A 226959-nucleotide genomic window follows, 5' to 3' on the forward strand; every position below is an offset into this window, starting at 1 on the left:
CATTTTGTATCAGTTCATCATTGTTTTGATTGTTAGAAACTTCTCTAAATTTCCAGCTTTGCATCTCTCAATAGTTTGTTCTTGTACCACCTTTTTCTTTTAGCACATGCAGTTCTTCCCTGCTCCTACAACTTCTAGAAAGTGTGTTTTGTTACCCTGCATAAACTAGTTTATCTTCTCCATTGTGCTCACCTTGGTAGTATGGGTGAAATAGGATTATTAGGCCAGTGACCAGATGAATACAGTAACATCCAGTGTGTTCATTGGCAATAAGTCTGGCCAACAACTTGATGCTAGGGGGAAAATCCTTGAATATCGTAAATTTGTACAAAATGCTTTTATGAACCTATACTGATTTATGCTCTCTGAAACTTTATTGGAAAGGGATTAAGCATTTGTTAAAAGCAAAGAAAACCACTGGCCTTGGAAAGGGGCATGTTTTAGTAAATGTTACACAGCTGCTGTTGCTAAGAATTTCCTCCTAATGTGAGGGGAATAGTGGAAGAAGTGATATTTTCCAGTAGAATACTTCTACTTTCTCCTAAAATTCTCATGCTCATGGGGAAAATTAATCTTTTCATTTCCAGGAATCCTTGATTCAGACTTCCTTCTTATATTCGAGCCTGACCTTATCCCAGCAGAACTCTGCAGTAGCAGTCCAATTAAATTATTTTAATGTTTAAGAAAAATTACATCTGGAAAATATATTACATGAGGGTTCATTCTGAGCAGACATCAGGTAGAAGGAATTGTATCCATAACAAAATATTAGACAAAACTGAATTAAAAATAAATTGATAGAAATCTTGCAGTAGAAGACATGAAATCTGCTTCACTTCGCTTGCAAGTGATTCCAAGTGGAAACCGGTCCCTTACAGTTGTCTACATATTAAACTGTTAAGTTACTATTAACTACTGTCTTCTCACATGTTACCCTTTCCTAATAAATGTTTCCTATCCACGTTCATTGGCATGCTGTCAGTGTCTGCATATTTTAAAACCTGCAAGTTTATGTGCACCTGCAATAGTCTGGGAACTCCGTAAACAAGGGTGTAAAATCCTGACGTAAATTGGGATGTGGAAGAAGTATTACTGACTACAAGGGAAAACATAGCCTACTAAAATTGAACTATTTCTGTAATTTAAAGTAAATAAGTCTTAAGCCCTTCTTTTTTCCACCAGGATGTACACACAGCCTCTTAAAGCATGTGAGACAAAGTTTAGGTTCAATCAGCAAGCTCCATTACAATCTGCAAGAACTATGCTGTTTTACTCTAGCTGTGCTCTAGCCCTGTATTTGTCATAAATAAAAATAAAAATGCTTGTTTAATCTTGAAAATATAAATAATGTCAACTCATGACTTGCCTGTTTTTACTGGAGATTCTTCTGCATGACTGGAAAAAGTTGTTCTGAGTTTAAAAAAAAAAAAAAAAAAGAAAGAAAAAATAGCATGGAAAGAGAGCCAAACAAATGCCAGAGGACAGTTTGAAACTGTTGAGGACAGATGTCCAGAGTGTTCTCTGGGCCAGTTCAGAGAAAAATATGATGCTGTGACCTGCTTATAAATTCTGGTGACACTGACAGTTATCGTTTTGTTAACTGGATACACAGAGAAGTACCAGTTAGCAGTAACAGAGACATTTAAAATGTCTCTTTAGTCATAATGATTAACTGGGGGCAATCATAAATTGATAAATAGGTAAAATGAAGAAATCTGTGGAAGACAAATCTTTTCAAACCAGGTGAAAGGTTATCAGAGTGTTCTGTTGATACCTGAAAAGCCATTTATGAATTATTGCTAACACCAGAAAATATGGGTTAAAAGATGAGCAGCAACTTCATTCTCAAGAGAAGATACATAGGGATATACGCATAGACCCCTAGTCGGGAGTGCGGAGATACCAACAGACTAGCATGGGAATCCCAGTCAACCACTCCCTTTAGCTTCTCTCCTCTCTTCCTTGGAAAAGCCTAAAGTTCAGCCTCTAGCATACAGATAAGTACAGTGCTGATCCTCCAGCAAAGAATCAGCTATCCTGTATCCTACCACTGTGTCCTGAAAGATTATATCATTCTAAAACTTTTCCTGCCCTTCCTCTTTCTATGTTCATTTGAATCTTGTTCTTCCACTTTCTTGCTAACATTTCTTTGAAGCTATGGGCAGAATTGTAGCAGTAGAGAGCTGAATGTTTTCTGGCTGAACTTCTAGCACTGTAGATGGGCATTCACTGTGATTGCACCTTATAGATAAAATCCATGTCTGATCAAGACCGTCTGTCATTTTGGTCATGTACCACCTTTCAGAGGTACAGTCCTTATTCCAAAATGAAGATTATCAAATTAATCTGGGGGAAAAAAACGTTGCAGGCAAGAGGTTCCTTAAAGTGATATACATTTGATTGCTGTGCACAACAGTGAAAGAAAACAGAAGAACCCAAACAAACAGCACTGAATAACTGGTGAAATAAAAGCTGCAGCAAGTCCCCAGGAGCTTCAAGTTCCTCTTAGCCTTGAATGTCCTGCCACGTGGTCTCTTATAGCCATGCAAAAACCATCAGTACTGTCTTTGGGGTTGCCTACACTGAGTTAAGCAGAAGTTTTTTCTAGTTTTCCTTAGAAAAAATGGTTCTTTGCTGAAAACGTCACTGTCAAACTGAGACAAAGTACTTTCCATACTAGTAGTGACTCTTGCAATGTGAACTCCCCAGAAAAATATCTTCCACTGAAGACAAGGAAATGCACACTTTACATTAGACTAAAGGACCCAAGAAGACTTGCTAGCTTCTGCAATTTACAGTATAGGGTATATACTGTATATACTACTACACTTGTTCTTTAATTTGGCATACCTTATAGCAATAACTGTAAGAAGCTGGTATCTATAATGACAGTCTGCTCTTTCTAAGTAACAGCCTCCTTTGTCATGAAATGCTGGCCTCTGCAAATCAATTCACTTATTGCCACTATCTGAATAGCAGCTTCTTCTGACTGCCAGCTCCAAATGCAGTAGATAACCCATACTGAGATGTACAGGAGGGAATAACACACGGGAATAACTGCACTTGAGTAATTGCTGTGACATAGCCCTTAAGAAGCCACAGTAAGAGTTTCTTGCTGACATTGCAGTTTAATGTAACTTTTCCACTGGGTGAGATGTGAATGCCCAGAAGCATTCACCGTCATGGGAATGCTGTGAATCTCATTTGACTTGCTTAAACTGTAGGAGAAGCACGTTGTCAGTGATTGTATGACCCGACAGTAACATTTTAAAAGGACAAGACCACTGATAGCTGTATATTTTTACTCTCTCTCACCGAGATTCAGCACCAAGTGTATGGTCTTTACATCGAAGTGTATAAATAGACTTCTGTTATCACTGGGCATGACAAGCACTCCAGTCGTATCAGCACTGGTGTGGCTTACTCTTGAGTATGCTAGCTCAAGTTGTTCTTATTATTAGAAATTGTCCACAACCTTTTCACTAGCAATGTTGCACAGCTCTGAGACCTTCTACGCATTTTCATAGAAATTTTACTCAGAGCTCCTGGTAAATCAAGCTGTTCCCAAACTTAGAAATGCCGAGAGCCAAAAAACACAATTTATCAAATTTCCAAAATAAATAAGGCATGCTTCAAAGTAGATGATCTACTGGTGAGGGGATGCCATGAACATTAGTTGATAAGGGAATGTGGACTTTGAGACGTGTTGACTGATACAGCACTCAAGGGAATGGAAAAGAGAAAGTTGTGGAAGATACAAAAATCTGTCAGCTGATATCCATGTAGGATTATTATTGTTTTAGTTCTATGAAGATATCTTCCCGATGGATTGCAGGGAAGAAAACAGTCAAACTTATTTTGAAATTTGCTTTATGAATTCATACCAACAGTTTTGTGAACTTACTATGTGATGGTGGGTAATCTTGCGAGTGAGCTTTTTCTAAAATGCCTACTACATTTGTTGCCTTGGCTTTGATTTTTGTTGCTATAAATAGTTTTCACTTTGAAAAGTCTACCCTTTTTATCTCAATTGGAGTATCCAAGAGCTGATGCAGCAGAGTTGATAGATACTTTTGCTCTTTACTCCAGTACTTCTCTGTAATTGAGGATAATCACATTCAAAATAGACTTATTCCTTCTTGGTTGTTGTTTTTTGTTTGTTTGTTTGATTTTTGTTGTTGTTTTGCACTTTAGTAGGCATCTCAAGATTTCATTTTTTCTTTTTTCTATTTCCTCTCTAAGAAATGCATTTCTTATTCTCAGAGGATATGTCATCTGCTCATTCTGTTGCTAGTAAATCAAGGAATGTTTCCAGTAAGAGGCCATGTGTCATGATGCACTAGCACTGCTATCCCACCATTATAAATAGATTCTTGCATGGACCTCAGAAGGGTAAGCAGACATTCAAGATAACTGTAGTCACACAGGAGAAGAATAACAACTTTCGATGCTAATGCCAGGACAAAGTGTTCAGTTATCCAAAGGACTGTTTTTTCTCTTAGAAGGCTTGGCTTGAGTGATTTTCCTCTGGCATGTGGACAAACTTCTGCTACTCAACATGCGCTTTACTTTTACTATTAGATTTTAAAAGGAGAAGGAAAAGTTTTACTGTTATGTTATCTTCAGGTTTTCATGTAGCTATGTTTTTTCCATGATTTCTGTCCCCAGATATGCGCAGCTCTGTGTGTATGAACTCTCACTGTAATCTGTGTTTAAGAAATCTGCTATTTGTGTCATATAAGCAACTCAGCAATATTTGAAAATCTTACACTTGGGTCTCCTTGAGTGCTTTTAAGAAAGACAGTCATATAGTCAGCGAATGATGGTACTTGTAAAGTAGTTGTTAAACCTGACCAAACTGAGGTGGTTATAGAGAGGCCTTGTACTAGGATTTGCAATATTTGTTTGTTTTCCAAGCACATTATGCAATTTTCTTAAACCCTTTCCTCTTTCTTTTTGCCATCTGCCAGAGTAGAGCAAGCCAGGTGGGTGTCTGTAAAAATCTCACTGAACTTCTCTGACAGGGGGTTTTGAGAGGCAACTCTCAGTAAACATTGATGAAGTGCTTGGCCTTGTCCTCAGGCTGAAGTCATCTGTGCTGCTTCTCTGCAGGAGGTTTCCACCTCCAGAGCTGCTGCAAGGAAGTGCTTGGGTCTCAGTTGCTGCAGTCTGAAACCCAGCATTTTAGCTGATGGTAAAATGTGTATATCTTTTGCAAAAATCAGATTTGGGAAAAATAGGTTTGGCAAGATGCAAAGCAGAGCTAGCAGCTATGTGTGGTTATGACTTAAACCACCACAGCCATGTTTGCCTTTTACTGAATCATATGACAGCATAAATGTCTGGAAAATAAAAGCAAGAGAAGCCTTACTGGCTTTGTGGATATCAAATAAACACAGGGCTTTTCTACTCATGAAGTAAAAGTTTGATTGCAGCTACAGAAATTTTGTATGTAGTATTTCCTCAGGGCTTGATCTTGTGTGCTAATGGGGTCAGTGAATTCTCAGAAGGTTTTTGGCAAGTACTTACAATTTCCAATTTTTTAAAGGTATTTCAAGTAGAACTTACCTTTAGGAAAATATTTCTTTCATTGAAACTTCAGATTGCATGGGTATAATAAAACATTTAGGCTGCAAAACAGAGCATTTTTGATTTTGATCTCCTTGCAGAGCCTGTGTAAGTTCTGGTGAGCTACAGTAAGAAGAGGCTGCATGATCTGTGTGTGTTTGCTCAGCACTCCCACCTGTAAGGCACTTTTTTCAATTGATAAATACTTGCCAGGTTCAAACTCTTTGGCCTTGGCACTTTTGTGGCAGGTTTCCCTGGCTGAATGAAACTTCCCAGAAACACCGAAAATGGTGCTTAAGGGTAAGTTTAGGTTGGATACCAGGAAAAACTTCTTTACTGAAAGGGTTGTGAAGCACTGGAATAGTCTCCCCAGGGAGGTGGTTGAGTCACCATCCCTGGATGTGTTTAAAAACCGTTTGGATGTGATACTCAGGGACATGACTTAGCAGAAGGTTGTTATAGTTAGGGTAGTATGGTCAGGTTGTGGTTGGACTCGATGATCTTTAAGATCTTTTCCAACGTGAGCAATGCTATGATTCTATGATTCAGCTTTCTAAGACAGGAAGGGGAAAGTATTCTGAAGGTCCAGAAAATATTGCATCACCTCTTCACTAAGTTCTCATGCAGGCCTGATGTTTTGTTTCTTTGTTTTTTGTTTTTATTTATTTATTTATTTGTCACTGTCATTGTGAGGTTGAGGATTTCCCTTGTTTTTCTGATTCAGGATGAAAATCAGGCTATGTAAATATGCTGATTGGAAGGCTGTTAGTTCGCTACCTCAGATCGGTGTCCGTGGCCAAATTTGAGGTTGCTTTAAAATCGGCTCTCTGTCCGTCCCCTTAAGCACGCGGGACCTCTCGTTATCTCGAAGCCCTGATAGGGATGTGAGAGCAGGCAGCGTGCCAGCAGGCGGAGAGAACGTTTCGCTCTGCTCCGTCGCCCGCTAGATGGCACCGCGGCTCCGTGTCTCCGCTGTTCTGTGCCGCCCTGCCTGGGAGTCCAGTCCCGATCCTTGGCAGAGCCTCACGCTGCATCTGGCTGTAAAGTAACATCGGGTTATATCTTTTAACAAACTGTTATGGGAATGGTGACACTTCTATACAGCGTCTTTTGGTTTGGTCTCTTCACTGTGCATTCTGGAAAACGATATATATGAGATTATCTATTGCATATTGCACTCAAAAATTTGGGCTAACCAAACTTTATTAAGGCCACAAAGCCAGGCACACATTACATTTAACATCCTGTGTACATCCTGTGTTTTCTCATTTCTACAGGCATAAAAAAGCATAGTGTTTATGTATGCAAATACATGCTACTTATTTCCACTGTGGCTTTCATCCTCAGCTGCCCCGGTCTTTACTTAATCAGAAATGCTGCATCTTTGTACTGTTTGTATTCTCTTATGATGGCTGAGCTGGTAATCCTTCTGGACTTTCTGGACTTTTGCAATACTTTACAGTACCCGTTAGAAAATCAAGCAATGTTACTGTGTAACAAAGGAAGTGTTGTAATACAAAGACCCAAACTGACGTTAATTTTAGTGGTCACACTGAGATGTCTTGAAAATGCTTCTCAAAGCATTTTTATACCATATTAGGTTTTCAGAAAAACGTTATAATACATTGAGCTTTGGCTGCAACTGTGAGCACTCAGTAAACTTGGCCAGACAATTCAAATGGGACGTGTAAAATGTGAGAGATTTGGTCATCATCCCATTAGTGAAGGTTTCTGTTCAGAGTCCTGCATTGCGTTATGCGCTGAAGCAGAGGACCTCATTCTTCAGGCAGCGTTCAAGTGCCTTGGCTCTAGGAATATCTACTTTTTCTGCCTACGGTGCTCTCATTAATCTGCCACCTGTCTTATGGGTTATTAAAAAAATAATAATGAGACAAAGACTATAAGGCCAATAGTTGTCTTGGCCATACAGCTGAGATCACTGTTGAGTAATGTAGATCACAAAGACTAAGCACAGCAGAGAGCACATTAAGACAGGACAGGCATTTATAATTGTGATACTATCTTATTATATTTACAGTAAAGACATTAATATTTTAATATTCTGTGCAGTTTCTTAGGTTTTTAGAAAAACAAACTAGAAATACACAAAACTGTGTTTTGTGGAATCATAGCACCCATAGGGGTCATCGGCATGACAGCAATTTCTGGAAGCACCCAATATCTGCTACTTGAGCTGGTAACTGACAGTGCTAACACAGACTTACTTTTTTTTTATACTGATTGTCAGTAGAAAGGAATAAGGGATGTGAGTTCCCTGGATTCTCTGACTTGTTGCTGGAAATAGAGAAACTTTCCCATACCACCCAGCTCCCTGGGAGAGGAGTCTTGGCTGATTAATCAGATCACCAAAGACCCAACCTTTCTGTCCTTTTTTTTCCTCCTCAATTCCCTTCTTTAGTATTCTGTCTCAACCTCTTCACTGCCACTGTTCCACCCCATCCAGTCTTCTTCCTTGAATCCTTCATCTCGTCTCCCTTCATTGATTGTAGCTGCCTTCTCTCCCTGTCCAATCTCCCAGCTCACTCTTGGTTCAGTTTTACATGATTTACTGTCCTTTGAAACCAGTGCTCTCCAGAGTTAGTTCTCATGAGCTGATATCAATTAAAAACCTACAAGATTCCTTTCAACCTCCTTATTATTTCTGATGTCAGGCTTTTAAACTGGGTATTACCATGCTGCCCCTTTGATCCCACTCTTAATTTCTTTCACTTCCAGTACGAGTTTCCTTCTCCTCAGCCTGTGTTAACAGGGTCTTTTCTAGTCTTGCAGCCCTTAATTGTGAGATATTTTCCTGAATGTAATCTCCCTCCAGGTCAAGTTCATGTCCTGCATGTATTTAAAATAGGAAGGTCTTATCTTCAGATCAGATGATCTTTACTGGCTTTTTTTTTTAGTACATACCTGAAGGAAGTTTTCAGTTCCTGAAAGTTCTCAGAGAAGATACATTGCTGTTGAAAGTGAAAGGAGTGCGTTCAAGTCTGTCTTGAATTTTGTGGTCAAATCAACGTGGCTGAATTACTATAAGACATAAAGTGGGCAGCATATCTTCTAGCTCATTCACCTCAGTACTAGATGTAATAGAATCATGGATTTGAACTCCAGAGGGGATGATCAAATCATCTTGTTTCAACACTTACATGCTACAAGCCCTTATGTTTCATTCCCTTCATATATATTGGATTTGATAAATTGAATTTTGACACTGAGATGATTGTAGCTTTGAAACAAGGGTTGGAAAGCCTGAGGAAACACACACACACACTTGGGTGAGAAACAATGTGAATCACTGCATTTTTCAATATCACAGTGTTTTTCTGAGAGCTCATATGATGATCATGGGTAAAACAATTACAAATTGCATCAACAGCTGATGTCAGAGTATTTGTATATGATTCCCATTAAGCTGATTTTTATCCTCTCCTCTTTATATTGAATGCCATTTAAATATGCAATTATAAAACTGCAGAAAGCAAAAATATGTCCCTGAGGACAGGCATCATCTGAAGATGCATGGAAGTCAAGGACTGATTTGGTTAAGCTTGAGTTCTTCATTGTTTCTTTCCTTGCATCAACAATGAAATTATGTGTACTGTACTTGAACAAGTTCTATGGTATTTAGACATTGATAACTGGGGTAAGCTATTCTAAGGAAGCCTGATTGATGTGTTTTTATGTTTAATGGCCAGACAGTCTAATTGATTTTCTGAATTAGTTGTATTTTGTTTTTTTTTAAAGCTGTATCGCGCTTAATTTAGAAATAATTTCACTAACAATATGTGCACCAAAACATACCATTAGCAGTTTAGGAGCTGAGGTGTCCAAGTGTGACTTGGCTTTGAAATATCCTAATGATTTTGAGATAGTTCAGTAACTTATTTCATTTTAAAAAGTGATTTTTTGAATCGAATTTCAAAATCAGGAAGAAACACAAAAAATCGATAGCTTTACGAAAGTAAGAATGAATGAATTCCATTTTAAATGGTCCAGTGCTTTGGCCATGTAGAGGAAGGTAAGGACTGTGTCTGAATGAGTTAATGTTGTTATTTCTCTTCTGTTGGAAGAGCACTTGGAAACCCTAGTTGTCCCTATTGTGTGTTGTCGCTGTACATAATAGCAACTGGTACGCAGGAGGTCATACAAGAAGGTGTTCTGATCATGTCTGGCCTAAGTCTCTGAATAATAGTAGACATCTGCTGCCCAGTGTTTACAGTGAAAATAGATATGGCAGATGGTGAAGAAACATGGGAGCACTCTTAATTTCCACTTTATGGCTGAATGGCTGAGAAACTGATATGCAACTTGCCCAGGGTCAAAAATAGGCCGAGTTAGCCCAGGAGTGAGGCTGAGCCCCAGATGAACAATTTGGTCGCAAGTTGCCGATCTTCTGTAGTCCCTGGTGGTTAACAGGCTGGTGGGTACAGAGGCAGGATACCATTGTCAGCTCCTCTTCAACTGCTTTGGAATAAGTAATCCAGCTATGCTGAAGGCACTGGACTTGCCCATTTTCTCTGCATGTGCCCTGAACATTTACAGCTCTGCTTCTGACTAAGATCTGAATTGCCTTAAGTGAGAAATCAAAGGGAAGATGCATCTCAAAAGTCCTAATACTGGAGTTTTCTATGCCTGTCCCAACTTCTGTGATCCTTCTTGTGCCATCCTTAGGCTCTGCAAAGCAGGTGAGCAGAGGAAATGAGTGCTGCTGTTTGTTCAGCTATCTGGTGATTACAGTACTTGTCCAGGGTGCTCAAATGGATTTAGATCTGTGACTCAGAAGAGTGCCCCGGTCCCTAAGCTGTAGTGCTCTGAGCTGGGGCCATGCTTGCTTCCCTTTATTTGATGTAAACAGTGTCTTCCCTGCTCTTTATGCTGGGCTTTTTTGAATTTTGTTCCAAAGCATCTACATTTCTTCATGTGCTTCCATAAGGAACCTCAGCATGCACAGGCTGATCAGGTGCAGCAGTGCCTAGAGTCACAGTGACTTGCTCACAGTCTCCATGCTCATATCGGTAGTTTAATCTGCCTGAACTCAGAGCTGTGTAACTCAAAACAACTGGCTAGACTTTCGCTGATTTTTTTTTCTGAAATTTCTTCCTGAGCAGTGAAGAGAAATCGACAAGAGCTCTTAAAGACTTTCAAAGCATCAGAGAGAGCACAAAGGGGAGCGCTGATTTCCCACTGGTTTGTGCAGAAGATTTACCGTGCCTCAGGTTCCAAATTGTTAACTGGAAACAATGCACCCTTACACGGGGGAAGGTGAAAAAAGAAGAATATTTGTTATTCTTCTACACATGTGCAAATGTAGAAAAATCAACTGGAGATATGAGTGCTGTTAAAACAGCTCTGGTAGCCCCAAATGTTTTTAGGTATTTCATGTTCTATTTCTGTTGCAGAGGAAGAGCGCTGCTCCTTTTTCTCATTTCAAATCCTAACGTTACACCTTACAGCTAAGATTTTGATGTAGCACGAAGTGAAAACGACAGTGAAATGTTCTAATGTTTCCTTATTTGATTCCTTTGGACCAAAGTGCATTTGTTACTGCCTGGTTTGTATGCAGTCTGCAGTCTCTCCAGCTGTTTTTCCTCCTGTTCTTGCGATTCTTTTAAAGTTCATAAATCCCTGGGAATCCTGAATCAGGGATGATAGTTGAGGTGCAGATAGCAAGACCCTAACCTTTTTCACAGTATCTGCTTAAATGGATGTTCTTGTACATTTAAACTACAGAAAAAAAGAAATGCCTTTGCACCACTGTAGCAATAGAGCCACAGTCAGGAATTCAAGTTAAACAATACCTCAAATTACAGTTTTAATTTATAAATTATCTGGACATGAATTTTTTTTTTCTGGCTTTCTCTCAGGGGAAGGCTGGGCTTATTTCCAAAGTTGAGGCAAAAACAGAGCTTTTCTTCTTTGCAGAAAAGATAGAAAGGGTTGGGTTTTTGGTTTTTTTTTGCATTAAAAAAGATGCTTTATTTTCATATCCTATGCATTCAACAGATGTTAGTCTTAATGAAGAATATATCAACTGATCTATTTTTAGTAAAAAAAAAAAAAAAGTGTATATATATACTGAAAAAAATTAAAAGCCATGCGGAAATCCTCTTTCGTGTTTTTCATTTACATCAAGAGTGAATAAGCATTGCACTGAGCTGTTTGTCATTTGTCAGTGTGTGTTTTCCCATTGGCTTCAGTGGAAAAAGGTGCTTACAGTTTGCTTTCTGCTGCTGTTATGGAAGTTTGCATTTATAACTGACACTTGAGGATTTGGACAAAACCGAGACTAGTTTGAAGTATGCTCACAAAGATATAAATGATGTGGTATGTACAAGTTTATATTATATGTTTGACACATTAACTCCTGTCTAACACCCAGGTGAGACAACCACTGTGAAGCTGGCAATAGTTGGCACAGTTGTGTATAATTGAACTGAATGTTGAGAAGTTATGTTAAATCAAATTAGGCTGTGCATCACTTATCCACATGCCTGTATGTCAATGAAAGGTGGGTAGTAAATTAGCATGCAATTAGTATTGGTAATTTTTATTTATTTACTTACTTCATATTGGAATAATTTCAACTAACATCTACCTTACTTTGACTACTTATTTTTGCCTTCTAAAAACGGCAGTGCAACTGAGCATCAGTTTGAGGGGTACTAACAGCTTTCAAAACTGTCTGGTTGTTCTTAAACTATTGAAATAATAATAGTAAAAAGGCACAGAAACATTATTGAGCATATATTCTGCTTCCAGAAGGGGGGTGGGAGGAAGAAGAAATCTATTATTTAAGAAAGAAATACAGCCAGTGTGATAAAAGTGCCTTCCCACGTCTTCTGGCCAGGTTCTACGTGCATATAAATGTTTCACGTTAAGCTTTAAGATCAAGGACAAGTCTGTAGGGAACCTTGTTTCCTGGGGATCTGCTTGCAAGAGTAGCTCCCAAGTACTGACTTCCCATTTTTTATTTGGTTATTAAGGATGAAAGGCTACATCATTTTCTGGAATAGCAGTTCCTTGCATGCCATTATCTTTGTCCACAGCTATGAAACATGCATTTCCGTAGGTTCGGGTGGATACTTAGCCTAATTCAGCTCAGCCACTATCACTGCTTCTTTATATGTGTTTAATTTAAAGGATCACCTTTATATCATGTTGTAGAGTGAACAAAAGACATGGTTCAATAGTTGAGAAACTGTTTCTTTATAACGGGTCTCGAGCCTGTGTACCTAAGAGCTCACTCTGTTGTGAAAACATTGGAAGTCTCATTTTCTGAAATAACGCATTCTAGTCAGTGTGTTTATGTATATGCAGCCTTGCAAGTGAAAATCACTAGCATGACGTTTTGCATACTACCAAATGTGTACAGAAACAGCAGAAAAAAATGTAACTGAAACCTATTTGTACTTCATTACATAAGCAAATCATCTATAGTTTCAGAAATTCTGGCACTTATTTATTACAGCTAACCTGCATAAAGATTGCTTCAACAAAAGTCAAAGTGTTTAAAAATATATAAATAAGACTGACATGATTAGCATGAATGTTTAAAATACCCATATAACAAGTTTAGTAAATGTATCTTTGGCTTGGAAAAAAAATCCCTTTTGGTTACTCTATTTTGTTACTTGGCTATTTTTTATACTTCTGTTTAAATGCTATCAACGTGAATGCCTCTGAAGTTGGAATAAAACATTTGCATTTATTCTTTTTAAAATAACAGTAAACAATTCAAGCTGAAAAGCTCTTGCAAAATACTAAGCTATTACCAATATAAATAACACTAGCTGTGCTCAATCAAATGTAACATCAATGTAAGACGGTAAATGGCAATTACTTTCGTATAAGGAGTATCAGGGAAAGCAAATTGTTAGAATGGAACAAAACTTGCAAAACAATGTGAGACATGGAAATTTACTTAGAATGTGGGTAAGCGTAAATTTTCTTTCTTTTGCATAGGGCTGAAATATCCAACCTGTAGATTTTTCTCTTCCCCTGACCTGACTGCTTCAGTGTCTTGCCCTTAAATGTGTCTGAAGGTATTTCTTATCCATCAGGATGCCTGAAAGCAGTTGTTGTGGAGATGCTTAGGAAGCAGATGATGGCAATCTGTTCTCTGGAAAATATGTACTTGTGCAATTTGTCCAACATGCCACTCATATCAAACATAAACTTAGCAAAGACTGATCTGATCTACATTCTGCACTCCTCCTCACACGTTGCTGCTGGATCTCTTCCCTGCAGCCTCTAGGGGAGAGCAATTGTGTTGCTCAAAACCAGACACAGAGTATTGTGTGGAAAAGGGAAACGTGTTTGTGCCTATGCCCAAGTTTTGATTGCAAATCAAATGTCCGTACATTTAGGTGTATATGTAAGAGCATGCCTATATATAAAACTCTAGCTTCTAACTCTTCTACATACAGACATACACATTTCAGCATCCTTCTGAGACAAATGACCTGATTTCTGATGTGATGCTCCTATTCAAAAAGTGAGAACTTCTAAAGGAAAGAAGGGAATATTTATTTGAAAGTAACCATGAACAGTAAAGCAGAACTACTAATGCCAAGTATCTGCAATTTTTACATTAAAGTACTTTGATTCCCTCTCTTGTTTGCTTTCTCCAAACCTACCTGTGGCTTTTTTCTTTGTTTGTTTATCAGGAGCTTTATCTAGAATTCCTAAAAACTGAAGGTAACCTATTGGTCTGTGTAAATACGATTAAAAGGAATTTTCCATACAAACATATGAAAGCAATAGGAAGAAAAGGGAGTAAGCGCAACTCTTTATATTCTTCACAGTGAAAACAAGACTAAACCACAAGGCTTTGATAATTTGTTATCTGGTAAGGGCGTACATCATTTTGAAAAGCTCTTGTGAGGTTTTCCATAAAAAACTGCTTACATCAGATAAGAATTTATTTTCAGAGCTTTGCTTCTGCTTTGCCTTTCACATAATTCAATGACCATGGAGAAAACATCATTATCGACTTTTGTTTACTTTGCTAATTAAAAAGGTAACATCTGGAAAAGTTCTGTTTTGACTCCTTGTTTCTGTGCTGGAAAATCTGAGGCTTAGCCAGCTAAACTGAGCTAACTATACTGAGCTTTACCAAAGCTCTTCTATTTCTCCGTCTGCTCTTACTTACAACACTTTTATATGAAACATAGTGAACTTCATTAAAAAGTTTTCTTAAGATGGAAATTAACTGAAGGACTTTCAAGTAGCAAAAGATAAAAATGTGATTTAAATTCATCTAGTTCAGAGGACAGGCACAGATAAAAGTGCAGTAAACAGGACACTAATAGCCTTGGTGCAGGAAGCAGAATGTCCTGGTCTGCTGCCCTGGCAGCTTTTCTCCTAGGTCTTTGCAATGGGTTACTGCAGTTCAAATACTGTTTGTTAGAACAGTTCAGGTGAGGAGAGTTACTGGAAACAGTCAAGGGCTAAGATTTCAAAGAATTAGGGCCTCTGCTCAGAAAAATCTTAAGACTCGTGTATAAGCATATTCCATTAATAAAAATGAGCAGTTACACTTTTACTCCTAGTTTAGCAAAGCATTTACTTGCTTTTCTAGACTGAGGAATGTGTTTAAACACTGCACTAGGGAAAAACATAATCCTGTGATAGCGCTTTTCTTGCTTTCCTGAGCAGCATAAGGATACAATTCCACAGACTTACTGAGAATTTCAACTTAGAAAATCTGTTCTGTAGGGACCTGAAGCACTGTTCCACTTTGCTCTCTGCTCCTAACAGGTTGTTTTGAGGTAGGGAATGTCTTGCTTACTTCTGTGTACTGTTAAGTGCTTCATGGCCTGATGTGCACTGAGTATTTGGTAGGCAGTCCTGATCTCGGCTTCCATGATTTCAGGGTGGTTTAATTGCTATCCAGTGTGAAAGTTCACGTCTTTATGTTATATAATGTTTGTCTCTATATTTGTCCTTCCCTTCACAAGTATTCTTCCTCTGATTTCTTCTTCATTTTTTTCCCCTTCAAGAAGCTTTTCTAATGACAGTGAATATTTAACTTTTTTTTTTTTTTTTTTTCTTTTTTTCCCAACTTCTGGTAATATAAATGCATCAAAATACTTTTACTTCCAGTACTCTTTTATTACTAAAATCCTCTTCTCTTTTTCTTGTTTCTAATGTCTGGATTTTTCATTCCATTGTCTTTTCTCTGTCCCCCATTTTATCATCCAATCTTTATTTTCCTACTTCACTTTTCACTTTTTGGCTTTCTTTTTTTCCCTTTAATTGTTCCCACTGCTGATTTTGTCTTCTTTCTCTGAAGTAGTTCTGTTCTCTTTCCCTTTTTCTGATTCATTGAAGCCTGAAAAAGATTTGTTTTTCTTTTTTTCTTCCTAGGCTCAGTAATCCTTCTTCCCTCTCAGAACTATGGAGGAGCAAGGTGGAGCCTTGTACTTCTGAGAAAGGATATAAAGCTGCTTGCGTTTGCCCACCATAAGCAACAAGGACCTGCTCACAGACAAAAACAACAAAAAAAAAGCAAACTGAAGAATCTCAGAAGAGCTCCCTCGAGAGCTGAAAACTGACTTTCCCTGACGTGGAAAAAAAAAAGGAGTAGTTTACACCATTTCAACAGATCCTGATAGCTCCAAGGTAAGCCTTGTTTATTGATAATGTGAGTGGTTTAGTGTGTCTACAGCTGTGAAATTCAAAGCTGTTTACTAAGAGAAAGTGAAGTTTTAAAAGTAACATGCCTGCCTAGAAAGTGTACTGTGACATGCAGGGAGCTTGACTTCAGTCTGATACATTTTCATGCTTTCCCTGCAAATCGAAGTGCATGGTCATTAACGCAGTAAATCACAGTAATGCGTTATGATCTGATCTGGCATTTATAAGGAAATAGAGTGTCTAGCCCTGGCTGCCTCTCCTACAGGTCATTTGTCCTAGTGGTAAAGAGAGTGGTTGTTCCCAAGAGAAGGGAAAGCCGCCCATTATGTCAGCTCACACCCTGGAAAAGGCTACCGATTTCAGTGCATCTGTTTGTGATGTGCCCTCTAAACGGGGTCAGTGTTATAGCGGGTAGGAGAGAGCAGTTTCAGTCATGAGTGAGCTCTCAGATAAATGGCATAACTAACTCTGTCAGGGATGAATACAAAACGTACACAAGATGGCTTGTTTTGTATTTGCTTTTTTAAAAAAGAAAACAAACATAAATAATGATTTATTTTTTTTTTTTCGAACATTGGCTTATATGCCACACAGATGAAAAGCAATATTCCTATGCTGCCTTTATCAGTATTCTGACAAGGACTGCTTTCAAGTTAAAGACTGATAAAGAATGCCAACTTTTGACATTACTAGAACAGCCCTATCAGCTTTCATTTTCTTTTGTTTTCCTGTTGCCAAGGAAAGGCTGTTAGAGAGAAATTATGATCTCAAACTGGTTAATTGAGTGATGTGCACTTCTTTCCATAAATTGCCCTGGCTGGATTTTAAAGCAGTATACAATCTCATTGCCAAGCAAGCTACAGAATGTAGTAGAATTTGCAGATATCAAATGTCGTCAGTCTTTAGGCCAGTAATTCTCAAACCATGGTGAGCTATCCACAGTGTCACATTACAGAGTTAAATGCACAAACTCATTTCTCTTGTTTGCCTGTACTTTTGCATGCACAGTTTTCTAAGCATGCTAGAGACCGCTAGAGTGTGCTCAACTATAAGCCTGGTAGGAAGCACACACAGTGGAACACAGGGAGTATTCAGGGTTGCTGGAAGTTTATTCTTTCCAGTAAATTAGGGAGCTTGTGCTCTTGTCATTGTAGATCAAAGTTAATTGACCTCATACCATTAGCATCAGCAGAGTTAAGGTATAGAGTTTACACAAAAAGCTGGAGAATTTAAAACTGTAAAGTTTCACTAGCTTGTCTGTGCATATAAATCTTGGCTTTCAGCTCTGGGTGAGTAGTGTCTGTGCAGACTCAGAAGAGTTTATGCAAAAGGCAAGTTGTACACAGGCTCCAGTATACTCTGTTTCAAACCAGTGTTTGCTTTTCTTCCTCTTTCTTCCATTTTTCTGTTTTTCTTCTTTCTACTAATTTTCCAGTAGGATGAATGATGACCCACAACATTTTCTATAAAACATAATTGACAGCTAATAATACTTCGTACCTCTTTAGCCTGGCATAGCTGATGTTTTCAAAGCCTTTACAAACATTAGCTGAATCAAGTGTCACCCAATCAAGTAGGCTGGTATTATTCATGTATTTTGACAGTTGAACTAGAAAACAGAATCAGTTTCCTTACGACCACAAGATGTTTGTGTGAAAGCTAAGAAGAGAACATGTATCTTCTGACATCTATTCCTATGCTCAACCATAGAAAGATTTTTTTTTTCCAAATACGAATATGATTATCATTGTGATTGAAGGATTGTGATTAACATTCTTTTGGGAATAGCTAATATGACTTCTTTATTTCTATACCAGAAGCTTTCAAGTATAATATATCATCCTGAGTACGTTATAATGGGACTGACACAAACAGAGTACGCTAAAAAATTCTTCTCTGAAGCTCAGCTGGGTGTTAGCACAAATGTATAAGGAAATATGTGAGCTGAAAGAGAGAAACAAAGAATGGTAGAGAAAGGTGAGGAGATGCTGACAGAATGAGCAGAAAATAGAGAATGATAGGAAAAAATAGGAAGAAAGAGGAGACATTGGATTTATGCATACTCAGGATTAAGCTGTACATTGTTACTATTCAAAATACAATAACCAGACAAAATTTAGTAAAATAAATGTATAGTACCTAGGATTACAAAAGTATGGAGTAAAAATACAAAACATTTCCTGTCATGGTACACACAGACTCTGCTCTCATTTCTGTCTGTTTTAAAATCATAATGGTAAGGGAATGGAAATATTGGGAATATTTCACTATTGTGATATGATAGTGCCATGTATTGGTGTTTAGCAAATCACATCAAATCCTGCATCTGTGTGTTATTGGTGAAGAGAAAAATATTTGGAGAGAAAGTCTTAATTTACCAGTGAATTCCAGCATTTCCGTAGGAGGACGGAGCTCCAGAAAAAAATACCATGCAGAGAGTTATTCTAAACAGCATTGCTTTTTATTTATTTATTTATTTATTTTTAATCATAGCATATACTTGCAGTTTCCTCTTCCAAGGCTTTGGTATTAGAGAATAACTGTTGGTGTTTAGTCACTTTCTGCACCAGTGATTCCATCTGCTGGGATTCAATTGATTTTTCACATCTCAGCATAAGAAGGCCCGGGCTTTGCCCTCTTGCCTGTGAGTGTGTGGTGGCACCTGCAGTAAGGGATGTCAAAGCAAGTGCTTTTAGGACAAGAGGAACAAGGATGGAAAATACCACAAAGAGCTTCCAGGTTTTGCAAAACTGCAGGCATTTTCTTATTTTGGAAGCTCAAAATCTGGATTTCACATGTTAAGAGGCTTTGTCAGGGATCTCTCCTTCTTACTAATGCTTAAAAGAAAAATACATTATTGTTCCTTAGATTGAAAAAAAGCTTCCTCCCTTTCACACTTGGATTATATCCTAAAGACTTTAAGCATTAAATTAATTAATATTATTTTCTTATCCTATTAAACTATATTCCTGCGAAGACCAGAAGTTTAGTTTTAGCAAAGGGGTTGATGTTATGTTGACTGAGATTTATCTTTCTTAATACATTGTGCCATCAGGCAGTATTGGTGTCAACTGCATTTAATTGCTGTCAGAAAACTTAAAAATTTTTAATGGACTGAGAAGAATAATAATTGGTTCTTCCTGGGTGCTCTTGCTCTCTTTTGCACTTCTCGGATCTTATGGTATCCTAATATATATATGTTTGTATATGTGTTTTTAACCAAAAAACAATGAACCAGCAAAAGATGATAATTTATGTGTAGATTCACTGAGCAGCAAGATCTAAAGAGGCTGGACATAAAAACAAAAGTAGGCCAACAAATTTGAACATGGGGGAGGCATGTAGTAATTTGGAATCTAAGAAGTTTTATCACCAAGCAGTATGACACTGGTAGGGATGAATGCAAATCTCCTAGGAAGGAGAGACATCATAAAGTGTGTGCTGAAAGGAAGAATGTACTCCATAGGGAATAGGTTAGAAGGGAGAACTATGCTATGTAGACAGAGAACTGAAGAGAGAGCAGCCAAATGCTGTGCTAAACTTGACTCTGCTGTTTGCTTGTATAAAGAGTTCTTTAGCTTTGCAAACAGAAATTGAACAGGGAGGCAAAGTTCTGCTCTATTTTTTCTGAGGAGACATACACAGTAAGCAGAGAGATGTGTGATGGCATTGCAAAGCAGCTGAACAGGCAAACCCACCCCATGAGTACTGAGAAGTGCTCCAAGAGTTGCTGTAATACCAGCACTTCCCTGTGCTTTCTCCCTACTCCAAAATTCCGGCCCACAGATAGTACTTAACCCCTCAGTGGGCTTGTTAAATTTGCTAGTAGAATATCAATAAAAATGTTTACCCATAGCTCACCATTCATAGATTTCTCTGCATGACTTTCATTTGTTCTCTTCCCCTCCATGCCAGTGAAACAATAATCTGCTTGAAGCTAAGCTAATTTTGTTTGACCAGGATGCATATTCGCATTTGCAACTGGGAGGAGCCTAAATAGTTGGGCTGCTAGCAACAGATCTAGAGTAAATTAGACTTTGTGTGGTACTCGACTCTCAGCCACAGACAAGAAGAACAGTGTTCAGGAAAAAGGGGCAAGACAAGACTTGTGTCTGTAGGACTCCTATCTCTCTTACTGTCTCATTTCACAAATTCAGGAGAAAGTTATAGAATGACAAAAAGTAAAAGCATAAAACAGATAGTAAAATGGTCTCAGAGTTAACCACGGTGAGTTTACTGCCACATTATTTATTTCAGTCTGTGTTGTTCAGAAAATTAGTGGTCATTTGACTTTAATCTGTCTAGCTTTTAGTTGTCTATGAAGGAAGAATATTAATAGCATTGTTTCAACTGGTAGAGGCTTTGTGAAAATACATGCAATCACACTGTAGAGCACTTCCGACCTGGAGACATAAAAATCAGCAATTTTACTCCCAGTGCAGGAATGTGGAGCATGTGAATATAAGGTTTGGAATGATCCATTCGATTAATGGTATTTAATATGTAAATGTTTGCTAAATTCAGCAGTGATTTTATAGGGAAAAGAGAGATGATCACAACATTTAGGATTGTAGCAAAATGCCATTTCATGGAGAAAACTGAAGGTTGTCTAACCAGCCTTATGAGTCCTGTTTCCTTTTGCAAATCTTCCTGTGGATTTGTGACTGAACGACTTAGCAATTCTTATTAGTATTGCATATATACATTTAATTACATACTATGCACACAGAAAGAGATGGGAAGTTTTATTATATATGTATAAATGTGTACATATTTTTATGACATATTTTAAATACTTTGTTTTATGTGCATATGTGAAGTGCTCAGTGTGGAGTGTCAGCGTGCAACAGCACTGTTCCACCCACCCAGAAGCAGACAGCAGGGTTCACTCAAGCTGTAGCCAGGCTTTGCTCAAAGTTTTCCTGGGCTCAGTGCAGAATTATTTGAGCGATGCCTGGGGGTGCCAGATGGTGCACTTCTGGTGCCGGGTGCTATGGATGCCCAAAGGGGCCTTTCAAGCATGAGTCCATATATGTGGCCAGAGGTAACTGCTATTGCAATTACTCTAAGAAGCCAGTAAAAGCATTCATTTAAAATTTCAGTCTGTGTCTTATGCTATTGTTATTCAAGTTAGTATATTGCAGTTCTAGCTGAGGGAAAACACTGAAGTTATTAGTTTGTAGGATTTGATAAAAACTGAACAAAATGATTTTTATTTTTTTTTCACTAATAATACAAAACATCATTTCTTACAACTGATACAACAATATGTTTGTGTTTGCTTGTGCTGTGTGTGTACCTCATGCTGACTGCATGGCCCTAAATTCTATTGAAGACATGGCACTTCACCAGCTCACTGGCTTGTTTCTGTGATATGAAGGCAGCTTCGGCTTTGCTTCTTCTCTCTGCAGTATAGCGTAGCATTTGCAGCTCATCTAGAGGGAATAGTGGGTTGGAGGAAGCTGAAGCTGTAAATGTGCACTGTTAACTCTTATTATTTGGACATTGCTTCTCATAATGTTAAAGCACAGAGTTAGGGTTTTGTTCTTTAGCTTTTTTACACCAATAATGAGCTTTTGACACGAGTGTGCAAATATAGTTAATCTAGTACATCTGCAGTTCAGCCTGTTCTTAGCTCCAGCTTCTCTGAGGTTTATATAAAATTTGTCTGTTTCTTCCCTTTTATTTTCTGACTTAAGTCAGAAAAAAGAAACAGTCAAATTTTCTTCCTTTAAATACTGTAAATCAAACAGTCAACACATCCAAAAAATATCAGTTCTTTGAATCTTTCAGGAAGACTCCCTGCTGTGCCCTCTGAATTTTTAAGCCTTTCAGCATCGCGTATGACAGCAATTTTTCTTGCAATGGATGCATGCAACACAGTCTGTCAGCTTCTCCCAACTCCGATGCTCAGAGAGAACACGAGCGTTGCTGTGTCAGTGGATGTTTGATAGCTGCAAGCGTCCAGGTCTTACTCAATGAATCCTTTATGCACGCTTCTTGCAAAAGAAGAATAAGCACACGTTCCAGTGTTCCCCTGGTTAAATTTTGCCATGCTCAACTTTGCAGGCTGGAGCCACCGAAGCGGTGCTGTGCTGTGTGCCGCTGTTGCTCCGTGTGCTCCCTCTACCGATCCAGGCGTGTAAAACCTTCTTCCTGAGAGCTGGAATTTCCCAGATGGCTCGCAAAGCGTTTAATGAAGTGTGTAGTACAACCATTTCATTACAACATATTGTGTGCCTTTGCCTTTAATAACTGCATTCCTCATCTGAGAAGTCTCTATAGCTTCCAGAAATGAATTACAGTAGTATTATTTTTCTCAAAATATATTTTTCCATGACAAGAATAGCGCTTTCCTAAACTATTGTATTTATTAGCAACCTGTTACCCTCTGACACTACTGTCATTTTCATCAGCCTTGATAAAGTGAGTATCATTTAAAATCTCCTTAAAAATTATTAAACCATCTTTATTTTATTGGTTTCTTTTCTTTCGTTTTCTTCTTTTATATATATGTGTGTATATATATATATATATATAAACTGTGCATGAAACAAGATACTAAGAAACTGTGAAAGATTAGTGTTTTGATTCTGATTTGGTGGCAGACAGAAAAATCAAAGTAATCACCTGAGGGTGAAATAATTTCCTGTGTCTGGACAGTAGTTTCACTGTCCTGATGAAAATCAGTCTCATTTTGAAGATGTTCTCCATCTTCAAGCTCAAGTATGAAGATCAGCACTATCCCCAGGTGGCTGCTGCAGCAGAGCTACCCCTTTTTTTTCCTGGCAGTTTAAAGGCAACGATTTTGTGGAAATAGAGGCTCATACATGGCTTCTTGCTTTTTACCTCTTCTTTGCTTCTGCATGTGCCTACTCTCTTCGTCATGGATGTTCAATCTATTTCCTCTAGTATGTGTCACTATGAAAAGCATCCCTTGTGAAATTCAAAGGAGTTTCAAATGAAGTAAATTCATTTCTCATGTTTTTTTTTTCACAAATCCGTTGAAGAAAATATGGTTTGTAAAAACTGTTACGCTGTTTCCCATTTCAGAATTCTGTCCATGGAGCGTCACTGAACTGTTTTTCATGTTCAGTTTGTGACAGATATTTGAGAGGGGAACCTCTTTTCTAAGTAGAGCTGCAGCTCAGCTTCCCCTGTTTGTAGTGTGAAAGTCATCCTATTCATTAAAGCCAAACTCTGCCTTCTTTGGACAAGCACTAATTTCCCATGAACTTGATCAAATGCTGAGACTGGCAGCAGCAGCCTCCAGTTGAGTGCCAGTGTCAGCACTTCAGTAAGTGACTGTTTGGACACACAGTACTGTGTACAAATAACAACCAGTTCTGGAAACAGTTGGGCATTTCTCACATCACTAAGTGTAGAAGCGGGTCCTGAATTTTCAGCAACCCAGACAATTAAAGGAGCTACACTGTGGGAAACAGAAAGCTGCTCACACACAGTTCTGCTCCATGTGCACAGTAACTCTGTTAGGTTCAAGGAATATTAAATCTAATCTCTGTGTGTGTGAGATTAATCTCTGCATGCACAGTGAATCTTACTGACCCGGAAACACAAAGCGATTTGTGATTATTTTATTAACAACCAGCAATTCTACACTGAAACCAATCTATAATGTAAACAGCCTACAATTAACCTGGCAACAGCCTTTTCCATTGCCATTATATATTAATATCTCCATGCTTTCTGCTAAATTCTGATTTATTTCATTACTGTAGTTGGGGGAGGGGGGGTGGGGGGGAATGTTTTAAAACTTCCTATCATAAAGAACCAACTAATTAGGACAAGAAAAAGAAAGGCTCCTTATCTTCCTAATCTGGGAACCATCAATTAGCAAATGCCCAACTCTAAGAAACTTATGTAGATTGGCTTCTCTGTTCTGACTGGAGTCTGGGGACAATGGAGATCTAAAACCAGGTAGGATTCCAGGTCTCCAGAAGAATGTGAAGCTGCTGAGTGGATTGCTCACAGCAGCTAGAGATGAGTGTCTCGAAAGGAATATTCAGAAACTGCAGCAACATTGCCTTCTCCTCTCATAGAAGCAATAAAGCTGAATACAACTTCAGTAAACTTTTAAGAAGGGTGACAGTGTAGATGAGATCTGAATACCTTAAGCTTTTCTAATGCTTGGCTGCTTCATTAAAATAAATAAATAAAAGGAAAGGAAAGGAAAAAAATTGTTTATGTCTAGCAAATACAATTAGCCCAGCAAACAAGAAAACTGCCCTGCAGAAACCCATCTGAAGTTTGTGCGACTCATTTCTGAGGTGCTGCAGGGCAACCCTGATTTAAAGGAAGGAAGAACCATAAGGGATTCAAGCATCACAGTAGTTATTTAAAGCTGCTCAACCCACTCACACACCAGTGGGGTCTTACCTTTGTTTTCCTTGCCTCTGCATTACATTGGCCAATAGTTACTTTGTCCACACTGCTGTTTGATCAGAGCATGATATCTTTTACTTTGTTCTTAGTATCACGAGTGCTTTGATAAAAGTGTTTACCACTCCCCAGCAAATGTTAAGGTAACTCGCACTGAACCTGCTCTCGTATGTAAGCCAAGTCCAGAGCAGTGCTACTGGGAGCTGGATTTGTTGAGAATGTAAAGTCAGAACTTCCACAGATTTGAATCAGTTTCTGTGTAAATGTAATCTTGCTTCCTCCAAAACTCAGAAGTCAACAAGAACTAATGCAACACAAGTGTTGATCTTAAGAGTTTCATCAGTCAAGTGATGCTCCAAAGCAAAGGAGCAGCTCAAATACAATTTTAGCACCTCTGCCTTTCAGAACTCAGTTGGTTGTAGTGTCTACATCAAGGAGCTGGCAGAATGAAGCTAAGTGGTGTGAAAAGAAACCACTCCTTCTGAAGAAGCTTCTAAATACCAGTTGTCTAAATCTATTGATAAGCATGGATGCATTATTAATGAGGCCTGCAGCCTGCCTAGTGCAGCTCAGATGGTTCAAGCATTTAGTAGGAAGTATTTCTGTGAAGTGCTGCATGGAATAATGACAGTGTCTGTCTTAAATCGAACAAATGACTGTAGCAAGCACTGGGGAGGCTCAGAGCAAGCAGATGTTTTCCAAGTGAAAGGCAGTGGGGTACCACCTGCTGTAGGCAGGCAGGAACAGTCCACTAAATATTGACTTGTTAATAATTCAAGACAGCAGGAACCCCTAGTTCTTCAAGCATGGTGCTGCCCCTTCATCATGTGGCTTTTCATCACCCTAATGAGGTACTTGAAGAATCAGACACTGAAATGTCTTGCAGACATTCCCCAAAGACTAGGACTCAAGCTGCTGTAATTCTGAATAAGTAGTACACAAAATCAAGATCATTTTAAAATAGCAGGATCAGTGCGTTAGCTGAATGCTGCTGTGTGTGGCACATTGCTGCGGAGTGACTGTCTGTGGTCTGTACCATTACTGGGGTGAAATGCATGTCTTTGATAACATTTCTCTTGCCAAAAGTAGTTGACATTGCAATCTATTATAGACATGCTGATAGCTTTTCTCTTTTTCTTTTTCTTCTTTTTTCTTTTCTTTTCTTTTTTTTTTTTTTTTTTTTTTTTTCAAAAAATCTCTCTGAAAATCTGCAGGAGATTACTTGTAACTGGAACCTCACTAATAAAAATCTTAGTTTGGGGACTACTGTGTATCTGGGACATCCCTTCCTCTCCAGTCTCCACCTTCATCATGCACATTTACTGCCAAGAAAAGCAGTTTGCCTTGCTTGGGCACTGCAGGTTTATGATGAAATGCAAGAGCTGCTGTATTAGCAGCATCTATCCTGGTGATTCTTGCTGTTTCTTCTCCTTCAATATGTGACTATATGGCAACTTTCCCACACATTCCAATCTTTTTTTTTTTTTTTTTTTTTTTTCTTTATTTTTCTTCCTCAAACACGTAATTTCTCACCTGTTTTGAAATGGTTAAATAATGTTCGATTTAGGTGCTTTTTTCTTTTTTTTCTTCTCTCCATGATTTTCCCAGCAGTCTGTTGAGATATAAATCACACCTGGACCATTTGCAAAATTCCTAGCACATTTTGCTGCCCCTAATCAAGCTGATGAAGGCATCACTTTGTGAACAGTTTTAATAAATCCAAGAGTAGATTAATAGAATTCTTGTAAAACAAGTGATTTTCCGAAGTGAACATCACAGTCATTATACACCCACAAGTCACGCAACTCTTTTGGTTGTGACGTTTAAGTCATGGAGAGAGGGAGAGTTCATTAGTGCTGCTATGAAGAGGGTGCTACATCAATGCCACAATGTGTGAAAGCATTTGTGACTTGCCAGCACTGAACACCACACTTTACTTATGGAGCTGTGTGTGTGACTGCCTGCTGCACTGTTGCTTCTGCTTATGACCTTCCAAGTTGTTGTTTTTTTTTTCACTTTAACAACCTCAAGCATGCAGTTCATGAGAGATCTTCCACATCCCCCGGCATGCATGGTCTGACATATTTCTTCCAAATTTTGACACACCATGAAAGTAAAAGCTGACTTAGATCTGGCACAGCTAGATCATTTCTATTCATTGGCAGTGTTTAGATTTGTAAGGACTTAAAAAATGAACTGAGCTGTCTCACAGAGCTTATTGAAGTTGCCCCCACTGCCCAAGAAACTGCATGCTTTTTTCTGTTTGTGTTGTTAAAGCTTGGCAGTGTGTACTCTTCAGACCATGGTGGTTGGTGAAGGCTGAAGGTTGAAATGATCCCATGATTCTCTGGAAAGAGAATCCAGGAAATTAAAATTGAAAACTGTGTCTTTTCCCAGGCATTGTGTATTATTCCTTGAGGAGGCCAATAGGGTAGGAGTTGTCTTCTAAGTTTTCTTCGGAATGGAGTATGTGGGATTTTATTAGAAGCGGAATTAAAGTTAAGAAAACATCTCTGACACTTAGACAAATATTACATTTTTGGTTTCCTCATCCTTCCAGAAGAAGGTGCCTTTCTTCAAGTGTGTCTTCAGAGGTGGCCACAGTTGCTTATTCTTGGTAATTTTAAAATTATTATTCTGGGGGAAACAAAGGAGTTAAATCCAGGATTGGGGCTTAGACTACATCAAAGTGTAAATAGCTAGCAGTAAGTCACAGACCAATGTAGGAAAGAAAGCTGGGTCTGGCCAGTTGCTTTCCCAGGGGCTCATTTCCTTGGAGGGAACAGCTCCTGCTTTCATGTGCTTGCTGTTCCTCAAACTCAAGCCAACAGTTAGGAATTACAGCAAAACAGTAGGATGTCATATACTGTTTTTTCTCCCAATCCCTTTCTCCTTTTCAGGCAAGAGGAGAATCTGTATTTCTCTTACAAAAAGCATTAAGTTTAAAAACTGTTTGGATGTGGTGCTCAGGGACATGATTTAGTAGAGAGTTGTTAGTTAGGGAAGTATGGTTAGGTTGTGGTTGGACTCAAAGATCTTTAAGGTCTTTTCCAACCTGAGCAATTCTATGATTCAATGTAGATTTTGCAGACAAACTGCATAGTTAGTCATGTTCAGTAAGATTTTATGTAAAAAAGAGGGATAAAATAGGTTATATTACGTACATTATGTTAAATAAAAAGAGGGGAAGACTGAGACAGATTGTCTGCCTGAGATAGTCTGATAGTGACAGAGAGAAGGCCCCACAAAGGACACTGACACAGAAGCAGACAGTCATTACATCCTTGGGCTAGCCTTGCTGCAGCAGGAGACAGCGCACTGCATAAGTTATGAAGTTATACCACTGATTTATTTTTTTAAATTAATTTTTTACTTCATTCTACAGCTGAAATAAAAGGATTCTTTTTTCTTCAGGATGCCAAATGTCTTGTTCTGCCCTATATTTATTCCTGATCAGGTTTTCCAAGAATTGCAACCTGGTAACAGAACAATCCTTAGGACTTCTTCTCAGGACTCTTCCATGGTTTGGTTATCTAGGAAGGATAAACTGTTTCTAGCTTTCATCACATTAAAATAAAATAAAATAAAATAAAATAAAATAAAATAAAATAAAATAAAATAAAATAAAATAAAATAAAATAAAATAAAAATTATTGGTAGTATGGAGAATGTTCTTCAGTAATTTCAGACTGTTTCAGAATGTTAAAGACTCCTCCATTTATTTTGACCCCATTATTAGATGCAGAAATAAATTGGTGCAAATCCCACCTGTTACTGAAATATAAAATGTAAGTTAAGATCCACTGACATCTATGGCAGAAATCCCATTGATCTCAGCAAAACTAAATTTCCGGGCAAATGTGTTTAGCCTGTGGTACGTAGTAAATAGAAAAGGGTATTTAGTTGAAAGTATTTTAAGACTGTTACAGCAAGTGTACATATAGGAATGTGATAAATCAACTGGCTAAATATTTTGAAGTACATGTCTGAAAAGTGAACTTTATAGAACACAAGTGTGATCCAATACAGACTGACTGAAAAGCTTTTGAATGATGGGGACTGTATATGTATATAGTTGGCTTTCCTATTAATACATATACATCTTTATTGCAAGTAGAAGGCTTCTTACCAGTGTTCAAAGGAGAGGTCTTGTTGAAAACGAACTGTGGAACAGAATTGGGTAATGCTGATAAAATTTTCTGAAACATTGCTGCTTTTGCTGTATTTCTGCATTTGATTGTGCCTATGATATGAAGGACATGGGGATGCAGAGAAACTTGCTCATGACTCTTTTGTTTCTTAGCCTTTGCTGATTTATTTAAGCCTCCCCAAATAAAATAATAAAAATAAAAAGTAAAAAAGTAGTTAGAACACCATATGGATAAAGTGTAGGTGGGAAGCTGTATGGTTTACCACAGACTCATCGCTAATAGTGTTAATTGTTGACAAAACTTAGTAAGTGAGCAATGTGAATGGACAACTGGTTTCTATAGCGTATAATGTGAATCAACTGGCACCGACAAATAGCTGTCTGAGTACAGCCTGTGTGAACAGACAGGACTGCCAGCAAAATTGATTTAGCAAATGTTGTCAAAGGCTGGAAGTATTGTCCCCAAATTTATTTTCAGATAGGTACTCCTTTCAAAGTGTGTGAACACAAAGTGGCAACAACAGGTTTTTCTAGCTTATAGTAGCATTACTAAACACTGATAATTTTCTACTAAGTCAGATGATGGAATAAACAGCAGTCGTTTTTTCAAAAAATATTGCTGTGTATTGTCAGATCTTTAGATGTACGTCAACAGAACATGACACTGCTGAGGAGTTAAATGCATGCAGTTTGCATGTTTCAATATGCTTCACTAGAGGAAGTAAGAAATTGCTGAATTCCTCACCAACATTTCCGAGTAGACAGGATTTAAGGAGGAGAACATAATAGTGTTATTCAGGAGTGCCTTTGATCATGGGAAGCTTAAGCTTTTGAAATATCTTGCAACTGGCTAGCTTAGAATGAAATTTTTAAAGGCTGCAAGGATCTTAAAGCCTTCAAAGGTGTGCCTTCTGTCAGAAATCACAGTGGTTACTCTGCTGTGTGAGGGAGGCTTTTCTAACGGAAAGAATACATGCCTTGTATATTGACATCAGCACCTCAGACTGCCAGAAGTAGCGTCAGTAAATTAGTTTTAAAAGCTCATTGAGCTCTGTAGCCACTGGCCCAGTAGAGGTGCTACAGCCCCAACAGCTTGGCTACCAGGTGGATGTGTTGAGGTGGGATGATCCCTGCAGGGGTCTGAGTAATATGACTGTCAGTGAGGACTTCCCTGCCTCTGGATGTCTGCTCAGAGTCAGAAATTGCACCACCAGAAGTAGTAGGGACATAATCAAGTTTAACAGAGTGGTTTGCTGAGGTTTTAACCAAGCAGAAAACACAGCACTCATCTGCCAATAATTTTAATGTGACCAGAAATAGCACTCCAGAAATGTCCTCTCCATCAAAACATCAGAGGAACCCAAATATATTCTTTCCAGTGCTGAAAGGGGACAGAATACAGTATGTTTTTGTATATATTTTTTCTGTAATGAAATATGTGAGTAGTTTTCTGATGTAAAATCAGTTTTGATGCCACTTTGTGCTTCTCCTGCAGTTATTCATGAGTGCTCCTCTGACAAAGGAGAACAGTGGGGGATTTCTGCACTGTGGTAGTGCATGGGATTGCATCTCCTGCAACCACACTTGCTGCTCTACTGCAGACTACATCTGTTGCTCCATTTTTTTTGTCATTCCTCACGTCTCACTTGTTTGTTTTTTTTCCTCTGAAGAGGCAATAGTACTATACAATGCAACAGATTGGGAATGCTTACGTTCAGTACCACCTCTCAAGCTGATCCCCATTCTCTTTAATTGTATATCTCAACCTTCTTACATAAAAGCAAAAATGTCCTCAAAACTGAGGCCATTAGATGTGCAAGTGATTGAGCTGATTTTGAAAGTAGGTTACTCATATTTATTTGTTTTTCTAAATGGAAAAGGAGCCTGCTATTCTCTCGGGACACTTGGAATTGCAGCCCACCCTGTTTTTTCCCTCTAGTCCTACTGGTGACTTGTTCTATGACACTGGATGTATTCCTTTCTCAGATTTCCAGGTGCAGAGTGTCATTTAAGTTATTTCATGAAATCAGTTGCATTAGCTTAAATTCACACTAAGTTAAGAATCTCATTTTCTGACTGCGGAGAAACTACTCAGTAAGTTTTTATTACAAAAGGCTGCTGCAATAACTCATTAGGAGTGATGTTTTGAATATAAGAATGCTCCACAGGTGCCAGATGTTTTCGTATCATAGTCAGGACTTTTTAATACATTACAGACAAAAATGTATTATCATACATCTGCACCAACCAGTCACAGCCAGTTTTAATCATGATGTTTTTCATTTTTCCATTAAATATACTTATCAGTTTGCATTTGGGAATAATTTTTAAATGTGAATTTTCTAACCACAGAAGAAACAATCTTGTTTAGCATTGCAGTCCTATAATGGTAGGGTACAGCCTCCTATGGAGCGATGTCATTCAGCACAGAAGAGTCATCCCATCTCCAGGGATGTTTTAACAACTGCCTGTTCCACATAAACTTCTCTAAGGGTAGGGGTGTCTTTTTGGTGAAGGTTTTACCAGTGTAGTTTTTTTTGCTTGTTTGTTTATTTGTAAGAGTTTATCGAATTAGCAGGATGAAACAGCTGAAAATGTTTTGAATTACAATGCCATGATTTTTGCTCCATGTGTCCTTTGTTAGTTTTTTGTGGTTTTTTTTCGTGACATTAGAGAGTTAAATCTGAACCATCCAATCAGTCTCATTATCACGGGCCAGGAAGGCATCATCCAGAATTTGAGATTAACACAGATAAAACTATATTGCAAGGCAGTAGCGAGCCCACAAAAAGACAAATCTTCAGAGGTCTATATATATATGTATATACATACATATATATAGGCTAGAAAAGGCAGATGTGGATGTGACCTATATAGAGCTAACTATAACAAGCTAGTTCTCCACATGTGTATGTTATGGGAGCATGAGTTGAGAGCATGATGAAGCTTAAACATCACACAGAAGAAATTAATGTAATCCAGGAGAGATAAAAGTTGTCATCAGTGAATTTTACAGCTGTGAGACTATGAAGACAGAAATGAGGCAAAGCTTGTAGGACAAAGTAGTGAGGTTTGTTTGGCCTAAGTTGGAAATATAGAGAAAATTTCAGGTGTATGGAAATCTTCATACTTCTTTAAGGCACTGTAAGAACACGGATCCCAGTCCTTGAAAGCTGGTTCTAGTGGGGAAGGTTCTCTTTATGGAGGTCACCTTGGATATACTGAAGAGAAGGAAGGTGATAAGGTACAGGGGCAGGGGACTTCAGCAGAAAAAAAATGAAGCTCTGTACTTGGCAAGATGATGTAAGCTTTATTAACTAATTTATTAATGATGATGTTTTCTTTATTAAACGTTTGTTGGGGGTTTTTTAATGGGAAAAAAAAATCACAGAAAATATTTCCATGTTTCTTATCAGTGACAATGTAGTTTAGTAGAGTTGATTGGGCATTGTCACCTTAAAGACATGTAATGTTCGAGACAGAGAAATGCTGTTTCCCATTACAAAAATTTCTTTTTTTGCTCAGCTTTTGTTTTGATGAATCACTTTATTGCAAATTTCAGCAGTGGCTGCATGCTTCTCTCATTGAACTGTCCATTGCAAATGGGGTGTTTTCAGTATTATACTTCCTTTCAATAGCAATTTTAGGTATTTGATACTACCTGTCCTTAATGATGTGTTGAGAAAAAGGATTTTAACAGCAAATGTACTTGGTCAGCAAGAACACAGCCATGGATATTTAACCTGGCTCTGTGTTCTATTACCAAGTATTTTTTACCAGAAAAAAAGGCTCTTACCCTTTCTTTTCCCACCTTCATTTTTAAAAACTAGTACATTTTAAAGTATATCTTAAATAAGTTTGTAATTTTGGCATCTTAAGGTGCCAGAGCAGAGAAATGAACCATAAATGAGAAACATCAAAAGTAACTTAGAGAGAAATTTTTTTTAATATTAAAGCGATGAATCACAGGCCAAATTAACAAGTAAAGGAATCTGCCTATAATGAAATCTTTTTTTCTAACATAACACTTCATTATAAAGGGAGTTTTTCTATAATAGTAGCAAGTGTAATTACATTTTTATATATAATTAGGACATTATTATCATTTCACCATATCAAAGTTCATTATAAGACATCTCCAATGCATTTTTCATAGAGCAAAAATAAAAAGAGAACAGGGGTCCTTCAATTAGACTAGTATAAGGACATCCACAGAGACTGAGGGAAGCTGATCAAACAGCTTAGCCCAAAAGGGACCAGGTAGGAACTCATCACTTCTCTGGCATGGGGAAGTTGTGTTTTTTCACATCCTACTTGGTATTAATTATACTTTTCACCCTTCTCATATTCCACTCCATTGTTTGCAAGACAAAAATGTTTTTATTGTATGAATCTACCAGAAGTGAACATGGAAGATAATAAAACCTTGATATCTGTACATTTAAGCAGAGAACTCCTTTGCCGTCTTTAGCATGTTGCTGTGATGTCCAGGAAAATATACCTTTTTCATCAGGATGACATGTAGATGGAAAACTGCAAGGTCCTTTTCCATTTTCTACATTAACTGAAAAGTGTTTGAATTCTTTAGTGTTTGTTTTTCTAGTTTGAAAGTGCTTTGACCCTTTCCTCTCTCAGAAATCCCTTTTTTTCTGAGTATAGTGATGATTAGGAAACTATTGAGAAGGGGCAGAAGTGCAATCACAAGTCATGTTGATTGTAAGTTTGTATTGAACATTGGGAAAACTGTGCTTTGATTATGCTCCATTTTTTTTCCCTCTTTGTGTGTTCATTGTCTCAGGCAACTATACATGTAAATCCCTGCATGCTTTTCTGATTGACAGAAAAGGTCAGTCCTCTTATCAAACGCTTGCACGAGTTCTCTATTAGAGCCATAGGATGGGCTGTGTTTAATTCTGAATTGATGCTAGGCTGGGTGTTCTATATTCCATTTACCTGTTGATCTAGAAGCAGGTTAAACCACAAAGTAGGAAATGTTTGTAGTGCCGTTAAAAAATAAAAATAAAAACACAACAAAACTGAAGACATTTGAGAAGCTGGGAATGACTTGTAATGAAATTCTAAAAAGGTGCCTTTGGACGTGGCAACTGCATATTTATTCTGGGATTTGGATGGGGAACAATCGCATGGTGTTGGACTGTGGTGTATAGTATTTGTCAGTGTAGATGTGTTCCTACTCTGAGTTTGCACTGGTGCATGTAAAATGCTTGCTAGAATGTGAGAGCAGCTGGAGAACTAGGGGACTAATATAGACCTGTGAAACAAACTATGAAAACCAAAGTGATTTAAACGATGATGGATAGAACATTCAATTCATCAGAGAGGTACCTAACTCCAGTGCTTACAAATTTTCCAAGCTGAAAGCATCTCACCTCGGTGATTAAGGTCAGGCAGTTCAGAACAGTGCCAACAATACTTCCTACAGAAGGAATGCACATCAAATAAAATAGAGTGGCTTCCACATACATTCTTCCACATTGTTTCTAAGCTAAGGAAAAACTAAGCCTATATTGAAGGTGTTCTAAATGAGAATGCTTTGTCTGTGGAACAAACAAACAAACAAACAAACAAACAAACCCATAAAAGCAATCAAAATACACCCCCTCTTAGTTTTAACACTGTATTCCTGGCTGATAGAAGCAGAGATAGAAGAGATGTTGGCTACACAAATGGCTTGTGCTGCCAACACATTGTTTGCATTAATCAAAGCTTGCATTCACCACGTCCTCCCTGACACACCTGTGATGGCAGAAGGCTGCAGTGCCTTCTGCCAGCACAGAAGGTTCAGTGATAAGACAAGAGGGAAAAAACTGTGGCAGCCCTTCCTGTCTGAGACCACAGCTTGCTATGAGCCTTTCCTAAAGGTGGTCCCAACTCAGGGTATTTCTAATAAAAACAATTTGGTGCATGAGGTTGTTTTCTGCAGCTGAGCTCTAGACAAAATCTAACTTATGGTTAACTTATGAAGAATTATGGTGACACCAAGTCTAATTAGCGTTACAGAATTTAGCAATTGCCAGAATGTAAACAACTGCCAGCCTGCCCAAACAAGAGCTACAGAGAGTTGATAGTTGGCATTTTATTTTGTTCATCTCAAATGACATATCTAATTGTGAAACGATGCTTTTAATCCCTGTACTTTTGGAGATCCCTTCCAACTCTGCTCAGATCTGAAGACTGTCATGATGGCTTGATGTGCTCTGTTTCTTCAGTTCTTGACATGTTATGCTGAGAAACAGTAAAATAAGGCATTGTTCTCTTCTCTCCACTGCAACATGGAGTACTTCTGACAATTAGTTATTCATTCCTGAAGTAAGGATCACTTCCAGACTCATGTGCAAGTTTGTTCTGACCACTGGTGTTCTCAGGGTGTAAAACAACAACCAAGTGCTAGAGGCCAGACCAGGGCCAGTTCCATTGCAATGCACAGCTTGCTGGTGGGACGCCATCATGCCAAAAACCCTGTTCCCCATGGCCCCTCTGTTATCTCCTGCCAGACAAATACATCACTCCCACAGGACTTGGAACCAGCTTGTGCCTTTTTAGGACAAGAGTGTAACCCAGGAATAACATGCTTGAATCACATTGATTTTCTTATGTTTCACTTGTCTATTTTTTCACTTTTCCCTGTCTTTTCCATCTGTGCATCTCCTGTGAGTTATATGCAACTAGCTTGGGATTCTCTTCTGTTTGCTTATATTTGTTTCTTCTTCCCTCATTTCCTCTGAAATTCAAACTATTCTATATAACCATCTCTGATCATCTTTGTTTTCATCCCTGACTGCTAGATGTCACCAGGACAGTTGTCCTGTGAGGACAGAAATCACATTATAGTTGTTATAAAATAGGAATAGTATTTGTTAGGGATCTGCTAGTTCTCCTGCTAGTTACAAGCACTGCTAAAAGATATAAACAGAAAACTACATCTGGAGTTCTAAGTTTTAATCTCAATTCCATTCCAACTACCACAGCACAGGAGCTTAGCTACAAACAATTGTGTTTATCTTAATAGTGTCTCCATTGGTGAAGTGAGAGAGCCGCAGCAGTCAGGGGGCTTAACTGGTGTCTTATTCTTTCCCAGAGGAGGACTTTTTTGCTCTAGAGAAAAACTTGTGAAATCACTGGGCCCTGCTAGAACAGTTGGGCTTCACTGAGTGAGACAAGAAATAAAACAGAAGGGAGGAAAGACCTAGATGGCACAGAAGGGGAAGAAAATACAGGGACCACCCTTGAACATATGTAGGTCACTGCTAGATGTAGCTGCAACTCTCCACTAACTCACAGCCATTTCTGTAAGCTTTCTGTAAATGTTAGAGCACAACTGATGTCTAATTAAGTCCAAAATGAAGCAGGTTGTAAAGGCCCCAGTTTCAAGTTACATTTTGTCCTTCGGTCTAGTGTAGAAGCTTCCTAATGCCACTGGTAAGCTTCTACATTCTTGCTGCCATTTCAAAAATGTGGAAAGACTCCCTCTCTTATTTACTAAATCAACCAAACCAAAACTCTGAAAGCATGATGTGCTACACAGTGCCAATGGATAGCATCTGACTGACTGACTTAGGAAATAAAACCAGTTAATTCAACACACTATATTTACTGAGGGACTCATTTTAACTGCTTCAAAAAAGGAAAATATGCAATTCTAATTTTGTAGTACATACCAGACAAAGCACAATTTTTAATCCATCATTGTGTACACCAAGTAAGAAGTTACACAGATTTCATGTTTTATTAATTACAAGAATCTCAATTATTTTGCTGCACTCACAGCTGGGAAAAAATGGTGACGTGAGAAAGTCCCTGGCTTCCTAAACTCCTGCTGCGCCTTCTTCACCTTGCAGAGCAGCTTCATTCTTCAAAAAATAAAATAAAATATTCATTTTTAAAAAGATGAACAGAACATAAAAATGATTCGGCACAGACAAAAATGTGCGAAACCCACAATGAGGAGAGGAAGATGAGACTTCTGTAGCATTCTATTTATGAGTTTCTGAGGGAACAGTGCAACAGCTGCTGTTTAGGATATGTCTGTGAAGGCTTTGCAACAGGATGAAAAGGGGCTCTGCCTGCAGTCTGGAGCAGCTGAAGCCAAATAACAGCATTACTGTAGTTCTGATCCACGCTGCAGGGCTCTCTGCCTCTAGGTTCATTGCAGCACCAGCCTTTGCTGCAGTAGTCCATGCCTGATCAGCTCAGAGAATGAGCAAAGCAGGCTCTTATCTGTCTGAAAGACTGTAGATGTCCCCGTAGTCATTTATCACTTCAGAGACTGGCTTTCAAAGCATTTATGCAGCGGCTGTTTGCCCTTTGGCCTTTCCTGCTGAAGATTTTTTGCACTCACGTAGATGCACAGTGGCAGTGCTGTGAATTCCTGGTGCAGGAGTGCTGAGGTAGAGGAAATCAAAACTCAGTGATCTGGTTAAGATGCTTAGAGTCCAGTTTCTTGTGCTGAAACCTTTAACATTTGGACTTCTACCTGAAATAATTTGAATTCTATTTTCTGTGACATTGAGGATTGTCACAGCTCAATCTGAGCTGTAGTTGTGGAAGCCTGGCGTCATTTGGATGAAGAAAAGCACAACAGGATGAAATAGAAACCTGGGTATCCAGAATGCAAAGGACCTGCGCTGGGAGCCACTTACACACGTTTAGTCAGAACTTCTGCCTTGGCTTTGCCTCTCTGTAAAATTAAGGATGTTAATAGTTACATCCCTCAAAAAATGGATTTGGGAGATCTCAGTATTTGTTGAAGCCCTGGGAATTACTTTCTCTTCTGCTTAATGCAGTTCTTGAGAAGCAGGCCCTGGACACGTGGCCCTGTGTTGGCACATGTTTGGGGTGAAGATGAGCACAGCTTCTGGAGCTGTAGCCTGCAATTTTCATTTCCCAAAGAGCAGTGTTGTTTTCCAGGAGTAACAGGAATAATAACCTGGGTCCTCTCTCCACCTGAGAGCAGTTCTGTTCTCCTGATGGAATGGGGTTTGCCTGCTGCTTGAGACAATAGATGAATTTACCCACTTTTCTCTCAAACAAGAATTAACATAATTCTCTGCAAACTCAGGCAGCCATCAGTGACTTTACTTAATGTAGATCATATTGTGCACATTTTCTTGATGGCCTAAAGCACTGGAAGAATTTTATTTCAACAAAAGCAGTGATTGTGCTGAAGTCATAGGCTTCAAGAACCTTGAGTGGCAGATTCAGACCTATTATTTCATAGAGAGACATGAAGCATGGTGTACCTCTGTGCAGAAATACGTGCCTGCTCATGGAGGGTATGATGGATATGAGGAAAAAAAAAAAAAAGGGAGGTAATGCACCCATCATCATTTTTGCCATTAGCTAAAACTAATTTCTGCCACATTTCAGTGGCAGTTCTATCACATCCTTTCAATTCTTGATATTGAAATGGTCTCAAGATATCAGTAAGAGAACTTTGTGCTTGGACTGACTCAGACTTTATATTTTTGGAGGAGAGATGGGTACTTTTTCAAATCACTAAGACTAGAGAAATACAGGATTCTCCAGAATTCTCCACTAGCAGCCTCCTTTCCTAGGAGCCCAGGAGCAGTTTCAGGGTGAAATGATTGCTTTGATGGCCATGATAGTGTGCTTCTAGTGAATATTCTTGGGGAAAAAATAGAGAGAATCTCTTCTTTTCATAACTGTCCAGTACAGCCAATCTACAGGTGCCAAACTAACAAAGTATTTTTCAGAAAATTCCCAAGCATACTACAAATGCACTGATAATCATAACATTGTGTGAATCCTCACCCAATTTTTGACCAGCTAAATTACTGCTCAACTCATTTATTGTAATAGGACAAACAAACTGTATAATAAACAGAAGAAATAAAATCAAAGTGCAAAATATGCATCTTGGAAGAAAGCTATTAAGAGATTAAAGAGATTCAAAGACTGTAGTGTCTGTCAGTACTGAAACTAGATAAAATGATTCAACAGATGCATAAAATGCTTCCAGTATAAGCAAGTGAGAGAAGATAGTTAAGAGACAGCTCTTCAGCTGGGTAAGCAACATGATAGCTGGAGATAAAGTGACTAAGTGCATTTGCGTAGAGCAATTCATTTATACAGGATGGTACTGAAATGAGATCAGTAACATATTCCTGCAATTGAGGAAATAATATTTAAGTTGGCATAAGTACAGATTCTCACAACCATGGAAGTTATATTAAGCAAGCAATTACTTACCCTACTCTCCGTAGCATGGAGTAGAAATGGATGGGTGAGGCAGACAATTTGGATTAAATTTGCTGGAAAATAATATTAATGCTATCAGCCAAATATGCTAAGAGGACTCTCTCGGATAAACACCTGAGTGATCAGCATGTTCAGGTATGTTAATTTGAAGTTAGCAGAAAATTGAGGTAGGTTATTTCTACAAAATTCTCCTACTTCAGGAGAAAGCAGACATATAAGTAAAGGGAAGAACAAGTGGAGTGAGGACTGGCAACCCTGTAATATGGTGGTCACCTGCTGTCTGTTGTGAATATAGGCTGAGCCTGAAAAGCATAGGGCAATGCAGCAGTTGTCCATACCCAGAGTACATATGTCATCTTCCTCCTGAGGAAGGAAAGACTAAGAAATTACTAATATCTGTAGATTATCTGAATTGTTTTGAAACATTCAAGGTGTCAGCTGAGCAGAGGTGCAATGCAGATATGAGTGCTTCAACTCACTGTGACCAGTATGTAAATCTTGGAGCAAGTGACCAGCTATTAAATGTTCAAATGCTGGATTCTGAAAGTAGGCATGAACAAATAACGCGGTGTCAGTGAAACTGTCTGGCCTTTTGCTTCTCCAGAAATTAAAACAGAAATTCTATATCAAACCTGCTGGAACTGAATTAAGGAAGACATGAACTGACTTTTCAAAACGAAAATTCAACCAATTAAATTTTATATTCTAAGATTGAGAATCAAATTGAAAACAATAAAATCATAGAATCACCAAGGATGGAAAAGACCTCCAAGGTCATCCATTCCAACCGTCCACCTACCACAAATATAACCCCACTAATTACATCTACACCTTTCTAGAACACCTGCAGGTATGGTGACTCAAGCATCTTCCTGGGCAGCCCATTTCAACACATGACCATTCTGTCAGGGAAGAATTTTTTCCTAGTATCCAATCTGAATGAGAATGACATTTTTAAGAAAAGCCAGAACTTTTCTTAAAGCTAATAGTAATGGCCTCAAAATGCTTTCAGTGCATGCAACTAAAATGACTATGTTATATTTATGCCCCTAATATGCCCTAATTTGGATTAATCCAACAGCAGAAGGATTACAGTATATATCCAACACTGAGAGCTGTAGAATTATAACATTGTAGTAGAAAGTGTGAACTTTTCAGCTGCAAAAAATAGAAAAATGTTTAAAGTTCCCTGAATCAGTCAAACAGAAAAAAATATGATACGGTTTTAAAAGAGACCAAAAACTCCAAAGATGTAAACCACAAAAACAACTGAATATTTGTCATCTTGTCAGTCTGGGAGAGAAGAACCCCATGTGATAAGTTTGTGGAATGAGGATCTCTAGCTGTTAGTCATTAGAATGCCTGGTTCAATGAAAAGCTGAGCTCTGAAGAGCAAGAGCAGCTCCCAGCTGCAAGCCTGGTTGCTTGGAAGAGGCAGAGTTAGCACACAGCAGCCAAAAATCACCCAGGCTAGCAGCAGTTGCCTGAGAATAAGGGAGCTTTCCCATTAGAACTGAAGTTGTCAAATCCAAATTTCATTATTGTATCTAAAGCAAAAGAAAAATACGGGCTCAGGAAAAAATTTCAAGGGGTGGTAGTTCAAGAAAAGGAGTGACATGTTAGTCAGTGGCTTCTCTGCAGCCTTGCCTTCAGTAGGAAATGTTTGGTTCTCAACTGCAGAACTGTTTTGTATACTTTATATTGAAACTTTAGATTTCTAATTAGCATCAAACATGGAGCTGAGCTGACATTTCCTAATTACTCTTTTTCCAGTTAGCTGAACAAGTGTGGCAGTGCTGTTTAGATTAGGTTTGTTCTGTTTCACCAGGATATTTTAGAACAATGTGATTATGCATGGTTGCACCTCACTACTGCTATCATGACAAGTACAGAAGTTAAATTATGAAGCAAACGTAAGCTTTGAAGAAATTTTTATTTAATCTGTATTCCCCTGTTTCATCTGCTCATCCATCCAGCACAATCTGCATCATTATTAACCACACCATATTTCTAAAAAAAGAGTATAAAAAGTAAGACATCTGTGTTATAACATTAATATATTCAAAGGTTTTTACTTTCATCTTCCAGGCATTAACACTGTGTAAGTGCAATGTAGGCGCAACTTACAGCATCGATGAGATACCACAAGAAAAATGTACTAAGTGGCAAAAAAGAAGTAAAAAAAAAAAAAAAAAAAAAGAAAAGAAAAAAGAAAAAAAGAAAAGAAAGAAAGAAAGAGAAAAAAAATGATATGAGTAGACTGAGTATTATGTAAAAAGAGGACTTTTATTCATAAATAGAACACTTTCGCCTATTTCTCCTATATACCTTTATTTCTAATTGCTACCACAATTTTTAAGGCACTGAGGCAAGCCTCCAGCAGTGTGCTGAAGGTGTGTTTGTGCTGTTATGCCCTCTGGCTTTGCTGCCAGCCTATTCCCTTAGATCAGAGCCAGAAGGCAGACTGTTTTCGAATACCGATCACCTCACCCGGACCTAATCCTTTGAGTTCTCTTTGGCATCTATTCCTTCTGCCAGTTTCCTCTTCTGTTCCTCTCTTTTCTTCTGAAGTTGACAACAAAGACATCCTCAGGGCCCTCCTTGATGTAAGACCACTCTTGATGTTGTTACAGTGTGGTTTTTTTTTTTGTACCCTAAAGTTGTGCTACTTTTATATTCAGCTAGCACAATATTTGCACACCAGAAGATAAAGAAAATGAGAATATGTTACACAGAATGATAGTTTCTTTTTTATTTGTACACCTTGGTCCTTTCAGTGGAAACCTTTTTTCTTTTTCTGTCATTCATCTACATACCTGATCAAGAACCTAAAGGTATCTTTTTACAGGCTGTGCCGCTTATATACCTTAAATTGGCCTGACCTGCCACTTTTAATTTTAAAAAGATGGCTGTATGGGATGTGGATGAATATGGAATTTCTATGAAGCACAAAACTTTTGAACGGTTCCTGTCCTCTGTGATAGTGAGTTTTAAAAGGGAAATCTCCAAAGAGCTAATTAGTAGACAAGTAGAGCTCAGGCTGAACAAAGCTGAAAAGATAGCAGATAACTAAAAGGACCTGGCCATAGCTGACAAAAATCAAAGCACTGACAGAGAGCTGGCAGTAACCTTGGGCTGCTAACTGACAGGGACAATAAAAAAAGCCTCTGAGTGTGGCAGAGAGTGACAGCCACAACCACAGGCTCTCTGAAGAGCCTGAAACCTCCACCAAAAAGAAGATATAATCTTCTGCCTGGCAGCACCATGCACAATTCCCTCCCCTTCCAAACTGGGAAAAACTCAGCTTGTCTAAATGATTCTTCTGTGTGGACGTGAACCCAGAATGGAAACATCTAAGGCTGGCACGTGACGTTTAGTGGCAAACATGTAGTCCGATGAGACCTGTCCACATGCCTGCAAAAATCCAGACTTGGTTAGAGGGACAATGTAACTTTTCTTTACCTACCCTGACACATTTGCAGGAGCGGCCACGTAACAGGTTGGCTCTTACTCTGCAAATCTTTGTGAGATAAACATATTACATGCTGTGAAAGACATTCTGTATTCCCTGAAATTTAATATACAAAGAAAACAAAATTAACTTGTCTTCAGGTGGCGGGGCAGGGAAGCTGCTTAGTGCTGCATCGTTTTCATAGTAGAATGAACATAATGTGACTCTATGTTTTGCTTAATATGCGGTGGCAATTCTTGTAATCTCTATGCTCTCACTGATTGTAAACAGCATTTGCACACTGTGATCAACAATCTCTGAAGCCCCTTTCAGTGAGGAATAATTCACAAACTAAGATATTGAGGGAATGTAGACACATAACAGGTGACATATTAGGCCAGCGAACATGCAGATGAGTTATGCAGAAAAACCTTAGAGGTTGTTTCTTGAAACAGTAGGGATGGTAACTGCAGGGAAATGAAGGCTGCAAAGAGCATTTCTGAAGTGGTATCATAATTCCTGAAATCACGCTGACAGGAGTTTGGGTGTCGCTGTTGAGTTTCTTCATGTTAAAATAAAGATTGTAAGAATTTACTTTCACATCTCAGTGTTCTATCTGCAGTCAATTTATTTTCTTTCATATAGTGAAATGGGGCCTGACCTCTTCATAGGGGGCCAGTTTCTCATATCCTACAAGTCATAGTGAGCTCATTATATAATGAATTATATAATTAGGGCATGAGTCATAGAAGTTGTAACATAATTCCTTGGGAAATCTTTCATTTTGTGGAAGGGATGATTTTAAGGTTAAAGAAGAGATTAAGTTTTCTTCATAGTCTTTAGAAAATCATAATGACACTTAATAGTCCTAAACTTGTCAAGAGGCTGCACAGTTGTGGATATGTGTATTAACCTGATCTTTAAGCTAAAAGGTCAGTTCTGAAGCATTGTGCATGTATTTAAAGCATTACATAAGGCTCAAGTGTATTATCTGCCCAAGGCAGAAAAATTCATGTATCTCAGTACTATTATTTCAAGTTACTTAAAAAAAAAAATAATAAAAAATAAAAAAAAAAAAATCCAAGTCCCATTTTTCAAGATTAAGGCTTCTCTTCAACAGTTTCCATCTATCTGCAAGCCTGAACAAATACAAAATCTCAACAACTTCGAACGTGATTTGAGCTTATCTAAATGCCAACAGCACTTAAAGAAGCTGACCCACCACTTTTAAATCTTATAGAAAGGAGAACCTTTTGCTATATTTATAAGTGTAATTTCACTTACCATCCTCAAGGCTGGGAAATTCTTTAAGGTAGAAATTCCATTTCTAAACCAGAACACACAGAATCTTCTTAAGGGATTCTCTGTGTGACAGGGCAATTACATGTAACAGAGCATCCTGCAGGCAGCCCATAATTCACACATTGCTTTCAGAACCATGTTCTACATAAGAATCTTGATTAAAAAACAGCCTTGGGAACCTTTGAATGTTCATATTTTTTTAAGATTTGCCACCTTTTTATATTTACCTAAAACAACCTTTGGCCAGGCTTCATTTCTTCTCCTTCTCAATCATGTCCTTCATTCTCAGTCCTTGGACTATCCTTGGACTATCCTGTCCCCTAAGAGTTCTCTTTTACCTTTCATGCTACATGTCTTACTGTCTCTTTTTAAGCCTTTGAATTCTTCATGACTCCCACTTTCTTCTCTGCAGGTGTTCCTCATCCCTTGCCTATATGAATTTCCCCTGCATGGGATTTATTTCCCTGTCCTTTCCTTCAGAAAGTAAGTTTGCTTTCCCAAATATTCAGTTCATGACACAAGTCTGTAAACAGATACAAACCAGGATGTCTCACAAAAGTCAGCAAGAGTATGACCATTTCAGGCCTTTTTTTGCTTATTTTTCTTCAATAAAATTTGCTTTGGCCATTTTCCCTCTCCTTTCCTCAAACTGCAGCATCCTTCTCTATTTTATTGCAATGTATTTGAAGCTGCCCTCACTTAAATATTCACACCTTTATCCTACGTTCTTACACTGATAGATCTGAAGGGAAAAGTTTTAAAACGCGCTTTTGTTAATCTCAGTGGTACAATTCCTCACTAGCTGAAGGCCTGGTGGAAGTTAAAAAAGTAAGATGTATGTATATAAAAACCATCTTAAATTGGTTTTGGAAGGTAACTGCGTTATATTCAATGCATTCAAAATGAATAGAGTTTGTATGGATGACATTCATTTCTGGTAGCAACTGAAATAAAATTAGACCAGTTTAACTGAGATTGACATTAATATATCACTGAGCAGTTAGTTATATCACGTGAATTAGATATTACAAATTCAAGAACCATTTGTTATTCTTTGAGTACAAATTTTCCTGACAAAAGTGTGATAAATAGCCAGTCACAAAGATGTCATTTGATCTCTTGGGGTTATATTGATGATTCCTCTTAAGGAACTCTAGAAGCAGTTTACCATGCAAAGAATTGTGAAACATCTATGCTTTCTGTAAAGATCTTTTGTGATTAGTTCTTCACTTTTTAATTTTATGGTTTTTAATTTAGATATTGTGTCTGCATATGTATGTTGGCAGAAGAAACCCCTCTGAGAAACTTCAGAGTCTCCTTAAATTACATTAAATGTCTTAGGGAAAAGATCAGTTCTGCTTTGTTACTACTTTAATGGTAGTGAAGTACTGGAGCAGACTGCCTGAACAGGTGGTGAATGTCCCTTTCTTGGAGACATTCAAGGTCAGGCTGGACAGGATTCTGAGCAACCTGATCTGGCTGTAGGTGTCCCTGTTCATTGCGGGGGGTTTGGACCACATGAACTTCCCATTCCAGTTCAAACAATTACACGATTATATAAGAACAGCTGTGAGTAACAGGGCGTCATTTTGAATGTTAATCTTATCTATCCCTGTGTTACTTTTCTCACAACTGCCTTGCAGACCTTTCTGGGTGTCACCGTATTCATAGTTCCAGCAACTACCTTCAAATTGTTGATACTTTAAAAAAACAAATCTCTTGAATTTGTTACTTGCATTGCAGTGCTGTGCACAAGCAGTAGCTGTAGACCAAGATCACTTCATGCTTACCAGTGCACAGAGAGCTCCTAGGATAACAGGTCACAGAAACAAACTAAAGATACACATTTCAGTTTTTTTTTCTACAGTGAACACCACAAAGGTCAGCATACAGTGACAGAAAACTTTAACAAACTCCTTTTGGAAAAGATAGCAGAAGGCATATGAAGTATTTTGTAGGAATGCATTATTTATTTTTTTCCAATGAAAACAAATTAAACCAAGTTATTCTTTCCCTGTGATTCTGTCAGTGGATATTTAGGCATTTTAGCAACCTTCAGTATCATGTTTCATTTGAAACTTCAATGTTTTATTTTTGCAGACTCTTTTTATAGTGTTTTGTTATATTATGTTTATTTGTTCAAAGTCTTTTCTTCTGGAGGCTTGGGGGAATTTAGTAGTAGAACTGAAATGGAACTTCTTATTCCGATTTAAGGCAAAAATTCTCATATGTCTGAATTTTCTCTTGGGCAAATATTCTATCTTCTAATTCACCCAGATGTTTACATTAACCTATGCTCAGATTATATATTATTTTCAAGTACATTTTTGTGGCTCTGGATCTTGTGGACAGTGCCTGTGTTTGCTAAACATTTCTGATAGCTGCAGACAGGAGTCAGGATGAATTTATCTGTAGCAGTACGGCAATCAGCAATTACTTTCAGGGTGTCTTTCTTGAAACACAAGTATTCGCTACACAAATGCTGGATGAACATAGTACACATTTAGAAATGTTTGAATGGAGATTTACATTACAATTTGGCTCTTTTTATTGTACCACTGGCTGACCCTATATGGGTCTTCCTGTTTAGCAGTCTTTTACACGGGTAAAAGATGGAATACGATGGAAACACATCCTATCTGTGTATACAGAATCTTTTAATGCTGATGAATAAGTGAATGCGCCTGTAAGGAGCCAGGCCTCATGATTCTCATCTTCATCATCTGAAACTAGTTGTACATTCGAGACATGTAAGTGAAGGCACTACTCATACAGCAGTAAGAAGCTAGAGCAGCTCTGTGCATGAAGTGCATTTCTTTTAAAGTGCACATTCCTTGAATGCTATCTGAAATGTCTAACAGCGGAATGTAAGAAAGAATGCTGAAGTTTCTTCTGCCAACACAGTCCCAATCATCTTTTGTAGCAGGACTGAAAATTTACTGAAGAAGCAGAATTACAAAATTAAGTTTACGTGAACACTGCGAGTGCAGGCTCACAAAGAAAATGCACAAAAATCAAAAATATCTCTTTTCTCCTACTCACAGTGCACTGCATGTCTTTCTGTAGTTCTCCTTCTTTTTCAGTATAATAAAGCTGTTGTATGCAGACTTCTGTAGTATACAGAGGATCTTTGGAACTAGAGTTATCATCTAATGACAGAGACAAAGGGTTGTTGTCTATATATTGGTTTTATAAGAAATGTGCCTGAAAATCAAATAGATTTGAATAGAAATGAATAATTCTCATTATTATAATTATGAAGTACCTCACATTGTATTAGTTGAATGGTATCTTTCTCAAACTTATAATTAGCAGAATTTTCTTCTTCATAAAAATCTTCATTGAAAACTAACTGAAACTTATTTAATTGTCAATCAGTAAATGCTGTGTTGAAACTAGTACTACTGTGAAGTGCAGTTTAGAGAAGCCACAAACACTCTAATGGTTGCCAGAGGTTTGCCCTTAATTATAGGGAAAGGGTTTCTGGTAAATTATACATGATGAAAAATACTTTTTTTTTTTAATTTATTTATTGCATGAAAACTATGATTTTTAGTGAATGGAGGGTGATATCAGGATCCAATGGATCCTCAGGCATGGATTTGGGAAGGAAAGATGTATATTTTCCTTTTGAAAATTTATCTCCACCTGTATCTTGTACTCAAGCTGAGCTAAATGTGATGTCTCTTCAGGTAGTACAGAATATGGTTGCTTGCTTGTTCACAAGAAAGCTTGCAGTGACTCTCAGATTGTTTCCAAATACATGAGTTTCATGGTTTGAGTTACTGATTAAAGGTCACTTCTCTATTTGTATTCTACTTTGACGCTTCAGATGAGATGAAATTCTTGAATTATAAAGCTATTTAGGCAGCTATGAATTACAGTGAGCAGTGAGAGCTCAGAGTTCAGCTCCCTGCTGACCAGATTGTTCCCCCAGAAGCTTCAGGGTTGATCTTTTTGAAGAGACTTTGTTGAGCCCATAAACGGAATTTTTTGAGGATTCGTATAATTGACAGTGGCTCAGTTTGTCTAATGTATTTTAATACCATACATGTTTTTGGTCTCATAAGCATATTTTATAAATCAAAAGGCAGATGTGCTATTGTATATGATATAGTCAAAGAGAATATTAACACTATTTAAAAGAACAAAACATAGAGCATATGGCAACAAGCATGAAATAAAAATGGGATTGCACAGTAACCTTTTCACATTAAAAATGTTACTCATTCGAATGAAAAAGTGTTAATTGCATTGAGGTGTAAACTACAGTTAATTATCAACATTCACCTGTATCTGTTCACCTCCTGTGGGAAAGTGATTCCTTGAATTAATCTGGCCTAGTGGCACCCACATACACATGTCTGGTGATTTTAAATGGCACATGTGATCCCAGGTCTCAGCAGCCCTGCAGGACAGTGAGCTGAATGATCACAGGGCTGTCAGAGCTCTCACTGTGTTGGGCTCTTTACACCATATCTTTATACAATTTACCTTCGCTTTCCTCATGGGCTCATCAGATTGAATTGATGTGAGGGTGACACGTAGCTCAGAAAAAATTATGTGGAATCATAGAAAGAATCATACAATGGCCTGGGATGAAAAGGACCATAATGATTGTCCAGTTTCAACCCCCCTGCCATGGGCAGGGTCTCCAAACACTGGACCAGGCTGCCCAGAGCCACATCCAGCCTGTCCTTGAAAGCCTCCAGGGATGGGGCATGCACAACCACTCTGGATATCAAATCACTTATTTTAAATCCATTTGGTGTGTTTTCATTAAAAAGTTCCAGTCAAGTTGTTAAATATTTAATAGTTATATAATCTGTGTGAGAACATCCTCACTCCAATAGGTCATCACAAAGGTGTTATCTAGAATTTCAGTCAATGCATTGGTTACTAACATAATTAATCATTAGCATGGCTGCAAATTGGCTCAACTAAAGTTCCAGTTGCCACCTTCTGCTTTCCCAAAATTCTATGAATAAAAGGCAGAAGAGTTCAAGTGATTGTTACAGTGACAAAAATCTGTTCTGAAGAGTCTAATTCTAAAGCTGTTTGTTATGGCTTTCATATACAGAAGCCAGAAGGGCTGACTTGACTCTGTTGCTGTTTAATAGTAAAACATTAAATAATGATTATGCATAGAAAATTTTCAGTGTGCTTAGTCTCATGGCAACGAGAACCAGTGAAATTTTTTAAATACTTCAGAAGATATACAGAAAAGGGAAACAGTTAAAGCACCATAGCTGTCAGGTACTGCATGTAGCTTTTAGCAGTTATTGCCTCCTTCTAACTGTAAAGTGTATGTTAAGGATAAAGTATCTTTTGACTGTTAAAGGTAACAGCTCCATTTTGGTGAGAAAGAAATAAAACTTGCTCCAACAAATGCAGTTTACATTTTTCTCTATTTTTAATTAGCATTTGTTATAAAGGTGATATTTATATTATCTGAACTTTTATGTTTTTTGGTTATGCTTTTAGTAGATCCAGGCCTGCATATGTGCAGAATGACACATGTACCAGGATGCTCTCTGCACATTTGCAAACTGTCCTATTTCAGTTGGGCTAACTCAAGAGTAAAATCTATAGCAACCCCCCAGCTAAACAGACCACTTCTCAATCTTTAGGAGTATATGAATGATGATACCCTTCAGCTACCCTTCAGCTAATCATTTCATAAGAGTTATCAACACTGCATGTTCAGTTGCTGATTGTCAGCCTTGGTAGAGGATAGCAAGACCAACATCTTTAAAGAATCTGTTCTTGTCAGTGACTTTTCTCAGCTACTCTCATAAACTGGACTCATAATAAGAACAGTAGTTAGAAAGACAAAAAAGAGCTGAACTCAGATACCAAAAATGCTTTCAGTGAGACAACTATTTGCATATTTCTAACAGTCAGACAAAAGATCTATCTCAAGTGACCTTGGATAACAATTGCAACATCTCATGATAGCACATCATAAAATCTATACCACCAAAAGATGGTGGGTCAGCCTTGATCAAAGGTATGTTACAGTGCTCATCTGCTTGTTGGTAGTGACACAAGAGACTTTGGCATAAGAGACTTCACAAAATACTGAGTTGCGTCCTGTCCTCCACTTTGATAATAGTAGTGATATTCCATTAATCTGCCAGATACCTTAAATAAATGTACTGGTGAGCTACAAGCTCCTCCCTGTTTCTGCAGGACATCTTGTGCACACACAAATGCTGTATACACTCACCAGTGCTGACCATATCAAAACTCCCAAGGACATTTAAGATAACCTCTAGCCCCAACAAACCTATCAGCTTGTCTTTTTGCTTAATCACAGGATCATGTAATTGGGCTGAAAGGGACCTTAAAAATCATCCAGTTTCAACCCCCTGGGTAAGGGAGCTTAAAAACTTTCAGCTTTCCTCCCTTCTTTGGCTTTCAGTTCTTTCACTTACATCTTACTGTTCAGACAATTGAAGTCTTCCAATTTTTGGAACTGAAGAATTTTCCAGTGAGTCATTTTGTATTTACCAGAGGCAGTGTGTATTATCAGTAGTTCAATAGTCCGTATTAGAGCCTGAATTATAACTTGTAGATTTAGGACCCAAACACAACACTTACAGAGTCTGAATTGTTGCCTGAGAGAGCAACCATACCAATGAACTAGTAAGATAAATTTACAAATGTGTGGATCTTATTGCATGCTGTAATGAATATGGCAACATAGCAATTCCCTGCTGTAATAACTTTGCAGTCAGGTTATGTTTTATTTATAGACTCACCAATTGTTTTGAAAAATGACTACCTGTTTCTTATTTTAATTAGTCCAGAATCCAATGAAGGGCACTAGCAATACTGGACAGGAGAAAACATTTTCTACCCATAATGCAACAGAAAGAGTTTTGCAACTGTCGACACTATCTCTCCAGCTCTGTTCTTCTGATAGACCTACACAACCTTAGTGAGAGTTGCAAGCAAACTGTGCAAAGCAGAGACACGCTGGCACCTGCAAGTGCTTAAACTGAGTGGCACCTTTCCATTCGAAAAATTGCCTTGATAGTATAGGGGTGGGAATGTTTTGTTGTTGTTTTTGAGGAAGAAGCTTTAGAAAAATGTAAATTGAGGGTTGATGGAAGGGAGTTTTAAGCTCCAGACCAGACTTAAGAAAATACTAAATTCAATTACCAGACGAACGTTGTAATTTAACCTACAATGAATGAGCAGTTTCTTCCTGATATAGTGGCAAGCAACACTTGCTAGGGAAACAAAACAAAACAAAACAAAACAAAACAAAGTGAAGTATGATCCTTGCAATTCTTTTATGAGAAATCATCTTTTTTTAATCACTAAAGAAAAGAAATACTATCTTCTAGAGCCAATTGTACTGAATGTTAGGCATCTCATACTCAGCTGGGAGAACCACTGAAGGAGAGTTTTAAAGACACAACTGCCTATTTGAGAACTGAAGAAGTGATGTTAGAATAAAATTGCACAAATAACTAAGTGCTATTCTAATCTAAATAATGCAACTAAAGATAATTTGGGACACAGTTACAGTGGCTCTTGGGGCTACTTTATTAGCAATAAATTTTTTCACCAGTATAATCAGGGGATATACCCTTTTGTAAACTCGACAGATTATTTGCGTGCATGCCAAGGGTACAGTGAAATAAGTCGAACACAGCAAGGAGAGTTTTGAATGTTTCTTGTTTTCAGCATTACAATAGTATTTGTGTGTTATTCAAAAATTACTGTGTTCAACATTGTTACTTCAGATGATCAAGCGTAGATTTCTCAACCCACAAATTAATGGCTTCGTCCACATGGTGGACTTACGTGTTGTATTTAGCCTGATGTCCTCATTCATACAGTGAAAGATGTTGCCCAGATTTAAATACTTTGGGTTTCAAGCATAATCAATTCTATTAGGAATTATATCTATTTCTCTAAATATTTTTATTTATTTGCAAATAAAATGAACGATATTATCCAAGACCAACAGATAAGGAAACTAAAACACCAAGTGTTATGTGACTAGAATTGTTCTGCAAGCTGGTGACAGAGTCATGAAAATAGAACCAAGCTTGATGTTGCTCTCCCTGAAGAGTCTCTAAATAAGGAGTGCATCTATGAGATAAATCAAATACCATATTTTTTAACATATGGTATTAGCTGCATGTCAGAAATACTGATTTATGTTTTAGATATACAGAAAATAAATAATGCTGCAAAAGACATAAGATCAAAGACCTCATATGCTATTCCTAAATGCAGAACAGAATATATATATTTAGAAGGAATTTATCAGTGCAACTTCAACTTTTTCATTGATGAGGTTAATATGGTATACCAGCACAGACTGACATGGTCCTGAAACTGTGAGGGAACATAACGAACTAATTAAAGGTAATTCAGTAGACAGTCACAGAATGATTTGTGTTGGAACGTATATACAAGATTATCTGTTCCAACCTTCTAATAAGAATACACATATAGTTAAAAATACATTGTTTGATTTCAGCAAAATTGTTCTCTGTCTCAAGATGGATAATAACAAATATCATGTCATGTCATGTGTGTCATGCATTAAAACAAACTATCCCAAACATTAAGTAACAGAAATTGTTATGGGGAAAGATTTGAATCTATTGCCTCCTGCCTAGTCATGATCCTTTACTACAGAAGAGGATCCTTTGTTGTTGGTAGTATGTCCAAAAGCTTTGTCTTCAATTTCTTAGATGACTTCCTTTATTATTTTCCATCTCAGCTCTAATTCCAGTCTTGAACCTTGCACCAGATTCACAGTTCTGACCTCCACTGGATGAAAGGAAAAATGATTTTTCTCCATGAATCTCCTTGCCCAAAATAATTAAAAATAGCACAGTGGGAAAGAAAACAGGCAGCACAGAACCTAATCCAGCTTCCAGCACTTTCTCTCCTTTTACCCATTCCGCATTAGTCCATCAGCTCTGCTTCTGTATGTGTGGATGCTGGATACATGGGCAGCTGCTGGCTGCTGATGGACACTCATATGTGTTCATATGTAACAGATCAGTGAAGACCTACACAGACCAGGCCACACCACATTTTTGCCTTCTTACAGACTCTAATAAGACAGGAAAATGGAAATGGAAGTTTGTCCACAGGTGTTGTTTTGGTAAAAGTTCAACAAATGTTCAAAGTACTTTTCCATTTCCTTCTCTATAATTATTACATTCATGTCCAGTGATGCATGCCTCAAATCTGATGATATATATATATATATACGTATTTTATATATATATATAAAATTTAAAGCTGGAAGAAAAGTATCCATGTGCAGGATTAATGGCTCTGCTGAACTCAGAACCACCTCATGCAGAACCACCAATCTAAAAACAATATGGGCAGCCCTGGGCATTTAGAGAACTTAGACAGATGTAGTGTTTGAATGTACTGAGCTGGCGTTCTATTACTACTGGATAATAATAATAATTCTGGAACCAGATATATGAGGTAGATCCTCAGGTAGCAGCTAAGTAACACAGTCATGTCTCCACTCCAATAAAACAATTTCACCAGTGAGAAAAGAATAATCATAACAGGTATAAATCATGTCCAGACCTTCTGTTTCCACTTAATTTTAGGCTGAATCCCTACCAAAAAACACCTCTTAATACATGCTGGTTTATAATGATTCCAGAATCTATGAGGAAACAGAAACAAGAAACCTACTGAATGACGCCGAAATAAAATAAGAACATTCATTTCAGGCTAGTGAAAGATGATGATGTGTGGAGAAGGTCTAACCATGACTTAGGGTGTATCTATGAAGCATGATGATAAAGAGCTGGGGCTCTTCAGACTTAAGAGAAGGCTCCAGGGTGACCTGATAGTGGCCTTTTAGTATCTAAAGGGCAGCTACAGGAAAGAAGGGGACAGACTCTTTAGCAGGGTCTGTGATGACATAACAAGGGAAAATGGTTTTAAGCTCAAAGAGGGATTTAGGTAAGATGTAAGGAAAAAATCTTTTACAGTGAGGGTGGTGAGGCAAAAATGAGAGACTCATCTATTGCATATTTACTGTTATACATTTCTCTTCATAATAACATTATGATAGAGTCTACAGTCTATCTGTATATGATATGCATGAAAGTTTCACAGTTGTCTTCACTCACCTCTTGTGCTCTGTTAGCAAAATGGTAAGGGAATTTTAAAGGGACCAGTAGCATGCACAGACATTTCTACATACATTCCTGCCTGTTCTGCCTATTTTTTGGTCTAATTTGCAGTATCTTGAAACAGGAATTATTTTCTTTCTTACCTAAACATTTATAAGCCAAATGACTTTTACAGTCATTCTAGTCCTGCACAGGCAGTTTGTTAAAATATTTTATTGTTCTTCAGTGGAAAATGAGTGATATTATATGCTTGCAATTTCCACACTGTCTGGGAATAATTTGAAGCCACATTTCTAGTGTGAATCCTAACATCTAGGAGTCCACTACCTCTGTGAATGTGTCTGCCACAATTGTGAAACTCAAGATGGTGGTACCAACAATTGTCAAAGTCAGATATATATTTTTTTAATTTCTTCCCAACAATAAATGTATTCTCAAGGTTCCACGTGGCTATTTCTCTAACTAATTAGATAATGCCTTCTACAGTCAATGGGAGAAAATCAGTATGCCATCTGAACGTTTTCCTCTAGAGATTAGATTGGTGATGGGATTATTTGGTACATCTGTAACATTTAATGGAGACAAAACTATATATGTGATTTCATTCCACTACATCCAAACTCTTATTTGTGTACAACCCAACCTACAGCCCCAAGCAAGATCAGATAGTGAAAATATTACCAAGTAACTGTTGATCACAAGCCACCAATTAAACAACATTATATTAATATATTTTTATGTGATTATCACATGAAAAACAGGCTAGAGTTGTATTAAAGAAACTTTCCTGAGGATGAAGAGCTAAGGGAATACAGCAGCACATTGGACAAAAATGGAAATTTCTCTAAGATTTTCATTATTTTCAAAAATAACTGAGCTATTCAAATGTAGAAGTGCAATTATTTATTTGCTGTCTGCAAGTTCACATAAAATGATCCTCCTTTTGTCCTCTCTTTTTACAACAGGCTACTGCAGAGGGAACAAAGAATGCTTGCATTATGGGCTATGTGTTTTTATTCATGCTTATTCAGAAATAATGGAAGCAGTCCCTCAAACTTTCAAAAACAAATTTTCATCCAGCAGAGACATAAGCTAAGAAAATTTTACCCAGCAGCCAGAAGTTTTCAGAAAGTTGAGAGCAGTTGAAATTGGGGGTAGCATGGAAAACGTCACACCACCTCAACAGCAGTAGTCATTTTCTCTCCTACAGTAATATGTTACAGTATAATTTATTCATGTTCCAAAGAACATTAGGTAAAAGAAATGATGTTTTAGTGCAGGAGAAGTTAACTCGAATCCTGTAATAGTCAATACAGTTGCTCACATGTAAGATTAAGATGGAGCTTTTGTCTCAAATAACCGCTTTCCAGTTCCACTAAATGAGCAGGATTCCATTTGGGATGGAAATACAAAGTGCTTGTCAAAATGCCATTTCCTACTGAATTTCAGTTTCCTGCCCTGGGAAAACAATCCCTAACAGCTCCCATCAGCTATCCCCCACCCTCATTGAATCTGTCCACATGTTCCCTGTTTTTTGTATAATTGTAACAATTTCTAAGCATAGAAATGCTTCCTTGCTAAGTATATTGCTTTTAAATTAGTTCTTCAGCCAAGAAAAACAGACAAAAAATAGCATTTATCATGTGATAGACATTGTGCTACAGTGCCTCCTCCTGCCTCTTTGTGATCACTTTTCCTACTGCAATGAGTTGCTTTTGTTGATCATTTCATAGGATGCCATGGCTTGATTTTCATTTTATTTTGTTGCACAGAAATCAGGTATTTTCACCCGGATAAGGATCTGCATAAATAGTATCAGACTAAGGGCAGAGTCTATATTTAATTACAAAAAATATGTATCCTGGATACATTAGTGGATAATGGCAAAGTTTACTTTGCTGTTTATTTCCTAATGTCTTCAAATCAATTTCAGTTAATAGGCACCATTCTCTGCAAAGTTTTGTTTTATAGTACCTTTTTTCTCTCAAAACCATCAGAAATTTCTGTTTCATAGTAAAGATTGCAGTCTGTTCTAAGCAGGCGAGGACTTCCAAAGCATTATTTAAATGCCTCAGCTGAATACCAGCATTCTTTCATCCCATTTCATACACTGAAGTACCAAAAGGGTAAATAACTTGCAATATCATTTTTGACTGACTTGGCTTTGAAAAAGGCACAACCTACATAAACAACCGAGCAGTTGTTAGGTGCTTAACTGGATCTCTAAATGATCCTGTATGCTAGTCTGCTAATGCTGGTAATGATTATAAACACCTCCGTTCATCGTACTAATGAGTTATATCCAATAGAAAAGGACAAAATCTATAACTTTTCCACAAACTTAGTTAAATGTCAAGGTTTTTAAAGGCCTAGTTAGCAAGTATATTAGATGAGATATGTCAGTTTCCCAATTTACGACTCTGACTTGTCTCTTGTGATTCCTTATAGCCTCTAGCCATTCTCCTCTTACCTGAGGCATTCTCTGGCAAAAACCTGATGCTTCCAGTCATTCTGCATTCTTGTGTTCCTTCAAAAATAATTGGACAGGCAGCTCTCCATAAACAATCATCATTAGTCACATAAGGTACACAGATAAGAATACCATACAAATAAGTTTCAATAGAATGTCTCGAGCCAAATAATAATAATTTGGCCAGCATGCTAAAAATGTGATTGACAGGGAGTTAATGCACTTAACACTTTTCCAGCAGGCTGTTAAAATTAGTTCCTTGATGCTCAAAAAGTCCTGCTCCCAGAAAAGTGACACCGACATTGACCAGTGAGTTTGTTGCTTTTCAGTAACCTGCTCCATTTCCAGACTATATGATTAAAGTCATTATGGGAACTGTCAGTAGGAGGGAAAAAAATGGAAACTGTCATAAAAAGCAACTGTTGGAAATCTTAGGTTATTTTATAATGCTAAACTATTTAAAAATATTGTCTCTAATTTTAATATCACGATACATAGCCATAAAATAAGGTATATGTGTAATAAATGGAAACCTTTCAGGTTATATGATAAGTGGTATATACATCCTTCTTTATTAAGTATAAAGTAGAAAGTAAATTAATTAAAATTTCCTTTTACTTCAAAGAAGAGTAAATTAGCATACAAAAAATAGTCAGTTTCAACATGTTAACATCATATCTAAACCCTCTCAACTGAATAAATAAAACCAGAGACTAATGGGAGAAAAAAGCCCAAGGATTCACAGCTGCAAAAATTTTGTTAAAAGAAGAATGTTGACAGTGTATTTCTTTCTAATATCTGTCCTTTAGAGCCAATGAGCTGCTTTACATAAACACATTAAATTCAAAGAATAAATATGTTTTAATTTCAATTTAAAACTTTTCTAAATTTATTCTAAAAAAAGTTTTAACTGACCCACTGAGAGCAAAAGCAATGCAAATTGTTTGTAATAAAAGGCTCACAAGATTTTTGTGGTGCTCAGATGGGCATATCTTATAGTATTTGTCGCCTATTTTAATATTTGATACTGCATTAAAAGAAATAAAAATAAAATTATTTTAAGCTGTATATTTTTTTTTCCCAAATCGACACAACAGTCAATACAAAGGTCTGACCCTTTCCTTCTTGCTCTTAAAATGCTTTATAGATCAAGAGGATACATAAGAAGATAGTTTCTTTATCTAACACAATAATACCAACACTATAATTTTCTTATATTTATTTTTCTTTTTTCACCTGCTCTGCCTACGTTTTGACATTAAGAATATTGTGTTTGATATTTTCAGCATTAAAAACCACTTTAGGCTTTGGTTCCATTTTACTCCCAGTCAGAAAGATCAGAAAAAGCTCAAGTCACACAGTGAGAAACTTTATCCACTGAATGAGACATTATCCATTCCACCAGACTACAAATCAAAGAGTATCTCTTAGGCTGCTTAAAAATTCATTTTAAAATCTGATCCTGATTGTACTTTTATGGTAATTTCATACCATCAATCATCCTTTTACCTTTAGTCTCTAGGTCCACTGCTTTCCCCATAGATCTCATTCACTCTACCTCATTATAATTCTTTAGGTGAGAAAACAGGGTAAGAAACCTTAACAGAAAATGAGAGAAAGATGTAAATTTCTTGAGAAAAGTCAGGTTCAGTAAGAAGCATAGCTAATGATATGTTCTGATCTATGTTTTTTTAAAAAAAATTAAAAGATATGGGGATAGTGTGGAGTGAAAAACACATTTTTCATGCAAATAACACGTTTGCAATCTGTATTCTAACTCAACAGTATCATTTATACAACTAAGCTGTCAAAATATCTTCTTAGATGGAGTCCCTTAAAAAAAAAAGAACAAAAGAAAGATTTTTGGAGCTCCACAGAACTTTTCCTAATTACCACACTGAACTTCCTACGATTCTGCGCTTTCCATTATGATAAGGCTGACCTGACCCATCCTTGCAAATACTTTGGATTATGCAAATTGTAATAATTAGGATACGAAGCTAACTGTAGAGTGCTGGAAACATACTGATCAAAACTGCTTTCTTACACCTAAATTTGCACTGCATCATTATATAAAATGAAATCTGTCCCGTTGTTTATTGTTGCAGTAGCACTGATTCCTTCACCAAGAAACAGTTATTTACAGGAAGAGAAAGGATATTTCTCTGCCAACTAGTCGTCAATGACAGCTAAAATTCTTTGAAATAGTTAAATTCTAATTTCCACGTGAATCATTCTTTCCCAGAAATCAGTACTGTGTTTTCAGTCTTTTCATTTGAATCCCGACCATAATGAAAAACCTATTTTACAGCATAGAGAGATATGACAAATAATGAATCCACTGTGCACACTCAAGACATCTTTCTTGACTGGGAAAAAACCTGTTGTTAATCACAAGGGAAAAGACTGATTTTTTCCAATACTGTGGGCCCATCCATGTAACAGTTCCTAATGTCTTTAACAAAACGTAGCCATAAACCACTGAATACTGGTAATAGCAATAATCCCTCCAAAATGGTTTGTTACCAGCAGTTACTGACCAGTTTCTTAGTTAATGGCCTGAGGGGAAAGGCTTTAAGAAAGCTGTATTCACTGTTTCCTTCCAGGCAATTTAACTGGCTGCATTAAACTGTATTTTCATTGAGTTTCCTAACATTTGTACTCTGATAAAATTCTAGTCAGGAAGGGAATGAGGCAGAGGAGGGGTATGTCATCCCTGCACTTTGTAACAGAAGCATTCAAAAAAATTACTGAGAATCTTATTACTCTGATTCGGGTTAGAATTTGGGAGTGAGCATAAAAATGTATTTTAAAACTCTTTAGATATCAATCAAGATAAATTAAAAGTAATCCACAGTTTCATAGGAAGAAAGCTGTAAGGATCTTCAGCTTCATGGTACAATACAGTGCCCTTGAAACAATGGGGGAATACCAGAAAAAAACATTGTGTGCTTACATTAAAGAACAAACTGCCAATCTGCAATGCTCATTTATTTTCATAAACTAACTAAAAACAGTACCCTATGTGGAAGAGTATTACATGCTAGCATGATGCACAGTAATATTAAAAAGTTAATAAAACATGAGTACAGGAGAGCATAGAAAATTAACATACAGTTTTCATTTGTATTTTACAAACTTAAAATATGGTTTCATAAAGTGCTTCTCATTATGTCATTGATGCACATATTTATGCACTTGGACTTATTATTTTTATTTTTAATATACCTTCTTTATCCATACTTTAACATTATTTTCAGAAAATGCAAATACTGTACAAAACTAAAGGGTAAAGCGAGAACATTTCTACACCGTTTCACCTACATGATAAGCTAGACATCGAACACATTAATGCTATGTTCTTTCCTCTGCCTGCCTCTGCAACACGCTGGGTTTAAATGCCATCTCTTCAGTTTTTGCTCACATGGGTAAAAAGTCTCATTAATCAGAAACTTTTTTTTCCCCAAGTAAGGCAGTAAAGTCAAAGGAATGATTGGCATTACACAAAACACTCTGTAACATACACACAGGAATTTATGTTCTCATTAGACACAGCATATTTAAAAAATACAGCCACCAAATACTCTACATCTTTGCTTGCACTATATAGGATTAAGAAATGAGAAAGTAAAGAGCCATGCATAATGTGCAGGGAAGTGGGGGAAGTTGGGAAGGATTTGAGGTTTCTGGAGTCCCTGCACGAACAGAAGGAATCGTTCTGGGGAACTCTGACAACCTGCTTTAAAGCTGTGCTGAAAGGTCATCGATAGCACAATCCCAAGTTAAGTTATCTGCATGGGAGGCTGATGGGCGGGTTTGTTGGGACAGAATTATTCAGTCCACGCATGGCATCTGGGAGACTGTCAGGCAGTTGCTGCTGCTGCCCAGCTGCATTATATGTAGTAGGACTTAGTGAAACTGGCATTCGCATGAACTTTGCTTTTATTGAAGTACTGGAGGAGAGGTTCTATTTGGTGTTGCACCCCAATTTAAGTCTCTCTGCAACCCAATATAGGGATCTTGGCAAATTTGAATCTATCACAACTTCCACATGGAGTTGTCTTATTTTACAGAAATACAGAACAGTGCATCTTTTGCTGAAATGGGATGTTCATTCATCATGTGATTGTAAAGTTATGGTGAGTACAGTGGACAGTATAGCACACACAAAAAAGCCTAAAAATAAACAGAAATAGAAATAGCGTTACTTTGAAACACAGAGATGTTCAATTGAGCCAGTCACAGGATGTCTTCAGTAAATAAACAGTGGTAATAAGTGGCATTAAAAATGACTGAAATGGAACAATTAGGTAGCAACATGGGAACTTTGATGTAATTAGATGGAAATATGAAGGAGACCAAGAAAACTGACACAAAGAAGAGAGAGAAGGGCTGGTGCTTGAAGATTAGAGACAAAGTTTTATGTGGGAGGCGGTGGCCAAAAGGTCCTTGAGAAAAGACCAGTCTCACTGATCTGATGTGGGCTTTTCCGTTAGTCAAAAGGGTGCTTTAAAGAGGGGAATATGCATTCCATTTACAATGTATAGTTGCAACAAGATGAAACAAGATAATTGTTTCTGAATAACAGTAAGAGGAATAGCACATGCACTTCTTTTCCCTTGGTGTGTGGATATGAGAAGCTTGAAAACCTTTTGATTTTATGGTTTTGCTAGCTGGCCTAATCCTGCAAATATCATCTGTTAATTCCAGTTTTGTTGGAGGATATCTTTGTGGGTGTACCTCTTGTACCTTAATTGGTTATAGAGAAAAGGGACTGAACATTTAATAATGAATTCTTCTTTCAAAAAATTGGTGAGGAAAAAAAACTATCCAGAGAAAGTGTTAAGCATAAAGGATCTCATCATCCAGGTGACTGTGTAGGTTGAGCACTCTGTTTGAATAGAGAAGAACAGGTGGAAACATGGTCTCCACTGGACACTTTCATTTCTAAGCCTCAGTGCTGTCCAAGCAGTTGGATCCATTTGGCTGAGGCCTGGGAGGGTTTTGAAACATCAAACTGAAGGCAAGTTCTTTTGAGATGAGAGACTTCTCAGATTAAAAGCAGAGCCTGGGAAGCAAGAGACGTGGAAAAGAGAGAAGAAAGGTATTTTCCTGGCAACAAAGCTAACTTAGTCATGTCTTATTTGGATATTTTGAAAGTAGAGTTACTTGTACACAATTTGGATCATCTCTGTTCAAAGTAAAATAATTCACATTCACTTTGAATATCAGTCATTTATACTAGAAAGATGCTCAGAAGTTGCAGTATTTTTCTTTTGGCTGTAGAAATCTTAAACACTGTAAAATCTTAATTCTGCTATAATGCAGGAATGTTTGTATTTCATGCTAAGCTGAAAAATTTCCTCAAATTTACCACAAAATACATCAGATTTAGAGATAGTTCTTACATCTGACAGTCTCCATAGGAAGAGCTGGATGGGTGATATCAACTTAATTCCTAGGGCAGTTATCTTCCACTGATGATAGTACAGCTGTTGGTGACTGAGGTGAGGATTTAAAGAGCTTGCAGTTGGTGGATTTAGTGTTTAACAGACTTGTGACAACATACTGAGATGTACAAACTGGCAGATGTAAAACTAAGTTTTTTTTCCAATCACTTCTTAAGAACATTTTGCTGTACGTATGAGCATATCAGCTACCAGTTGCTTTGCTGGGCACAGGAAGACTGACAGGCGAGTGCCCTGCTGGGGACAAAGCAGTAATTCTTAGCTTACTTGGTTTGTTACTCAAAAAAAGAACCCTCAACTTGTTTCACTTCCCAGCATTTTATTTACACCTCAGTGAGATGCTGGAGCATTGGAAAAGACCTAAAATTTCATAGCTGATCCTCCTTTCAAACCTCCAGGTTCAAACAGAATTGCACACTATTAGATGACCCTTTGCACTGATTGTTCTGTCAAAGTTCTGGCCGCATACTGCCAAAGCGGTCAGTAATGAAGTGGTTTCTACTGTCACTTGTGCAATATTACCAATAGTGTAAGAAATGTAGCTCCTCCATTTAAAAAAGAAAACAGGAAAAATACACAATGGCTTGGGTTTGTTTAATTATTTTTTTTTTTTTACTTTACTCCTCCTGCTAATACATATGTGACAAATATTATTTTCCCAGATGACACTTGTACAGTAGGTCTATAGGAAATGTCAGCCAGAAAAAAAAAAAAATCCTGCATTAATGTGCATTCTGAAAGCCTTCTCATTATTCCTCATGCCAACTCGGAGCTTACTAAATAACAAAATAGAATGCAAATAATAAAATAATGCAATTAAGCTTGTATAAAGTTGGGCTGCTCCAAAAATAGCAGAGATAAACTGCATACACCACTTCGTATATATATGTTATCCTTAAGAAAGGGTAGGTACTGATTTTATGCACACTCTACATTCTTATCAGCAAAAAAATAAAGGCAACATATAAATAAATAAATGAAGGTGGCACAATGTAACAGCACTCGGTGGTGACAACAATGGAATCTGCCAGAGGTCATCTTTATTAATCCTTTCAAAATAAATCTCTTTCTGGGGAATGCACTAGGGTCAAAAATGAATGTTGAAAAATATCCACCAATTTCTGAGATTTTTTTAAAAGAATGAGGTTTATGTCTTAATCTTTTTAAACCATAATTAACTTTGTATGTTAAACTGCCCTCAGCAGTTTTTTAAGAATTTGTTTGTTGGTTGGTTTTGATGTGCTGAAAGTATGTTGGGAATGACTTACAGGTGTTTATAAAAATAATCACTTTTGTTTAAAAAACAACAATAAAAAATTCATCAAGTTGGAATAAAAACTTCTCATGAACAAAATCATGGGCAACACGCCCAGGTCTTTTTAGACAGCTCATAAAAGCACTCCAAATGTCTACGTTCTATGGAGACTATGTCAATCTGACATAAAGGATGACCTCTGATGAAAACAGCAGCACAAGTGCTTTGTTGTAAGTGTGAGGGGGGACTTTGCTCATAAAAACAAGTAATGCAAAAGACACTGCAAGCTGCTTGCATGTATTTATTCGAAGTCTGAGTGCTTGTGGTGTGCACTCACTGTAGCTTCTTTGCTCCAGCACACCAATGGGTAGTAGGTAGCCAGTCCCAGTGTCTGAGATTGCACAGAAGAGAATGCTATGAAGAGTGTTGACTTGCAGTGCCCTGGGAGTGGCTGACAGCATTCTTTGTGCTTTTGGCAACATCACTAACAGAAAGCATTCTTGGATCTGAATTTTGCTTCCTGTTGTTGAAATGATGTCTGAAACCAAAAGAATATAATTGTGTTTCCATTAGACAGGACCTACGGTGTTGAAATAATTGTGGCTGGTAAACTGAGGAAACATTGTGTGGAAGTTGTACTGAAAACATCCACAGAAACTATATTTTCAATATGAAATTTTTGAAGGAGTACACAAGAAATGTAACATGCTTTTCCATCAAGTAAGTTTTACTTGTAGTTTTTAAGTCTTCTGCGTGTATTTTTGGGGATGAACTGAAAATTCATGTCTTATTTTAAAAATGTAGCCAGCTCAAATATGTGATATGACGTCTCCTCCCCACTTCTTTCTTTTTGGCTTTTTGTCTGTTTCTCCTGTTGACAAAAACTCAGCTACTTTCATCTGGATGCTTCCCTATTGTCTCAAATATGACCTTGATCACCTCATTTTCTGCAAGTGTTCAGAGCAATCTTGTCACAACCACACTTTTCCAGAGTAATACTAAACAGAGAATGTATTCATTGCTCAGCTCTAACTATATCTTTCTCTGCTCCCTCTGATCAGTCTGTCTTGAGTGCTGCTTTACCCTGGTGTATTGTTTTCTTTCCTGCCCATATTTTTGAAAGAGTCTATTTAGATAGTCTGTTTTATCAGTTGTAACATCAAACTCTATCATTACCTGTTTTGCCTTAAAATAAATAAACTTCCTGGAATCCCATATCATGCTAACTTCAGAGCAGCTGTCTATGCAGTATAATAAAGACATAACTTCATTACTATGTGCCAGCATCCCTGGTTAGCTAAACACAGCTAGCAGTGGGAACAATAGCTCAGAAGGGAGGGTGCAGCACAGGCTTCACAAGGCAGGAATCCATGTGGTTTGTAGACCTGGGCTGAGCAGCCACTGCTTTGGTGCTACAGAACTGGCTACTGTGTGTGAGTACTTGCTGGAATGCTCCTTTTTCTGCTTAATACCTCTGAATAGGTATAATTGATCATATTCTACAGCAAGTGACCTACAAGAAACATACAGTGTCATGAGTTTTCTTACAAAAATATTTATCACATCCTTTCTTCATCTCTAAGTCTGTCTGCCTGCTGGAATTTCCTTCTCCAATGGAGTTTCTTCTGCCAGCATCTGCCATTCCTTCATCTGAGCTCTCACAATGCGATATGGGAAACTTCAGATCCAAGCCATACAGCTCTGGGGTCTTCTCTTCACCTAGAATTGTATTTCTCTTCTTAGCTCTGTTGGATGCAGTATTCTAAGTTTCTCTTTCTGAGGCAGTTTGGGGAAGGCTCCCTTCTCCATTTCAGTCTACTTCCTTCCTCCACTTTAATCTAGACAAGGATGAAACAGAAACATCAGTGGGTTTTTCTAATAGGGTACAATTTTTCCAGTAGCAAATTCACAAACCACAGCCACTGCTATTAATGTATTTTGCAGCTGAGATGATATAGGAATAGGATACTTTCTGTTCTCATTAGAGAAATGTCAGAAGAAATTGTTACTCTTTCTAAATATTTTGTGACTGAGTACCTCTTCAACCTGTGGAATAGATACAGCAGTAAGAAGACATTCCCTTCTTCAGGGTACTCCCACCTCATAACTCAAACTTATCCTACTGAGACAAGCTGAGAGTGAAAAGCCTGTTTGCATGTCAGATTTGTCCTAGATATCTTACTATTTCTTCAAAACTGCCAGATGTTCTACTTGCCAACACTGGTATCAGCCCACCAGATATGCAGCTGTATTTACCTGCATTTTCATTCTTTTTTCATTTTTTCCCTCAGCCAATACCTGACCTGACAATGTTTTCAAACTACTTTCTCCAGGTTTACTCAATAGTTTTTAATTAATTTCTTCCACTGTTGTTGGTTATGCCTTCTTTTCTTCACATTATATTATTATTATTATTTACCTTCCTCATTTCCCAATTCCCAATCTCTAATTTTTCCAAATATCTATCTATCTATATATATATATCTGAGTTACCCATTTCATGTCTCTCCTCATATTTCAGTCTTTTGCTCCCTCCCCTTTTTTCCTGAAAAGTTTTCCTCTGCTTCCACACGGTTCTTTTTCTAAGACTTTATAGTCATATATCTAATCAATAATGTTATGCTCCACACTGTTGAGGATGCCAGTCCTGCACTTTGGTCACAGCAATTTCATAAATTGCTAAGGGTTGGGGCAAAGTGGCTGGAAAGCTGCACAAAGGAAAAGGAACTGAGGGTATTATTTAACAGCCAACTGAACGTGAGCCAGCAGTGAACTTAGGGGGCCAAGGAGGCCAATGGCATCCTGGCTTGTATTAGAAATAGTGTAACCAGCAGGACTAGGGAGGTGCTTGGTATTAATTTAGTGGGCATGGTGGTGATGGGCTGAAGGTTGAACTAGATCTCAGAGATCTTTTTCAATCCTAGTGATTTCTGAAGATCATTTTTACTTGTTCAACTTCCATTGTGCCCAGCCTGCACAACTCCCTGGTAAGGTATCTGTGGTGGCTGTTAGTTACTTGGGGCAAAATTATGCATATTCATTGATATGATATCCAAACCCCAGTAAGGACCCAGATACACTGCATCCACTCATACACACTTTAATGTTTGCGAAAGCTGGCATGAGCCAGGGTTCAAATTCTGTGGGTGCAACAGTGGGCTCAGGCAGAGCTAGAGTACTGCACTGAAAGTGCCCATAGTTACAAGAGAGAGCCTTTGAGTGTTTGAAGTCTCTTGTTTAAAAGTTTATTTACTACATCTCAGTAAAACATCATGGAGAATCTTATCATGAACTGAATACATCATATGTAAAGTCAAATGATAAAGGTGACAAGGGGTAAAATCAAATGTCCAGGAAAGCACACTGTGAATCTACCAGTTCTCCAAGAGGGATTTGAGCTCTGCAGGAAATAGCAATGGCTCGCTTAACTTACACAGCTCAGCCCAATGTTTTGTTACAAAAAGCCATGAGGACATTTTCTCTCTACTAACAACTCTGGCAGGTTCTTGCTTGTATAAAGAGTAATAGAAGCACTTAAATTAAGCAAATTGATGCTTATTTGACTAGCCCTAATCATATATTATAGTAATTAATGTTACATTAGGTGAGGGGTTTTTGCGTTGTTTTGACACAGCAAAATTCAGGGTTGAAGTAACCACTGAGTATGTGCAAACACGGGCATGACTGTATCGTAGAAGAAGGAGCCCTCCACCACAATTAATAATTCATCCGTGAAATGTGGAAGTGAGAAAATCTGAGAACAATAAATAAATATAATCTACACCAGAAAGGCAGTGAGTGCTGAGTGGGGGCTACTCACTTGAGCCCAAAGACAGTGGAAACTGTTTGGTTCTAGATGTCCTGACTGTTATCTAGTGTGCTAATATAATTAAAGCTATGATCCCAATCTCTTCAATTCAAGTGTAGAGAAAATACTACAGCAGAATAACAGCTGTCAGTTGTTTCTGAACCAGCTGATGAAAATAAGCAGAACACATTGCTAATCCAAGCTGATGACAAGAGCGTGGAAAATTAAGAGACCTTTACTCCAAAAAGATCTTCAGTGGCTGGAGGCAGAGAATGTAGGAAATTTACTGTGGGCTGTAATAATTGCTGTCTGCCCTGGGAAATGGCATCAAGGCCAGTGCAGTCATGGCTCCATGCAAGCACATCCTCTAATTATTGAAAAACCCGTGTAGAGTCTCAATGTTAATCAGTCTCTCAGAGACTTCAGCTTTATGTGGTTAGTGCAGATTTATGGCATTTTTCTTTTCTTGTTATTAAAACTGATATTTCACAAGGAAGAAAGTATCTCCAGATAACTGTTAAAATGCAAAGTTTCAGTCATAAAAGAGAACTGCAGGATTATTCTGAGACTATTCCACAGAGAAACCAAACAAGAAGGGTAAGAAACAAAACATCAAAGATGCAAGGAAAAATGGAAAAAGATGAGACTTTAAAATATTAACTAAAGACGCAACAGTTGGCCTGTAGATTCAAGAGGTTATAGTGTAATTAATTAAGTGCTTGTTACAATTAGAGAAATAAACAGTGCGTGTACTAATACAACATGAATAATACATAACTGTGAAAAAAAAAAGTAAAACAAACTGAGAGGTTTGCATGTCCACATTACTAGAGTTATTTGCATCACTGCATCAATGATGTCACTAGAAAATAAACACAGAATTTTAACATTTTATTACATGGCCACTATTTGCTTCCTCTTACTAATGCTGCAGTAACAGTATAATATACAACTTTGAATTATTCCACCGGACAATTAAAAATGGTATTTTGATCCATCATTCTGAAACAGTTTCGAAATGTTATACTCAGTAGTCTTTACCAAATAATATATTGAATCAGATTTGAGATTTTCTGCTAGTTGCGCCTGCAAATTTCTGGCAAACAAAGTAGAAAAAGTTGTGTGTCTCACGATCTTTTCTCTTACTGTTACATTTTACATCAACCCCAACCTTCCTGAGGTATCTTCCACTTCATAAATAGTAGAACCCTGGGAAAGTTCACAGAAATGAAACCATAAAAATTGCAAACTTGAATGTCACTGACAGGATTTGAGAAGTGTTTGTGATGGGCAGAGTGGGGGCTGGCATGTTAGTCACACATCATTTAGTTGTTAGTTGTCACCATTTTGAAAAACATGCCATAATAGATCTGATATGTCTACAGGTTTTAATTTACTAGTGATGGCTGACTGCTCTTAAGTGGCCTGAATTAACATCAAAATAATCTTTCTGGAAAGATGTGCATAAATACTGCATAAGGACTGACTGTAGATTGTGCTTATAACCCAGGAGCAGCACATTTACTCTGTATAGGAAAAGACTGGGCAAGGTACCCAATTATTTATACAGCAATGGGAAGTTCAAAAGATGTAACTGGAATAAGCAGTGGGAATGCCTGAATCAGAGCACAAGGCTGGAATCAAAAAAGGATATGCAAACTGACACCTGATATCAGCTCTTTGTACCTCTTAAGTTGCTGTTGCCTGAAAGAAAATACTGACCAAACACTGTGGATATGTGTGCAGGAAAGATGCAGAATGATTTAAGGTACAAAACTTCTGTGGAAAAGCAAGTGATATGCATAAAAAAAGTTATTTGAGATGATACCTTGAGCACATCCTTCCCAGGATGGAAGAAAATAATTCCTAGTTGATTGTTTTAGTGATCATTACTTACAAAACCAAAACAAAAAAGTCAGGTGTTTGTAGCATCACCGCAGAAGTGTTGATCTCACACTTCCCTATGGGTGTGACTGTGACATAAAGCAGTAAACTCTGCTGTGTACTAAATTTCCAAAGTCTCTGTGTGTCCCTGCAGTCCTGCTGGCTTTCTGCCTGTCTCTATGGATACAGAATGTTGTCCCTGTCCAAAAGGTGATGTAAACTTACTGAGAACAATTTACTAAGATAAAGAAGGAATGGAAAAGAAAAAAACAAAAACAGGTTGGGAGGGTGAGAGGGGCGGACCTGGTCCTATAGGAAAAAGGCCCACTTAACTATGAATAACAACAAATCAGCTGTAAATGGGAGAGAGGAACACCAGTACTTGAAAGAAGAAGCTAAGCATAAGGAAGGAAGAAGAATCACTGTAATTTTAGAAATATCTGCTTGAAAACAAGCCAAGTATCTATCTGAGTATCATATTTTTGTCTGCTCTTCATGATGTTAAAATTAGGAATGATCAGTTTTAGGATCTGTGTGATGTCTGTCTTTTGCACTCTTCAGTCATTGCACTTCTCTGCTGCCATAAGTTAAGAATCTATGCCAATTAGTTTACAGAAAATAGCAAAAAGATGTACTACTACCCTGAAAGCTCAAATAAGTACCCAAACCATTTCCTCCATCAGACTGAGCTCCTCTAGCAGTGAGAGATTCCTTATTTTGGGAAATATTTCAAATATTTATCATGTTTGGGAAATATTCAAATATTTCTCAGCTGCTTCAACAAGCTGAGGTACAGGTATAGCCTGGCTGAATGCTGGGTCATGGAGACCAGAAGTACCTCTTAACAAATCCAAAATCAAAGGCACGTGGGTGCCAACATTACAGCACACCATCCAGCAGGAGGTAATGTTGAATTTTATTACAGATCTAATCTTTCTTGTCGTAAAGTCAAATTATCTTGAGAACTCCCTCAATCCACCTCCCACCTGAGCAGTATTACTGAACTGGAATTTCAGTTCACCTTGCTACAAGACAGAGATGCAAAAAAGCTGAAACTATTTAAATAACATTGTTCAAACAAAGTACCATTAATCGTGTATCTAGCAACATCTAGGACTAAGCTAAATAACAACAGTCTGATGACTTAACTGTAGCTAAGAGTTAGGATGTCCCAAGAGAGGAGTTATGAGCATGGACCTGTCTTCTTTCTGGGGTTGAGAGGCTTAGAATTCAGAACACTCATATATTTACAGAAAACTGATTGTCAAGATATAGCAAGGAAGAGAGTATACCCAATTTGTTCAAGTCTGAGGAAATTCTGGTGTGAAAATGTAATATGTGTCTAAGAAGAATCCATGCCAAGAAAACTCTCCAATAAATGTGCTCTCCCAGAGCCTAAATCATAAGAAATTGTTTCATGCAAACTCTTGTTTTGCATTTAGAAAAGAACTTAATGGTTTTGGCCAGGAGACCACTACAAAACAAAAGCATTTGTGTTAAAGCCGGCTGCAACTATACACACACCCAAGTTTATCTGTTTACACAGCAATATATCTTTTCTAGGACTTATATACTGTCACTGCCAGCCACCATCTTCAGTTTCACTCTCTAAAAGGTGTTTGGCAGGGTTTGGCCAAATCAGAATGTTGTTGTTTTTTTTTGTCAGATCCATAGCAGATGAGTGAAACTATTCTTCCAAGAAATGCTGCAACCTGATTTGCCTGAGAAGCTCTGTATGTTGGCAGTATCTCACTGAATTCACTGGCTCCAGCAGTTCTGTTATTATTTTTATATTATCTGGTAATTTGGATACAGTTGTAGTAGGATCTTCAGCCAGTATTAGATATTCTCTATAATCCCCAGGGTTTTGTATCCTGTTTTATACTTCTTCCCTTGTTTTTATCATTTGTCACCTATTGTGCCTCACTATTTTACTCTTGGGTGCTTTAATTATATATGAACATGGTACGCTTCATAGCAGCTAGTTTCCATTTGCCATTTAAATATCTTTGTACATGAATGGAGTAACCTACATTTAACTTCACAGACATACAGACAGTTTTCAAATCTACTGTACATCAGATTTCTTTTTTGTCTGCTTACTTTTATTTGATAATTGATTTCTAGTTGGTGTTTCCTCTGCTCTCTGAACCTGAAATAAAACTCTTCCAAAAACAAAACAGAGCACCTGAAGACTAGGAGGCTGCCTTGGAATAGAGGAGGGCCCCATATTGGTGGACTTCATATACTTAACCTTTCAAGAACATCTGTTACAAGAATGAGTATTTTGTTTTAATGCCTAGTAGCACTAATTTATTAAGTAGTTCAAAATTTTGTGGCAGCACACCAATTGATTGTCAGAAATGCCATTTTCCCTGTAAACCTGAAAATATGACACTGAAAGTAGAGGTGAGATCCCTCCTCTGACAGTACTGCCTCTGTTTCTTTTTATTGAATATTTTTTTTCTATCATCTATTTGCCTTTTCCTCAGCCTGCATTATTTAGGACACATAGTAGGTAACCAAAATTTGCTGAGGAAAGATGACCTGCTTGCAAAACATATGCATGACCATACTGGGAGGGAACCTGCATTTTTCAGAGTTACTTCTTGGCTTAGATAGTGATCGGTTTAAACTTAAGCAAAGTGTGGCTGCTTTTAGATCTTCAGGTACAGAAGAATAGAAAATAACAGTATAGGGATGAAAATAATTCAAAGCAGAAGTCTTCAATATACGGCTGTGTTGCATTACATTTCTTTTCATTTTTTACTTTTAACAATTCCATGAACATTTATTTGTACCTTTCAGAGTGTTCTGAAGTTATTTAGAAAGTAAATAATTTGGCTGGACTTCTTTAATCAATAGGTAATCCACAACTTGAGTGACAGTCTCACTAATCGGGAAAGCAGCATGAACAAGTGGTAAGTAAATACAAATCAGGAAGCATCAAGAAATAAATGTCTGGAAAAAAACAGCAATGCACTAGGGGATTTTCTGGTTTTAAATCTGCACAAATACAGATTGAGCTTAAGATGTGTAGTTATTGGTTAAACAATTTTTAATGAAATCTAAAGACCTATGTGCTCTTAAATGGATAATTTATGTGCAATGTTATTGTCTCCCAAGGTTTAATTAAATGTTTGCCTTGTGGCTAATCAGCTACAATTAATAAATGAAGCCTATATTCATGTCACTTATAGGGAACGTTAAAATTCCATTAGAATTTCAGTATCACTTTTGTGGCTGGTTGATAACAACAATGTAGTACACGAGAAACTCAAACACACACACAAAAAATTGGTACAGACACTAGTATGAAATTACACTTATATCATGCAATGCTTTTATCACACTGTAACTTTAATTTCCATTTGAAAGTAAGTACCTGTAAGTACTTGGAGTGGAAGTATATGTTTACATAGTGCTTTTCATCTCCAAAGCAGTTTCCAAGGTTCAGCTTAAAGTTCTGCTTTAACTACAGAGCAACACCTTTTGGCCTTACAGATACAAAGGAATTTACAGAGGAGAAAAACATCCATTAATCTGCAGACCTCCTGCCCCCAAGGATTTCAACTATCTCTGGCATGATACACTTAAAGTCTTAGGACTATGTAACAACACCACCTGATTTTTATCCTAGATACTAACTTTACATGCCTTTTTCACTCCAGCTACTTTAAAGTTATAAATCTCAGTAGGTAAGCATTTAAAATGTAGGTAAGCCTCTACTGGGTGCGCTGCCACCTGAATGTATTACATAAATCACAGGCCAAGAGGGAGGAGGCCAAAGGCAATGCTGCCTGTCACTGACAGCATTCCTGAAGCCAGCTAGAAAGAGAATTTCAGGTCTCCAAAGACATTTGTTTTATGCAGCTAACATATTGTTATTTATCATTTCCACTACAGTAGTGCCCAAAGGTCTCTGGGCTAGGCTGCATTATGAAATGTTATCTATAAATAATATGCTATTACTTGTCCGTGTCACTGCTTACAACCTAGTTCAAGATGAGAGATGATCAATGGGTGTGACCAGAACTAGAAAACAATAATGGAAGGAGTTCAATATCAATACAAATAAATGCAAAACTTCAGAGTTCCAACTTACTGGGAAATATATATATATATATAATCTTCGGCACAATGAAGATGATGTCAGATGATATTTTCCACCAATTTATAGTGATCTATCAGAAAAAGAAGAGAACTGTGCAGAACATTTCTACTGTCATCACTTAAGTCATTCTTTTTGACTGCTTCTCCTTTGATTTGGTTAGGTGCTGGCTCATCCACCAGTCACACCATGGATACAATCAAGAAATTCACTCAGAGGAAGCTGAAAGACCATAAATACTACTCCTCTTTATTAGTATAAAGAGGGCATATTTTATTAGCTACAATACATTAAGGATATTGTCTATATTTTTTGTCTTAGGGAATGAAAACATTTAATAATAACTTATTTCTCTTGGGGTTGCAAAGATATCTTTATCTGTAAGTTACTCTTCTTTTACACAGGCTTTCATTTATTACAGACTGAAGACTGCACAAATTAAATGGGAATAACAGTATCAAGCAGAGCTATTTAGCCCACTGTTACATGAAAAAAGAAACCAACATATACTAGATTAAACAGATAATGACACACTGAATGCAATAAACACAGTAGAGTTTTGCAATAAAGTGGCTGTTTCTATCAGTTATTAATATCAGTTCTACACATAAAGCATTTTTTTAAATGCTCTACCGAATAAATAGTCTTGAAGTAAATTCTGATTACTATTTTCTATTCAGTCATGAAGGAGACCTTCAAACTCACTTGCCTGAGGCACTGAGAAGCTCCAGGTCTTTGACGTTCATGAAAGAAAGATAACAATCACTCTTCAGGGGAGAGATCTTATTATATGTACCCTGTGGGGTTTTTTTATCCTTTATCAAACTGCACCTTTGTGGGCCTTTAATTTCTTAATGGGTTGTTTATCCTTTCCCCCATAATTCATGATGATAAGCTGCATGTCACACAGGTACTGTTATGGTGATGAAAAAAGTTGTATTTATGAGCCAAGTTGGTGACGTAGTTTAATCAACTTCTCACATAGATATTTCTAGATAGGTGAAGCAAGTTCAATTGATAATGCTACAGTTGTTTCAGTAGGTAAAAGTTCATCTGAGGCATACCCAAAAAAGGATGAATAAGAATATCTGAAATAAATAAACATAGCTACAGAACCAGAATCAGATGTTAATGGGATATCTTTTGGATATACAAAGTGCTGTGGGAGGAAGAGAGAAAGAACAAAACAGCATGCTGGGGCAGTTTTCCTTGTAGAATATAGGACCAACAATGGCATGGAAGACTTAACAGCTTGAGTTTTAGAAAACAGTGATACTTACAGCTCCGTCATTCATGAATAAGTGTATTAAATGATCTCAAACAAATACCAATAAAATAGTGCCAACTCTGATTTTTCCTATACATGTCTCAGGTCAAGGAAATACTGGTTTAGATACTTCAGAGATTTGTTAGGCTGCTGTGAATTCTATCCTCATTTCTAACAGTCATAAAATTGAAGGGCAGTATCTCTGGTACTTTCTGGAACAGAAATAAATGTTACTGCACACTTTTGAATAGCAGAAAACTCAAATTTCTAGGCATGCAGAACAATAACACCTTAAGAAGAGAAACTTCGTCTCATTCCAGACTTTACTTCAAGGCTGAGGCAATGCCACTTATATAGGTGTGTATATATCTGCTCAGTTGTTGATGTGCATCTGCATTCCTAATACCTAATTCCTACTCAGCTACATTCCATACTTTCATAAGCATTTACACAAGATTGTTCCTGAAATAACCACTGCTTGTTAGCAAAACATAATTATATTTTTATTTATCTTCCTCTTAAGTATATCAGCTCTTAGACCTGTTTAGAGCTAACCTACTTATGTTAGCAAATTGTTAGCGATATGAATGCTTTTCTTTGAAGGTAAGTAAAACAACATGTATAAATAAATGCTCACAAATGCATTAGAGCAGTGTTAACACAGTCCTATTTTGGTTAGTTTTCCACTATAGTATTTAAATTATATAAGCAGAGAGAAATGGAAAGCCTGATGAAGAAATGGCTTATGATATCTAATCCTTTAGGTCTAACATTAGTACCAGCTTCAAGCTACAGCAAGATGAAACATGACAAGGACTGTAAAATAAAGATTTTGGAGACTTGCATTCTGTTTCAAATATTTGGATCTTTCCTAAGCAGCAGAACTTGGCAATGATCTAGTATATTGATGCATAATATGTATATAATGAATAGCAAGACTAGTGATCCATACAGCAACTTTTACACTGTAAGTTTGTTTGATCTTTGTCAGCACTGCTGTCTCCATCTCATCACTCAAACAGAAAGCTAAAAAAAATAAAAATAAAAAAATAAAAAATGTAGAGACAGTACTCAGGAACTCAGGATGCTTAAACAGTATGCAAGTGCTACATTAGAAGAACACTGGAAATCTCTAGTCAATCTGATTCTACTTATCCAGATCTAAATGTGTATTTGCCATGAGGAGAAAGAAGAATCACTGGCAAATCAACCAGATTAGCCACCCAATACAACTCCAAAATTAAGAGTGATAGCTCTTACAGGAATTGGAATTACAGTGAGTAGAACATAGAAACAGTCTTGAAGAATCTACTATGAAAGAAAAACCTTATAATGTACCTCAGGAAATGGCTCTTTTTGTGTGCAAGAGAAAACCATTTCTGGTTTGAGCCTATGATTACTACCTACAAGTAACACTACCTACATATTTCTCTTGCACGTGATTATCAGAAACATACAAATGGAGTTTACATCTCATGTGTAAGGAAAAGATGCATAGGAAGGGTTAATTTGTTTTTGGAAAGATTATCTGTTTTGAGAGGTGGTAGGTTTCTAGCTATTTGGTTTAAAGAGAGTTCACACACAAAAAATAAAATTCTGTTTAGAAATACTGATTGTAAATCCTTACAGGATTTGTCTACAGAAATTCTCAGTTTTTTTTGTAGCTTTTGTGTATGAAAAATAAGACCAGTCCCACATCCAACTTTTGGTTAAAGATCATTCAAATCAGTACCTAGCTTAGTATACCATGCAAGGTCTCAAAGAGTTGAAGAATCTCCCTGTTGACCTCTTTTTATCCTTTGTCCTGGACTGGGAGAAGGAGAAATATTGATTGAAGAAAACCTGGATATTTTAGAGATTATCCCCATTCCATCATCCTGTCAGATCTCCGCCTGCAGCCCTCAGCAGCCTGCACTGTGTTTTGTACTTTTTGTGCACTTTGTACGCTGATTGCTGCCTGGTAGCACGCTCAGGGTCACCACCCTCACATTCCTCATTTCTGGGTTTTAACTTCCCAAGTTTGTCGTGGTTGAAGTTGACATCTTCATCACTTAATAGGGACTCTTCATCATTTAGATCATTTTCTGTCCTCTACACTTGAGGGGGAAAAAAAAGAAAAAGGAAAGAATTTATATATTTATTCTCTTTAAACCTCTTACTACCCACAGTCATTTTCTACAATTTCTAACTTATAATGCACTTCTATTATACCAGACATCTTGTTTTGTAGATGGTTTCTTTGTAATCTGTCCCTATCTGTTTGGTAAATGTATTCCTTAGTCATAGGATGATGAGTCTGGGAGTATCTCAGCTAACATCCTTACACAGTTTCCAATTAATATTCTCCCATTCCAGATTCAATTCTTTCTCCCAACAGACTTATCTTACAGTAGTTTTCATCTTTATAAAACGATGCTTTTCAACACATTAAGCATATATATTTTTGGTTTGGATTTAATTCTGTTTGCATGTAACAAATGTGATCAAATAATTATCAGTTATATCTAAGACCCTAAGCTACACCCTAACCTATGACTAATTTTTAGTTCTGTGCTCAATTCCTTTTTATCTGTCTAGATGTGGTCTAATATAGAATTTCCTTACAACACTTTTTAAGTTAGGAAATTGACACTTAAAATATTTTGAAATTCCAAGTACTTTTTAACCCTGGCATTATGAGATCTCCAGCATGTGGCACTTAGGCTGAAATTCATCATGGTACAGGAGTGTTTTCCCTATACGTTGTAGACAGGTAAGGCATAGGTCATGCTGTTCTCTAGTGTGATTTGATATAAGCTAAGTACCCTGTCCATTTCTGGCTTATCTGTTAGAACACTGACCCATAAACTTTCAAGATCATGTGTTTCCGATTGCCATCACCTCAGAAACAGGTAATGCCATCTTTGGAGTGCTTTCTGTCCACTTGATCCTTCCAAAATAGATTAAAACAATTGATTTTGGCATGCCAGTTTTCCAAACAGTTTTAGCAATAAAAACTGGGTCAAATCTGTGCTACAAAATGACCTCTTCTGCTGGTGTCAAGTTTCCAGTGGTGGAATGGAAGGAAGCTTCTGAAAAATCTGTGCTCTTTGTATTCTTTGGTATCCTGATTATGGTTTCTCTTTTTCATCCACGTTTACCAAACCTTTGTTTGTTCCTTCTCACTAGTTCTATTTGTCTATTCTAGTTCTGTCTATGCTCTCAGACTCCCTAACTGATCAGCAGCTCAGTAGAAGTTTTCTTTAGTTACAGACAGCAGGCTCTCACCACAGACAGTGACAGTTTTCTCCACAAATCCAAAATCTTCATTTCAAGCCACTCACTTAGATTAAATCTGGGTTTACATGCTTTCTGTTCTCTATTACTCAATAGGCCTGAAGGATGTCTGAAGAGATCCCGAAAGAAAAACTTGTTCACTGCTGTGGACCTGTAGTCCGAGACGAGTTAATGTTGAAAACCTTCAGCTGCGCTGGGCTCTCGCATCTTTCGGAGCTCGTAACTTGGTCGAGACAGCGAGTCGCTGTCTCGGCAGCCTCTCACCGCTCACGACACCCTCGCACCGCCCGCCCCCGTTGCCATGGCGGGGCCGGGAGCGTCGGCACTACAGCCTGCAGGGCCGCGGCCGCCGCGCTCTGCTCGGGATGGGGGCTCCGCGCGGCTGCTTTTCAGGTGCGACACGAGGGGACGCGCCGTTGGCGGCCCCTTCTCCTCCTCCGCCGTCCGCGCGGGGCGGGTCTGCTATTTCGCCGGGTGGACCGCGGCCAAACGGCCGCTATCCGCCGTGCCGGGGGCTGCGGCTGCACCACTGTAGACGTTCGTGCCTTTAGAAAGTTACGGCGCTTTTTTTCGGTGGGGCTGAGGCAGCGCTACAGCAAGAGGCTCGGGGTATGCAGGTGGTTAATGAGTTAGGGAGAAAAACGAGCGCACCTGTCTCGTAGGCAGTGGAGCCAGCCGGTAGCTGGTGGTGGTACAGCCGCTCCCGGCTCGGTGCTTCTGAGCCCCCTGCCTGCCCTGTCCCACCGCCGCCCGCAGTCAGCCTTCCTGCTTGTCAGACTGAGCGGCTGCTATTAAAACATGTTCTGTTGGCATTTTTTCTCCCTGTGCTCCCAAAAGTAAGGGGCTTACAGCGAGCTTTGCCTCTTCTCTGGGCTCCAGTGTTGGTATGAAGTTTACTTACTCACTGAATAGCATCTTCCTCAGCAGAGATCTTCCTTTCTTTCTGTGTTGCTTCTGGATGCAAATCTGCACAACTGTAATTTTCTATAGTGATGAGATACCGATGCTTTTTGTAGACTTTGTTTTTATTGTTGTGTTGATGTTTCTTTCCCAGTGACATGCTTATGTAAAATGATGCTGCCTCCAATTGTAGGTTGGTTTATTTTAACTTAGTTTTTTCTTTTTCCTGTAACAAATTTAGTACTTCAACCCCTAAAAGAATGGCTTGGAGGAATTAACCACATTCTGATGTCTTTTCAACACATAGAATGGAATAGCAATAAACTAAGTAACAAAATAATAATTACAAATAAGCTTCTCAATAACTGTAGTAAAATACTTCATCACATACTTTCATACTTTCATTCACAGAAAGGCTGGTAAATAAAATATTCTGCTACTCTGATACCAATCACCAAGTTGATTTCTATCTATCACTTCCTTCCCACAAAAGGAATTTCCTTCCAATAAATGCAGCAAATAGTTAACTTCTTCCTCTCCACCAACCTCCCCCCACCCCCCCCGCCTTCCCCTTATATTCTGTTTTCCCATCCCTATTAAAAGTTTGTGCCTTGAGGCCTACCAGCAGGGCATGCAATACCTACATTAAACCAAATTTAAAAGTGAGGGTGCTCCTGCTGCTAACGTCCTCAGATCACAGACATGCAAAATGAAGGAACTGGCAGCTGAAACTTTAATGGTAGGAAGTGCAGGCTGAATACTTGGGGAAAAAACACAGTAGCTCTCTATGACAAAGAAGTCCTATTAGCATTTATGTACTTCAAAATGACAAGGCAGACAATTCTACGTAACTGTGGAGCTTTCTGCCTTTGTTTTAAGTAAAATCCTAAGTTGCATGTATAGCATTACTTGGGTTTTTCTACTCAATTGCTTGTTACTGTGACAATTATGTATTATTTTGAATGTTAATTTACTGCCTTTTGTTGCATTGCATGTTGTATGTTCAGTCATTTTTTCACCTTACGCACCAGTGTAGATTATTAACATTTGGACCTACCTAGCTTGACGAAGCACAGGGAATCACATATAAGTAAGATGCCTGCACTGGTTGTTTCTATGTAGATTAAAAGCACTCCAAGAAAGGAAACTACTGAACTTAAGGTCTTATCCATTCCTATGCATTACATCGTCATGAAGCCATGCTGAGGCCCAAGCAGATTTGTTCAGAACTGGAGGGCAATATTACATGTGATGCAATGAAAATAAAAGAGTGAACTGGAATGTAACAAAAAGGAAACTAGATCATTGTGAAAACATTATTCCAAATAATTGGGGCTTTGTTTACTTGTTTTAGTTGAAATGAAAGTGTTGCCTCAAGACATCATTCAAAGCCCACCATGGCATCCTAGGTTTGAAGAGCGGACGATTTGCCCACCATTAGAGTTTGCCAGGTATGTACCTTTTTTCTTTCAGAGTAGTATTACTTTCACTGTGAGTAGCTTTAATCTGATGTGCCAGTTTGATAAAGTGTTTTCAATTGTTGCAGCATTTAAAAATGCAAAAATGGGAAAGAAGAAAATTTTATCTTAGGGTAATTTTGTTCTTACACAGAAAAAAATGGAAATGCATTCTGATTAAGGTAGATATTTCATCTTATTTTTTCAAAACACCTTCAGAAGCTGTAAGAAGGTATTTCTGAATAGCAGGTATTGTCTTGCATTGATAAAAACAAAAGTTAATTAAAATGTACCTACTTGGATTTTAAAAAACAAAACACTTTTTTTTTCATTCAAACAAAAAATAGAGTGGCATCTCTAAAATATAATGAATAAAACTGTCTGAAAACAAACATATTATCTTCTAGTTGGTACCTGGGAATATAAAATACAGTGCCGTAATCCTTTCAAGCTATATTCCTACATGTGCCTTCATGGCTTTCTAGTCAGTTTCCATTTCTTTTCCGAGTTATTAGTTATCTATACATTCTTGTCTCCTAGTTGCTATTCAGCCCCACAGTTTCATAGAACAAGTCTGTTTGTTGCTCACCACTAATTTTAGTCCTAGAAACCAATGTTATTTTTCCACAATTCCATTTATTTCAGATAGATAGAATTTTGACTACTTCAACCGAGCTATCTGAGGGGGGCCCATACTTACAGACTGATAGAATAAGAAGATGCAGTGATGTGTCTTAATATATTTTTAAAAATACAAATTAGATTGGTATGGCTGGGGCAATGTTCTGCATTTACCAGTTTTTCTGTTAATTATGAGGCTGCTCTGAGAGTAATGCCTCCTGTTTTCTTATGTTGGCCCATGACATCAGAGGCAGATGTTGGTGGTATTGCATTAGAGGCTGAACCTTCCCACCAATATTCCATTCCATGTTGTTGCTGTGTGAGGGGCAGTGTGACAAAATGGCATCTGACATGGAAGTGTGTATGAAGCAAAGGTGTGTCATTGAATTCCTCCCTGAGGTAAAAATGGCTCCCGCTGACATGTATCAATGCTTGCTGAATGTTTATGGAGACCAACAGTGGTGACAGCTGCAGAGGGTCACCTCTACTGGTACAGATTTTTGTAAGTGTGGTACACAGGCTCTTGTTCATCACTGGCAAAAATACATAACTAATGGTGGTGAGAGTGTTGAAAAGCAGTGGTTTGTGGCTGAGAAGTTGGTCCATCAAGTAGTGCTCTTTTTAACTGTTCTAGTTAACATGGAAATAAATAGGAGGCATTACTTTTGGAGCAACCTTCAGTCCATTGTGGGAGAACTTACCCAAGATAGGATTGCTTCTTTCCTTTACTTGGGGAGTATCATGTTCTCAAAGATCTTTCTCTTTCACTTCTGTATGATGTTGTGTCTGACTGCGAAGAAGAAATGTGTGATTCCATAATGGTGTGGATGACGCTGTAGGTGTGTAGTGATTAAAGCAAGACAAGCTCTGCCATTTTCTTTGATAGAAAATGCTGAGAAAGCTTAACAGAATATGCAGTGTGGATAGTGAGTTATGTGTGATTCTGTTTGGTCCTTCATGCTTTATGCGACTTTGTTCTGTTCTTTGATTAAAAAGCCAGGTGTATTTATCTTGATGTCTGTTTCTGGTAAAAATCTGTAGCTACTTTGCTGTGTAAACTGGGTGACAAAAATAGTTATTAGGAAGAAATGGTATAAAAAGCTAACTGTGGGATTACTGTCAATTGGATTAAAATATATTTGTTTTTTTAATTAGGGAGTGATTTTAAATTAAATAGGATTCAATTTATAGGTGAAGAACATCTCATATAAACTATTTATGAAATATTGTGAGTCATCATTGAAACACTGGAGAAATAAGGCTACAACTGTTTGGAAAAAACAAGTGACGACATCTGGAAGAACAGAAATTATGCTTCTTAGCCAGTACCAGCCTAAGCTTATTTCTCTGTTAGAAATAACATCCATTCTAAGTTACAGTGCCAGCTGTTCAATTATATTTCTTTTTAATCTTCATTGCATATAACTCAGATAACAATGTTTTGAGTAATGATTTTTTGAGGTGATGGAAATTTCGACTATTTTTTATTTCTATGTATCGTTTGCTTGTCTTGTCTGTGTTATTCCTGTATTAATGCCATTGACAATAGCAGCCAGGACGAGCTAATTATTTGTTATTTTCAGTAACTTACATTTCTTCCAGTGTAATTCCATCAGTTCAATACTCAGGATAATGTGGGGCTTCTGTAAACTAATAGGTTTGCTAGTTGTTGCTTCTGTTCTTTCTTTCCCTTGGCAGCAGGTTTGTCTTTTTGTTTGTTTTTTAAGTCTGAAAGTATTCCCAGACAGAATTCAGAACTTCATATGTTGACTCTATGGCAGGTGATAGTTTAAATTGTATGTGATTTTGTGAGGCTTTTTTTCCCCAAAATTCTTTGTTTTTAAATGTCTGTGAGAAGTTAGTGAGGAGGCATCAGGCTTTCCTGTATTCCAATTTGAGCTTGTTTTTAACTGCAGCATAGATTATATTGCAGAGAGGTGACAGTGATGCCTAGAAATTTGCATCTTGTAGACAAATGTTTCACTCTGTGGGTCTGGACATTTTATTTTTTTCCCATCTATATCTGCTGTTTTCTCTGTATGCTTATAAGGAGAAAAATTATTTTTGCAGCCTTAAAGTGCAAAGGTCTGCCTTTTGTGTGTGCTTTCTGAATTACTCACATTTGATGACCCACAGATACTGATTTTTAAATATGTTTTGTTACGTGATATAAACTTACTGTGTCTTGAAATACAGTTTACGACAGTTTAAAATCTTTAATAACTTCCTTATCTTCTTTTTCCTAATGGCACTACTTGTCTTCCTAAATTTTGACTGTTTTTCTGTGAAAATTTTGATACTGATGAAACATTGAGTTTTTCACTGAATTTTTACGGTAATATCCATAAGGTGTGTATCTTCATTGGTCAGCAGCAGTTTTGTTATATGCTGTGTGAAAGTACAAGCTTCTGTTAGTGTGTATCAGAAACAGTAAACTCAGGAACAAATTTCAGTGCCCTGTTTGTGCCACAGGTTTTCACTATTATACTGTTTAAAATTCAGACACATCAAAATATCTCTAGGCTGCTTAGCTATTTTGTTTTCATTTAAATGAATTTCGGAAAGTATGCGTGGTATTTTCAGAGCAGTGAAGGGTATGATGCTTATATTAGCTAACATCATGGAAAGAATTGACTCTCATACCTGTAACAAAAGTCAGCACTATCACACAGGCAGAGGATGAGGAAAGTTGCAGATGTATGTGGAACACTGATATTGAATTTCTTTTATCTTTGAATGATAACCAGACAATCTTTATGGTCTTTCAAAGAAAAATAAATTCACATTACTTTTATGGAGATAATGTTGTCTGTGACTGGGTTATGAGAATATGTTTGTATGCTTGAATACACTTTATGATCAGGAAGTGCATATTGTCCTTTAAAATTCAAGACATCTCTTGTGTCTCAGAGTAGCGATGGTGGCTTAAATGAAATGTGAAATGAATGGTTCAAATTTTAAAATCAGATCTTTGCACTAAGAAATGTATAGGAATGTTGTCGTTTCTTTCAGTGCCTTGTATGTTACCCCTTTGTTGGACCTCTTTTTGTAATGTGCTGCTCAAATTTTGGGCATCAGAGAACAGGCTTTAAAGTATGCATTGCACTAAGGAAAATAAATATGCTTGAGTTGGGTTTGGGACTATTTATGTTATTTATTTTTTGAAAATTTTAAATGCACAATAGCTTAAGCTTCTTTGGTACATATTGATAATGCAAAATACATAACGATTCTGGCTTAAAAAGTAGTTCAAATATCGATGGCTTTATTATTTATTACTGATTCAGCTAATATACAACTTCTGGTTTAGACAGAAATATCGTATAACTCAGCCCTTGAAAGCTAAACCAATTCTATTTTCTTGCAGAAATAAGGATTTGAAATAGTAGCAGACCAAAAAATTAAAAAGATATTTGTATGTGTTTATAGAAAACATTACTTTGTCAATATTTCAGTATTTAGCTCTACTTGGCAATGCTAATATATTATACATGCCGTGGAAATCTGTGTTAGCAGCTCACAGTGTTTCTTTTAATTTTTTTCATTTAAATTTAGGATTCATTTGATCAAAGACAAAGATGGCATAGATGATTATTTGGCGAAGAATATCAAAGGGTTGTCAAAACAAGAAGCTGCAGCGTAAGTTGGCTTTTTCAAGGCATTTTAACATCCATAAGTTTATTGTTTCCTTTGTTTCTAGTCGTCATAATCATTTAAATTTAAAGTTCCCGAGGCCCTACCCTTTTTAATGGAATTTGGCGTTTAAAAATTGAAGCTGATATTAAATAATGATGGATCATTTCTCCTGATCTTAAACATATCAAAGCATTTAACTCCTTGGCTTTATTAATTTGTGTATTTACCAAGGTATTACATCATGTTTGCAACACTATAGTTAAGACTGTGTCAGTAATTATACTTGAAATTGTGCTCTTTCCATTCCTCCCCTCCTTTATTTTTTTCCAGAACCTCTGTGAAATATCTCCTCTGGGGTGCAAGCTTAATATATAGACGTATGTGTTCTTGTAATTTTGAATTATTATTTAGCCATGCTCAGCTGCTGACTTCTGCGGTGCAGCATTTGAAACATCATCAGATATTTAAAAACCCAGTGAATGAAAAATATCTAGATAACTTTTGATTTCTTGCAGCTGAGGTATTTGCATTTAGACATGACGAAAGTCTATTGACTGAATTATTTTTCTGGAGACTTAGAACAGATCTAGGGTTCAGCACCATCAAAATTAATGAAAGAATTCTTACAAATCTGAATTGCTGGTTTCTTAAGTGAGATGATTTATTTATTTCAATATTTAAATAATAAAAAGATGCATATATAAGGGCTCTAGGCACCTTAACAATTAATATTGCACGATCGCGCTTGCAGCACGAAAAAAAACAACATTCTAATAATCAGATTGGAATTTGACCAACTAGGCAAAATGTTCCTCTTTTTTCTAGCCCATGAATGTGCTTGCAAAACTTCTATAAGATGCTTTCAAATGAAAATCTAGAAAATCACCAGGTTTAAGTTTAGGGGTGATAACGTCAGCAGTATCCTAAAGCCGTACTATGTCTTAGTCAGCCAGTGGACTTGCTTTCTTTTTTTTTTTTTACAATACCTTTATAATTTGATGATAACATAATCCAGTTAATAAGTATTCTGACTGACAGTATAAAAAATGCCACTTATCTGATCAGGCGATGTAGGAGAGCCATCTTTTCAAAGCAAACTCAAGCCTCACTTATTTTATTTGCATTAGATGATAAACAAAAAGTTGGTTCAGTGAAGGGACTGTGCAGGACCTTATTAGCAGGTCATCATCTGAAAGACTTCAAAGTGCAGATTGTTCCTTGCTTTCTGTTCAAGATATGCTGTCCCAGTCTGTGGGATCCAGCAGTGCGGCAGTGACAGGAAAATTATTTAGGAGCAGTGGAGGGAATCACCATGTTAGTGCTCTGAGTACTTGTTGTTCATGTGGAAAAACTGATGCTTTGGAAAGGAAGACCTTTGGGCTTCAAAGTGCATGTTACAGCTCTGGTTTGATCACATCAGCCTTTTACTGCTGCTAAAATTACAAATAAATATAACTTTAAAAAAAATCCTATGATATTTCTCTTTTCACATACAAACTGAAAGAGTTCATAGAAAATGAAACCAGCAAGGAAAGTACAATTAAATGAGAATTTTAACATCTGCTCTGCATCACTTAGGCAAAGTGGTCTGCCTTTATAATGGTTTGCTCAGTCTTTTATAATGTGCTTTTTTTCAAAGTTAGGAAAGCCCCTCAACTATTAAAATTGAATTATCATATATATTCTGCTTTATTTGTAGGCAGATTTTGTAGGTGTATGTTTTGAAAAAATACATGTTCACACTCTATATTTTTAGCTACTCTGAGAATTTCAGGTTTTGAAATTGTAGTTACATTTCTGTGGTGTATAATTCTTGAGTAACATCCATAAAAGTAGTACAGTCACTTAAGTTAACAACCTAACAGCTACACAGTTACATCTCTACCGGGATAATGTAATTGTAAGAACAGCAATTGCATCAAACTTAATTTTAAGCAAATTTGAAAGAAAAACAACACTGTATTTATAAGTGATATTACTGATATCAATGTTATGCTTTGTATGCCTCAGCAGACAAAATATTTCTATTTTAGAAGTGTGAGAAGTGGCTTATAATATATTGTGTAATATCAAAATATTGCTTTCATTCCAAAAGTAAATCACCTCTTCTGTATGGGCAGGATAGCTTTCTTTTATCAGCTGTACATTTGTTGAGATACCAAAAATCTGTTCCCCAATTAAACATTATTTCAGTGACTATCCTGCTTATCCTTTTATTTTTTTTTTTTTTCCATTGACTATTTGATGACCGTTTTATTACCTCTTTAATACACCAGTTTAAGGGTAGTGTCACATTTATGAGGAGTGATATTCTTTAAAATTATTTCCTAAAATTGTACCCTACACATTACTCTTTTAAAATAAGATAGCCTGCTTTCGTTGTAGTTGAAAAAAAGGTTGCAGTCATTTTTCTGTTATACGGAATTGTATACTCTGTCCTAAAGTTAGCAACTAAGAGTTCCTCAAGTCTGCTGTTGTTATAATTTAGTTTTTTTGTGGAAAAAGAGATTCTCAGATTTTATAAATAACTTTTTGTCCCCCAGTGATGTGATAGACAGTGCTAAAGGAAAACACTCCTTTAATTATATCAAAACAAGATATTGATTTTTTTTTTCTTAATTTTGTTCTGTTTCCTTCCCTAAGACAGTATCCTGAAATCAGAAGTAAACTTGGTGTGAGAAACTGGAAATAGAAGGGAAGGAGTAGGGGGAGAAGAAAGGTTCCCATTAATGCAGAATGTGACTGGTTTCTTGCCACAGGATTTTGTAAGCTTATGAGAAGGCTGGCTGACTCCACTGGCCATTATGGTGCTTCCCCTGATACTGTTGTTTTTCTTGACCCACCAAATCATTAGTCAAATAAATCAAAATTTCGTTGCAGTAAAAATTAAAATTTGTTGTTATGACTGATCTATGAGATGAAAAGTTCATAAAGAACTAGGAAGTAAGCTGTTTTCCTACAAAAGGTTGATTCCAGGACTAAATATTCAAATGAAATTGGATCCTAGAATGGTCCACAATTTGCTAATGTAATTGCTGTTTCCTAATCTTTTTCGTCGGAGCCAGAAAGATCATGTAACAGCTCTCTCCTCTTCATACAAATCATCTGGAGAAAACCATTTTAACAACAACGAAAGAGTTAAAGACTAGAAAGAGATACTCCTACATTTTTCTGATGAGAGAAATGGCTTTGCTTAGTAGTAACAAAAAATTGCACATTACTGATTTCACTTGGTGTATATCTGTGAATCAGCTGATGGGATTGGACTTGTCATGTCTTCACTTGAAACTCATTGGTAGTCAGAAGACAGATAAATTATATAGAGAAGATACTGGCTAACTTACTTGAGCAAAAACTGTAGTATTCGTTTTCTGTGTTGTGAGTGGTTGATCTTACCTTGATAAATTTGCCTCAGTGAAGATGTGCTCTGATATGACTTTTTCAGACAGGAGACAGGATTATTTGTGTATACACTTGGTTGGATGTTTTTGAGATATAGTGAACTGTTAAGCTAGGAATTCACCAAAGACTGATCTGTTTAAAGATTAACTGGAACAATGAAAGGAAAAGGCCTTCATTCTCAGATAGGCTGTTGCCAGCACAATTGCAAGCCAGCCGTCTCAGTGGTTGGAAAGAGCAATCATTTAACTGCACTGCAGATTGCATACAGGTGAATGTCTAATTCCTCATAGATTTCTGCAAGATTTTATGTACGAAAGTGAGAGCATTTTCATATTTGGCAGCTTTTGTAATGAGAGCAGGACCCTCAGTTTCCTCCAAATTCTTGGATTTCTTCCTAAGAAGCAGAGATTCACAGAATTAGATGAAAAAGACAGTATTTTGCTTCTCTTTTTTCTAATGCGATGTGACACTGGAATTTTTCACAAGGCTGTGTGGGTCCTCAGAACTTTGGAATTATTCCTCAGCAATTTCATATTTTATCAGGAAGATCTGTGATAATGTCAAAGGCAGGAGAGCGGTAAATATTCCTCTTAAATTACAGGATTTGTGATTTTTCCAGTCAATTGATTTCCATCTCATGCGCTGAGCTACAAGGAGTGAGGTACTGTTAGAGTCAGGCTTTTACCTTTCTTTTTGTTGTTTCTTCCAGCCACTATTGAAAAGTGGTGTTTCTTGAGGAAGAAAGCTTCTCAATATAAAAAACCTGAAATATATACTTTTTTATATACATTTTTTCTTTTCTTCCTTTTTTTTTTTTTTTTTTTAATCTTTTCTTCAGAAATGATGAATAGTGAACATAGTAACTCTTTTCTTCTACAAACCTTTGTCCTGCTCTGCAAAGAAGTGCAAAGGGGATTTCACATAAATTTAATTCAAGTGACTAGGTTAATCACCCCATATAATCAATGGAAATAAGTACAAATAAATCATTTACTTAGTTGAACCCCTTTTTTGAGTCTTCGGACAACTGCTCTAGAATAAAGTGAATTGTACTTTTGAAGTACCTGTTTCTCTCCACTGCCTATATAGCGAGCTCTGACTGACCAGCTCAGTTGTAGATATGTACATTTTATCTTCTCAACCCCACACTAAGAAACCATTGCATTTTGAAAACTGTAAAACAGACCAGATAGAAGACGACTTGGGAAGGTGCATTCATTAATTTCTGAGGCAGTTTGACAAGTAGTTTACAAGTTCAGAACAAAAATGACCTGGCATCCATCTTAAAACTTACATTAGTGCCACATAATGTAATATTATTCTATTTTTTATTGAGGGAATTAGAAGAGATAAATTATTAACTATCCTTTCCCTGTCCCAACTTCCCGCTATTTTTGGTGTCGGTCTCAGCCAGGCTAAGTGAAGGAAGATGTGATTGTTTTCAAATATTCAAGGTAAATTTGAGGAAATAAAAGATTTCTTTCCTATGTCCTTACCAGTTGGTCTCTGGATATTTAACCCCATCTGTCCTCAAGAATAAGGGGAAGGAACTTTATCACTGAATTAGAGGCCACTATGATTCAGAGTGTCTGCCGAGAGAGATGAATGGGATTTGTGGGCTGTTGAGGAGAAGAAGGCCTAGTTTAAAGATTATTTTACTATTTTCATCATAACCTACTAAGCTCTTCTGTCAGACTGGGCTTCTTCTGATCTCAACTGCTGTACTGATTTTTAGCTTTGCTTTTGTATTTATTCTATTTTGTGTGCATGTTAATGAACCAGTTATTTAAGGAAAGGTAATATAAATAACTGACCGGGTCTTCACGTAATCCAGATTTTTTTTAGTTGTTGTCACTTGCATGAAAGTCATCATAGTTATTTTATCTTTTTTTAATCAAATAGATTGGGACTCTTTTTCATTGATACCTTGTTGTATTTTGAAGTTCTCTTTTTTTAAAAAATGGAGATCTTTACAGGGGCTTCAAGGCATGGGCACGCATAATTTAGGCTTGGCAATTTTGTTATGGATCCCCCTGAAAAAAGTCATTAGGAGTAAAGATCTCAGTGGATAGGGATAGTGCTAAGTATAAGAGCTAGTGAAAATATTTTGTCAGTGGGGGGCTAAGCCAAGGAGGGAGGAGAGGCACATTTAGTACAAGAAAAGCTTGCAGAGGGAGACTTTATACACAGATCAGCTAATGTATAGACTCAGATTCTTCTTTCTCCTTGTATTTCAGTCTTAAGTTGTACAATATTTGGCTATAGTGATGCACGCATTGGATTCTTTCTGTGTGCACTGCTATGAATATGGAGGGAGAGCTCCAAGCAGCTAAAGAAAGCAGCAGAAAGTCTTTGCCTTTCATATTCAGAGCCTAGGAAGTTTTGCTTTTCTCACAGATATCAGTCTGTGGATGTGATCCCACCTTCTGAGCTTCTTTGGTCACATTAGTCAGGAGGAGAACTGGTCGAATGTTGTGTCAACTCATTTACATTTTACAAGAGTAATTCTTCATTTTTAAACACTAAAAACTATGGGAAAATATAATTCAGAACCACAAACGTAGCTTTTTGTGGTAAAAGAAATTTTAAATGAAGGCTCTGTACCCCAAACTCCCTGCTGAAATGTTGCCTGTGGAAAGGGAGATGGCACAAGTTACTGAGCTAGATGATAAATTTTAAATTTCTTTGCCATTGCTTTCACAATATTATTTAAATATGTATTTTTTTCTATCTGAATAATTTCTAACAATCTTACTTGTCATGACCAGGATTCAATGTTTATTAAACAACTTTCAAAAAGAGATTTCAGTACTTAGAGTCACAGTCTTTTGGTCAGATGAACGATCTCTGTGAATTTCAGACCCGATAAACATATGATTTAGTGTAATTAGGTACCGATCTACAGAACAGTGTGGAAAGTGAATGGTTTGCCTTTCGTAAAGGAACTTCTTTCTACATTTGTGTAATGTGAAAGGTTTTTCTTGAAAAGGTTAAAAAAAGTTCTAATCAACTTCTGTACATTATGTAGAACTTCATTTTCTAAACTCTGCAAAAGAAAGTTTCATATTTAATGGGAAATCATGAATTATTCCATTTATTATCTACTTCCTCCTTTCAAAGACATGATCTGGATAAAAGGCGGGGTGAATAATTTCAAAAAATACAATACATTTTTAATGGGAAGGTGCAAACTACAGATTCTCATGACTATTAGCAAGTATAGAGGAAACAGAATTTTACTTGCAAAAACTCATCAAACTCTTGCAAAGATAAAATACATGACATACTTTAATAAAGAAGAACACAGTGAGCTGAAGTATTTCTTTTTTATGTAACTTGTTGTTTTTACTAAGTTTGGTCTTACGGTTTTCTGGTGCTTTCATTTCTCAATAGTTCAACAATATTTAGTACTGAAGATAACGTACAAGGAATACACAACCGACGTCTATTTTTAAAGCATTCCACAAAGGTGGAAAGGCATCTCTAACATACAAAGAATTTGAAATAACGAAAGTCAGTCTCATTTGCCTTGGTGCAATCATGACTTCCTAATAATTCTCTCAGTGAATCGTTCTGAATTTCTAAAATCCTTGATTTTCTTTCCCTCTTTCTTCATCTTTATTTATTTGTCTTTAGACTACCAAGTAAGTTCTGATGGATGCTGGAGTGGGTTATCATAGGCAAATGCAAAAATGCTCTGGGAATTGTTGATAGCAGTAGTATGATAATAAATGAGTAGCCTTGTATATCGCTTTATGGTAATTCAGTGCATCAGCTCTAGCAAGAAAATAGGTATTATTATTATCCTTTCTAAGGTAATTTTACACCCTATGAAATAAATCTGCAGAAGTTCCTGGCTTTCTGTCCCTTAGATCTGCTCTGGAGTAAAAGGAGAAAGTTAAGAAATATTTCACTTTGATAAATAACAGTCCATAAAATATGGTTGGAATTACTTTTTCTTAATGAACATAATTAATTTAGAAAGATAAGCAGAGAGATTAATGAGTATAATGTGCTATTGTTTTATTACATTTGAAATGAAAGCTAATGATCACAGGTGTGTACGCTGTTGTATGAAAAATATTTTGATGAGGTGCTTTTCTTCTTTTAGTTGCTTTCATTGCATTTATATTTAGGAACGCAATGTTCCAAAATTTCAGGAACTAAAGGGCTAAATTTGTATTTCAATTTTCTGTGCTAATTAGAATTCTTAATTATTATGGTACTTACATTCATTTTAAAATACTTCTTCTGTGTCATCCTTTGATGTTTATAATTGATTAATTTTTCATTTTATGTAGTATTAAAGTGGCAGCGTAGCTTTGAACAAAAAGGAAGTGAGTCCAATCTGTGTTCTTTGCGGGATCTTACTGACAGGTTATGCATCCACTTTTGATTGCATGATTTAGTTTAAAGTGTAGCTTGACAGCAGTCAGACTGTGAGCCAACAGATGAAAAATACTGCATTACATGTGCTGAAAGTTATTATGCCTGTGTATATATACAGTACAGAGTGGCTGTGTACTTCATTTTTTGGTACACTTTCTTTTCTTCTTTCTATTATCACTTCTAAATATATACTTCTATAAACCTTTTCTTATTTAAAAAAATAAATCTGAATTTTTTGTATAAGTCATTTCCAAGGAAATGTTCTCTCTTCTGGTATGCATAATTTCTCATGGAATGTTTTTTATTGACTCTTCAGGACAGGGAGCTCTTCTTATAACACTTGTTTAATTTGTTGCTTTCAATTGTAGGACATTAGTTATTTCATCTTCATAATTTGGGAATTAAAAACATGCACCTGACCCCAATATCATGTATTTCTCAGATTTACTAATCAAATATTCTCACGTGTAAGCTACTCTCTATTACTACTTAATAGCATTGATTGTAGTTACATATTTTTCTTTAATGAGATTACCATATTCTGTAATTTAACATGTTGCTACCCAGTAAATATTTCATTAACAGTATTTAAGCAGATAGTCCTTAAACAGGGATTAAACAGGGTTGTGCCCTGATTCAGCTAAATAGCTCTGTATCGTTAGCAGTGTGTGATGAAAGTTTGTTGAATAGCCCAGCACACTGAGGGCTTGGCTCACTGAAGCACTTAGCATATACAAATTTTCCCACTGAACTCAGATGATCAGACTACCTGGGTGTGTTTTCTAATTAGATGTGGATTGCAACCTGAACACATGGCAATGTACATTTCAACAGTGTAAGTACATGGCTTTATAACACTGTAGCCTCGATCGCAGCATCACTGAAGCTGAACCAGTGAAATCTTTCAGCTTCCCTATTTACTAAATATCTGAATAAGTGCTTTTCATCTTTGGCAATGCCCTGCAAAAGTGTTAACTGCTTCACAGGTGGGTCACCAACAGAGTTACAGAATCTTTACTGGTTTTGGATGTCCAACTTTAATTAAATAGTAATTCCTCTTTCCATTCCTAGGCAGAACAGCCTGGCAGTAGAGACACTTTGAGCATGCTTGTCTTCTTTGTTTTATATAGTACAATTGGTTTTACTTAATGTACATACTTGTCAAGTTTCACTGAGGAAATTGACATGCCCTTGTTTACTCTGTGTGTGTTTGCATATAGGTTGAACACAAAGTAACTAAGTGTTCGTACACTCCATGTAATTTTGTTTATCTTGTAGAATTAGAAATGAGAAAAATAATGACTGGTATCTGTTTAAACACATTTAAGGAAATATTTCTTGTTAATTTTTCTAATTTTGTGATCCAGTTCTAATACATTTTTGTCCATCATTGGCTTTCCAGATATAGAAGGAGAAAAACAAAACAAAACAACATGATGAAATGTATTTAAATACAATTTTTAAACATTACAATCATTGGTATAGTAATTGTTTGAAACTGTTATTGCATTCAATTTTACATACTCTCATTGTTTAATCCATCCCATTTTCTGCTTTACAAAATGAGATTGTTACAGTATACTTGTAGTCAGCAGCTGACACGAACCTGCAGTACTAATTAAATCCTAGCAAATTTAAAGATACAAACCTTGTTATAAAAAACAGTCATAGAATCATACAATCACTCAGGTTAGAAAAGACCTTAAAGATCATCGAGTCCAACCACAACCTGACCATACTACCCTAACAACCCTCCTCTAAATCATATCCCTGGGCACCACATCCAAATTGTTTTCGAACACATCCAGGGATAGTGACTCAACTGCAGCCTTCTGTAACTATTTTTCATGTCTACCATTGACCACTCTAGGCAGGAGGACTGGAGGTTTAAGCTCATGGCAACAAATTCTGTTACAATGTGTTGACTGTTTTGATTATTACCAACACCTGTCTCTTGGCCTCTTAATTTCTGTCTCATTTTCTCTCTGTGAAGGGCAGAATGCCATAAGACTAGTTGATCTCCAAGCATTGAGAGTCCTGTAACAGTACAGTACCAGCAGGTCCTTGAGATTGCTGCAGCAGTGTTGTTTCATTAGTCCCAGTGAAGATGGGTGTTTCTGATTTTTGTACTAGCAAATACAAATTAGAATCAGGCTTCTGTGCTCAAATCAGTTTTCTCAGGGTGACTCCAGATAGTTTTAGAATAGCAGCGACAATAATAAAAGAAGTCCATAAAAGAAAACTACCAAAGTAACTGTAAAATACTGCATCACAGTAACTGCACGTATGCCAAATGTATAGTACCCAACCAGATCACTAAGTGGACCCCATGTCACTGTGTGACCCCGACCTGTATAAATAAATATCTGATAACATTAATGGAGATGAGCATTTGGGCAGAGGAGCAGTGGGTTCTCAGCATCATCTGTGCATCGAAATGGATTCAGAAAATAAATAAATAAATAAATCTGATTTAGATTAGAAACAGAATCGTTGCTCTCTGCATTAACTACAAATGCGTAGATATGCTCCAGTTGTTTTTAAAGAGATGTTTTTAAAAAACGCATCGGAAATCCTTCTCGTAGCGCTCAGATGCGATTATTCAAAGGGCGCTGGAGGTTTATGTTCGTATCGCAGATGAATTTTGAAATGCGCGGCAGGTTCCGTTTTGCAGCTATCCGGCTCGCCCTAACCCGACCCGTGCGACTGCCGGACGCAACGTGCGCTCTGGGCACGGAGCCCTGTGGCACGGGGCGGCCCCCGGCAGTCCCTGCTCTCGCCGCTCGCGGGGCGCCTCTTCCCTTTGTTCTGCGGCCGTGCCTCGTCGCTCTGACGGCGGCTTGATTAACGCGTTGTGACTGCAGTTTTCCACATTTCCAGTAGATGCCCCCAGAGACCATTAAACCTCTTGAACGTCTCCGCTTCAACCAAATAAAAGGGCAGTCTCCTTTCATTTTCCTTTTCCGAGTAACATAATTGTTCGAAAGAAGCCTTAAATCGGGTGGATGCAGTGAAGAAAAGTCAACTTGTCGGTTTCTTAATATATCGTAATGAATGTATTAAGCAGTAATGTTCAAAAGGCTTAGCATAACCCGGTTTATTAATGCAAAAGAAACACAAAGCTGGTAGCTGGATTTTATAAAATAAATCATGGACATCTAGGTGGGTATCAGTTGTTTATATTGGCATTAAGAATAAAGTTGTCTGCAGCAATTTAAAACAGGAGAGGTGCTACTTAATCTCTCACTTTACACGCTGTGATATTATAGGAAGCAGTACAAAGAGCATGTTGGTTATTTGAGAATGTATGGTTTATTTCAAGGTGTCATGAAAAGTTCACCTTCACTTCAGTTACCTGCACCACTCCTCTGGCTAAAAGCACTGCTTTCTGGAGGGAAAAGCCCAGCATTTTCATCTGGAACCACTAAGAGAACTGAAACAACTTCAGAATTGGTCATGGTGCCAAACTCTCACTTGGGAGGTTTCATCCATAGCATTCATCTCCATCATATCATTAATTTCCGCCCTTTCTCTATGCTTTGTGCATGTGCATTTTCTGCTTCTAGTTATAACTTTGGGAGATAACTTTCATCCTCATGCCTCTAAAATCAGAGTGGTTATACAGCAGTAGGTAGTTTCATTGCTTGTATGTTGCCAATACAGTCCTCTTTATCTAAGAATAAATGTGTTCCATACATTTGGCATCTTAATCACTACTGGAATCTCTTTATTAATTGGTGTGGGCTTATATTTAAAAAATAGTAAAACTAATTTTTAGGACAGACTTATTTTCCAGCATTTCTGTTTGTTTTCCCCTATTCATTTGTTAACAACATTGTCTTGTGCAGAAAATGTGCTTTGATATCAGGTAAAATGCATAAATTCACAACAGCCTTGACTGAGGTAAGATGCATTAGACCACAGCATCCACAGCACCCTAAATGGACACAGATTTTCTGCTGATTCAAATATTGGCACTGAGTAGTAAGTGCTAAAAATGAGCAGACCGATATTTTATTTAGTTACTATTAATATGTTTCAGCAGCCAATTACCTTTTTACTTCTAACACATACAATCAATAAGATGTGCACACATACACAAATATACAGACCACAGTATGCAGATAAATACAGGTGCGCAGGTGTATGTCTGCTGTAAAGACTTTATTCCATTGCTGTGGAATCCTATTACTGGAGGATTCAGTTCTCATCCTTTGAAAGGTGGTGGCCATTTTTTACCTAGAAGTCTTCTTCATTTCTTTAATTGGTTAGATAGAAATTTTTTAAAAGAGTAAATCTTACACATATGAAGTAAAAAGTAAATTGCACTGTGTGAATATAACAGCTGTGCAGTATTTTGAGGCTGCACTCTATGAACCCGGGATGTACCAGAAATGTTTTGGCACCCAGAAGTGTAAATGTTTAAGGATGTTTCTCTTTTCAGTTTTTGAAGAAAAATGTTGCAAATGTTTTCCGGTGCGGATCAGTTCTGTGTTTTCTTTTATATGTGTGGATAGTCTGTGTTTTCAATCTTAACAAAACATACACACACAAAAAATTCAGAAGGGTAGCTTAAGTCTTCATGCATCTTCTAGAGCTGAGTAATGCTTTTGTTTTAAGTTCTGCTACAGAAATATAAGAAATTCATATGGAGGATTAATGTGAATCTACATAGTAATTAATAGATTTATTTTAATGGTACTGAACATGAAATAATGCAGATCAATTACTTAACGCATCTTGTATTACCATTTACTTTATTGACATCTAGCTAAAACATTTTTTATATAAATTCCATTAAAAAAGGCTACAGTATCTCTTTGTAGTCTTGGACTATTGGTCTCATTGGGCTATTGTTCAGCATCTGAATTTCTTGCATACACTGTAAATCTCGGTTTTCAAAATTCCATATTTATTTTAAAGCCGCTGAGAATTTGTACTGAAATAGAATCTCATCTCAAAACATAGTTTTAAAAACAAATTGAGAACTTGAATGGAATCTGCAAAATAAAATTACCATATGTAGGCCCCTGTCATTTCACTGGGACGAGGGTTTGTTTTATCAAACTGGAGACCTACTTCTGCCGACATTTAGATCTGTACTTCAGTGATGCAGGTGGTCTCATTGGACTTGTAGCTTTCTCCAGGATGGGACACAATAATTGTTTCATGCCACATAAAAGAAATGATTGGATTATTTCCATAAATAATACCTGAAAAAACATATTACCTCTTGAGACTATTTCTTTATGCGCTTTTTTGATATGTATATTTTATCAGAGTTTATGAATGGGACGACTTGGATATAAATTCATCATTGCATCCTTTGATTTTAAAATTAGGGAGTAAACCAGCCCCAGCCAAAGTTCTGTGCTATAGAGAATCAAAATAATACCAAATCATTGTGTTTCTGGCATAGCATTTGTTTGACATTTTAAACCAAGGCATTGTATCCTACAGCAAAACTATTTAACATAACACTTCTTTTTCTTTTTTCTTTTTTGACATGTGGAATGTGCTTCATTTTTCCCCATGTGCTGGTTTAAAGCAAACTAAGAGATTATTGTGTTTTCATAAACTAATGTAAACATGTATTTTTCCCATCAGTCAGCTCTTTATTTTCAGTTATTTATTTTATTTATTTACCATTACCAGCTAAAGAATACCAGTATATTTTGAGCATGTTTGCAAAGTGTATTTGGGTATTTATTTAATATTGCCATGTTCGCCTCCCTAGGGGAGGATATTTGTAATTGTGTTTTGGCAGAATGCTTTTTGAGGGGAGGAAAGAAAAAAAAACAAAACCCTTCCCTGCTGGTGATCTGCAGAGGTCTGGTCTTGAAAGCTGTTTTAATATCTGTAGTTATTTGGTAAGGCGAAGAGAATACAGGTTTAAAGGCTTAAAATCCGTCTTTCTTATTCCCAGTAACAGGAATTCATACAAGGAGAACATCTGCATAGACATGCTGCGACAGGGTTATCACAAGTCCTTCTCTGAGCTCTTCACTCTGATACAGAAGTGGAATGCCTTGAGGGAGGCTGCAGGGCCTGGGTCAGCCATATGGCAGCGGCAGTCCCTGGAGGAGCAGCCTGATAAGCTGGATCAGCTTTACCACTTCCTGACCAGGGCTGAGGCAGCCCAGAGAGCAGGTAAATGGGGGGATTGTGGGTAGCAGAGCAGCGGGAGCCGCAGCAGCGAATGCCTGGGGGAAGCTTCCAAATTGTTTCATGTATGAATTTGAAACCTTACTGCATCTTAGCACATTTCAGCCTTAGTCAACTAAGCTGTATTTATAGAATAAATGATTAGGATCTGCAGATATCGGGAGAGGTTTTGCAGGGAGGAGGAAAAAAAAAAAAGAAGGTAAAAATGTGCGGAGTGCGTTATAATATCATCAGAATTATTTTCTATATTTATAGCTTTGATAACATCTCAAACATTTTCTCGTAACTTCATTATTTATTGTTTTTCTTTCTTTTCTGATTTGACTAGCCAGTTTTGTATTAGAAAAAAATTAATAGGTGAAACACTGTTTCTCACAGTAATAGTTGTATAAATTTGATTTTATTAAATACTCTGTCTGCTAACTGTTTGGATTTGCGACTGACCTTAAAAAGACTGTGAACGTGTCAAATAAAATACAGCACATAGCTGTAACGTGTCACCTGTGAATTACTAGATATTAGTGAAGACATAACTCCAAATTACTGTATTTTCTATATTGCCAGCTGTTTACTAAGCACTCTTCTTTATCATTTTGTTTTACAATAAATAGTGATATAACTTACTTTGTCTTTCTCCTTTGGAATAACTGTAGGGAAGAAAGCAGGTAAAACTACAATCCTGTCTCACAGCAGAGCTGATTTCAATTTTGAGCTTGCTTCAAGTTGTATTTTCATCATTACAGAGAGAAAAAATCTAAAGTAAAGCTTGAGACTTTGAGACCCAATCTTACTCAAATTTAGAAACAGAACACTTTGTTTTAAAAGGGAACAGCAACAACTTTCAGCACTAAAAAACAAACAAACAAACAAAAAAACAACTGTTCATTTAAAATGTTTGTTTACTTTAAAGCCAAAAGATGTGTTTATTTAATTGACTGTAATTCTAGACAGGAAGTCTAGCCAGTCCATGAAAGGAAGATATCTTCAGGTTTTTTCTGAGTATAACTAAAACCTGAACAGGCACCTCTGTAGTTTGCAGGAGTATGAAAGAGAAATGTTACACTAAGTCTAGCCTGACATACATAAGCATTCTGCCTTTATGCTGGTGTTCAGATGTAGTGGATATGGAATAGCAGGATGAGCATGCTTCCTGAAGCGGCTTGAGGGGACAGTACTTCACTTCGGTGCATGATTTTCTCTAGTGTTACTAACTGATATGTGCCAGTAGAGTTGGCAAATATCCTCCCAGAAAAGCAAAGTCAGGTTCTGCTCAGTGAAAGGCAGAGACCTTCCTCTCACTGAACTTGGCATTGATCGCGTACTGGGTTCCATGGGAGACAGGATGCTGCCAACTGACTGATGGAGTCTTGCCTCTGGAAGGGAGTATCTCTGAATTTTATCTGTTGAAGTTGGTTAAAATGAAAGCAAAGTTATGAGAACCTGCCAGTGGAGCTGATGGATGTTTAAGTAGCAAATCATTAATGAATTCTTTGATCATGGAATGGTGAGAGTTCTGATTTTTCATCGGTTTTGGTGTAAACCCTGGCATAAATATGCTTTTCATGTGAGGCATAAGCTGTGGCATGTGAGGGGGGTGGATGTTGATTCATCATACTGCAGATGTTACAGCTAGTTGTGCTGTGAATATAACGTATGAATTACACAGCTCATCAAATACTAATTCAGAAGTTCCACTAATCCAGTTTCTCTCTGATTCTAATCAAATTGCTTGGAGCTCTGGCTCATGATCTTGTGGCAACTTCAGTTGAAAATGTTTAAAAACTGTTCCACAGCTCAGTTCATCCTTCATGTGAAATTTACTGCAGTGTAGCAGTTGCAGCAGCAGCTGACCTGTGTTTGCTCCTCAGCCACCACAATTCAAGCCAAAGATGGCTTAAAATACTTGAAGTAATAATTTGGGCAGTGAGATGTGAGACTTCCATAGTGTAGCTGATGTCACTAACATTATACTCGCTGAAAATTTATCTGTCTCAGATCCTGAGCATCCTGAGCTGAAGTTGTAGTGAAAAAGAGTTGGCAGGTGTGAAAAAAAACCCTTTTGACTTGTAATTTTTTTTTTTTAATTAATAAACTTCCCAAAGTGATTGGTTTTGAACTGAAAGTGGCAAGACAGAAATGAAACATAGCTTATCTTAGTAAAAAGTTTTCCCATTTGTTCATGAGTTTTTTCACCTGATATTTTTGTGCCACAGAGTGTAGCTGTCTCAGTGTGAATTTCAATTAGAACTGCTGCTCCTAAGTTCAGCATTTTAGAACTGTTAGCACAGTGCAGACAGAAACCTAGGCATTCATTCATTCACTTTCCATACTTACTGGTGGAATATGTTATTGTTTTCTTTTTTTTCCTGATTGATTGTAATTATTGATGCTACGATGTTGCATGTAAATTGTTTGCTTGGGCAGAATTACTCAAAGCAGTCCATTATGATGTGGAGGCTAATATCAAAGAGCAATTAATTTCATTACTTCTACATTTGAAAATCCTGATTGTTTGCTTACCAGTGTTTTGTTGTACAAACCACTTACCTTCAGATACACCAGTGAGCCTTCTCACAGTTGTCATTTCAAGCAGAACATTTCAATGGAACTTCAAATCATGCAGCAGTCTTTCTTTTAAACTAGTATTACATTGCATGCAAAATCTGTTTTTCTAACTTAATCTCATTGCCATTGCATTTCAATACTTTCCAAATATTTAAAAATAAAAGCATTAATCCCTGCATCTTCTCAAAACAAAACAAAACAAACAAAAACCCAAAGAAACAAACAAACAAAAAACCAGCTGACAGTTATTCTGCATTAAGTACAGCATCATCAAAATAAATAAATAAATAAATAAATAAATCTGGTGATGCTTGTTGACTGCATTCCTCTTTGGTCGTCCTTGATGCAAGCAATGTAAATGTTTTGGACTTCAGAATAGAGTTGTTTCCAATTGTTCTTTGAGCTACCTTCATGATCACGCACCAATCTCACCAATCTTTCTTTCTACTGGTTTTGATATCAGTTGTTTAAAAAGAAAAGAAAAGATGATTTACCTATTTAAATAAGTATAAATAAGTATACTTGTAGGGTGTTTTAAAGAAGAATGCAGAATATTTGCCAAACTAATCTACACAGCTTAGCATTTGTTGTATACCATGATATCCTGATAAATGTTTTCTTTTTCAATAAGAAAAATGTGTATCCTGAGGCTGTTGAATGACCTGCCCTGTTGCTGGACTAATTTCACCAAAAGGTATAATTGTCCTTGGGGTTAATGTTGCAATCCCCTTGAAGAGACATAGTTCCCTAGCACCCACTCAATACTGCTCTGTGTGTTAGCAAGAGGAACTGCTGGAAACCATAGTCCCATTCCAGACTGACAGTGAAGGCTGCTAACTGAAAATCTCTGGCTGCTGACATTCTTAGAACAAATTATGTCTATACCCTACATAGGCACATCAGCTAAATAGTGCTAATTTTGTCCATTTTGTCTGTCTAAGTCCCCAAGTAAAATTTGGCTCTATGCCTGTTTGTGTTTGGGTGGGTCATAGGGAAAAGTAGTAACAAAGGAAAAACACCCAAGTCCTTTGCTTACCTTTTGGAATTTTTTAACAACACCCATATTAATGTATGCCTGGGAGAACAGCTTATTATAGTGATGGATGTTGCTGTTCCTCAGACAAATATACTTACAATAGCTTTAATGTGCTCTTTGCATGCATTTTACCATAAGAATATAACTGATTCTTTGTTACTTGGCTGCTACAGTCTGTCTTCTTGTTTTAAAATGCATTGCTAATTTCTTTTTTGGATCTATACGCTCACTGGGCAAAGCCACTTCTTTGAATCATCTCCTCAAATTATCGCAGAGCTCCAGTTTGTAAGTTGGTTAGCACTGAGTCTACGAGAAGAGTGGCAGTACATGGACTGTACAGTAAAGCATCAGTCTGGTATTTCAGAGGGAGGTCAGCTCCTCCTTGGATTACATCTGAATTGCTTATTGAATGTGGGTTTACACCCGAACTGAATCCTTACCTGTGCTGACTAATGTAAACCACTAAGAGCCTATGATCTTGCTTGTGTGGTTGGTTGCCTGTGTTGCATCCTCCTTCCAGTCAATGCAAGTCAAGGTACAACTCAAGAACTCTTAAAGGAAGAGACCTCTCAGCCATCGACTTTACTTTGCTGGAGCAGAGGAGCAAAACCAACAAAAACAGTTCCACTGTTCAGTAGCTGCAATGTGTCAGCCAGCAGCAGGCATTGTAGTAGCAGGTGACTGTTCCCTGTCAGAGCCAGTGCACTGAGCTAATATTCAGTATGAACATGCTTTCCAAGGGACAAGACACAGCTTGTTAGCTGATCACCGGGGCAGCTGGTGGAGGGTAGGTGTTATGACCCAGATACTGTTGCTTTTCTTAGACCCCATGCAACCTTTGTGATATGCCAAATGCTAAATCTGTGCATGTGCTACAAGCTGCTGACCCTTGTTCTAGAGGATATCAGCTATAAAGAATTAGAAGGAAGTGTTTACTTAGCTCTTTTTTCCTTGCTTCAGTACAGAGCAAACTTTTGTCAATGTGAATTAGTATTTGTTCCCATTGTAAAAGGTACTTCATAAACTATATGAAGAAGCATGAATCACATTTCATGAGAACATCGGGTGTGTTCACACTAGAAAATCTTTCTGTGTTTGAGGTACTGAAGGTCAAAAACAGAAATTAGCATTTTCACTTATTTCACTTATGCCTTAGGCTGGGCTAGCAAAAAATGTGATAACCTCATAGAATCATAGAATCACAAAGTTGGAAAGGACCTACAAGATCATCTAGTCCAACCGTCCTCCCTTTACCATGCCTACAGTAAAACCACTAAACCATATCTCCTAGCTCCCTATCCAGATGCCTCTTGAACACTGCCAGGGATGGCAACTCCACCACCTCCCTAGGCAGGCCATTCCAGTGCCTGACCACTCTCTGAGAGAAAAAGTTCCTTCTTATGTCCAGTCTAAACTTCATCTGATACAACTTGTGGCCACTTCTTTGGGTCCTGTTTGTAGCCTGGGAGAAGAGGCCATGCTCCTCTTCATCGCAGCCTCCCTTCAGGAAGTTGTAGAGTGCAATGAGGTCTCCCCTGAGCCTCCTCTTCTCCAGGCTAAACAATCCCAGCTCCCTGAGCCATTCCTTAAAAGACTTATTATTATTATTACCCATGGTATTTTGTGGTCAGGGAGGGGGGGGGGGAAGGGGGGGAAGGGAAAGAAGTAAAAGGTAAACATATCAAAAGTTCTTTTAATATTTTCTAGGGGGAGGTAGTGGTAGTTTTTGTTTGGTTTTGAGGGGACAGGAAAAGGAATGCTTTTATTTTTTGAATCAGGCTTGTCTTTCTCTACTTTCTGTTGCTCACATGAAAAAAAAAAATGTAGTAGTTGCTAGACAACAGTGGAGTGATTAGTTATAATTTATTAACTTTTAAAAGTGAAAGGATTCTCCCATAGAATGATGCTAAGACTTCTCAAAATGTAGCCAGCTGACTTCAACTTCCATGTTTTAAATCATGCCTGAATGCCTCTAGTTGAAGTAGTGTGTTTTCATTTTGGTGGCTTGGAGTCCCTCACTGGCATCACAAATGACCAGTTTAATTGCCTTATGTTACTATTACTAGAGGCCTAGTTTAGGGTGTTTATCTCTTCTAATATTTTTCTTCTCCTGAGGAGATGAAAGTTCACTTCCACTAGGTCTGACATGCTGGCTGTACCTCTGTCAGAATAATATCAATGAATCTCTTGATTTGTAAATCAGAGAGACTTTGAATCCCAAAGACAATATGGCTCTTAAACATCTATCTTTGGGGTTTACTTTATTGTGACATCAGCATATCTGGTCAGCCACTGTCCAAGACTATTGCAGAAAAATGGTTGTCTTTGTGCACTTCTCATTGTTATTCACCAGCAGGATAGTCATCAGAGGGTCACATTAAAGTTCATTCAATCAAAGCCATGGCAGTAGCAATAGTCTGCCTCCGGTCAGTACCATCTCTTGAGATTTGTAGGGCACTACCTGAAGTTATCTGCATAATTTTATGTAGTGTTAGGAAGCAAATATTTCAAAGGCAATAGATCTGCATCTAGTGTTCTTCTGCAATGACAATCTCATTCTCCTTCCTCTTATTCTCCTATTGTAACTATTTGCATACATCTTCTAACTTCTAAGTTCATGCTCATTTAGCTGTAATGAACATGTAACGTTTTATTACCTTAGATTCAGTTATTGATCAAAATTCATTTTTATATTTCTGTCTTTCAGTGGTTATTTGATTCGTTGCTTGTAATCATGGTGGGAACTTCTGCTTTTTATATTCGAGATAATCTTCAAAAGTGTTCTTTTATGTCACAATAGATGTTTAAGTTGGGCTGAAATAAATCATAGCCAAGTAGTATCTGCTTTTCTTCCTCGAGTGGAAAGAGATCCTAAAGAAACAATGGCTATATCTGGATTGGTTGTATTGGATGAATTAATGACTATTACTTTCTCTTATAATATGTACAATTGAGAATTTTGAGACAGATGGAGTGGAGATGTGTGGTTTTGAGATGAAAGTACTTTTTTGAGTAATTACTGCTCTTTGCTCTAAACAATGCTAGCAACTCATAAATGACAGAACTTACAATCAGAAATTAGTCCTTTTCAGAAGTTGTATTTTGCCCAAGTCATCTTTTAAATTAAAAAAGAAAGAAAGAAAGAAAGGTAGGAAGAAAGGAAGGAAATTTAATGCCATCCTTTAATCAAAGTGTTTTGATGCCATATCCCAGTTCTAAAATATTTAGAAAAGATCTGGGCTTTGAGTGAGAGCTGTGTTGAAATTAGATGCCCTTTTTCTGTGTTGATTTCTGTGCTGTTCTGTATCATGTGTAAGATAACTTTTTTCTTACTTTTCTCTTTTCTATCCTTTGTTGAACAAAGCTTAGAAATTGCAGAACTCCCGAAAGTAAAGTGGCTCTGTTCACGCATCTGCCTTATCCAAACATTCTTCTACCTGATGCAGCACTTGTAGTTCTTAACATACTTAAACATACTATTTGGCTTATTTTCATTTCACAGCTGCACACACAGTATTTGTATTTGTATTTATAAGTATTTGTATTCTGAACTAACATAAGCAGAGTATGGAAATAAAATTAATTTAGTTTTGCCAACAGTTAATTTATCTATGAAACCTATAGATTCTTGATACAGTTTGTTATCTCAGTTTCTTCGTTGTGTAGGGAATATATTTTTCAAACAACTCTAGAGAGAAGCTATATGAAAAATAGTTAGGTGAGTTTTAGATCTCTAATCCAAATTAATAATGCTTTTGTGCGTGTTCTTTTTTTAATGTACTCTTACTGCAGAAGTGATTTACATTGACATTCTCACTCAGTAATTTTGAATTGTGAATAATGCATTTGTTGATAATTTTGTAATGCTACTTAGAATTGGGATTTGTAGTCTTTTATAAATATTAGGGATAGTGTGTATTCATTCAGCTGACTGATGGGACATAAAGAGTGCCAACTGAATATGCTTTTTCTTCAGTTCCTAAAGGAGATCAAGGACTTTAACACACACACACACACACACACTGTTTGCCACATTTATTCTGATCTCAGCTCCTTGGTGGACTTTTTCATATCAAAAGTTAAAATTTCAGTTGATCCTTCGTATGTAAGAGTGTTAAGGTATTAAAAATGATAAAATAGATGGAAAACTGAAAGCACTTATTGTTAGCATTACTTTACATGTTTTAAATTGCACAAAATTCATGGGTAGTGCTCACAGGGTATTCTCTTTGGTTCTTTGTCTCCATCATAAGTTTCTACCTTAGATCTGTTTTGAAAACTCCCAGCGTCTTTGAGGTCTCAGCAGTTCAAATACTTCTCCAGTAGAGACTGAATGTGTGAGACTTTTTGCTCAAGCTGACTTCTGTCTCTCAACTTGTCAGTGTCTTATAGAGCTTCTTTGTGGGTTTTTTTTTGCTTTTATATACAAAAAATAATAGCAAATTGTTGTAGTTTATCTAGATCAGGTTTTCATTTATGCCTAATTTTATAGTTTATAATTATTTCCTTACATTTCCTTGACTGAATATGTAGGAGAACTTGACAGTATGTGAATACTGGGTATGTTAATAACCTTTTGTTTTCACTATATGGCTCTTGCTGTAAGATTTGTGAAAGCTGGTGAAAATTAGCATTTTGACTATTATTTGTCTTTAAAGGGCATTCTGAGGAAGTTTTTGATAACCAGCTTAACATGGCCTACTGCTTCGATAACCCTGAGGAGAAACAGTTAAGGAATTACTTGTATGAACAATGCTTTAACACTGCTCAACTAATAAAAACTGATGGTGGGAAAAGGCATGCACAAGCACATGTGCATATGGGCCTTATCAATGAGGAACAAGGTGAGTCACTGTGACCATAATGCTACATTGTATCACCATTAAGACAATAATATTTTGTAATTAATATTTCATTACAGGGCACTTTATCTCAATGTAAATTTGTTTGCAAACATAATTTAAAGGAAGTTTCAAAGCTGTTGCAATTTTAGCTTTTGGAGAAGCAAATACGAAGACAAAAAGTCTATAATTATTCACAGACCTGTTTCCTTTGCTTACTTTCCATCTACAGCCAGATGAAAAGCAAACTGTAACTTTAAAGGAAGCATTCTTCTACCACAAGGGTTCTTTTTGCTCAACCCTGTATCTTTTTGCTTGTTTTTGTCAAGAGACTGGTAATGCTGCTTCAGACCACAGATACTTAAGTAGCAGCATCTGTAGCTGAACAAACTGGGCTAATTTAAAAGATGTGTGAACAGATAATTTAGTTTAGCCCTGCCTCAACCTTGGAAAATCTACACTTGGATAGAACCAGTATTTTGTTTTATTTTTAAAATCTTTCTCTTTCTTCCATTTGGACATCACACTATGTTTGGTTTTTTACATGATTGCCACAGTGTTGTTTGCTTCCCCTTAAACTCCATTTCCCCATGTGTCTCTGCACTATATATAATGTATATAAATAATAATAGGATATTGATGTAAACATTTACAGTATTTTTCATATTCTTTTTTTTAATACACTACCTTTCATAGCAGAAAGCTTTGGTTGTGTGCAGCAGGATATACATGAGAAAGATCTGCCTATATTTCTGTCAAATCTTTTCTTTTTGTGGGAAGAAAGTCACTGAGTGAGTCCCAAGTAACTGAATAAAATCTTCCAGTTCTAGTTCCTGAGTGTACTGAACTGCTAACCATTTATTCAAATATGTGGATTGCATGGCCATTATAATCTTGTTTATAAGTTTTAGCTTGTGGATTGAAAATATTCCAACTCTGAACTCTGTTGACTTCTCAGCTAGAATGACTTTTCTCAGGAAAAAAAAAAAAATAAATAAAATAGATTAACAGAAACTGAAATGTTGTGTGAATAAAGGGCAATTCCAGTAACTTTCTAGAAAAATAAAAATAAAAATAAAACCTGACAGAATGGTTATATTTTGAACAATGGCCTCATTTTCCAGCAAAAGCCTGGACATGAAACATGAACTCTGCAACCTTTTGTTGTTGAAAAGCTTTTGTTGTGGCTTTTTTTTCCCCCCATGTTCCCTTAAGCTAAAAAATCCCACCTTACTCAGTATTTCCTTGTGTCATTCACTCTGTTTTCTTCAGAACCTGTAATTTTTTTTTTTTTTTTGGCTACCACAACCAGAATTCAACTGAGTTTTAAAATACAAATTTATGCTACAGTAACAGATAAAATAGGGTTTCTTTTCATACAAATATTGTGATTGTATGAATATTTGTATTTTAAAGTATGATGTTTTATTCTGACACTGAAATAGTGATAACTAATGTTTACATAGGACTTCCCAACCAATTTCTCCTCACCTAACAGTAGTTACAGGTGAGCTGTGCTTTCTTAATGCTTTATGAGCAAGTTAGGACAGTAAGAAAAGCTTCACTAACTTAAATGAAGTTTGCTTTGTTGACATTCATTCTTCATGTATTAGTTTTGGTTACTGCATGTTTTCATGTGGGGTTTTTTGGTCCCTAAGATTTAGGAATGCTCCATTTGATTATTTATTCCAGCTTTATAAAAGGAATCTGGCATCCCAGCAGATAAGGTAACACTTGCTTAAAACCCAGCCAGTCATGACCAAGTCATTTTCATTTTAAGTGAAAAATGCTTAATTAGGTTATCTGATCCTCAATAGAATAAAACGATTGAAGTTGCTGGATTTTTTGGTAACCTTTTCATCCAGTCCTTCAGTTACTGAAAAATAAACTTTTAAGAAGAAACATAAAAGCAAACATTCCTATCTGTCTTCAAAGAATCATACTGATTGTGACCGGCACACACTGCCAACATTTTTTTCAACATTTCTTACTTTTATGATATGTTAAGCAAAAGTTACTGAATACTTAAATACCTTTAAGCCTTCAGTTCCATTGCAAAAGCATAATAAGTAAAGTTATGCAATATGCTTTGAGATGTTCAGTGGAGGAGAAATTTCATTTTCCTGCTGTGAAATATTAGAAACTTCCAGAAGAGAGGCTTCATATTAACAATTGTAAGGATGGAGAAAACGAGGTGCATTTTTCACTGGATGGGGCAAAGCTCCAGTGAATCTGTAGGGTCTGTCTTTTGCAAGTATTTTATTTCCATAGAGGCAGGTGAAAAAAAAATGAAGAAGCAAGGAGGAGGCATAGAATTTGCTTTGAGGGATCACAGAGAAAAAGGCAGCAGATGTTTTCCTTGCAGTTCATATTTTTGAAGAGTGAAAAATTAAATCTTAAGTTTGGACTGCTGAAAAAGTGTAAGAGCAGATGCTTAGTTGGGGTTTGTACGGGACTGTATAAAATTACATGAGTATTAATGGTGTTAGAAGTAAAATTCTAAATGCATTGCTTTTTATATTAAAACAAATAGATATTGTGTGTAAATTATATGATTGGTTTCTGTCTTCAGTTATTTGTAGTGGTGTAATCTGATTTGACTGTGAACTGGATGAGTCAGATGCCTGCTATCCATGGGGATATGTACAAGAATGAATACACATGTGTAGAGGTGTATGTGTACATGAATATCTGTATGCAGGAATGTCTTTGTGTACATATATAAATGTGACTTCTGTACTTCAGATATTTATAAGTATTGAAAGTCTATGAGAATGCTTGTTTGTGTATATATATGTGTGAATGATGCCTAACACTTGAATGGTATTTTCAACTGATTTATATCATCATATCTATATTAACTGTATTTATTAAGAGTGCAGTTGGGAAAACAGGAAAATTTTAACAAAATGAGATGTAAGTCTGACAGTTGTGTGAGGGAACTGGGACAGGATAGTTATATCTAAAATGATGAACTCATGAATGTATGTTTTTATTACTTGTGAATGGAAGCTATGCATGCATGTTTAAAAGCATAAAAGCAGTAATACCTGAGTAATCTGCTACAGACAGATGGAAAACTGTCTTTGGAGCACATGTGATTTGAGTGGTTGTTCTTTGCAGAATGAGATTTTTGGTTCTTTAAAAAAACTGCATTTGTAGAGTAAGTTCTCTCTTTTAATGAGCTACCAAAATGAATGTCTATTCATGGACTGTTGTAGAAGAGGTCGCATTATGATACTGTTGAATCAGTTGTACTCACTCCATAGTTTGTCTTTCCTCAGGGAGCTGATATTTCATTGTTTTATTACTTTGGTTACTAGTCATTTTCTCATGTAGCAATTAAACATCATGATGTCACTTCATACACATTGAAAAGGCAATTCATGTTCATATGTTTTGTCTCATTAGATCCAGCATTATTTGTCATTCAAGTAGTCACTGTAGCAGAATCTCAGTTAAGCAGAATAAATTGTGTATATATATATATATATATATAGTAATATATATATATATATAGGAATATATATATATATTCGTCTGCTTTGAATGTGTTTTTAGAAGTGATAACCAGAATCATCATTATAAGTGTTTCTTTTTTTTCCACATATCAGAGAATAAGATTATTGTAGTCTGAGGACCCAACTGTGACAGTTCTGCCATATTGGTGTAAATTCTGCTAAGTTAATTAGAAACTGCATTTGCAAAAGTTTTTCACTGTTGTATCTTACAGAAGAAACACAGAGTGAGTGTACTGATAAAATTAATGGCTAATTCACATGCATTCTTATATTGCCAGTACTCATCATTACAATATTTGAGTGTTTTCTGTTTTGTATTAAATGATTATTCTGTCATGTGTGAAATGATGCAGAACTTCAATATACGCTTTTGGAAGTTTCAGATAATTTACATAAGTAACAAAAGCATCCCAAAGGAAACAAGGAATTTGTACTGGTAAGAGCTATTTACCTCAAATAGTTTGTAACAAAATTAGAAAGTGTCATATCTGATAGTCATATCTAATATATAAGCATAAGTGCTCTTTCTTCAAGGTGCACCTTTACAAAGAGGTTTATTTGGGGTACACTCTGTGAGAAAGTGGAGCAGGTAGAATCCAGAATTCTGGAGAAAGCAAAATAAAATTACTTCTGTGTTTTTTAAATATCTGTCCTCCCACCCTCAAATGGTGCAGAGGTCTCAACAGTTACATTTTAGACTTTACCAATGAAAGTAGACATTTGGAGATCAAGGTTCATTTCCTGTATTAGTAAATCAAATAATGTCTAGAGACATCTATGGGCACAGGAGCACAAAATACTACTGAAATGCTACTTGTAGTCCTGCACGTGCTTTTAGCTCATGCCATTTTGAACTTCCCTCCCCTGAATTTATTCATAGGCACAGCTGGGCAGTTAGGAATGTTGCAAGAGTTTCCTAACAGGCGGATTTCACTCAGCCATGCTGATTTCAAGAATGAGACAATTTACTAGGATAGACTCGTATTCCCATACCTGTTCTTTGAAGTATGAGGAGATAGGAAGTTCTGCACGGATGTGTGCAAGAACTTCTTTACGGTGAGGGTGATGGAGCACTGGAACAGGCTCCCCAGGGGGGCTGTGGAGTCTCCTTCTCTGTAGATATTCAAGACATGCCTGGACACCTACCTGTGTGACCTGGTGTAGGGAACCTGCTTTGGCAGGGGGATTGGACTCGATCTCTGGAGGTCTCTTCCAACCCCTACAATTCTTTGATTCTGTGAGATATTTCTGAATACATTTGAATAACTAGTTTTGAGGGAGTGTGGTAAGTTTCACAGTGGAGTCCAATGAATAAAACTGCCCCAACAAATTCCAAGTGTAAATCAGTGTCATGCCAGAAACTGCCTATCCCCTGGTACGAGAACTGTGAGATGTCTGAAAATTATGCTGTTAATCTCGGTGCAGTGGTGACTTTGAATTAGTCATCAGATTTATGTTCTGCTACCACATAAGGATCAACAAAAGTGGAGGTAATACTTTTTCTGAAATACTGAAAGATCAGGAAGACTAAAGACAGAAAGAACTACTAAAAGAAAGGCGCAGCATGCAGAGCTATTAGATGCTATCTTAGTGCTGATTCCTGTAACATTCAGCTAATCCATAAACCTTACTTTGTCTTTCTTTATATGTTGCAAATCTTAAAGAATTCCTGATCAAGGTCTCTTTAGTCCTTTATGAAATAAGTTTAGACATTTAAAATATCTGCCATATTCTACAAATTAATGAAGGGGCTTTTTTAAGTGTTCCGTCTTGATCTAGTTCTGCCTTGATTATAAGCTATGCTAAGCTCCTGCTGCTTTCCAGTCAGGACAATGTTTTGCTGGAGTTGAGTATTTCTCAGCTCCTGCTGCACCCATCTCCCCATAAAGTGATAAATTATACCTAGTTTATGAGACAGGTATAATTGTTCTCTATGTAATCAAGGATAAAATGCAGTCTATTTTGAATAATAGAACTTAAGATAGACTTTTCTGAATGAAAGGCCTACTAAACACAGGAGAATTTATAAAGAAATGTAATTAATTTGTTGTAAGGGGAAAAAATGTGATTCTAAGAATCTGTCACAATCTAGACGAAGACCAAAGATTAAGATTCTACCTATCATTTCACCATACTATTGAAAAGTTTTAATCAAGACATCGTAGATGCTGTGGGGAAACTTTTATTGAGTTTAAAGGGCATTTGAGTCAAACTTCTGAAGTTTAGGCATTAATTACTGGGTGTATTTGGGTAACATCTTGAATTCCTAGCATCTTTTTCTTTGGAACACAGAATATCTAAACCGATTGTTTTCTTGTTCATAGTAGGTCCTACTTAAATCCATTGCTAAGCAACTGTTTATTTTGTATTTTGAATTGTTTGTAGCAAATGTTTTTCAATTAAAAACATAATGTGTAAATAATTGATAGAAATTCAGCATACATTCATGAGTATCTATGCAGAGGAAATACACAAGTTTAAGCGAAATTTCCTCAATTGGTTTGCCCTTAGGCAGAAATGATTTATATTCAGATTTTAAAATATATAACAAGAATATTAATATTGCTAAGTGAAGCACTAAAAAAGTTTACTACAGGCAAAACTAAAAAAATCTAATGAAAGTTCTTATGCTTTTTTTGAATCCATTTTGTGACATTAATTATATTATGATGTAGTGTCTCTGTCTGGTATATTCCTAAGAATATCTAGAATAAAATTCAACTATGGGATGGGTGGTCTACATGCACCTTATACATTAATAAAACTGCATACCTTTTTCTGTGTTGAAGTCTGCCAAATGCATTTGAACAGCAAATTTCCACTGTGTTGTATAACATAGAAATGAAAAGTGCATCTTTATAATCTGATTGCAAAATTAGAATCACCTGGTAAATAAACCAGGGAAACAGTGTTAATGAAGTGATAAGTTTCTTCCCTACACATAGAGTGCAGAACTCTTACTGTTGCTGCATAACTTTCTCTAAACTATCCAGACTACCTGTTTTATGTTATGTTTCCACTGTAACGTGCATAGCCAGTATCTTGATGTCCATACTAGTGTATTCACAAGTTCAAGTCTGACACTGGAGAAGAGAAACCTAAAATTGATCCCATTTCTCTTTTCAGATATAAAAGTCAAAACAGCCACTTGTCAAATAAAGGGCTTTTTGGTCTCATCCTTCCATGCATCTTTGTTAAGATTTCTCAATTTGTAAGCAACTTTTTTACTTTAAAATGATAGCCAGATAAGTTTGTGATATTTGAGAAAAAGATTATTCTCAGAATCTCCTTTCTCCATTTTTTCTTTATTTTTATAGGAAGATTTCTTATAATGTGTACTGAAAACCAACATATTTTTTTTAAATAGGAAGCCTGAGCATTAGTCAAAAAGGACAGTGGACAAAATAATGGCAGGTCAGGAGATTTAGACTATATATCCTTTGAGTCAGAAACCACCACTTTTATTTATGTTTATACAGTATGACTTCGTTTTTGCTTCTATAACTCCTGCCCTTTGCAAAATTCACTGTACACTGTGATAAAATTGAAAAATATATGTCACCATACTGTTGATTGGCCAGTGCTTGGCTGCCAACTAGACAAAAAGTAGGCTGCTCTCTGGAACGTATGCACTAGAATCCTGCCCTTTTGTCCATTTAGAGTTTTGATCAATCTTTGTTCTCAAACTGATCATTTCAATGATCATTTCAATTTCAATCTCGGAATAATTTCATGTACAAGTTTTTACCAAATTAAGGTCAAGTTTAGCCCTCCCAAATCTATGAGGGCGTGGGGAGGGGTCTAAAAGATCACATAGGCATGTTTCCCTTGTAGACTAACCTAAAAATGCCTTTTTTAGTGTTCACTGTTTGTAGAAATCACACCGGATGTTTCAACTGATTATTTTAATTTCTCTATAAGTAAGAGACCATATCAATACCATTGATCTATCATGATTTCTCCCACTCTGTTTGCACTTCCCAAATTGCTAACTTACATGGTTTATTCCTAGCTGCGATTGTTTATTCCAAACAACTCCTTCAGAAAAAGAAATTTAGAAATAGTTCTGTTCTGAAAATTTACTCTCATCTCCAAATCCTATACCGTTGGCTTCATATACCCATTGCCAACTTTTATATTGAAGTTCATGTGGAAACATACACTATGAAAAATATCTACATCAGGGAAGATGAGACAATGAAGATGAGACAAAGAAATGTTTCCTTAATGGAAATAGAATTCTGCATATCCAGTTCAATTGTAATCATTTGATTAAATGATCAAATTTGATTGATTTTAATCATATCAATTTTAATAATTTCCATTCCATACATTTTTCATCATGTAAACTGAACAAAACTTTTGTTATTCTGCATTTACAGTATTTCTCAAAGTTATTTTATTGTGTGATTGCTTAAAAATTGAACACATGAGTGTGTTCACACAGTGAGTTAGCCAGGAAAAAGTTGATTGCAGAGCATAATTTAAAAGGTTGAAGTAGCAAATTGCTAGGAGATAAAGCCTTCAGATATCACGCTTTTCTCTGTCAGTCAGTGGCAGAGAGAACCAGCCATAAATCCAGATAGATTCCTGGGAAGGACAGATTTAAAAGCTTTATTAAATAATTGAGCTCATCCTCATGCAAGTGCAGATGGAGTTCCCATATGAATAATAGTTTATTATGGGATCATTACTAGTATTTAACTGGCATGTACTGTATATTGTATGACTGTTCTAGAAGTTGCGTATATTTTCAGTTCATATTACTATACTATTAAGGAAGTCTGAAAGAAGCTTCTGGAGATGCAACTGGAAATAAAAAAAAGACCTGTTGAATTGATAAACAAAAATATTCTTTGTATACTTAATTTTTTTTCTTTTTTTAAAGAAGTGTTGGCAGGCAACGAAGATGTTTTGAATAAGAAAACTCAGGATAAGTTCTGTAGGGTTCCTTTTTTCACTACAGAAAAAAAAAAAAAAAACCTACTGTGAAAATTTCTTCATCCTTCAGTTCTTCTCCTTCAGTTGATTTAAACCAACGCTTACTATTAAACACTAGGAAGAAGCAATATTCTTTACATTAGGAAAAAAATCAACACATTTGTTAAAAGCCTCCTTAACTCTTTCACCAGCACTACAACTTTCTCCTGCTAATTCTATGAATAGGGAATTTCGGTTTTCATATAACACCTGGGGACAAATCTGTATTCTTTCTTTGGAATGAGAGGTTCTTCATAGAGGTTTTATGACATATACCAAAAAATAAATAAAGAATGTTGTTAGTTTCTGTTTGTAGGTATTTGGTGATTGTAAAATTCAATTTCAGATAATCCTTAAAATTACTAAAGTGTTGCTGTTGTTTATCTTGAACACTGAGTTATTTTTTGAGAAATAGTTTTGAAAAAAAAACTTAAATGCACTTGAATATAATGTGTGACTCATAACCTATGTATGTATACACATCTATAAGAATCATACTCTTTATCTATGTTTTTTGTGTCAAATGTTGCTGTTTGCTTTATGTGCATGCCCAGATCATTATCAGATTAATGAAGAGATCATTTTAAAGTATTGATAGCCATGAGTAAATTATACTATGTTTGATCTGTGTTAAAGATTCAGAGTCTAGGGTCTTTGAATAGAACTTAGAATAAAAATGTAATTAGGTTACATCCCTAAAGTCTGATATATCTTTAAACAAGACTGCAAATGAAACTTTATTAAAACTTCAAATGAATTATTTCTTTGCTTTTTTAAATTCTTTTTCCCTCTCTTCCCTTTCATGTCTATTACTGACATTGCTGCTTGTATTTTACCTGTCTTTTCCAGAGTATTTTAATTATTTACTGCTTAATGAGTAGTACTGAGATGAAGGTTCATTCAAAGCTGCCCACTCACTAACAGAATTTTTTTACTTTAAAGCTTTGCAAGGTCTTGGACTACTGCAGCTGAACTGGCAATTGCCATCATATTAGATAAACTTTCCTGGAGGCAGTGTTACCTTTCATTAATGGTTAGAGGAAATAGTATTTCCAGAGGTACCTTCTCTGGGATGAAGAGCTTCTGAGAGTAAAGCTGTTGTCAATGGGATTTCCACAGCCATTACAGTAATATGTATGTGTAAAACAAACATACATAAAAATGTACACTCCAGAATATGATATACTGCAAGTCTGAAGAGACCGTAGGAGGTCATTAGTCCAAGCTGCCACTCAAAGCATCATTTTGATGAAGAAATCTCCACAACAGAGCACTGAACATTGCACCCAATATTATTATTGGAAGCTGTGGAAAGTAACAGGGTAGAATCTGAACAAAATCTAATCATTAAAAAAAAAAATTATTTAAACTGAGGAAAGCATTTGATTGCATGGGAGAAATCGTATGATTCATGCCAGATTTTCTTTGTAGAGTTACTGTGAGTTGTGGTAATAGATCCAGAGAGAAGCCACGCATCTCAGAGAAAATCTGAGAGAGGTTTTATGTAGAGCCAGAGGCAACTTAAGAAGGGCTGGAGCCAACTGAGAATTTTGAGGGTACAGGGGCTGATGTACTAATTGGAATAAAGTCAAAAAGATACTTGTTCCTGGCACCTTTACAACAGTACCTGTTTCTCTTGTACTACTTATGCTTTCTTTTGAGAACAAGAAGTTTTTTTTTCAGAACAGCTCTTCTTCTGGTAATGTACCCTTCAGTTAATTCCAGGCTTTTCTCTTGCTGGTCCACAGTAAACTATCCCCAGAGCAGCTGTCATTTCAGCTGCCTGGGGGAGATCCTTTCTGAGCAGCTTTCATAGCAGCAGCAGGAGAAGGGATTAGGGAGCAAACAGACAAGTAACCACAGATACTAGTGTTGTCCCTAGCTTGTGAGGTGTCTCAGCCCTTTAAACAAGTTTTTAAAGCTTTTTTATTTTAATTTTTTTTTTTTTACCTTAATATGAGGATGTCCTATAATATAATACAATAAAAGTATAGCTAGCATCTCTAGGCAGGTGACTTTCCAACTTTCCACCTCATTCCACTACTGTACAACCCAGTCTGCAGTACTGAATTCAGCTCTGGGATCCCCAGCGTAATAAAGATGTGGTTCTGTTAGAGGTGTTTCAGAGAAAGGCCACAAGGATGATCAGAGGACTGGAGCACCTCTCTTTTGAAGACAGACTGAGAGAGTTGTGGTTGTTCAGTGTGAAGAAGAGAAGGCTCCTGGGAGATGTTACTGTGGCCATCCAGCACCTAAAGGGGGCCTCCAGGAAAGCTGGAGAATTTCTCATTATCAGGGAATGTAGTGATAGGACAAGGGGTTGCAGTCTTAATCTATGATAGGGTAGATTTAGGTAATGTATTGGAAATAATTTTTTTATAATGAAGGTGGTGATGCACTAGAACAGGTTGACCAGAGGAGATGTGGATACCCCATCTCTGCAAGTGCTCAAGGCCAGATAGTAGCTTGGTCTTGTGGAATATATCCCTTCCTCATGGCCAGAGGGTTGGAATTCACTGGTCTTTAAAAAGGTCCCTTTCAACTCAAACCATACTTAAATTTTATGATGTGACTAGCCCAAGTGTGGATTTTGTAATATGCAATGCCCACTACTTTGTATAGGTATAGGTATGTGAGCTTTAAAGGCGAGTAATTTCAAACTTCAGGGGACTAGAGTGTATATACACTGTATGTACAGTGATCTAGATCTCATTGGATTTCTGTGATTTTATTTTTCTTTTTGAATACACTCAACTAACATCATTCTTTCAATTGCATTACCAATGCCCTGTAGTTTTCAGTGTAGGCAAGGAAGCAAAAAATACTGTTTTTGCATTGCAGTACACCAAGAATGTATCAAGGCTATGTGATGCTCAACTTCCCTCACATCTCCTTACTTACAAGCCTCAAGCCTTGTACTGCTCTGGCAGCTTTTCAGTTGATCTTGAGCTTCTTATACACTTGGGAGAGATCTTCTAATATATTTCCAAACAGGAAAATTGGTCAGAATACACCATGATGAGCCAATGTGTGTACTATAATATTCTTTCAAACTGCCCAAGTTATTTGGCTCAAATTCCCTTTGCCATCTTCCTGAAAAATGCTGAGCTCCTGTAGATGTAAATACCTGTAGATGCAAATAACAAGTAGATGCAGATAACTGTTTACCTTAAAAGCGCTTGCCCTGATTTGTGTCTGATGATCAGTTGTGTTTTAGAGAGACCTTGTTGAACTATAGAAGAGCAAAATTATCTTCAATCTCCTTCATATATTTTTGTCTCATTTTTGCAGACTACTCAATAATCTTGGGTTCTCAGTGACCTCTGTACAATTCGTTTTACCTCAGGATTACAGGATGATTCAACTCAATAAGAGCTTTTTTGCAATAATTCTTGTGAGCTTTTTCTTCCATCTCCCAATGTACCCCTGTTGAATGAAGGCTTATAAATTCTGTAGATAGTGGCTCAATCTGGAATCAGATCATATCATAGAATCATAGAATGGCCTGGGTTAAAAAGGACCTCAAAGTTCATCCAGTTTCAAACCCCCTGCCATGGGCAGAGTCACTAACCACCAGATCATGCTACCCAGAGTTATGTCCAGCCTGGCCTTGAATGCCTTCAGGGATGGGGCATCCACAACCTCTCTGGGCAACCTGTTCCATTGTGTCACCACCCTCTGTGTGAAAAACTTCCTCCTAATCTCTAACCTAAATCTCCTCTTAGTTTAAAACCATTTCCCCTTGTCCTATCACTATCCAACCATGTAAACAGTCATTCCTCCTCATGTTTATACACTCCCTTCAAGTACTGGAAGGCCACAATGCAAGATTTTTAACTTACTTCATCCTGAATAGTGCTAGCATAATTATCATAACTGAATGTAGGTAATAAAAATAATACAAATAGTTCAAGCAGTTAAACTGAAATGTAGACCTACATCTTTTAAATGGCAATGACTTTTTTTCTTTTTTGCTATCATTAACTGCTACTGGTAGTAGATTGTAAGTCCATGGGATATGGTGAAAGATGTCCTAGTTTTAGACTAAAACATGCCAGAATTTTATTGTGAACTTTATTGTTCCTTTCAGTTCTTGTTTAGAGCTAAAGTGGACTATTTTCTAAAGTCCTCAACAAATGTTTACAATTTAGAATTGAATGTGCTTTCTGAATATATACTAGTGCTCCTAACAGCCCTGTGACTTCTTTAACAACAGTTTCTGTGACATGATTTTCATTGCTAAATGTACAAGCTGGTAGAAAAGGGAATCATTAGCTGCTCTCTGAGTACTGCTGAGGCATGGCACTAGAACAGGTCAGTCAGTGCGTTTAGCAGATTGTGGCATTTTAAATTACCTGTACACTACTGGAAGCAATCTGTGGACCTAATTAACATCTCACCTAATTAATGTCAGCTTTGCATATAAGGAATTTCAGGCAGTTTTGCACTGCATTCATTTATTAAATACAATATTATTCAAATCTGCTGTCTTTAATTTCTGTGTTGAAAACTTCATGTTTGTATGCTGTTTTTTTAAGTGAGGGTAACTTCTTTTTTTTTCTTTCTCTCTCAAGTAATCAATGCACTGCTGAATGAGTTCATTTTAATGCACTCAATCATGCCTCTAATGTTTGTAGCTTACGGGCGCAAGCATCAGTAATGCAGGAATGTTATATGGCTTTAGTTTGGGCCATTTCATAAAATATTCATGGAATCAAAAATGTGCATCAAAATAGCGGCTGGGAGAATTACATTTATGTGCCTGCTTTTATGGCAGCTTCACATTTAAACCCATTTGTGTTAATATCTAGTCAATCTTTCTACTAAAAAAAAAAAAAAATCCCAACATGCAAAGTAGTAGTCAACCTTTTGGCTGAAATTTGTCCAAAATATCTATTTTGACATAATAAATATACACTTCTTGAGAGAGTTTTAGAAAAGGGAATTACAGAGGAAATTTTAGATAACATGAAAACATTTCCCTTCAGAATTTACAAAATTACATCAAGTTATTTTGCTTGAATGAAGAGATCTATTTATTTATTTTTTATTATTCTTTCTAAGAAACTCAGTTTAGTAAAAACTGTAGCGCAAATCTTTGTTCATACATATGAGGTTGCTGCATTATTTCCAAAAGTTGACAATGGCTGAGTAAGGTCTTTTTTATTCATATAATTGTTTAAAACAGATTCTTTACTAGCTGCATTATAATGTGGCAAAATAAGAAAATTAGACTATTGCTAATAGTAACCTTTTGTTATGCCATAAATTCCACTGAACTGCAACACTTAAGCAGTGGTAGTAGATAATGTTGTAGGAATTTCATTTCTGGTTTTTGATTCCTTTTATAAAAGAGGAAGAGTTGTCAAAGATTCTTGATCTCCATTTAGTCCATACTTCGTGCCAGTGGGAAGAAGAAATGTGTAATAGCTATTAATGTTGTTGACTGAAAATAGGTATACTGTTTTTGTGGAATATTTTGCAAGTAGATCTTTCAACCATGGTCATATTAGAGACACTTTGTAGATGTTCTGTTTGAAGTTTTAGAGATATAAAAGGTATACTTCTACAAACTATTTGAAATTATTTTCCTACTCTTTTCTTCTAATTTTACTCATTTTTCTTCAATTAGCAACAAAAAACATTAAAATTCTGCCTTTCCACTAAATATTCTTATTGTCGGCAATGCCCTATAATTGTCTTATTTCCCAGTGCTTTTCAAGATTTTTATGTAGCATCTACCTGTTCGTGTGTCTTTAAAATTACAGTAGTTATGTGTTTAAGAATCAGAATTCAGTGTTGAAAGCAATTCCAGGTGAACTGACTCATCAGAGTGAATAAAACCACCATCCTCCTGAAGACAATATTTTCCCACAAGCCTTTGAAGTTCACATAAACATTATGGTTTAAAGAAATAGTCTGGTGTGACATTTGCCAGTGAGTAGGAGGGATTTCAGGTAATTCTGATAGAGGAATGCATTTGAAAATCAAAAATGTTTTACCTTCCATAAATCTGAGAAGTCTGCAGGTTGAAAATTGATACTGTTGTTTTAAAGAGTCTTCAGTTAGGAATTTTCCATCCATGTAAGGGCTTTCAGGCTCCATCCCTCTCTTGCTCAGGGAGTTTTGGCGGCTATTTTTAAAACTAGTTGTGTTGCTGTTTTGTTTTGTTTTGTTTTCCCTCAGCATCTTCTTTTGGCGTTTCTATAACTATATTGAGTTACTTTTTTACTTTACAGTCTTTCTGGGTAGTCCAATGAAACCAAATGTGTTTTACTGTAGTTCCATTTGTGTACCTACCATAAAAGAAAATACTGCTTTTTTGAAGCTTGACGTAGATGGATTGTTCTCTAAAGAGGTTTTACTGAGATCTGGCAAAAAGAATGCCAGGTCAAAGCTCTTATGGTTAGGTCAACTCTTAAGAACTGTGGGATATATGGAATATATGAGTCCAATTTCCAGTCTGGCAGAAACTTTCTCAAGGGGATGCTGCAAGTGGGGGAGCATGGGTAGAAATTAACGTATCTGATAGTTCTCATAATCTAAACAGTAGTTCTGGGGGATGCCCAAAGAATGTGTGTATAGTGAACAAGAATGCTGCATCTCTCTAAGAGATTGTATTTAAGAGTCTAACAAGAAAGCTACTGTGTTCAGTTTCAGATTACAGACCAAGCTGTTTTCTCTGTGAGTTTTTTGCTTCCCATTCCTATTGGAAGTTTTTTACTTATACATGAATCAAACCCTCTAATTCTAGAGAATCTGTTACAAATGCAGTGAAACTGGAGCACAAATGCATAGTGATATCCTTTAAAAAGGACAATCCGTTTGTTTGTAGGCTTGTGAGAATTCCACTGAGGACTCTGTTCTTGTGAATACCCAAGTGGATAACATGCCATATCTAGCTAATAAAATTAAACTTAAGTCCATCTTTCCATTCTTTGTTAAAAGAACAACACTAGCTTTTACAATTACTATCTAAAATCTGTGTTTAGCAACTTGGATAACTCCGATTCTATTGATTTCTGAGTTTTATTTGCCTTCAGAAGTTAGCTGGATAGACAGAAACCCAAACAAAAATTGGAAATCTCTTAAGAATAGAAGTTTTTTAATTTGGGTTTAGTAAGTCTGCATGTCCATTTCCTGCTACATTTACTGTCGTTGAATCCTCTTTAATTTTTTTATTATGATAATTTCACTTTGCATTTCTGTTTGTACAGTCTTATGTCAAGCATGTGTTATTTTGTTAAGAATATGTATGTGTTTTCCTGTCTGTTTAAAGGGTCTTCTAGTTATTGCGGCAATAAAAGGCTTTTACCCATGTTTTAGGCCATCTCTCCAGTATCTGTCCTCAGCAATGCTGGAATCAAATAATGTCTGCTGTAGGATGTCCTCCTTTTCATTTGCATTTCAGTCTTCAGCACTTTTCCTGTGTCCTCTGGGACACTTACATGTATCAAAGGTTGCAGAGCTCTAAAATGATTTTTTTTCTGTGACAGTTACATAAGTTGAATTAAAGTTGCTTTTTTGAAAGTCAACTTTCTTGTGCTTGTCAGTCTTAGTTGAGTTCACTTCAATCAGCAGAAAAGGTTAATATGAAAGTAATTTTATTAAAGCTAAGGGTTATATTTTATATTACAAAGTTGAAAACATGGTTAGGAAAGGGTAACATATGAGAAGACAAATCTAAATTAAGCTTCATTAGAGGAATCTGTCATAGCTGTTCTATTGCCTTCGGTTGGCTGTGGGACCGGAAAATTAGTTTCCATTTTGCCTAACAGTGCCTAAAGCTGGCCATTCTCTAACATTTTCTCTGTTCCTTCCTTACCAATAGAAAATAACTCCCTCCTTCATCCTTCCTTCTTAATTCTTCCTAGTTCTTTCAGTAATCTGAATGCAGCACTTTAAAAACAGTGTGCAAAAAAAGTAGTTATTTCTTAGAGATCATGTTCTATGAGAGGTGTTAAGTGCAAACGTGTATGTTCATCATTTGTTGCAATTTTTAATACAAATAATAATTGATATTTTAATGATCTATAGGACGGAACCTCTCCGTCACAAACATACAAACTAGTTAAATAAATGTCACCTTTGTATTTCTACTTTGCTGTAGAATATTCAGTGCAAAAACTGGTTACAGGGTATGTTTCATATATTGAGTCTTAGCTTTCCTACTTCCTGGTTTTTCTGTAACTCATGATGTATACAGAAATTTTTTAGTTCTTGCAAGGGACTTTGAATTTCCATTGTGCAGAAAGCCTAGATAAGTAAGGAGCCAGCTGAAGCTAGGGGGAGAAGGAGGAATTACTTACATGTTCAAGTGAATTCTTCACTGAAAGATGTTTGAGTAGCTTAGGTTTGAAGATCAGGCTCAATACTTAATGGATTAGTGGGTCTTGCTCTTTCATCAATTCTTTTGAGTAAAGACCCTTTTCTGTAGTTTTGATACACCTGTTCTCCATTCTCTCCTGCAAATATTTTGGTGTTTTAATTATGGAAAAAAAAAATCTTGATGAACAGTTTAAACCGTGATTGCTTGTGCACACATACAGGTTTTTCATTTGTTTTGGTTTTTTTTAATATAAGATTCATGAAGGTCATTTTAATGAACCTATAACAGATTATTCTCTAGAAAGTTCTAATGTAGCATCCTCTGGATCATATGACCCCAACACTCTGAATCCACAAAGAAAGCACTTTTAAAATGTGAAAAGTTAAACGTACAATATTTCTGGTAATTTTTCCAATGATTTCTAAGTTAGTTATTGAAGATTTCTGAGAAATCTGTGAATTGATTGAGATGCAGTTGACTTTCCAATAAGAAAATGATGTACTAATAACTTATCAAAATGTTGTTGATTACACTGGTTGCAGTTATGACTGTAATTTTTCAGGTCAAGTGATGAAGGCTGCTGAGCATTATGAAGCATTTTACCAGCTAACAGAAGGTTCAACATGGAAGAATGAGACAGGCCACACTTACAATTCACTGGCATGTGAGCATCTTTGGAGAATTTATATATTACTAGCAGACAAAATGCTAGAAAACAAAGAACAAGAGCAGGCCATCAAAACATTAATAAAAGCTATCAGAATGGCAAAAACTGGTAGGTATAAAATAACATTTTCATGTATTTTTATTTGATGGGCATGCTATGATTTTCTGAAGACTAAAGTAGAAATTGTGAAGTGTTCAACTGAGTATTATTTCCTATGGAAGTCAAAGAAAATTGCTATCCATATACTTCCAGGTCTCACTAAAACAGGAAAGCTTTCTTGCTGACAATAATAGAATCTTTTAGATTTCTGAAAGCTTCATCTCCAAAAAAAAAAAAAAAAAAAAAAAACTTTTTGGAAGCAATGGTATAAAACTGTAAACCCATAACCAGCAATTGAGATTTTGGTTAGCAAAATTGTTGATTTGGCAGTTTTTGAATGATATTGTCTGCTTGATGACTGTTTTACATTTTACATACTTACTTAGCACTTGCAAAAAGAAATTTTCTATCATAACCAAGGAAGATTTCATCTTTATATCTTAGTATGTATAAATACTTTGAAACCTGAAGACAATTACAAAATTGCAGAGCAGCTGAGTCAGAGGCCTCTGGAGATCAAATCCCATCCTCTTCACAGTTGGATAGAGCAGGTTGCCTAGGACAGCATCCAGTCAAGTTTTGAGTATATCTGCAGGTGGAGACTCCATAACCACCCTGAGCAATATTTTCCATTGTTTGACTACCTTCACAGTATGAAAGTCTTGTGTTCAGATGGAATTACAGTCTGTGCCAATTGCCCATTGTCCTGTCACTGACTACCACTTAGAAGAGCCTGACTTCACCATCTTTGTACCCTTTCATCAGTCTTCTGTGAACACATTAATGAGATCCCTTGCCTGAACTTTCTCTTCCATGGGCTGAAATGTCCCAGATCTCTTAGCCTGGCCACTGACAGTTGTCTCTTGATATCCAAGTATGCAGGTCAATATAGTTTGTTTGTATCTTAGAATGCATTATATATTTTATTTTATCTATATATTTTATTGTATTTTCTAATGTGAGAACAGAGTTCTATTAAACAATTCATGACAGAGAATGTTACAGCACATTAAGCTGATTGTTCTGCATTACTTACTTTAAGACATTTTCTCTGACTATGTTGAACATTCTTGCTGAACTTTGTTTAAACCCCTAGCCTCTAATTTTAATTACCTGCCTAAACAGAAACAGATCTTTCTTGGAAAAAAAGATAACAGACAAAGCTAAGGGAAAGGAAAAACTTACTGCAGTATATAAGCATCTACATGTTGTTTAACAACCCGCAAGGTTTGTCTGTGCGTATGTCATTTTGTTAAGACTACCTGGTAACTGTAACTGTAATCCTTACTTTAGGAGGTGATAAGAAAATGGAAGGAGAAGCTGCATATTGCTTAAGTTTAGTGTATCATTTTGCTGGAGAAGAGAAGACAGCATTATCAGTAAGTTTATTTTAACATTGCTTTAGCTTTCTCAGAGCCTTTCTCTTTATGTGCATACAAAGCAATTTTGCCTATTTTTATTTAGGTTTTATTTGGTTATGATTTTTTTGTTTGTTTGTTTTTTAAAGCAAACTATTTTTGAAATTCATTTTGATACAGTGTATCTGTGAGCAACAATTAACCCGTCAGTCCAAATGTTAAGCTTTTCAGAATATGTGGAAGAAACATGAATTGCTTTTGATGTAAAAAGCTATAGTGTTGGTGTAATCTCTTCTGATGATGCATGAGTTCAGGCTGCACTTTTCATGTTTCCCTTGAGCCTTGCACATGTAATCATTCAAAGACAGTGCAACTTCTACATGTGACAACTGGGGAAGGAGTGTTTCTCCACTTCTTCATAGGTCAGTGGGAAAAGAAAGATAACAACTTGATTCGTCTGTCATCAGACAGATCTTCAGTGACCCTCTTAAAATGTGGGAAAAACATATTTGTTTTGTTCTATGATTATTGCTGCTACTCATTTGGAAAATTACAGTTTCTATTTTAGTTTCTTCCTTTATCTGTGGAGTTGCTCAGTATTTTATTAATGAGCAAATTGTATAGAGAACATTCTTTGTGGTTTCTGTTGTGGTAGTTTATCTTTCTCAGAGAAACCAATAGAAGTCATGGAGTGATCTGATTATGAATTTCCCCATTGCTTGCTTTGCTCCTGTGGCACAGGACGTGTTTTAGATTTTTTTTGAAATATATTTCTATATGCTTTCAGTAATTCATAATACAATTTTTCCAAAAGGTTTGGACCATTCATATACATATAATTCTTCAATGCTGATTGGCTTTTCTTCTGTCTAAATCAAACTCATTCCAAAAGGTAGGATGTGTATGTTTTAAACAGCGAATTTCTAGTCAGCAGCCAAAAAGCCTACTCTTACCCAGCTGTAGATGAAGTCCGCAACTGAACATGATAAGATTAGGTTAGAGTTGTTTTTTGCTTAAGTTTCATCTGCACTGGCTTTTGACCAACATGTATAAAACATTTTTACCTGAACAACTTTTCTTGTTAAGTTTCTGAGAGTCAGAGTAAGTTGTGTGGATGATGAAGAGCAGTAAGACAAATAAATCATCTAAACAAAGCCTGCATGTGCCTTTGATCTCTCCATCACACTATAAACTTATTAATGAACAGGACTATATAGTCTCTGTATTATAAAAAGGGTCAAACTACCCTTGAAAGCATCAAAAATATTAGACATTCTGGCATTGTTTCCTTGGAGTCCATTTTGCTTAAATTTTATAGTTACTTCTTTCCCTATATCGTTCCCCCAGGTCTTCTGCCAAAAAGTTACAGAAATCATTTGGAGGTTTCATTTCTTTTTGTTACACACAGTATGGTTGTGGGTTTTTGGTTGTTGTTGGTTTTTCTTTTTTTCTTTTTTGAGGAAGATTCTGGAACCTTCTATTTTGTAATGCACTACTATTCATTTAAAGTGTGTACATAAAGTGTTGTGCTTTTAGTCTTACAAAAACACCTGACAGGTATGGAAAGCAATATGTGTTTTAATTAAAGGAGAAATAAATTCTCTGTAATACAAAACATAAATGGATACATTTTGTTAGGGTATAAAATGGAATTTTATCTTTAATGAAAATATTAATACTTTGCAGAATAAATAAAGATTCCTAAAATACTGACATCTCCAATGAGATTGAATAACAAACCTATGAATAACTTTCATTCAGAAATATATTGTGCGTTATGGGACTGAGAAAAAGTGGTAACATTTTAGTTCCTTTTCTCCTTAGTAATCATCAGTACAGAGAGCAGTAAAATATCAGGGGTTGACAGGGCTCTTGAGCACAAGTTGTCTTCACTCTCCAATTAGAAATCATTGCCTAAAATTTACCCTTCTGTTCTCAGTTTAATGGTCTCTGTATCCAAGGGGAGCTCAGATGCTTACGGAGATGAAATCATTGCATCCTATTCCCAGAGGACCACTGGTTATCATTACACATAACATGCAGACAATACTGCTAGGAGCCAGTTTGCCTCATGGTAATATGTAGTTCATCACCAGCTTCTGTAGCATGCTAAAGAGGTCTTGCCACACAGCTTGGGACTACTCGGGTGTAGACTCAGGGGTCTCAGCAGTTATTTTCCTGCTTTGCATCAGTTTTCATCTTCTTTATCCTTTTGTGCTGTGGTTCACCTCAGGCAGTCTCCTTCTAGGGGAATCTGAAAGGAGCAGCTGTTACAGATACCATTTCCTCCAATTGTTGCCACTTGGTTCCTTTTTCTACTGAACGTGCTACTCCCTCCCCCAACACACACACAGTAGCATGCATATAAACTTGTTTCTCTTTCATTCATGTCTTCTAGAGTGGAGAAGCATATGTTCAAAATATTCATTATCTGATGCAGTAATTAAAGGTTGAAATGATTGAGCTGCAGCCTATTACATCAAAATTGTGCAGTCACTTTGTATTGAATGGGCTGTGTTTGTTGGAGAAGGATTTTTTGTTTGCTAGGCACTTGGTGTATAATTTAACATAATTTCATCTGTATAAATTAATTTTATTTGATATATTTGATAGATTTCAGTGGACCTCCTCAGGTGTAAAAACATAAAGATGTGCAAGTTTAAAAGCCTGAGAACTAATTATATCCAACATCAGCATAGTAGATTCATAATATTTTTCATGTCATACGGATTATAGCCAAGACTATTTGATTTCCCCTAAATATGACACAAAATATTAATAGTACTGATAATATACAGATTTTATCTTAAGCATTATAGGGTTTTTTTGTTGTTTGTTTGTTTGTCTTGGAGATATTTCTCCATCTAGCCTAATTTTAAAGTGAAAGTCACTGTTTGTTTTTTCTTACAACTTACATAACAAGCAAAATTGTAACTGAAACAATTGTATATTCTTCAAAATCTCACATTAGGCATTGTAATCTAATTCTCAATGTGGGATTTTTTTAATATACTGGGCTTTTAAGAGTACTTCAAATCTTGGACATCAAGGACTTTTTCTCTTTCAGTTAATTGCATCTCAGATTACCAGGAAAATTCCAGCTCCTACACCTTTCTGAGCATTTGTGTTCCTTTATTTTGGATACTGAATACTGTGCCTCAGTTATGTTACATATTTAAATAATAGGAGCAATGTTCTTGAGTACTGCAACTCGTGCCAAAATAAATGTGGTAATTTATGACATAATGCCACGTGCATCAATTGTCAGAATTATGGTATACAAGCCACAGGCATAAAATTATCAAGAAAATTTATGAACTTATAAAGGCATCTTCACATTCAAAATGACCCTATTAAAGTAATCAGAGGTGATTTATGACCATAACGTTAATTTCTGAAAAAAAGTCTGTATCTAAAAAACCTGAAAATTTTAACTCATTCAAGTAGAGAGAATGTAAGTAAATGTACTTGGAAGGCAGATATTCTAAAGTTAGTGTACACGGTATATTTTATCTAACTGTATCTGTTATTCTTAATTATATAAAAACAGCCATATGTCTAAAAGACTTTACAGTTCCAGGAGGATCCTAACCAGTAAAAGAGTTCAAAAAAGTAGACTACGTTATATTCTTTTTTTCCCATGTCTTGTAAAAGCTGATTTAGAAGAGTGAGCATAATTTCTCTGAGGTTTGCTTACTATCCTATTGCATTACTAGGAGGCTGAACCTCAAGACACGCTTCTGCAAGTAGTGTCTGGATAGAAATCCAAGTTGAGATTTAAGCTTTCACTGATGTCACTAAGAAACATTTAAGTGGGGGCCCACAAAACGCATCAAAAGATAGTAGATAATGGAAATGATTTCAAACTTCCTTTTTTTTCATCAAGCCTTATTCATTTGTAGTTGGTATTTAGCCATTGTGATGGTGCATAACTTTCACAGCATTGAAAATGGGGTCATATACAAGTTTAAGAAATGTTCTCATAATTCCTAGAGGCCTCACTTTTATTGGAGCGGGTTTTAAATTTTCATTAAAACTGTGCTCAAATAGAAAATCTGTCTTTTTCTTAGCTAAGGAATAGAAGACTAGACAAAAACCTGAGTCAATATTGACTGTAAGCACTTCTGACTGATCTTGACACTGGCAATGGATTATATACTGAGAAAGGTTTTCTTATTGAAGGTCTGGGATTAGTGAGCCAATTTTGCAACTAATATAATTTATTGTTTCTGGGAGGTACCCCTGCTGCCAGGCATTGATGGGATGAACATCCCTGCCCTGCTGAGGCCACATTTAGAACACTGTGTCCAGTTCTAGGCTTCCCAGTTCAAAAAAGACAGGGATCTCCTAGAAGGAGTCCAGTGGAGGGCCACAAAGATGATAAAGGACTGAGTAACCTGGGTCTGTTCAGTCTGGGGAAAAGAGGACTGAGTGGGATCTGATCAACTTTTATAAATATCTAAGGGAGGTGGGAGGCCACGTTCTTCTCAGTATGTGTAGCAATAGGACAAGGAGCAATGGGCTAAAACTTGAACATAGGAAGCTCTGTACTAACATGAGGAAGAACTGCCCAGAGAGGCTATGGAGTCTCCTTCTATGCAGATATTCAAGACCTGTCTGGATGCCTACCTGTGCAACCTATTGCAGGGAGTCTGCTTTAGCAGCGGGTTGAATCCAGTGATCTCTTGAGGTCCCTTCCAACCCCTAAAATTGTGTGATTCTGTGTGATTCTCTAACAAACACAATTATATGAGAACACTTAGTACTGCTACTAAACTTTACCCTGACAAAATACATTGCCTCAAATGCTGATAGAAGAAATAACAAACTGAGCTGAGAATACTAAAGAAGACATGAAACTTCAGGGAAGAAGTGAGTGTCTGATCATTTGATTAATTTTTTTCTGTTAATTTTGCGCTTTATTTTTAAAGAGGAAGAAAGATATAACTTTATTTTGGGTATGAAAGTTAGTATTCTAGTCAAGGAAGGATTTCTTCTATTGGTTTATTTTAGATGGTTGTTTTCCTATCTGAGCCAGTTTCTTGAAAACTTGAATAAAAAATATACCCAATAGTTCTGATATGTAATTACATTGTTTTCCTTCAGTACCTTTCTGTATACCACACAAATTGGAACCTTGGTGGTATGATGTCCACCATAATTGCCTAAGAACATGGTATTATTTTCCTTCTGAGCCTGTTGTTCAAATTACATTTTGCTTGGTTAATGGCATCAGAATAGCTCCCCTCAGTAAACTGGATTTCTGTCAGGATAGATGTGCAGTAAGAATAAACTTTGTGATAAAACAGTCTTTAAATGCAGCGCTGCTGCAGAATTACAACAGTCAAGTTACACAACAATTATAGAGCATAAGCAAGAAAAAATGAAATGTGTTAAAAAAAATAAAAAGAAAAAATAAGCAAACAAAAACAGAAAAACCAAACCCATTACTTCATGCATTACAAGCCAATCTGAAGATTTTCAGATTATTTCCTTGTTTTCCATGTTTTGCCATAGCAACATTGAATGCGATAATGAGTTATTGATGTTAACCTTATTCTTCAGGAGTCTCGCATTCTCTAAGACTGGTGACCAAAACGCCATAAATGTGTGGATTTTTATGTCAGCTGCTATGATTTCGAATGTAATCGTACATTTGTGTGCCCCGGTGGCGCAGCGGTAGAATTCCCGTTTGCAACACCAGGGGGCCCGGGTTCGAATCCCCCCTGTGGAGCAGGGGGTAGAAGTGCCGCTCTGCTACACAGAGGGCTCGAAACCCGGGAGTTGGACTCGATGATCTCTAAGGTCTCTTCCAACTCGCACAATACTATGATACTATGATACTATGATACACCCCAGAACAACAAGAAGATTTGATTGCACATTCCATTAAATAAATCTGTAAGACCTTTTCCAAATTTTAAGACTATGTTACCACTAGTGCTCTCAGAAATCTGAATATGAGTTTAAAACCCCAATTTTGGGAGCTATGTGTGGAGGTCATCAATTTGTGTGTTTGTTTTCAATTCATGCTTGTACACACAAACACCACACTAGTTTGTAGAAAAACTGTTAGGGGTTAGAGTGCAACATTAATAAGAATTTACATGCTGAGGCATGTAAATAATAATAATAGGTAGTGCCACAATATCAAGAGATTCATAAGACTTCAAATCTCTTCAAAACCTTTCAGCTAGCTACTATGTCTGGACTCAGAAGTAGCAAAATTCGCTGGAGGTTCACTTAGCTCTGACATAGTGAGCATGTTCAAATGTTCAGGACAAAACTATAAGATCTCCTTGAGTTTCTCTGCAAATAAGAAATATCTTTGCATCCATTTTTAACCAAGACATTGAGAGCAGAGCAGATGGTAGTTATGGGGAAGAAGTGGAGCCCTTGCTCTGACTGTACTATTTTGGGATAGGTCTGCCAGATATCACTTCCTTTTACTTTCCCAGCCAAGGTACAAGCCAGATTGTGACCACAGCTATACAATGTCTGTTTTATGGGACATGAGGCTACAAATCATAGAATCATAGAATGCCTTAGGTTGGAGGGAATCTCAAAGATCATCCAATTTCAACCTATGTGCCATCGGCAGGGTCTGACCCACCAGATCAGGCTGAACAGGATCCCATCCAGCCTGGCCTTGAATGCCTCCAGAGATGGGGCATCCACAGCCTCTCTGGGCAACATGTTCCAGCAGCTCACCATCACAAGTAAAAAATTTTTTTCTAAGATCTAACCTAAATCTCCCCTCTTTTAGTTTTAGGCCATTTTTCCTTGTCCTATCACTATCAGACCAGGTAAAAAGTAAATCCCTCTCCTACTTGTAAGATCTCTTCAAGTACTGGAATGCTACAATGAGGTCTTCCTACAGCCTTCTCTTCCCCCAGATAAAAAAGGCCATCTTCCTCAACCTTTCATCACAGAAGGGTTGCTCCAGCCCTTTTATCATCTTTAGAGCCCTCCTCTGGACCTGCTCCAATAGCTCTGCATCATTCTTGTACTGAGGGTCCTAGGTTCCCAGGTCTGGAGAACACAGTACTGCAAATGGGGCCTCACCAGATCAGAGCAGAGTGAGAGAATCACCTTCCTCTCCCTGCTGAGAGGTGCCTTTTTTGATACAGCCCAAGATATAGTTGGTATAATGTGCTGCAAGAGTGATCAACTGGCTCATGTCCAGCTTTTCATCCATCAGGACCCCCAAGCCCTTCTCTGCAGAGCTGCTCTCAATAAATTCTTCTCCCAGACTGTATTCTTATCTGGAATTGCCTTGACCCAAGGGCAGCACTTTGGATTTGTCCTTGTTGAACCTCATGGAGTTCATATGGGCCCACTTTTTGAGCCCGTCCAGGTCCTTCTGCTTGGCTTCTCTCCCTTCTGTTCTGTGAACTGCACAACTCAGCTTGGTGTCGTCAGCAGACTTGCTGAGGGTACGCTCAGTCCCACTGATAAAAATGTTGGAGAAGACCAGTTGGAACCCGGGGGAACACCACTTGTGACAGCCTCACATAGAGCCATTAAAAATTAGTCCATTTGTCCTGACTGAGGCTTTGCTTAAACTCTAATTGCTGTCTACTGTAACTTAAAAGATGATGGGATTTATGCAGGCATTTTCTACTTACTAAGTTGAAACTTCTTTCTAGGTTAGCTAATTTATTTATTTTTTAATATATATAACTGTTGATACACACATTTTCATATGTTTTATTCCCAGAGAATAGGAACACAGAAGACAAAGCAATACAATTGTATGTTAGAAAGATGTTATAGAGGTTGTTTACTTAATCTACTTTAGACTATATTGAATTTCTAGCTTAGGTGTGCTAAACTTAATAACCTAAAAACTATTATAATCAAGGGATAGTTACATCACATCTAAATTTGTAGCATATAATGTCTGAGAAACAAGAACTTTCAGTAGTGTGTCCATTAGTGTATTTACATATATTTTCAGCCAGGGCTGCAGCAAAAGGATGGAAAATTTTATGAGACATTTTTAATTCTATTAGATAATAAACTTACAGAAGTCAGGCCTCTTATGTGTTTTGAGAAACTGAGCACTTGTACGCACATTGTACAAACTTGGGAATTTCAATACTTAAATGCAAATATAATCATAATGTGCGAGGCTTTGTTTTCCTTTGTATGGTTTAGCTGAAATGAACAGGCTTTTTAAAAATTCTATAAAGTAAGGCTTTTTAAATTAAATTGGTTTCTCATGTTGGTATAGTTCAAGTTACAGCAATTTACTTATTAAATACATGTTTAAATTTCAATGCAATTATTCCTGTTGACTTCAGACTCATGTATTCAGGTGTAAGCAAATGCTTAATAACTTTGCTTGATCAGAACCATCAAATCGAGGTTTTGATTCAGACATCTTAAAGAAATTAAAAGTTATCCTTTGATAGATAAATAAACCGAGAAGTTAAAACACTGAAATTTGCCTGTGTAAAACCTAGCGCTTGCTGCTTCGTTATTAGAAGCAATTTGTTTGCTGTTTTTCTTTCATCTTATGTATTATTGCAGAACTGATCAAAAGAATTGGTAGCAAAGTGTGAAATAAATTGTACTTCTAAATAAATCGATTTAACATTGCTTTGTGCTTTAAGTGATTTTAGTAATATTAATATTTAAAATATTTCTGTCTGAAATCTTTTTATGACTACATATAGCAGTAATGGCTACAATTTCATTCTGCCATTCTTCATATTAGAATATTGCATAGTAAAAATTGTAAAAATACTGTCTTTTAGCACTGAAATAGATGCAAAAGATTTCAAGTGAGTGTTTGCATGTAAATGATTCAAATTTTATTCAGTCAATAAAAACAGTCCATTACTCCTTTTACTACATTTCTCACATGGGTTAAAACTCAGAGTATGAGGTTTTCATCTGATTGAGAACTTTTCCCTTATTTCCACATATTTATCCAGAAAAATAAGTTTTTAACTGACTTACGTTTTTTAATACCTTCTTGTTTATCTCTGCAATTTTTTTCCATTGTGTTATGCAAATCTAAGGATTTGGATGTTAGCTTTTGGCTAGGAGAACTTTTGTAGTTAAAAATATCCTTTAATTAGTAGACAATATATTATTGAGCATGAAGGAGAACATTTATAGATCCTCTGTCTAAAAAGTAATAGGCATTGAAGCATGCACGTGTATACAGTATGGTTAGTAAGGTCTTAGGATGCTACAGCAATCCGACAGCATGGCAAATTCATGTAGACCCAACAGTGTGATAAAAGCAGTCCAGGCATCTGGACCACAGTTATGCTATACAAAAACATTTCTGAACAATTCACATAGTTGCACTTACCCAAATTTCCAATCTTGTCCACCCGCTTCTCCCTGATTCTTTCTCTGCCTCCGCCTTTGTCTTTTATGTCGTTGCAGAATCTCATTTTTCCTTTACGAGTCACCTCCATCTGCTTATGTGTCAGAGTGGCCCTCATGCCACACATCATATTGAGGAATTCTCAAGATGAAGGGCTGTATTCACATCACTACTTCTGTCTCAGCACTGTTTCATGCTTGTCACTGCTCGGCACTCAGCGCCACACTGGCTTGTTTTGTCAATAACCATTTATTTGTTGCTGGAATAGTAGCAACCATTACATCTGACCTCCCTGTTTCATCAATTATGGATAGATTATTGGATGTGAACATCTGCAAAAGCTTGCTGTTGAACTTACCTCCTGGCTGGGATTAGATCAAGTATTAAACTGTTGTTTATTGTCAAGCCAAAACTCTACTGGGAAGCCAGGGAATTCCAAGGCTAGCAGTCTCCCATCAGCAAACACCAAAAATTGTTTAGTATTGCCACCGTTTCCCATAAGATCGTGGCCATTTATTATTTACACTTATTACTAGTTGTTATAACATACTTGATAAAAGCTCTTGGCAGGCGCAGTGTTTCCAGCTATTGTCACATCTGTCAGGATGGAAAGGATACATAAACTGTATTTTCCTCTTATATTGCTGTTAAGGGGTAACAGATGAAGCTTCTTCACTTCAGACTGTTAAGCCATGCTTTATTTTGAAAAAATATGCCAACAGTGGCTGGTTTGGGAAAACATGACATTCCTGTACTAAATGAAGATTACAACAACCTTTACTTTAACCAGTAATATCTCTTGCAGTAAATATTTTGAATTGTACAATAATTAGAAACTTAAATACCTGGCTCTGGCATTTGCATAGGCTTTTGCTCTGAAGGAAATGGCTTGCTTTTCCTTATTATTATTTTGATTTTAATCAAATCCTTTTGAGGCATGTTAAATAATAGAATGATTACTGCATTCCTACAAAAGTTGTAGTTACAGAGAATGAGAATTTCACTGTTAGTGGTGCAGAAGGCCAGAATTAACAACAGTAATACAGAAAGTAATAGCAAAGAAATAAGAATAAGAACAAAAGTTAATATTTATTCAATCGTCTGTACATTTCCTGGTTTTGAAGTTTGCTGTGCAGAAAAAACAAGCATTGGGAGTGAACTCCTGACCTCATGAAATCCAACAGAAGGTAGAATTGGCTCTGTGGAAATGAAGTTTTTTAATGAGTTGTTTTTATTTACATATCTTCCATTCAGAATTGAAGCAAAACACCTATATTCTGAATGTTATGTAAAGTATACGAGAAATGCTTTATACTGGAAAAGAATCTACATCTGTCTTGGTAGACTGTTAAGAAATAAGTGAAACATTAATCTATCTCCCCAGGGCTTTAATGCTTCAAGCAAGTATAGTCAGGAATAACTTGAAGCTAGCGTTGCTGTGCATGTTCATATAGCATCAAGGTAAATGTTAACACTTACTAGCCAGCTATAACAGGAGAGGAGTGGAAAGGGCAACTACTTTTCCAGCAGTGTCATACAAGTAGCACCTTAGTAATAGCCACCTCTTATCAAAAATCTGTGCTCTAGGAGAGCAATTCTGGCAATTCAGGGACTACTCCCTCATTCCTCAGCATGACATCCAGTATGGGTATATCTTAACTGTGAGCATACAACCTGAGTAATATACTATTCTAGGTGCTCATTATGCCTGAGTACAGTTAGCATTTAACAAGGCAAGGCCTGCCATCCAGTTGATGTTTGTGTATTGTTTTCCTGGGATCAATATGTTCTTCTATAATCAATACATTTAATGAGCAATACAATTTTCTTACTGCTCTTCAACCTCTCACACACAGTGTTTTGTCCAAACTAAGAATACTTCCAAATGTGCATTGTGAAAGTCTTTGTTCTTACTCAGAATTGCCACAGGCATGCACCCACTTGAATTATGGTAAGAAGGCCTGTACTCATATTGAAATGTTATCAAAATGTAATCTAATTCAGTATATTGTTGATTAAGAGTGAACATTGATCCAAAAAATAAAAATAAAAACCACAAACAGAAAATTGGAGAAAACAATTATTTTATATTGTCCACCTCATGTACAGTAGATGGCACTTGTATAGGAAAAATGGCATTTTCTAGAGGAAATTTGCATTCTCAACCTCAAAAATATGAATAAAGTAAAACTGCTCTAATTTTCCTGTAGAATACCTTTGTGTCTATGGAATCTTCTTGTAAGTGAGGTTGGTGAAAGCAGTTGCAGTGGAATGGATGTACAGGTCCTTTCTGTTATGCACACTTCAAGCTCCAAAAGCTTTGCAGTTTTGCCCCTGTGGTTAATTCAGCATAGTACAGAAGATGGGAAAGGAATCTCTGTAACAGAACCTCTGATTGATTTTTCTCATGATCTACAGCAAGTGAATTATCAGAGTTGCAGAATGAGCTATTAAAAAGTATCAATTTTATTTTTAAATATGCATTTATTGGGGAGCTGCAGGGCAGAGTTCACTGAACTGGAAAATGCCTATGCATATGACAGTATTGTTTTTTTATTTTCACTGGGTGGTATGGAGAAGATCATTTGGTGACTGTTAGGGTAGTGTGTTTTCTTTCTGAAAATATATGGGGTACTAAGTGGTATAAGGCCAGCGTTACTTGATTGCATTTTCTGTCTTCCAACATCTATTGTTGGCTCTAGAAAAAAATACTGTCAGATGCTGCTACCCAGGCTGGGCCCTGGCCCGCTACTGCAGTGCCTGTCAGAAATCATTAGCTAGTGTTCTCTTTGACTAATGTTGCAGTTGATTGTCTGATTCATGTTCAAGATCTGTAAATGAGGCAGAAGCATCTTTACTGCTCACCAGCTGTGAAATGGCTAAACACTGTTAGATTTTCAGAAATCAAAATAAATGTGTTTCCAATAAAGTTTGACAATAATATCAAGTGCAAAGCTGAGAGCATAACTGTGGTTTTGTGTTTTTTAAAGTTACAGTATTATAAATCAATATTATCCCATCATGTTTTTGTCAGAGTAATGTTTTTTACCAAAATGATAAAGTACTGCCAGTAACATTAATCTTATGTTGACTTGGATAGACATTCTTTATTCAACATAAATTCATACCTTCAATTTTTACTCTTTCATCCATTATCCCCAGATGTACATATTGAGGTTTAGCAAAGCGTATGTCCTATTTTGTTAATCTACAGTGTGTAGCAATGAGAAGTGTAATGTGTCTCTGTTTATACAAAAGGAATGCAGGTGTGACAACAGCAACAACAAAATTTTAAAAGGTTAGATCTTAGAAATGGGCAGATCTGGGGGTGGATGGTGTTAATGGCATAACCCCAGGAGGGTCACATGGCAGAATGCTGAAAGAATGGAAAAGCAAATCTAGGTGTGAGATCTGACTGATGGTTTTCTTGGTTTAGGAGGCAAACGTGTAATTCATCACTGTGTACAGAATTAGTGAATTAGAATTCACCTACTTGGTGAATTTACCCTTGTTATGTTGCTAGAGCATCCTTTCTCAAAACTCTAGGTACATAGAAAATAAATAAATAAATGATTACGTGTTGCTCCTTCAGTAACTCTAAATCTCTGCAATCTCTAACTTTTTTTAAAGGCAAATCAGCTAGATTTGTATAATGCCAAAGCCCACTATTTTAAATGTATATTAATAATCCAGGTTCTTATGTAATTCCATTCAGTATTTCTTTACACAATTCTTATTTTCATTTCCTTACCAGGAAAAAAATTACCAAGATGAAATTTTAATGTACAGTATTTACTGGAGCAGAATTATGTTCCCTTAATGAGCAGATTTTTGTTCCACAGTCTAAATCAATTTTTCCATCCTTTGTGTAGTGGTAGTTGTATTTCCTAAGATCACAGATATAACAAAACTGCACGTTCATTATGCAAATCTATGTTTTCAACATTAGTTATTGACATCTCCCTCCTCTTCCTTGGGTGTTGATGTCTTCTGCATAGATTCACCAAAATGGAAGACCTGTTTCTGACCTACATGCATGTTTCAACTTAGAACAGCATTGCAGGGAGCATATAAATTCCATGCGGTCTGAATGGTCAGTCTTCCCAGCATTTATCCACTTATCAGAAAACTAGCAGGTGAATGGCCCAGCCATGCCCACTCAGACTGAATACTCACCATGAGTATGTCTTTTCTTATGTGGTATTTTTAGGAATAGAAATAGATTAACTGGTTGTTAATCTACCTTGAAAATAAACCAGGACATTTTAATGTCTATTTGGTGTTTTCAGGCTGTTCACAAATTCTGGTAGCCATCACTATGTCAATTCCATTTGATTCATCATCATTAAAGATCTGTAATTTTTTTTCTTTTTAAATGATAATTAAAATTGTACTATAATTACGAGAGGCCTTGAGTGAAATCCTCTAATGTTAACGTGTTAATCCAGTGTTTTATTCTGCTCTACATCTTCTTTTTTTATCTTGAATGTTGAAAATGGAGCATACACTGTAGGTGAGGCCCTTTTTCGCATAACTCACATAGATGCATCCTGGGCAATTGTAGCATAGACAGGAATAGCTTCTTACCATCACAAATGTGTCCCTTTTTGTGTCCCCACCAAGTACTGGCAGCTGGAGGAGTTATTTGAAATGCAGGCGTAGAATATATTTTCATATATATTCTATCATAATTTGTCAATATTTCTTTCCCCGAGATGATTTAATTATTTTTGGAATGAAACATACAATTTTTGAAGATCTTGAATTTTAAATTAATTTTCCTAATTAAAAATAGAAAAAAGACTTCATTTATTGGCTTACGTGCTTCTTTGTAGCAGATGTTGCAGAGATGTAGTGAACTGTCCTTTTATTTGAGCTGCTCTGGCTATGGCTTTTTCTTGGCTTTCATCTGTACTTTTTAGGTTTTTTGATATCTTTGACAGAAAAAAACAGCATAGCAGCCTAAGCCTTGGGCACGTAAGTAACCTTTCAGTGCTAGATAGGAACCACTGGAGGCCCTGTGGCCTAGTTTAATAACACAGAGGTTAGTTTGAAGTGGGGGTGATTTTCAGTCCAGTACATAAAATTTTAGAAACCTGATGCTATCGTGGCAGGCTTATTGACATGGGCAGTGTTACTTCAATAAATGTTGCAGATCCTCTGAGCTAAATGCAAAACCAAGAATTGTTTCTTGGGCAGCTGCACATTACTGTTCCCAGCCTGGATTATATGAAGGACAGACTGCAGGCCTTCAGAGCTATGCTTATGCATCCAGTTTAGGGTGAGTTCTGAACTGATGTGACAAGTTCCTAACAGTAGTGCCTTCACTTTCTTTGTCGTATCATATGCATCAATAACTCAATTGAGAATGACCTTCAAGTGTAGGTGCAGTGCTGATGTACCACATCAGAACACAACTTTGTTAAGTACGTGAGGAAAGATAAGTAGCATGTTATACATAAGTAAGCCGCACATTTGGTACACACAGAGCTTAAGTAACTGAAAAATAAGAGCCTTGTCTAGCAATACATCTATGTATAGTAAAGCTCCTTCAAGATCTGGGAAAGCTGTGCAGTGGAAACAACAGTAGAAATGGTGACGTCCATAGGGTTAGCACACAGAAATTGTATTCTTTTGAACCACACACTTTGCCAATAACAGGGGAAGCAGTCTTAATAGAAAGTGCTCTATCTTTTACTTTACCATAAATAGGCATCTTGGGGCATGCAGGCTACTGTCACATGTTCCTGCACATCTCCCATCCCCCTTCAAAGCTGGTAAATGACATTCACTACTCCTTTCTTGGAAATGTGCAAAAAGGATTTCCATAGATAGTCTTTGGAGATTTCCTGTGTTCTCATGTGTGTAATAGGTTGGGTCAAGCAACAAAGAGAGAAGAAGGAAAGAACAGGATTTAATTTCATATGCATTCTCCCTTCACCACCATTGGAAAAAAAAAAAAAAAAAAAAAAAAAAAAAAAAAAAAAAAAAGGTTGAAAAGAGAAATTATGCAATAAAGGTGATGTCAGCGTTAAATTAAATTAAGATCATATGTTTTTGCGCAGTGGCTGTAAGCCTTCGGTTATGAGAGAGGTCACCATAAAACAGTATATCCCCATATTAACAGGTTGCTAGTGTGTGGGAATAATTAGTCATAAATATAACAAAATTATCTACAGGATTTTAAGTTAATCCTTCTTTAAACATGTAACCTGTAATTTATTCAGTTCTTATGCATGTGAATTGTACCAAAAAAGTTCTCATAGTGGTACTTTAAAGAAAGAAAAATAAACAAATTGTATTTGAATGTATTTTCTAGAACACTATGAATACAAAGGGCATCGTCTTAATGTATTGATTCATAGAAATTCATGAAAGTACAGCTTCTTAAAATATTGTAAATTATGAATAAGGAAATTTACATTGTGAATCTGGTAACATCTCTTCGTTTATTGCAAAGCTCCAGAAATGAGATGTTTAAATACAAGTTTGATCTTTTTAGTTTTTAGTAATAATTATGTAGTTTCAAACCACTATTAGTGATGATCAAAAACTTGTTTCTATTGCAACTAATAAGTAAAGAAATGTGCATATGAGAAAACTTTTATTTTGCATTCTATATGAACACAAGATTGCACACACACACACAAAGAAGAAAAAGAGAAATGCTTAGCATTGTATTTATTGGGTTTTATTTTTCTGTTTCACAGATTTTGAACACCTCTGTAAAAATCTTCACAGCACTGTGTGATTCTGCAGGCCTAAGAAGAGCATATGAAGCTATAGACAAGATCCTGGTAAGGTAGGTGAGCGCATCCTTGTCTGGCCGTCAGTGCAGATTCATTCAACTGTGAAAGACTTAAATTGTTAGAGGTCTGTCGCTTCCCATTACTGACTGCTTAAATTTTAAGCAGCGCCCTTCTTGCAGTAAGTGACCCTTTCATTGAAAGTTATTTTAGACTCTTACAATTTTTTTTAATGTATGATCCAAAGCTTTTCTGTACCTATAAACAGATTTATGCTCTTTTTTTCTTTTTTTTCTTTTTTTTTCTTTCTTTCTTTTCTTTTTTTCATAATTCGAGGGCTTTTTTTTTTCTTTTTTATTTTTTTATTTATTTATTTTCCCACAAATCTGGGAAAGGTCTTGCTGAGGAACTGAAATCCAGTTATATTTTTAAGGCTAAAAAAGACAGAAAAACTCTAGGAATATAGAATGCTTCATCACTCTGATACAGTTTGTTGTTGTTTGTATTGTGAACATTCTGAAGAAGCACACAGAGTAAGACATTAAAAAAGCCACAAAACAGACTTAATAGATCAGGTCCCACTTTCAAAACTGGTGTAAGCTGAACTGAGAAAGATGGTGTTGCTGGTACACCAGCTATTGCTATGATAGACTTTTACAAACTTGGCTATCGTGACACAGTGACACAGTAGAAGTGAGGTGTCTGAGCTCTCAATAGCATTCATGAGTTCCTTGCATTTTCAAAAAGCAGCAGTCTGGGTAAAAAGTGGCCTATGACAGCCAAGAGGGCATACCTAGGAAACCATGCTTATTGATTTCCTTTCTCTGTTTTAGATATTCTGGAATTAAAGCACATACATGTATTTAGTGTGAAGCCCAGTGGGAGGCCAGTCATGAGCAGCAGACCTCAGGGCCCCAGAGGTTGATATTAGCGCTAAGGTACTAATTAGTGTCTTTGTTAACAACATGAATGATGTGACCAAGTGTACCATCAGCATGTTTCTGGTTAATATAAAACTGAGGAGAGTTAGATGATATACCCCACAGTTGTGCTGCCATTGAAAGGGGTCTAGCCTCTCTGCAGAAAGGGGCTAATGGTAGTCTTGTGAAGCTCAGGAGAGGGAAAAGCAAAGTCCTGTACCCTGGAAAGAATATCCCCAGGCACCAGTACAGGCTGTGGACTGACTGGAGGGAAAGGAGCTTGGCAGAGAAGAACCTGGGTTTTCTAGTGAACAAGTGACCATGAGCCAAGTAACCCAAGAAGCCAGCAATGTCAAGTCATGGTAAAAACAACCTGCATTACACAGAGCATTGCCAGTAGGTCAAGGGATGTGATCCTGCACCTCTACTCAGCACTGGTGTGGTCACCTCAGAATCACAGTATATGCTCCATCTCTCAATGCAAAAGAGACACAGCAGTCCAAGTCCAGCAAAGGGCTGTAAAGATGATGGACTGGAGCATCTGTCCTGGGAGGAGAGGCTGAGAGAGCTGAGATGCTTCAGCCCCTGGAAGAGGAGGCTCAGAGGGGATCTAATCAGTGTCTCTCAGGTAGCAGTAAAGAAGACGGAGCCAGGCTCATCTCAGTGGTACTTGCTGACAGGACAGAAGGCAATGATTACAAATTGATATACATGAGAGTCCACTTAAACATACACAAAAAAATATTATGTGAGGGTGAATGCTGAAACAGGTGGTCTAGAAAGTTTGTTGGTTCAAAATAACCTTCAAAAATTTTTCAGAACCCCCAGTACACAATCTTCTATTTGACCCTGTTCTGAACTAGGCAGATAGACTTGGTATCCATCTCTTCCAACCCTTAACTATTCTGTGGCTCTGTGATATTAGTCTTAAGCAAGGCCTTCTGTTTAAATGCATTTTTGCTGTGTGTTGCTCCCTAATAGAAAAAATCTGTAAGCCAGGATGACACAATATTTCAGACAAACTTGCTTTTCAAAGCTTAACAGCAGTACTTTTCTAAAAAAGTTTGGGCTGGTCCAGTTCAGCTTGTTCTTCCTTAGTACTTGGAGGAGAAGCCATGGAATAACAGTACGGTGTTACGTAGAAAAAGCTGATGTAAAGATAGGCTATTAGATTTTTAATTTAGAAAAATTAAGTTTCAGTTTACTGTCATACTAAACATTTGGATGTTTACTTGATATAGAAAACAAATCAGTGTCTGGTAAATGTAGAAAATATTGGATGAATGCATGAATTATTACTGTTGGTAGCGGTCTCAAGACTTGATCACTACTTGTTTTGTGGGGTTTTTTTAGCCTTACCTAGACTAGACTTGTGCAAATAATTTTAAACTTGATGGATAATGCCTTTAAAAGGAAAAGAGATTACTGTATTTCTCCAGCTTCTGAAACAGTGCATTTTAATCTCAATGTCTGTGAGAATGTGTACCAAAAGCCTTGTAACATATTGGAGACAGTGGCAGCGCCCTCCCATATGGCTCAGAAATTGTCTGTAGCTTTGGACATTTTTTTGAAATCTTTGCTACAGATGTTTCCACAGACCACAGAAACCAGAAAATCTTTATCATCTGCATTTAGGCATGTCATTTTCCAGGGAAATATCTGACATAATAGCGTCATGTTCTTGACTTATTCTGCCAGTGTCCACCATGGTAATGACTTCTTGTGGACGCATGATTTATACATCCAATTCAATCACATGAGCAATCCTATAAAAGGTGCATATTTTCATAAAAGCCTAATAGGAGTAAAAACCTCATAGGGCATTTTAGCATGAAACTGGAAAATGAGTTGCTGTAGATATGTAATCTCTTCTGCTGAAGTCATCATAACTGTTCTGTGGGATCATGAATGACTATATCTTTGGGAAATTGCATTTTATGCATTTAGGAAGGTGATGTCTAAGGAGAGAGAACGTAAATGGCTGTAAAAAATAACATGTCGATTTTTGAAGGAACTATAAAATATTAGGTCTTTGAGCAAGAAAGACTGTTTATCATGTTATCAGGTCACATGCATGATAAAGCATTTCAGTAATCCTTCTAGCATACATTAAATACCTCAAGCTGTAGCACTTTTAAAAGTACTTCCTTCAAAAAATTGTTGACTACCAACTGGCTGCTAGTTGGCATAAGTGAAGTTCTAACACCAAGAACCATCCTTCTAGTATGTGTGAAATTGATTTCTGCTTGCCTGCAAGATATTATTTGCCCTAACAATTTTTATATTTTCTATACACGGAACATAGGTTTTTATTTGAAATATAAAAAATGACCAAAAATACATCAAAACATTTCTATTAATTCATGAAATTAAGAAAGCCTTTTTACATTTTCTCCTGTCACTGATTCCATTTGCTTTATTACTTTCAGCCTCTAGCCCACAAACTTGGTGGCACAATCAACAAACCCCTCAGTGGCTGTTTCATCTCTGCTCTATTTGATTTCTCCACTCTGAGTAAATGATTAAGTTTTCATGCATTGGTTCAACCAAAATCTATGTTCACTCAACCACATCCTTTATTGATTACTTCTACTGCAAACAGTAGGCCAAGTGTGATATACATAATTGGACAGTTGTCAGGGGATGTGGGTGTTAACAGTCCTGTTTTCCCAATTGGAAACTGGAATCACCTTGATACACAAATATTCTGCACTGTTTCATTCTCATTCCTTGGACCGAGGAGTCCTTTTCCTCAGAATATATGTTTTTAACTCTCAAAGGTCTGGTTGAATGGATTTAATGATTGTATCATATAATATGCTCTTCAAGTTGCACCTGTGCACTGCATATAGAAAACTAGAAAAACTGGAATTAATATTTGTCTAACACTTTAACCTTGTCCTTTAACTTATATAAATCATATGCTGGATTTCTGTTGGGATACACTTGATTTTCTCTTCTTTGGAAAAAAAAACATAGGTTAAAAAAGAGGTTTCTAAGTCTAAAATTTAGTAATTGTTTGACATTTGGGATATGTTTTTAGTACAGTACGTTTAATATTCTCATTAAAATTAGCAAATTGTATTAAATTCAGCTCTGATGACTGACAACTAAACTTTATGTTAAAGCATATACATGAATGTGTCAAGCATGTTAGTTTCCATTGTTTTAGCATCCTTCTGTAGGAGTCTGGCCCTTTTCAGTCACATAGAGACCGCTGAAAAAATGTACATTTGCTGCGATGCTTTACTGTTTTCCCTGTCCAGTGGAAGACTCCACCCTACTATAGTTACTTTTTTTATAAGGCAGAAAACTGCAGACTTGTGCTGGGTTTTGAAAGCACATGTCACTAATGTGGTTTGCAGTAAAAACCAAAATAGAGATAAAACCTAGTCAGTCACTTATGGCAGGAATATAACTTGAAGGTGTTTTAAAATAGAAAATAAATCATTGTTCTTTATCACATACAGAAATTTCTGTTTCTGTGAGTTTCTTAATTAAGAGGCGGCATTTTCTGTCTTGCTTGGTAGCTTGACATTTAACATGCTGTACTCCTAGATTAGTGGCTCAAGTTCATGGCTAATATTGAGGTCAGCTGCAGTAACACTTCAGCCTTAAAGGGAAAAAGAGCATAGTGCCTTACTCACAAGCAAACCTAGATATCTATTATACCTTGTAACCATATGGTAGAGATGTGATGTTGTTAATATGACTGACTTTATTAAAAAAAACCACACACACACAAAAACAAAAAAAAAAAAAAAAACAAAAAAAACATGAAAATCTGCAAGTGTTATTGCCAATCTACATTAGCCAGTTTTCATCTTAGATTCAGCTGTGACCTCAGGTTGCTCTGATCTCACTGGGATTTGGAGGTGACACCTGCAATTCATAGTTTATAGGTTTGCCTGTGTGTCTCCGGCAACCTTTGATCCACCCAGCCAAAGTGCTGTGTTACGCTCATGAAAAGTCATCCCTAGAATTAAGAGACAGCACCATTACAGAGCTGCTGCTGTATTGCCAGGGTCATAGAGCAAGAAATGACGAGGAAAAGACTTACTGACAAGCTAGCATTCCTGCTTTCTCTCCTTGTCAGGATGTGAGGTCCAAATCTTATCAGCTGGTCAGCTGGAAAAAAAAAAAATAATAATAAAATAGAGTTTTAATAAATGGAAATTCTAAAAACCCTGCAAAATCATCAACAGCAATTTAACTACTGTCCTTTAAATAGGGCACAGTTTTCTAAAGAAGTTTGGGTGTTTTTAATTCACTCAGAATGATCTGATTCTCACCATCCAGGTGAGTATTTAATTCTGAACCTTGTCTTTTGCTTCAGTCAGGGAAAAGTGGCTGAAAGTCTTAAACACTTGGAAGAGTTTAAGAAAGTTGCTGACAATGCACATCTAAGCCAAAGCGTGGTGGATTCGTGTGTGTTGACTGGGAACATTTACAATGCAAGAGTAAGTAAAATGTGCCTTAAGTTTTGGGTAAGGTGAACATTTCACGCCATATTTAAAAAGTGGGGTATTGTTCTAGAATGGGTAAACGGAAAGTCCAAATTCAGATCGTAAGAACCTTTCAGCATTGTGAAAATTACAGAACAATCAGTTAACACTACTGAAATTTTAGTGTACATTAAAAGTCATGCTTTTAAAATATGAATACACATTATATTGCATATTAATATGCAGTTTCTAATCTTAGCTTGATTTCTTATTTACGCTCTCTCAGTCAAGTTTATGAAATGGGTGCGGCAAATATTTAGCCAAAGGTCAGTACTGATAGTACAAGGGTTTTCAATTCTTCATGCTCCATCCAACCCAATGGCTCCAATTTACCTGTTTAAAAAAGAGGATAGGCAGTGACATGGAGCTAAGGACAACAAAGAATTCCCTTTATTGGAGTCCCCAAGGTCTTTTGAGGTGCCTTATTTCTGAGTCACTCTCTGAACTTGCTCAGCAGGCTGGACAATGCTGAAATTAGGAAACACTTTCACTAAACACAGGAATACCCTTTCTAAATCATGCTGGATATTTCTGAACAGCACCTTACATGTTACTGGTAAAATGCTGAAGTTTTCAGCTTATATGTATGTAGTTACACAGTCATATACGGTCAACCTCACACTTTCTTGCTCTTAAGTGTTTCTGTTGCCTAACTTTTGGCAGAAATTCTTTAAACAGGCTGATTGTTCTTTATTCAGGTGCTGATATCCCTAATTTTGCTGTCCTGTTGTATTTAAGCAGGAATTTATCTACCTTCTTTCCTTCCTCTTTTTTTTACATTTCAGACACCCTTTAGCAGTCATACAAATTTTGATCCCTAAAAGCAGTATCAAGATCAACAAGTATGAAACTAGCCTGTACTTCTGGTCTCTGTAACGCAGAAGGGAATTCCAATCTTACTATAACAAGTAGAGAGTGACAGGATAAGACATCTCTGAACATGTTTTCAGTCAGGTCAGTTTGTACCATCAGGGCAGCCATAATTTATACTCCTTTTTACAGGATTAATGAATTTTGGGTTTCTGTATTGTTCAGATAAATAGATAAAATCTTCGGATTTTCTCTATTTAGGAACAGCTGACATATTTTTTCCTACTATTTCTCTTTTTGTTTGATTAGGAATATCCCTGTCTTTGAGCATACATTTTCCTCCTGTAAATCTGTAGGCTTTTATTTCTGTTTCCATTTCATTTTCCATTGCTTTGTGTCCACTGTTTCATTAGCCTCTTTCCCTCCCCACCCCCCCATTTCAAATATTTCTTTTCTAAAATTTATTATCCCAGTGGTAAATGAGGAGTTTTCCTCCTGCAGGTATAGCAATGAAACAATGGTGATAACTCCTAATTGCCCTGACTGAAATTGATATTAATACTTCATACTGATACAGTGATTTGCATGTTCAAAATTCTGCCCGGGCAACTAAAAATGATCCAGTTCCTGATAAAGATATGAGAGTTCTTTTCTGTATTTTAAATGCTAGGAAACTGCGAGAGGGTGGTTTTCTTAATACTGTGCCACGAGTCATTCTGTGAGTTGGCCTCTCAGCTGCAAAATCTCTCAGGTGCAAGAGGAGCAGGTTCTAATAACAAGATAATATACAGGTGACTGCAAGTAGTTTTTACAATTGTTTTTGTTTTGTTGTTTTTTTTTTTTTCTTTGCCAGGGGAATTATGACCAAGCTCTTGAATATTTCACTCAGGCTTTTGAGGCAGCAAACACTTTAAATAATTTGTCCTTAGTTAATGAAACAAGAACTTATTGTGGCATTGCAAAGGCTCATAAACTGATGGTGGCATTTAACAGCCATATAGAAGCAGAAGATCCCATCAGCCTCAAATACTTGCTGGCATGGAAGGAGAACAGAAGTGACATGTGCACTGACCCTCTCACAGACGGTAAGACATTGGTTATGAAGCACATTAGTGCTGTATTGTCCTCAATGGTTAAGTCATTTTTCTTGTAGAGTTTTATTGAATTATTTCTTGTGTTTAACCCTATTGGATTAACCTTGTGTTGAATGATGGTTAGATTTTCTCCTTTGTGTGCTTATTTTAAAGACAGTATTAAATAGGTTTAAAAGATAATGTAGCAGAGAGAAACAGATATCAGTAGCTGCTCTGGAAAATAACTTTTTCAGTGCTGTTTTTCCAAAGCATCACAGTTCTGGATCTCTGAGTCCAATGCTGTGGTTTTAAACTTAATGAGAAAAAAAAAAAAAAAAAATGTTAATTTGAGTCAATTCTTTAGGTACAGCCAAAAATAAATTTCCTGTAACCCAAAGTAAGGAGTATATTTTGCTTAATACTGTGGACGTTGTAATGAATTGAGAAGATCTTTCTGTTTTATGTTTGTTATCCCTGTATGTAAGCAGCGTTGCAGAGAGGAGGGAAAACTGTGGTTTGTCCACCATGTTTCATTGTCTCAGATACAGAAGAGTGCAGAACTTTTTGTAGAGTAGACCTCTTTCTTCACTGACAAAATCTTCATTGTCTTTTTTCCCCCCTATAGACTATGTGAATACAAGTCAAACTGAATTATCTGTTATCAGTTTACTGATACAAGTAAACTGTATTGCAGTGAGGAAGAAAGAGAGAAATCTACTTTTGTTTGAAATTTTCTTCTCTGTATACTTGTGAATCTTGAGTAAAGTGGAAAGAAATCTGCCAGGGCAAAATCATAATACTCGCAATGGAAGCTTGGAGATCCAGAGTTACTGTTTATAGGTACTGTGTCCAGAATTCCTTCTGTTCTCCTATTCTCAAAATCAAAGAACTACTGTCAGGACATCAGACACTGGAAATAAGAGAGAGCTATGAGACAAGGGCATTCATTGACAGGCAGAAGAGACAAGAACTGTTTAGTTTTCTGGTGATGCTAAACAGGCAGGTCCTTTTTAAAGACGATGCATTTCTTTTTCAATGGCCATTTATGTATATTTATGATTTTCTTTCCTTGATAAGTGAATAACCAGCATTATCAGAAACAAGTTTTGTTAGCTGGCAGAGTTAACTTCTTCATGTCTCCTGCAAAGAGGTGAATTTTTAGACCTTCAGTACAGAATGTAGTGAAGATGACAAGAATGTCAGCAGAGATGGTAAAAGAACTCAATGTCAAGCATCTTTGCATACGTTTCATATGAGGATTGTTAGTTGTATCTGCAGTAAAGAGATAACGCTGCCAACAAAAGTCAGTGGTGTCAACAGCAAAAAATAAAATGTGGAGACCTGAAGGAATGGAACAATCTTTGTATTTTTAACATGTGCTTTACTTCTTTCACCTACAAGGTTTTCCATTCAGCTTTTACACAATTTTCTCTAGCTGGTTGTGATGTTTCTTTGTGTCCTGAAATGTGTGTGTTCCTTTAAGCTCAAGTTTCTTGCTCCTCTTTAACAAGACTTCAGGGATAAAAAGAGAGTTATCAGAGAAGCTCTTTATGTCCTGGCAAGCATGGTAGCAGATACAAGCTTTGCCTGCTGAGATTCTCTACCTTCAGCATTTCTACCTAGTTTACAGTGTTATTGATGGCATTACGATTTTCATTTTAGTTCCAGTAAACTCCAGGAACCCTGTGGCTACTGCATATTTAACAGCTCTTCCAGTTCAATATCATTTTTCTCATTAGCACTCCAAGCTTACTCTCAAGATACCCAGATTACATCCAGGAAAACATAGTGTCACACTGTCAGCACAATCTGTAACACTCTTCTTGTTTTGTGTGCCAAATCTCTAGTTAGTGCTGGCATTACATTGTTAATATTTTTCTCTGGCAAAACACAAGCTGGCAAGTGTTAGGATTCACCAGCTTTGAGTTCCAGGTACAGCCTTTATTCTGTCTTCCAGCAGAATGTCTGTGCATCCTATGATGAACTTACCGCTTTGGAAATTCCTGCTGCAATAATAGGACAGTATTTCTTGCTCTTTCAAACAGCTCAGCATTGATAATCTGCTAGATTTTTCTCAGTCTTTTTGAGGATAAAACTGCTCAAGACAAGATACAGTGGTTGTTCTTAATCCACAGGGGAATTTAATGAAAGGAAGAAGGAAGGTAATAAGTTTTCATTTCTAACTGAAATGGCTGGATTTTTTCTATGACCAGAAAAAAAAAAAAAAAAAATAGTTTCTGTAGTCTTAAGCAAAAGAAATACTTAGGCTGGTGAAGGGATGATAGCTTTTAAATTCAAGTACTGCCAGATACCTTACATCTTTCAGCAAAGACTTATTTTCTGAATCAATCTTTTCAATAACCAAGCAGGAAGAAGCCATAACAAATGTTGAGGTAAAGTGAGTAATTAATAAAGTGGATGTTTGGACCAAAAAAAGGGCTGTGATTGTCAGAAAACTGTGTAAATGCAAAAGTGATTGCATTTGTATCTGCTTGATTCAGTCACCTGACTTCACTTGTAGGAGTTTATGCCATTGTGGAATGGCACTACAAGAACAAATGTTTGGTGGTTTGTTTTTTGTTTTTTTTTTTTACCTCTGTTTACTTAAAGGTGTACAAATTAATTATCAACACAATCAGGAGGTAAAAATTCTTGTGGCTCCATGTTAAAGCCCAAAAAAGGAAACCACAGTGTTGTCTAAGGAGAAAGTGTTCCTCAGGCCTTTCCATACGTAATCTCCTGACTTGTTGCCTTCTGAAAGGGAGTGGAAAGCTAAAGAATTTGAAGGCAGGAAAATTTTGAATCAAATTTTGGACAGTGATTCCATGTAATGCTGCCCAGGAATTGTGTTTTCTGTGAGAGTGGCAACTTCTGATCCAGGTCATTGCATCTGGCAGGGCTGTGTTTCAGCAAGAGATCTTGGAAGTACAAAATCATGTAGGCATTTTTAAGTGTAGGATTCAAGTTCAAATACTTTATTTTCCTCATACTAAAAATTCTTCTGTTTTCTTGAGAAATGTTATGTGCTTTCAACCAAAATTTGTATTTACATGTATTGATTTTTAGAAAATTCAACTTCACAAAATTACTGTAGGATTTTGTGTGCTTTTTTTCATGTTAGCATGTTTTTGTTTGTTTTATAATAGCACATTCACAGCACAAATGATTGTCTCACCTCCACCATCAATTGTGAAGTCTTGCGATCAATAGAATTATCTTGTCCCATTAACCCTTCCATTTTTCAACGTGATCCGAACTATTTCTAGCATTCTACACCTGAACAGACTTCAGTATGAGTTAAAATGCATTCACAGCTAAAACTATAGCTTAGAAAATGCCATGAAATGAGCTTTCTTCCATGCTCCCATATATGGAGACCCTTAATATTCTTTCTCCCGCTTTCACGGATGTAAGAAATAGTACATTCTATAATACGCATGGGTCCTTTTTGTCATGTAAAAAGTCAAATTGTCATCCTATCTATTCACATTCTTAAAAGATGTGGCTGAAATAAAATTAACTTGGCAAAGAATGGAGATCTTGCCAGATTAATTTTAGATAGTGCTTCTCTGTGACTTCAACCGTCATTAATAAGGGATTATCCCTAAAGGGTTGTAAAATCAGAAGTAAGATAAAAGATTGCACTAAACAAATTCTGTTAAAATTTCTCTACTGTAACTTATACCACCACCATGTGATTTATGGGCCATTGTGATAATATTGTCCAGCAGTAGAACAGTCTGCTACATAATGTTAAAAAAAAAAAAAAAAAAAAAAAAAAAAAGGCTATTTTTTCTTTTTTAACCGTCTCTTCTTTCTAAAGTACACTAATTCCAGGAATCCCTCTAACATTGCAAGTCCTGCCTTTCCTCCATTAATGAATGATGTTTGTTAATACTTGAATTTCCTAATGAAAAATGGTTTTGATTTCATGAAGTAGCGTACATAATAAACTGTACTTTGTCTATCTAGTACATGTTCATCAGTGGTAGCAAGGTTGTTGATATGATAGTGTTTAAGAGAAAGGGGATTTCACCGTATCTTTTCTAAACTACAAAAATAATAAGTCTTTATACCTTACACAGATATGCATCCTTAAAACTGTTCTTATATGATATCAATGAAAAGGTAGATGCTTGTGATAGGAGATTCCTTTCACTGCACATTCCAAATCTGAAGCTCTGTCAAAGACTATGGTGTATCCTGGTACTGTTGTGGGACTTCCAGAATTGTGCACATGCCTACACTCCCTTGGAGTCACTTTTCCTGTGTTTTTTGTCACTTGGCTCATTTATTGCATGCTACGTAAGTACTTACATGTGCAGTTCTGTAGTTTGCCTTTACAGAAGGCAGATGTAGAAGTTTGTGTGGTGACCTTGCATTCTTAATAAGTTCTCATACAGTGTTTAAATTTGGTAGTATGGTTAGTGGGCTTTGCAACAAAGTTATTGAGTAAAGATAATTAAATATACACACTGTCAGTGAAAAAGCTAGACTGACATTGGATGGACCAAACCGCAATTTTCTTCTATTCGCTGCCATAAAGAAGGCAGAATTGATTCAGGTCCTCATTTTGAACGTGGTGAAGATGCCTGTGCCTTCTGAAGGCTTTCTGGGTCCCTCTGTCCTCTCAGTCATGCACTTGCTCTGCAAGACCCTGGAAGTGAAGTCCCTAGTGGGCTCTGCTTCATGACCCATGTGCTTATGATGTATGTCAATATAGAGTTGCAGGAATAGAGTTTATTTGGTTGTTCAGCACATATTGCTAGCATAATCAAAAATAAAGTAAAACAGGATTTTAGGGACAGATTTTGATGTTTTCTCAGAAACTATATCTGAACACAAATGAAGGGAGTTATACTTGTTCACATTTTTAAATAAGAACTGTGATTTTTTTAAAATAATGGGAAGGAAGTGTGTGACCAAGTACAGGCTCCAAGCCTGTCCTTGTACCAGAGACACAAAGGCTCAGGTCTTAATAAGATGTGTGCTTCAGAAGTGGCTCAAACACATCAGTGTTCCCTACAGGAAATCAGGGGATTCCTTCTGCATGCTTTTGTGCAAGTTATCAAGTAAAATAATTTACTCACTTCTGGAAAAATACTGTTGCTAGAAACGCGGGGTAACGCTGCAAGTCGATATTATTGTGTTCTGTACTTAGGCACTGTCTGGTTTTTGTCCCTGTAATTTCTTTATAAACGCTGCCTTCAATAACTGGTAATTTCCACAAAGGATTGGACCTAGGTCAGGACTGTGGATGAGCAGTACCAGATTTCAGAATAGGGTTCACAGAAAATGTTAGTGTTATTTGTGTATATGTTAGTGAGTGGGGTTATAACTTAAAAAAAATTTGCTATCATGCTGTCCGATGTGACTGTGTGTGTCCTTGTCATCTACACTTACATAAGAGCATCTCAACCAGAGCAGAATTTGGATGTCTCTTCTGAATTTTTCTGCCATCTGATGCTTTGTATGGAAACATCTAAATCTCACCATGCATTTACACTAGAGGCATCCTTGTGTTAAATGTTGTTGGCATCCAGCTGTGTTTTCTGAGGCAAGCTTTCTAGATCAGCAGTAAATGGGTCTCTAAATAAGGTGGATTGTTATTTCCTATGAAAAAAAAATACTGAAAGTGGTGTTAAAACTACTGTAGATATTGTCAGAGCTTTTAGTGTAGTGTAGCTTTATGCACTGAACTGGTGTAGCTGCACAGTACTTCCATCAAAAATTGCATTCCTTACCAATATAAAAAGTGAAAATCCTCAGGACAGGAGCTCAGTTCTGTTTTGATCCTGTGGAACACTTCAGTGGTGCAAAAGAAGTGGCAGCTCTTACCCAGACACATTAAATCACTACTGGTGATATCCTTGATTTGGATGTACCTAGAACTTTTAGATTCGCCTGCAGTCCAGAAAGTAAAAAATGTACTTAGAGAGAGAAGAATCATGAAGCAGAGTAGATGGCAGCTGCAGTGCTCTGGCAGTGTCCAGCTAGTTACAGGGCCAAGCAGGAATAACTGGTTGACATACTTTGATGTATCCCAGGGGCTTCTGCTTCTCCACATGTGCCATCACAGGCTCCAGTCCTTTAAAGCACTTGTGAACAGAGATGTCTCTGCTGACTTTATGTTCTTGTTCTCAGAAGGGAAAATTGATCCTCAAAAAGGACCAAAAAGCAAACTTTTGCATTTTTTGTTAAATATTAAGATTGTTGTCATTTAGTCTTCATGAAGAACCTGTTATTGGTGCTATCTGCAAACATGCCAACTGAGAGAGACTGACCTCAGGCCAAGATGAAAAAGGTTCTCTGCTGGAAACCCACCTTTATCAAAAGCTTCCAACATTCTCTGGACACGAAATCAAAGCCAAGACAAAGAAACTCTACTCAGTGCATATTTTCTGCAACAGAAACCCTAGGTCATCTCAGGTGTCACAGTTAGTGTATCAAACACCTTCTTTCCCCTTGGTCTCCAAAGACAGCTTCCTTTTCTTTTCTGAATCTTTTTCTTTGTTTTGTTTTGGTGGAGTTTTTTTGTTGTTTGTTATTTGTTTTCCCCTAAGATGGCTTTCCCTGCTTAGGCATATCCTTTTCTGTTAATCCTATATTTAAGTAACAAACAGCTTTTTCAGTAAGACTGTGATCTGAAGATAAAACTGAAAATGATTTACTTCTGGAATAAGCCAGTCTATTCAATAAGGTAAAACACTGTACTTCCACAATTAATGGGTCTACGGAACTGTACTTCTTTTGCCTACAAACCCACCTCTATTTTTTCTTTTCTGTAACCATCAGGAATATTTTGTGATTTTTTTTTAAATTTTTTTTAGAGTAGTTTCTGAAGTAGTTCTTTTCTTTTTCTCTCTGTTCTTCCCTGTCAGTTCTGTGCCCTATTTATCCTTTCTTCTCTCTCCTATTCTCTGCTTCTATATTGTAAATCTTTCTCTATTTTTGCTCCTCACCTTCATTCTGAGCCCCAATTTTGTGTGTGTTTGCAGTCAGTGTTTAAGGAACGTGAGTCAGTTAGCTCTATACTCAGTAGCCAGTATCTCAATCTGTACCTTATAAGGTATCTCTCTTGAGCTTCCTGCAGAATCAATAGGTTTATTTAAGAGTGGTGTGTCAGTTTTCCCATACTTACTGTTTTGGCCGCTGTTCCTTGTGCTTTGCATTTGTATTACTTTATGATTTGAGAATGCTTTGGAACTAATCACACTGTTTGAGCATCTTGGTAAGTTGGTTAATGGAAAACAGCAAAGTATCAAAATAGCCCGTAATGAGATCTTAATCTCCTGTGCAAATGGATTGGCTACATTTAAGTGTACAACTAAGTGACTAATTAGCTTAAAAAGATCCGAATGAATGCTAAAGTAGATGACCATTCCCCCAGGCTCATCCACCTGTTTCTCTCCACTCAGTTAAGCATTCAATATTATCTGTAATACAGAATATTCCCATTTAAGGGCTCATGTAAGTCTTGCAACAGAGTAAAGTAATTGTACTGTATTTTCTGTAGTGTGTCATTGAAGTACATCACTTTGGACACAATAGTTGCTACTACTTTATAATACTGATATTAGTAAGTCTGGAGGTAATTGATTATGGTAGGCCAACACAAAACTGTTTTGAATCAACTTTTTTTCCCATATTTTTCCATGGTTGCTACAATGTTTTAATAAAATGCATTTTTTTTCCTAAAAATTCTGGCATGATTTAGAAATGTAGTTCCTTATGGTTGTTAATCCAACATTATGTAGCCAGTATCACCTCACATGGAGAATTAATCTTCTGCAATAGGTTTTGAAATGGGAACAATTAGTGACCAGCACCTGTCTTATCTAAACCTTGTGCTTATTTATATGCTAAATATAGTATCTATGAAAGGAGACAGTGCAATCATTATATTTTTTATTTTTGGGTGGGAAGTGCAGTTCATACTGTCTTCTATCTACAAGTCCTATGAACACAGTGAGTTCTGCTTAGACATCGAGCCATCTACGTCTACACATCTCACTGGAGCTTCCAAGTAACAATACTTTGCATTCAACCCGTTGCTGATATAAAATAGAACTGAAAAATATAGGACTAATATTTTATATGGTAGCATTGCCGTGATTCTTTTGTGAACCCAAGCAGTCTGAGGCATAGAAGCTCCCAGTAGTTATTGCCAATGGAAATCAATATTTTAGTTGATCAAAACCAGGGGGGAAGAGAAATGCTGCACAGTATTGGTAGTTCTGGACTATGCATTGATTTCTTATCCTGAATGCAACACTTGCAACTTTCTCTTTTCCTTGATCCTTTTCTCCTAGTGGAAAATGTCGCTTTAGGGTCACATGGAGCCTCATTTTTTGACTCCAGAATGTTTCAGTCTTAAGATGCATCATTCTCCAGAAGTGACCTTAACCTCACTGGTTCTCTTAGTTTTGAGAGTAAGAATAAAGGCTATCGTATTTTATTTTGTTGCTATTCATGTAAGTATGTATGATTATGCTGAAGCCAGAAAAGAATTCAGATAAAACACTGATTATTTTGAGCATTAGGAAATCAACTGAAAGATTATAAGAATAGAGAATGAATTATTTTCTAATCTCTTACACACCTTGAAAGGGCTCACTGTTTACATGGGGAAAAGCAATACTTATGTTGCTGTATTAAAACTGGTAATAATGACTGCAACAGGTTAGCTGTGATCACCAGAGAAAGATTTTGCAGGCTAATAACTTTGGAAATTAATTTATGTAAATTGTATTTGGTTTTGATCCAAGACAAAATAATTCTTTTGCATACTTTGTTTTTAATGATTATATTGCAATTACATTAGCTCTTTAGAAAGTGGGTGTGTATGTGTGTTTATGTATGTCCATGCAGAGAGAGAATGTGAATGGCAAAGAAAAGGAAATGCTGTAGATATAGTAAAACTTACTACATCCAAAAAATCTTGTTGATTTTGGGGGATCTACACAATATAACGATCAGATGTAATTGAGAGAGGAATCTGTCCCTTTTGTCTGATGCAGCATCAACACTTCTAGGTAAGTGTGGATTCAGATAATTGAGAGAGTTGCTGAGTATGACATTCATACTGGGGGACATAACTTAGTTTGGGTAAGAAGAAGGTTCAGATTAAAGGTATTCTAATAGGTGGAATTTAGCATATTACGTTTTGTATTTCTGAAGAGTGATCCTTGAGCATTTTTGCCGAGAAGTGTAGAAAATTAGATTACTTGCTAGTCATGCTTGTATCATGTTTAAGGAACGATCTTGGACTTCAAAATGAGAAAGCTGCACAGAGTTCCAATGTTTCCGTAGGAAAATACGGGGTTAAAGTGGACTACATTTTAAGCAGTGTTCAGTTGACTTGCTGTGTGGGGAGAGACTGAGCAGTCCTGGCTAATGACTTGTAGGTACTGAATCCTCAGGTCTCTCAGGTGGTTTCACTCGACCAGTTTCAGCAGAATGATGAAAAGGTTGAGATAAAATAAACTGACAGTTGCTACTCATCGCAGGCAGCAAGCTGTACCCTGGCAGATGAGACCCTGGGAGCCCTCTTTTTTAAACAAAGGCTTTCAATGCAGTGTGCAATGAACTCCACACAAAAAGGGAAAAGGAGAGGGAGATTGGCAGCTGGTGACCGACAGGAGGAGGGAAAGGAGGGAAACTGGGAAACACGGCAATTGTTGGCTAATTAGAAGCCGTTCCCACCTACTTAATACCAGCCATTAAGCAGAAAACACTTTTCATCTTACTCTCCCTGCTACACATGACATTATACTCCAATCAATACCCTCCCACTGGCTGCCCCAGTGCCCGCAAATGAATACATTGCAGTTCAAGAATGCAGTAATTGAGTTGGGGCAGTGAAACTGCAGCTCTCACAGTCATGATCTCTCTCTGAAGATCCTAATGTAGTGTTTGTGATGCTTGGATAAAGAAATCAAATCCCTATATTGACAGCTGCCAACAATTGGCAAGTGGACCAAGTCAGCGATGAATCCCTTTTAGCCTTTGACTGAAGAGAGAATAAGTGTTATTCTCAGATTATTTTCCCCCACTTAAGTAAGAAATCTTGGTGGTTTGCACCCAGATGTCTAGATTTTTCCACGAATTTTTGAACTCTTATCCTTGGCTGCATCTACAGAATATACAGATACACATGTGTGTCCGTATGTATATATTCCGTAGATGTATAGATAGAGAGGAGCACATCGTTATGGACTGCAACAAAATGTGTCTGCATCAGTTCCTCTCACTGCGTTCTGGAAGGTTCTGAGGCAGTCCTAAGCTTTGATCAGCATTTAAAAGGTTTTTCGTTGCTGTTGTTTGATCAGTTGGCTTGTTTTGTGTGGTGTTTTTGGTTGTTGGTGGTGGCTTTTTGTTGTGGTTTTTGTTTTGTTTTGTTTTTTTTAACTGGTGAGTGGGCGTTTTTTGTTACTTTTGTTTTGTAGGCTGCATGTCCTAAGGCTATATATGCATATATACTCTTAAATTGTCTTTTAATGCTTTTATTTTAAAACACGCAGTTTGCACTGATTCAGTAGGTCCACGGTAGTACGTAGTGTGGCCTTAACCCTCTACTTGGAGCTCTTACCATCTAACAGTTCATCTGTTCCTGAGTAAGGACAGTTAAAGCTGAGTCCAGGTGGTAAGGCTGATACAGAAGCAAATGCATTGCTTCCTTTGGAACTGTAAGCCAAGTAAGGAGACTGCTACTTTGTTGTCCGATTCCAGCTGTATTATAATATTTTCATTTGCCCTTATTGATATTTTTACCATTAATTTTCCACTCAATTCATTTGTTATCATATATTATAAAACATGTTTCTACTACCTCTTTGTGTATGCTCTCTAGCTTTCTTCTAGTGCACGTTAATGACAATTTTAGCAAAACATTTGTCCTCAGCAGGATCCATAAAGTGGAAAAAATGATCTTCTGATGGAGAAAGCTGTAATCTAGATCTCTTGTGAAGATGCAAATACCCAGAATGTGAGGTTGAATATGATGAACTGATGGGATGGAACAATGGTTTTAGTTACTCTAGATGTATTTGGATAGGACAATTAAAGCTACACTCAATTTCTACGTAGGTATAATCTTCATTAAATTATCTGGTTCTAACATAATGATGGGACTTTGATTCATTTAAACACAGAGATTTACAAGTTCAGTCTTACTTTGACAGGGTGCCAATTGGTAGGATCAAGAGGCAGGCTAGGGGAAATGCAAAGAGCAGTTGGCTGTCTTTCTGTTTCTCAGTGCCAAAGCCTGTGGGGTTAATTTGAGGATACCCAAATCACCTTGGCAGTATCACTTGTAGTCACTTCCAGAACTATGGAATTTAATGAGCCAGAACAATAAACACAGGATCATAGAAAACAGTAATGGAAGGGATGTTAAGCAGTCATCTACTGCAGCCCCAAGGCAGAAGGAACTGTATTTTTCATATCCAAAAGAAGTTTGTCTTGCCTGTCCTCAGAAAATATCTAGTGATGAACTTTTTACAGCATTCATGATCAGTTATAAGGAGTGAAATGATGCAGGAAAAGGAAAAAATGTAGAGTGCCTCTGCGCAAATATATTTTTTTCTATGGTTCAAACTCAGTATCTGTAGTATAAGAATATTAAATCTATTTGCTTTAGCTTTGCATTCACCTTCAAAAAAAAAAAAAAAAAAAAAGAAAAAAAAAGAAAAAAAAAAAAAGAAAAAGGAATTTTCTGATGTGCTGGGGATTAGAAAAAAAATGTGGTGATTTCTGAGAAGTCTGCTAGGGTTATATACTCAAGATATTTGGTTAGATATGAGGAACATAGTTCCTTTTTACAAGCAAGGCTTTTGGGGGAAGGCAGATGGAAGGATCCTGCTTGTTTGTTTTTTATGTATTTTCCAGTTACATTTGCCAGTAGCACTAGTCTGTATCAGTCATCTGAGCACAGTAATCAGTAGACAGCTGTCCATTCCAAAAGAATGGGAAGAAGGGGGATTTCACCAGCAAGAAATCAACGGATTCAGAGGGAATGGATCCTGCTTATTCTCAAATGGTCTCACTAAGTGCTGGGGAACTTTGTTATTCAACGTCTCTTACATAATTCAGGACTCTTCCTTTTTAAGAAGTTCCTAGAGCGGAGAAGCGGCCAAATTTCTGAATTCAACTTGTTGAGTTAATCCACTCATATTTAATCTCTTGCTTGAGATGTAACTGAACTAAAAAGAAGTTCTTTAGATACTTTCTTATGATTGAAGATGTTTCTTCTAAAGCCCCAGATATGAGATCTGAACAGTCTTTTATTTTTCCTAGCCTGTGTTTAGATACTTCAGGAACAAGATACTGATTTTTGTCCAGGTTCAGAGTTCCTTCACAGCTCTTGATTCTCATAAGACTGTACTGTGTCCCATTTTGCCCCTTTTGTAAAGAGAAAACAAAATATATTTGCAAGCCAAATGGATCATCTTAACAAATGATCTTATCAAATGCTTTTATTTCCTTCTCATCAACCTGTGGTTTTTTTCCTTCCTATGGCAACTTAGGGTTTTTTGGCTTTTTTCTGGCCTTGAAGCCCTCCTAGTAGTCTCATCTACAACAGTTCCCTAGCTCCAGATTCGCAAGTCAAATTCTTTTCTAAAAGTCACTTCCATTTACTATGCTGAGATTTAACCATGAATGCCTCCCTTAGCAAACTACTGCATCCAACAGAGAAGCTTCTCAAAGCTGGCAAGGCTGCTATTTGCATAAAACTCTTTTGTGAATAATGTCTGTCTCAGGTTATCTATATTTGTGTCCTCTAAAGGATAGAATAACTAAGGGATGACAGTAGAGTATAAAAAGCATCAATCTTCAGATAGATCAAATCGTCAATAAAACCCACTCAAACTGCATCCAGCAAGCACTCCTCTCAAGGAGACACTGGTTTAGGAAAATGGCTTCATCATAGTTGAGCAGGAGTATTCTGTGGTACTGTAGCCAGGCAGTTAGTTGATCCTTAACATGTTCTTTCACTCCACATGAGATAGATGTCTGCTTGATTTTCTTCAGCCAATCTCAGTCACCTCACTCTGCTCCAGTCTGATGGATGGTCTCTCTTGAGAAAAATGCTGTGGCTTTTTTCCCCTCCTTGTACGTACACTAAGAACTGCAGAGATGCACACTGTTGTGTTGTCTATTTTTTACCGTGAGATGCCACCATGTGTGTTTGGAGAGGTTTGTTCCTGATGAAAAGAAGAAAATTGTCTATAAACTTCGTCTATTGTCACTCAGAATAAGACACATTGTCTGTTATTGATTTCTGGAAACCTGACCTTTATGGTCAAGTTCTCATAATCATTATGGCTGGAGGGGCACTGAAGACTCACACATTTTCAAATGGTTGTTTCCAGGGATAAGCACATGGGACCTGCTAATATCTGACATAAACACTTGTATTTAGTTAAAGGGAAAATGTTTTTTTTTTCCTGACCTTGTAATTACAGTGTACTCAAAACTTGATGGTCTGATCAAGAAGAGTGTTACATTTTACTTAAACTAGGCAGAGATTTCCTATACAAGTGAGAATCAGTCTCTGTGAATAAGATGAGAGTTTAGGAGCTTCTGAAGGATCACTATTTAGGAGACTGAAGGACTGTGCTCTACAGTTTCATGGTTTAAAATAGATCTAATAAATGAAAATAGTTTCCTTCCTTCCAGCAGTGATGTTTTAATTGTGATTCTACCACATCAAGGAGTTGAATCATCTACTGCAAGAATGAGGCAAAACTTTGGTTTCAATTCCATATATTAAATTACAGGTTGCATTTTTCAGATTGGATAACTGATGGAGTAATTGGAGTCTTGTGTTTGGGGCTGGTTTGGTTTTGGTTGTTTTTATGTGTTTGTTTTTATTTTGTTTTCCACAGAGTTCACTCTCTGGATTCTTCCTGAGTCTTCATAGTTCTTTCCTTATTCCAAAGCTTTATTGACTGATTTCAGTGCAGCTCACCAGGCTGCACAAAGAAAAAAAAAAAAAAAAAAAGGATATATATATATATATGGCAATTGCCCAGTTCTCTTATCTACTTGAGGCCCATCTGGTTCTTTCATGTTTGCTTTGCTACACACTGTATTATTAAGATCTCAGACTAGAGAAATTAGCCTTTTATATGCTGGAAGTGCAATTATCAAATCATTGTTAGCAAATCAAATCACACAGAAGGTTGGCCCAAAGAACAGTCCGCAGTGGTTGCCACTGGCTCATCCATTACAGCTGCCTCAAAGGACTGGGCTTTCTGGCTGGTGGTGTGTGTGTCTGTGTACAATGTACATGGTGTACTTCTCTGCATTGGCTGTGTGTGACAGAAGTGAATGACACTTCCCTGTTGCAACGTCACTCTTTCATTCTCATTTTCCTGTCGTATTAGTCATATCGTAAACAGAAATAGATGAGACCGTGATGTGCGCTTCCAGAATGCATTTAAACCAAAACCTGTAGCCTCTATTGGTAGTTCTTTTTACATGTTACACATCACCACAGCACCAGTGGGACTGGTTTCTGAACTTTGAGCAGCAATCCTCCTGTAAATGAGAAATTCTTTTTCATTTAACCTTAAGGTAATTCAGAATTTCCCCATTTTGCTGTGTTCCCTGGTGGAGTAATTGCTGCTATCATTTAATTGTTTTTACACACAAATTCCTGCTGCGTACTCAGCCTTGTTTACACCAAGTGCAGTTTTTTATGTGCATAGCAATTGCAGACTTGTGCATGAAAATGAGGTCTACCTTGAGAACCAGAGAAATTCATGGAAGAGCTTAGGATGTTACGTACAGTTATGACCACTCCTTAGTACCCTTTTTAGAATCACCGGTTTTATTAATCCTTAGGAATAAGAAGATCTTTAGTAGAGAAATATTTCTTAACTAATAGAGTACTTTATTGGAGAGCCAAGTGTAAGAGAATTAACTTGTGACGGCATTGTTCTGTGAGTAATTTTGGTACTTCTTAGTCAACTCTACATGCAATTTATGCAGACAAAAAATAGCCTATTAGTATTCTTGCCCTTAGTTAAATATAATGAGGATTCTTTCTCGCATGCTTTAGCAGCAGCAAGGTGCAGCAGAACATAAAATGTAAGAAGGGAGCATTCCTTGCCAGCGTTTTAACATTGAGGCCCTGGTGCAAAACCGGGTGGGTTTAATACGTGTCTCGTGACTGTCGCTCGGCATTTGGTTTGCTAGAGGTGGTCTGGTGCCACATGCAGCCGGAGGCCGAGGTGCCGGCAACTTGCAGCTGTGCCCGGGGTTTCCTTCAGCCTCTAGAGGGTGCGCTTTGCTCCCTCTTGATTACACAGCAATTTGCTCTGACAAAAGCAGCGGAGCTGGAGTATATATATCTACTTAAGCGTAAGCAGGAGCATCGCATAACAGCAGAATGCCGAGACAAGGCTCCTCTTACGCCCTAAACCGATTCAGCTCGTGCTCTGCAGACGGAGCCTCTTCTATCGCTGAATTGGATGTTAGGCATTCACTCAGCATTCAGACGTATCTCTTAGATGCTCACGAGAGAGGATGTTTTCCCCCCTGTGCCTGTCACTCGTGATGTTAGAGTGTAGTTTTTATAGTTTAGAAGTTATTTTCTTAATGTATTAACACAAACATCCAGCCACGCAGACTGAAATTTGCAGAGTTGGAGATGTGGAACAGAAGGTTTTATTTTACTCTTTGACTTTCTTAAAAATCCCTTGGATTTTTTTTTCTTCTTTCTTTCATTATTTTCTTTTCCTTCCCCCCTTTTCTGTGAAAATATGAAAGGAGTCTTTGGGAGCACAGCTTATCATTTCACTGTGATATATGCGTGCCTTAAAATGTGGTCTAAGTTTGCTCAGTGAAATTCGCTTTCAGGGTTTAGTAATACAGTTGCATTCAAGACAGAATAGAATGCTTATATTACTGCATCTGATTCAGAGCAATGGCTTAATTGTCCAGGAAAATGTAGTTATCAGATGATAAAGATATGAAGTCAAAGGCAAGATATGCCTGAAAACAAGAATTTTGCTGCCTAAAATTAGGCAAAGTTAATAGGTTAAATTTTGTTTATTGAATAAGAGAACCCAAAGTTGATTGATATAGTAATTTCACTGTTTGCTATGGCAAATATTTAGCTCATTATCAGTTTTAATAGCATTTTGCAGAACAAGCCTTTTCTTGACATGCAGAAAATACTATTAAATTTCCCTGCATAGATACATTGTTATGACATGCAATAACTACTTGAATATAAAGGGGATTAATAATTTAAAAGGTGTTAACAAATTAGGGCCATCATTAAAAATAGACTTTGAACCATTTTGTAGAAAAATCAGATTGAGGTAATGCTCTGCTCTTATGATAAAGAATTACAGCATTAATTCTGCAAAGTGAACTTATTGCTCCTATTCGTCTCCAAAACCCTGGAGCATTAAAAGACAGAAAGAATGAAATGATCACTGCGTTTTTTCAGGCACAACAGCTCTAATATTTCCATCACGGTTTCCCAGCTCAGCTTGCATGGCTGTGCTGGAGGAAAAAGCCCACGAACGTCACGCTTCCCTTTGTTTTGTTTCTGCTGGTCTTTTAAAATCATGTTGAATATTTTCAGTCAGTTTATATTAATATACTGAGAATTTTGCTTGAACAGCATCTATGCAGAGTATAAAACAAACATTTCTTCTATACGGAAGCTGTTCTTTCCTTGATTGTAAAATGTAACCCCTGGTTTTCTTCTTGCATTTTCTTTTTCCTTCCTTGCAACAACTGATGACCAGAGGCATTTGAAGGTTGCTTTCTGGCCCATTTGCAAATTATTAATTTGTTTTCTTTTCAACTTGAGATAAACAGAAATAATCTCTTTTGAAACCTTTTCTTCATCAGTTCATATTGCATCTGTGGGAAGTGCAGGAAAATTGACCCAGTTTGTTTTGATACAGGCATAAATAGGAAACACATTTGCCATTTTTACCCCTGACCATAGACATAGTTTCACTCTGGTAGGGATCAGTAGTAGACTCCAATACCAGAAGCAGTTCAGCTGAAAGATTTAAATAAGCTTTAAAGGGCTACAGCCTATTGTTTTGTTGTTGCTGGGTTTTTGTTGTTTTTGTTCTTTTTCTGCTTCATTCCTGTTTATTGCCTTTTTTCACACATATTTTGGAGAAGAAAACAAATAATTTCTGGGACTTAAGTAATAAATTTCACATTTGGAGGACGGAGGTACCAGGATTTCTTTCAGGCCCTGAAGGTAGCAAAATATTTGTCCTCTCCCTCTCTCTTATTCTCACTTGCCATGGCGGTCATCTCCCTTCATAACATTTCCCTCTTATCCCCCTTTCTGAGTCTTCCCTCCCCTTTCTTGTTCATGCTTTCTGAAACCGCAGAGCCCAGACAGTGCCCTCTCTGTTGCCAGGCCCTGGGGGAACTGTTTCAGTTACACCCACCTCTCAATAGCTCCACCAAGAAACACACTGAAAGCCCAGTGCTGACATGTTTAATTTTGATAACGTTTTCTTTCCAGTAAATTTGCTTCTTAACACCTATTTTCATCCCTAAACTCAAGTCTACAAAATCAGCACCACTGCAATGTCTAATATAAACAAAACAGTGATATTCAGCAGAGGTTCCAGTCATCTAGTTGTGATTTTTGCAGAGTCAGATAATATTAAAGCACCAATCAATAAATGATTAAAGCATTGTTTATATGATACCTCTGTTTCTGCTAATACTGAAAAATTGATAACAGTATGACATTTTTCATGCAGAAGTGCATATGTTATTGCAGCTAAGAAGAAAATCTCCTTTCATGTACCAGAGTACCCATGTTGGGCTTTCTTTAAAATCACACAGACTGCAGCATGATGGAAAAAGTAAAACAAGTAGCAGAGAATAATAGACTTGTGTTCTGAGATGCAGTTAGCAAGGGACGTCAAGGAAAACAAACTGTTAGAGCATTATTAGCCAGAGGAAGATCAGGGAGAGTATTAGTTTGCTTTACAACAGAGGGGAGAAACTCTTAATAGATGACCTAGAGGAGGTCAGCGTGCTTTAATGCTTTTTTTGCTTTAATCTTCACTGAAAGGGTCAGCTGGGATCATGTCGCAACCAGAGTTTATCTGAGGCACCAAAGACAGGGATCCAGGGCTCGGAAAGGAGAAAGTAGGCTAGGGAGTACCTGGAGGAGCTGAATCTTCAAATCAGATGGCCCTGAGAAACTTCGTCCTACACTTAAATAGTTGGCAGGAACATCCTGAAAGCCATTTTGCCATTTTTGAAAATTCGTGGAGGTTAAGTCAGGTTCCAGAGTAGTGGAAAAAGGTGAAAGTGAAGTGTGTTTTCAGAAGGGGAAAGAGGAGGAGCAAAGGCATTTTAGACAGGTCAGCTTAAAGTCCTGCCTTGGAAAAATACTGGAGTGTACAATCCAGTGTTTTATAGATACCTAAGAGAATACAAGGAAACATTTGGCAACCAAAATGGATTTCTCAAAAACAAATTGTGTCAAGCCAAAACAATTAACAAGGCTTCTGGGCAAAGAAGTTGAAAAGCAGAAGTATATATATAAAAGCCACAGCCTGTCTGAAATTTTTCACCTAAAATAAGCCATGCTCATAAATAAGGAAGTGTGGGCTACGTGTATACTATCAAGTGGGTGAATAACAGTATTTTTTTCCCAAAAGCAAACAGACTATAAAAATCTCTTTGTAATTGCTGTTAAAATATAAGTCTGTTTAGCATATGCTTTTACAGGGATCCAAGTCTGCTATACAGAATTTTCGTTCGTTATCTGGAAACCAGGATAGAGAGTATGCTTATTACTTTTGCAGGTTACACAAATCAGGGAAGGAACGTAAGCATTCATGGTCATGGATTGCAGTTCAAAAGGATCTTGACAAACTGAGAGACGTGTTCTTAACATGTGTGGTGTGTATATAAACAAGAATAATCTAGTGCGTAGTTATAAAAAGGGAGTAAGTGCTGATTTTGATGTGGAGGAAAGAAACAAACAACAAAAATAGTCTTGCACTAAATCCCAAACTGAACCAGAACCAAATGTCAGTTTAACAACTGCAAACCTCTTACAAGGGTTGATGACCCCTGATGTAATCCTACTAAATACTGACAAGGTCTCAGCTTATTATTGCAGCAGTTCTGGTTATCATGCTCTATGAAGCATGCAAACTGTAGAAAGAATTCAGTAAGATTAAACAAAAACTAGAAGTTATGAGTGACCAAAAGATAAATAGTAGATTTTGAGCTTCTGTACCTACAGAAGAGACCAAGGGGAGACCTAATAGCATATTTCAGATACATAGAATTTGAAGAAGAGGAGAAAATAAATCATCATCCTTTCTCTTTTTCCATGGTAGGTTGAAATATAAGTAGCGGTCCAGAGAAAAAAAAAAAAAAAAAAAAAAGTGCAGTCAACTAGAAGGATGATTCTGATTAACCATAGGGAAAAACATTGTAATTGTTTGAGGAATTGACTGTGTGATGTCTGTCAGAGCCACATTTCTAGTTGCCATCAAAATGATGTGTGATTGTTTTATTCTATTTTTATTCATTCATATCAGAAAATAAGAATAGAAGTATTTTCAACATGCTTTAACTCTGGAGATAAGGCGGTGAAATACCAGGCCACACCTCCAATGGCCTAACAGTGAGAAAGCAAGGGAAAAATAGTTTCCTCAGAACAAAGAAACTTGCCCAACCTCTCTTAGTAGGAAAGTCCTTATTTCATAGAATGGCCTGGGTTGAAAAAAACCTCAAAGATGATCCAGCTTCAACCTCCCTGTTGTGGGCTGTCGCCAGCCACCAGACCAGGCAGGCTGCCCAGAGCCCATCCAGCCTTGCTTTTATTTCCAAATAAAATGCAAATTATTGGAATTTCTTGTGCTTCGGCTTGCTTATCAGTGAAATCAGCTCTAAGGTGTTATTTTTTTGTGAAATAACTTTCCAAAATATTTCTCAACTTAAGGAAAATGAGTATTACTAAGGGATGAGTATTCCTCTACTAACCCCTTTCATTTCCTCATCCTTTCCACCTTTAAGACTCTCCAGTTCTTTCATCTCATTCCTCTTCTTGTCCTCTGCAGAAACCATTCTGAGGCTACCAAAGTTGCAGCCTATGCTCTTTCCTCCTTCCACTTCCTATGCCTCCTCTCTGGCTAGAACAGCAAGCCCACCTTGTCAGCCTGCTTGAACTGCACTGCCATGCGTTGTTTGCTCACTTTCCTGCCCTACCCATTTTTTCTTTTTGCTTTATCAGGCTCTGGGTTGCTGGGACTACAGGGAGTAAATGCAGTCATTTTGAGCTTCTGTCTGTGTTTTCTTCCAGAACAGCAGCTCTTTAGGGCTTATCTATATACGTGACCTCATGTTCTCCTGCTATTAATGGCACTTTCATGAACATACTGACTAGGCAAGTTGTGGAAGTTTGTCTTGTTTCATTTTTCTTTTTTACCTTCAGGTACATTTTCCAATACAAATCCTTAGGAGATCTTATGTATTCTAAATAGGCAACTTCCCTTTTTGCTGTTCCTTGGGACATGTGCCTAAAAAAAGTGAAAAGCCTGTCCTAAGGGATCAGCCAAACAGTGTCTTCAACATCCCTTCTGCACAGAATTCAAAGGAGTATATGGGCAGCTTTGGCCAGAAAGGGTGGGAGGCAGGGTGTGAATCAGTATATTCCTCAGGGTTTTTCACAAGAGGTTTCATTACAAAATTGGAGTAATAGATAGTTGTGTGTATGTGTGCATGTACTGGTGAATGTGTTGGGTTTTGGTGGTTTTTTTTCTGTGATTAGTAAGGAAAAAAAGAACAACCCTATGAGTGAGGTGCAACTACTGAATGCTTTCTACGACGTCTTTATGCCCTGTCCTGGTGTTGTGAGGAGCAGTGAAACTGCTAACTCTTGTGTAGAAGTTATTTCAGAAAATCTGAATGTGGCATCCCCCATTTATCCCAAATTCTATTTAAAATGTATCTGAAGTAACTTCCGGTAGTGCTGTGAGTACCATGAGGAGCTTAGAAGTAATAATTTGGGCTGGATGTTATTTCCTACTTTCTTGTTCTTAGGATATTTCAGGAAACTTCTCCGATCCTCCTGCGAATCAATCTCACCTTGCTATATTTTCTAAATAATGTGCTGATATGATTATGGTTTTAATGTTACTCCAAGGTAAAATATCCTGATATATGTATTTTATTGAGTTCTAGAGCCACTAGTAATTAGCAACCAAAGATGAACACATGCTGTAATTGAAATGCTTGTGTCAACTGATAGATATAAACCAAGAAATGTATTTTCTTGTTAAATATTTTCTATGCAGTCACAAGGCTGTTTCTCTTGTCCCTATAAATTTTGATATATTATTATTATTCTCATTAAAAATGTTTCTATTCTACTATAACCCATTTTTGAACTTCAGTCATGAGTAACGACTTACAATGAATTGAACATAAATTCTATTGGTTTGCAATCTTTTCTCCCTCTGCTGGCTATTGGGGGATCTATAGCCAAAAAAGCTGAGGTAAACTTGAAGGTAAACTAAGCAAGTATAAAATGCAGGAGATAATTTATGTTTCAAAATATTATTTAAAAAATCTTGAGCATCTTTTGGTCTGCAGAAATGTTTATAGATTTGAAATTCAGAGCAGTATTTGAAAAATGCATTGAGAGTGCACTCCTTTATGGTTAAAATGTATTTGTAGTTTTACCAGTTTCCTACAAGCATTTAAACTATGTGCACACTTACATTCTGGGGGAAGAAGAGGGGAGGAAAAGGGCTGTAGAAAGATGAAAGTTGATTCAGAGTTTGACTTAATAAATGCAACAATCAAATATGAGGGCTTTTTGTAAACAAAGATAAGTGACACCAGCCCAAGGCTGAACTTAAAGTCAAAGAAGGTGTTCCCGCACAGTAAAGCAGTGTATCTAGCAAACTAGAGAAATACTATCTTTGGAGGAAAAATTCTCCAAAGATTTTTATGCCACTTTTAATAGACAACAGCAAGCTAGCTGTACCTCAGGACATGATCGGTCCTTTTGAACTGAATTTGTTCAGTGCTTTTTTGTTCTACAGTGCTGCCTGCAAGCATTCCATGTTGTGAGGCTCTGAGTTTGGCAGTTGTATTTCTTTGTTATATTTTCATCATGTGAGATTAAAAAGCCACGAATAAGTGATATAATGGGAACAAATGTTACCTGTGTCTGAACAGGAGGAGAAAAAGCCCTCAGCTCTTCTGAATCTATGTTCTTATTTATCTTTAAATTGTTTGAAATGTTTTGAGAGTATAGTTTTTAATTCATTGCTTAGCCAGTGTGCCTTTCCACCAGAAGTGGAGTTCAGAAGCCACCTTAGGAATAACATTTCTCAGGATAGCTGAGGTTGAGGCTGTAGAGTATATTCAGACTCAGTAGGAGAGGATGAAGATTGCATTGCTCTCGAGTAGCCCCTGGAGGTTAGCTTGGAGCAGCAGTACGACTTTGGAGGAAGCTGTCAGCCCTCTGGGCTACAGGAATGTGCTGTTTTTAATAAGTATGTTGCACAAGACAGTAGCTCTGAGTTTGTGTGCTTTCTCTCAAGAAACTCTTTAGAAAATAATAATAATGATGATTATGTCCAAAGCTGCGTGGTTTATTCCTGAAGTATAGTCTGTGTTCAAAATACCAAACTGTTATAGATGTTTTAAATGTGAATAGAGCCTAAATAAAACATATCAGTTTGGTTCATCCCATATTCAGGGAGTTTAATTCCAGCTCTGTTTTGTTTTAGTGCTTACAGTGGAGTTAGAGACATGGGGATAATTTTGTCCCATTCTACAGTGGATTTTCAGCAAAATATTTAACCTAATAAATTGACGTATTTATTTTTGTGGGGTAGGATCTGAAAGAAGAATAAAAGGATAGGGGCTATTGATAAGAATGTTCTAAATGTCACAATGCCATATATATTGCAATAACGTTCAGAATGTGGAAGGCAGCAAACTTTGAGGTTATTGTGTGCAACTTGTACTTTCGTGTCTTGCAGTGTGGTCTCAATCAAAATACAGGCACATCATTTATCTTGTGTTTTCCAAAATTTAGCTGCTTATGCTTTTGTCAGTTGGCTGCTGAAAAGTTAGACCTTTTTATCAGACAGTAAAACTGAGCATGTTGTTATTGTATTAAGCAATATTCAGATGTCCACTGCTAGCAGTTGAGTGGAATAGATTATGCAGTGCTTTATATATGGCATAATGCGATAAAGAATACCTTGTATTTTATGTAGGTCATTCCACAAGTAATGCCTCCTATTTACTTGCATGGAAACTATGGCATATACAAACAGCATAATAGTGCTCTAATAGAGCAAGTTCTCAGCTACAAAGTGTTGTTTTTCAACATAGTAACCACTGTTAGCTGTGCGTTTTCACCAGCATGGCTGTCTGAAACGTGGCTTGTCTTTCACATCGCTGTCACCATTGCTGAAATGCACCACCCACTGCCTATCTGTGTTTGCATCCACTGTTTGGTCTCCATAAACATTCAGCAAGCTTCAGGAAATGTCAGTAGGTGCTGTTTTCTCGACATGGAAGAAAATAGTTCTACTCCTTTACTTCATACCCACTAGCCAGTCAGATGCCATTTTGCCAGACTGCCCCTCTGCTGCCACAGCAACAACATGGAATGGAATGTTGGTGGGAAGGTTCAGCCTCTACTGCTAAATCACCAACAGTCACCTCTGACACTGTGGGCCAACATAATTAAATAGGAGGCATTATTTTTGGAGTAGCCAGTGTACTTTACATGTGCTTTATGGTTACAAAATCTTGTAGATGAAGTATTTGTAGGCTTGGTTCACTGATATTATCATTGAATTTGTACGGTCATGCTGCAATTCCTGCAGAACATCATTGATGAACATGTCTAAAAGGAGACCACAGAATTGCTTAGCTTTTGGTTTCCAAAGAAATGCTAACCTTCCAGATATGAAGAATGAAGTCTGGTTTGTCCTAAAGCTGTTGTGAATGAGAGGTTATACAGATGTATATGATAATGATGAACAGAGATCAGAGAGACCAGAACATCAAGGGAAAGAGAAAGGAGAATTAAGAGATCAAAGATTGTGGAGAAACTGTATGGAGTGATGGCTTTGTCTTTTCTGTCAAAAAAGGTGTGTATTTATAGTAAAAGAAAAACTAACAGTAGAATTAGTTGTTGTCCAGTAGAAGATAGATAAAGCTCTGTAGCTTTTGCTCTGCTGTGGATGAAGTGATTCAAATGCACAAGTGAATGGTAACAGCTCTGCCCATTGTTTCCCTTTTTGCAAAACATTAAGATCATTTCAAGGAATGAGCACTGATGAAAATTACTTTGAAATTTCCTGGTTTATTTCATTCAGCACCATTCAGAGATGAAAAGCCTAACAGTAAAGGGCAGCTTAACTTGGATAAAAATGGTGAAGTTTGATTTTCACACCAAACGACACTTGGCAATACAGCAAGAATTCAGACTATCAGAAAAACATATAGCAATTAACTGGGGAGACCAAGGCACTGAGATTTGTGCAATATGAGGCAGGAGTTTATTTCCCTCTTGGCCACTGATTTGTTTTGTAAATTTTGGAAGCTCTTCAACCTTGGTGATTCTATGATTCTATGTTCTTTCTGATATTTTTTATTGTTTCTTAAATAATCACTGGAAAGAACAGTTATTCACTAATTCTTGTCTTAACATGTCATTATTCAAGAAGAGAAAAGAGCTTATTGAAGTCTAAGGTCAGTTCTCTTTAATATTGACTATTTTTGTATGTAGGCAATGAATGTGATACCTAAATATTTAAAGTAGTTTGAGACAGTTATCCCTTATTCACAGGAAGCACACTTTATTTTTAAGAACCCTAAGGAGAGAATGAAATCTGTGTATTTTTGGAGGTTTTGAAAGGGTATGTAGGAAAATTATCTGTCAAAAATGGTACTTGTACAGCAATTCTGACTAAAAGTTTCAGGACTGTTTTTTGGTGTTTTTTGTTTTGTTGGTTTTTTTTTTTTTTAATTATTTTATGCTTCCTGGTTTTTGGTGAAAGTTGTGGTATTAAACGCCCTGGTGTAGTACTCCTTTTCTAAAGATACTAAAAATTATTTTTTCAAAGGAAATTAACTGTGGCTTTATTTGATGAGGCTTGTTTACAGTTTCCTTCATATCATCATAAGTTGTAAGACTTCGTCTGAAGGGCTTGTGTAAAGAATCTGTTAAGAGCACGGTTACATTGGGTCATACACAGAATGCAAACTGATAGATCTTCTCATCCATGAGTTGCATTGGAAACAGCTGCTTCAGTTTGGTGAATTATTTTATTCTGTTAAATTTTCACCTAGAAATGTGTGCTGGAAGCTGACACATCTGTCACCAGGTTTTCCTTACTTCCTAGAGAACGTAGAACATTCATTCTCATTTTTAGCACCTGAAAATAGTTGAGAAAGAAAATCATCTTTGTCCCAAATATAATAAAATGATAATCGTATGGACAGAGTGTAATAACTTCTTTTTCCTGGTCTTCAGAATAGGCCTTGTAGTATTATCCTATTAAATTCATTGCAAAAGAATAAATGTGTTAATAACTTTCCTCTAGGATTATGTGTTTAACAAATGTCTACTGTATACCTTATCAAGGGAGTTGATTCTTTGTTTAGTATGAGTAGCATTGGGATCACAGTAAAAGAGAAGAGTAGCCTCCTTTACTGTCTGCAGAGTACATTGCCTTAAGAGACATTGAGACCAGTAGAGAAAAAGAAATTGCACTGATCCAATAGATATACTGCTGAGAGGTTTCTATTATACTCTTACTTCAGACATCATTCCACCATTAAATTCACACTTTCAGGCCTTGGGAATCGGGGCAGCATGACAGAGAAGTTTGGCTAAAATGAATCTGCTATATTAGTTTCTGTGAAAATGATTAAGTTCTGCAGGTTCAAGATCAGTACTATTTTTCAAACAGTCATCATTTCAAAGCTAGGCAAATAAACCTTAATATGAAAGAGAACATGACAAGGAGGAATACAAAGATAAAACTGAATGGCAGAGCAATCAAACTACCTAAATACATGCTCTCAAGTAAGAAACAACACCAAATTTTTTATTTGGCATAGTTAAAAATCAGTTAAAGTATGTTAAGTAGACTGCCCATCAAATAAGCATAATTATAATCAGAATTCTTACAACGTTCACAAAATTCCTGAAGGCAATCAGCTCCACTCGAATTAGTAACTTGGATAAATCACCATTAATTAGCTAATATAAGCCAGCAGGTGGTTTTGAGCCCAGAGAGATTCCCTGGTTATTTAAATTATGTATACTACACTACACCATAGATAGAGCGAGTGGAAAGGGAACAACAGACACAAGTCTGTTTATTAAAAATAAAAATGTTTAGGGTTGATGCTCAGCTAAAGTCTTCTCCAACTCCCATATCCTACCCAAAGGAGTACAAGGCAGCTTCGACCCCCAGCTTGAATAATATAATCCAGGGATATTGTATGTAGCTGCCATTTCAACAGTGAATTATATGCGGGGAACAAAATAAGCATTGGAAGCTTGCTTTAATAGATTTGTTCTAAAGATGTTCATTACTAGAGAATGGGCAGAGCCTGTGTGAGAAAAATGTATTCACTGAAGCCACAAGTAAAGATAACCTTGTCAGCATACACTTCATGCACAGAAATAGGCGGGAACTCTTTTCTGGGAGCTTAAGGTCGGCACTTCCCTCAAATAAGTAATTTAAAAATCACATCCTTATGGGAGACTCATGTCTAGTCCTTTTTACACAGTTCTCTCATACTCAGTTGTGGACAGTAACCAAAGCATTCTGAGCACCTGTCCTTCAGTCCAACAGGAAAAGCTTTCCAGAATTATTTTGAAATACTGTCCTTGATAACTTCATGAGATCTGGAGATACTTTGAGAACTGCGGCCCAAGTCTGCATGCAAATCTATTGGTTATCAATGGTCTCTATTTACATGGTGGATTGCACAGGTCTGAGAGATTGCCATAAAACATTGTCATGAATTACTGCTTCTCTTACGACTTACGTTTGATGATCGTGCAAAATCAAGTCCCAATTATATTTTATTGTATTTTCTTTAAGCTAATGTAATTGTGTGGAAGGAAACAGCAAGATCAATAAAGGTATATGTATTTATCACCAGGATAGCATTTCTGAAGGCCTGGGCTGTAATGCAGTAACTGTCCTTTAAAAGATTTAAAATCCTGCCAAATTTTAACAAAAAAAAAATGTGTGGGTCTGTTGGTAACATTTAATCTCAAAGCATGCTCTTGGATCATCCATGCTTTTCATATTAATCAACTCAGTGTAATTGTCTTTTTGTACTGAACTAAAATTGCAAATCAAATTGCTTTACTGCTTTTTTGTACTCATTGCTGGCATATCCTTCACACTGAACGATGTTTTTTCACAAGCTTGCTTTCATACATTTCTACAGGTTTCTAGTGTATCAATATTTTTTCCAACCCAAGAGATACTTAGTACTTCATTCAAACACCGATTTCAATACATTGTTTAATACTAGAGAGAATACCACAGCAATAAGACTTTTCATTGCCTTATTATAACCCAAACCCTGAAGTCCTTAGCATTTTGCATGACTAGAGAAAACATGAAAGTTATACCTACCTAACTCCTCCCCACTTTTGCAGTGAACACTTAGTAATCAGGTTTAATCCACAAAAAATGGAAATTGCGTGTTGATTCCCAAGTCATTAGGACAGTGCTAGCATTATTCAGCCTCAAAATAAGTAGCAAACTACTGCACAATCTTCAGTGTATTTTGATTTAAAAATCTTTCCTGTGCACCATTTCTCATGGCCTCATAGACCAGTGCTTCCTTAATGGATCCAACTCCCTCACAAAATAGGACTATGGATGGATATATAGAGCTTGAAAGCGTGAAGATGGGTGCACGTTGCCAACTTTCCAGACAGTCTGGAGCTTAATTCATTTTCCTGTGGACTTCTTTCTGCCTACTGCTATTCTTTATGGTCATTCCACAATTGCTTCAGGTCACTGCCAGGAGCTTGAGCTAGAATCTTTGTGTGCATTGAGTCTTGGACACAAGAGTTTGCCAAATCTGAGCCGTTTTACCTCATTTTAAAAAGGATTTCTCAGCCTTTCTCTTAGCCTTTCACTGTCCCAATGGGAAAGTGAGTTAGAGCCTAAACAGTGATTTCAGAATGCATCTCCAGTCAAAAAATATTTTAAAACAGGAACAAATGTAGTTAATTTGGTAGGCAATAATTATTTCACATATGCACAAAATCATATGCTAGTTTTAAAAAATGTGTCCCGTGTTGTATTCTAAACTACCTTAAAAATTCTTTTTTTCTGGGCACACTACATAAGTATACAACCGTTCGGGGGGGAAAACAAGAGCTTGTTGCTCAACACATGCAACAGTGCCCTTTGATATCTTTTTTTGGACTTGGTAATAGTACTGTGTCTACCGCTGTTCACAAATATTTTATTTATAAAAGCTTTCCTCCCACAGGGCTGCTGCAGATGATCTGCAAGCTGAAGACTAGCCTGTAAGCTTCACTTGCTCTAAGAAATTGTACTCCTGGCTTTGAACATCAGTTCTTGGGTTGGGACTTTCAGTAACAAAGTACTGTGTTCCCAATTTCAGTGTATGTAGCAAGGGATCTTCTCTGAAATAAAATCTTCTCTTGTCTCTTTACATTAGCATAGCAGATAGAATTAGTGTTATTTCTGCAAGTTAAAAGAGTCACTGATATCTTGGAAAGATCAGCATTTGTGTGCCATCATTTGTTAATAGCTTTTGAATGAAAGCCAAAGAGACATTAATGCTCAGAAAACGTAAATATTAATATAATGAGTTTTAATAGCTAAAAATAAAAATACCATGTTTAGAGAGAAAGGAAAACCTTGGGATCATGTACAGCAGAGGTGAATTAAGTCTGGATTCATACATTGAGCAATTGGAAGCATTTCTATGTAGTTTTCTTTTGTTAACCCTTCTCTAGTCTCCACAAATGGTCATTCTTTACTAGTAGTAACATACTGGAAGAAAAAATACAGTTTAAACCTGAATCAAGCTCCATCTAGTCTGGTATCTAACAGTGGCTAACAGATGAGGAAAAGATGGTAATAATACTTCTGTCTGGTAATCTCTCCACATTCCTGGCAACCTGCAAGCTAGGGTCTTCCTGACACAGAGCTTGAATGTAGATGCCACTGTTTAATGGCCTTTATTGTATTGTCCATGAAATTCTCCAGTGTATTTTGAAGTATCGCGTGACTTTGGCAGCTAAGGCATCTTGTTGCAATGAATTTCAAGGTCCAACTCTATCATTTGATAGGCAATTTCAGTTCTTGCTACTCAATTTTTGTTCCATTTGAAACAGTGAGTTACGATTTCCTGCTCCCTTTCTTCATGTGAAAACATATGAGGACATATACATTTCTTTATAGCCTGTCAGTCATCTTTCTATCAGGCTAACTCTTGCAATCTCCCTGTGCATAAGACTGCACAGACTGTTTTCCACGTCTGTTAATTTGCATTTATCAACACCAAATTATGTGATGCATTATTGCCCAGTTATGAAATCTTTTTGAAGTTCTTTGTTCTTTATTTCCCTGTGTAATCTTTTATCAGTGGTAGATTTTATCACTTGGCTGTTTGCTATAGATCTCTCTTGAATTTACTACTGATTTGTCTTCAAAGTGAAATATCAGTCCATCTATTCATACCTTTATTTTCTACTTTTTACCAGTTATTAATCCAGAGAAAATATCTGATGCATTTGGGGTATCTAATTGGCCAGATAATATTCAGCCAGATATCAGTTCATTCCTCAAAAGAAAAATAACATCATGAGACCTCTACAAAAGTTATCTTGATTTCTTTTCCTTGTTATAACATTTTAAATCACCCATCTATCCTTATATCCATTAGTATAGATGTAGCTAATATGTCTCACATGGGATTTTGATTTTTACACAGAATATTCTTGTTTTTCATTGAAGTCTGGTTCAGTGCTTTGTATTATACTGGTATTGAGGCTAATTTGAGTAATACTTATGCTTGTGTCCTTTAAACCTATTAAGCAAATACCATCTTATTTTCTGATTCATTCCTCAGTTTGCTCTCACACTCTTCCACTGAGATGTCAGTCTGAAACTGTTTCTCTTATGCTTATCTAGGAAACAGAGATGCTGATAGAGATCTCCGCTGGAGATCTTCCTTAATAAATACAATTCTAAGAATGCATTTAGCCTCTCTGCTGTTATCTTTCATTACTTTAGTACTCTTTTTCATTTAAAAAGAAGTATGTAGGTATACCTACTCCACCTGCTGCATTGTAAGAACACATATAGAAATGGGAATAAATGCAGTCTGTGGAGGTGTGATGCCTAAAATCTGCTCTTTTTTGTCTTCGAGTTGTCTTCATAAAATGAGGCAATGGATCAAGTGCCAACATCCTGATATCATTCAGCTTTTATGTTTTAGAAAATTGTCTCCAGTATCTTGATAATGTGAAAGTTAACATTAAAGTTAAGGTTAAAACAGGGTAGTCATTGGGTATTTGTAGGCATGGTGATAGTGTCAAACTGATGTTCTTAGACTGTAACAGGTAGCAGGCTTCTGTATCAGTGACAAATGAGGACAGAGAGCAATTGCTCAACAGCTGTGTTTGTCTGTGCTATCCAAGGGGATTTCTGACAAGCAAGTAAGAATGCAGAGGCTCCATTTCTGCTTTCACTTAAGATCTGTATGTTGGAGACTTCTGTGGTTTCTTACATGTCGTAAGTCCAGGAGAAGCTTTCACAGTAATAAGTGGTGGAGTATACATCCTTATGTGGTAACTAAATATATTGTGACTTACTGTTTCTTCACTTTTTTTTTTCTTGTTTGGGAAAGAAATAAAAATAAAAAAAAATGCTGTGTTCTTCATTACCATTTCCACACTTTCTTCCTTCATTCTTCTGTTCACATTTTTGCTGTCTTCAGGGTTTTCTTCCATCTTTTTTCTGCATTTCTTTTCTCACAGGGACTTGAGTCTTCACTTCCAGTCATTTTCTCACAGCTGCAGCTAAATAATTAGAGTCGAAGTTAGTCCTGATAACAAAATGTTGTTCTTAGGACTCAGAGATAACATCCTAATCAAATTAGGATAGGAAGAAGCAGCTTGCTCTTCAAGAAACCTTACTTTATGTTTTCTGCCAGCTTAGGCAAGTACAATTGTGTTAGTTATTGATTAGTCAGTGGAGGAAATATTTGAACCTATTTGGAAAAACAAATAGAGGTAATTGTTCAGAGAAGTTATCCTAGAAGAGGAGTTTGGAATGCTCAAGTGTAGTGAAACCGTAGAAACCATCAGTGGTCAAAGAAGGAAAGATTTGTATCTATCTTCTGAGTCAGAAGGTCTGGTCAGCCAAAAAGAGGCTAGGAAGATTTTGAAAGAAATTATGAATTCAGTTCGTGATCCTTTACTCAGTTTTTTTGATTGGTTGTGTGATCTTCTGTTTGAAAAGGAGCTCCAAAACACCTTTGGCTTGTTTAGAAAACTTGAGAAGGTGTGTGCAGATCCTCTGCAGAATGTTGAGACATAACCTTGGATTGATTTTACATAACCTTTTGTGTTGGTTAAGGCTGGGTCTGAAGCTACAAGGTATCTTTGCATCCTAGTTAGTGAAGTAGCACTATAATGCAGTAAAATAAGAATGAAGAAGTAAACCAACCAGAGATACCCCTGTAAGCTTGCCACTGCATGTTCTGCATACAAAGAAATAGTCTCCATTCCAAATCACACCATGACTAGCAGAAATGGTTGTGTGTATACACATGTGATTGAGAGCACCTCTGCACACACTAATGAATACACACCAAGCTAGAAGAGCTTTTCAAATTAAAAATTTATGATGACATGTGAATAGATGTTTGTGAGCTGGTCATTGATGGATGCAGGCCAGGAATTAAAGGTAGTGACATCTTGAATAAACTTTTGAAATAAAGCAGTAAATAAACTTTTGCTAATGTAGGACTTAATACTTGAACGTAAATTTAGTTCACAAACTTTAAAATGATATCTCAATATCTCAAGCATTACTTGATTTCTAATTCAGTTTTGGGAGATAAGCTTATTATTCCCTTCATCACTGCCTTTTATTCAAGATACTGAGTTCTTCTGTCTTAACAGCAGAGATTTATCTTTGTTTTTTCCCCTCTGTTGTTGACCTACAGCACAAAACAAAGGTATTTTTCAATTGGTTCACTTTCTTATACAAGATCTGTAGGATTCTACGTAGCGATCAGTTTGAGAAATTGGGAAGAATGCAAACATTTTATGAAAATGAGGTTGATTAGAAAATAAGAATTTGAGGGGGTATTTAACTGTTACAAAATGAATTCCTTCTTTAACATCAACAGAATTCTTGCTTCAAACATCCCCAAGCCATATAGGTAGTAAATAGTAGTGTTTTTTCAAAAGATTCTCATGTTAGTCTCACTGTGAAATAGGGTGATGCTTCGTCTATGAAGAGATTGCAATGGAAGTTCTACTGTCCTTGCTCTTTATAGTTTGTTTTATAAGACAACTGAGGTTCTTGTTAGTATGCTTTTTTTTTTCCTTTTTTCCTTGTTTGTTGTTTAGTTTTTTAAATAACATCTTTAGAAGTGAAGTTCAGCTGTAATCTTAGTATAGCTGGGGAGAGATGGAACCCTTATTGGTGAGTGCAATGTAAAAATCTTGACCTGAATTTTCATAGAGAACATCCAGATGTAGAGGCAACATTTTGTTGAGCTGACTGTGTTTCAGCTACCGTTAATAGCCCACCCAGTGATTAATGAAGGGACCTGCAAAGTTCTGCAGTCAAGATTCAGCCCACATCTCAACAACATTGGCAGTGATACAGCACACACTAACTTGTTTGTTTCTTTGATTTGGTTGGGTAAATATTTCCTTAGAAAACATATTGCTTTTAAAATACTTAATTAGCACTGTCTTAATCATGTGATTGATGATAAACAGATTCTGACTGATAAATATAAATCTCCCATATCTCATAATTCAAGCTTCTCTACTAATGTTATTGTTGAAATGACGGTACCTGTAGTCCATATTTGTAAATCTTTGCTTTTGGAATTAAACTTCAGAATAAGTTATAATAAAATACTCTGTTGTGTTACAGCATTACTTAAAGACTCCCAGGGAACAGAGCTTTAAATACTGTTCTCTGTAATACATTTTCCCTATGAGATAGGATAATCAATTTCATACAAAACCTGCCTTTCCACATAATAACCAACAGTGAAATTGTTGCTTATTGTTTTTTGTTTTTTTTTGCCATTGCTAACGGTGAATGTAAATTCACATTGCTACATATGAATGTAAATATGTATAAAAAGATGTGCGTGAGAAGTCTATCCTTATTAAAAAGCTGAATTTAGTTAGTGTTCTTTAAGCTGACAGTGTCCTGGAAGAAAGTAGAATCTTCTCCTTTCTGAATTTCCCATGGGTATCTAGAATAATGAATGGTAAGAAGGACTGTCCAAAATTTAGAAGCGTTGTAGCTAATGTGCAGATGTGTCTCAGTGGGTGTAGTTGTTCTGGCCTGAACCAGGTAATGTTACCAATAACGTTACAAATAATGCATCAAAACAAGACCTTCAGAATGCCTTAGGGTCTCTTGGTCTGTGTGAGTCACTCACATATTGCTTGTATTTGGTGCTATCTAATCTGACCCTTCTTTGTGGACGCACCCAGATGTTACAGAAGAGTAAAAGCAGAATTAATCCCTGTGGAACGTTGCAAATAAAAAGGCTGTTGCTGGAGTTGTGCTTCTCCAGTAGTACTTGCTTTTGAGATAGATTCAGATTGTTCAAGTTTTAGTGGTGGCTTAGGCATTACTATGAACTTCATCCATCTTTTTGAGGTGAGACTGTACTGTTGGACAGTGTCAAATGGTGATGAACAACCTGAAGGAGTTTTTTTCTGACTGTCTTCTGTGCACTGATAAAAGGAGATCTAACCTTGCTGCCTCAAAATCTATTCTGATTCCATGCTTGCGTTTAAACTGTTCTACTTTTCTAAGAGTAGCTCTAACTAGAAATCCCTTCCAGTAAGTCTTTGACTATGCCATCTTATGCAAATTTAAGAAGTTGTTTAGTGGAGATTAGAGGTTGGATTTATAAAGTAAACACATATGTATATATGTGCAGGATGGGCAACTTTTGAATCACTCAAAAAATAGAAGAGGGTTTTTTTTTGTTATTTCTTTTTAAGAATATTGCCTGTTTCCTTTGCCCTCAGGAGGGGTTAATGTCATGCAGAATAAATACCAGTAATAATGGTACAAATTGGCATACATGCCACTAAGGTGCACAGATGTATATGCACATTTGGATTATCATTAGGAACCTAATTATTGTAAAATATATTATTTGTGTTTTAAGCAATTATTAATGAAGAATACTCCTATAAAAACAAATACATACTTAGAGATCTTAACTGGAACTCAAAAAGCAGCATTGACTTTGTTTGCGTAACTGAAAGAATAGAAAACTTGTGGGTAGGTTCAAAATGTTTAATTTAATTACTATTGAAATTCAAGTCAGTGACAAAAAAGGGCACCTAGTGTAAAAGTGTAGTGCAGCTTCCCCTAAAGGAAGAAATATTGGGCTGATGAAAGCAACCTATAGAAAATGTGAAATAACAGTCAAGTGCTGGCATTTTAGGAATGTCTGTTCATAGATGTGCAAGTTTTATTTCACATTGTCCTCGCCCTTCTCAGTAATAATGACTGATAGCCTCACTTTGTGATTTCCCAGCTTTTAAGAGTATATTTTTATTTATTTTTTATGACCAACCTTACACTTGTTAAATGTAATTTTTGCTTTATGTAACATAAAAAAGAGCACATCTGCAGTATGCTGTCCCATGAATTAACAAGAACGACTGGACATAAGACAGGAAATCCTTTAAAAACGTATGTTCACATTAAATATCTGGGCTATCTCAGTAAAGGAGGTCTTATGGGGTCATTTTTGATGCAGTGCAAGTAAACCATTTCTGCTCTCATGAAATAGTTTCTTTCAGGTTTATATTGAGCTTGTATAAAGGCACATTACATAAATAAGGGCTTAGTTTGTACGTTAGTCTTTTACATCTTGGATTCTTACTAAATCCTTGTTTTTACCAACTTGATGCTTAAGAGAGATTGATTTCTGCTACAGATGTTTATAGTGTTTGTTTTGGTATGTCTGGGATTGAAAACAAAATTAACACGCATAATCAATTTTCTTAGAATTAAAAAGGATGCTTGGGTACCTTTCCTTACATTCTTGTGAAGAAAAAAAGAGATGTGATAATAAAGAAATTGATTTATTCAATCACAGGGTGTAACAACATTAGCCCTGGGAAAGAGCCTTCCTCTAAGAGCTTTAGCTGCCCAGTCTCACTTGTGTGGCACAAAACAATTTGCATTTTTAGAGAAATTTCATGTCTTTTGTGAGCTCTAGTGAAACATGAATAAATTGCTTTCTTTCCTCTTTTCTGATCTTATAAAGCTGAATCCATTAGGGGCTGAGTCAAACACTAATGAAAGAAAGGCAACAACTGGGATGATGGAAAGCCTGGATTAGGTTTCTTAGTAGTCCAAGCCCAGCTGTCATGGCCCACGTGTCAAGTTAGTGCTCTTTGGGGAGGCCCAACAGTATATGCAGATGTTTTTTTAACTGCTTTGTCACAACAGGCCTTCCAAGCAGCTAGGAATTAAACAGAGATGGAAAGATTAAGAATTAAATAGAGCCATGGCAGGCAGTTTGCCGGAGAGCTTTGCAGTCAGGCAAGGAAACTTCTCCAAAGCTGCCAACCCTCTGCTGCCTGCCTAGCAGCCTTGCTGGGACCTCCTCGCTCCCATGTGTGTGCTGAGGTGGTGCCTCACTCTGCCCCAGGAAGGGTATGATGGCACAGGCAGAGGGTACCCAGGACAATAGTAAATTCAGATAGCTGGAATCGTCTCAAGTCCCACGTTCAGTTTATTTAGTGTTGCAGAAATAGCAATATCATCAACCCTGCATCAATTACAAAACATATTTAACTGTGAGAACAGTTACCAGGAGAAATAAATAAATAAAAGAGAAAAAAGTCTGTGAGAGTCCATCTCAGATCTGTTCCATGGGGAAAAATGCCTCTGTTAAGCTTGAGCTGGTGACCTTGTATGACTTGTATGACATACTCTAGGAAGGCACTTCAAACTGAAAAGAATGGCAAATGTCTGCCACTATTTCCACCAATAGTCCCATTGAGAGGGACTAGGCTGTCAGTGAAACCTTTCCCTTAGCAGTCTGACCTATGGCAGCAATAGAGAAATAACTGATTCCTTTTTTTCCTTTGCACTGTGATTTTGGGGGAAAGGTCTGGATGAAATTTGGTTGTCTGTCTCAGTTCTCCCTACAGCAGCTCTAAGGCTCTGCCACACAGCCACCATCACTCAGTGGTTCTCATTCTGGTCTCACTACTCGTCAGTAGGAGAATGGAGGGACAGGGTGATATCTCTCATTTTAGGAGGACTTGAGTTTGTTTGGTGGATGTTTCTAAGCTCTGTGTTGATTACTGTGGCATAATTCAGAGTGAATTTGAAGTTACTGAAGTAAAATATATTTTTTTAAAAGACCTGTTTTGAAACAATCCAGCATTGCTGGCATAACTGTGCTGACTTCAGGGGTTGTTTGACTGGAGTATCAGGCCCAGAGTAGCCAGAGCATTTATTTTTAACTTCTAGCTTCTACTTACACATTCTTAAAAACCTCTGTGGTTCTATAACTTTCCAAAGTAGCTCACAAGTCTTATACTGACTGCTAAAAAGCAGAAAAAAACATTTCCATTTTTCAGCATAATCTTTTTTTCATGTGAATCTATTTCTCATCAAAAGAACCAGATGACTGGTCTGAAAGCTGAAGACCTCCACTTGTCTGTAAGGAGTCAAGAAGACAAGCCTTTCAAGTTGTCCCGTGCTATCTGGAAGAACATGGCCATAAATCCAAAAACCAAGAGTGAGAAACCAAACACTCAACCTTGCTTTGACCAACAGTTTGTTGGTTCCAGCACTTAGTGATTGCCTTCATCATCAACAAGGGTGTCCCTGCTTATTTTAAGGTAGGGAATCTTTTTTTAAGAGAGAAGTAGGAGCACTCTGTGTCAGCCTTAGAAGAGGACTTCAGCTGCTTCAGGGAATTATATTATCTCCAGAAAGCCTCAGTGACAAGAAAACAGATACTTCCATAAGGGACTGTGTATCTTCTTTAAAAAACATACCCTTCCAGACGCTTCTCCTACATCTCCTTAGCCTGAGAGGATGTGCTCATGCCTAAGATGAGTTAGTGGATGTAAAGCTGAAGTCAAAGAGGGAGAAAAAATAGTGTCCCTGTCATCCTCAATTTTTCTGTAGCAGATGCATTGCTAGATTTTCTCTGCTTCACTGTCTTTGTGTTTTGGCTAAGCACTTGGAGGACAGTTTCTCATGAAGAGGGGGGGGGGGGGGGGGGGGGGGAAAGAAAAAGAAAGAAAGAAAAAAAAAAGAAATACGAGCTTTATATAGGGTTCAAATGGTAAAGAGTTTGTGAGCCACAAGGCACAGCAGTCACTGGAGATGCTGAAATAAAGTCTTTAAGAATTACTCTTACATATAATTGTAGAAGAGTAGGTAATCCCTCAGAGGCCAGAAAACAGCATCAGCAAACTAGAATGTAAAGAATGAGATCTGCAGAACAAGAAATCCTCAACAAAATTACATACAGCACTCATGTCAAAGCTGCAGAGGTAAGAGGAAAAAAAAACTAAAATCATAGAGAGCTCTAATCAGAGACATCCCAAACTATATTTGAACCTCAGTATGCTCATGGCACATAATTAAGCAGGAGGAAGCATTTGAAGTGTTTAAGTAATCTGAGCTTTGCCCCCCTTTGGTACACCTTTGAGGAACCTGAATTTCAGAGAAAGGGGTGCTACGTGCTCTCTGATAGCCAGATCCTTTGAAGATGCATCAAGCTGCATATTGAGAAATAAATATCACACGCTACCAGCGATTTAAACACTGAGCTTCTCTTTTCAGTTATGTATTTTGTTCAGTGGGTAGAAGATGGTGTTTTCAAAATGCACAGCTATAAATTGTCTTGCTACCTTGTCTTACAGTTTTTAATTGGGCCTTTGGAACAAGAATGTGGGGGAAGGCAGTGAGAATTTCTCAGCTTTACTGACTTGCATGTGACTTGGTCTTAGAGTCGTTGTTGTACCTAAGATCTGTGTTGAGTTGCATTTTACTCCTTTAGGGAGTACGTGTTAAACCCAGCTTTTCTTTAAAGTGCAGGTAGCAGTGGTAATGCTGCATAAAGATTGAGCCCAGACTTACCTTGTTACGACTATTATATTGTCTAAAACATCAGCCCACTAACCTTTTCTTTGCCTTTCACTGTGAGATTAGATTTAATTCATAACTGAAGATGTGTATTATAATGTCTGTGTGTATATCATTAATATGTACGTTTTTGTAAAAAGCCCATAGGAATACCTTCAAAAAAAAGCTGTCAGAAATTCTACAACAATATGAAATACCACTTCTGTAAGCAAGATAATGATTAAGTTTCATAAGGATTTCTAAGTGACTTTTGGACTCTCAGTTTGGTGGTGGCTCAGTATTCTCAGCAGGGATTGAAGTAGTAGCAGTGTTTTTATGCTACCTTTATGTTCTTCCTTTGCCAGCTCCTCTGCATAGGCAGGTCTCAGTTGGCATCTACCACAGGACCAAGTGGTTTCACTTTGTTCAGAGCTTTGTTGTCTCAGGGAGTTCTCCCAGGGCTGATCCTGTCTTTAGGAGAGAGCAAGTGGGTTCCAGCTGTCATCTTGATTCTACTTCTGGGTGAGGAGTGAAAGAAGTCCTTCTCTTGGTCTTCTGGCAATTCTCCTTGACACTGTGGAAACTTTGGACAGACTTTCAGCCTGCTTTGAAAACTTTGCCTTAGACTGAGAAAACGTAAATATTATAAATCTGAAACAGTTTCCTTAATTTCTCCCAAATTTGGTCCAGAATATAGCCAGAGGCAAGATGCTGTATTGAAATCTAAACTCATAGTTTGGATTTCATACAAAACTTGATGACAATGAAAGTAAAACTATGAACTAAAGACTGGCGGCTATTTTTCAGAGAGTTCTTTGCCATCTCAGTGGCAAAGATGATTTTTCTGTGTCATCGTAATTTCTGTAGAATTCTTGTGACTTATCTTAAACATCCAAATAGGAAAAATACATGGTCTTATGTTGGCTTTGAGAAAATACATTTTTGATGACCTACATGTCAAAAATCTGACATGCTAGCGTTGTTCTTTAAAGTTTATACTCAACAAATGGTTTGTGCAGAAGATGCTGCTGTGTTGTATTGCCACATAAGGGGAAGAGTAACTTGTCTGAGGATGACTGGATATGTGGAAGTAAATGACAGAACTTATTAGGCAGGAAAAAAAATCACATTCCCACTTAAATTTCTTATCCAGACCATAAAAATCCCTCCCTCATTTTTTTGCACTCTTTAAAATTGTAGACTCTTTAAAATAGCCTACAATAAATTCAGCTTCTCATTCATAAACCTACCCTTCTATAAAGCCTTTTTTCAGAAAAACCTACCTGTTCAATATGCTTCCTGTAGTTCATTTAAAGCTTTCATTTGTACTCATAAAGGTTCATTCATCACTGTAAATAATACATATGGTATACTGAAAAGAGGACCAACTCTAGCTTTTACAATCCCAATTAAACAACTCTGTCCGATAAAAGAAGCGCTCTCATTCCTAACTGAGCCATAAGCTCTAAGGGTCTTGTTTGAATTCCTTTATTTATCTTTGCCAAACTGTCCTGCAAGGATCTGAAAGCCAGGTGAACCAAGCTGACTGAATTTTTTCTCTCTATTTGCCTACTCACAAAGACTGACATTAGCAGTGGCACAATTGTACTGAAGCAAAAGCCCAACTTACTCTGAAATGCAATTGGATGATCTGTCCTTTTCTCAGTCCCACCTTCTAACCTTTCTAATCCAGAGAGCTCATCTCTCTTACACGTGGCTCTTACAAATGCCTGTGATTAATAATGGCTGTGATTCATTAGCCTGTGCTGTTTGCGTTGTTTCCCCAATGGGAGCATTTACTGTCTAGGGATAGCCCATGATTACTCTGCCTTGTGGAACAGTAAGATGCTTTCAATCTAATGTGCTGTCCACGTTTTAGCATAAAATAATATTAAGGCATCCACATAATGGAACTGTCTGAAGATTCATTTTATTAAGCAGTGAAAGAAAATGTGTGTGTGTTTGTATGTGCAAGGGAAACATCATCAGCAAATCTTTTTCACCAGAAATGTAATTTCAGTAGATGTTTCACTTAAAGACACAGTCATTTGGAGATGTAGTTCTTTGGATCTGAGGCTGAAAAATACTCTGTAGCCAATGTCTAATTTGGTACAATTAGCAAACTCAAATTGCACATGGCCTATTCAAAATAGGGGAGAAAAAAAAAAAAAAAAGGAAATAGAGGTAGGATTGTTGTATGTGTTCCATTTTGCACATATTTATTTTAAATGCAATCTACCTTCAAGTACAAAGCTGCAGTGCTCTTAAAAGATTACTATTTCAAGTTGCTTCACATACCTTAACAGAGCATGTAACCTTTTTGCATTATATGATCAACTTTTTGACAGTGCTGGGCCAGCACAGCTAATGGAATAATAGCCTGCAGGGTCCAGCTAAATGATATACGAATATAATCAACCTTTGTGATGACTATTCAAAAGTAATCCCTTTAGCTTTCAACTGCAACATATATTTCAACCAGGCGAGGCCATATGAAGAAAATCTCTGCAGACTCCACTGATACAATATGGCCTTCATATCCCCACAGTGTGTTCACTGCTCACAGTGAGTTTTAAATTTAAGGTAATGGCTACTGTATATTCATGTGAGCATAGAACAATACCTTTGATTTGTTGGAGAAATGTAGCATTAGCTACCAAGGGCCCTATTCAGTAAACTTTGACACAACCCTTATATATGGTTTACTGCTTATGCTAAATGGAATATGCCTGATAAATATGCTTTGCATGCCCAAATTGTACAAATTCATTAATCTTTATATTCATAAAGCCTCCGAGTACAACTGCCTTCCTTTCAAGTGAACCTAGTCAGCATGTGTGGCTAAACATGTGGGCCCAGACAGCTTTTAAAACAATCATTGCATCACTTTTGGCTTATCGAGACAGAAAAAATAAGAAAACCTGCAAGTGTGGGATGTGCCTATGTTGTTGACTGTCATATTATTTGCTCCTGCGGCTTTATTCCTACCTCATTACATCATACTATAGATTATGTAACTGAAAACAGCTGCGTGACCTTTAAAAATGCAAGTAATTTCTTAATGACAATAATGGATCATTGCTCATCACTTGCATTACACTGGCATGATAACATAGCATGCTCCATCAAATCACAACTAGGGTATAAAGGATCCACTGAAATCTTCTTTCTCTCCCTTCTGGGACAAATATACAGTATTAGGTAATAGTGACTCTGAATACATGACATCCACTGTATGAAAGGAAAAGAGATGTAACAACAACACTGTATTGTTTCACAACTACTCTTCCATATACAAAACAGTAGAAGTTTGCACACATTAACAGCATCTGCAAATGTTTTGTTGCATGCATGCATACCTACATATATGTAAAAAACATGTTGCTGACTTCTGAGGCATTGTATTTTAATACTTTATGCCACTTGAGCTACAGGGGATAAGCAGGAGAGAACATAGACTTTCCCCTCTTTGTATGCAATGTCCCTTGAGCCCACAGCCATTAGGAATCCTTTGCACGCTGCCGCAAGGAGCTCCACCGATGGGTTGGCCATGCACAAGGAACTCCTGCTCTGTCTCCAAGCCCACCAGCTGCTGGTTTTGCTCTATCTTACCTCTTCCTTTTATTGGAAGAGATGGTGAAAAATGGTTTCTGAGTCACAGAATCACAGAATCACAGAATTATAGGGGTTGGAAGGGACCTCTAGAGATCATCGAGTCCAACCCCCCTGCCAAAGCAGGCTCCCTACACCACGTCGCACAGGTAGGCGTCCAGGCGGGTCTTGAATATCTCCAGAGAAGGAGACTCCACCACCTCCCTGGGCAGCCTGTTCCAGTGCTCCGTCACCCTCACCGTAAAGAAGTTCTTGCGCACATTCGTGCGGAACTTCCTATGCTGGAGTTTCAGCCCATTGCCCCTAGTCCTGTCCCCACGCACTACTGAAAAGAGACCAGCCTCGCCACTATAGCTCCCACACCTCAGGTATTTATAAACCTGGATCAAGTCCCCTCTCAGCCTTCTTTTCTCAAGGCTAAACAGACACAGTTCCCTAAGTCTCTCCTCGTAGGGGAGATGGTCCAGGCCCTTCACCATCTTTGTGGCCCTCCGCTGGACTCTTTCCAAGAGATCCCTGTCTTTTTTGTACTGGGGAGCCCAGAACTGGACACAGTATTCCAGATGAGGCCTCACCAGGGCAGAGTAGAGGGGGAGGATCACCTCCCTTGACCTGCTGGCTACGCTCTTTTTAATGCACCCCAGAATGCCATTGGCCTTTTTGGCTACAAGGGCACACTGCTGGCTCATGGCCAACCTGTCGTCCACCAGGACGCCCAGGTCCCTCTCAGCAGAGCTCCTCTCCAGCAGGTCTTCCCCCAACCTGTACTGGTGTATGCAATTATTTCTACCAAGATGCAAGACTCTACACTTGCTTATGTTAAACCTCATCCGGTTTCTTACTGCCCAGCTCCCCAGCCTGTCCAGGTCTCTCTGAATGGCCGCACAGCCTTCAGGCGTGTCAGCCAATCCTCCCAGCTTCGTGTCATCAGCAAACTTGCTGAGGGTGGCCACTATCCCCTCATCAAGGTCGTTGATGAAGATGTTGAACAAGACTGGACCCAGCACAGACCCCTGGGGGACACCACTAGTCACAGGCCTCCAGCCAGACACCGCACCGCCAACGACAACCCTCTGCACTCTGCCAGTCAGCCAATTCTCGATCCACTTCACCGTCCACTCATCTATCCCATACTTCCTCAGCTTTGTTATAAGGATGTCATGGGGAGTCCTCTTCTGCATGTTGCTTTCATTCTTGCTTTTCTTGTCATCTCCTCAAAATATTGCCTTTCTCTTTTTTGTAAAGAATTTTCAGCTCACTTCATCAGTTTGTGGAGCTTTTCAGTAGAATTCTAATTTTGAATATTATCTCATGAGCGTGCAATTCTCAGCAATGCAGGTATTTCCCTTTTTCTTTATAATCTTTTGAGATAAGGCTGCCTTTAATGTCCTGTTCTCTATGAAGTCACTGATCATTGTAGCTTAAGTCTTCGTAGCTGTGGCTTCTAGTATTTTCTGTGACTTCTCACTGATTATATTCTTAAAAGGACTTACAGTTCTGCTTAGCTGTTCTCCTAGATACATAATGAAATAACAAGGTTTTTAGAAGTATAGCAATCTCTACATAGTCACATGTAAACAGCAAAAACAACTGAAATGCCAATTCTAGCTGCACTAAAAATTTGACCAGACAATTTTAATTATGTTTTATCAACAGCACTGATAATGTGTCAAGAACATCCTATTATGATGAATTATATGTACATACTATTAGTATATATTAATGTTTATCTCTACATTTTACCCAACACAAAGTGATAGAAGGAGAATGTTTGATTGTGTGATCTGTGGTGGTGTATATGTATTACCATTATGAATATGAGATGTTTTAATTGTCCCCAAATAGCAGAAGACTGCCAAGAAAACATTTATGGCTCAGTATTCCATCAGTTATCCTTGATACATTTCATATTTGCTGGGATGGTGGAATCGTTAATCAGTCAATAACAGTTTGGTGTCCAAGTGCAAAGGCAAAAGTCCAAAAGGTGACTGAGAGTAGCAATTTATGCTATAATTCCCCATCTGTCACATGCACCTCTGCACTGTTTCTCTGTATGTGTCCATGTATGGAAGATACACACACACTTTAATGTGTATTTCATTATGAATACATCTATCCTGTACACATGTAATCACATTTTTGGTTTGAGTTACCCACCACTCTTGCACCAGTTTTTCATGGTTGAGATACAGAGATCCTTGTATTGGGTAAGGACTGGTTGGTTGGTGAATTGGGTTGGATTTTGGTGGTTTGGTTGTTTGTTTTTTTTTTCACGTATTCTGCTGGCGAAAGTATTCCCAATTTCTTCATTTGAGGAAGTGAACCCATCAGTAGTTTCCCAAACAGGAACCAGTCCCCCAGGGATGGTGTGGCTGTAACTAAGCAGAGGGAGGTGTGTTGCTGGGGGTCACTGGGAACAGAGCAGAAAGCTCAGCCCAGAGGTGGGGGTTTGGTGCAGGGATAGAGCATGGGCTGATACATCTTGGTTGTTGGCTCCTATGTTCCCACCTGGACATGTCCCACAAAAACAGCCCTTCTCTGAGAGCCAATGCTCTGGAGTGCCAGAAGAAAAGAAGTTCCCATCAGCTCCGTGTTTCAGAGTCTGTATCTTACGTGGCTCACCTCACTTGTTGTAGAGGATTACCCTCTCTTCTGACTTCCTACTCGGTTACATATTTTTGAAATAAACTTTCTAAGCTACTACTATTAATAGGGATGTTGTAAGCCTGAAACACTACCATACTTTTGTTTGTCTGTTTTTAATGACAGAGCTCGATAGAGAAACAAGCCCATGTGAGCATCCTCCAGAAACAAGCCCCTGTGAATCTGTTCCAGAGACCCAAATTCTAGATCATTCCTGGTACAGTATTTGCTCTTAATCCATGTTCTTTTTAACAATACAGTGATTTTTCACAAAATGTCATTGGTACCAAAATTTAACCAGATATTGGCAGCCAGATGCACATCAACTGTTGTACTGTGTCTAAATAACAATATACTTCCTGCTCGTAAGTAAACAAATTCACTGGTTTTCTTTTTCCTTTTTTTTTTTTCCTTTTCATTGTTTTTTCCTGTTTTTAGGATTCAATTGCTTTTAATCATGTAGCTGCTTTTAATTTGCAGAAATAAGCCTCTGTCTCAAACAGAAGCAAGTCTGTTAACTAGATGCATAAGTCGGACACAAAATGTGTTGGTATCAAGAAGTATGCATAAACTTACAACACTTTCTCTTCGTTATTTTTATTTTTCATTACAGAAAACCCCTGCTTACTTACAGCAAAGCTGGCAGATGAACGTCGTGAGTTCAGGAAGATCTCCAGAAACTCGGGCATCAAAGTAAGAACGTTGGTGGAAGTTTTGTTGTTTAAGTACGTGCACGTTGTTACAGTATAAATATCTGATAACTGTAAGTTCTTATACGACTGATGTCGTATGTGTGGTTCCGTTTTTCTATCAAAAATAGCTACTGTTGTTGAAATAAATGCAGAAGGAAAGTAACGTAGAGCAGTGTGCCTATTGTTCATATTGCTTATTGTCTTTCAAAGTGTTGATACCAAGCCTCTTATATGCCTGCTGAAGTGCATAGGAATCCAAGGTGCCCAGTATGCTGGAAGATCCCTTTCTAAATGTCTGGATATCTTCTTTAAATCACAAATTATTGCCCCATTCAGATAGAATAGGCTCCAATCTTGATGCCTCATCCATGGAGCTTTCTATAATTTTTGGCATCTGTGCTTAACAATTGTGGCTCAGCTATGACCTGAATAGAATAGGCAACAGGTTCCACTAGTGACCCACGGCAGTCTGACTCCCATGGTCATCACTGATGTCAGAAGCATTTCTCAGCTGCTGTCACTGCTAACCCCAAGAGCAGTTAAGGGGTAGAAGGTGGTGGCTATTGCTTTGCAAAGTATATGGCAAAGCAGAGCTCGGAACCTGCAGGTTTTATTTAGGAAAACTGATTGAAGCTTTTGTAATTTCACGTGTTAAAAACCTGTTCTTTGATACTTTATAAATCCCAATAATTGAACTAGCCTGTCTTTAAACAGACATTTCCAGAGTCAGAGTCAGAAGCAAGCTCCATTAGACCTGCAGTCATTTGCTGTGAGGGTCTTTGAGCAGGCAACAGGTTTTGCTGTAGTAATAACTCAATTCATTGGTTTTCTTCAGGGTTGAGATCTAAGCAACTGGTTGACATGTGACAATGGGGCTTTTGCCTCCAAAGGAGAGGTGAAAAATATAGCATTAACTAGCTCACATTAGACCATTTCTGATCAACATAAGCATAAATACCAGTAATAATAATTTTACTCTTTTTACTTAGAGGTCTTTATTGTCAAAACACAAGGCTTGTTACAGCAGTTTTTGTATAGACCGTTTTCACAAGGCTGAAAATTTGTTTAGGAGTGTTCCTAAATATCTACATGCATATAGAAACACACAGACCTGCTTACTGAGTGCTAAAGCAATGAAACGATTGAGATAAGGAAAACAGAACCATGAAATAAACATAAACAACAGCAGAATGCAGTTTAGTCTTTATACTTCAATGCTATTGATACAAATAAAATTAGAAAAATAACATCAGAAAATCACATTAATCTGGAAACTCTTCTAGTCTTAAAAGGACTGCTTTAAGAAGTTGCTAATTTTAGAGATCTGTAATTTCTTTTAGAGAAAGTTGTTGGGAAGGAGTGGGGTATGGGAGTTTATCATTGATGGTGGAAGAAAATGTACATATAAAATCTCATAGGAGAAGTTGACATTCTAGAAAAGCTGGTTATCTGTTTTTCAAGGACAAGTTACAAAATTCTTAAGAGTTTCAGATCTCACATGCATTTCTACAACTGAACAATGTTTGTACAACAGAAGTTGTTAGGCAGCTGTTAAACAGCACCCATCATCATCACTAAATTTTTCCAATCTGAACTCACCGTATGCACTGTTCCTTGAAGACAAACAAATAAAACATGTTGATGAATATTTCCATGTATGCACCTTCTTTTGACATAATGTGTCAGACAGCCTTGAGACTGGAGCAGCTTCCAGGTATGGCTGATCTGTGTGAGATCTAAGCAGAGTCCCTACCTGAAGCCTCTGGGAGATGGTGTGAGTGTGCAGCCCTGGAAGAATCGCTCCATTCTTTGTAGTCAGACAGCGGGGAGAAAGTCTAAAGTTCTAGCAGCCACGCTACCTCCATGTCAGCTCTGTAGCTTGGCCATCTGCAGTATGGGGAGACAGAAAGACAGCAAAAAACAGATCTTCAGCAGCATATGGAAGACCAGGAGTCTGGGGACTTGCCACTCTTAGGAGGGAACCAGTAACAGCTCCTGGCTCCTGCTCAGCTTTGAACTGAGAGGTAGGCCTTGTCCCTGGGAGGCAGCTTCTCAAAATACCAGCTTTCATGATCAAAGAGTCTCATGCGGAGAGGTACAACACCTCTGAAAGGCTGCTACCCCCAGCACTGACCTGTTCTGTCTCAGAGCATTGCAGCCCCATCTTCCTGAGGGACTTGAGGACGTATTGCTCCATCTGGCTGCAGGATCTCTGTTGGCAATTGGATTACTTGAATCTGAACTCAACTATGTTTCTAAAAACATCCTGCAGGAAGCTCCCCCAGAGCACAGCGTCTGCTATTATTTTCTCCTGCTCTCTTTCATAAGAGCTCTCTGCCTCCCAGCTCCCCAGCACAGCTGAATCAGGAAATCAGCTGCTTTCTTTCCATGTGCCATCACTGTGTGTTCTCTGGGCAGGTCAGCTCGTGCCATACTCACAGTGCAGATTAAACATGTTTGCGATAAGGGAAGTTCAGGATCACCTGACTTCTGTCTCCTGCTTTATCACAGCAACCCCTTCAACTTTTGCACTGTGAACTGCAGAAAGCTTTTAAATCCACCAAGCCACGATGCTCTCAGAGGAGCTCTATGATATTAGAATATTTGATGAATGAGAGTCTTTGCATTTACTTCGCCCCTCCCAGCCTCTGCTGTGGCAGAGCATTATCACCAGAGCATTTGCATTTTGCAGTGCATTTGGCAGAAATGGATGAACAACTGCCTGAGACGGGGACAGTTGTGCAGAAAGATGCCAGGATTTATGGCTTATCGAATCCTTCCGGTCGTGTTGAAATGCAGCACTAACAGGAAGCATCCTGCGGCTGCTGCTGTTGGTGCTGCTGGCTGTGGCCACTCACCTGATTCATTTTCTAGGTTTTTTCCTCTTTTCTCCCATTTAGAGAATCACAGGACAGTGGAATCTGCCTTCAAGAACTGCTTTCCAAGTCCATCTGTGCCAAAGGAGATAAAAACTAAGCTGAGAGTGTATCTGAATTGAAAGAATAAAAAGCTAAACAAATATATTTGCAAAAAGCGTGCTGGCCTTAGTAACTACCTGTGTTATGCCCAGGTCCCTCATCCCACTGTCGGGAGCTGCTGTGTTTCCATCAGTGAGACGATGCATCTCCCCCCCGAAAGCTGCTGGGTTTAATCTCACCATCGGATGGTGTGATTCATTTCTGCAGTCCCTGATGCACATTTCTTAATATTAGACAGGAGTGAAATATCTTCAGGACTGGGAGTGGGAGCTGAGTTGACTATTCTTTTCAAAGGAAAAGGATGCCGGAAATGTATCGTGGTCTTCATCAGCTGGGAGAGCAGTGAAACCAAGGGGAGGCTCCTGAGCTGCATGCAATGAGCCTGTCAAGACCAAAGTGGGCTTCCACACCCCAGGTGACAGCCCTCAAGGTTCAGCCATACACCAGGCATCTCTCAGAACACTGGGCCAGCTGTGTTGGCTGCATGCACCTATGGCAGGGTGGAGAGGGCCTGGGCCTGCTGCAGGCTGCCCTGCATGACACATTCCCCCTCACAAATTCAGCTTCCCCATCGCAGACCAGTTGTTCGTATTGAGGGATTCTGAATTTCTACCTCAGTTATCTTCGACACCTTTAACATGCAAGCATAAGCATCATATATCATAACATGCATCATAAGCGTTCTGTGAGCCAAGTAAGTTTGTTTTGTAGCTTAAAGTGGTTCTGCCATCTTTGACTGTTCTTTTGCATCCCTGCATAGTGATCACCTTTTTCTGGACAAAGTCCCTCCCACACTTTTGTTTCTGTTTTGTCGTGGCTGAATCCTTGGTCGGGAGCTCAATCTTCTTTTCACACTTAGTCACGTCTGCCATTGCTGCATTTTAAAAATAAATAGATAAATAAATGAGGCATTTGTGCTGTTGTGTTGCTAGGAAAGATGAAACTGTTCCATACTGCTGAAAAGGGACACGACTCACTGGCTGCCCGCATACAGGGGAGGTGGACCAGCTCTGTTTAGCTGTGCTGATTTTCCTAGTTGTTTTGCCCGCTGGCTTTCAGGCGTTTCTAGCCTTTGGGGGATGAATTTGCTCTGCATTAAGTGGGATTTTGGTCTACCTGCATTTCTTTGTAGCCTTCACTGTAACCTTGTGTGACGCTGAATGAAGACTTGGTATAGCTGAGAAGATCATCTGTGCTGAGCTATTTGTAATTAAGCTTTGCTGCAGGCAACTGATTAGTACAAGTTACATTATGCCCTCAGAAAAATGAAGGCACGGAGCCCAGGATGCCATCGATCCCTGTATAGCAGGGTGCAGCTGAATGCCTGCAGGTTCTGCCCTTCAGAAACCAAGACCTTCACCTCCAGGTCTGCTTAAGGGGCTCGCTCACAGCGCTGAATATCAGCCATAAACTAGTGATGCTCTCATCCAACATCATGCACAACTGCCTCCCTATTAACTGGAGGGCACCCTGATGTCTCTTTAATGGGGGTTAGCATTATTTATAGCAATTTACAGGTGTGCTGCTAAAAGACCAAACCGTAAATCACCTCCAATGCTGTTCTGTGATGAAGTGTCTCTGCATTATTGAACAAATTGTCCCAACATGACTGAATGATGCACAATGGAAAAACTTGCCACACAGATGTGATATGGAAAAGGCCACAATCTCATGCATTTAGTTTAGATCCATAATTGCAGCTGATGTGATCCTCGACTGATATGTGGAAAGACGGAGAAGCACCTTCTTCCTAGAAAGCTGGAACTGGCAACAAACCACTCAAATCATTGTATAGCTCCTTTGTATTGTGCTTGCAGGTGGGTTTCCTCCTTCAGTGCGGTGTACCATTATGTGCCAAAGGCCTTTCTTCTTTCTTTACCCAACCTGGGACACTACAAGAAAGACACTGAGGCCCTGCAGCATATCCAGAGGAGGGCAATGAAGCTGTGAAGGGTCTTAAGCACAAGCCTTATGAGGAGTGGCTGAAGGAGCTGGGATTGTTCAGTCTGGAGAAAAGGAGGCTCAGGGGAGACCTTATTGCTCTTTACAACTGCCTGAAAAGAGGTTGTGGTGGTGTGGGGATCAGCCTCTTCTCCCAGGGAACAGCAATAGGATGAGAGGTGACAGCACCAGGGGAGGTTCTGGTTGGATATTAGGAAACATTTACTCACAGAAACAGTGGTAAAGCATTGGAACAGTCTGCCCAGGGAGGTGGTGGAGTCACTGTTCCTGTGTGTGGATGTGGTACTGAGGGACATGGTTTAGTTAGCGAGGTGGGGATGGGTTGGTGGTTGTACTAGGTGATTTTAGGAGTCTTTTCCAACCTTTATGATTCAATGGCAGTTTAAACACCATCCAGCACAAAGCACAGATCCAGTGCCTTTCCCCTTGGTCAGGCCACTTCTCAGTGAGGCCCAGCACCATGCCATGCCCAGCAGCTGGCACCAGCAACTAGGTCTCGTGGGCAAAGGCAGGGCCTACAGGCAAAGGGGGGCTGTATGGAAGGTGAGCAAGGGAGAAGGAAGGCTGGGGACAGGATGGAGGGGTCAGTGTTTGTGCTTCCTGCACGGGGCCTTGAGATGAGCCCTGGAGTCACACTGGGGTCTGTGATCATGCATCTCTGTGCCTTCCCAGCACGCATTTAAAACCCAGCTCCATGAAACCAATGGAGCAGAGCAGGAAAGAGCTTAAACAGGGGCACATCCCCACAGATGTTGTGCAGCAAGGCAGCTGACAGAGGGGCAGACTCCATGTGCATCCCACACAAGGGAGAAGGCAGAAAATCACATGCACGCCTGCCCCAGGCAAGAGGTTTTATTAATGCTCCGTCCCCGGGAAAAGCATCAGTCAGACTTTGTGCCTGATTTGACACCACAGAACCCAGCTAAAAGCCATGAACCCAATGCTGCTCAGCCTTCCTGCTATACCCGCCTGGGCAGGCTGTGCTACAGCAGAGTGAACTGCCCTTTCTTGGTTTGGGGTGAGGCAGTGTGCGCTGGGTGTATCCCACTGCTTGTATTCTGGGAAGAAGATTCAAGCACATAACAAGTTCAGCTTTCTGCAGGTGCTGGTGGCAGAGTGGATCCCTGCTCCATATGCTTTGCAGGTGCTCCACTTCAACTCCTCATCCAACCCCAGTGGCAGCTATTCCACTGCTGGAAGGTGGCCAGCAGCAGGGGCCAGCCTCCTGGCTGCTTGGAGCACACCAATTGGTACTCTGGTACCCCTGAGAGCCCTTGGCACACAGTATCAGACACACACACACACCCTCCAATGCATCCATCCCTTCCCTGTGCATTGCCCCTGCTCTTGGAGAGCCCATCACAGCACACAGTGGAAGCTGGGCTGGCACATTTTCTTTCCTAGGACTTTGTAATGAATGTGTTTTGCAAAAATAAATAAAGAAATAAAGGAGCGAAGGAAAATGTCAGACACATAAATATGCCACATCAAGTTGAGCCTTTGGATCAAATCACTTGAGACTAGACGTCTCCAAAACAGGGAGGCAGGGATCGGGATTTACACCTCCACCAGCACAGCTCAGCCCCCAGCTGTTGAACTGAGTCTAACACAGAGCTGCGTATTACACGAGAGCACCTTATCAGCTGTCTCCGGGTGAATCCCCATCCTTGTGTCCCAGCGAGCGCAGCGGTCGCCTTCCCCGGCCCCGCAATGCCCGCCCGGGGCCGCTCCGCAGGGCGGTGGTGTGACCGTCTGCAGAGCGGGGTCACCGCGGGGAGGAGAGGGCCGAGCCGGGTGCCCCCTCCCCACGGCCGCACGCTGGGATCGGCACCCGGTGGCCGCGGGTGGCTCCCCGCCGCCTCCCCGCTAATGACGCCCGCCCCCGGCGCTCTCATTACCGCTGTACGGCTCCCGCCCGAGGGCGCGGGGCGAGGGGTTGATCGCGGCCGTGCCCGCCCGTACCGGAGCGGGGTCGCCGCGCCCCGGCCGGGGGAGCCCCCGCTCCGCCCCACGCTGTCAGGGGCGCAGCCCCGGGGGGGGGCCCGGCTGCTGCCGCTCCCCCAGGTTGTCCGCGGCGCTGCTCCTCCAAACTCATCTAAATTACATCAATAACAGAGCGCACTCTTTAATGAGCTCTCGACTTTAAAGACTTGAAGGATATTAACAAGCCGCTTGACAAATGGTGCTTAGAAGCACATTAAAGACGCTGCTAATGGAGCGCATAATGACGGCTAATTTTCGATCAGATATAAATTAGAGCCCCAACAGTTATTTGCCTTAAGGACTTTATGTAAATGATCCCGCTCGGCACAAAAGGGGAGGCGAGGCGCTGCCGAACGCCGAGGCCGCCGGACGGGGCGCGCAAACCTCGCGTGTCCCGCAGCCCGCTGCCGTCCGGAGCGCTCCCGATGGCAGAACGGGAATGCGGGACGAGGAAGAGGAGGAGGAGGAGGGAGACAGCAGCCGGGCAGGGCCGGGCACAGCTGATAGTCAGATCTACCCAGGGCAGGAGCTGCGGGATGGAGCCGTGCAGCCCTAGGAGCGCCTTTCCGGAGCGCGCCGCTTTCAGCCAGGAGTTGGAGTTGGGTTGGGAAAGGGCTCTTTTTTCATTATTTGGGTTGTGGGTTTGTTTTTTTTTTCGCAACAAGTGACGGCGGGGCCCGGACCCGGCTTCGGCCCACACCCGCCCAGGAGGAGCAAGGCCACAGCCACAAGGGGGTTCCTCGGGGATCCCCCATCGGCCCGGCCTCCCGATCAGCGTTACCTGTGCAGGGCGCGCCGAGACAGGGCCGGGTCCCTCCTGCGCTGCGCCGCGAGCACCGCGGGGGGATCACCTGGCAGAACAACAGCGACAACAAAGGGGGGGCGTCGTGCCTCCATTCCGACTCCCGCACCCGCCGGGGCGGGGATTTAGAGAGCAAAACCTCGCGCACACGCAGCCCCGTCCCACAGCCCCGCTCCTCGGCCTCCCCCGCACCGCCCCGCTCCGCGCTCAGCCTCGACGGGGCCGTACTCACCCGGGCGGCCCCGGGGCCGCGCCTCCGCCTCCTCCCGCTGTGCCGCGCAGCGCTCCATCGATTTGTTCCTGGGAAAACGCGGCGCGTTCTTATAGCAGCTCCCAGCAATTAATATTGCATTAACCCTATTAAAAAAAAAAAATAAAAAAAAATCCCCGAGCCCAGCGATCCCGCACCCTATCGCGGCCATCCGGCACTGACGGCGGTGTAACCGGAGCCCCGAGAGGCGCGTGGGGTGCACCCGGTGCGGTGCAGCGAGCGGGAGGAGGGCTGGGGGGGGCTCCACTTAATTTCGGGTCCGTGGTTTTCTAATTGGAGATTAAAAGCAGTCACGTCTTTGAAGGCAGACACTCGGTGTGAGCGTACAAGTTAAAATATTCCGTGCCGCCGTCCCCAGCCTGAGCCCCGCTACTCCCCGGCGTCATTAATGTTTAATCACCATCCCGGGCTGGGGCGAGGGGAGCGGGGAGGCTGCCCGCCTCCGCGCGGTGGATAAAGGCGGAGGAGCGCGGATGTCTCCCACCCCGTGAACGCGGAGGCCCCGCCGGGGGCAGCCCCCGCCGCCACCAAAGCTGCGCCCGAAGGAAACGGGGGCGGAGTGGGGGGGGCGTCTCCGGGAGAGCTGGTGGAGGCCCGGAGGGAGGGCAGGGGCTCGTAGGGGCATTGTCTCCCAAAACAAAGCGCCCACGGCCCCCAGCCCGGCTGCCCTCCGCCGCCCCTCCTCCCAGCCTGCGCGGGACGGAGCCCCGCGGCCCGGTTTTCACGTGGGAGAGCGCAGAGCTCATCCCCGGTCAGCGGAAGGTAAAACCCAAACCCACCGCGGCCGCTCTCCGAGCAGTTCCCCGTCAGCGCACCGCAGCCGGACCGTCTTTCCCTTCTCTCCGAGTCGGGGAGCGGGCGCTGCGGGAGCTGTGCCCGCAGCCGGGCTGTCGCGCAGGGACGCGCTGCGCAGAGTTAATTTCAATTCCCGAGGAGGATTTCCCGCTCCCGCTCGCTCTGACCCACAGTAATTAGCTGAGATAACTAATGATTACTTACTTATTCCTTGTAATTATCTGGATTTAATAATTCGCTGTGTAATTTATTAATTCGCCCCTAATAGCCTTTAAGTGAATGGCTCATTTAGGAGAGCGAGGCGGAAGTTCGGGGGCTGCGCGTTCCGCGCGGTGCGGACCCTTTGAGAACGATTTGGGGGACAATTTGGAGACAATCTGGGGGGTTTCTGCCGACTCCCACGGCGCGGTTCTGCCCCCCCCCCAGGCCGGGCCCTCCGGTGCTCGTCGTCCAGCGGGGGCAGCCCCGGGCCCTCCGCCTCCGCCCCCCCGACCCCGGGAACCCTCAGGGCGGGCGGGCGCTGGGGGGAGCGGGGCGGGGCGGGGGCACGGGGCCCCCTGGCAGTGCCCGTGGCCGTGCAGCCGGAGCCGGCGGGGAGCGGAGAGATGAATATTTCATGGCGGTTTGTGCCTCATCTCTCGGCTCTTGTGAGCACCGCGGGGCGAAACCACTTTGTTTCTTTTTCTTTTTTCCCTTTCTTTTCCGCTCATTTTTCTTCTTCTTCTTCTTCTCCTTTTTATTTTTATTTTATTTTTTTATTATCTTTTTATGTTTTTTTCTCTTTTTGAGCTGCCAGAAAGCGCCTCCGCTCCCCGCTCGCCCCCGCGGTGCGGAGCTGTCCGCGGTGCTGCCGGGCCGAGAGGGGACGGGGGAAGGAGGCGAGCAGCGCCCGCGTCGCGCCAAGGAACAAACGCGAGCATCTTTTTGGTTTTTTTTTTAATGAAAGACGATCCAACACCATTGAAAAATAACTCGGTACATTACTAGAATAAATAAACCTCCTATTAACCAAAATAAATAAATAAATCGAAATAAACAGCCAACGAAAGCGGGGCGTGTACACAACGCGGGGCTCCGACCGGCCCCGCTCCGAGCGCGGCGCAGCGCAGCCCCGCGCTCCACGGGCGCTCCCCGCGGGCGGTGCGGGGCCGGGGCCGGGCGGGCGGGCGCTGCTCGTTGCCCTCCGTGAGAACGGAACCGCGGCTTTGCTCCAAAGAGACCTCCGGAAAAAAGGGGGCTTTCCTCCGTGTAAAAGTATTGCGATGAAAGGCGATAAATAAATAAATACCGAACCGACCGGCGGAGCAAAGAAAGAGGGAAATCGATACGTGGAGAGCGGAGGGAGCGAGCCGGGCGGGCACCCGGACGGGGCTGAGCCCGGGCAGCGCTGCGGGGACGGCCGCCCGCGGAGAACCAAAGCGGAACCTCGGGTGGGAATTTACAGAGGGGAGGGGCGGGGGAGGAAAGCTCACGTTCATCGATGCTACCAACACAAAATGTTTGATTCTCACTAAGCAAAAATTTTTTTTTCTTTTTTCTTTTTTTTTTTTTTTTTTTACTGTTCTCAAGACTCGGATGGAGGAGGTGTCATTAATTGGAATGAGCACGGAATGAAGTTGCCAGCGAGAGAAATCAATAATTTACAGGGGCTGTCGGGCGGCAATCTACCGGCGGCTCCGAGGAGCGGCGGAGCGGCTCTTCCCTCAGCGTCACAACTTCGGGGCGGGCGGGGGCAGGAACCACAGTAAAAATATATATATATATATTTATAATTCGCAGTGTAAATGCAGAAAAGCCTGCCTTTGTGTTTTTTTTTTTTTCTTTTTATCATTATTATTCTTATCTAAATGAAAATACTTTAGAGACGTCTCTCGCGGCTCCCGCCGGCAGTCCCCGTCCCGAGGCGAACCCGCGGTACCTCCGGCTGCGGCCCGGCGGCCGCCTCCCCCTCTCCTCCTCTCGCCGTCCCGCGGAGCCGCAGCGCCGGGCCGCGCTCAGATGCCCGCGGAGTACTTCATGCGCTTCTGCTTCTGGCGCTGGTTGCAGAACCAGACGCGCACCACGTTCTTCTTGAGGTCGAGCTTCTCGGCGATGGCGGCGATCTTCTCGGAGGACGGCCGCGGCTGCAGCGCGAAGTAGGCCTCGAGCGAGCGCTTCTCGGGGGCGGCGATGGAGGTCCGCTTGCGCTTCTTCTCGGCGCCGCTGAAGAGCTCGGGCTTGGCCAGCTTCTCGCGGTGCGACTTCTCGGCCTCCTCCAGCCAGGCCTGCAGGATGGGCTTGAGGGCGATCATGTTGTTGTGCGACAGCGTCAGCGACTCGAAGCGGCAGATGGTGCTCTGGCTGAGCGAGCCCACGCCCGGGATCTTCAGGTTGGCCAGCGCCGAGCCCACGTCGGCCTGGGTCACCCCCAGCTTGATGCGGCGCTGCTTGAAGCGCTCGGCGAACGCCTCCAGGTCGCGCGGGTCGGCGTCCACGTCGCTCACGCAGCCCATGTGGGCCGGCAGCCCGTGCGCGTGGGCCATGCCCAGCGCCGCGGGGTGCATGGGGGCCATCCCCGCCATGTGCGGAGCGTGGCCCGGCGCAGAGGAGACGACGGCGCCGTCGGGGGCCGCCATGGCGCCCAACGCCAGCCCCGGCGTCAGGTGCTCCAAGAGTTCCCCCTCCAGCGCCTGGTGCGGCTGCGGGTGGTGGTGGTGGTGGTGGTGATGGTGGTGGTGGTGGGCGCCCGCCAGCGCGGACGGGTGCGAGATGGGCACCGACGAGGAGGAGGCGGCCGACGTGCAGGGGATGGCGTTCATGGTGTGGTACGTGGCGTCCGGCTTGAAGGGGCTGTGGTGCGGCGGGTGCGGGTGGTGGCTCTTGCCGGGGGAGACGATGTCCACGGCTGCCAGGGCTTCGGCGCGGGCCAGCAGGCTCTCGTCCAGACCGCCGAATATATTGCTCTGCAATTGCAAATAGAAGGCGCACATAACGCTCAGCGGGGAATTCGCCTCCCCGCGCGCTCCGCCGCGCCGCTACGACCTTCCCCGCATGTTAAGAGAGAAATCCCGGCGAAAAAAAAAAGAAAAGAAAGAAAAAAAAAAAAGAAGAGGGAGAGGAAGGGAAGGGGGGAGAGAGACGCGAGCAGCGTGCACACAGCCGCGCGGCAGCGCCCGGCCACGCCGCACCCGGGTCATCAAAATTCATACGGGCGGCGGGAGCCGCGCACGCACCGCTCGGGCCGGGCGATTCGCTGCGCGGCCATGAAAAAATCATCAGCGGGCGCGGGGCCGCCGGGGGTTCCCTTAAAGCGGGCGGCGGGCACCTACCGGAGGGGCGGGCAGACAGCCCCGCCGCATCGCCTCCGCGCCGCCGCCGCCGCCGCCGCCGGAGCCGGAGCCCGAGCCCGAGCCTCCGCCGCTGGGGCCGGAGCCGGAGCCGGAGCCGCGTCCGGCGGTGCCGCCGGTGCCGGTGCCGGTGCCGGTGCCGCCGGGGGAGCTGGCGGAGGGGGCGGCGGCCGAGGGGCAGGGCGAGGCGCTGTGCAGGGCCGAGTACTTGGTTTCGTGGAGGCCGCCGCCGCCGCCGCCGCCGCCGCCGTGGGGGAGGCCGAAGGGCTGCTTGCTGCTCAGGGACATCATCGTGCCGCCCGCGGGAGGAGGGCGGCGGCGCGGGGCCGGGGGGCCCGGACCCCCCGGAAAAGCCGCGGGAGCCCCCCCGCCTTCCCGGCCCCCCCTCCCCCGGCGGAAGAAAAAACGCAAAAAGCCCCGCTCGGCCCCCGGCCGCCCGCCAGAACCCCGCCGGGCGGCACGCGGCCGGGAGAGGCGGCTCCGGGAAGCCGGCGGCGCGCGGGAGTCGCGCCGGGGTTGCGCGGGGGTTGCGCGGGTGCCTCCCGCCCTCCGCCCGCTCGCTCGCCGCCGTCCGCCGCCGTCTCCTCTCCGGCGCCGGCCCTCGCCGCTCGCCGAGTGCCCTCCCCGCCGCCGCGCCGCTGGGTTTTACTCTCTCCCCTCCGTCCCTCCCCTCCCGCCTGTCACTACGGCCCGGCTCCGCCAAGGGCCCTACGCGCCCGCCCGCTCGCCCCGGCCCCCTCCTCCGCCGCTCCCCGCCCGCCCCCCGCCGCCCCCGCGCCCACCCCCGCGCCGCGCCCCGCCGCCTCCCTCCGAGGGGAGGGAAGGAAAAAACGAAAAAGGAGAGGGAAAAGAAAAAAAAAAAAAAAAGGAAAAACGATAAAAAGAAAAGAAAAATAAAAGGAGAAGCGCTCCCCATAGCCCCAAAACGGAGCTCCAGTGAAAGAAAAAAAAAAAAAAAAAAAAAAAAAAAAAAAGAAAAAAAGAAAAAAAAAGAAAAAAAAAGAAAAAAAAAGAAAAAAAAAAGGAAAAAAGAAAAAAAAGAAAGGAAACGGAAGGAAAAGTGCCGTCCTGGCTCCAAACGAGCCCGCGGGCCCAGAGCCACCCGGAGGGGCTCCTCTCACGAAGGCGCAGAGGGAGGCGCGGTGCGGCGACTGGGTCTGCCCCGGGGCCGGGGGGGGTCCCGCAGGGCTTCGCGTCCGAAGGGGAAAAGCAAAGGGGATGGGAAAGGAGCGAGGAGGTCCGCGGGACGAGCGGGTCTGCTTCCTGGAATTTTACTTTGCAGAAGGAAGGTTAACATAAGTGCTTAGGTGTTTAATTTCTCACCTAAACAGCAGAGTTGGTAATTTTAAGGGAAATAGAAAAAAAATTGCATTGTATCAGCTCTCACTGTCGCCGGCTCGGAGAAATGAAATAAATCAAAGTTAAAAGCTTGAGTATCATTTAATTATGGTGCGAATAGCGCTTGGAAAGAAGTAGAACAACATCTCTAAACAAATTACGGCCGGGCCAGGAAGGAATTATTAGATTGAAATTTCATTTAGGCTCGGGAGACACCGCGCTTCAATATGTAATCTGTTATGCCTCATCTGATTTGTATGCTTAATTCAGCTTGACGAATTTATTAGTTTTCATAATAGTAAAAAAATCGAGCGGCACTATGGGCTAATGCATTGTGTGTACTATAAATTGTGTGTCACCGTTGAAAGGCTGAAGTCTATAGAAATCTTTTATTAATGACAACACAGGAAAGAGGATTTTCTTGGGAGCCTTCGAGGAGCTCACGCCGCAGCCCCGCGTCTCAGCAGGCCATTAACACGCCGCCATGCTAATTAGGCGACTTCGTGAGTGATATCATTTCAAACTTTAAATTATGTTCTAATTAACGAGGGTTGTCCAATTTGCTCAATCTTCACAAGCCTTTCCGCTCGGCTCATCAGCCCAAACCTCCGAGCCGCTCCGGAGCCCGACAAAACTCCACCGAGAACCGTTCGGGTTCCGCAAGGTTCCGGGCGCTGCCCCCCACGGCCCGCGCAGAGCCGCGAAGAGCAGCGCAGAGCAACGCAGGAGCCCCGGCCGCAGCTCGGCCCTCGCCGCTCCCCGAGCCCCGCGGCGGGGACCCCCCGCTTTCCGGGAAGAAGCAAAGAAAGGGGCAGAAATACCTCGCTCCGCCGGGCGGTCCGGGGTAAGGCGGCCTCGCGGAGAGGGCTCTGCGCGCTTCGCGCTGCGGCTCAACATTGGCGAGGAGTTCCATCGCAATAAAATCTCCCCACGACGTATCTTTAACCCCTCCCGCATTGAGTTTAATTACTTGCAATAGTTGTTCTAATGTATGCCGTCACATGGGAGCGCGGAGGATGCATATCGTTAATATGAATTAATCTGGATCGTAATCGCACCTGACAGCTCTCCGCAAACCGCCGCGCACCGCCGCCGCCCCACGCGGTCGGGACGGGGCCGGACGGGCTCGGGGCTCACGGAGAGGCTCTCCCCGCATCCCCCACCGACCTCCCCCCCCCGTGCCTGCAGCGGCACTGCAGCGCGTAGAGCCCACCACGCCGTGGGGGCGCCGCCCCGCTACCCCCAACCCCCCCCAGTCCCGGTCACGGAGCGTGGTCCCCGCCCGCCGCTCAGCGCGGGTCTCTCTCTGCCCGCGGCCCCGCGGTCGCATTTTTGGAGCGATTGTTTTTGTGGCTTTCAGTTGTGATTTTTCTTTTTCCCTCTTTTTTTTTTTTTTTTTTCCTTCTTCTTTCAAAGAGAGCCTCGTAGCGGTGCCCGCTGCCCCTCGCCCCGCGGCAGGCCGCAGCCCCAGGGCGGGGGGACAGGACGGCAGCCCCCGGAGCCGCTGGCCCTAAAGGAAGGGAGATCCCCCCAGTCCACGCCCCCAGCCTGACCCGCGCGGACACCTGAGGAGAAATCCCTGTCGCCTCTCATGTAACCGCGTTCTGATTTACGATTAAAATTTAAAGCCTCGCATTCATATTTTACCGATCCTAATGCGCCCCATGAATTTTTCATTCGTTCGGATGCGGGCTCCGCTCGCAGCGTACCCCATCTCAGTACGGGGCAGCGCCCGGCCCGACCGATCCCAAGAGGCAGCGCTGTGGGGGAAGCCCCGGCCCAGCCGCCTCCCTTACTGGGCAGCTGCTCCCACACCCGGCGGGGGTCACCGCGGCCTCCCCCCCGCCGGCTCCGGGTCCGGTCACGAAATCAAACTTCCAGCCCGGAACGATCAATGGAGACTTTTTGCCATCCGTGGCGCCCCGTGCTTCCTGGTACTGAAATGAACGCAAGAAATCGAAACTTAATTACTTGAAACAAATCCTGAAATCCCTCTGCATAATTTATTTCGGCAGTTTTAGCGGCGTTTGTGTTGAATGAGCGCGTTTAGCTACGAACGGGCAGGGGGTGGCGGGATGGGCGGGGGTCTCCGGGTTAGCTCACTCCTCGCCTTTAGGGGCAACCCTGGGGCCGCCGAAGTCACTTTGACGCCCAGGGGGTGGCCCCGGCAGCCGCGAGAGAATCCGCCGCTCTACCTCGTCGCCCCTCGAGGAGCGGCCGCTCGACGGGGCTCTCTCCGAGGTGCTGAGGACAGGAGGCTGCCGGCTGGGGAGCCGACTTGTTCACAGACACCTCGTAGAGTGCTTGAAGTAATGTTATGAAAGAATGAAAAATACATTCGGGAGCTGCCTGGAAACTGAAGTACATTTTGATTTAACTTACATTAACAGAAACCTAATGTAAAAGTGAAGGGATCTAACAAAACCATTAATTATTTAAAAATAATTACAGATAGTCTATCCTTACTATTCATAACCACTCAACACTTTAGACAAAGGAAGCTGGATATTCTCCTCGTGAGTGGGATGTGAGCAGACTGCAGAGCAGGGCCCAGCTGAGACCACCCAGCAGGAAACCAGGTATGGCCCTTCGACCCCCGGGCTCTTCCAGCACTCCTGGAGGGCCACTTTGAGGCCTTTGCCACTCGTGACCCAACCTGGCAGCACCGCTGCTCTCCTGCCCTGGCCACCCCGTGCTGTTCAGTGGCAGCTGATGCCAGTGTCACCCATCACCGTTCAGCTTCCTGCATGGCTGCACACAAGTCCTCTTTACACACTCACTCTGATTCTGCCTTCCACTGCATGCTTCATAGCTCAAGGTCCCCAACATGCTGCACACCCATTGCTTTGCCTGCCTTCCAGTTTGAGGTTTTTGAGACACAGCAGCTTCCCAAACATTGTATGAAATCAGAGCCACCACACCAGGGGCAAACTTCTCTGCTTCTCCTTTTGGATAAAGGTAAAACCATAGGGAAGAGAATCCACAGACATAAAGTAGATTCCAGAGGGAAACAAAGTATTAGGCTATAAAAACAGATATGAAACTCAAATTCAAGTCTGTCAGGGAACATACCTACCTTACAAAGAGACTCCTCCCAAGTCGCTCATTGTACTGAAAACAAAATCTCATGGATCATTAAAATCAAATTCTGTAATTCAGTGCAGATGTCCTCAGGACTCTATTCTTGCGGATCTGCACAAAACCACGGTACCTTAGACTACCCATCGTTAATTGTTTTCATTATTTTCACTTGATGTAGATGAGTTATCAGAAATCATATTCCAAACACATCCATTTAGAGAAGCACAAAGTCCCTCCCTGTCTCTGCGTGCAGTGTCAGTGGAACAAAGCCAAAGTGAGTGCTTGAAGCACACCTGATGCAGCCAGAGATTCTTCTTGCACTGCAGCTCTGCAGATGTCCTTCAGGACTTGTAATAGTCCAAAAAATACCTTCCTTTTATCTATTTATTAATTTTTTTCGTGTTTGGCCATTAAACATTGCCATGTCCTCAGTTGTTGTTGGTTTTTTTGTCTTTTTTGTTGTTTTTTTTTTTTTTTGTTTTGTTTTGTTTTGTTTTGTTTTGCTAGTGATTTTTTACTGTTGTTTTTGGGGGAGTGAAACTTGTTCTTTCAAACCTTGCTTGGCTATGCTTGCTCCCCTAGCCCTTTTCTGTGGCTGAGATGTTCTGTGTAACACTGCTGTAATCCTCACCAGTGCTTCCCATTGGAAGCACCAGGTAGGACATTACTACATCCCTCCCACAGTGCTGAAACAGCACTGTAATTCCAGCACTCAGCCTCTTGCTGAGAGCAACCAGGCAGCTCCATGTGAGCTTTACCAGTAACACCAGGCATGATAAAATGGTTCCATGTAAATATACATGGAGGAACTTGTCCAGAAAAGCCCCTATACGCGCATCCACCTTCGAATGTTTCACTGAAGTGGGACTAAGTAAACTTGTGTTGAACTGTTTCACTGCCTGTTTTGACCAGGAACAGCACAAAGACTGTGTAGTTTTAAAGATTACATCATTCACCTGTGTATGTCTATGTGCGTTTATATATCTGTATATAGCAAATGCAGCATCAGGTTTACTTACAGATTTACTTACTAATCTCAACAGCACACAGTAGTTAACTTGCTTAAACAAAATGTCTGTTTTTCTGGTGTGGTCCAGCACATTTTCTAGAACTGTGCGTATTTGTTACTGCACATCACTAGCAATGCTCTCCAAAATGTGCCAGCACCTCTGGCACACTGACTTGAGCTGCCAGGGTGCTTGCCTGCTTCTGCAAATGTGCTCACTGGGCCCATACAGTTCAGTCTAAAGAAAGACAAAATGTTTTTATTATTTATATTTTATTATTTTGTTTTGTTTTGATTCATTTTTATGAGTATCTGAAATTTTAATTATAAGATTTTACATTAATTTTTTTAGAAGCTTTTACAAGCATTAAACTTCATCTGCTGTGAGTGCCTGCAGCTGTGTGATGGCTTAATTAGGGCCCAGCGAGGCACTGCTGCCTACCCTGCAGAAGACATGAATGCTGGCAGCTTGCTGTCCCTGAGCTGCTTCTGCACACCATTTTGTGGGGCATAGGGAGAACACTGCTGTGCCCAGTGAGGTAAGGGTTTAGCAGCAGGCAGGAGCTAATCCTGCACAGAGGCATATCCTTAGTGACACCTGGTTTCAGTTTTATACTGTGTCTTTGTGGCTCTTTGTGTTGTTCTGTGTTCCTGTTGTTGTATGGTGTGATGTCTTATGTTATAGCAAGGCCTGGTGATAACCTTGCTTTTCTTTTTTGTCTGTTGTGAAAGCAACAGGTTTGCTTGTTTCCCCTGTTCGGTGTGTCATACAAGCACAAATTGGGAAGGGGAAACATCACTTTCTGAGTAAAACACTCCCATGGTTTTGGAAATTTAGTCTGTCATTTCTCATTAGCAAAGGAAGCATGTTTTTATACTATGGTTCTGAAACATGTCCTAGCATGAAGATTCTCTGAAACAGAAGAATCTTTGGCCTAAATTGGCTATGTCTACTTCAGAGTGCCAAAACGTGCTGTTCAGAATGTGCTTGAAGCCTACTTACAGATTATGTGCAAATGAGCTTGTTTTCCTGCCACTACATAGTCATAATTTCTGAAGAACAGAATTGGCTGGAGGATGGTGGCATCACATGCAATGGTACTGCAGGCTGCTTGCAGAAAACACGCATTCCCAAAGAGAACTTTTAGATCCAGCTAAATAAGAGCAAAAAAAAAAAAAAAACAAAAACACCCTCAAACATGTATCTGCAGTGATTAGGATGACAGCAAGAGAAGCTTACTGAAGGATTGACAGCTGATAGTTATTTCCAGAAGTAAGTATTGCAAGAAAATAGTGCTGACTGGATGAGACAGAACAAACGGCAAACATTTCAGTACTGGCTCAGTAGTTAATTATTTTGTATCCCTGTTCTTAACTAACTCATGCTAGGAGTTTTATTTGTTTGTCAGAGCTGAATTGCACTGCAATTTCAGCCTGTTTTGTTTCAAAATCTCAGTCCAAAAAACTCAACAGAAATGCTGTGGTTAATGGCAGACAAGCAAGGTATGTTCAGGGTTTAGAAAAGAGCCATTAAAGCGCTATTTTATGGCTGCAATGTCTTCCTGGCTACAAGCTTTTGAGAATTTGGCGTGTAGCTGGGCACCTCTCCTGTTGTTGCCTGGTGACCTGTGAGATTTTGGTTACAAGTAGCTGAACTCTATAACAGCTCCTGTGCAGAGTTTGCTAGAGGTTTGTTATAGTGGGTTTGGCTGTGGGCAGGCCTGGCACTGCTGATTCTCATAAGGAACCAAGTAATGCCCAGGGAAGCTTGGATGTCACTGAGTTACCACAGCTGTGCTGTAGTGTCACCTCTGCAGGGAGATGGTTCCTGCGTGCCCAGAGGCTGCAAAGCACAGTGGTTCTTGCTTCTGCTGGGGCTCCGCAGAGCCTGCTGTGACACCAGTAAGTAAAAGTTAATTGCAAAATTATTTCTGTGTGGTAATAAGGGAAAAAACACTTGGGGCCAGTTCTCTTTAAAGAAAAGGGGGGAAAGCCTGTTCTACACTCATTTGATTAACCCATGCTGTTAATCACTGCCGAGTTTATGAACCTCTATTATAAACTTGTTACTCTAAGGGGTTTCAGTTCAGTGATTGAAAAACAGCTGTAGGGCCTGGGTAGGTAGGAGTAGCGAGAAGTGCAAGTAGAAGTGCCGAGCCTTTGAAGAGGTGTATAAATAATTAGCAACATATTTCATGTGGACTCGCTTGTCAAGATATTCTGTCAGACCTGGGATTTTAGCAGAACGCGATGAAAATGCTGAAAGAGCTCTCTACTCATTCTAACGTAACACCTGAAACAATTTGTTATATGAGAAGCTATTGTAGGTCACAGACAACTGTGCAGCACTACTCTCGTGCCTGGTGTGTTTTTCTCCAAAAGCGTGTGTGTGTCTGAAAGGCTCCTTATGCTCTCATATCTTTTGGATCTTAGATCCATATTTCATGGTTGCAAAACATACAACACAGGTGAAAACATGAACTGCATCTTAATAAAGCAAAGCAATGAGCAAGTAGTGGTCTATGCAGCTTTGTAAGATAGAGGGAAATGTAGGCAGGGAAAATTATAAAAAAATAAAAATAATCTAGGAACTTTGCAAGACCCAGTGAGAAGCCCCAAGGGCATATCCCTGTAACCAGCTCTAAAGCAAGTGTCAGAATTTGGTCTTGTTAATAGGTACTACAAGAATCTTCTTAACATTGTTTTCTTAACTTAACATTGGTTTCTTTCTTAACATTGGTTTATTTTGTTATTAAAAATGCCTTGGGTACCAGAAACAGAACTGTTTAAATCATGGCTTCAGCATCATTTTAGTTGTTTTATTCCCTGTTAATGCAGGATGGCTGTTTGCCATTTAGGGTGATCCTTGCCACCTTCCTTTTCTAAGCGTGAATCCTGATCTCTGAGCAAAAACCTGATTCACATCTGTTCTGAATGTCTTTGTTCATTCCCTTGGTGTGGAGGAGCCCAATGGGTGTTACTGTCAGTTTTGTCCAACAGTGTATTTTCTGCCTTGAGAGGAACCACAGTTGTTCCTTTGGTGCGGTTATGCAACCATGGGACATTCAGTCTTTCAAAGACAGAGGTTCTTCTGTAGGGATGTGTTGGGCTCTGCTACTTCCAGAAATGTTAATGCAATTTCCACAAGGTTGGGACTTTTTTTTTTTTTTTTTTTTTTTTTTTTTTTCCACCTATTAACTTGAACAGAGGCAACACTTCACTCCTTGCTTTTCCTACTGTGGCTTTCTGCTCAGATTTGGGGCCTGTAAGAACCGGTCAAATTCAGTGAGGAATCTTCACTTTGCCTACAGTGTTTAAGCTGAGCAATGATGATCTTGACAGACTTGCTGCAAGACCACATGCCTCTGAATTTCTAAGTTACTGCCATGAAACATTTTCTGTCCCCTCTGCTTGCTCTAAGAGTTGCAGGGACCTATGACATAGGGATTAGTTATTTCTGAATAGCTCTTTTGCTCATATGGACTTGTATGTTAAGAGGCTATTACTTAGCTGACTTTAAGTTATATTTACCCCCTGTATGGGAGATTGGTAATCACAGCCTGAACCTCTGATTAATCAGCTGAGGCAAGTGTGGGGTCAGCTGTGGGAGCACAGGTGAGAGTGATGTAGCTGTGCTCCCGGAAGGGGTGGAGCTCGACTCCACCTCCTCTGAGACCTCATTTAAGGGCTGACCCCCACTGAGGCAGCATCTCTCGGAGATTGTTCTTCAGTGAAGACTGCCCCAGCTTCCTCAGCTAAGGCATCACCACTGGTGAGTTTCTCTTTCACTTATAACCTTTGTACATTTACTACCATCTTCACTAACATCTGTATATTAGCCACCTATATAACCCCAAAGTGTCTGGTTCAGTTTGTCAATGACATCTCCATTTCTACTGCCAATGGCTTCTGATTTTTATTTCCATTGTGACCAACAGGACAGGTATGCTTGGCAATTGTGCCACTCAGTTGCTACTTTTTAAGATGCAAAGCAGAGAAGTGAGTGAGCATCCTAAGTGCCTTGCTTGTGGGAGGTCATCATTAGTCTGTCGACATATTTCTTTGTTGCTGCCTTCCATAAGTGTATTTGATATGGCAGCTTCAAGTTGCGCTGTTCAGTGCAGACAAGATGCAGTGTTTATGAAAACAGACTTCTTGAAGTGAGCTGTGGGGGAGAGAAGGGGAGGCTGTTTGCTGTGTTTTAAGCCAAATGGCTTCTTTGGCAGGAGGCCTCTGTAACAAGTGAGAACCAAGAGAATTAGCTCTCTCAGCACTTCAACATGCAAAGATTTTTGTCTGTAATGAGGAGAACGAGGCTTGTTTGACACAAACTACAAAACAGCAAAAAGATGAAGTAGGAGGGCAAAAATACGCTACCGAAGGTGAGGAAAACCGAGTTCACTGCTCTGCTGTGAATTCAAACATCTTGCTCAGTTGCTCGTTATAACATCTAATTACAGCTGGCCTTGTTCCAGAAGAGGGGGAAAAGGTAACTCTTACCAACTGTGTTAAATCCTGTGGTGGAACTGACCATGACAGTATCCTACCTGATTCTGTGTAATCCAAATCATCCCCATCTTATTCTTCCATATCCAGCCCTTCTTTATGCAGAAATGCAAATTTCCGTTGGACTCTGGAGATTTCCAAACTGATTAGAATTCGTATGTTCCTTCGTTAAGTGTAAAAATAGGATATCCCAAGATAGCCCCCAAATTATAAACCGATATGAGAAAATCAGAATAGTTTGTATGTTATTAGATGAATAGCTGCCTTCAGCAAGCTGTGCCAATGGTGTTGTTACTGTCTCATCTTAGTTGTTTATCTGAATTTTTAGCAGTTTAGTGACAAATTAACTAATGTCAAATTCTATTTACTTGAAGTAGGATGTTCATCCATATATCATTTAAAAGCAGACTTTTGGTTTGTCTTCAAAACCTGGTATGTCACTGGGCAGCAGAGAAGTATGATGTGTCACTGGGCAGCAGAGAAGTATGATGTGTCACTGCCCTGCAGCCCTTCTAAAGACTGGAGTCTGAACTTGCTTCTGAAGTCTGGTCACCCACATGTGTCTGAACAGGTATGCAGTTGTATGGCTGCTATGGCGTGGCTTGGTTTTTACCAGTGGTAAATCAGGAGATGTGGGAGAAAGGTTAGGTTCAAGCTTGTGATAGCTGCTTATGGCCAAATATTTCCTGTGAAATAAAGCTTATTCTTCTCCTTCCAAGGTCTTCTGATGGCCTCCAAATGAACCAGTCCTGAAGCATTTACCTTGTTCTTTGCTGTCGCCCACTCCTGTTGGTGCTTTGACATGTTATGATGGAAAGCTGGTGAAGTGGTTTGGTTGGAGAGGGAAAGCAGAGAGCAAAAAGCTGAGGCTGTGAGTAACATAGGTCTTGTTTATGCAGACTTCCACTGTTCAGACAAAGTTATGTGGTGTTTATTAATATTTCATTTGCAACACAAATATTTACTGCTATAGATGGTGCTTACCTGAGCAGTAAAAGGTTATTGATAACTGATTTTATGTGTCTGAGTTTCCTGTATCTTATTACAGCAGTGACTTTTTCTTGCCTGCTTCAGTTCCAGTGCTGGAGTCTCCAGTTACTTCTCCTTGTCTTATCTCTCACTGAAGTCCATAAGTTACTGCTTGTATAATGTGTATCACCAAGAAAATCTGAATGTCTAAAGGTTTTAAAGAAACTAAACCCTTGCAAGAAAACAAAAACAAACAAAAAAAGTGTCTAGAAAGAATTATTTGCAACCATTGGTTTGTTGCTTTTTTAATTAATATTATTTCTGTTGGATATTATCTTAATTCATCTGGGAAAAGGAAAAGTGTGTTTAAAATCCAGTGGAACACACCTCCTTTGATTTTATCTGAAGTTCTCAGGTTAGACTGATCTTTTATACAGCCATAAAACAAGGCTAATATGATTTTAATAGACACAAATCAAGATTAGGTCTGCAAAGCATAAAATGAAAATTATATTGAAGGAGAGATTTATGGGGCTACTCTGAGTTATATCAGGAAAGGATAAAAAGTGAACATCTTTTTCTTGTGGATGTATGCAGAAAAAAGTTCAAGAGATACATAGAAGAAAAATCATGAGGATATGATAAAAGAATTATTAAAATCAGAGGAAAAGGAGATGAATTTGTTGTTATGAGAAAATCTTACAATTACAGCTCTATGGTATCACTCTGGAAAGCAGGGGCTGTTCTTCTGTTTTGTTGTTTTTTTTTTTTTTCCCTCCCAGCACTAGCATGAACTATAATTAAACCAGGTACCCATATGTTTACACAGAAAGACAAATGGTCTGTTTATTTCAGCAGCTGCTTAACAAGCCACCAGCACAATCAATTAAATTAATCCCAAGAAATAAACCTTGAAATAAAGATGATACCTAAAATCATTTTTATTCATGGTTAGAGACCGTGCAGATTCTTTTGACAAGTTGAAAAATCTTATGGGTGATGTTGAAAACTTCAATGTACAAGTGTTAATTCAATTTGAGGGGGAAAAAAACCCTGACTTGATAGAATGGTTTCTGTAGAGATATTATGAGAATAGCAAACCCCCAAGCAGTACAAAGGCAGCAGGAGTATTGCCTGCTCATTACCTGAATTTTCAAACATTTAACAACTGTGATAAGTATGAATATGCAAAGCTTCCAGACTCTGACCAACATTGTTCTTCTCCACTCCAGGAACAGAAAAGAAGCAGTCAGTGGGTTGCAGTCTTGGCACAGCTTATGTATCTGCTGTTAAATTGGGCTGTTGCATATGATTTAAGGTTATAGGTCTAACTAAGGATAAGCCACATCACCTTAAAAATGTGCTCAAGCATAGCGTGGAACTGGGCACTAAATCACAATATGGAGATTAAAATGGTGAGAAATACTCCCCTTGAAGGGTGAGGGTCCTAAGCAGCCATCCTCCTCTGTAGGAGATACAAAACCTAGAAAGTAAAGCCTTATAATATCCCTCATGAAAGAATAGTTTGAGTGCAAATTCTGCTTCTGCATGGAAGACTGCTTGATCTCTTTGAGGATTTGGGGGATGTAATGCCATGGCAAGTCTGAAGCCACTAATAATAGTGTAAATTTGCCTAGTTTTATGTTCTGGGCTAGATCCTGCAACATTCTATTTGTATTAGTATTCTATTGTGCCTGAATGTTTTGTGGAAATGCTTTATCTCAGGTCAATAACAGCCAGCCATTTTATCGAAGACTACTATATTGCCTGGTCTTTAGTGGGAAGTGTGAAATATCAGAAAGTGTGCACCAGGACTACAGTGACCCCTGGCACCTTGCCCTCTGCCTCCTTTTGCATGAGCAGTGCCAGCAGTTTCTGATGAACAGAAGAAACCAGGTACATGTATGAGGCTTATGTTCCTACACATAGTGCTGTGTGCTTTAACATATAGTCTTTAAAAAGATGTGTAAGTGAAAGGTGTAAGAGTCTATTTGTTGAGGGTTAAGCCATTATGAATAAACTGGGATGCCAATCTCTGCAGGTTAAAGCTAGTGGGGCAGTGGTAAATCTGTCTTCATGATGACCTCTCAAGAATGAGGGAATTGTTCTAAAGACCACATACAGTTTCATCCTAGCATGTATGTGCAGAAAAGCTGAAGCACATAATATTTACCTTCTGTTGAGCTCAAGCTTTTATCATTAAAAAACAAACAAACAAAAAACTTTGTGGTCTTTGAAACACCAAAATTTGTGGCACGTGCATCTAGTGTGGAGGAGAATGTGCATGTGGAAAAGGCCCAGCATTGTGTTCATATACCACTGCTGAGAGCACAGCCTGCTCTTAACTACAGAGGGCACTGCCAGCTGCTGGCAGGTGCTCCAGGCCTCGGCTGCCTGGCCAAGGACTGCCAAATGCCTGGGTTCTGAGCAGTAATTGACATGCTGCTGCTTTCTTGAGTTGCGCATGTTTTCTAGTAATCCAGATTTTTGTTTGGTGGTGGTAGTTTGAGATAAGAAAAGAACGGGTTGTTAATATAAATAAAGTATCCTATTGCTCTGGGCCATTGTGTCTAACTTGCGCAAAACACTGCTACTTGGTGTTAACTCCATAGCCTTCTTTTTGCATAAAAAGGCTGCTCTGTATTTTGGAATGCTGAGTAGAAAATTAGAAATGCAGGCCAGTCTTTGGGAACATTTTACTTACTGTTTTAATAAACTTTTGTTTATGCCTAGAGGTGCCATTAAATTACCAGCCAGACATTAATATACAGTACTCAAGGGATCTTGTATATAAGCAGTGATTATTACTGTGTGACTCAAACGAAGCTTGCTGTATGCACAGATAGCTGCTGGATGGCAGATGAAAAGTGAATACCTGTCTGGATAAGTAAGTGGTGGTACTTATGCAGTAGATGTGGTGCTTGGCTGGCAATGCTTTCTTTTTCCCATTCTTAAAAGTAGTCCCCTCTTCAGAGCAGAATTGTGGCTTGAGGGGAGGGATATTGGTCTGCTGTGGTAGGAGCCCCTTCACTTTCTCTCATAAAGTAATGGAAGACAAGGACAGGATGTTTATAAACTTGTGGCTAAACATGCTAAGTGATTCTAAGTGAGGCATTACTCTCGACTCCTAGAACAGGGAGGCTCCTAACATTGTTGATCATCTGGCTCTGAGCATGCAGGGGTTTTGGGATTGCTTCATGTCAGGCATGGCTTGTTGGTCTGTGATACTTCACCCACAACTACAACAAAACTGAAGGAAGCCGAGGCCACAGGAAAATGCTGAAGTAAATGGAGATTGTGGACAGTGGGCGGAAAAGCATCTGAATGGTGGGGTGGAGTAGCAAAACCAGAAAGATGTGTTTTGCTGCAGCCTTTGTGCTTGCAAGCTTACAAAGTCAGGTACAGGTCCCTCAAATGGTGAGATTGCAGGAATGCTGTGAGTTCATCTACGTGGAAGGAATTCAATATCCCTCCATCTCCTGGAAAAACAAAATATGCCAATTAATTCTGAATTGGGATTTGCCTTTACATTTGATCTACTTGAGAATTCACCACAAGGAAAGCTTCCTATGAGGAAAGCTTAGAAATGCTCCCAGGGAAAAGGCACTGTTGTAACTCTCCTGCTTCCTAAAAGGATCAAGGCAGAACTCTTCTTAATGCGTGTTCTGTAAAGGAAACAGAGGGCCCTACCTAATACAGCCTCCTCAGGCTTCAGTTTTATGGCTCAGCCTACATAACAAGATAATCCTTCCCTGTGTTTATCTGCTTTTCTTGTTTCTTGTTTCTTTTCTGTGTTTTATGACTTGCTTGCACTTAAGAGTCCCTTCCCATGCTTGCCACTGCGCAAGGCTTTGGCATTTAAGCTGCTTGCGTGAAACAAAACCAGGGAGCTTGGATGAGATGCATGTAAAGAGCAACTCAGATTTCCCCTTCAATGACTTGCATGGCACAAGCCTCATAGGTAGCCAGCAGTGGGGATGATGCTTGGAAACCTTTGTGAAATCTAATTCACATCGTTGACACACTGCAGGAATTAGAGATTTAAAAGGCTTTGCCTTCAGGTTGTATCTCTGGAGGTGCTATTTACCCTGGGGAGATATGTACCCCCAAAACTCTACCTCAACTTCACTTTCAGTCTCCGCTTCCATCCCATCCCCCCTCTGTCTTTGTTTAACTCAGCAGCTTGGGCTGGACACTGCTGGAATAATGACTGCATCCAAAACTTTAACCACGCAGTGCTGATTTTCAAATGTGGATCTGATTACTGACAAAAAAAAAAGAAAAAGAGGCAGTCATTTTTCTTCTGTTTGATGACTGGGGGGGCGTACTGTATTTGTTTCTGAGGTTTTGTTTTTCATTTATATAGTTATTTGCCAGCAATACACAATCATCTCCTTTGTTTTGTTTCAGCTTTATTCCCTTGTCCTCATGTGATATTGTTATAGGCACAAAGTGTCCCAGTTTTTTAACGCTTCATCATTTATTAATGCCACAGACTGTGGGATGAAGAGTTGTCAGCATCCTGACTTTTTTTTTTGTATTGACAGTTATAATATCTGTACAGAAGCTGGTTTGTTCTTAAGTAGTTATTATAGAATCTTCTCCTTTCCATTTATATATTTTCCTCATTAACGAGTGCATTAATCTCCCTTCCCAACTTCACTTGTTACCATTTATTTATTTATTTTAACCTGCTTTCATATTTGAGGTAAGTTTTCCACTTAATTCTGAAACTTTGAGGGGAGAGGCAGGAGTGGACCTGATCCCCCCCAGTAGATGGGGCCTGGTACGTCTAGGCTTTCTCTTGTATCTCTAGGACAGGGCTGGTGATGATGTCTGCAGGGGGTGGCAGAGGAGTTTAGATTTTGATTCAATTCAGAGTGCTGCCAAGGGGCAAAAGCACCTGACAGCTTTGGCCTAGTTGTCCTCATGTGTACTGAAGTCTGAATTTTCGGTGGTATGAATCACTTTGGCTCCAATGAGTGCCCTACTAAAGCAAGGTCTGTTCTTTGTACATGTACTGCAGTTGCTAGTTTGCAGTGCAAGCATGTTTGGATTTATGCTTGCACAACTGATGGTGTGAAAAAGCCTTGCAGTCCGAGTTCTCCACCTTGATATACACAAAAGTTTAGGAAAAAAAAAAAACAAGCTTCCCTTCTGCAGCTCTGTGGAGGAAGCTGGTGCCACAGGGATGAGAGGGCACATAGGCTTTCAGAACTGACTTAGGTAGCACATGTACAGATCTTCCTGTGGGGACGCCTCTCAGTCCTTTGGGTATTTTTGTGGTTTTTTTTTTTTTTTTTTTTCTGTTTGTTTTTTCCGCTTTTCATGTGGAATTTGCTTGGATGTAGGGAAATAGCTGCACCATCAGGCTACATTACCACAAGCTCCAGTATTTCCCAGCACTTGGAATGGCTTGCTTTATTAAGAGGAGGGCAGGCAAAACGTTCTTTTGTAAATCTATACCTTCAAATCTATAACAAACTTCTTGGTTCCCATCTTGCAGAGGGAAGTCAGGGTGGCTGGTGAGGACTGAATGGTCAAGCTGTGATTTTTGAATGTGATTTGATGTTCAAAGTAAGTCAGCAAAAGTGAATTTGCGAAGCACAACGGATGTCTCTACACTTGTATCTCTCTATCGCTTATCATGTTGGACTTGAGACTTTACTTTACTCTCCCAAATATCCAAACTGGCTGTGATCAGAGCTCAACACACCCCTGCACTTGGCTCTTATCTGGGCATTGGAGGGTCGGACAGGGCATGGCAGTTATATGCACAGATCAAAGAAACATGGAGCAACAGGTACCATCATCTGAAGTCATATTGGCAGATCTGGGAAAAACTAAGGAAATTCCCTGACGTCTTCTCTCAGGGAAGCTAGGGAATTTGCCCAATTTCTCTGAACCTTTTAACTCTTTGATCCTGTTAAAATCCAGAGGGATGGGCACAAGATAAATTGGGCTCTGTCTGAAAGTTTGGAGCATGGGCTGGCCTTCCTCATGGATGAGCCTTCCTCACAGACATTTGCTTACCAAAAATAAGCCTTGAATTTCTAAAGGCTGTTTTCAGCAACCTTAAGACAAACCATTCTTCTAACAGCTCTCTCTTTCTCAAGTCTACACGTTCCCACACATTTGTGGTTTCTCTGAGGGTTGCTCTTTGCAAACCTGACCTTTGTGACAAGTACAGTAGCTCTCCCCTTCCTGTCACTTGTACACTCTACCCACAGAGTGGTTAATTGCATCGATACTGCAGTAAAAAGCTGGCATCTGTGCATGTGTGTGCACACCCAGGAACAAATCATCTGCTTCTTTCCTACACAAAGATAGAGTAAAGGTTTTTATACTGAAACTGCTCATGTTTCAGGATGTTCTGTATTTCTGCAGTACCAAACAGTTATTTTGGGAAGTGCAAGGAGAAAAAGGTACAAAAGTGCTGTAGTGTTCTCTCTAAAGAGTCTTGTTTAGCAAGTTAAATCCAAATATTGCTAAATGTGAAATAATACAGTGAAGCTATCTTTACTTTTTTGTTGTTATTGTTTCATTTTTCAGGCTTAAGTATGTATGATTTTTCACGCTTGCAAAGAAAGTAAATTGAGAATTTTGTCCTTAAAATTGCAGTTAAAGAAGCCAGTAAGTTGTTTCAAACACAGCTTTATCACGCCATTTGATTTACTGTGACAGTTACTTTATTTTAAACAGGTTAAACATCTAACTCTTAAACCCCAGGTGAAAAGCATTATACATTTAAAGCTTCTGGGTGGGAGGGTTGAGAAGTCATACCATTATAGAAGTAAATGGCTTTTGTCATTTCCTAGTTTTTGTTTAGGAAAGCATGCTTCTATTTGCATGTTTAAATCCCATTAAGTTCTGTTCTAAGTTGAACTTTCACACTATTCTTACTACAGCTTTGTGTTAATGGCAGTAAGCCCTGAAGCTGGCCATACATAGGCACTCACTGGCATTTTATAATGTTCAGTAGCAAAAAACAAAAGATTCCTTACTGATAAGGACCTAGGCCAGGACAGAGTAAGTGCTGTGAGCTCCATTTCCACAAGCAAAACCAGCTAATGGGATCAGCAGAGCCATCTCTCCTGACTGCTGAGAAAAGCTGAGGTGATGTGACTAAGTGCCTGTAAGAAATATAAATGTGTTGTAAACTGTTTCCCATATATTTTCACTTTTTCTCCTCAACTTGCCTATTTATAATTAACACTTCTCTTTATCTTGTTCAGTCTGAATATCTTTGTTCTTTTCAAGTTAAATTATTTAATACTAACTCTTCCTCTCATTTAAGCTTGCTTTATCCTCCCTTTATCTCATGATCCCCTCTCCTTTATTTTGAAGTCTCTCCTGCCCAAATGCATAACAAAATGATACCTTCCACTACAGGTCTTATAAATCCCACCACATCTACTAAAATAAAACTGCATAGTAGATAGGCAGCCAGGTATGTTGTGCATAGATGATGCTGGAGACACATAAGAAACAGGCTCCATGTGGCACAAATGTAAAACAACATCTTGACATGAGTTACAAGCAATGCAAGGCTAATCCTTCCTAAGGTGACGTCCAGAAAAGTGCAGCCCATTTCTGCATCTTTGCAAACATAGACAACTGATTGTTGCTCACACATAGAGAGCCCTGTTGGTTTTACCAGTTTACCCGTGAGCAATGAAGATTTGGTGTCATACAGCTGCTCACGTCACAGTGCTTTTGTTTTTTATGCAAAAGGAAGCAGCAGGGCCTTCAGAGGCAAGAAAGCATCTGGAAGCCCCAAGGTATGTTTGCATTCTCTTCTTGAAATCAATTGAACAAAAATGACAATTTGGTCCCGTGAAATTAGATGATAAATTATTGTTTTATATTGTGTCTAAGTCACAGCTAAATTTATCCTGAAATTGTTTTGTATGGTGCAATGGAGAATGCATTTATACAGGTGCCAGATGACACTGGGACCTGATGGAGTCCCAGAGGTTAATCAGGATATGTACAGTATCTGTATGGGAACCTGATGAGGAAAGTGCCATGTTACAGGATGCATTTCTGGGTGGTAGACACTGAACAAATCCTCAATATGGATGACAAACTGCTTATAAAAATGGCAACACTGTCTGGCAAACACACGAGAGCCCTGCCAGTTACACATGTCTGTAGTGTTTTCTTCCTTCCTGTTTGGAGGTGGTGGGGTGGGACAGGGTTTACAGAGCCTCTCTCATTAAAAGCAGGAACAACTTAATTAAGAAAGAAATATATATATATATATGTACATGCCTATCATTATAATTGAAGAACAGCTTTCAATCAAAAACATCTAAGATATCTCTGTAAAAAAAAAAAATAAAAAAATAGGCAGCTTGTAATATCTGCATAGGGCCATGAAGATTATAAAGGATGATAAAGATGATGACCCAGTGAATCCATCATGTATTTTATAGCACAGTTGGAGAAAGGTGATTATTATGAACCTCAGATCTCTTGGAAAATTTTCTAGGCAAGGTATGTGCTAAAAGCAATGGAGCAGTGCTAAATCTTTTTCTTTAGCAAGTATAAGCAAAACCTATCCTTTTCCCATGGTGGCTGTCAGCAGCCCAGTAGCATTTTTACTCTTAGCTCTTTTAACTCTGATCTTCAATGAGACATTTCATCCTTTTCTAGAGAAGGACTAATCCTTTGGAGAAGGAAGTGATAAGAATCTGAGAGAGCTTGGGGTGAGAGAGAATCTGAGGTTTCATACTTTTGCCAATTGGATGTGGTGTGAACCAAGAGATAAACCGGGCCTAAAGGATGTTCTCCGTAGTTTATAGATATATACTTCAAAAAGAAAAAAAACTGAAGAATACCTTCTTCACTGGGACAGCGATCCTGAGGTAGGTAAAAATGATCATTCAGAGTTCTCAGCAGTTTTTGTCCTTGTATTTGAGTCACGGTTCTGACTAGCTTCAGCTACAAGTAGGAATCCAGAGTTTTATTCCCAAATGAACCTCAGGTCAATCTGGGTGGTGGGCAAGATCAGAAATTGGCATTTGTTTACACAGTGAGAGGCAGGATTAGCACCATATGAAAACCATGCAGAGAGACTTGCTATCTTTACCAAAGCATGGGATTTCACTGTCAGACTGAATGCTTCCCATGCCCACTCACCCTTTACATCAGCCTGCAGCAATTGGTGTTGCAGTGGCTTCACTCATCATAAAACACAGCTGCTTCTAACTTGTTAGTCTTGATAGATGGACATGTTACTTCCCTGCAGTTACAGTTTTCTCCTGAATCATCCTTTTTTCCCCTTTTTGCCCCGTGGGTGCAGAGTGAGGCCTCTGCAGTGCATGGGCTTGGCAGGCAGGAAGAGCCACCTCACCTGGGAACTGAGTGGCCACAAAAAGATTTAATACAATTTAAATAACTAACATTGGCTTTACAATTTAGCTGATTCAACTTATCCATCTTGTGCAGCAGCCGAGTCCTATGCTTGTTATAACAACAGCTTTGCATGGAAGAAACAGCTGTTACTCATTTATTTTGTCCAAAAATCTGTAGCAGTTGCATGGTCATTCTTTAAAATCCAAGTGTGTGCGTGGAGATAGTGAGGCATGAACTCACCTAAACGTTTAGGAATTGCACTGCAGGACTGCTGTGTGCTTAAGACGCCTGGAAACAAGGCAGCTGTGGCCGTGCCTGTCTGAGCAGCTGCGATGATGGAATGTTTTATACTTTATCATTTCCTTGTTAATGTGATTTAGAGTGAAGGGTCAGGGCCGGGCAGAGCCCAGGCTAATGAATCCA

The 226959-nt window shown here is 38.6% G+C and overlaps 2 protein-coding genes and 1 long non-coding RNA gene across 9 annotated transcripts; 1 reads left to right on the top strand and 2 right to left on the bottom strand.

Moving 5' to 3' along the window:
* Nucleotides 1-15989: 15989 nt before the first annotated feature.
* On the top strand, nt 15990-195803 carry TTC29 (tetratricopeptide repeat domain 29). 4 transcript variants are annotated; one of them, XM_072335725.1, is made up of 12 exons: nt 15990-16203; nt 79696-79792; nt 83975-84058; nt 97773-97996; nt 106271-106456; nt 123846-124058; nt 125343-125428; nt 141464-141555; nt 146756-146879; nt 148588-148819; nt 193594-193684; nt 194081-194203. In XM_072335725.1, coding segments are annotated over exons 2-12 (1425 nt in total). In that variant the 5' UTR covers nt 15990-16203; nt 79696-79700; the 3' UTR covers nt 194082-194203. The 4 variants fall into 4 exon arrangements, with proteins under 4 accessions (XP_072191826.1, XP_072191828.1, XP_072191827.1 ...); XM_072335726.1 differs by lacking the exon at nt 15990-16203 and adding an exon at nt 44223-44243; XM_072335724.1 differs by lacking the exon at nt 15990-16203 and adding an exon at nt 77749-77834 and having other exon boundaries at nt 194081-195803.
* Nucleotides 192201-201893, bottom strand: LOC140251690 (uncharacterized). Of its 3 annotated transcripts, none has more exons than XR_011903451.1 (4): nt 201864-201893; nt 197018-197110; nt 195913-196046; nt 192201-192337 (listed from the first exon to the last, which is right to left on the bottom strand). It is a non-coding gene; the product is annotated as an uncharacterized lncRNA (long non-coding RNA). The 3 variants fall into 3 exon arrangements; XR_011903450.1 differs by lacking the exon at nt 201864-201893 and adding an exon at nt 197905-198007; XR_011903449.1 differs by lacking the exon at nt 201864-201893 and adding an exon at nt 197215-197458.
* A 2023-nt stretch (nt 201894-203916) lies between these two features.
* On the bottom strand, nt 203917-208552 carry POU4F2 (POU class 4 homeobox 2). 2 transcript variants are annotated; one of them, XM_072335562.1, is made up of 2 exons: nt 208436-208552; nt 203917-205892 (listed from the first exon to the last, which is right to left on the bottom strand). In XM_072335562.1, the coding sequence occupies exons 1-2, from the start codon at nt 208509-208511 to the stop codon at nt 204790-204792; spliced, it is 1179 nt and encodes a 392-aa protein (XP_072191663.1). In that variant the 5' UTR covers nt 208512-208552; the 3' UTR covers nt 203917-204789. The 2 variants fall into 2 exon arrangements, with proteins under 2 accessions (XP_072191663.1, XP_072191661.1); XM_072335560.1 differs by lacking the exon at nt 208436-208552 and adding an exon at nt 206259-206647 and having other exon boundaries at nt 204822-205892.
* Nucleotides 208553-226959: the final 18407 nt, after the last annotated feature.

Source organism: Excalfactoria chinensis, chromosome 4, assembly GCF_039878825.1.
Source record: "Excalfactoria chinensis isolate bCotChi1 chromosome 4, bCotChi1.hap2, whole genome shotgun sequence".
NCBI lineage: Eukaryota > Metazoa > Chordata > Aves > Galliformes > Phasianidae > Excalfactoria > Excalfactoria chinensis.

What these genes read in the sequence shown, in the direction of transcription:
- POU4F2 (XM_072335560.1), bottom strand. Translation starts at nt 206,567, where the DNA reads ATGATGTCCCTGAGCAGCAAGCAGCCCTTCGGCCTCCCCCACGGCGGC. An exon ending in GCTGTCTGCCCGCCCCTCCG is followed by an intron (nt 205,893 to 206,258) that starts GTAGGTGCCCGC and finishes TTGCAATTGCAG; the next exon opens with AGCAATATATTCGGCGGTCT.
- TTC29 (XM_072335724.1), top strand. Translation starts at nt 77,807, where the DNA reads ATGGGGGCTCCGCGCGGCTGCTTTTCAG. An exon ending in TCAAAACAAGAAGCTGCAGC is followed by an intron (nt 84,059 to 97,772) that starts GTAAGTTGGCTT and finishes TCTTATTCCCAG; the next exon opens with TAACAGGAATTCATACAAGG. An exon ending in TGAGGCAGCCCAGAGAGCAG is followed by an intron (nt 97,997 to 106,270) that starts GTAAATGGGGGG and finishes TTGTCTTTAAAG; the next exon opens with GGCATTCTGAGGAAGTTTTT.